Source organism: Mobula hypostoma, chromosome 1 (assembly GCF_963921235.1).
Source record: "Mobula hypostoma chromosome 1, sMobHyp1.1, whole genome shotgun sequence".
NCBI classification, from domain to species: domain Eukaryota; kingdom Metazoa; phylum Chordata; class Chondrichthyes; order Myliobatiformes; family Myliobatidae; genus Mobula; species Mobula hypostoma.
The window spans coordinates 50170030-50407299 of NC_086097.1; the positions used below are offsets into that span (position 1 = coordinate 50170030).

Genomic DNA, 237270 nt, shown 5'->3' on the forward strand with positions numbered 1-237270 from the left:
GTTGGTGAGGAATGATATTCAGTCCCTTGCGAGGGGGGACATAGAATCAGGAGACGTAGAGTCAGTATGGATAGAACTGAGAAATTCTAAGGGTAGAAAGACCCAAATGGGAGTTATCTACAGGCCCCCAAACAGTAGTCTGGATGTAGGGTGTAAATTGAATCAAGAGTTAAAATTGGCATGTTGCAAAGGTAATGCTACAGTTGTTATGGGGGTTTTCAACATGCAGGTAGACTGAAAGAATCAGGTTGGTACTGGACCCCAAGAAAGGGAATTTGTGGAGTGCCTCTGAGGTGGATTCTTAGAACAGCTTGTACTGGAGCCTACCAGAGAGAAGGCAATTCTAGATTTAGTGTTGTGCAATGAACTGGATTTGATCAGGGACCCCGAGGTAAAGGAGCCATTAGGAGGTAGTGACCATAATATGATAAGTTTTAATCTACAAATTGAGAGGGAGAAGGGAAAATCGGAAGTGTCAGTATTACAGTTGAACAACGGGAACTATGGAGCTATGAGGGAGAAGCTGGCCAAAGTTCAGTGGAACAATACCCTAGCAGGGATGACAGTGGAACAACAATGGCAGGTATTTCTGGGAATAATGCAGAAGGTGCAGGATCAGTACATTCCAAAGAGGAAGGAAGATCCTAAGGGGAGTAAGGGGAGGCCATGGCTGACAAGCTAAGTAAAGGACAGTGTAAAAATAAAAGAGAAGAAGTATAACATAGCAAAGATGAGTGGGAAGCCGGAGGATTGGGAAACTTTTAAAGAGCAACAGAAGATAACTAAAAAGGCAATATATAGAGAAAAATGAGGTACGAAGGTAAACTAGCCAAGAATATAAAGGAGGATAGTAAAAGCTTCTTTAGGTATGTGAAAAGGAAAAAAATAGTTAAGACCAAAATTGGGCCCTTGAAGACAGAAACGGGTGAATTTATTATGGGGAACAAGGAAATGGCAGACGAGTTGAACAGGTACTTTAGATCTGTCTTCACTAGCGAAAACACAAACAATCTCCCAGATATAATAGTGGCCAAAGGACCTAGGGTAATGGATGAACTGAAGGAAATTTATATTAGGCGGGAAATGGTGTTGGATAGACTGTTGGGTCTGAAGGCTGATAAGTCCCCAGGACCTGATGGTCTGCACCCCAGGGTACTTAAGGAGGTGGCTTTAGAAATCGTGGACTCATTGTTAATCATTTTCCAATGTTCTATAACTTCAGGATCAGTTCCTGTGGATTGGAGGGTGACTAATGTTGTCCCACTTTTTAAGAAAGGAGGGAGTGAGAAAGCAGGGAATTATAGACCAGCTAGCCTGACGTCAGTGGTGGGAAAGATGCTGGAGTCAATTATAAAAGATGAAATTATGACACATTTATATAGCAGTAACAGGATAGGTCCGAGTCAGCATGGATTTACGAAGGGGAAATCGTGCTTGACTAATCTTCTGGAATTTTTTGAGGATGTAACTATGAAAATGGACAAGGGAGAGCCAGTGGGTGTAGTGTACCTGGACTTTCAGAAAGCCTTTGATAAAGTCCCACATAGGAGATTAGTGGGCAAAATTAGGGCACATAGTATTGGGGGCAGAGTACTGACATGGATTGAAAATTGGCTGGCTGACAGGAAACAAAGAGTAGCGATTAACGGGTCCCTTTCGGAATGGCAGGCAGTGACCAGTGGGGTACCGCAGGGTTCAGTGCTGGGACCGCAGCTGTTTACAATATACATTAATGATTTAGATGAAGGGATTCAAAGTAACATTAGCAAATTTGCAGATGACACAAAGCTGGGTGGCAGTGTGAAATGTGAGGAAGATGTTATGAGAATGCAGGGTGACTTGGACAGGCTGGGTGAGTGGGTGGATGCATGGCAGATGCAGTTTAATGTGGATAAATGTGAGGTTATCCACTTTGGTGATAAGAACAGGAAGGCAGATTATTACCTAAATGGAGTCAAGTTAGGAAAAGGGGAAGTACAACGAGATCTAGGTGTTCTTGTACATCAGTCACTGAAAGCAAGCATGCAGGTACAACAGGCAATGAAGAAAGCTAATAGCATGCTGGCCTTCATAACAAGGGGAATTGAGTATAGGAGCAAAGAGGTCCTTCTGCAGCTGTACAAGGCCCTGGTGAGACCACACCTGGAGTATTGTGTGCAGTTTTGGTCTCCAAATTTGAGGAAGGACATTCTTGCTATTGAGGGAGTGCAGCATAGGTTCACAAGGTTAATTCCCGGGATGGCAGGACTGTCATATGTCGAAAGATTGGAGCGACTGGGCTTGTATACACTGGAATTTAGAAGGATGAGAGGGGATCTGATTGAAACATTTAAGATTATTAAGGGATTGGACACGCTGGAGGCAGGAAGCATGATCCCACTGATGGGTGAGTCCAGAACCAGAGGCCACAGTTTAAGAATAAGGGGTAGGCCATTTAGAACGGAGTTAAGGAAAAACTTTTTCACCCAGAGAGTGGTGGATATGTGGAATGCTGTGCCCAGAAGGCAGTGGAGGCCAAGTCTCTGGATGTTTTCAAGAAAGAGATGGATAGAGCCCTTAAAGGTAGCAGAATCAAAGGTTATGGGGATAAAGCAGGAACTGGATACTGATTGTGGATGATCAGCCATGATCACAGTGAATGGTGGTGCTGGCTCGAAGGGCCGAACGACCTACTCCTGTACCTATTGTCTATTGTCTATCCCAACATTGTAAAGCCATTTTAAATAATAATTACACACTCAGTGGCTACTTTATTAGGTACACCTGTACATCTGCTCATTAATGCAAATATCTAATCAGCCAATCACGTGGCAGCAATTCAATGCATAAAAGCATGCAGACATGGTCAAGAGGTTCACTTGTTGTTCAGAGTAAACACCAGAAAGGGGAAAGAAATGTGACTAAGATCGTCTAAGTGACTTTGATCATGACATAATTGTTGGTGCCAGACAGGATGGTTTGAGTTTCTCAGAAACTGCTGATCTCCTGTAAATTTCAGGAACAACAGTCTGCAGAGTTGATAGAGGATGGTGTGAAAAACAAAAAACTGTCTAGTGAGTGGTGGTTCTGTCATCAAAAATGCCTTGTTAATGAGAGAGGTTGGAAGAGAATGGCCAGACTGGTTCAAGCTGACAGGAAAGCATTAGTAACCCAAAAAACTACGAGTCACAATAGGGGTGTGCAGAAGAGCATCTCTGAATGCAGCACACATCAAACCTGGAAGTGGGTGGGCTACAGTAGCACAAGACCATACCAGGTTCCAATCCTGTACTGAGTAAAGTGGCCATTGAGTGTATAGTACAGAATTTATGATGAAGACTTGACAGTTCAAAGTAGAATGATTTTAGATTGTGTCTCAATGTCCAATTTAGTTTCTAATATCTTATTTAATGTATCACAGAAGACAACTTACTTTGCTCTAGCAAAATCAACAAAACAAAATCATATACTCACCAATACTGAAAGACAATTTTGAGAACCACAAACATTTACGTTTATCGGAATGATATTGTCACGTACAAAATACCCTCTTACCTTGAGACAGCACAAAAAAGAGAAAGGAGGGCAATATATTGCCTATCATCCAGCTAGCTCTGGACAACAGCATTCCAACTAATCTGACAATCCCACTCTTTCCCCTTAACCTTTTTTTATTTTCAAGTCCCTACTGACCAAATTGCCTAAATATGATAATCCCATTTGTTTGTGTTGGACCTCTAAACTTTTCCTATCCACGTAAGGCTATTGTTTATTGACTACAGCTTTACCTTCAGTACTAGAATTCCAACCAAACTCATTTCCAAAGGTACCTCAGTACTCAACACCTCCCTTTGCAACTGGATCCTTGACTTCCTGACCAACAAACCGCAATCAGTAAGGGTAGGCAGCAACACCTTCACCCCAATAATCCTCAACACAAGTCTGTGTCCTCAGCCCTCTACTTCTATACCATAAGACACAGGAGCAGAATTAGGCCATCTGGCCCATCAAGTCTGCTCCACCATTCAATCACGGCTGATCCTTTTTTATTTCTCCTCCTCAAACCCAGTTCCCAGCATTCTCCCTGTAGCATTTGATGCCATGTCCAATCAAGAACCTATGAATCTCTGCCTTAAATACACCCACCGACCTGGCCTCCACAGCTGTATGTGGCAACAAATTCCACAAATTCACCACCCTTTGGCTAAAGAAATTTCTCTGCATCTCTGTTTTGAAAGGGTGCCCTCTATCCTAAGGCTGGGCCCTCTTGTCCTAGACTCTCCCACCATGGGAAACATTCTTTCCACATCAACTTGTCTAGGCCTTTCAACATCCGAAAGGTTTCAATGGGATCCCCCCTCATCCTTCTAAATTCCAGCAAGTACAGACCCAGAGCCATCAAACGTTCCTCGTATGATAACCCTTTCATTCCTGGAATCATCCTTGTGAACCTCCTCTGGAACCTCTCCAATGCCAGCACATCTTTTCTAAGATGAGGGGCCCAAAACTGTTCACAATACTCAAGGTGAGGTCTCACCAGTGCCTTATAAAGCCTCAGCATCACATCCTTGCTCTTGTATTCTAGAGCTCTTGAAATGAATGCTAACATGGCATTTGCCTTCCTCACCACTGGTTCGACCTGCAAGTTAACCTTTAAGGTGTTCTGCACAAGGACTCCCAAGTCCCTTTGCATCTCAGATTTTTGGATTTTCTCCCCATTTAGAAAATAATCCGCACATTTATTTCTACTACCAAAGTGCATGACCATACATTTTCCAACATTGTATTTCATTTGCCACTTTCTTGCCCATTCTCCTAATCTGTCTAAGTCCTTTTGCATCCTACCTGTTTCCTCAACACTACTTGCCCCTCCACCAATTTTTGGATCATCTGCAAACTTGGCAATAAAGCCATCTACTCCATCATCTAAATCATTTATTTACAACATAAAAATAAGTTGTCCCAACACCGACCCCTGTGGAACACCACTAGTCACTGGTAGCCAACCAGAAAAGGATCCTTTTATTCCCACTCGCTGCCTCCTACCAATCAGCCCATGCTCTAACCATATTAGTAACTTTCCTGTAGTAACATGGGCTCTTAACTTGGTAAGCAGCCTCATGTGTGGCACTTTGTCAAAGGCCTCCTGAAAGTCCAAATATACAACATCCACTGCATCCCCTTTATCTATCCTACTTTTAATCTCCTCAAAGAATTCCAACAGGTTTGTCAGGCAGGATTTTCCCTGAAGGGAACCATGCTGACTTTGTACTAGCTTGTCCTGTGTCACCAAGTACTCCATCACCTCAGCTTTAACAATTGACTCTAACATCTTCCCAACTTCTGTGATTAGGCTAACTGGTCCATAATTTCCTTTCTGCTGCCTTCCTCCTTTCTTAAACAGTAGAGTGACATTTGCAATTTTCCAGTCCTCTGACACCATGCCAGAGTCCAACGATTTTTGAAAGATCATTTCTAATACCTCCACAATCTCTAATGCTACCTCTTTCAGAACCCTAGGGTGCAGTTTATCTGGTCCGGGTGATTTATGTACCTTTAGGTCTTTTAGCTTTTTGAGCACCTTCTCCCTTGTAATAGTAACTGCACCTACTTCTCTTCCTTCACACACTACATCAGGCACACTGCTAGTGTCTTCCACAGTGAAGACTGATGTAAAATACTCATTTAGTTCATCAACCATCTCCTTGTTCCCCGTTATTATTTCTCCGGCCTCATTTTCTAGCGGTCCTATATCCACTCTCATTTCTCTTTTATTTTTGACATACTTGGAAAAAAAACCTACTCTCCTCTTTGATTATTATTTGCTAGCTTGCTTTCATATTTCATCTTTTCCCTTCTAATGATTTTTTTAGTTGCTTTCTGTATGTTTTTGAAAACTTCCCAATTCTCTGTCTTCCCACTAACTTTTGCTATGTTGTATTCCCTTTCTTTTGCTTTTACAACAGCTTTGACTTCCCTTGTTGTCCATGGTTGTACAATTTTACCATTTGAGTATTTCCTCATTTTTGGAATACATATGTTCTGCACCTTCCTCATTTTCCCCAGAAATGAACACCATTGCTGCTCTGCTGACATCCCTGCCAGCAGCTCCTTCCAGTTTAGTTTGGCTAACTCCTCTCTCATACCACTGTAATTTCCCTTACTCCACTGAAATACTGCTACATCAGACTTTACTTTCTCCCTATCAAATTTCGAGTTGAACTCAATCATATTGTGATCACTAGTTCTGAAGGGTTCTTTTACCTTAAGCTCCCTAATCGCCACTAGTTCATTACATAACACCCAATCCAGTATAGCTGATCCCCTAGTAGGCTCAACGACAACTGCTCTAAAAAGCCATCTCTTAGGCATTCAACAAACTCACTGTCTTGAGATCCATTACCAACCTGATTTTCCCAATCGAACCTGCATGCTAAAATCTCCTATGACTACCATAACATTGCCCTTTTGACTTGCCTTTTCTATTTCCTGTTATAATCTGTGGTCCACCTCCCAGCCACTGTTGGGAGGCCTGTATATAACTGCCATCAACGTCCTTTTACCCTTGCAGTTTCTTAACTCAACCCACAAGGATTCAACATCTTCCAATCCTGTGTCACATCTCTCTACCGTTTTGATGTCATTCTTTACCAGCAGAGCCACACCACCTCCTGGACACTGAAGATTGTGTGACCAGATTCTGCTCGAACTCCCCCTACAATTTTGCAGGTGACACCATCATAGTGAGCTGTATCTCAAATAATGATGAGTCAGAGTATAGGAAGGAAGCAAAGAGTAACATCTGTCACGACAACCTTTCCCTCAATATCAGCTAAACAAAAGAGTTGATCATTAACTTCAGGAAGGAGGATGGTGCACATGCTCCTGTCTACATCAACAGTGTTGAGCTTGAGAGGGTTAACAGCTTCAAGTTCCAAGGAGTGAACATCACCAGTTGCCTGTCGTGGTCCACCCACATTGACGAGAGAGCCAAGAAAGCTAACTAACACCTTTAACTACTCAGGAAGTTAAAGAATAATAATAATAAAATAATTCCAATTCTAATACCTGTCTAAATGTCTTTTATATGTCATCATTGTACCTGCATTCTAGGTCTATTGTAGGCTACAAAGCTGCTGAGGGAAGAAGGGATGGAAATTGCAGGGGCTGTGATCATAATTTTTCAGTTCTTTATAGAAAATCTGCAATGTTATTCCCCCATTTAAAAAGTGAAGAATAGTCCTGGTAATCATAGGCAAATGGCCTACATCAGTGTGGGAAAGCTTTTGGAAACAATCGACCAGGACAAATTAGTTGGCACTTGGATGACATGAGAAACATATTTTATATGGTGAGTTGTTGTGATCTGGAATACACTGAACAAATTCAATAGAAATGTTCAAAAGATATTTAGATAAGTATTGGAAAAGAAAAACAAATACATGGCCAAGGATAAGATCAAATAGATGCACCAAGGAATTGGGACGATGTGCCCTGTTCAGTATTGTATTATTCTATGATTCCGTGACATTTCTTAAATGTCATGATGTCATTAGTCCTCTTTGATTCATGGTGTTTCCTGAATAAATAAAACATTTAAATATAATAAAGCTACAGTATTAGGAGTGAAAATTATAAAATGTCAAAAATTTCAGAAGTTCTTCCAAAAATGCCATGTAAAAAATGTATTATTTTTAAATTCAAAAATTAATGCAAATGAAATATTTTTGTTACTGTGATATTTTGTGAAAAGTGAACTCTCTTTTTATTATAAATTAATTATTTGCATTGATTGCTATTTATTTGATTGGATAATGGTAAACACATTTGCTTGTCCATTCATAGAGATAATCTTAGTCTAATAAAGTAGATATTCATCTTTTTATCCAAGATGATCAGATCATGTGATGTCTTGTGATTAATGTCAGCTGACTGGAATGCAGCAACAGCAATCCTCTGCTCTGCATTGTGGTAGCTCTTGAGCACAAGGTCTAATTGTTGAATTTAAATCTGAAGAAACTGCCTTGAATAAAAACAGAAAGGCCTAAAAAAATTTAGCCAATACCTCCCAAAAACTTTACAGGTTATTTATACCATTATGGGGTCCTGTTTGTATAAATTGGAGCAGTATGCTTTGGACACAGTCCACTGTCGCATTCCCAGCCAAAGACGCTCCAAAACATTCTGAAAAAAGAGCCTAATTCAGGGGAAAATGCCAGTGTTCTCTGGGTATCACAATATTGGTTCCATTCTGCACTACTCTTAGTGTTAAAATATTGGATGAAGTATAACTAAATTCTGAATGGCAATTTTTGTTTGTTTACAGTTCATTTTCAGACTTTGTCCATGTATATGCCGAAGTATTTTGACATGGCCCAGGGTAAGATGGTGCAATCCGGGGACACTACCAGAGTAAGAGGCGCACTGCATTGACATACTACCACTTATTCCCTCCCCCCAGTTGCTTTCGAAATCACTGAGCTGACTTGATCCTTCTCCCCAGGCGATTTCTATGAGTGCTAATCCAACCTGTCCACTGAACCCCCTTCCTCCCTCTCCAGTTGGTGGAGTTGAGATCTATTTACAAACCTTTAATGGTGTTTAGAGTTGACATTTTCTTATATCTTGTAACATTATAGATCATAGTCTTGGACTATATATCACAATGTTTATAGACGGGTTTTACAGTCATTTCTGAGAATCTTCATAAAGATTATAACTTTATATGAACAGGCTTGAATTGTTTCTCTGAAACTTTACAGAAACTTGCAAAGCAACTACATTTTGTTACTATATACTAGACTAAATCAACTGTTTTTTACAGTAACAAAATATTGTTTTATTACTCTGCAATCAGAGAGTTTTCTTGCTGGAATTTTCAAAAGACAGGCTACAGCATGAACCCAGTACAGAGCGAGGTTGTTATATTTTGTCTGTTGGGTATAAACAGCGAAAGCATATGTAATGGATATAGAATGAGAAATTTAGATACATTTTCACACCAGACTACATTTAGATGTCCGAATATACATGTTGAAATCAACTCTTAAATTAATTAGGCATTCTTCAGCTAAATGGCAGGAAAAAAACACATTGTTCCTTTTACAACAGGAACTCTGCAGATGCTGGAAATTCAAGCAACACACATAAAAGTTGCTGGCAGCATCTCTAGGAAAAGGTGCAGTCGACGTTTCAGGCCGAGACCCTTCGTCAGGACTAACTGAAGGAAGAGTGAGTAAGGGGTTACTTTTACATTGTTACTTTTAGCTTGAATTTGAGTGTAAGGCTGTGACTTTAAACTAATATCTGCATTTTCATAAAGATGGCAGATTGCAAAATCTAAATGTCATGGGATTTGAAGTGATGTCTTATGCTTCAAAAAATCTCATGCTTTAGCAACCATGGGTCTGCTCCACTAACATAGGCATCAGGAACTAGGCATTATGCCACAGAGAAAATAACGTATTTCAGGTCCAGTGGTCACTCCTTTATATCTCAGGCTTCACCAGAAGATAAAATTAACAGAAGATAATGGAACTGTTGGACTTGTTCTACTAACATCAGGAAGCATGTATCATGTCGCTTTACACAGTATAACGGAGCTGTAGGTCATGTCACAGTGGCACGGTCTTTAATAGCTATGTGTCTTGTCATTCTAACAAGGTATCAGGAATAATGGGTCATGTCACACTAACACAGGCTTCAGAAGTCACTAGTCATATCTCATTAATTGCTGGATATAGAAACTATGATATTATCCATTAACTTGGGTCTTAGAAGTACTGTGATATTCTTCACTAACTCACTTCAAGAGTCATAGGTTATTTTGCATTAACTTTTGGAACCAAGGGTTATGCCACTCCAGAGCAGGGGTTCCCAACCTTTTTCATGCCATGGAGCCTCACCATTAAACGAGGAGTCCATGGACCTCAGGTTGGGAACCCCTGTGTCTAGAGGTTTGAGGAACTCAGGGTTATGTCACTGTAAGAGTCATCGGTCATTCTTCTGAACACCTACTTCCATTAGCCATGCATCGTGTGGGTTATAGTAGACCGGAATTATTTTCACTAACTGCCACCATCATAGAGGCCAGACTCCAGTAAATTTGATTTATTCCATTTGATATTATAAAATTTCTGGCAGCCCTGGACACACTCCAAATAGCACTGTAGAAGTACCTTGTTTAGAAGGACTGCAGTACTTCTAAAAACAGCTCACTGCCACCTTCTGAAGAGGATGTAGGGATGGACAATAAACCTTGGTCCTGTAAGGAGTGCCCAATTACTGTAAGATGAATTAATAAAGAACATACACCACCAACACAGACTTTAGGAAGCAGGAGTCTAAACTCATTAACTCAGTATTGATGAAGATGTGGTAACTATAGGTGACTACAAAATCATGAAGACAGCATATGTTGGACAAAGACCACACTGCTAGAGGAATTCAACAGGGCTGGCAGCATCTGTGGGGAGAAGGATAGTCAACATTTCAGTTTGAGACGCTACATCTGGGCTGAAACACAGAAGGCTGACTTTCTCTCTGCCTCCACAGATGTTGCCTGTCTTGAGTTGCACCAACAGTTTGTTTTTACCTCTAGGTTCCAGTACCTACAGTCTGTTGTGTCTTCATGAATTCTGAGTTCAAGTTTTTGTTATGTCAAGTGAGTTTATCTAGAATTTAGAAACAAGAAGATATGTCTTAACGCAATATGTTTTAATCTCCAATTAGTAACATAGTTATCAGAAACTATGGGTCATTAATACAGATTTTAGGAAATAATGGTCAAGCCATCTTTTCCCAGGCTTCAGTGGTAAATGTCACATCACATTAACAAAGACTTCCTCAAGCTTGAATCATAGAGGTTGTAGGTGGGATAATACAGACAAATAAGGCTCAAAGTATTTAATATTTTTTCTAACATACACCTTAATTGAAAGATTAGCTGTCTTCAGACAAAAAGGCTTGCAAGAAAGTGGTACAACAGAGATGGGGTACAGCAGTGAGAACTGTGGCAGTGGATAGGAGAAGATACAGTGAAGTGGAGATAGTGATCCATAGCAGCACCTGTGGAGGCAAAGGATGGAGATAATTGTTATGGAAACAATAGTCTTTGGGGTAGATAGGTGAAGTAGACATTATGATCAGTAAATAGACCATTGGACTAAAGGTAATAATTGGTTTCAAAAGATTAAGGGGGGGAATGGGTTTTTTTGGAGAAACTATTGCAGGACATAATGATCAAACAGTTGAAGGTCATCATCTGTGGAGAAATATGAGGGAGTACAGAGTCCTGGATGACAAATGTTGTAGATGGAAGGAAAGATTGCAGGACTCGAGAGGGCAGTCAGTGAGGAGAATGATTGTGGATAGTGGAGTGGTAGTTAAGGACAGATGGTGATGGTGATCATAGGGTAAAGATGATTTTAGGGTAAAGGTGTGAGGTTTTATGGTGTTGCTGTATATGGTGGCCTGTGAAAAGGTCACAGTGGAGGAAAGCTATGGCATTCAGAATGATATGAACATGAAAGCATTGACAAATCTGAGAGGTATTTCAAGGCAGGTTAGTTGTAAATTAAAAGGGTTATTAAAATGGAGTGGAGGTGCTCTTTATGAGGCTTTACAGCTTGATATTACCTATTCACATTCTTCCCTCCATAAAGTATCAGTCCTTGGTGTTACATTTAAATTGACATTTGTGATTTATCCAACATAAAGAACATCCCAGGATGGCTTATATGAAATCACTTCTTCAAAAAAAATACTCACAGTATTATTATGAAACTGGGCAATGGATTAGAATTAATTTTAGGACTTTAAAGAACAGATTTTAGATTATATTTCACAGTGACTTATAAAGTAACAAATCTCTGGAATGCCTCATACATGGTTGCATTTTTCATCTAGTATTTTTAACATTTTAGTTAAAGTAATAAAAATAGGGTATTGTAATAATTTAATAGCAGTAACAATATCATTGGATTACATGTAGCTGGATTCAACCCATTGCTTGGATTCACCATATGACCCTCACTTACCAGTTCTTTTTTACAGTTGTGGAGAGCCAGGCAACAGTGTTATTGTTGGAGAGTGAAATTAAATTGCAGTAACACTTTTTATGAGCTAACTTAACAGTCACATGATGAATTTCACACACTTATGCCCTGGCGTCATAAATGCCCAAAAGACAAGAAAGCTCAAAGGCATATTTAACTAGTACACCAACAAAAGGTTTCTATTTCTCTATTAGGAAGCTTAAGAGTCTCATCAGAATTCTAGTCTCGTTAGCAAAAACCAAACTCTGCACTGACACTGTATGGGTTTAGTCAGGTATGTTTGGGAACTCTCCATCGTCAATATATTTTCTGTAAAATATGTTAAGTAAAATCATTCTGTACAAAGACAGAATGGGATCAGCCAACAAGTGATGTTTACATACTTACTAAGAGGTGTGAAGGAGCCAAAAAAGATTTTGCCAAGGAAAGATAAATAAGTGAACTGAGTTGTGCACAAAAGTCACGCAATGTGATATAACTGAGATGCTGGAAATTATAAAGTAATCTATCCTTTGAATGGATTATTCTTGATGAGTGAACTGATAATGAAAACTTCTCCCCATTTTCTATTGTTACCCTTTGCAGTTTCAAATCTATCAAGAAAGAAATTCTTCTCCAAGTTTGACTCTGAAGATTAAAAATAAAATTTAAACTAAGTCATCTCTTATCGACCTGAAATAATAACAAGACTTAATACATAAATGCAACATTTGGGACTCTGCCCAGAACAAGATGTCAGTACAGCCTTTAATAAATGTTTATTGCTTTCTTTGCATAGGATTCGCTGTCTTTTTTCAGACTGCCAGGCATTTTAGTTAGCTTACATCAGAAACCATGTCTATTTACTGTAAGATTTTCAAATGCATTGATAAAAATGTTGGCTTTTTGGTTGGCAGTAACATAATTGTAATGAAATATGCAAAGAAAGTTGAGAAAGATTTTTAATTAACTGCTAATTTCATGTTATACTTTTAAAGTCTTAGATTTGTGGAATCGTACCAATACTGTACAGATACAGACCCTTTGGCCCACTGAGTCCATCAGGCACCCATTTTTAACACTAATCCCGGCCCAACCCATCTTATTTGGCCAATTTTCCCATCAATGCCCCTCTTGATTCTACCGCTGGAGGCAAATTTATGGTGATCAACTAACACACCAACCGCATGTTTTTGCAATGTGGATGAAAACCAAAGCAGCTGAAAAAAATTCTATGTGGTCACAGGGAGAACACACATTCTCCATAAGACATAGGAGCATAATTAGGCCATTCAGCCATCTAGCCTGCTCCACCATTCCATCGTGGCTGATCTATTATCTCTCTCAACCCAATTCTCCTGCCTTCTTCCCATAACCTTGGACAACCTGACTAATCAAGAACCTGTCAACCTCTGTTTTAAATATACCCCATGCCCTGTATCTAGGCTATTCTCCATGCAACAATACCAAAGGTGAGAATGAAACCCAGGTCACTGACCTGTGAGGCAGCAAGTCTATTAACTGCTCTGATATGCCATCCCAGTTAACGATAATTATCATGAAATGATGACAGTTCATTGAAATTATTGAGATTTGCCACCTTAATAGTGGAAGTGAATTCAACTGGTGACTAAAGGAGGCTGAAGAGATTATAGATGCTGGAGGAACTCAGTGGGCTAGGCAGCATCTGTGGAGGGAAATGGGCAGTCACCGTTTTGGGTTCAGATCTTTCATGTGGACTGAAAGATGGGAGATAACCAGTATGAAGAGGTGAAGGGAAGGGCTGAAAAAGAGCTAACAATAAGGTGAGGAGAAGTGATAAGGCAGATGAAGAAGGGAAGAGTGGTAATAGTGACTGAGGCTGAGAGGTGATAGGTAGAGGCAACAAAGATGATGGGATCTGATAGGGAAAAAGCTGAAGCATGTAATCAAATGAGGAAATTGGAGTGGGGTTTGGGAGCAGTGAGGGCAGAGTACCCAGTGTGAGTAGTGCGTGGGTGTTGGGTAGATGAAGTAGGAGAGGAGAGGAAAGAAACAGGTTAATGAAAGGCTGGGGTGGTGTAGGAGGAACTGGGTAAATTGGGAGGAAAGAAAAAAAGGACAGAGAGGGAGCAGTCCATATGAAGTTGGAGAATTACTATTATTAGAGACAAATTTTCACTACAAAACTGAGGGAAATGCATTGGCAAATGTTTTGACATGCATTCATTCACTCTTAGTTAAATATTCAGTATTTTTTAACCAAGAAATTGATTTTAAATTTCAGTAAGAGGTTAGAAGAACACCCACCAATCTTCATTGAAAGGTTGGCAGTGGAAAGGGCGAGAAGCTTCAAGTTGCTGAATGTTAACATCTCCTCAGAGGATCTATCTTGGGCCCACTACATTTATGGACATGCCTACATCTCCCCTTCAGTAGGAGTCTGAGGAGATTTGGTATGTCACCAAAGATTACTGAAATAGTTAATGATATGTGGTGGAGAGCATTCTGACTGGTTGCATCACAGCCTGGTATGGAGCCTCCAATGCACAGGATTCGCAAGAGACTGTAGACTCGGGTAGTTCCATCACAGGCACAACTCTCCCCACCATCAAGGACATTTTCAGGAGGCAAAAAAATGACATCCATTATGAAGGGCACTCATCATTCCGGACATTACTAACATTGGGGAGGAGGTACAGGAGCCTGACAACCCACACTCACTGCTTTTGGCACAGTTTCTTCCTCTCTGCCATCAGATTTCTGAGGAGTCCATGAACCCATGAATGCTTCCTTGTTATTCATCATTTGCACAATTTATTTATTTTTGTAATTTATAGTAATTTTTATATCTTGTACTGCACTGCTGCCACAAAGCAATAAATTTCATGACATACATCAATGGTAACAACCCCGATTCTGATTTGCTTAATATATGAAACAGCTGGGCAAGTCATTGCTACCTGAAGTGTGAAGGGTCAGTGTGACAGCACCGTTTCTGGACAACTGGTTTATTTACTCCATGTCAGTATTTCATCATTATTGATTTTCTAATTGAAATGTTTTTTTTGCCCTCCTGTCTTCAGATTCTCCAGTTTTCTGCACAATTTTATGACCTAATAAGTTATTCTGGTCTTTAAACTACAGTAAGTAGCTGTGGAGGAATAATATGAAGATACAATCAACAAATGAGGGGAGACCTCATAGAAACATTTCGAATGTTAAAATGCATGGACAAAGTGGATGTGGCAAAGTTGTTTCCCATGATGGGGGAGTCTAGTACAAGAGGGCATGACTTAAGGATTGAAGGGCGCCCATTCAGAACAGAAATGCAAAGAAGTTTTTTAGTCAGAGGGTGGTGAATCTATGGAATTTGTTGCCACGGGCAGCAGTGGAGGCCAAGTCATTGGGTATATTTAAGGCAGAGATTGATAGGTTTCTGAGTAGCCAGGGCATCAAAGGTTATGGTGAGAAGGCGGGCGAGTGGGACTAAATAGGAGAATGGATCAGCTCATGATAAAATGGCGGAGCAGACTCGATGGGCCGAATGGCCTACTTCTGCTCCTTTCTCTTATGGTCAATTTCATCTTCACAAGCCTCTGGTTTCACAATAATGATCCACTTTAATGAGAGCTGCTATTTGGATACTGTACTGTCACAATAGTTTTGGAGAATGTTTTATTAGCATTGTGTAAGCATTTCATTAATACTGATCAGAGCTTCAACCAGAGAGATTGTTATCAAGAAAATCTCCTAACAAACAATTGTATATTCACCACTTAACGCTCATGACAATGCGACACATCTCTGAAGGTGACAGAATCTATCACAAGAATATCACTTGGTCACAGTAATATTCCAACAATAAATAGAGCTGTAGTCCAAAATCATGACCATGAATGCCTCATCAAGCCTTTTCACAAAATCTGATATTTGAAATCTGAACAATATTTGTTTCCTTTTCCTCTATATATTTATGATTTTCTACACTTCCCTGAACTTAATAATTACTGAGAAATATTCCTAACCATATGAGGCAAGTTCACACAGAGGAAATTTTGCAAAATCTTACAAAAATATGTACAAAAAGATAGTGCTTTTTAAACAATAATCACAAAAATAAAATGGGGTACTGGTAGTTGTGGAATACACCTTCCGGTACTACTTGGACACGTATTCAGTGATGAACACAGGGTTATAGGGTGTTTCGGGTCTTTAATCATCAGACAACCTCGACCGGACGACCCAGCCGGGGGTGATCAGCTGGAACTGTTTTAAAATATAAATACTTAAGAACTCTGTAGCACAAAATTATAAGGCCACTATATGTCTGAGTAAAATAGACTACATCATCCTATTTCCCTTACATTTCACTGAAATTGCTTTGTATTTAAATTTTATCCTTGTGAAAGGAATGATGATAACACTAAACAATGGATTTTTTTCACCTTTAGCACTATCACCATATATTAGATAACTAAGAGATAAACCACATAAATGAAAACAAGTTGCACAGGCTTAATTTTATTAAATAACTATTTCTCCAAGTTGTAAATAATTGTAAATATTTATGATCAGAAACGTGGCTGTACCGTCTGCATATAACCCTTATATATGCAGCAAGCTTTTCAATCACATCAAGGGACACTGACAAAGGAAGATGACACACTTTCCTTAAGTTTGTCTATATGCTATCTTATCAGACAGAGGAAGAACTCACAAGACAAAAAATTCATGTGTTTCCACTGAAATATTACGATGAGCTCACTAAATGTTCGTCTGTTTATTTCACATTAGAAGTCCTGTTTTGGGTGCCTCCACGTATGCTCCATTTACAGAATGCAGATAGACATAGTTGCCCACAAATAGCAACCCATGTCATTGCATTCAAGGAGACTTGGTGCTCATACTAATTAGTTATACAGTGTACAAAATACACAAGTTTTCCATCCAAAATGGAGTTAAGAAATTTATATCGCATGTCATAAAGATGTTTCCAAAGATGCTGACTTCTTGACTCACTTGGCTGCAGTCACAATGGTGTCATCACATAATCAAACCATTAACTTAGAAATCGCTCAGTGCAGGCAAAAGAGCCAAATTGAATGGTTATCCTACCCCAAATCTTCATTCTAATGTTGCATTTAAGTGTGAATTCTACACAATAACTATAACAAATGTTACATAAAGATCAAACTCAATTTACACTACTCACCCCTACAACTTAAAATATTATTACAAGCCTTTATTTTAATATTTATTGTTTTTTTTCAGGACCTGGGTGGGCAATGCTGACTTGGCCAGCATTCATTGCCCAACCCCAAATATCGATATTGATTAACATGTACAGTACAATTGCCTTTTCTGGTCGGGATTTAACAATGAACTGCAAAATCAAACTTCAATACAAGGCCTGTGAAATATATCAAATTGAAATAGCCCTACTCGAAAGGAAACATAGCCCGACTTAGCATTAAACTGGATTCTCTTCCCCGACAAATCAACAGGGTTTCTCTCTGCGGGCCTGGGCAGTGACCTGCCCGAGAATGGGAGCTGAACATGACCTTGACAGGGAGCTTTGAGATGCTAATGCGTGACGTAGGATGGTGGATGCTGATCCATTTCTCCCGTTCAATTCCACTCATTTTCCCGTGGAGCTAACTTTTACTAGCCTGCTCACTGCATTTACTGCCACCTGGACAGACCCGTCTCCCTCAAAAAAGCATTTCAATTACTTGTTGGCAGCAACCGCAATCACGGCGCATCCTGGTGATGAATTTTGATTTCAGTTTATTAACAATGTACACAGTATTGCTAAAGCATATATTTAAAGAGCGCAAGGTGTGGTTAATCTTTATACCCCACCGCAGGCGATTACAGTAAATGATACAGCCTGTTGCCTCCCTGACTAATTTGTGGCCAGTCAATCAAACACTAAGTAAACTTCGTAGGGTTTCGCCCATAATTGTTTCCCGTTTACGGTTTCCACCGTACGCCCAACAACGGCGCTTATCCAGCGAAAACGTGGGTGGTGAATAACAAAAAGCAAACTCCGCACAAAACAATTACTTCCAAATAAGTCACAGAAACAGTTCTGCCTAAAGCTGCAGGTCGTACAATTCTTGCATGCAAACATGGATTGGAATCGTTAGTTCACTGCACAATAAGAATCAAAAACATTAATTTAGTTTTACACAAAAGCGTATAGCAATACGACAGCCATAATGTAAGCAGCTAAATATTTCAGACGTTGTTTTAATTCCCCAGGTATTTTTTTGCCCTTAGACCTGTACTGTCTCGTTCATGCAAACAGCGACCACGCCCTACAGCTGCAGAAAAGCGAGGACTGCGTATGCAGGGCGAGGCGAAGCAAAGCGAAGCATCGGAAACGGGTTACAAAGCAAAGATAAGAAGCCCACCACTGGCTGGATCCCCTCGCCAGTTTGGAAAGGGCAGATGAAAACAGTCGCACATCTTGTAAATCTTGTAGGAGTCCCGATCTGAATGCTTTCCACAATTCAGACAAGCCTGGAATTAGAAAAAGCGATACTCAACGCCGAGCAGTTAGCTTGCAATGTCCAGGCACAACATCTTAACAGTCAGAATGAAAGATGCTGACACACTGTCCAGAATCCCTGCATCACTCAATACGGGTCTCTAGGCGGTAGCCAAATTATCCAGGTCAGCTTTGAAATCCATTATAGCCATTTGATTAGATCTACAGAGGACGCCCAGGACTTTGCAGAGAAACATGCCAAAATACCCATTAACTCATATGCTGCGTTAAACCTGCTCGAAGTACAGAGTTTGAGCAGTAGAGGAAATCATCATTTATTTTCTAATCGGGGGTGGTATTGATCGGGATAATTTATTCAGTTCTATTCACATTAAGGTAGTTGCGTATTTGATCCAAATACATTATGTACTAACAAGTCGTGCAAAGAAACACATCTCCCCTGCTCAATTCATATTTAGAGGTCATGATTTAGTACATTATGAATATTAGGAAAATCGTGTTCCATGCCCTCTAGAACTATTGTATGATATTTTTAAATACTAATAGATTTTATAAAACTTAAATTGGAAATAGTCTGTAAACTATGCCTCGAAAATCCATTGTATTTTTTACATAGTAGTTGATCTAAAAAAAATAAAAGGTCAAGGAGCTCACTCAGTCTGGGTACATTAAACATTGCTAGAATAGCTATGATATTCCTTTATAAACATTAGCTTAAAAACGCCTTTACTAAAACATCTTGCCAGAATTGTTCGAGTTGATGGAGAAGAAAAATCGCCTACAGTAGAGAAACACTACTAGAATTTGAAAGTTTGCAAGTCAATCTTCATTGTTTTATGTGCACGGAAATTCGGTGTTTGAATGCAGAAAAAATGGAACATATTTTACCGAAGTAAGCAATATTATAGTAACAAACGGCGTTAAGCATAAATTACATTCGGGTGAGGGGACGGCGTTTTCGTTTAAAAAAATGAAAAATATTTACAAACGTTTGTAAGATTTTAATTTGGAATACGCTTCAGCCCGAAAGTAGCCGGTGGGATTTTGATAGTAATACCTTGTTTTGAGTCAGCAAAGATCAAATCTTGTTAAAATGTGGAAGAAAATAGAACCTGGCCGGTACGCTAGTCAGAACTACTTATTTGTCGTATCGTTATCGACTCCTACAAACAGATGATCCTACTTCGCCACAGCCGGTGAAATTCATGCCATTCTGCATAGGTGCCTATTTCTGAGAGACAGAGCTGCGCTAGTTTCTCAGGCTCGCTGAATTATGAAACTGTTTAGGTTCTGGGTAACCGTTAGAAATGATTATTGATAAACCAAGACGATAGCAATAAAGAGAGCTTAATATTCCCCCTTCCTCTTAAAAAAAAGGCAAAACTAGTTCATTTTAGTAACTATTTACTCGAACCTACTGGTTTATCTGCTTGAAATAGCACAAAGAGTGAATACAACGGGATGGTAGTTCGTTCCATTTAAAGTTCACAGTTCAAAATAAATTGAAGTACATGTACGTCACCATATACAACCCTGAGATTCATTTTCCTGCGGGCATACTCAATAATAGAATCAATGAAAGACCGCGTCAACTTGGGCGTTCAACTAGTGTGCAAAAGGCAACAAACTGCAAATACAAAAAGGAAGAATGAATAAAAATAAATAAATAAACAATAAATATCGTGAGCTTGAGATGGAGTCCATAGTGAGCCCACAGATTGTGGGAACATTTCAATGATGGGGCAAATGAAGTTTGCTTCATGAGTCTGGTGGTTGAGGGGTAATAGCTGTTCCTGAACCTGGTGATGTGAGTCCCGTGGCGAGAAGAGAACATGACTATAATCTGATTGTCATGCCCTGAAAATGTGGCGTTTCGGTTCTGTGAAATATACAACAGATGATCAACCATTAAAGAAAAAACTCATTTTTATTACACTAAGTAGTACATACTTGAATTAAACTACAGGAAAGTGGTAAAATGGCTTTTGGCTCTGCAGTGAAAATATGAAACAAGTCTGATGTAGTGAGTAAAAGTGGACTTCAAAGAATAATTTTCTGTTTCGTTATTTTACCGGGTCTTCAAATTGCACAATATGGTTTTGGTGTGTGTCTATGATCTAGTAAGGGTTTTATGAGTTCAATCTCCTTTAGTAGCGATTAGTAGCAGTGATCAGAACATGGCTACTAGGCGACTTCGTGTTTTTCAAATAGTTTACAAGAAACGTGAACGAAATTTTACAAACGAAGCGTGGGAAAGGAAACACTTGCTTGTATTTGTATTTAACCGTGTAGCAGAACGCATACCAGTCACCAATTCACAATGTGCGTGTTAGATGGAGACGATCATTTGTCTGAATACTAAAATCAAACTACAGTTTGTACAAATCTGAGTTCCGATCACTCTTTGCACGTTTTTTGGTGTTACAAGTGTTCCGCGCCTGTATTGATATGTGTGGATGAACATGAAGTATGTGGGCTTTAATTACTTCACTGTAATGGCATACCAGGATCAAGTGAGCAAGCAGTGCGTGCGTGGAACGTCCTGCCTGGGTGGTGCAGAGGCAGAGACATTACGCATGTTTAAGAAACTCTTAGATAAGCACATGGATGTTAGAAAAATGGAGGGATTTGTGGGAGGGAAGGATTAGATTGATTTTAGACTACAATACCCTGGGCCGAAGGACCTGTACTGTGCTGTAATGGACTATGTTCTAACTCAATTGGAGGTTAAGGTGTCTGTTTTCTGACAGAGTCAGTTCTTTGGTAGTTTATAAACAAAAGGTGCTTATCTACTGAAAAACAGCGATCTTCAGAACCAACCGCATGACTACTAAAGGGGACAGAGAGAAACGCGTTCAGATACACAGCCAAAACCAAAGAGTGGGGGCTGGTCGCTCAGCAACAGATACACATTCTTGCGATGGTTGAGGAGAGTACTTGTCCAATTTTTGGTTTATAATGAAGAACTGGAGAGGCTTGGGTTTTTCAAGGTGGAGATGGGTTGATTAGGCCATCACCTTGAAAATTAAAAATAACAAGAATATTAAGAGAAAATATCAATTAAATAGGAAACAACAGGAATTCTGCAGGTGCTGGAAATTCAAGCAACACACATCAAAGTTGCTGGTGAACGCAGCAGGCCAGGCAGCATCTCTAGGAAGAGGTACAGTCGACGTTTCGGGCCGAGACCCTTCGTCAGGACGCAGAAATAGGAATATTGTTTTAAAGAACAATTGCCTTCAAGGGAGATTTGTAGAGGGTAAGTTTAGGAGCGATCTCAGGAGAATTCTTTACATCAGATGGGATCCTGCTGAATATTCTTCCAGAGAATATTGGAAATAGTCACCGACACTCCAGAACTGACTTGGAGAATCAAAGCAACTCCCATTTAGAACAATAAACACAAGAGATTCTGCAGATGCTGGAAAGCCAGACCTGGGGGAACTCAACTCTTCCGGCAGCATCTATGGAAATAACTAACCAGCCGACGTTCAGGACTGGAAGGGGAAGGGGTTGGAAGATACCAGAAAAGGAAGGATGAAAAGGAGGGGATGAAGTTGGGGCTCCACAGATGGAAAAGGTAAAGGGCTAGAGAAGGAGAGAAGAGGAGACCATGGGAGAAAGGATAGACAGGTGAGGAGAAGAGGTAACAGGGTGGCCAGAGAGAGGAGGGGAAAATACTGGACGTGGAGAAATCGATGTTCATTCCATCAGTTTGTGGGCTACCGAAACGGAATAAAAGGTGTTGCTTCTCCAACCTGAGAGTGGCCTCGTCGTTGCAGAAGAGGAGGCCGTGCACCGACATGTCGGAATGGGAATGGGGATTGGAAATGACATGAATCTTTCCAGTCCAGATGAAGTGTCTCGACTCGAAATGTCGACTGTTTATTTCCAGAGATGTTGCCCGACCTGCTGCGTTCCTCCAGCATTTTGTGTGCGTTGCTCCTTTTTAAAATGTGGCTTTTCTTTTTTTTTGGAACATACAAATATGAAAGCCCTTTCACCGGTTGTACATTTGGAAAACGGATTCGGGTGATTAGAGGTCAGAACTTCAAATTCGGGAATCAGTGAGGCAAATCGCTGAAGGACGTCGCATGTCAGCATAAAAGGACCGTGCCAAATTTCGGGACGGATTGCCACTTACTGGAACCCCGAGCAAAAAAGTGCGACGTGCGAAAGTAGAGTATTGGTTAGTATTTCTCTAGAAAACTGATCCGATATTAAGTGTGCTCTATCAGGTCACAGGAGAAAGGTCGTTGCATCAATGTTGCCTTGAAGGACTGAAGAATTGTTATTCGGACAACCATTACATAATATTTGGCAAGTCATTGGCCCTTTCTACTCCATGGACCAGCGATGGGAATAAGTGATACGTACTGTCTCTGCAGACAGCGGACGAGGTAAATAACACGTTTTTGTTTGAGCGACCGTAGGGCGCGGCTTCGACATCCGGGCGAGATCGCGGGCATTTAAAGCGTCTGCAGAAGAAACTAATATCAGTAGCTTTGTTTAACAATCTCTTTGCTGCATGATCTAATGGTTTTTTTTTGTGTTTGTGGACAAGCCACGTGTTAAGACTACCTCGGGAGTACCTTGATATTGTTCCAGGTTGTCTTTTTTTCCGGAGTTATTACCTCTGCAAGCAAAGTATAGTTTCTGGTTTAAGCATTTCCTCTGGTTTTTCGTATTGACAACAATACAAGTAACTAGTAAGCAATTCTTAGACTAAGCTGAAATGTTTGTTATGATTTATCTCAATTGCCTCCTGTTTTTCTTATTCCTTTCCACGCCTCGTGGCACTTCGGGCGGCAATCTTGCTGTTTCATTACCGTTTGGCTGTTTTTACGAGGCCGAGTTGCTAGCTCGACGCTCAACCCGGCACGGAAGGAATGTATGCAGGGAACCGTCGAGTTCGAGCCCAGGACCGCCCCCTTCGAAATCCCGTGCTGTTGCCACTACAAAGTTTAGAAGCTTCCCTTCATCCAGTTCAGATCGCTACGCCTGACACTAAGAAATGGGTAGATAAACTGGATGCAGAAAATCCAACATTGTTGCTAAAATGGAGATGATTTATACTATTGAACCAGTCACGACAGAAATCTGGCGTGCCGGCAGAATTGACGTCTGCTCAGCAATTTAGGCGAGCAATTCAATGCATCTGATGCAAACCTCCAGAACAAAATTTGCCTGGGAAAGTAAAGACATGTCCTATGCCACAAAAGCAGAATAAATCAACTTTAGCCAGTTTCTTATCTGTCTGCCTACTCCTAATCATGAGTCGGGGAAAAGCTTTACACTGTTAGCAGGTGGACCTGATAATAAAGAAAGAAAGTTGTGGTATTTGGATACCAATTATCTGTGTCCCAGGCCATCCCTGTAAATATTCCTTCTTGACAGTGGCTTTGTCCCATTCAACTTCAGTTGTTTAATCACTTCACAATGAGATCTTCGCTGGGAATGTCTGTTGATTCTTACAACATTCAGTTTCATTAGGAACAGCTGAAATAATGAAGCAGTCTTTGCCTATATTATGCAAGCCCTTAACCAGAAATGGGCTGACAGATGACAGGTATGTCACACTAATGTGAGAAAATAACCACCTCCTCCCATAAATAACTTAATCACTTCTCCGTGGCATTTGATGGCAAATTGCCTCCCTAATTCACCCATATATCAATTTTATTGAGACCTTATGAGTTCAACTAAAAGCTAAAATGCCAAGAGCTAACACTGTGGAACTCAGCACTTTTGTCCATGTTTGGACCAAGGTCATAGTGAGATTCAGCAAATTCAAACTGAGCCTCAGTGAGCAAGATATGTGTGAATGAGTTCCACTTAGAAGCACTGTCAGTTGATGGATTTTTCCAGATTTCTACGGGAGGGGAACCTGGTCAACTTTCCACAATGTTAAGTAACAGTCCACAGCCCCTATTGCAAAGTAAGTCAGGAGTGAACATAGAACATAGAATAGTAAAGCACAGTACAGGCCCTTCGGCCCACAATGTTGTGCCGACCTTCAAACCCTGCCTCCCATATAAGCCCCCACCTTAAATTCCTCCATATACCTGTCTAGTAGTCTCTTAAACTTCACTAGTGTATCTGCCTCCACCACCGACTCAGGCAGTGCATTCCATGCACCAACCACTCTCTGAGTAAAAAACCTTCCTCTAATATCCCCCTTGAACTTCCTACCCCTTACCTTAAAGCCATGTCCTCTTGTATTGAGCAGTGGTGCCCTGGGGAAGAGGCGCTGGCTAGCCACTCTATCTATTCCTCTTATTATCTTGTACACCTCTATCATGTCTCCTCTCATCCTCCTCCTCTCCAAAGAGTAAAACCCTAGCTCCCTTAATCTCTGATCATAATGCATACTTTCTAAACCAGGCAGCATCCTGGTAAATCTCCTCTGTACCCTTTCCAAAGCTTCCACATTCTTCCTATAGTGAGGTGACCAGAACTGGACACAGTACTCCAAGTGTGGCCTAACCAGAGTTTTATAGAGCTGCATCATTACATCGCGACTCTTAAACTCTATCCCTCGACTTATGAAAGCTAACACCCCATAAGCTTTCTTAACTACCCTATCCACCCGTGAGGCAACCTTCAGGGATCTGTGGACATGTACCCCGAGATCCCTCTGCCCCTCCACACTTCCAAGTATCCTGCCATTTACTTTGTACTCTGCCTTGGAGATTGTCCTTCCAAAGTGTACCACCTCACACTTCTCTGGGTTGAACTCCATCTACCACTTCTCAACCCACTCCTGCATCCTATCAATGTCTCTCTGCAATCTTTGACAATCCTCTACACTGTCTACATGGAATACAGTGCACTTACCTGGCTAAGGGCAATTCTGACCATTTTCAATAACTTCCCTTTATTTTGGAATTGGTTTATTATTGTCACATGTACTAAAGTACCATGAAAGGCTTGTCTTGTATACTATTCATGCAGATGAACTCATTACATGATGCAGACTGCCAGAATCCAGAATTTGCCTAACCAATGTTTGGTCTTGCCGATATAGAGGAGGCCACATTACAAGCACCAAATACAGCAGACAAGGTTGGAGGAGGTGCATGTGAATCTTTGGCTGAACCGGAAGTGCTGTTTAGGTCCATGGGTGGTGGTGAGGACAAATGCCGCACCTCCAATCCTTGCAGAAGAAAGTACTAGGTGCCAGGGAGGGAAGGGTGGGTAGGGATGTTGAACTATGGGGTCACAGTAAGATTGCCCCTTGCAGGGGAGGCGAAGGTGTCACTGGTTGTTGGATCTCATTGCACCTGATGGAAATAACACCATAAGAAATATGTACAGAATTAGGCCATTCAGCCTATCCAGTCTGCTGCACCATTCAATCATGGCTGATTTTTTTCAACCCCATTCTCCTGCTTTTTCCCCATAACCTTTACACTTAGCAATCAAAAATGTATCAATTTCTGCCTTAAACACCAGTAACTAGCCTACACAGCCTTCAGCAGCAATGGTTTCCACAGATTCACTGTCCTTTGCCTGTAGAATTTCCTCCTCATCTCAGTTTTAAGGGGGCATTCTGATATTTGTGCTCTCAGATCCTAGACTCTCCTACTAATGGAAGTATCCTCTCCAGGTCCTCTTGATCCAGGTCTTTCAGTATCCGTTGGGTTTCAGTGAGATCCCCCACATCCTTCTGAATTCCATCATTTACAAGGCATGAGTCATCAGATGGTCCTCATATGTTAAGTCCTTCATTCCTAGGAACATTCTTGTGATCTCCTCTGGATTCTCTCCAGTGCCAGCATATTTTTCTTAGCTATGTGGCCCAAAATTATGAACAATATTCCAAGTGGGGTCTGACCAATATTTTTTAAAGTCTCAGCAGTAAATCCTGCTTTTATATTCTCGTCCAAATGACAAGGATGATCTGTTGGATGTAGAGGGTGGTAGGATGAAAAGTAAAGACCAAGGAAATTCTACCCTGTCTCAGGAGAAGTGGGAAATGGTGGAAATTTGGGTGAGGTCTCCATCAACCACAGTAGAGAAAAATCCATTTTCCAGACAAAGGAACACCTTTCAACTGTCCTGGAGCGGAAAGTCTCATATTGAGAACAGATCTTGGGGAGAGAGAAAGAACCTGGAGGAGAGGTGTCCTTACAAGAGATCAGGTGAAAGGAAAAGTAGTGGAAGTAGCTTTGGCACAACTTCCTGACTTTAGCCACAACATCAATGGCTGCTTTGGTGCTATCTCCTGCAATCTTGGCCTTTTGCACACATGCACACATAAATGTATGTGTGTGTTTGCCTCCCACTTATTTTTTCCATACCTTTTTGAAGTGGTTCAATTTTAATTTCTCTAGCCTATTTTGTAATTGTCTTTTCTCAGCACATAGCATGCTGACCTGCTTTAAACTTCCATTATTTTTTAATATTGCACATCTCCAGCTTTATATTTTATGAATATGTCAGAAAAGCTTTTCTTTATTTTTTTTCTGTTAAAGTAGCCTATGGAAGCCTAACACATATATTTTCAGCTGGTATACTTCATGATCTGAAGATCAAGTTACAAAAGAATCACTTTCTTTTTGCAGAAAAAGTAGATTCCTGCTAGTCATATTGATGCCTTTAGTTATATCAAGTGTTTTATTAGTATAACTAATTTATCTGAAGGTCAGATTTAGAGATATAAGAGCTACCAAAATGGTAACAGTTTATTGCAAGGCTTACTTACGAAAGTTTATTTTGCTGGTCTTAATCCTTACAGCATTTTGCAAGATTTTTTTCCCAACATGCCAAAGTGATATGCAATTTTCTGCTTCTCTTTCTCTTGTGTAATTAAAATAAAATATCGTTATCTATGTTGTTTTATATTATTGCATTTTTAAAGAAGGTGATGTACAAATCATCACACCTGGGCAGCATATTGTCTAGATGATTCTTAGCCACAGCCATTGACTTCTAGAACTGAGAAACCTGTAATCCAAGTGTTGAGATAGATTGAATTTTGACACGCTGTCAATTGAATGGCTGTCAGTTGTTGTCCGTGTTAAATTACTTTGATGTTCAGTGAGGTTAAAGTTTTTGGTCGAACTGTTAAGGCTGTGTGCTTAGCCTCCTGCTCCACTCACTTTATACATATGACTGTGAGGCTAAGCGTAGCTCCAATGCCATATTATGTTTGCTGATGACACCTCTCATCACTAGCTGAATCAGAGGTGGTAACAAATCAGTATATAGGAGGGAGGTTGAAAATCTGGCTGAGTGGTACCAGAACAACAACCTCTTAATCAATGTCAACAAGATCAAAGAGATAATTATTGACTTCAGGCGGAGGAAGCCGTTGGCCCATGAGCCAGTCAGAGGTGGAAAGGGTCAGTAACTTAAATCTGTCCTGGATCCAGCACATAAGGGCAATTATGAAAAAAGTGGGACAGTGTCTTTTCTTACTTAGAGGTTTGTGAAAATACAGCATGATATCTAAAACTTTGACAAACTACTGTAGATGTGTGGTGGAGAGTGTATTGACTGGTTGCATCATGACCTGGTATGGAAACATCAGTGCTCTGGTACAGAAAAGTCTACAAAATGAGTGGATATGGCCCAATTCATCACAGGGAAAGCCCTCCCCACCAGTGAGCACATCTACGTGGAGCCCTGTCACAGGAAAGTAGCATCCATCATCAGGAACCCCTACCATCCAGCTCTCTTCTCACTGCTGCCATCGGGAAGATGGTACAGGAGCCCCAGGACCCACACCACCAGGTTGAGGAACAGTTATTACCCCTCAACCATCAGACTCTGGAACGAAAGGGGATAATTTCACTAAACTACACTTGGCTGTTACCATAATCTACGGCCCATAAACTAAACTGTTCCTACAGCCTATGGATTCACTTTCCAGGACACTTCATCTCATGTTCTCAATATTTATTCTTTTTTTGTTTATTGTTGTTGTTGTTATTATTATTATTAGTTCTTTTTTTCTCTTTCTTTTTGTATTTGCACAGCTTGTTTTTCTTTGCACATTGATTGTTAGCGTTGGGTGTGGTCTTTCATTGATTCTGTTGTCTTTCTTGTATTTACCACGATTGCTCACAAGAATATAATTATCAGGGTTATATACACTTTGATAATAAATGTACATTGAAATTTGAACTTTTGAACTTTAAACTTCATCCTAAGCCAAATTACAATTTGTAATTTTTTTTTGACATTTGCCACTGTTTAGTTTAAGGATCAGCAAGCATGCTCTGAGATTTCCAAATGCATTAATCTAACTGGCTGTTAATGCATCTAGGTAGACATACTGATATTGTTTTTTTCAAATTATAGAATTTGAAAAGCACAGAGGTAGTAAAAATGCATACACAGATGCAAATGTAAGTCAGGAGGTGGGACAAATTGAGCATATTTTGTCATACTCAGTTGTGCGCCTTAACTGACAGGCCAAAGCAGATAACCGGAATACCAATAAAGAAGCAATCAATTATCAATAATTCAGTGGTGTACTGTATGTCTGGAAACTGACTGTCCCTATAGTTTATGCTGTAAATTCCTGTATCCATCTTGTTCTAAAGAGAGACTTATATGAGTTAATAGTTAAATATGCTTCAATTTTTAAATATCCCAAATGTCAGTGGATCTTGAAAAATACCTATATAATTTATATATCTTTACAAGATACATAACACAAGGTTAAGAAATGTGCTAAAGCTGGAAAGGGTTCAACAGGGGTTCACGAAAAAGATTCCAGGATTGAATGGCTTGTCATATGGAGAGTGTTTGATGGCTCTGGGCCTGTATTAGTAGAATTCAGAAGAGTGATGGGTGACCTGATTGAAACTTATCAAAAAAACATAGAAACATAGAAAATCTACGGCACAATAGAGGCCCTTCGGCCCACAAAGCTGTGCCAAACATGTCCTTCCCTTAGAACTACCTAGGCTTACTCATAACCCTCTATTTTTCTAAGCTCCATGTATCCATCCAGGAGTCTCTCAAAAGACCCTATCGTTTCTGCCTCCACCACTGCCACCAGCAGCCCATTCCACACACTCACCACTCTCTGCGTAAAAAATCTTACCCTGACATCTCCTCTGTACCTACTTCCAAGCACCTTAAAAATATGCTTTCTCATGCTAGCCATTTCAGCCCTGGGAAAAAGCCTCTGACTATCCACACGATCAATGCCTCTCATTATCTTGTACACCTCTATCAGGTCACCTCTCATCCTCCGTCGATCCAAGGAGAAAAGGCCAAGTTCACTCAACCTATTCTCATAAGGCATGCTCTCCAACCCAGGCAACATCCTTGTAAATCTCCTCTGCACCCTTCCTATGGTTTCCACGTCCTTCCTGTAGTGAGACGACCAGAATTGAGCACAGTACTCCAAGTGGGATCTGACCAGGGTCCTATATAGCTACAACATTACCCCTCGGCTCTTAAACTCAATCTCACGATTGACAAAGGCCAATGCACTGTATGCCTTCTTAACCACAGAGTCAACCTGCTTAGCAGCTTTGAGTGTCTTATGGACTTGGATCCCGAGATCCCTCTGATCCTCCACACTGCCAAGAGTCTGACCATTACTGCTATATTTTGCCATCATATTTGACCTACCAAAATGAACCACCTCTCACATCTGGGTTGAACTCTATCTGCCACTTCTCAGCCCAGTTTTGCATCCTATCAATGTCCCGCTGTAACCTCTGACAGCTCTCCACACTATCCACAACACCCCTAACCTTTGTGTCATCAGCAAATTTACTAACCCATCCTCCGCTTCCTCATCCAGGTCATTTATAAAAATCACAAAGAGTAAGGGTCCCAGAACAGATCCCTGAGGCACAGTACTGGTCACTGACCTCCATGCAGAATATGACCCATCTACAACCACTCTTTGCCTTCTGTGGGCAAGCCAGTTCTGGATCCACAAAGCAATATCCCCTTGGATCCCATGCCTCCTTACTTTCTTAATAAGCCTTGCATGGGGTACCTTATCAAATGCCTTGCTAAGATCCATATACAGTTACATCTACAGCTCTACCTTCATCAATGTCTTTAGTCACATCCTCAAAAAATTCAGTCAGACTCATAAGGCATGACCTGCCTTTGACAAAGCCATGCTGACTATTCCTAATCATATTATGCCTCTCCAAACGTTCATAAATACTGCCTCTCAGGATTTTCTCCATCAACTTACCAACCACTGAAGTAAGACTCACTGGTCTGTAATTTCCTGGGCTATCCTTACTCCCTTTCTTGAATAAGGGAACAACATCCGCAACTCTCCAATCCTCCGGAACCTCTCCCATCCCCATTGATTAAGCAAAGATCATCGCCAGAGGCTCAGCAATCTCCTTCCTCGCCTCCCACAGTAGCCTGGGTTACATCCAATCCGGTCCCAGTGACTTATCCAACTTGATGCTTTCCAAAAGCTCCAGGACATCCTCTTCCTTAATATTTACATGCTCAAGCATTTCAGTCTGCTGCAAGTCATCACTACAATCACCAAGATCCTTTTCCATACTGAATACTGAAGCAAAGTATTCATTAAGTACCTCTGCCATCTCCTCCACTTCCATTCACACTTTTCCACTGTCACACTTGATTGGTATTTTCTCATGTCTTATCCTCTTGCTTTTCACATACTTGTACAATGCCTTGGGGTTTTCCTTAATCCTGTCCGCCAAGACCTTCTCATGGCCCCTTCTGGCTCTCCTAATTTCATTCTTAAGCTCCTTCCTGCTAGCCTTATCATCTTCTAGATCTCTATCATTACCTAGTTTTTTGAACCTTTCATAAGCACTTCTTTTCTTCTTGACTAGATTTACAACAGCCTATGTACACCACGGTTCCTGTACCCTACCACCCTTTCCCTGTCTCATTGGAACATATCTACACAGAACCCCACGCAAATATTTCTGAACATTTGCCACATTTCTTCCATACATTTCCCTGAGAACATCTGTTTCCAATTTATGCTTACAAATTCCTGCCTGATAGCCTCATATTTCCCCTTACTCCAATTAAACGATTCCCTAACTTGTCTGTTCCAATCTCTCTCCAATGCTATGGTAAAGAAGATAGAATTGTGATCACTATCTCCAAAATGCTCTCCCACTGAGAGAACTGACTCCTGACCAGGTTCTTTTCCCAATACCAGATCAAGTACAGCCTCTCCTCTTGTAGGCTTATGTACATGTTGTGTCAAGAAACCTTCCTGAACACCTAACAAACTCCACCCCTTCTAAACCCCTCAATCTAGGGAAATGCTAATCGATATTTGGGAAATTAAAATCTCCCACCACAACAACCCTGTTATTATTACTCCTTTCCAAACTCTGTCTCCCTATCTGCTCCTCGATGTCCCTGTTATTATTGGGTGGTCTATAAAAACACCAGTAGAGTTATTGACCCCTTCTTGTTCCTAACTTCCACCCACAGAGACTCTGTAGACAATCCCTCCATGACTTCCTCCTTTTCTGCAGCCGTGACACTACCTCTGATCAACAGTGCCACACCCCTACCTCTTTTGCCTCCCTCCCTGTCCTTTCTGAAACATCTAAAGCCTGGCACTTGAAGTAGCCATTCCTGCCCCCGCACCATCCAAGTCTCTGTAATGACCACAACATCATAGCTCCAAGTGGTGATCCACACTCTAAGCTCATCTGCTTTGTTCATAATACGCCTCGCATTAAAATAGACACATCCCAAACCATCAGTCTCAGTGCATCCCTTCTCTATCAACTGCCTATCCTCCCTTTCACACGTCTCCAAGCTTTCTCTATTCGTGAGCCAACCTCCCTTTCCTCTGTCACTTCAGTTTGGTTCCCATCCCCCAGTAATTCTAGTTTAAACTCTCCCCAATAGCCTTTGCAAACCTCCCTGCCAGGATATTGGTCTCCCTCAGATTCAAGTACAACCCGTCCTTTTTGTACAGGTCACTCCTGCCCCAGAAGAAGTCCCAATGATCCAGAAATCTGAATCCCTGCCTCCTGCTCCAATCCCTCAGCCACGCATTTATCCTGCACCTCATTCTATTCCTATACTCACTGTCACGTGGCATAGGCAGTAATCCTGAGATTACTACCTTTGAGGTCCTGCTTCTGAACTTCCTTCCTAACTCCCTGTAGTCTGCTTTCAGGACCTCCTCCCTTTTCCTACCTTTGTCGTTGGTACCAATATGTACCACGACCTCTGGCTGTTCTCCTTCCCACTTCAAGATATCATGGACGTGATCAGAAACATCCCAGACCGTGGCACCTGGGAGGCAAACTACCATCTGCATTTCATTCCTGCATCCACAGAATCGCCTGTCTGATCCCCTAACTATAGAGTCCTCTATCACTGCTGCCGTCCTCGTCCTTTCCCTACCCATCTGAGTCTCAGGGCCAGACTCTGTGCCAGAAGCACAACCACTGTTGCTTCCCCAGGTAGGCCATTCCCCCCAACAGTACTCAAACACTAGTACTTATTGTTAAGGGGGGCAGCTACTGGGGTACTCTCTAACACCTGCTTCTTGCCCTTCCCTCTCCTGACTGTTACCCACTTCTCTGTCTCCCCAGGCCCCGGAGTGACTACCTGTCTATAGCTCCTCTCTATCACCTCCTCACTCTCCCTGACCAGAAGAAGGTCATCAAACTGGATCTCCAGTTCCCTAACGTGGTCCCTAAGGAGCTGCAGCTCAATGCACCTGGTGCAGATGTGGACATCCGGGAGGCTGGAGGTCTCTAGGACTTCCCACATCTGACACCGAGCATAGAAAACCAGCCTCACACACATTCTTCCTGTCGAATGGTGAAAGGTCTTGAGAGGGTGGATGTGGAGAGGATGTTTCCTATGGTGGAAGTGTCTAAGACCAGAGGACACAGCCTCAGCATAGAGGGGTGTGCTTTGAGAATGGAGATGAGGAAGAATTTCTTTAGCCAGAGAATGATGAATCTGTGAAATTTGTTGCCACAGGCACCTGTGGAGGCCAAGTCTTTATATATATTTAAGGCAGAGGTTTTTAGATTCTTGATATGGGGAGAAGGCAGGAGATTGGGGCTGAGAGGAAAATTGGATCAGCCATGATAAAATGGCGGAGCAACCTCAATGGGTCAAATGGCCTAATTCTGCTCGTATATGTTATGGTCTTAATGTCTAAATAATGGTTATCAGTCATAAAAAGCAAACCTATTAAATACTGTATAAGGATAAAATTTCTTGCAAGTGATTACTGAGTTCACTTGACTGGCACAAGATTCTGTATAGGCACTTTAACCATGCATGTGTAAGCTTGGTTATTCAAAGCAAATTACCCTACACTTTGATAGTAAAGACTGAATTAGTATTTTACTCAGTAGCTCTTACTTTCTTCCCTGCTGATACTAATGATGGAATTTACCAGCTGAATCGAACAGCTGTGTTCTGGCTTGTCCTGAAACCTGAGGGAGGGAGACTGCTAAATAATTCAAAGAAATCTCTTCTATTACACTTCAGCTCCTGCGACTTCTCTCTATAAATAATCTGTTTTGATGTAATTTTACCATCAACAATATGCACTCTACATATCTTCTTCAGCATTTTTTTATTTTTCAGTAATTTATTATATTATCCTGCTTCTTGTTAAGTGCAGAGTCCCTTCCAGTTGTCTGCAATTTTAATTCCCTGTTCCACTCCCACTCCAATTTCTCTATATCCGTAGCCTCCTGCACTATTACAGTGAGGTCCAAACTAAGCTCAAGGAACAACACCTAATTTTTTTTAATCTGAGTACTGCAGCTTGCAAAACGTAATTCTCCAATTTCAGATCATTTGCTTTTTCTTTCTGTGTGTGTCAGGACTGACAATTTGTATATGTCATTCTCTTCTTCATCTTATTTGCATTTACATAGCCTGACCTGTTGAGGTCATCTAAATAGGCCGGACTAAAATCACCCAGACTTTACAGTGTTGGCAACACATTCCAAAGAATTAGGAACTTAACTATAACTCATCATTTCATCCTGTTACTGACATTCTCTTTGCTGTGCTCTGGCCTTCATCACCTTTTCTGTTACTTTGACCAATTTGCTTTCTCTCCTTCTCAGTTCTGAGGAAAGGTCCTTGACTCAAAACATGAACTGGTTCCTCTTTGCAAAACTGCTGCTTGACCGGTGAAGTTCTTCCAGCTTTTCTGTTTTTGTTAGCGATGACAGCAGTTTATTGTTTCCTACCATAAACTGAGCCTGTTAATGGTGTTACTCATGCAGCGTGCTAACAGAAAGGTGTTACCTATTCATCTTATTGCAGCATTGTAAAGGTCTTGTCTGTCAATGAGTTTTTAATTCTACAATACCTGCAAGATTTCTGCTACATTCAGATGTTGGCTTTATCTCAGTGATTCCATTTGAATCTTTCCTGGAAACTTCGTCCCTAGTACCAGGCCAATCCGTGGAAGGTTTCGAGGGTGATTTTTGAAGTAATGTATTCTTGTAAACTATTTGTCAGTGAGTAAAAGCAAGAGAAAACTTGCAGATGATGAAAATCCAAGCAACACACACAAAATGCTGGAGGAACTCAGCAGGCCAGGCAGCGTCCATGGAAAAAAAGTAAACAGACGACGTTTTGGGCTGACACCCTGACCCTTTATCAGTGAGTAGTTGATCCAATATGCCTTCACATAAAAGTCAAAAGGAAGGCATAGCTGCATATATTTAGATCAATTTGATATCTATTTTAGTATTTCCAGTCTAACAGCAATAGAAAATGCAAACTATCCCCCTTAGTCCAGTCCCTTCCCACCTACATCCACGACACTTCACATGCTCTTGATCTCCTCACCAACTTTCAATTCCCTGACTCTGACTGCTTCATTTTCACCATGGATATCCAGTCCTTATACACTTCTGTACCCCATCAAGAGGGCATTAAAGCTCTCTGCTTCTTTCTCGACAAAGGACCCAACCAGTTCCCCTCCTCCATCTAACAAAACTGGTTCTCACCCTCTCCTACAGCTCATCCCACTTTCTCCAAACTGAGGGGTGGAGCCACGGGCACCTACATGAGCCCCACTTATGCCTGCCTTTTCATTGGCCATGTGGATCAGTCCTTCCCTGGCTACGTTGATGACTGCATTCATGGTGAGCTCATCAATTTCATCAACTTCCATCCTGCCCTTAAATTCACTTAGTCCATTTCTGACACTTTCTCTCTGTCTCCATTTCTGGAGAAAAACTGTCTTTTGACATCTTTTATAAACTTGCCAATTCCCATTGCTATCTTGATTATACCTCTTCAAACATTGCCTCATGTAAAAATGCTATTCCCTTTTCTCAGTTTCTTCTTCTCTTCCACATCTGTTTCCAGGATGAGGCTTTCCTTTCCAGGACATCAGAGATATCATCCTTCTTCAAAGAATGATGTTTCCCTTCTTCCACCATTGATGCTGCCCTCACCCGCATCTCCTCTGTTTCCTAGACATCTGCATTCACCCCATCTTCCCATCGATTTAACAGGGATAGTCTCTGCATCCAACACATCATTCTTCTAATGGGCTCTACCACCAAACACTTCCTTACTTCCCCTCAATTCTCCATTTACCACAGGGATTGCTCCCTCCATGATTCTCTTGTCCATTAATCCCTCCCCACTAACCTCCCTCCTGGCACATATCCCTGTAAACCACAGAAATGGTATGCTGCCCATTCATCTCTTCCATCACCTCCGTTCGGAGTCCCAAACAGTTCTTCCAGATGAGACAACATATCACCTGAGAATCTGCTGGAGTCATCTATTGTATCTGGTGCTTCCAATGCAGCCTCCTCTACATTGGTAAGACCCATCATAAATTGGGGGACAGTTTTGTTGAGCACCTCCACTCCATCTGCCCTCCTCCAACATTTTATTCAGGTGTCTTGTCCCTTCCTTTCCAGTCCTGATGAAGGATTTTGGCTCAAAATGTCGACTGTTTATTCTTTTCCATAGATTCTGCCTGGTCTGCTGAGTTCCTCCAGCATTTTGTGTGTGTTGCTTGGATTTCCAGCATCTGCAGATTTTCTCTTGTTTATCATTGAAAATTACATACTTACTACCCATTAAGCTGCGGGCGTTTAGGGCAGCAATGAAGGTCCTCCATCTGTCTGTCCATACCGTTGCACACAGATATAGAAGGATTTCTCATAGCTGTTTCCATAGCAATATTTTTTCGACCAGTCAGGTTTTTTAGCCCTGAGCTGAGCCCCCAAACCTGGAGGGTGGGTGGAGAACTCTTAGCCTGGCCTCTATCCTTTGACCTGTTTGGCATGGATGACCCTACCAAGAGCCAAATCAGAAAGCCCTGATTCCAGCCAACATAGCTCTCCAGGTCATTAAGGCCTGCAAGCCCCCAAACCATTAGATAAGGTTGTGGTCCTCTTGGACGAACATCATTGAAAACAACATGAAATCTTAAGACAAAAAAAAATCGAACAAGAGGATTTAACCAACAGATTGTTTCCTCACTGAAACAACAAAATAATAGTGATAAAAATACTTTGTGCAGCCAATGCATTGATCCATTCTATAAATATTCTACAATGAAAGATTTGAATAAAATAAACCACTTTATGATTACTATTATTCTATTTCACAGTTCTATTTAGACACAATTTATCTAAACCACACTTCTACACCTTAAATAGTTACCCGTCAAATCTCCCAGAGGCAGCATGTGTATTTCATTCAGCAATTTAGACCTGCTTGCCTCAGGGTCCTGTTCTGGGGGCATTCAATGCCGAACTGCAAAACTTTTAACAGGACTGTGGAACAGGGAGAGGCACCTTAGTCACACAATACTACTTGTTACAGACACCTGTTAGGGTGCATTCTCCAGTTACCTTATAATCTACTGTTGACTGCTGCTTCTTAGTCACAGTGAGCACCGAAAGAAACTACTTGTCTGCAGACAACCCATTGCTTCATCTTCCCACCGTCACTGCTGGATCTTTGAGCCAGTCGATCCTAAATATTCATGACTGACTGATTTTAGTAACAGCTCTTCTCATTTACGGCAGACCCAAGTGCATCACTACATCATGGACAGCAACAGGGCTCTGAATGACAGACCTTAAGTGGGATCCTGGTGAGGTTACAGTTTCCATGAAGATTCCCTTCACCCTTCTTTGACCTCCTACCCCCTCTATCTTGTTGTGCCTCCACCTCTGCCCTCACCCATGGTGCCACACCCTGGGTGCTCTCCATGTCCTCCACCTACACACTCCAGCTACCCCCCCCAAACCAGATTAATTCATGGCCCTCACACTCCTTGACTCCCCTCCACGCCATCCAGATACCCAGTTCCAGCAAATTAAATGTCTTTTTTATTACATTGTCACTTTCCATCTTGTGAAATGAAAACATTTTTAAACCCTATAGCAAAGTTACTACTTTAAAAATTACAATGCAGGTAAAGTTTAAAAGACTTCCAAATTGCTTTGTAATATGTAACTTGGGGAATAAATGGGAAACCACAATTTTTATGTATTCACTTTAGGATAGGGACCCTACAAAAGGAGGGTTTAAACTCTAGTCTGGCATGGTAGTGTAGTGGTTAGTGTAACGTTATTACAGAGCCAGTGACCCGGATTCCATTCCACTTCTGTCTTTATTGAGTTTGCACATTCTCCTCATGACCGTGTGGATTTCCTCCGGGTAATCTGGATTCTTTCCAAATCCCAAAGACATGGGTATAATTGGGCCATGTAGGCTCATTTGGCCAGAAAGATCTGCTACCATGCTGTATCTAAAAAAAACCTGAATTGGTGTGAGGATGGATACCAGTATAAAGAAGTAGAAATGTGGAATAAAGTGCATAAAGGAATAGAGTGTTTGATAATACAAAGAAAAGAACTATCACATCATATCAGATAGAAGCTAAATAACAAGAAAAACGTAGTACAGATAGATCTGGAATGCACGTATAGTGTTTTACTGCAGAAAGTGTGATGAATATGGTTGATTCAGTACAGGCAGATACAGTCCAATGGAAAGCTGTGGTGGAGACAATAGAAACAAGGTTTAAAATGGTGAGAGCCACACTTAGTATTCATGGATACAAAGTGTTTGGAAGAGGCAGAGAAGGATAAAAGACTAATGGGATGGGAATACTGTCAAGGGAAAACATTGCAGTATTGGAAAATGTCCTTGATGGTGCGAAGAAAGAATCTATTCAATTGATGTCAAGAATCAAAAAAGGTTACTGGAAATATTTCATAGACCTCCAAATATTTGGTTGTAGGGGTAAGGGGTGTATGGTTGGCAGAGAAAATGCAGTAATATGTAAAGAAAAACTATATTTATAATGATTGACTTTAACTCCCCAGTATTGGAATAAGCATAACATTAGTGTAATGGGAAAGTTGTTGTTCCTTTTTTCACACCTTTGTGGTGTATTGGGTGGCATTTTTTTTTCACAGACAAATGCCAAGAGTTGCTAGCTCGACCGTCAACCCAGCACGGATGGAAAGTGTGCAAGGGGCCAGCTGGATTCGAACCTGAGACCTCTTGCCATGAAGTCTGGTGCTGATGCCACTACACCACTAGTTGAATAGGAGAGTGGGGGAAAGGGTTTTCTGACCGATATGAACCGCACTCTGGTACATTGTTCTGTCTGACTACCTGGCTTCTTCTGATATTCTAGCTTCTTTCCACATCTTGAGGGTTGGTAGAACTGATGGGAACATGGAGAGAATGTGTTATGGAAAAAAATAGTGAGGGAATGAAACTGCTGTTTGAGTCAGCATGGACTTGATGGGCTGAATGGCTGTCTCTGCTACAAGGATTATGGCACCTCTTCACCAAATCACAGGATTTCATCATGTGAACATATCACTTTTAAAGCTGGCTTATTTTACAAATGACGCATTTTTTTGCAATTGCATGTCTTATAATAACAATTTTATTATTGTGAAGTTGAGCAAGTCAACTTCTGCATTTAAAGTGAAGAGTGGCAATAGATATTTCAGTCACACCCTGTTATTTTAATACAGTTTCTAGCATAGAGTGAAGCAAAGTGGAGTGGTTAAGACATGGATTTAATGAGGACAATGATTTATTTCCTTTAGAGCGTCATTTGTCTAGCATATAAGCAGGAACAGGAGTACAACGTTTTCAAAGGTCATTATTTGGATAAATCCCTGGCCTCATCACCGCATGATATACTGATGCAGTTTGCTGCAGCACCATCCTATGCCAAAACTGCACAGTTTGCCTGCACAGATAAATCTTTCCGGTAAGCAGTTAATGTTTCTAAAACATCAATGTTGTGAGACACTGTAAGGAGAACTATCTTTACCTTACCATTGGCAGAGGTACACTTCCAGTATAACAAGAATTGTAAATAAATAGAAAGGATCAAATATTTGTTTGCAAAATCACTCTATCAAATGTAAGGGAGGAAGACTGCAATTTGATGGAAAGGAAATTTAAATACCAGCAATAAATATTTAATTATACACTATCTTATAAAATATGTACATTTACATTTCTTTGTCCGTTTGTGTCTAGTAGTGCCAGCTACTTCTTTAGTATTTGCCTTAAGCACTCAGAGAAATGAGTAAGGTGACATAACACAGGGTGAAACGGATGCTGCCATTTAATGAAAGAGTGCATTGTTCCTTTGCAGCAGGGAATTTGGTTGTTACAGCCCAGAAATTGTTGCTACCAGTAATAACAGGTGTCTTCTTAATGTTTCTAAAGCTCCTCTCCCTACTCATCTGGGAAAGAGATTATTAATTTGGAAGTATCAGTCAATGTTTGCATTTAATTGGCAAATATACCAAAAGGTTGACTCAAATGATCATTTGTACTCTGATTTCAGCAATCATTTCTTCTGTACATAGCTATATCAGTGAAACTTTCTCTTGATTCAAGATTCAACTACATTTATTACCAAAGGCTGTATAAATTATACAACCTTGAGATTTGCTTGTGCTAGCCACAAAGCAAGAAACCTGAAAGAATCCAATTAAAGAAAAAAATGGCCAGCACTCCAAAGGATAACATACCCAAGAAAATCATAAACATAAACAAAACAAAAAATACTGGAGAATCACAATAGATCAGGCAACATCTATGTAGGGAGAAACAAGTTAATATTTCAAGTTGATGACTTCCCATCAGAGGTGGTGAGCAATTGCAAAGCTGTGGGGCCAGACAACATACCTGGCCAGGTGCTGACCAGCTAACGGGGGTCTTAACAGACATCTTTAATAGCGCTTTGAAACAGTCCTCTGTCCCTGCAGGCATCAAGGCACCCACCATCATCCCAGTGCCCAAGAGAGCAACAGTAACTAGCCTAAACAATTACTGCCCAGTGGCTTTGAGCAGCTGATACTGGATCATATAAATTCCCACCTTGCAGCTACTTTGGATGCTTTCCAGTTTGCCTATCGCTTAACCTAGTCCACTGATGATGCCATAGCCTCGGCCCTCCACTCTGTCCTGTCCCACCTGGAAAACAATGTTTCATATGCCAGGATGTTGATCATTGACTTCAGCTCGATCGTCCCTCAGAGGCCGGTGGGTAAACTGTCCTTGTTGGGACCCAACACCCCTCTCTGTAACTGGATCTTGGAAAGTCCGAGTTGGTAGCAATATCTCAAGATCCATCACGCTGAGCACTGGTGTCCCCCCGGGCTGTGCGCTCAGCTCCCTGCTGTTTACACTGCTGGCTCACGACTGCCGTGCCAGATCCAGCTCAACCACGTTGTCAAGTTCACTAACGATACTGGCCTCATCAGCAACAATGAGTCGGCATACAAAGAGGAGATAGAGGAGCTTTTCCAATGGTGCCTGAGTCTCATCCTGGACAAGACAAGAGATGATTGTAGACCGCTGTCCATTGCACATCAATGGCTCTGGCGTGGAGAGAGTGAAGAGCACGAAGTTTCTTAGTGTGCATGTAACAGACGATCTAACCTGAACCCACGACACCTCCTCATCAGTCAAGACAGCACAGCAGCATCTATACTTTATGAGGAGATTGAGGCGTGCAAAGCTCCCTGGCCCCATTCCAACAACTTTCCACAGGACCATAATTGAGAGCGCCCTGTCTGGCCGTGTCACCGTGTGGTACGGAAGCTGTAAGGCATCAGACCGCAAGACCCTACAGAAGATGGTAACAACGGCTGAGAGAATTACTGGGGTCGCCCTCACCCCTATTTGTGTCATTTACTGGGAGCATTGCAGACAAAGAGGCCGAGATATTGTTGAGGATCCCTACCACAGGTCCCACAATCTCTTTAACCCACTACCATCAGGAAAGAGGTACAGAAGCTTCAGGCAACACACATCAAAGTTGCTGGTGAACACAGCAGGCCAGGCAGCATCTCTAGGAAGAGGTACAGTCGACGTTTCAGGCCGAGACCCTTCGTTAGTCCTGACGAAGGGTCTCGGCCTGAAACGTCGACTGTACCTCTTCCTAGAGATGCTGCCTGGCCTGCTGCATTCACCAGCAACTTTGATGTGTGTTGCTTGAATTTCCAGCATCTGCAGAATTCCTGTTGTTAGAAGCATCAGGACTCAGAATGGCAGAATGGGTTACAGCTTCTTCCCTTGGGCTTAAACTTAAACTAGCCTGCCACCACCAATGTCTCACCATGAGTACAGCAAGATGTTTACTGTACTATATACTGTTCACCTGGGCTGCACACTACATACATTTTGAATTATGTCTTATTCATTTATTTATTGTAATAATTTGTTTTATATGCTGTGTGTGATACATGTTTTGTGGGTGCACCATCGTCCGGAGCAACATTGTTTCGTTTGGTTGTACAGTCAGATGGCAATAACCTTGAACTTGATCTGTTAATACTATATATTTCCCATTGAAGCTGCCTACCATGCTGAGTATCTAGATCATTTTCTATTTTCAATTTTCAATATCTGCAGTGTTTTTCTGTTAGATTCTATTTTAGATTGTATGTTTGTTCTTTTGCAATGGAATTACATCCCACTAGAATCAGAGTAAGATGTGATTCAAATCTGTTTACTGTATCGCTATACTTTGTGGCCAGAGAAATTTTCATGGTTTATGTATATCCTAAGCAGTTTTATGAATGTAAACCTCTTCCTTTTAAGTCAATTATCAATAGATTTGACATGACTACTTAATTTTATAAGATCACAAACAACTCCTCATCACAAAGGTGACATGGTTAATGTTGAAGTCTCACAGCTCCAGGCTCCTTGGATCGTTCCTGCCCTTGGGTGCTGTTTGTGCGAACTTTGTATATTCTCCTTGTAATGATGGGGCTTTCTGCTGGATGTTCCACTTTCCTTGGGAAACTCCTCTGTACAGTTCCCTCTGGTCAGAAAAACAGTTGTTCACTTTATTTATGCTAATAATTCATCACTATTTTCTGTTTCCTTTCACTTAGCCAATTCTCTATCCATGTGGCTTCGGTCCGATTTACTTCAGGGTTGTCAGTCTTGATGAAGAGCCTAATAGGTGGCTTCATAATAAATGCATTTTACAAATTGATGTGTACCTCATTGACTCTCTTTAATACTTAATCAACTTAATTATTTACACATTGCTTTAACAGTCATGTTGATAGTCTTAATCAAGGCACGCTTATCCAAGTGACTATTAATTTTGTCCCCACTTAATAATACTAGAACTTTCTCGACCGTTGATGTTGACTATCTGTAGTTACTGGCTTATCTATGCATATATTTTATGAAACACGCAATAGTTTGTCATTTTCTAGTCCTCAGACATCACCTGTGACTATCTGGAAGACCATGGCCAGATAGACAGCAATTCTCTCCCTTATTTCTCTAAGGAACCTAAGATTCACTCTATCTGGAGCCAGTGATGCATCCCCTTTAAGTGCTGTCACTCCTCTTCATTGTCTTTTAGCTCAGTGATCCCTCCTTTGCTAAGACTTCAGCATTGTCTTCTTCATGGTGAAGACCAAAATGTCAGACACTTGTTTTATACTTCATCTGTGCCCTCCTTCTCCGTGAGTAAATTTACTCCTTGGTCTACAATTGGCCCAACCCCTATTCATATGCCTGCAAGTATCTTGGAAACTTTTTTAAAGTAATTTTTTGTAGTTGAAGATCCTTTTCAATAATGCTGCTTGTGAGCCCTCCAGAGCTCAGGTAAGACAGGGTCCAAAATGACAGCACTGGTTCTGATTTACATCTTGATCTGTCTGCTCTTTGTGCTTCCAACAGTGTCGTTTATTTATTCTATTAATATTATTAATGTTCTAAACATGCATGCATAATACAACACCATTTTGGGATTTCTGAAGACCGTTGGAGTGCCCCAAACCATATAATGCCAAATTAAAAATTTCTCTTTTACATTGCTAATAACAACAGTCATATTTGAACATTCTAGGTCATCAGTAATAATCTAATCTAATCTGATCAGTACATAAATATAACTGGATGTAGGTTTGAGAACTATCATCAAGAATTTATTACATATTTAATTTGCATAATTATGAAGAATGATACATGAACATGTTACTTATTCACTTCTGGTGTTACAAATATTAATTTGTGGGTCTGTGTGTCCAGATTCAAAACAACAATATTCAAAGATGATTATTTTCATCAGAAAGTATAAATAAATAACATACAAAATAACTGTAATTTAAAAGGAAAATTCTCTGAAATCTCCCAGTATTTACATTGTTTCACTACCTGATTAGTATTAGCATTGGTGACTGTACGGTTGCATACAAATTAATTGCCAGTTTCACTTAAGCAATTTAGAAGGGACATTGTAGTGAAAGAACAGATTTGTGAAGGAGTGAAAATATACAAAACAAACAAAATATCTTCTCGTGCATTTTTTAAAAATTCTGCATCCAAAACAAACCCCCTAAACTGAGAGTGAAATGTGGATGATGAAGGATGACAAATCATTTAACATATTTAAAAGTTAAATATAATTATAGATAAACACAAGAAATTCTGCAGATGCTGGAGATCCAAAGTCAAAATGCAGGAGGAGCTCATCAAGTCACTCAGCATCTATGGAAATGAACAAACAAGAGAAAATCTGTAGATGCTGGAGGAACTCAGCAGGCCAGGCAGCATCTATGCAGAAAAGTATAGTTGATGTTTCGGGCCGAAACCCTTCAGCAGGACAAATGAACAAACTGTCGACAGACGAGGGGTGATTGATAAGTTTGTGGCCTAAGGTAGAAGGAGATGAGTTATATAGCTCTCGTTACATGCAAATATAGTTCAACTCCTTGAGTAATTATGCAGAAAGTTTGAAGTTAATAACTCATCTCCTTCTACCATAAGCCATGAACTTATCAATCACCCCTGCTGTGGACCACTTTCTGGAGGTCCAAGATGCCGACTTCTACAAAGAAGGGATCCGTATATGGACTAAGTGTGTAAATGTAGGAGGGGACTATGTTGAAAAATAAATGTGCTGAGTTTTCTAAAATTGACTCCTTCTACCTTAGCCCACGAACTTATCAATCACCCCTCGTATTGTCTTACAAGTCAAGCAAGCAATACAGAAGGCCTTGATAGAATAGAATAGTAAATTTATTATCAAAGTGTGTATATGTCACTGTATACTACCCTGAGATTCATTTTCTTACAAGCATTCATAGTAGAACAAAGAAAAACAATAGAATCAATGAAAAACTGCACATGAACAAAGACTGACAAACAACCAATGTGCAAAAGAAGATGAACTGCAAATGCACAAATAATAATAACATTAAACAAACAAAACTGAGAGCATGAGTTGTAGAGTCCTTGAGAATGAGTCCATACATAGGTTGTGAACTCAGAGTAGAGGTGAGTGAAGTTATCCACACTGGTTCAGCAGACTGATGGTTGAAGGTTAATAACTGTTCCTGAACCTGGTGATGTGGGACAGAAGACTTCTGTACTCCCTTCCCAATGACAGCAGCGAGAAGAGAGCACGGCCTGGATGGGGAAGTCGTCGTTGATGGATACTGCTTTCTTGTGGCATGTGCAGATGTGTTCAATAGTGAGGAGGGCTTTGCCTGTGATGGATTGTTACAATTCTCAGGGCACAGTGCCAATTCAAAATGCAAACAAGAATTTAATTGGTGTGTAATTTATATTACTCCATTATGTAAATATTTTAATGCTTTTTAATTTTACATATCCTTTTCAATAAATTAACTTGCATGCACTTACTGAATTAATTCAGTCAACAGAGGTGTATGTTTAAGATTTTTGTTTATCTTCTGTTTTTTCTTCCATAGCATGGATACAGGTATATTTATTTTAAATCAGGCTTCACTTCTTTGTTTCTGGTTGATTATTGAGCAAGATCATTCACTGTCAGAACTGGCTTGGCTGATAACAAGTCGACATTGGAGATGTTTCTTGGCTTTTTAAAAAAAATCTTTTGAAACAGTTAATCTTTCTCACAATTCTGTGTCATTAATTCACCCACCTTTTGTCTCTAGCAGGAATTATCAGGAAGAAATCGTATCACTTCACTTTCCATCTCTTCCCCATTCACATTCCTGTGATATGTCATCCATTCGTAACAGGTGGTGCTTGTATTTCTGAAAATGGTTCTCCTTGGCCATTTGTTTTTTTGCCACCTGGATTTTTAATTATTCAACAATTGAGAAAACAATCCACTCAAACGTTTACTAAACAATGCAATTCAGAATAACTATTAACAATATCAAACTGTTATCAGACATACATATTTTGCATTAAATTAGCCATGTACTGTACATTTTATACATTGAGCTTGTTGCTTTGATTGGCCTTTATCGAAACCATCAAACAAGATGCGCTTTTGTCCGTACATTAATAATGCTATGTAAACACAAGTTGGTGCTGCAGTTACAACAGTGAGTTCCCTGATAACTGTTTACTGTTGAACCTGTGGGTGTAAATCCAGCCAAATGTAGTCCATTTCCTTGATCCATGATCCATCCTGTGGTGCAGTGCTGACTGGCATTACTAACTACGATGAAAACTGGGATTGCCAATCACGAAAAGCCTATGTGGTATAGATCCAGTATAGATATGTTGCTTATGCTTGGAGTGACCTTAAGGCTAGAAGGAGACTAAGAATCAGGAAGGCTACTTGGTTCCTCACATGGGTGATCTTTTAACTCAGCACCATTTTCCTTCACTTATCATTTTCCTTGATTTGTTTAATTCTAAAAATTTATCAGTCTGTCTCTTCTATATTTCTAGTGACTAGATTTTCATTGCCTTCTTGGGTAGAGAGTTTCAAAAATTCACCATCCACTGCATGAAGAAAGCTCTTCTCTGTTCTGCGAAGCTGGGTCCTTGCTTTGAGGCCGCATTCTTTGGTTCTAAATACCCTGCCTCTGCTGCAACTCTGGCCTGACAAGCCCCAGAAGAATTTTATTAGAATAGCAGCACAATATTTCTGAATCTTCTAAACCTGAGAGAGTATAGGCTCAATCTGCTAACTTCTGTTCATCCAATATATCAGCCATCCCAAAGATCGATATGGCGAATTGTCATAGCAATCCAAGGAAATATATTTTTCTTTGGGTATGGAGACCAAACCTGTATATAATATTCCATATGCGGTCCCACTAAGGGCTTGAACAAAATGTCTGTATTCTTTGTACTCACAGCCTGTTGCAACAGAGGTGTACTGCTTGTCTTCTTAAATACTTGAACTAGCATGTTAACTTAAAGTGATTTGTATGCAAGCTGTTCATCAGAAGACCAATATTTTTTAATCTTGTGTACATGTAACAAATTCTCCACCTATTTTTCCAAAACAGATGGCCTGAGTTTCTTCTACCAAAAAATCACTATCACATTTATCTCAACGGAGGGAGCACTCATCTCTGATAAAAAAGAAACCCTAAGCATTGTACATGCAAAAAGGCCCAGGCAACATTGGGCATCCCTGATGACAATGAGAGTCAGTTGTGAGGTTCTTCTCATGCAACTTTGTCTCCTGCCCTGGGAATTCAAATCTCCGTGAATCACCTGACACACCCAATACTTAGCAATGAAGAGCTGCCAAGAGTGTCATCATTTAGGCAGGCTTTATAAGGTATTTAAGCAAATAATAGTAAGTTGTAATACACTCAATGTGCTGGAGAAGATCAGCAGGTCAGGCAGATCTAAGTATGGAAATAAACAGCAGATGTTTTGGGCCGAGGTCATTCATCAGTGAAGCTACCCACTTGGGTTTCTCAGTGTCAGCAGAGGGTCCCTTTAAATAACATGAGATGGAAGTGAGTTGTGGATAGTGAAGATGGTGGAATGAGCTCTTGGTTCTTAACGAGTGGAAAGGTCCGCTTTGAGAATGACAATCAGAAACTCAGGAATCATTGCTGCAATTGCTGTGATTTCACCCAGAGATGATTGCCAATTCAATTTGCTCAGAGTAAAACCAGTTCTTGATTACAAAGCACTCTTCCACAAGTGATCAGATTGCTAGGTTTGAATGAATTATCTTTCTTGATTTACGCTAAAAATTGCATTACTGATGTCCCTCTTTCATGTTGAAAGTGAAAGGTGCTGAGCCAGTTCCTTGGGGATTGCCTACATTGGGCTCATACCCTCTAAACCTTTCCTATTGCTATCCAAATAGCTCTTAATCATTGGAATTGTACCCGTCTCATCTACTTCCTCTGGCACTCGTTCTACATACCCACCACTCTCTATGTGAAAAACTTGCCCTCAGGTCCTCTTTAAATCTCCCCCATCTCACCTTAAGCCACCACTTTTTTATACTCACCTACCCTGAGGGAAAGAAACTGTCTATCTGCCCTGTCTGTTCTCCTCAATTTTGTAAAATGTCCCGGTGTTACCACTTTGTCTCCTTTATTACAGTTTCTCAACCCTAGCCTGTCCAATCTCTCCTTATTACTCAAGTCCTCCAGTGCAGGCGGCATTGCTGTGAATCTTTTCTGTAGCCTCTCCAGCTTAATCACTTCCTTCCTATAATGTGGTGATCTGAACTGCACGCAACGTTCCAAGTGCAGCCCAACCAAAGATTTGTGTAACTGTGACACGCCCCCCCAACTCCTATATTTAATGCCTCAGCTGATGAAGGCAAGCATATCGTACACCTTCACTACTCTGTCTACCTGTGTCACCATTTTCAATGAAACCCCAAAATCTTGCTCTTCTATAGCACTTCTGAGAGCCCTTTGTTCTGTCCTGATTCAACTTCCCAAAATGCATCACTTCACGCATCTGAGTTAAATCTGCCAGCCATTCCCTGGCCCAGTTTTCCTATGATACAGCATATATCCAGGACTGCAGCTAACACCTCAGTTACAGCTTCTGGGAGAGAGTGGGGATTGGGAGTGTTGAGGAGAGGTTAAGAGTCTGAGGTGGGACTAGAGATGAAAAGGTGGGGGGAAGGGGATGAAATGGCTCATATGCTAAAGTCACTCAGGGCAGAGTGTCCACCTAAAAAGAGGCAGCTGTGCATGCCTAAGGGCGAACGTAATGTGTGTGCTGCATGGGCAATGCATCCCAGCATTGGTGCACCAGTTATTAGGGTTGTATAACTTCCGCCAGCTCCAACGGGATCCCACCACCAAACACATGTTCACCACCTCCCCACTCCCCACTTTCTGCTTTCCCCAGGGATTGCTCCCTCCGCGACTCCCTTGCCCATTCGTCCCCCCAATCCCTTCCCACCGATCTCCCTCCTGGCACTTATCCTTGCAAGCAGAACAAGTGCTACACCTGTCCCTACATCACTCCCTCACTGCCATTCAGGGCCCCAAACAGTCCTTCCAGGTGAGGCGACACTTCACCTGTGAGTGTGTTGGGGACATCTACTGTAACCAGTGCTCCTGGTGTGGGTTCCTGTATATGGGTGCGACACAATGTAGATTTGGAGACCGCTTTGCCAAGCAGCTACACTCCATCCACCAGAAAAAGCAAGATCTCCCAGTGGCCACCCATTTTAATTCCACTTCCCATTCCCATTCTGATATGTCAATCCATGGCCTCCTCTACTGAGGCCAAGCTCAGGTTGGAGAAACAACACCTTATATTCCATCTGGGTAGCCTTCAACCTGATGGCATGAACATGGATTTCTCAAACTTACGGTAATGCCCTCCCTTCATCATTCCCCATCCCCTTTCCCTCTCTCACCTTATCTTGTCTCCCCATCACCTCCCTCCAGTGCTCTTCCCCCTTTTCTTTCTTCCGTGGCCTTCTGTCCTCTCCTATCAGATTCCCCCTCCTGCAGCCCTGTATCTCTTTCAGCAATCAACTTCCCAGCTCTTTACTTCATTCCCCTTCCCCCCCCCACCCCCACCGTGTCCCAGTTTCACCAATCACCTTGGTCTTTGTCCCTCCTCTCACATTCTAACTTTGACTCGTCTTTTTTTCCCAGGCCTGATGAAGGGTCTCGGCCCGAAACTTCAACTATACTGTTTTCCATAGATCCTGCCTGGCTTGCTGAGTTCCTCCAGCATTTTGTGTGTGTTGCTAGCAAATAGTCTGCTCTGTTAAGGTTCTTCTGGCATATTATTATACACAACCCAGTTGATTTTCTTGGTAACTATTAAAAATTACATAATGTTCTTTTATTTAACTAAATTATTTAATGGATCAAAGGCCTTGAATTATAATCACAATATTTTACCTTCAAGATGGTCTAGGTGCTCCTACCATTATTTATCTGCCACTCAGCTACTGGAACAAGCTATTTGAAAGCAAGTTAATAGATTGCTGTTTGTGGGCATTCCTTGCACGGAAGTTGGCTGCTGCATTTACTGCAGTAAGAGGAGCTATTTTTCAAAAGTACTGCATTGGCTATGAAGTGTCTGAAAGGGAATGAAAAGTACTTCCTAAATGCAAGTTTGTTGTTTTCTTTTCATGGACTCAGCATTTAATGTGCATAATGATGTAAAGGAGCCAAACAACTTTATTCATTTAGGAAAAAAATGGATTTACATGTTTTTAAATGACATGGCTTGAACTGCACCCTATTGTCTTACCTTTCTTTATCTTTATATGTACATAGAGAAACTACAGTTATACTTCTTTCCATGAGCCTAAGAAAAAGAAAACCTTATTTAGTCCTCTGCTCTGAAAACAACTTTTGTTTGTTTAGGATTGTTGTTGCGAAGGGCAAGCAGCATAAAATCCCATGATTTCATTGATGTGAACAATTAGAAGTTCTGCCAAATAAGTGTGAACTTAACAGGACAGGTCATCTTAATTGCTTGATTCAAGCATGACTCATATGATGTGTTTTTCCACAAGATGTTAACTATTTATTTATTTGAACACTTAATAAGATCACCCGAATGCAATGGCTCATGATTTCATGTGATATTTCTACACGATTTGATTATGGCTATTCCATTTAGATTTCAGTTAATACATTGGTTTCATATGATTGAGATAATGGAGGTTTTCTCCTCTTTTGCCAAGATATGGTAAGAAGGAAAAAAAGGTTTCTCTCTGCACCAACCAATCGCTGCACTATTCCTGGAAAGCACAGACAACACTCTAATCACAAGAAAGTCTGCAGATGCTGGAAATTGAAAGCAACACACACAAAATGCTGAAGGAACTCAACAGACCAGGCAGCATCTATGGAAATGAATAATTGATGCTTTTTGGGCAAGACCCTTCTTCAGGACTGAAAAGGAAGAGGGAAGATGCCAGAATAAAACGGTGGAGGGATGAAAAGGCGGCGAGCTGGAAGGAGATAGGTGAAGCCAGGTGGGTGCAAAAGGTCAAGTGTTGGAGAAGCAGAAATCTGATAGGAGAGGAGAGTGGACCATAGGAGAAAGGAAAGGAGGAGGGGCACCGGGGGGAATTAATAGGCAGGTGAGAAGAGGTAAAAACTCAGAGTGTGGATTAGAAATAGGTGGGGTAGGGGGGAATTTGTGTACTGGAAGGAGAAATCAATATTCATGCCACCAGCTTGGAAGCTGCCCAGACAAAATACAATGTGTTGCTCCTCCACCCTGAGGGTGGCCAACAGACAACAGCCAATTTGCCAATTGTTGAAACCAATAAAGATATAAGCAATTGATTCAAGTTTGCAGTGGATATTATTCCTTCCTGGTGTTTACACATTTGGCCTGTCATATAAAATTCACATACATGCCAAATTAGAAAAAGAAACACACTAAGATGAATGAACACTTCAAAAACACCAGGAATTGAAAACTTCCCCATCCCTATAAAATGAGTTGCAGCAGTGATTCTGTAATTAGGTTCTCATGGTGGAGAGTGGTGTCATAGAAAATATATCATGAAAAATTGTGACATCTATAGATTGTCACACAAATTTCCCACTTTTAATTTCATGAGCTGGACTGCCAGCAGATAAGATCTAGTCAATTTTACAACAGAAAATCATGTTGCTATTTATTAAGAATTGAACAATATAAAATTCCTACTTTCATATTTCTCAAGAAATAGTTATAAGCTAATGTGAATTTTGTCATGGTGACAATTCAGCCGAAGGTTTTAGAACATTTCTTAGACGAGACGAGACAGAGAGGGAGAGATGGAGAGAAATTGATCCCCGAGTGCAGAGCTATCTGACAGCTACTCTCGCTGTCTTCGATGTTCTGACTCCTGCTATCTTCAGTTTGCAACACCAGCAAGAATTTGGGTCCTCGGGGCTGAGCAAGGCTGCACCCCAAAGGTATCGATTTCAGACTCAACCTGGACATATCGAAACACGGCTGATCGGCAGCCTCCAAGAACAGGAACACACTACCGTGCAACTGCAGCCTGAGTGCCGCTATAGATCAAAGACACCGACAGGATCGCAGCCACCCTGTAAAGGAAAATAGAGACATTAGAATAGGAAAAATTTAACTGTTTCGCTGATGGGCTGAGAGAAGTCTCCTTCCAATGCCATCTTTACCTCTGCCCACTCACCCTAAACTCATTACTTCCCAAAATGTTGTTTACATTTTTGTAGCATCAATTATTTGCGGCAAAATACAAATTTCAGCCGCAAATACATGATTTGATGTCTATAAATTAGACATATTAGAGCATATCTTTCATGGATAACTGGTACAAAATAGACGTTTTGTACTGAGTAAATTGTACAAGCGATCGCTTTCGGGTTAATTGGACAACCATGCCGAAACTGATCCAGGCACTTTTATACACAATGCTCAGTGCAGCTGACATTTTCTCAGAGTGTTGCACAGCTTTGACAGTCCAACTTTCTCTACAGCAATCGAATATTATGACCTTCATTTATAACTCAAAATATATGGACCAAGACAGATCAGCAAGGAGATATGGCATTAAAGATAGCTGCTATTCCATCTCTGCATCTGTTGTCCTCAGTTCTTATTTAGCAACATATTGCTAAAAGCATTGTTGGGTATCTCATGTCTCATGACATGGAGCATCACTAACATAAATCACTGTACAGAGAATGATGAACAGAGAACCAGTCACACTAAAAACGTGTATCCCATCTCCCCTGCCTTGCCTTTAGCTACTCGGTGACTACCAGGCAGATTGGTTCTTCTAAGAGTAACGTCCTTCCTATGTTTCAGAGTAACAAAGGACATGATAGCTGCAATCACTGCAGGCAGCTGCTTTCAGGGACTACACGGGTAATGCTATTATATATGAATGATGATATTTGCAACTTTCCTGATTTATTTTAAATGGATAATGTGCTCCACATTACATGGAGCACCCAGTCTGTGCAAGGATGAACTCAAATTTCTAAGCGTAAGAATCTGCACTCTTTTATAATGCACACAATAGTTTATTGGCAATCGAAAGTTCATTTATTATCAAAGCGTGCATCGATATACAACTGAAATTCGTCTTCTCCAGATCGCCATCAACATCAATCCCCCCCACCCCCCCCCCCACACACACACACACCCCACACACACACACACACACCACACACACACACACACCCCCACACACACACACACACACACACACACACACACTCACCCCACACACACACACACACACCCACACACACACACACACACACACACACACAAGAATGGCAACACAACAGCATGCAGTGTTATGACATTATGGCCATTTAGGCATGAGTACGAAAAACTAAGGTGGTGGCCCGAATTCCCTTCTGCAATTTTATACCATCTCATTAACAAGCAGAAGTCTAATCATTGTTCTTTGCACAGTTGCACCACTGAGTTTACCAGATTCTTGCATTCACTATCAATTGCCCAGATAACTGGATTCTCAGTTCTGCCTCTTTGTAGCAGATATCATATTAAACTCAACAGCCGACAGTTTTTGTTTTAAATTGTGAGCAGGCATGCCACAAACCAAAGAGAAAAAGAATTCAGCCGTTGCATCTTATGCCAACAAATTATTACTCAAATTTTTAGAATTCTAATCTTGTTAATGCTTCTGTATATCATAAACAGTGAGGTGATTTTTATTTGTTAGGCGTACTGTATCTGGTACACCAATCGAAGTGCATTGATTGCGAAACAGCAATTAGCTTTCTGTATTGTTTATGAAGGAATAAAAAGACTTCATTAGCAGCAAGTTATAGGCAGTTTATCCTGTTCCTGCACTATAATAGAACAAGTGCTCCTTTTAAATGTACTGTACTCGATAAGCACAGGTTACAAAACCTGGTCTTTTGAATTTCTTCAGGTAAACAAAAATATTGTTATAAAAATACAATTTAAAGGTTGTAGGTTATTCATTATCCATGCCTGACACCACATTAAATATACAGTATAGGGCCACAAGTACAGAGAGTTCTCTGGATTTATTGCATAGTTTATTAAAATTAGCAGAGCAATTTGAGGAAGCATCATGATCAAAGTTCAAAAGTAAATTTATTACCAAAGTACTTATATGTCACCATACATACCTGGACATTCATTTTCTTGTAGGCATTCACAATAAATACAAAGAAACACAATGGAATCAATGAAAAGCCACACACAAGAGGGACAAACAAATGGTGTGCATAAGACAATAAAATCTGCAAATACGAAAAGAAAATAAAAAACAAAATAATAATAATAAATAAATAATCAGTAAATAGCAAGAACATAAGAAGAAGAGTCCTTGAAAGTGAGTGGATAGGTTGTGGGAACAGTTCAGTGTTAGGGTGAGTGAAGTTATCCCCTCCGGTTCAAGAGCCTGATGACTGAGGGGTAACAACTGTTCCTGAACATGATGTTGTGAGTCATGAGGCTCCTGTAGCCCCTCTCTGATGGCAGCAACAAGGGGCGAGTACGGCCTGTTTTGTGGCGGTCCTTTATGATGGATGCTGCTTTCCTGCCACAGCAGTCCGTGTAGATGTGCTCACTGGGGGGGAGGGCTTCAACTACTTTTTGTAGGCATTTCCTTACAAGAGCATTGGTGTTTCCATACCAGGCTGTGATGCAGCCAATCAATATACTTTACACTGCACATTGATAGAAGTTTGTCAAAGTTTTAGATGACATGCAGAATCTTTGCAAACTTCTGAAAAGTAGAAGCACTTCTCTGCTTTGTTTGTAATGGCACTTACACTGGGCCCAGGACAGATCCTCCGAAATGAGGAATTTGACCCTCTTCACCTCTGATCCCCCAGTGAGGACTGGCTCATGGACCTCTAGTTTTGTTCTCCAGAAGTCAATAATCAGCTCCTTGGTCTTGCTAACACTGAGTGAGAGGTTGTTGTGGCACCACTCAGACAGATTCTCAGTCTCCCTCCTATATCCAGGTTCGATTGGGCCAATGACAGTGGTGTTTTCTACAAACTTTAAAATGGCATTGGAGCTGCACCTAGCCTCACATAAGTATGAAGTGAGTAGAGCAGGGGGCTAAGCACACAGCCTTGTGTTTTACCTGTGCCGATAAGACACAGGGCTGGAGAAGAGGGAGTCTGATAAGAGAGAACAGAAGGCCGTTAAGAAAGAAAAGGGGGGAGGCGAGGAGACACGGTGAGAGAGGGAAAAGGAGATGGGGAAGGGGGTAGCATTACTGGAAGTTTGGGAAATCGATGTTCATGACATCAGGTCAGAGGCTACTCAAATGGAATACAAGGTGTTGTTCCTCCAACCTAAGTGTGGCATCATCACGACAATGGAGGCCATGGATTGACTTCACTATGGATGCAAGTACTACAGGATGATAGTTATTGAGGCAGGTCAGCACGTTCTTTCTAGGCACCAGCACAATTGAAGCCTATGCATACCTCAGACTGCCAAAGCAAGAGGTTGAAGATCTCAGTGAACACTCCACCCAGCTGATCAGCACAGGTTTTCAGAACTTGGCCATGTACCCAATATGGATCAGATACAACAATCGGAGTCATAGTCCTTGTTACAGGAAAGCATTGTCATTGCTGTGGTTAATTGCATGTTTGGACCAGGTCATGATTTACTGATGTTGCCTTATGTATAAGAGGACACAAATGTAATAACTTCTTGTGTTAGATCATTGTTCCTGTATAGGCTGCATTTTTAAAGCACCCTTTGCAAGGATTAAGCCAATTACTTAAGAATTTCTCTGAACTGTCTCTGGGGATAAAAGAGCAGTACTCATCGAGCAATTCTGGATCTATCATTAGAAGCATTGAGCTCCAGTTTTCTTTTAAACAGAATGTTTCTTTTCCCCGACTTCAGCATTCCAGCAACAGCAGTTATTAACCAAAAGAATAAGGCTGAACTGATGATTGTTCGCAATGGGGTTTGATTCTCAAGCATGATGATTTCATCTAACCTTGTTAAATATATGACAAATAAAATGTGTAATGTGCTGTATTACTCATCCTGAGACAGGAACATTGTTGGCTGCTCTGTGTAATATTCTGTAATCCTCCAAGACAATGCCGGTCAGCTGGATGATCACACACCTGCAAGAGCAAAACCATACAGATTTGCATAAATAAAATGAAAAATCCTACTTTGTTAGAGATAGAGAACAGCTGCAAATTGTCTTTACAAAAGTGCACGAGCCTGACATCAGCAAAATAAAAGTAAATATTCCTTCAACTCTGATCTACTGTAATAGATAATCTGGCTTCAATCAAACTCTAAATCAGGGCACTCAAAGCAGTGAAATAGACGTCTCTACCCAGGTTTGTAAATTTATTAGTAGATCTGGACTAGAGAGAGCAGCATATGCAGCTCAAAGAGAAACCACATCATAATAATTAGAAGGTTCTGCATAACTACATTTTGGCAATGATTGTGAATTACATGGACAATTTCACTACCGAACCTGAACATGCCTTATGAGAATAGGTTGAGTGAACTTGGCCTTTTCTCCTTGGAGCGATGGAGCATGAGAGGTGACCTGATAAAGGTGTATAAGATGATAAGAAACATTGATCATGTGGATAGCCAGAGGCTTTTTCCCGGGGTTGAAATGGCTACCACGAGGGGGCATAGTTTTAAGGTACTTGGAAATGGGTACAAGGGGGATGTCAGAGGCAAATTTTTCCACCCAGAGAGTGGTGGATGCGTGGAATGCACTGCCAGCGAAGGTGGTAGAGGCAGATACAATAGGGTCTTTTAAGGGACTCTTAGATAGGTACATGGAGCTTAGAGAAATAGAGGGCTATGCGGTAGGAAAATTCTAGGCAGCTTCTAGAGTAGGTTACATGGTCAGCACAACATTATGGGCTGAAGGGCCTGTAATGTGCTGTAGATTTCTATGTTCTATGAATTTTGGACATTCTACGCTATAGTTTCAAGAGCAGATCATAAGCTGTATAAACTGCAGTAACACTTGAAGCCTTCTACCATAAACAAAGCTCAGAACTTCGACCACCTGGCAGGAACAGTAGAACCACCTGTAGTTCTCCCTCAATGTCACATACCGACCTAACTTGGACATATTTTGCAGTCTTTTTGTTGTCATTGGATTTAAATCCGGAAACCCCAATCCAATAGCATGCTGGGAGTACCACCAACAGAAGATTTCAACAATCAAGAAGGTGGTGCATCACTATTCTCTCAAGGGTGAGTAAAAGTTGGCACAAATGCTGCCACATCCAGAAAAATTAACAGAAGAAATTCAAGGCTGCAAGAGGTTGAGGCACAGACCAGCCATGATTTTATTAAATGGCAGATCACGTTCAGGGGGTTGCATTGCCAACTCCTACGTCTATTCATCATGCTATTTTGTTCTTGTATCCTTGACTTGCACTTTTCATGAGGTATCATGTAATCAATTAACTAATCAGAACAGTTTTGCTTTCCTCTGTCACCTTTCTTAGGTAATGAGGTAGATTTTCCCAATCGAGTTGGCTGAGCTTTGGATCATTATGATTAAACAATTATAATGCTCTCACCTACTTAATGTAATTCTCAGGGATAGAAACCAGGATCTTTGGGGCTTCTCACTCTTAGTGAGATTGTTTACTTCTGGGAAATCCACATCTTTGATTGAACATTCATTCAATAGGTTCTCCACCATAATATCTTTTTGACATAGTCATGCAAAAGGTCCACCATTTCCATATACCTTGAAATATAAGAACTAGAACCAGAGGATATCCCTATGAAATTAGAAGGTTCAAAACAAGAGTTCAAGAAACCCAGAACTCTTGAATAACTTCAAACACAAAGTATTGCAACAGAAGTCAGTGACTCATTTGTAAGTTATTCAGATTATCAGAAATACTGGGAGAATTGCCAAAAAATACTGAATAGACATTATTTTGTAGCCTTTCTGAGGCACACACCCAAGTCAGTCTTGAGTTACCATAAGAAGACACAAATCATGCTCATTTTTCATTCTAATGTGTCTGTGAAAAATATATCAGTCTCAAACTCTCCTCAATGCTAACATGCTTTTCTGAGTGAAAAGATTATGAATTTCAGACTAACTACAAATTTGCAAGAAAAACTTAATTTGCTACTTAATGCTGTGGTGCTGAGTGTGTGATTGCTCAGATGGGATATTGATCACTCCAAAATGTTGTGATTGCATGAAACCCCACTCTGAAGCAAAGCTGGATATTTTTCTGATTCCTTGGGAAATGTTCATGGTCAATTACTCCTCCTATCTGTAATTGATTATCACCGCTTTTGGAGTTCGTATGCCTTTCTAGTGCTATTAAGCCCACATAATAGTAATATCTCTTAAAAACTAATTTAATTATGATATGCTTTGAGATATCTATGGACCCGATTGGACTCTAAATAACTTTGTTCATACTGTGCCTAATGATAATCAGTATAGATGAGGATGGGTGAGTTGCAGGACATTGTGCAAGTGGAAAATGAATATTAGCACATTTCACAATTAAGTATTTTTATATTTAAATGCTATTCGGACAAACCAGGATGCAGCATACTGCATACAGCAAGGTAGTGCAACCCTACACCAGAAAGGTACAACACACATCAAAGTTGCTGGTGAACGCAGCAGGCCAGGCAGCATCTGTAGGAAGAGGTGCAGTCGACGTTTCAGGCCGAGACCCTTCGTCAGGACTAACTGAAGGAAGAGTGAGTAAGGGAAGGGTACACCATGTGAAGAAAGAATGATGGATATAATAATAATAATAATAATAAGTACCAAATAATAATATGTCCCAAAGCAAGAGTATGAAAGTACTGTTCCCACAAACTGAAATGCTACAAAGAGTCTCTCTTTGCAGAACTCCACAGTGACATATTACATGTAGATGAAAGAGATATCAGTCAGTCACCAGAAGCATGTGTGGTTACCGTTGGCACTGTTGATAAGATAACTAAAACAACTGGGCCAGGAACACATGCACTCTTATGACTCAAGCTTTCTTTTTATTCTACTTCTGCTCTGGGAGTACCGTATGACCTCTGTCACCCACACTGTTCTGAAGCCAGGACAGAAAAATGCTATTTTTTTAATGCAGAATTGGCTTATCAATTACAGATATTGACTATTTCTTAAGGTGTATATGTTTGAATTCCTTACTTTCAAGATCAATTGCCATTCACAATAGTGGTGTTATAAGTCAATCAAAACTCCAACCTGACAACCGATGATATTTTGAAGTTAGTAAAGCAATTGTCCCTTAGTTGTTGGGTGTGTTTCACATCCTTTTGTTATTCCTATCTTATCTGTCTCTGGCACCTCCTATTGTATAAAGGGATATTATGTTTTAGGATGATCGTTCGAGAAAAGCCTCACTACAGAGGCTTCATTCATCTGATTTGCTTACATACTGCTGCCGTCACCCCATCCTATCTTGTCTGCAGGAAGCAGAGGTGTCTCCAGTGGTCTCACTCTGAATACAAATGCCCCAAGATATCCTTGCCTGGATGTTGCCTTTAGCCCTTGTCTTACCCCAACTTCCAAATTACCAACTCTGATGGGAAGTATTCTAGAATATGGGAAAGCAGGAATAAAACTTGTATGAATAGCAAATACATATTGCTCTTGATCACATTTGTTGTGCAAACAGCTGCAGCAAAATTATCTGAACAGTCCACTTTGCACCTTCCCTGCATTATCCTGGACTTAATATTGCATGTCTCACTCTCAGTTAATTTCTCTCCAAGATGGAGATAACTAACAGATGGGCCCCTCTGCACCACACTGCCCTCTGTCAGTATCAATGGCAAGACTTTGGAAAATGTGGAGACTACTTCCCTTAATACCAGGAGCTGCCTCTCAAAGACAGATCAATGAACCAATTATTACCCCTCAACCATATGGCTCTTGAACCAGTGGCGATAACTTCACTCGCCCCATCACTGAACTGCTCCCACAATCTATGGATTCATTTTCAAGGACACATTTCATGTTCTCAATATTTATTACTTATTTATTATTATTCCCCTTTTTCCTCTTGTGTTTGCATATTGGTTGTTTGTCCACCCTGTTGGGTCCGATCTTTTATTGATGCTATTATATTTTTTAGATTTGTTGTGTATGTCTGCAAGAAAATAAATCTCAGAGTTGTATGTGGTGACACATGTACTTTGATAATAAATTTACTTTGAAAATTCAGCATTGCCTCCAATGAAATAGCACAAACCTTTTCATTTGAACAGAAGAGAATTTGAACATCAAGACCTCGGGCTTTACAATAAAATTTATTGCCTACAGTGATTGCTGCCCTCTTCTGCTTATGAGACCTGGACTATCTGCAAGAGGCTTTTCAAGGCTCTGGAAAAATGTGTCCTACAGAGACTTCACAAATTCCTCCAAATTCATTGGCTAAGCAAATCATGATCAATGTCCTCTCGCAGGCCAACATCCCCAGTATTGAGCCATAAGATACACTTCTTAAGTTACGTTGAACAGGCCACATCATATGCATACCCGACACCACACCCCTTAAATGGGCACACCAAGCTCTAAGGTGGACAAAGGAAAAGATTCACGGATATGCTGAAAGCCACCCTGAAGGAAAGCAATATCCCCACTGACTGCTACGAATCTTTTATCCTTGATTATTCAAAGTCAAGAAGGAACATCCTGGATGGAATTGGGAACCTCAAGCCCATGCCAAGGTCCTCCTTGGTCAATGGAAGGCGTGCACTACTTCACAAGCTACTGCCCAATCAAGCATTTCTACCCCATCTATGGAAGCATATGTGGACCCCACATTGGTCACAGGCACCTCAGGACCCATCAGATCACAGTAGAAGCAAACTCTCACCCACTTATTTTCCTTCTTCAGTAGCAGAAGAGATTCTGTTAGATTGGTAGCATCTGACAAATTATCCAGAAGTATATATTTGAGGTGATAATTTTAGGTGGTATCGAACAGGAATGCTATGCTGCCCAATTTCCATTCAGTAACCACTCCTAAGTAGTCCAAGAGGGGAGACTTTCACATGAAAGCTCACACATAAGCATCAACAGGTTATTTAGGTGAGGGACTTGAAAAGTTAATCCTGTCTCAGCCAACATCCGTAAAGCAACATTACATATATCGATCACTTTATACGTTATACTTTATACTTTATACTTTATTGTTGCCAAACAATTGATACTAGAACGTACAATCATCACAGCGATATTTGATTCTGCACTTCCCACTCCCTGGATTACAAATATTAAATATTAAAAATAGTAAAAATTAGTAAATATTAAAAATTTAAATTATGAATCATAAATAGAATGTAGAAAAATGGAAAGTAAGGTAGTGCAAATAACCGAGAGGCAAGTCCGGATATTTGGAGGATACGGCCCAAATCTGGGTCAGGATCCATTCAGCAGTCTTATCACAGTTGGAAAGAAGCTGTTCCCAAATCTGGCCATAGGAGTCTTCAAGCTCCTGAGCCTTCTTCCGGAGGGAAGAGGGACGAAAAGTGTGTTGGCTGGGTGGATCGTGTCCTTGATTATCCTGGCAGCACTGCTCCGACAGCGTGCGGTGTAAAGTAAGTCCAAGGACGGAAGATTGGTTTGTGTGATGTGCTGTGCCGTGTTCACGATCTTCTGCAGCTTCTTTCACTTTTAGAGATCAAAAGTGGGAGCTCTGTCAGTAAACATCATAACCTGATTATGTTACAAAGATTTTCATTTTACCAACTACCATTCTTATTAAATAGGCATTTTTTAAAAATACCTGATGTATTTGTTCCACATTTCCACTGTACACTTGATTCCAATGTTAATATTGAACACAGCTACCTAGCATGTTAATATTTTAAATCAAGTAGTTGTTATGGTAACCTTTACTATTTGTCATCAGTGGTAAGAACACACCTGTCACCTGGAGGGATATCCAGGCTTTCTGGTTTTCTGTAATTGAAATTAAATTTTGCATCAGTCCCAGACTAGATTGTTTATCAATTACCATGCAAAACATTACAACCCCAGCACTTCGGTCAGCATTGCTGTGCAAAATGCACACACTTGTTCTGTGAATCAAATCACCAGAGAAAATTACTGGTAGATACAAATCAACTTCTTTGTACAAGGTACAGGAGGCATCATATGGAGACTTTTCCAGTCGAAAGGTGTCACTGGCCCAACATGGGGATGGGGCTCAATATTTTATGTGCTAAACAAATGACAATTCCATACTTAGAATATATGGACAATGCTTTCTTTGAAACTACACACAAACTAGACACTTCTTGACTTGCACCCACACCACAGACATCCAACTAATTTTTAATCAGCATTGTCTGCTCTGAGATTCACTGCTTTTAGGAACTCATTGTTCAGAGCTGCACTCCAAATTAAATCCACAATCCATATTCAGATGCAAAGACTGTAGCCAAAGTCATTTGCTAAATGTATTATGTCCTGAACCCAAAAATTGTTCTAACAGTAACTATTTGATAAATATGCACTAAGATGCATCTCATAATGAATTGAGATGTACAAAATACAGAGCTATAGAGTACTACAGCATTGAAAAAGGCACTTTGCCCATCTAGTCCATGTCAGCCTAGTTTTCTGCCTAGTTCCAACTATCTGTACCTGGACCAAAGCCCTCTATACCCCTCTCATCCATGTACCTATCCAAGTTTTTCTTAAACGTTACAATTAAATGTGTTTCTACTACATCCACTGGCAGTTCATTCCTCACTTGCATCACCCTCTGAATGTGGACGTTCCCCTTCAGATTCCACTTATATATTTCACCCTAAACCTATGACCTATGGTATCAAAGCCTGTTTGAAGCCAGAGGAAATAAAGAAAACATGGTCTTGTTGCCCCCATTTGAGGCAGTAGGCATCAACATAGATCTGTTCTACTCGGCTTCCCTCCCCACCCCCTCAATCAACTGGGAACAGTAAATCTGGATGACACCTGGGCAAACTTGCCATCCCAACACGAACTGTTGGGAGGACAGGTTTGCTCATTGTGACAAGAATACACATAAATTAAGATGTTAGCTGGCCTGGGCTGGCACCAGTGGGATCAGCAGTTGGCCTGCCACCTGTCTTCAGGAGAGAGAGAGATAAGGAAAACAATGGAGCAGCATTTGGAGATGTGTAATGAAGGGGAAGGAGAGCTGACAAGATCAGCTCCCCCTTTGAACCCTGAACTGTTTGAAGTGTTGGACAGGCGATACCCCAGCAGGGGGATAAAAAGGGACAGGTTCACTAAGGCAGGACACACACACGGCACCTGAGGTAACGAGACCCTGGAAGCGGTGCGTCTCTCACAAGTCGGTGGGAAGTTTTGAAAGGCACGATCGGCCTGGTGTGTGTCCACCCTGGCCTGGGTGCCAGGTTCACCGCAGAGAAACGATCGTATCTGGAAACGGAGGGGTCACGGTCGGTGACCTCAGATGACATCACAAAGGACTCGCCCGAAAGCTGACTGCGAAGGTCTGTGTGGAAGCCTTGAATATTCATTCGTTTTGCTGTCTCTCTCCTTCCCCCACCCTGTCCATCTCCCACGGCAGCGATTACTGTGAACTGAACTGAACTAAATTGAACTGAACTTTGCGTCACTTTGAAACTGGTCATTTACCCCTAGACAACGATAGAGCTTGATTGATCCTGTTATCTGAATTCTGTGTACATGTATGTTTATCATTGCTGAACTGTTGCATTTATTATCCTTTTGATTAGAGTACTGTGTTGCTTGTTTCTTTAATATAACTTTCTTAGTTCTAGTAATTCAGACTCCAACTGAGTGATCCATTTCTGCTGGTTTGGCAACCCAGTTACGGGGTAAGTAACATAAGTGGGGTTCTCATCCGCGATTTTGAATGCTAAATTTGGGACGGAGTAAATTGATTGGGTCAAAATTCCGGAAAGAAAGAAAAGACAAACAGCAGAAATGGAGGCTGAGGAAATTATAAAGGCGCTGACCTTGGAGGCATTAGAGGATGCCAGGAAAGCGGAATTGTTAGCTGTGGCCAAACGGTTGGATCTTGCTAAGGGGAAGTCGACAATGAGGAGAGAGGAGATACACAGAGCTATCATAGAGCACTATGTATCTAAAGGTGTGTTTCCCCAAGGCGAGCTGGAGGTGGTGTCTGTTGAAAAACCTGCCGGAGACGCAGTACAGGTGCAGCTTGAAAAACTGAGACTCGAGCACGAGTTCCAGGTATGGCAGTTGGAGCGAGAAGAGAAAGAGAGGGACAGACAGTTGGAGCGAGAAGAGAAGGAGAGAGAGTTAGAAAGGCAAGAGAAAGAGAAAGAGTTAGAAAGGCAGGAGAGAGAGAGAGAGAGACAGTTGGAGAGAGAAGAGAAAGAGAGGCAATGGGAGCGAGAAGAGAGATAGAGGCAGAGGGAAAGGGAATTTGAGCTGGGGAAGTTAAAGATAAGGGCCGAGCAGGGGCCCATGCCGAACCAAGGTGGAGGGTTCCGGGCAACCCGGGAGGTTAGGCTGGTTCCCACATTTGACGATACTGACGTGGATCGGTACTTTCTCCATTTTGAAAAAGTTGCTATAAGTCAGGACTGGCCGAGGGATAAGTGGGCTGTTTTGCTTCAGAGTGTACTGAAAGGGAAAGCCCAAGAAGCTTACTCAGCTTTGTCCGCGGAAGATGCCCAGAGGTATGAGGTGGTGAAAGAGGCCATCCTCAGGATTTATGAGTTGGTCCCGGAGGCATATCGGCAGAGGTTCCGGAATGCGTGGAAGCAGTGGCACCGCACGTATTTAGAGTTTGCCCGTGAGATGCAGACATATTGTGAGAGTTGGTGCGCCTCGAAGGGGATAGAGGGGGATTATGACGGACTGCTACAGCTGATCCTGATTGAGCAGTTTAAAGGTTGTGTCCCTGAGGGTATGAGACCCTACCTAGATGAGAAAGAGGTAGCCACGTTAGCCGCAACTGCTAAGTTAGCGGATGAGTATGCGTTGACGCATAAAATGAAGTTTGCCCAGAGTAAAGGCTACCAGAAGGGTAGTCAGGACAGCGGGGAGAGTCCGCCAGAAAAGTCAGAAAGTAAGCCGGGGACTAGTGAGAAGGATAAGGTAGACCGGGAGCAGTCTGTTAGGAAGTCTCCTGGGGTCGTCTGTTATAATTGCGGGAAAGTCGGACACTTTGCGTCCAGGTGCTTTGCCCCAAAGAAGTAGAAGGGAAAAGGAAAAACGGCGATTTTGACTGGCTGTATCGAGCTGGTAAACGAACCGCTAGGGAAGGACAGGTCTGCCAAAGTTCAGGAAGGGCGCGAGAGGTTTATCTCGGCCGGATTGGTGTCGGTGAAGGAGGGGTTAAAACCAGTTCCAGTGCAGATCCGGAGAGACACGGGAGCGTGTCAGTCACTGATACTGAAGAGTGTATTAGAGTTTAGCTCAGAGACCCAGACTGGGGAGCTCAAGGTCAAAGGTATTGGAAAAGGGACGGAAGCCGTCCCTTTGCACCAGATACACTTACAAAGCAACCTGGTCTCTGGACTAGTCACGATCGGGGTGAGGCCCGAATTACCGATGAAAGGCGTGGAAGTCTTGCTCGGTAATGACCTCGCCGGGGGAAATCGTGTTCGAAGCAGTGAGATTGACAGGTCAGCCTGCCAGCATTGAGGCCCCGCCCATGGACTCACAGGTTCACCACGGGACTGCGGTAGTAAATTTAGCTGAGACGTTTCTGCCAGCCTTGTACGAGAAGGGGGTAGAAAGTGAAAAGAAGGAGTGTAGTGAGACAAGAGGTAGTGAGGGAGCTGGGACAGACGTAGCATTAGCCAGGAAAGAATTTGTGCAGGCTCAGGGGCGAGACGAGGGGCTGATGGTTTTGGCGGAGACAGCTCTCTCTGACACAGAATTAACAAGGGAACTAGTGGGCTATTGTGTGGAGGAGGAAGTGCTAAGGAAGAAAGGGAAGCCAAGTACTGCACCCGCAGATGAGGAATGGGGGGTGGTGCAAAAGAGTTATGGGGATGAGGTTTTTTACCTGGCCCACAAGGTACCCCCCAGTGGACATTTTGCGGTGCTGGAGGAAACAGTTGGTGGAATCATGAAAGAGGTTTACCGGCTGCCCAGGAGGAAGGATGTTATTGATTATGACCGACGCGAACTGAGACGGTCACAGGCTTTTGATATGCTAACAAACCTAGTCGGTGTTAGCGTGGAAATCAATGAAGCTAGGGTCCCCCTGATAAGAGAAAAAAACCATTTTGAAAAGATGAGTATGGTATCGACCAGATGGGAGAAGGCTATTGTTTTGGCCAGCTCTGCTGATAAGGTCTCTCCCTTAATCCCCGAACAAAGCGACTCTTTAGGAGAAGTAATTAAACGACTCGCACACGTGTGTTTGATTGTCCCGAGGTGATGCAAAGAACTGGGACGTTGGGTGGTGTTTGTTATACTAGGCCAGCCTAGCGAACAACACACATATAGAATGAGTAATTCAGTGACAAAAGGTCTGACGAACACAGAGGTGTGCATTGGCAATGTAATACGGCTGTCTGATGCCAGCTTTATAGTGAACCTTGAAAAAAATGAGTTCGGCCACACGAAGGTCACTTACCTGGGTTTTACTTGTTCATTCTCACTCTGGTGCCGAAGTTGTGACTGTCCCTGGCTTCTGTGCATTTTTGCCCCGTGGGTGTAGTGAATTGGGACCAAGGCTTCGGCCTACTCCGGCTGCTCCAGGAACAGATGTGGGGACTTATTCTGGTTTAGAACGGGTTATTTAGGTTTCTTGCTTTGTGTCTGCCTGTAAGCAGACAAATCTAATAGGTGTATAATTTATACATTCTTTGATAATAATTGTACTTTGAATCTTGCATCCTTTGCACAAGTTGTTGGACATTAAAACATAAGAATCAGGAGCAGAAGTGTCCTAAACCACCCCACCCCCCATACCCCCAAGTTTACTCCACCGTTCAGTAAGATCATGGCTGATCTTACCCAAGCACAGAGCACCAGACATGATTTAAACTGAAAAATAACAAGCCACAGGAGGGCACAAAACAAGAGATAACAGATACTTAACACAACAAGGTAACTGGAGGCTGGGAGTAAACTGGTTGAGGCTGGCTGGTTCCTATCAGTGAACAAGACTGTGGACGAGAGCTGGGTTTAAATAGGCTGCAGGTGATGAGTAGGAAATAAGTGGCAGGAGACTCATGTTAGTTGGGTGGAGACTAACACCATTCCTCAAATGGGTCTAGGGAATCTTTTCTGAGCAACATTATAATAGAGGTGAGCTCTCACCAACACTTCATACAATTGTATTAAGATTTCTTTGCCTGTGTGTTCAAATGCTCTCTTAATACCAGCTCATGTTCCATTTATCTTCCTAATCATTTGCTGCATCTGCAAGTTGGCCTCAGCAACTTGTCTAAAAGCTTACCTATGTCCCTTTGAACATCAGCACTACCCAATTTCTCCCCATTTAATCAATGCTCCACTTCTCTGTTAAGTGCACCAAAGTAGCAACTTTACATTTTTCTACAATATTTTCCATCAGTTAAGTTTTCATCTACTGAGCTTGTCCATAATTCGCTTGTTGACTGTTTACATCTGACTTCATACTCACAATCCCACTGAGCTTAGTATTTGCAGCACACTTGGAAGTATAACATTTGCTTCTGTAGTCAAAATGCTGATATGGTTTTTGCCCAATAACTCGTTCTCAATCCATGTCATTATATTAGCCTCAATTTTATGTGCGCCAGTCTTGTTGATCTAACTCCTGAGCTGAACCGTCTCTGGACCATGCTGAACCACATCTTCTGAAACTCCAAATATACTACATCTATTGGCACCAACTTATTTATTCTACCGGTTGCATTCACCAGCAAAACTGTCAAACACAATTTTCCCCGCTGCCTGTTCTCAATCTTATTATTCTTTTCAAGATGTCCTTCATTATAGGTTCTAGCATTTTCCGAACACTGATGTCAGATTAATAGGTGGGCAGTTTCTCTCCTTCATCTCCTAAATTGTTGAATCACATTTGTTACCATCCAATCCACAGGATCTGTGGAAGTTTGGAATATGATAACCAGGGCACCCCCTATCTTTATTGGCACCTCTTTCAAAAGTCTGGGATGTGGATAATTGGTTTCTTGTCAATTATCACCTTTCAAGCTCATCAACTTCTCTAGTATTATTTTTGACTAATACATAGTTCCTTCAGTTCTGACATGATTTTTTAAGACCATAAAACATAGAAGCAGCATTAGGCCATTCGGCCCATTGAGTCTGCTCTACCATTACATTACATCTGATTTAATTTCCCTCTCAACCCTATACCCCTCGTAACCTGTGACGCCCTTGCTAATCAAGAACCTGTCAAACTCTGCTTTAAATATACGCAATGACTTGGCCTCCACATCTATTTGTGGCAATGAATTCCACAGATTCACCACCCTCAGGCAAAAGAAATACCTCCTCACCTCTGTTCTAAAGGGATGTTCATCTACTCTGAGAGTGTGCTCCTTGGTTCTAGACTCCCCTATTATTGGAAACCTCCTTTCCTCATCCACTCTATCTGAGTGAGTGAGGCCGCCGTCGATCAGAGTCGACCATGGACGTTGCATCCAGCCTGGGCAGTACAGTATGGACAGCAAACTGTTGCCCATGAAGCAAACTCTCCCTCTCATGCAGCTGAAGAATCCAAAGGAATGGCAGAGAATGATACAATTTGGTACCAACAGTGTCACGGGAGTTGCCAGTCAGTGATGAACTTTACGTACAACTGCCTTAGGGACTCCAGCTCTGGATTTTTCCCTCAAGGTGTACTCCTGAAGCCATGAATGGGTATAGCCGCAAGGCAGCAGAGGTTCGAGATCAGAGTTTTCCTTCTCCTTAGTGAGTTGCCAACCACGGCTCAAGCCTCATCTGCCCGAAGCAACTGGTCTTAAGGCACCAGTAATCCACCTTTGCCCCTTCTCCTGTCATTAGGAATGGTTCCGCTGGACTTAGTAGCAATCTTAACATACTCACATGTGAATGCCTTGGTTGTCAAAGGCTATTTGAGGCGCACGCCAATGGGAGCATTTAATAGGTAGCAGGAGCTTATCCCCATTACCACCTTCCGGCTATAACAAATTTAAGAAACTCTATCTAGGAATCCACGCTATCTAGGCAATTCTATAAGTTTCAATGAGATCACCGCCCCCTCCACCATTCTTCTAAACTCTAGTGAGTACAGACCAAAGCTATCAAATGCTCCTCATACGTTTCCTTTCAGTCAGGAAAGGGCCAAAACTGCTCACAATGCTCCCAACTACAATCTGACTCTTGACTTATGAAGCTTCGGCGTTACATCCATGGTTTTAACGTGACATTTTAGGGTATACACAGAGAAGCTAGATGAACATCTTAAGCTTTCCTGTTGTATCTTACTTTTCTTTAGGCTTTCCAGAATTATTCTGGAATCACTCCAATGTCATAATAATCACCCACTAAGCTGTAATAGCAAATCAGGCCTATTCCTACGTTTTCAGTTTGATAGGAGAGAGGAAGAAGTTGTAGAACAGATATCAAGGTGTAAGCCAACATGAAAGGATGTTACAAAACAACAAATGATAGGAATGCAGAAGTGAAATGATGAGTGTGCAGGGATATTGAAGATAAGAATAGAGACGGAGAATGGACTTGCCTGCTTCATGTATTAATGTGGAAAATATGACTAATTGAGCTGGCATTTAGTGCAATTCTATTTATACATCCATGGGTTCTATGTGGATAAAACAGACAGAAAGTAATGGCTTCAGAACATCCTGATTGGCTGCATCACTGCCTGGAATGGGAACTGTACCACCCATAACGGCAGGATTCTGCAGAGAGTGGTGCAGACAGCCTAGTGCATCTGTAGTTGTGAACTTCCCTTGATTCAGGACATTTACAAATACAGGTATGTAAAAACCCGAGTCACCTGAACCACAATCTATTCCAGCTACTACCATCCGGGAAACGGTACCATAGCATAAAAGCCAGGACTAACAGGCTCTGGGACAGCTTCTTCCACCAGGCCATCAGACTGATTAACTCACACTGATTTGAGTGTTACATTGACTGTCCTATTTATTATAAATTACTATGATTGCATATTGCACATTTAGATGGAGACGTTACTCATGTATGTGAAGGATGTAAGAAATAAAGTCAATTCAATTCAATTCAATAACTTTTCTGCCATTTCCTCATTCCCTGTGATAAGTTCTCTTGAACTTATATGTAAGGGGTCACACATGCCCTTGCTTGTCTTGCTCACCAGTCTACTCATTTGTTTTGCCGTTCATAATAAATATCTTGGTCATCCTTTGGAGAGTTCCAAAATGCTCACCATCATCAGGCCAACTCCTAGTTTAGTAACTTTATTCTTATATTAGACTTTATTAGTCTTTTCCATTCTTTAATTTATTATGTCTTAAAGAACTTTTTTTTTGTAACTGGTACATTATTTCTTTAAATGCTATCCATTGCCTATCCACTGTCATACTTTTCAATGTATTCTCTCAATCAATCACAGTCAACTTTCTTTCTATGGCTTCATATCTTTCTTTTTAAATTTAAAATTCATTGAACAACATCAACTTTAAACTCAATGTCAAATTCTATCGTATCATATTATGGTCAGTTTTCCCCAAAGGCCTCCTGACAATAATACTGTCAATTAATTCTTTCTCAGTGCACTGAATAAGATCTAAATGGCACTTTCCCTAGTTTTTTTTTGAATTATTGATCTAGAAAATCAGCTCATGAACATTCCCAGAACTCATGTTCCAATTTATTACAACAACTTTGATTTGCCTAGTCTAGAGTGAAGGGGAAGGCTTGTGGAGAAGGGAACTCTAGATGTTTGAGCCTCTGGTGAGGGAAAAGAGGGGTGTTTGGGTCAGGTACAGGCTGCAGGGATCAAGTGAATCCCTTGTGGAATATAGGAGAAGTTGGAGTATACTGAAGTAGGAAATCAGAAGGACAAAAAGGGGACATGAGATAGCTTTGGGGCAGAGAAGATTAGGAGCATCAAAAGAGATTTTATAAGTATATTAAGGGGGAAAGAGTAACTAGGGAGAGAACAGAGCCCATCAAAGACCAAAGTGGACATCTATGTGTGGAGCTGAAGGAGATAGGTGAGGTCTTCAATTAATATTTATGTGAAGACAGCAACCTTTTCAATCAGGTCCGCACTCAAGATTAAAAAGGCAGAACGTCGTGGTAGTTTTTCAGAGTTGGAATGTGACAAATAATCGAGCGGGATTCATTAGAAAGAGCAAATAAAAATAACGCAAGTACAAGCAGAGTGGCCATTGTTGTGAGTGGACCAGTGTTTGGAGTGGCTTTGGCTCATCAGACTTGGGCAGGGTGAAGTATTTAATAAGTTTTGCCTTTTTGTTCTTAATTCTCCATTCCTCGTCTGTTAGGGCCAGGTAGTGTAGTGGGAAAGGCTGCAAGGGCAGTATTTTGTACAGTGGGTGAGATGTGGGAAGTCTGGGAGACCCCCAGATAAACACATCTGCACCAGGTGCACCGAGTTGCAGCTCCTGAGAGAATGTATTAAGGAACTGGAGCTGCAGCTCGATGACCTTCGGCTCTTACGGGAGACTGAGGAGGTTATAGATAGGAGCTACAGGGAGATCATCACCCCTATGTTGCAGGAGACAGGTAACTGGGTGACTCAAGAGAAGGAAAGGAAATGCAGAGTACACCTGTGGCAGGTCCCCTCAATAATAAGTAGGCCACTTTAGATACTGTTGAGGGGAACGACCCACCAGTGGGTGCAACAGTGACCGAGTCTCTGGCACTGAGTCTGGTGCGGTGGCTCAGCAGTGAGGAGAAGAGGACTTCAGTGGTGATAGGAGATTCCATAGTCAGAGGTTCAGATTCTGTGGCCACAATAGAGACACCCAGACAGTATGTTCCCTCCCAGATGCCAGGACCAGGGGTGTCTCGGATTGGGTCCATGACATAGTAAGGGGGAGGGTGAGCAGCCAGAAGTCTTGGTACATATTGGCACCAATGACATAGGTGAAGAGGCCCTGAAGAGAGATTTCAGGGAGCTAGGTAGAAAACTGAAAAACAGGACCTCCAGGGTAGTAATATCTGGATTGCTGTCTGTGCCACATACCATTGAGGGTAAGAATAGGATGATTTGGCAGGTGAATGCGTGGCTGAGGAACTGGTGCAGGGGGTAGGGGTTCAGATTTATGGATCATTGGGATCTCTTCAGGGGATGGTGTGACCCATACAAAAGGAATGAGTTGCACCTGAACTGAGGAGGTCCAATATCTTTGCTGGAGGGTTTGCTAGAGTTGTTTAGGAGGGTTTAAACTAATTTGGCAGGGGGGTGGGAACTAGAGTGATAGTACTGAGGATGAGGTGGTAGGTTTACAAACAGAGGCAATGTGTAGTGACACTGTTAGCAAGGAGCGGATGCTGATAGGGCAAAATTGCAGATAACAGGATGAGTTGCAATATAAAAGGTGGACAAAATTGTAAAGGGCTGAAGGTGTTATATTTGAATGTGCAGAGTATACAGAATAAGGTAGATGAATTTGTAACACAGTTAAACTTTGGCATGTGTGACATTGTGGGCATCAGTGAATCGTGGCTGAAAGAGGATTATAGTCAGGAACTTAACATCCAAGGCTATTCATTGTATCAAAAGGACAGGCAGGTAGGCAGAGGGTATGGCTGTATTGGTAAAAAATTAAATCAAATCTTTAGAAAGAGATGACATAGGATTGGAAGGTGTTGAATTGTTCTGGGTAGAGCTAAGGAACTGCAAGAATAAAAAGTCCCTGGAAGGAGTTCGATACAGACCCCCCAAACAGTAGCGAGGATGTGGTCTACAAATTACAACAGGAGAAAGAAAATGCAAGCCAAAAGGGCAATGTAACAATAGTATTGTGGGACTTCAATTTGCAGCTAAATTGGGAAAATCAGGTTGGTGCTGGATTCCAAGAGAGAGAATTTGTAGAATACCTATGAGATGATTTTTAGAGCACTTTATTATGTTTGAGCCCACAAGGGAGTCAGCCATTCTGGATTGGGTGTTCTGCAGTGAACTGGAATTGATTAGAGAACTTAAGGTAAAGGAACCCTTAGGGAAAGTCATCATAATATGATAGAATTCACCCTGCAATCTGAGAAGGAGAAGCTAAGGTCAGATGTATCCGTATTATAGAGAAGTAAAGGAATTTACAGAGGCATCAGAGAGAAGCTGACCAAAATTGATTAGAAAAGACCACTAGCAGGGATGATAGCAAAGCAGCAATGGCTGGAATTCTGGGAGTAATTCGGAAGGTGCAGGAAATATACATCCCAAAAAGGAAGATGTATTCTAAAGGCAAGATGGCACAACTGTGGCTAACAAAAGAAGTCAAAGCCAACATAAAAACCAAAGAGATGTCATATAATAGAGCAAAAATTAGTGGGAAGTTAGAGAACTAGGAGGTTTTTAAAAACCAACAGAAGGCAACTAAAAAGAAGGTAAAAATGGAATACTAAGTAAGCTAACCAATAATATTAAAAAGGAAACAAAAGTTTCTTCAGATACATAAAGTGTAAAAGAGAGGCAAGGGTGGATATCAGACTACAAGAAAATGATGCTGGAGAAGTAGTAATGGGTGGTAAGGAAATGATGAATGAACTATATAAGTATTTTGCAGCTGTCTTCACTGTGGAAGATACTAGCAGTATGCCAGAATTTCAAGAAAGTCGAGGGACAGAAGTGTGTGAAGTTACCATAACTAGAGAGAAGGTTCTTGGTAAACTGAAAGATCTGAAAGCAGATAAGTCACCTGGACCAGATGGTATACACTGCAATTTCTGAAAGAGGTGGCTGAAGAGATTGTGAAGGCATTAATAATGATCTTTCAAGAATCAATTGATTCTGGCATGGTTCTGAAAAAATGAAACATTGCAAATGTCACTCCACTCTTCAAGAGAGGAAAGAGGCAGAAGAAAGGAAATTATAGGCCAGTTAGTCTGACCTCAGTGGTTGGAAAGAGTTGGAATAAAGGCAGTCTTTTCTGGTTGATTGCCAGTGACCAGTGATGTTCCACAGGGATCTATGTTGGGACGGGATCATTTTACGTTATATGTCAATGATTTGGATGATAGAATTAACGGCTTTGTGGCAAAGTCTGCAGACAATATGAGGATAGGTGGAGGGGCAGTTAAGTTTGAAGAAGTAGAGAGGCTACAGAAGGACTTAGGCAGATTAGGAGAATTGGTAAAGAAGTGGCAGATGGAATACAGTGGCAGGAAATGTATGGTCATGTACTTTGGTAGATGAAATGAAAGGGTAGACTATTTTCTAAATGGAGAGAAAATACAAAAAAAAACTAAGGTGCAAAGGGACTTGGGAGTCCTTATGCAGAATTCCCTAAAAGTTAATCTGCAGGTTGAGTTGGTGGTGAGGAAGGCCAATGTGATGTTAGCACTAATTTCAAGGGGATGTAATATTGATGCTTTATAAAGCACTGGTGAGGCCTCACTTGGAGTATTGTGAGCAGTTTTGGGCCACCTTACCTAAGAAAGGATTTACTGACATTAGAGAGGGTTCAAAGGAGGTTCACAAGAATGAATCTGGGCTTGAAAAGCTTTTAACAGCTCTGGGCCAGTACTCACTGGAATTCACAAGAATGAAGGCTGACCTTATTGAAACCTATTGAATGTTGAAAGGCTTTGATAGAGTGGATATGAAGAGGATGTTTCCTATAGTGAGGGAGTCTAAGACTAGAGGACACAGCTTCAGAATAGAGGGGAATCCTTTTTGAACAGAGATGAGGAGGAATTTCTTTCGTCAGAGAGTGGAGCATCTGTGGAATTTGTTGCCACAAGTGGCTATAGAGGGCAAGTCATTGGATATATTTAAGGCAGAAGTTGATATATTCTTGATTGGTTAGGGCATGAAAGGATACAGAGAGAAGCCAGGAGATTGAGGCTGAGAGGAAAATTGGATCAGCCATGATGAAATGGTAGAGCAGACTTGACAGGCCAAATGGCCTAGTTCTCCTCCTATATCTTGTGGTCTAATATTTCTCCTCTGTTTCCACCATAAAAAATGTTTTTGGAATAATGACTGAAATCCCAGCAAAGTCATTTGTACTCACCACCTATCGGAACTGCATTTGTCTCTTTTTCAAAAGACAGGTTCAGTGGGCTCCCTTGCAGAACAGTGTAAGGGGAGGTGCTGGACAAATTAAAATGTATGAAGGTAACTATATCTCCATGGTTAGGTATATCCAAGAACTTGAGAAACCCTGGATGAAATATACATCATCAGCCACAGGTGAGGTACCAGAGGACAAGAGGGGGAGTTTATTTCTACAGTACCTTTATTTAAGAATGGCTGCAAAGAAGAACCAGGACTATAACCAAGTAAGCCCAACATCTATAGCAGATAAAGTTACTGGAAGAGATTCTGACATATAAGGTATACAGTACATGTATTTGAAGCATAGTCAGAATAGCTTTATATGTAAAAGTTCATGTATCATAAATTTGAAGAAATCATGAAGGTCGATGGGGGCAGGGTGCTAGATATAGTCTATATGAACTTCAATAAGGCCTTGGATAAATTTCCATACAGTAGCCTGTGATGGGAAGTTAAATTCCTTATGATCCAAGGAGAATTGGTTAATTGGATATACAATTGGCTTGATAGTAAGAAACAGAGGGTGATGGTGGAAGGTTGTTTCTCAGACTGAAGGCCTGTGAGCAATGGTGTTCCCCAAGGGTCAGTGCTAAGCCCATTACTTGACATCTACTTCAATGGTTTGAATGAGAGTATACAAGGCGTAGTGTGTAATTTTGCAGATGATACTCAAATAGCTGATGAAAGAGTGAAGGTATTATCAAGAATTACAGCAGAATATTGAGTAAGCAGCCGAGGAATGGCAAACTGCTTAATTTGGGTAAGTGTGATGTGTTGGATCAGAGTGGGACTTTCATGATGACTGGTGGGATACTGGGAAGTGTTGATCAATAGAAGGACCTAGAAGTTCCCAAATATGGCTCCACAGGTAGCCAGGACAAGCTGGCCTTCATCAGTCAAGGCACTGAGTGTAGAAGTTAGGATTTGTTGCAGTTGTACAAGACATTAGTGAGGCGGCATTTGGAATATTGTGTTCAGTTTTGATCATCCTGCTATAGGAAATATGCCAGTGAATTGGAAAGGTTTACAGGTCAGGACTCAAAGAATGAGTTTTAGAGAGTGGTTCAGCAGGCTAGGTCTTCATTCACTGGAACGTAGAATGTAATCGTATAGAGGTGTGTAAAATCATAGACATGGTGCATGCACACTGTCTTTATCCGAAGGTTGAGCTGGAGGGCATAGGTTTATGGTGAGAAGAGAGAGGTTTAATAGGAGCTATTAAATATGTGATCCACAGTGCATGCTGCCAGAGGGAGTGGTTAAGGCAGGTACATTAACAACACTCACACAACACTTGGGCAGGTACATGGACAGGAGAGGTTCAGAGGAATATGGGCCAAATATGATCAAATGGGACAAGCTTAGATGAGAATGTTGGTCAGCCTGAAGCATTTTGGCAGAAGAACCTGTTTCTGTGCTGTATGACTATCAGCCTATGAATTTATGTTAATGCCTCTGCTGATTATTGTATGACACATGTCACACCCATCTCTAATTCTTTGATTTGTCATGTCCAATAATACAACTACCTTTTAGTGATATTTAAAAAGCATCTATCAATGTTTTTTCTGCCCTTTGTTATTTCTTAGTTCAGCCCAACTTGATTCTAATTCTGTGTCATGATCTGTCAAGCTAAGATCATTCATTGCCTCTGTAAAGATCCACTCCCTTATTAATTGTACTACACCACCTCTTTTCCTTTTGACTTCCCTTCTCAAATGTTGAACACTAGGGGTTGTTCGATTCAAGATTGTTTAATGTCATTTCCAGGACACAAATATAAAGGAGAATGAAACAATTGTTACTCAGGGTCTGATGCAGCACAGAAGAAAAACAATAAGATAGAGAATACAATAATAAAAAACACAATAAATATAAATGCATATGATAGGTTAATCCAAACGTAGCGTCACAACATCAGACACTGCTGCAGAGTTACAGCACTCTTACAGGCAGGCAGCTGAAAGATGAGGGCAATCACATACGTGAAAATGCACACATTCCAACCAATTGGGGCTTCTTTGTAATCATATTTAACTCCCTTCCTTTTGTTCAGTCTTGTCAAGTCTTGATCGAAGCACAGTGATCAAAGCTCCCTGCTTATTTTAGTCCATGTTACAGAAAAGACCATAAGATATAGGAGCAGAATTAGGCCATTTGGCCCATCGAGTCTGCTCTGCCATTTTGTCATGGCTGATCCATTTTCCCTCATCCCTAATCTCCTGCCTTCTCCCCGTCTCCCTTTATGCCCTGACTAATCAAGACTCTATCAACCTGTACCTTAAACACACATAAAGACTTGACCTTCACAGCTGCCTGTGGCAATGAATTCCAGAGATACACCCCTCTCTGGCTAAAGAAATTCCTCCTAATCTCTGTTCTAAAAAGATGCCCCTCTTTTCTGAGGCTGTGCCCTCTAGTCTTAGACGCTCCCACCATAGGAAACATCTGCGCCACATCTGCTCTATCTACATCTTTCACCATTCGATAGGTTTCAATGAGGTCATTCCTCATTCTTCTGAATTCTAGTGAATACAGGCTCAGAGCCATCAAATGCTCTTCATATGACAAGCCTTTCAACCCTGGAATCATTTTTGTGAACCTCTTTTGAACGCTGTCCAGTTTCAGAATGTCCTTTCTAAGATAAGGAACCCAAAACAGCTCACAGTTCTCCAAGTGAGGCCTCGCCAGTGCTTTATAAAGCCTCAGCATTACATCCTTGCTTTGATATTCTAGTCCTCTTGAAATGAATGCTAACATTGCATTTACCTTTCTCACCCCAGACTCAGCCTGCAAATTAACTCTTAGAGAACCCTGCACAAGGACTCCCAAGTCCCTTTGCACCTCAGATTTTTGTATTTTCTCTCCATTTAGAAAACAGTCTACGTTTTCATTTCATCTACCAAGTGCATGACCGTACACTTCCCGACACTATATTCCATCTGCCACTTTTTTGCCCGTTCTCATAACCTGTCTAAAAAGATCAGTGATTTAGATAGATGCTGTTAGAGGAACAGTGCTAATTTAGTTCTAGGTTACTGGTTTTGAGCAGTTGTGACAGCCAATAAGAATAGTAAGTTAAAGTTAATGGTAAATCACTAATTCTGGAATCACAAAAGACTGCAGTACTATAAGAACATAGAACATAGAAATTTACAGCACACTACAGGCCCTTCAGCCAACAATGTTGTGCCGACCATGTAACCTACTCTAGAAACTGCCTAAAATTTCCCTAGCGCTTATCCCTCTATTTTTCTAAGCTCCATGCACCTATCTAAGAGTCTCTTAAAATACCCTATTGTATCCAATTCCACCATCATCACCAGCAATGCATTCCACACACCCACCACTCTCTGTGTGAAAAACTTACCCCTGACATCCCCTCGGTACCTATTTCCAAACACCTTAAAACTATGCCCCCTCATGTTAGCCATTTCAGCCCTGGGAAAAAGCCTCCGGCTATCCACATCATCAATACCCCTCATCATCTTATACACCTCTATCAGGTCACCTCTCATCCTCCTTTACTCCAAGGAGAAAAGGCCAAGTACACTCAATCTATTCTCATAAGGTTCACCCTCTAATCCAGGCAACATCCTTGTAAATCTCCTCTGCACTCTCTCTATAACATCCACATCCTTCCTGTAATGATGTGACCAGAACTGAACACAGTACTCCAAGTGGGGTCTGACCAGGGTCCTATATAGTTGTAACATTACCTTTCGGCTCTTAAACTCAATCCCATGGTTGATGAAAGCCAGTGCACCAGATGCATTCTTAACAACACTGTCAACCTGCGCAGCAGGTTTGAGTGTCCTATCAACACGGACCCCAAGATCTCTCAGATCCTCCACACTGCCAAGAGTCTTACCATTGATATTATATTCTGTCTTTAAATTGGACCTACCAAAATGAACCACCTCACACTTATCTGGGTCAAACTCCAACTGAACTCTGCCCAGTTTTGCATCCTATTGATGTCCTGTTGTAACCTCCGACAACCCTGCAGACTATCCACAACACCCCCAAACTTTGCGTCATCAGCAAACTTACTAACTCATCCTTCTACTTCCTCATCCAGGTCATTTATAAAAATCACAAAGAGGAGGGGTCCCAGAACAGATCCCCGTGGAACACTACTGGTTACCGACCTCCATGCAGAATACGAACCATCAACCACCACCCTTTGCCTTCTGTAGGCAAGCCAATTCTGGATCCACAAAGCAAGGTCTCCTTGGATCCCAAGCCTCTTTACTTTCTGTAGGAGCCTTGCATGGGGAACTTTATCAAATGCCTTACTGAAATCCATATACACTACATCCACTGCTCTACCTTCATCAATGTGTTTTGTTACATCTTCAAAGAATTCAATCGGGTTCTTAAAGCACAACCTGCCCTTGAAAAAGCCATGCTGACTATCCCTAATCAGATTAGGTCTCTCCAAATGCCTATAACCCCTGCCTCTCAGGATCTTCTCCAACAACTTGCCCACCACTGAAGTCAGACTCACTGGTCTATAATTTCTGGGTTATCTCTACTCCCTTTCTTGAACAAGGGAACAACATTTGCAACTCTCCAATCCTCCGGTACTTTTCCCTTCCCTATTGATGACGAAAAGATCATCGCAAGAGCCTCAGCAAACTCCTCCCTCACTTCCCACAGGACTCATCCAGTCCTGGTGACTTATCTAACTTAATGCTTTTCAAAAGCTCCAGCACATCCTCTTTCTTAATGTCAATATGCTCAAGCATTTCAGTCCACTGTAAGTCATTCCCACAATTGCCAAAGTCTTTTTCCCTGGTGAATACTGAAGCAAAGTATTCATTAAGTACCCCCACAACCTCCTCCGACTCCATGCACACATTTCCACTATCGCACCTGATTGGTCCTATTCTCACATGGCTCATCCTCTTGTTCTTCACATACTTGTAGAATGCCTTGGGGTTTCCCTTAATCCTGCTCACCAAGGCCTTCTCATGGCACCTTCTGGCTCTCCTAATTCCACTCTTGAGTTCCTTCCAATCAACCTTGTAATTTTCTAGAACTCTAACAGTACCTAGTTTCTTGAACCTTTTGTAAGCTTTTCTTTTCTTCTTAACCAGATTTTCTACATACTTTGTACACCATAGTTCTTTCCCTGCCTCAATGGAACATACCTATGCAGAACTTCATGCAGATGTTCCCGAAACATTTGCCACATTTCTGCCGTGCATTTCCCTGAGAACATCTGCTCCTAATTTATGCTCCCAAGTTCCTGCCTAATATTATCATATTTTCCCCTACCCCAATTAAATGTTTTCCCAAACTGTCTGCTCCTATCCCTCTCCAGTGCTATGGTGAAGGAGATAGAGTTGTGGTCACTAACTCCAAAATGCTCTCCCTCCAAGGAGTCTGACACCTGACCAGGTTCATTTCCCAATACCAGATCAAGTACAGCCTCCCCTCTAGTTGGCTTATCTACATATTGCGTCAGGGAACCTTCCTGAACACACCTAACAGACTCCACTCCATCTAAACCCCTTGTGCTAAGGAGATGCCAATCAATATTAGGAAAGTTAAAATCTCCCATCACAACAACCTTATCATTATTGCACCGTTCCAGAATCTGCCTCCCTATCAGCTCCTCGATGTCTCTATTATTACTGAGGGTCTATAAAAAACACTCAGTAGAGTTATTTTCCCTTTCCTGTTTCTGACTTCCACACACATTGACTCAATAGACCATCTCTCCATGATTTCCTCCTTTTCTGCAGCCGTGACACGATCCCTAATTAGCAATGCCACGCCTCCACCTCTTTTGTCTCCCTCTCTGTTCGTCTTGAAACATCTAAAGCCTGGCACACTCAGCAGTCATTCCTGCTCCTGAGACATCCAAGTCTCTGTAATGGCCACAATGTCATAGTTCCATGTATTGTGTGCTGTGTGCTGGGGCAGCAGGCTGAGGGTGGCAGACACCAACAGAATCAACAACCTCATTCGTACAGCCAGTGATGTTGTGGGGATGGAACTGGACTCTCTCACTGTGGTGTCTGAAAAGAAGATGCTGTCTAAGTTGCATGCCATCTTGGTCAATGTCTCCCATCCACTACATAATGTACTGGTTGGGCACAGGAGTACATTCAGCCAGAGACTCATTCCACCGAGATGCAGCCCAGAGCGTCATAGGAAGTCATTCCTGCCTGTGGCCATCAAACTTTACAGCTCCTCCCTTGGAGGGTCAGACACCCTGAGCCGATAGGCTGGTCCTGGACTTATTTCATAATTTACTGGCATAATTTACATACTACTATTTAACTATTTATGGTTCTATTACTATTTATTATTTATGGTGCAACTGTAACGAAAACCAATTTCCCCCAGGATCAATAAAGTATGACTATGACTATTGATCCACGCTCTAAGTTCATCTGCCTTGTTTATGATCCCCCTTGCATCAAAATAGACACATCTCAAACCATCAGGCTGAGTGTATCTTTGCTCTAACATCTGCTTATCCTTCCTCACAAACTCCCTACAAGCTGTCTCTACTGTGCTCCAACCTCCCCATCCTCTGCCTCTTCAGTTCGGTTCCCACCCGCCTGCAAATCTGGTTTAAACCCTCCCCAATAGCACTAGCAAATGTCCCCGCCAGGATATTGGTCCCCCTTGGATTCAAGTGCAACCCATCCTTTTTGTACAGGTCACACCTGCCCCAGAAGAGGTCCCAGTGATCCAAAAATGTGAATCCCTGCCCCCCACTCCAATCCCTCAGCCACGCATTTATCCTCCACCTCACTCGATTCTTATAGTCACTGTCATGTGGCACAGGCAGCAATCCCAAGATTGCTACCTTTGAGGTCCTGTTTCTCGGCTTCCTTCCTAACTCCCTGTATTCTGCTTTCTCCAGCCTTTTTCTATCTATGTTGTTGATACCAATATGTACATGAACTCTGGCTGCTCACTCTCCCATTCCAAGATATTGTGGACATGCTCAGAAGCATCACAAACCCTGGCACCTGGGAAGCAAACTACATCGGTATTTCTTTTTCGTATCCACAGAATCGCCTATCTGTCCCCCTAACTATAGAGTTTCCTATTACCGCTGCCCTCCTCCTCTGTTCCCCACCCTTCTGAGCCACAGGGCCAGGCTCAGTGTCAGAGGCATGGCCACTGTTCTTCCTCCAGGTAGGCCATCCCCTCCCCCCAACAGCACTCAAAATGGAGCACTGTAAGTTTGGGAAGTGTGCATTGTCCTGATTTCTGTTGCCCAATGGTGCTGTCAATTTTACACAATGATGACAGTGAGTGCTGACACTTTCACTGCAATTGCTAATTCCTGGCCATAACTTCTAAATCCCAAACCATCACTCCTCTGCGTTTAATGTAGATAGCAACTCCTGAGTTAATCGGATATTAAAGAAGCCTTTATGCTATCCACATATTGGAAGCCTTTTAGAAGCTCTAATTGCATCCAGGGTGCATGCAAACTGCTCTGAGCAACTTACTGCTCTCTGAATAATATAATCTAAATTTTATTGGGAGCACACACAAAATGCTGGAGGAACTCCGCAGGCCAGGTAGGATCAATGGAAAAGGGTAAACAGACAACATTTCAGGCTGAGACACTTCATCAGGACCTTCAGCTAAATTTTATATTCAAGATTCTTCATGTTTATTTTAGGATATTGTTCAAAAGTAAAATTCAGTACTAAAATTACCTAATCTTAAAAATCCTTCTAAAGATTACACTTTGTCTTTAGTTACTTACTTGTATCCTGGCAATCCTGCACAGTGTCTCTATTGAGTAGAAAGGTTGGCTCCGTTATAGGGGTCAAACTGGACACAGTGGAGGCTGTGGTAGAACAAAACACCCTATGGAAAATCCTAAAATTCTGGACAATGTTTCTCACCCTCTGCATGCCACCTTGGCTAAACAGAGGAGCACTCTTAGTAACGGACTAAGACAACTGCACTGCTCCAAAGAGCACTATATGAGGTCATTCTTATCCTCGGCCATTAGGCTCTATAATGAATCAGCCTAAAGCTAATTTATTATAGGCCTTTCTGGCCCTTTGAGCTGCGCCACCCAGCAACCCTCAATTTAACCCTAGCCCAATAATGGAACAACTTACAATGACCAATTAACCTGCTAACTGGTACACTTTTGGTCCGTGGGACGAAACCGGAGCACTTGGAGAAACCTACACATTCCTCAAGGAGAACCATTCCACACAAGTGCCACAGTAGGAATCCCCTTCTGAACCATTAACAACCTGAACAAATGAGGATTAAAAATACAGCGGAGTAGAAGAAACAAGCAGATTACGATCTATGTTGTTGATAAGATGTTCAGTAGTTAGGCGCCTTACCAATTATATATATATTTTACAGTAATGTTCATTTATTTTGGGGATTCTTATTGTTGCCAACCCTGAAATACTTTTCAGACTCCAGGGAACTTATAATTGAATAGTATTCTATTTCTGCCCATACATTATGAATTCATAGTGTTCTTGTGAGAAAGGGAATCTCCTAGGTTAAAAAAGTATGGATATTGTTTATATACACCTTAATCCATTTCATATGAACAAGAGAATATAGAAATCTAATGTAAAATAGAGTTACTGACCCACATTTGATATGCACCTTTGCTATCTGCACCATAACACAACCAATTTGTTGAGCACAAGGGAAGAATAATAATGAATTTATGTATATTATAAATTAGTTTAACGCAGGCCTGAAGTTTTTCTTCCTTTCTCCAAAATAATGTACCATGATGGGTTTAATGCAAAGGAGGAATTGTTGCTGAATAGTACTTTACTCAAAACATCTCGGACTTTAGTCGTTGGCACCTCACTACAACAATAATTAATGCAAAAAAAATGAATAGCAACATTTTATTGTTAGCTCTGGTTCATCTCTGCTTCTGTGCTAGAGCTAATGGATTCAAATCTCTCTCCAGAGACTTGAATACCAAAAAAAACAGGCTGACACATGAGACTGATGCTGCCTTTAAAGATTTCAGTTCTCCTGTTGAAGGTGGATGCATTGCAATATTTAAAAGAAAAGCTGAGAGTTTATTCTCAGTAACTGGAAATATCATATCACCAGTCTTTCATCGCTGCTGGGTCTGCATCATAGAACTCCTGCCTGAAATGCATTTTTGGGGTACTTTTACCAGAATGACTGCAGTGGTTAAGGATATTATTAACCCCACTTTTTTATTCTGACTTCTTCTCCCTTCCTTTCCAGTCCTGAAGAAGGGTCTTGGCCCAAACCATCGACAGTTTCATCTTTTCCATAGATGCTGCCAGACCTGCTGAATTCTTTCAGCATTTTGTGTGTGTTGCTAAAGAAAAAGAACGTTATCCTTGACATAATTGACTTTGGTGTATAAAATGGATCAGATGACACAGATCTGAGATTACAATCGCACAAAATTCTGGAGGAACTCAGCAAGCCAGGCACGTATCGATGGAGGGGAATAAACAATCAAAGTTGGGCCGAGACCCTTCATCATGACTGAAATGGAAGGGGACAGAATAAGAGGGTAGAGGGAGGGGAAGGAGAACCAGCTGACAGGTGAAAGGTGAAACCGGGTGGGAGGGGGGTGGATGGAGAGGGTCATGAAGTAAGAAGCTGAGAGGTGATAGGTGGAAAAATTAAAGGGCTGAAGAAGAAATAATGTAATAGGAAAGGTAAGTGGACCATGGAAGAACGGGCAGCAGAAGAGACACCAGAGAGAGGTGATGGGCAGGTGAGAAGAGTAGAGATAAGATTGCAACCAGAAAGGGGAATGGAAAAAGAAAGAAGGGGGAGAGGAGAGAAATACTGAAAGAGAAATTGATGGTAATGCTGTCAGTTTGGAGGCAACCTAGAAAAATATGAGGTGTTACTCCTCCAACCTGAGTATAGCCTCATTATAGCTGAAGGGAAAGACATGTCAAAATGGAAATGGGAAGTTGGTTGCATCTGCAGAAACTTACATTTTACAATAACACTTCAGAAAATTCCAAGTGGAAAATTTATAAGATGGTCACTAGGTGGCAGTAAAAGACAGTCTCTGAATTATCACAAAGGAGCGACTCTGCCGAGGCTGGAAATCCAAGCAGCACACACAAAATGCTGGATGAACCCAGCAGACCAGGCAGCATCTCTGGAAAAATGTACAGTCGGTGTTTTAGGCCGACACCCTTCGGCAGGAGGCCTTTTCTCTCTGAATTATCAGTTAACAGTTGTGACCTAAATTTAAGTCAAAGTCGAATTTATTGTCGTTTGCTCAATTACGTGTCTGGAGAAATGCAATAGAAAAAATACTTGTAGCAGCGTTACAGGCACATAAAATTATATAAGCAGTATTTGCAAGAAAAATGTAAATTTAACAATTCAACAAGAAAGAACTGAATTGGAACAAAATAAGTCCATTTTAACCAGAGCTATCAGTGCCTTAGATCTTTTATCAACTTCTGTAAATAGACGTCTTACCTTTAGATAACCAAGCAGAAATTTTGTAATATAATAATTTTGTAATACAATAATTGTGTTCTTGTGATAAAATACACCCTTGAAATAACAAAGACTGAAGTTAGAAAAACCTATGTTCATTCCATCAGATTAGAGGCTACCCAAACAGAATATGAGCTATTGATCTTCATTGTAATTCTAATGTAAAAAATCATCTGGATGTTTTAATGGTCCGTTACCAGATTGACACAGAAGAGGTGGTAGAGGACTATCATGTCGTTCATCCGTAAAGGTTGCAAATAGGCATGAAGAATACCGGAACAGGAGTGAGAGTGCTGAGGATGGGGTAATTGGTTTACAAACACAGACAGTGTATAGTGAGACTGCAAGATGATGACAGGGCAAAGTTGCAATCAAGATGATGAGTTGCAATGTAAAAGGCAGAAAAAAATTGAAAAGGGTGAATACTAGGAATGAAGGTGTTATATTTGAATGCCAGAGTGTGCAGAATAAGGTAGGTGAACTTGTAGCACAGTTACAGACTGGCATGTATGATGCTGTGGGCATCACTCAATCATGGCTGAAAGAAAATTATAACTGGGAGCTTACGGTAAATAAACCCCTAGTGGCAAGTGATCAAAATATAATCAAATCCACCCTGAAATTAGAGAAGGAGAAGAAAAGGTCAGAATTATCAGTATTATAGTGGAATAAAGGGAATTATAGAGGCGTGAGAAAGCAGCTGGCCGACGTTGATTGGAAGGAAACATTAGCAGGGATGACAGCAGAGCAGCAATGGCTGGAATTCTTGGGAGCAATTCGAAAGGCACAGGATTTATACATCCCAAAGAAGAAGTAGTATTCTAAAGGCAGGGTGATATAACAATGGCTGACAAGAGAAGTCAAAACCAAAGATAGGGCATATGAAAGAGCAAAACTTAATGGGAAGTTAGAGGATTGGGAAGCTTTTAAAAACCAACAGAAGGCAACTAAAAAAGGTCATAAAGAAGGAAAAGATGGAATACAAAGGTAAACTTGCCAATATTTTTTAAAAGGATACATAAGGTTTCTTCAGATGTATGAAGAGCAAAAGAGAGGTGAGAGTAAATATCGGACTGCTGGGAAAATAGTGCTGGAGAGGTAGCAAGACTATAACACATGGGAGCAGAATTAGGCTATCCAGCCCATTGAGTCTGCTCTGCCATTTCATTATGGCTGATCCCAGATCCCACTCAACCCCATAAGTTCTCACCATATCCTTTGATGCCCTGACCAATCAGAAAACAATTAACTTCCGCATTATCTATACACATGGACTTTGGACTTGGCCTCCAGCGCAGTCTGTGGTAGAGCATTCCACAGATTTACTACTCTCTGGCTCAAAAGATTCCTCCTTGTCTCTGTTCTAAAGGGTCACCTCTCAATGTTGAGGCTGTGCCCTCTAGTTCTGGATACCCCCATCAAAAGAAACATCTTCTCCATATCCAACCTATCTAGTCCTTTCAACATTCAGTAGGTTTCAATGAGATCCCCTGGCATTCTTCTAAGTTCCAGTGAGTACAGGTCCAAAGCTGCCAAACGCTCCTCATATGTTAACTCCTTCATTCCTGAAATCATCCTCGTGAACCTCCTCTGGATTTTCTCCAATGAGAACACATCTTTTCTGAGATATGGTGCCCTAAACTTTTGACAATACTCTAAGTGTGGCCTGACTAGTGTCTTATAAAGGCTCAGCATTATCTCCTTGCTTTTATATTCTATTCCCCTTGAAATAAATGCCAACATTGCATTTGCCTTCTTTACCACAGGCTCAACCTGTAAATTAACCTTCTGGGAGTCTTGCACAAGGACTCCTAAGTTCCTCTGCACCTCTGATGTTTGAACCTTCTCCCCTTTTAGATAATAATCCACACTATCGTTCCTTTTACCAAAATACATTATCATACATTTCACAACACTGTATTCAACCTGCCACTGTTTTCCCATTCTTCCAATTTGTCTAAGTTTTGCTGCAATCATATTGCTTCCTCAGCACTACCCATCCCTCCACCTATCTTCATATCATCCACAAACTTTGCCACAAAGCCATCAATTCCATTATCTAAGTCATTGACAAACAATGTGAAAAGCAGCAGTCCCAAAACTGACCACTGAGTCACCGGCAGCCAACCAGAAAAGGCCCCTGTAATTCCCACTCGATGCCTCCTTAAGTAATGAGAAACAAGGAAATGGTGGATAAACTGAATAAGTATTTAGCATCCGTTTTCACAGTGGGGGGAGCTCGAGAGAGTCAGGGGGCAGAGTGTGTGAATTTGCCATCACTAGGGAGAAGGTTATTGAGAAGCTGAAGGATCTAAAAGACCTTTCAGTTTCCCCAGGGTTCTGAAAGAGATGACTGAAGAGATTGTGGAGGCATTAGTAACAAACTTCAAGAATCAATTGATTCTGGCATGGTTCTAGAGGACTCAAAAGTTACAAATGTCACTCCATTCTTTAAGAAGGTAGAGAGACAGAAGAAAGGAAATTTTTCGCCAGTTAATCTGACTTCAGTGGTTGGGAAGATATTGTAGTCGATTGTTAAGGATGAATTCTCAGGGTACGTAGAGACAAATGATAAAATAGGCCCAAGTCAGCATGGTTTCCTAAGGGAAAATCTTGCCTGACAAATTTCTTGGAATTCTTTGAAGAAATAACAAGCAGGATAGACAAAGGAGAATTGGTGTATGTTGTATACTTGGATTTTCAGAAGGCCTTTGACAAAGTGCCACACATGAGGTTCTTTAACAAGTTAGGAACCCGTGGTATTACAGGAAAGATACTAGCATGGATAAAGCGTTGGCTTATTGGCAGGAAGCAAAGAGTGGGAATAAAGGGAGCCTTTCCTGGTTGGTTGCCAGTGACTAGTGATGTTCCACAGAGGTCTCTGTTGGGACGACTTTGTTTATGTTGTATGTCAGTGATATGGATAACCAATTCGATGACTTTGTGGCCAAGTTTGTGGACTATACAAAGAGAGGTGGAGGAGCAGATTATGTAATTTTAAGGAAGCAGAGAGACTACAGAAGGACTTAGATAGATTAGGAGAATGGGCAAAGAAGTGGGAGATGGGATACAGTGTTGGGAATTGTATGGCCATGCACCTTGGTAGAAGAAATAAAAGCATAGATTATTTTCTAAATGGAAATAAAATTCAAGAAACCTGAGGTGCAAAGATTCCCTGAATGTTAATTTGCAGTTTGAGTCACTAGTGAAGAAGGCAAATGTGATATTAGCATTTATTTCAAGAGGATGAGAAAGTAAAAGCAAGGATGTAATGCTGAGGCCTCACTTGGAGAATTATGAGCAGTTTTGAGCCCTTTATCTAAGAAAGAATGTGCTGACATTGGAGAGGGTTTAGAGGAGGTTCACAAAAATGATTCCAGGATTGAAAGGCTTGTCATTTGAGGAACTGCTGATGGCTCTGGCCCTCTACTCACTAGTATTCAGAAGAATAAGAGGTGGCCTCATTGAAACGTATAAAATGTTGAAAGGCCTCATAGAGTGGGTGTGGAGAGGATGTTTCCTATGGTAGGAGAGTCTAAGACCAGAGGACACGGCTTCAGAATAGATGTAAGTCCTTTTAGTACGAAGATGAGAAAGGATTTCTTTAGCCAGAGAGTGGTGAATCCATGGAATTCATTGCCAGAGGCGTCTGTGTAGTCCAAGTCAGATGTTGATAGGTTCTTGATTAGTCAGAGCATGAGGGGATATGGAGAGAAGGCAGGAGATTGGGGCTGAGAGGAGAAAATGGATCAGCTATGGTAAAATAGTTGAGAAGACTCAATGGGTCAAATGGCTAATTCTGTTCCTATATCTCATGGACTAAGGGTCTTCTAATATATGGTCACAATAACTTGTACAATGAATAACTAGGAATACCTGACAAATACAGATTCAATAGGGGCTTCAAATGAGGACTTGGATAAATAGTTAAAGAAAAAGAAAGTGCAAAGATACTGTGAAAGAACAGAGAATTGAGTCTGACCGGACATTGCATATTGTTTACAAAAAGGTGTAATGTATGAGGAGTGTTTGACAGCTCTGGGCCCAAACTTGCTGGAGTTTAGAAGAAACAGGGGAGCAGGGGGTCTTATAAAAACCTACCAAATATTGAAGGGACTGGATAGAGTGGACATGGAGAGGATGCTTCCAATAATAGGGGAGTCTAGGACCAGAGGACACAGGCTCAGAGTATAAAGACGTCCCTTTGGACCAGAGATGAGGAGGAATTTCTGTAGCCAGAAGGTGGTGAATCTGTGACATTCATTGCCTTAGGTGGCAGTGGAGGGCAAGTTATGGGTACATTTAAAGCAGTGGTTGTTAATTCTTGATTAGTTAAAGCATCAAAGGTTATAGGGAGAAGGCAGGAGAACGGGGTTGAGAAGGAAAATAAATCGGTCATGATCAAATGGTAGAGCAGACCCAATGGGCCAAATGGCCTAATTCTGCTCCTATGTCTTATTTTATGATAATTATTAAATAAAAAATACCTGCCTATTATTCTCTGAAAACATGATTATGTTGAATGGATCTCTTAAGGAGATGAGCTACTTGACAAGCTTCTATCCAATATTATACATATTGTTACGCACGAGTAATTACGTAATGTGTTCTCTTCCTATTTCTGAAAACAAGCACAAACATTAGGTAAAAACATTCAAATGTTACATGGAGGACGGTCAGTTTGTTCACAGTTATTAGGGAAATCTATAACAATAGAAAGTTTCCTGTTTATTCTCAATTCTAGTGTGAGACTATAGATAAGGAATGTAGTAATCAGCCTTACCAAGCAGTGTAGCAGGAAATTGAGAAATAAATTTAAATTTTGACAGCTGACACACAAGTGTGAGGTTGGATCACTCTGGGTGCCGAGCTGATTTGAAGAGTTTGAGAGCAGCTTCAGGCCGGGCAGTGAAATCTTGGGCCGGAGCGAGTCGCTGGGTGGTGTGGTCCAAGCCTGGAGCCTTTCGTTGCAGCCGGGTCCTAGTGCAAGATACGATTCACTGTTTGGACAATTTAAACGCTGGCCCAGATTGGTGGCGAGAGCCGACATTGCTCACTCTCTGTGATGTTCACTCCTCTCTCCAGGGTGCTGGAGTTTTTTGCTGTTCCATTATTTGGTCAGTTTAAACAGCAGCCCACATAGAGTGAAAAGACGTGTGTTGGGATCCGGGACTAGAGTCGATTTTGTTCATTCTCTATGATGGTCACTCCTCTCTCCAAGGCACTGAGGCTACGAAGACTGTCCTGGCTGCTGTGCTCTGTGCCCGCTAATATGATGAACTGATAAGTGAGACTTTGGGCCTACTCCAGACTGCTCTGGGATTTGGATCTGAGGACTCCATTTTGGTTCAGAATGTTGTTGTTTGCTTCAACTGTTTGCATGATCTGTATTTTTTTTATTTCTCTTGCACATCAAGTGTTGATATTTTATTTTTATTCTTATTCTTTTTTTTCATTAATTGGGTTATTTTGGGTTTCTTGCTTTGTGGCAACCTGTGAGCAAGCAAATCTCAAGTTTGTACAACTTTTACATTCTTTGATAATAAATGTACTTGAATCTTGAATCTTGAAGTCATGATGTCATACAGCTAGCAACATCACAGACATTCCAACCACTCTCTATTTACTACCAACTGTATTTTAAACTTAAATTACTTTAAACGTATTAGTCTAAATGGTGATCTGTAAATCATTTGGGAGAGTGTTAAAGTAAAAGCATACAGCTATTTTTCAAATGTATTGTTGAATAAGTATGCCAAGATTTATTTGCTACTTGTTAAATACACAGAATTTCATTAGACACTCAATTTTTTAAATTTCAAATTAACTACAGAAAATGTTGGGTTTTTTTAAAAACCGGAGATAGCAACATAAATGACAGAGAATTCTTATGACAGAAGGGAATAATGTTCCCATAATTTGTTCCCCATTTAGTTCTCCTGGCATTGAATGAAAAATGTTATTTGTTTGTGCGTCAGTTCTGAAAAATTATGCAAATTATAAAATAGCAATATAAAATAACAGTAGGATCAGAGAAGGAGATTGGTCTAAAAGAGCATCTTCAAGAAAGGGAATGAAATGTAAGTTGCTCTTACAGAATTCTATAATTCAGAGAGGGATTGCCCAAGCTTGGAGTTAAGGCATCTCGAAATACAGCACAACGAAGCAATTAAAATCAAGTTGGTAGAACTTGATTGGTGTGCAAGTGTTGTAGAGGTTGTAGAGGTTGTAGAAGTAAGGCAGGGGCAAACCTTTAGAGAGATTTGAAAACAAGGATGGGTATTTAATAATTACTGAACACATCCAAACTAGCTCAGTAAGTGCAAAGTTTGATGAGTAATATGTGATGTAAATCAGGATGAACTCATGAGACAGCAGTAAAAGATAGGAGACAGTCAAAGATATAGCAATGGTCAAAGCTAGAGATAAAAAGGGCTTTAATAAAGGCTAATAAAATGAGGTAAAATGGAAATCAGCAGTCTTATAGCAACACGTGTTAACAACATGGTGTGGAAACGGGATTAAAGTTCATCATTGGATCAGTATCTCCAAAACTGTGAACAAAATGGGTCAGCATTTGATATTGACTGGAGCAAAGTGAACTACGGAAGTTTGAGGAAGGACTTGGCCAAAATTGACTGGAAGGGGACACTAGCAGGGATGATGGCAGAACAGCAGTAGCAGGGAGTTTCTGGGAGCAGTTTAGAAAGTGCAGGATAGATACCTGCCAAAGAAGAGGCATTCTAAAGGAAGGATGAGGCAAATGTCAAAGGAAAGTCAAAGACAACATAAGAGCAAAACAGAGAGGATATAATATAGAAAAATTGGTGGTAAGTTAGAGGAATGAGAGGCTTTTAAAAACCAACAGAATGCAACTAAAAAGAGATAAGGAGAGATAAAGTGAAGTATAAAAGTAATCTAGCCAGTAATACAAAAAAGGATACCAAAAGTTTTCTCGGATATATAAAGAGTAAAAGACAGGCGAGAGTTAATTCGGAGTGCTCTAAATGATGCTGCCGAGGTAGTAACTCGATAAGTGTCTTGTATTAGTCTTTACTGTGGAAGACACCAGCAGTATACAAGAAATTCAAAGAATGTCAGGGCAGAAGTGAATGTAGTTGCTAATACTAAGGATGAGTTGATTGGGAAGCTGAAATGTACTGTAGGTAAGTCACCTGGACCAGATGGACTACACCCCAAGGTACTGGAAGAGGTAGCTGTACAGATTCTGGAGACATTAGTAGTGATCCTTCAAGAATTAGTAGATTTTGGAATGGTTAAGAATTCAGGTTTATTATCACAAGTATGTGATGTGAAATATGTTATCTTAGCATCAGCAGTTCAATGCAATACATAATACAGAAGAAAAAAGCAAAATAAAATACTAATAATAAATAAATCAATTACAGTATATTTATTGAATAGATTAAAAATCATGCAAAAAACAGAAATAATATAAATTTTAAAAGTGAGGTAGTGTCCAAAGGTTCAATATCCATTTAGGAATCAGGTGGCAGAGGGGAAGAAGCTGTTCCTGAATCACTGAGTGTGTACCTTCAGGCTTCTGTACCTCCTACCTGATGGTAACAATGAGAAAAGGGCATGCCCTGGGTGCTGGAGGTCATTAATAATGGACGCTGCCTTTCTGAGACACTGCTCCTTGAAGATGTCCTGTGTACTTTGTAGGCTAGTACCCAAGATGGAGCTGACTAGATTTACAACCTTCTGCAGTTTTTTTCAGTCCTGTGCAGTAGCTCCCCTCCCCCATACCAGTCAATGATGCAGCCTGTCAGAATGCTCTCCACAGTACATCTATAGAAGTTTTTGTGTGTATTTGTTGTCATACCAAATCTCTTCAAACTCCTAATGAAGTATAGCTGCTGCCTTGCCTTCTTTATAACCGCATCAATATGTTGGGACCAGGTTAGATCCTCAGAGGTCTTGACACCCAGGAACTCGAAACTGCTCACTCTCTCCAGTTCTGATCCCTCTATGAGGATTGGTATGTGTTCCTTCATCTTACCCTTCCTGAAGTCCACTATCAGCTCTTCCGTCCTACTGACGTTGAGTGCCATGTTGTTGCTGTGACTAGTTGGCATACCTCGATCCTGTATGCCCTCTCGTCTCCATCTGAGATTCCATCAACAATGGTTGTATCTTCAGCAAATTTATAGATGGTATTTGAGATAGGAAATTATAAGCCAGTTTGCTTAACTTCAGAGTTTGGGTAGATGTTGAAGTCCATTATTAAGGATGAGATTTTGGGGATACTTGGAGGCACATCATAAAACAGGCCAAAGTCAGCATGGTTTCCTTAAGGGGAAATCTTGCATGACAAATCTGTTGGAATTCTTTGAAGAAATCACAGCCAAAGGAGAGTCAATTGATATTGTTTACTTGGATTTTCAGAAGGCCTTCGACAAGGTGCCACACATGAAGTTGCTTATTAAGATAAGAGCCCATGGTATAACAAGAAAGATACCAGCATGGATAGAAAATTGGCTGACTGGCAGGAGACAAAGAGTGGAAATAAAGGGGGACTTTTCTGGTTGGCTGCCAGTGACTAGCGGTGTTCCACAGGGAACAGAGTTGGGACAGCTTCTTGTCACATTATGTGCTGAAATTGATGGCTTTCTGGCAAAGTTTGCAAACACTACGAAGATAGGTAGAGGGGCAGGTAGTGTTGATGAAGCAGGGAATCTGCAGAAGGTCTTAGAAATGTTGGGAGGATTGGCAAATAGGTGGCAGATGGAATGCAGTGTAGGGAAATGTGTGGTCATGCAATTGGTGGAATGAATAAAGGAACAGAATTTTTTTTCAGAATGGGTGCAAATTCAAAATTACAGGAGCAAAGAGACTTGGAGGTCCTCATGCAGAATACCTTGAAGGTTAACTTGAAGTTTGAACTGGCAGTAAAGAAGGTAAATGCAATGATAGCATTTATTTTGAAAGGACTAGAATATAAAAGCAAATATAAAACACTGAGGCTTTATATTGCACTGGTCAAACAATATTAGGAGTATTGTGAGCAACTTTGGGTCCAGAGGAGGCTTACAAGAATTATTCCAGAGATGAAAGGGTTAACATATGAGGAGCATTTGATGGCTCTGGGCTTGTACTCACTGATGTTTCAGAAAAATGAGGAGAATCTCATTGAAACCTACCAAATATTGAAAGGCCTAGATAGAGTGATCGTAGAGAGAATGTTTGCTATAGTGGGTGAGTCTAGGACCAGAGGGAACAGCCTCAGAACACAGGCACATGATGAACAGAAATGAGGAGGAATTTCTCCGTCAGAGGGTAGTGAGTTTGTGGAATTCATTGCCACAGATGGCTAAGGAGGCAAAGTCATTGGATATATTTAAAGTTGTGGTTGATTGGTTCTTGATTAGTCAGGGCGTCAAAAGTTATGGGAGAAGGCAGGAGAATGGGGTTGAGAGGAATAATAAATCAGCCATGATCGAATGACAGAGCAGACTTGATGGGCCGAATGGCCAATTCCGTTCATACGTCTTTTGGTCCTATGGTCCTATGAAATGGCTCAGGGGAGAAGTTTTAGATAACCGCTTTATTGCTTTATGTTAGCAAGCAGTAGATAGTTTTTTTAATAAAATTGATTCAGCAATAATTTATTGTTTATTTTGTATGTGGAGATTGCCCTCTGCAGTTCATCAGTTGTAAAAACAAATTTATATTTACTATTAATAAATGCTACCCTGAAACCTAGATCTTTTTGTGAGAGATGATTTTTCACCCTTAATGGGTCTTGGCAACTTTTTTAGTGTTGAGTATATTTTATAACTCTGCTGATGTTACAGTTTAATTGTATCTTTAAGGTTCATCTTTGTGCAGTTCGATATGTAGAACTACTGTCTGGCTTTTCTCACTTATAATCAATCATATCCATAAATGAGTTGGAAGTTCAGTGATAATTTTTATAAACTTTGAATCAAATGTGTTTTCAATGGGAAAAGAAAACAAACTACTCTCATTTAGATCATTCAAGGGTACCGTGATTTGACTCTGCATTACCGACAGATCATCAATGAACAGCCATGCTGAACCCTCTGTAAAAACAAAGAATAAATGTTTACAACAGTAAATGTGAGGATCACTGCAGGGATTTTTTAACATTGTTTCTACAAATGCTGCATGATTTTCAACATTACATTGGATTAGCAATTCTACTCCTAGATGTAAATTAAATGCAAACACCTTGTAGTGTTTATCAATGGTGTTAAATTATGGAAAAACATTGCAATCCAGTCTGCAGACATGTTTTACAACTGATGAAAGTCTTATGAGTTGCAGTTAGGCTCAATGTAACTGGCTGAACACTGCAAAATATTAATTTATTCAACATTTATGATTAATAAATCTATTACCATATAAAGCAAAACGTCATGCTTTGATATTTGCTGCTGCCAGTTTCAATGTGGTTGGAAAGAGTATTTTTAAAGAATTCAAAAATAAGGAGTAATAAACATGACTCAAACAATTTTCACAACTTTTTCTCACAAAACTGAACAAAATGTTCTTCTAACAAAGCACACTCAGTTACATAGTAAGTACAGTGTCAACTTCCAAAGTCCAAATTTTAATTAGTTTGCTTAAAGAACACTTAATTTCTTTGTTCAAAAAGCCTGTTATTGAAGTCACTTATGACATCAAACACATACGTATACTGTACGTGACTAAGGTAAATTTATCCAGAATCATTCTTTTATATGTTTCCGCAGACGTCTTTCTTCAATGTCTCTCCAGCACTGCCTGGCTGAGTGGAATCCCACACGGCTGGTTCCATTCTAATAGATCTGGTAACATCCAGCGAAAAGTGTGTAGTGAATTCTCTTCCTATTCCCACATACTGTAGGTACCACTGGTTGTTATCCAAAAATCTATCATTGACCCTTCCTCATTCCCACATGCTCCCTATTCTCCATACTGTTATGTAAAAAGAATTGATTTCCATCTGTATGCTGATTGCCCACAGTTGTATAATCACCCCAACCACTCCAAACTTTCCATAGTTTCCAATTTGCATTCAGTTTGTCCAACATCCAGCAGGGCAAACCGGAGCCGATACTTTGGTCACATCACAGGCTTTGCCCGCAAAACCATGCTGCCTGAAGGCATCGTTACTCTTTCCAAATAGCTCTGATCAGGAACAATTAGAAATAGTTGAAAAAACGCTATAATGCCTACTTCCTTATCATTTACATTGGGCAGTTCCATGCATTCTCCAGTTTATCTACCATAAAAAATATTCATAATCTTTTTATTAGATTAATTAGTCCTCTTTTATTGTCATTTAGTAATGCATGCATTAAGAAATGATACAATATTTCCTCCGGTGCGATATTACAAAACACAAGACAGACCAAAACTGAAAAAACTAAAAAAAACACATAATTATAACATATAGTTACAACAGTGCAACAATACCATAACTTGATGAAGAACAGTCCATGAGCACAGTAAAAAGTTCAAAGTCTCTCAAATGTCCCACATCTCACGCAGACGGGAGAAGGAAGAAAAACTCTCCCTGCCATGCCCGACCATAGTCCGACCCTGAGTCGTCCGAAAACTTCAAGCCTCCGATCAGCTCTCTGACACCGAGAACCAAGCACCATCTCTATCCGAACGATTCGACCTCAATCTCAGTTGCCAACAGCAGGCAAAGCTGGGGATTTTGAGGCCTTCCCTCAGGAAGATTCTCGATCGCGCAGTAACAACAGCAGTGAACCAGCATTTCAGAAATTTCTCCAGATGTTCCTCTGTGCTTTCACGTCTGTCTCCATCAAATCAGAATTGTCCACGGCCCCTATTTAACGGATACAATATCATTTTCACCGGAGGGCTGTGCATGCACGGCGCGCTGCTATCTCTCCTCCCGCACTAATCTTCCATTATCTCTCAAATTAATTATTCCAATCTGGCTTCACACTGTTTAGCTTCTATAAATTTAAGATAATGCCAAACTCAATGTCCTTAGTGTTAATTTGCTTCAAGCTCCATCAACCTTGCATGTCTAAGTAATACAGAGTCTCACTTAATCAATGCTCCATTTTCAGATTTCTGTCCTTGCTTTAAAACCTCTGGATCTCCTCTCCCTTTTCTCTTTTTAGTTTCCATACCTAAGCTGCCAAGGCCTAAGCTCCAAGCTATTGCTCCTTCGACTGAATAATTTATTTCATAACTTGGTGCTAAAATTCTCCTGTTAATACTCCTGTGAATTACACTGGAATAATTTACCATTTTATAGATCTATATATAAAAGTTGTTGGAAAAAGCTTCAGTGCGAGATATCAATTTGCATTTGTTTTATTCCCCCTCGTGACCTTAAAAGAGAATCATAACTGCAATGTTATTTTCTAAACGTGTTGTTGAGTTGGTATTTCTCGTCTGTCCCAAACTCCCCTGAGGAATGTGAGCTCTCAGGTGAGGTAGAAGAAGGGAGTGGCATGTGACATGCTTGAAACCTTAAAATGACGTAGGTTTCTAAGTGCTTTTCAGTTCAGCTGCTTATTACTGCGTCTTTATCAGATTTCCCAGTGATTGCCAAGAATGGGAGTGGTGGCAACCTGTTCAAGTCATTTCAGACTCTGGAATGTTTAAGCCAGAAGCATACCATTTGAAATGACACCATTTAAAATGCCATTGCCCTTATCTTCCATAATTCCTTCAAACTGGGAAGGACTCATTTAGATGGGAAGAAAGCTTATGTCACTCTACTTGTTAAAAATAATTGCTCGCCAAAGAAAGCTAGGGATCTGAAGAAAGGTGTTCATTACGTTATTGCTAGCAGAGAAATATTAATTTTATTTATTGATTGATCTTCAGTATGGAGTAGGCCCTTCCAGCCCTTTGCACTGCAGAGCCCAACCAGTCCCCCAATTTAATCCTAGCCTAATCCCAGACAATTTACAATGACCAATTAACCTACCAACTGATCGGCAGATCTTTGGGAGGAAACCAGAGCACCTGGAGGACACCCACATGGCCATGGGGAGAATGTACAAATTCCTTACAGGCAGTGGCAGGAATTGAACCCGAGTCACTGGTAATGTAAAGCCTTGTGCCGTACAATACCGTGCTGCCCAATATGGGAGTGTCAACAGATGATAGCTAAGGGGGAAATGGAAGAGGGAGCTACAATCCATTTCTCACCATTTTTCCAAATCGCAGCCCTTACTTAGCACTCCATATCTCATGGCCAGCTCTCTCCTTGCACAGGTGAAGTTAGGATTCAATACAATAGGAATTTAAATTCCATAGCTGTCTTGGTAAGGCTTGTACTCCGAGCTCTGGATTGTTACTTCATAGATACTCGTCTAGCAACTTAACATTTGTGCACCGCAGTTGACTATAATATATGATTGTCAATACTGTGCAAGTATCTGTTTTCAAAGACAAAGAGGCTGAAATGGTGACTTCCATAACTATTACTAAAAACATGACAATTGGGTCTTGTTCCAGTTGTCTGTGAATGTCAGCACCACTTGACCAAAATCCTTATTTGGAAGAATCTGAATCCCATTTGATCACGTTGAGGAAGCATAGATTTTTTTTACTCTCAAGGGTAGTGAAACTCTGGAAATCTCTATCTCAGAGGATGGTGGAGGTTAGATAAATATAAATAAATGTATAAATATGATTAAGGTGGAAATAGATAAATATAAATAAAAGTAAAGATTGAGGAATGTTGATCATATTGAATGGCATGGCAGACCTGTTTCTACTTTATGTTCTTGTGTTCATAAAATACTATTTGCCTCTTCATCCTCCACTGGTTCACTCCTTCTGTGGAGCTGAGGATGTGTGAAATTAGTAGTCTGACATGATTGTTGGGGCTTCTCTTTCTACCGCTGCTACTTCCATTCTTTTTCATCTTGGTTCTCATCTGAGGCCCACAGTAAAGCAGCATATGCAACAAGGTGATGCTTTGTTAGATCAGAAGACTAAACAGGAGACAGATCTGCAACCTTGTGAAGCTGTCAAAGTAACCTCCAAAGTTGCCAAATTAGCTTTCCCTCTTTCACCATTCCCCATCCCCTTTTCCCTCTCTAACCCTATCTCATTGCCTGCCCATCGCCTCCCTCTGGCACTCTCTTCTTTCTTCCATGGCCTTGTGTCCTCCCCTGTCAGACTCCCCTTTCTCCAACTGTGTATCTCTTTCACCAATCAACTTCCCAGCTCCTTACTTCATCCCTTCCCTCCTGGTTTCACCTATCACCTGGTGTTTCTATCTTTCCTACCCCTCCCCCCACCTTTTAAGTCTACTCCTCATCTTTTTCTCTCCAGTCCTGCCGAAGAGTCTCGGCCTGAAATGTCAGCTGTGCTTTTTTCCATAGTTGCTGCCTGGCCTGCTGAGTTCTTCCAGCATTTATTGTGTGTTGCTTAGATTTCCAGCATCTGCAGATTTTCAAAGGAGGTTCTCAGCAAAAGTATTGTGCACAAATCAAGAAAATAACTTTACGTGTTTGACTACTTGTTGGTATATTTCCCTCTCATATCTTAAATTGCTACAGTGTCCTCACTTTGCTTTTCTTGGCAAGCTCCGGAAAAACTGAGAAATCCAAAGACCTTGATAATTTGCAACACTATTGTTAATGTAGTTCCGATGTATTGGAATTTGAAACAGGGTTCTCTGAACAGGGTCACCCTCCAAGTCATTCAAGTTTTAATTAAATGGTTTGGTTCCCAAGTACTCTCCATTTCAACATTATGAAGCCCTCTCTCTCCTGCATTTCTCTCCGTATTTCACACTAAATAGTGACGAGAGATGCCCTTCCCTGAAGGATATTAGTGAGTCAGTTTGTTTTTTTGACAACCCAGCTGTTTCAATGACTATTTTATCTGGTGTAGGCCAAAAAATTACCAGCTTCAGTTAGTTCTAAAGTAGCCATGATGCAATTTGAGTTGAAAACTGGGACAAAGACCTTATATATTCCTAAATATTTCACTGAAAAATCTATAAAGAATTATTAAGGTGGATGTGTAGTTGAATATTTTCTATTAAACAAAAACAGGAAGCACAAAAGCAGAAGTATTTAAAAGATCGGACTTACTCTCCTCCCATTGAAGCAGCGTCGCACCCTGTCTGTCGTCAATGTTCCAGCTGGGTATTGGAAAAGGAAGATTTACTCAAAATAGCAGCTGGCAACCACAGAGGTAGAGAGCCTGTTTTGACATTGACCTCCAGTCTCACAGCCTACTTGCTTTTCATTCCTGGAGTACGCTCTAAGGCCATGTGAACATAGAGTAGTACAGCACAAGAGCTTCAGCCGATAATGTATGCCAAACTAATTAAACTAAATGACACCTGCCTGCACTTGGTCCATGTTCCTCCATTCTCTGCATATTCATGTGCCTATCTAAGAGCCCTTCAGTGCCTCTATGTATTTGCCTGCAGTACCACCCCTGCAGCACATTCCAGCAGCCAGCACTCTGTGTTAAAAAAAGCTTGCCCACACATCTCCATTAAAATTTCCCTCTCTCACCTAAGTGTATGCTTCTAGTATTAGATATATTGATCCAAGAGAAAAGATACTGGTTGTCTGCTCTATCTATGCCTCTCATAATTTTATAAACTTTTATCTCCCCTTGACCCTAGTTTGTGCCATCTCTCCTTATAGCACAGGTACTCTAATCCAGACAGCATCCCCGTAAACCACTTCAACATAGCATCCACGTCCTTCCTATAATGGGGTGACCAGACATACAAAAATCCAGAGTTTTATAAAGCTGTAACATAATTTACTACTTTTGAACTCAGAGCCTCAACTAATAAATACAAACATGCTTGCACCTTCTTTACCCCCTATCGACACAGGCAGCCACTTCAGGGAGCTCTGACTTGGATACCTACATCCCTCTGTGATCCTTTGATTGTGAGGTGAAGAAATTTTTCTGTTTGCTAGAACTCTAGAACAGACAATTGAATGTTATGATTATAATTGTAGAAACCTTTTTAATAATTGGCTCATCACAGATATCACTTATTAATTTAGGGAGTTTCCAGAAGTAAAATCAAGACTCTTGGACTTGTACTTTCATTTGACTTTAGTTTCTATAACTCAGATTCCTGAACGTCCTCTCGAGGAAACGTGTATCCCACATGGTTTATATCTTTCTGGGTAAATGTTACATTTAATGGTTTCATGTTAGATGTTTTCCTATCACAACTGGTTCAACTGATTTTTAAAATTGCCTTAAACCAGGATAGCTGGAAGAGAGACAAACGAAAATAAATTATAGGCCGGGTAGTCTGACCTCAGTGGCTGGGAAGATGTTGGAGTCGATTGTTGAGGAAGTGGTTTTGGCGTACTTGGAGGCGCATGATAAAATAGGCTGTAGTCAGCATGGTTTCCTCAAGGGAAAATATTAACTGACAAATCTGTGTTGGAATTCTTTGAAGAAATAACAAGCAGGATAGACAAAGGAGAATCGATGGATGTTGTGTGCTTGGATTTTCAGAAGGCCTTTGACAAGGTGCTACACGAGGCTGCTTAACAAATTAAGAGCCCATGGTACTAAAGGAAAGATTCTGCCATGGATAAAGCAGTGGCTGATTGGCAGGAGGCAAAGAGTGGGAATAAAGGGAGCCTTTTCTGGCCAACTACCTGTGACTAGTGGTTCCCACAGGGATCACTGTTGGGATTGTTTGTTTTAACGTGACATGTCAATGATTTGGATGACAGAATTGATGGCTTTGTGGCCATGTTTGTGGATGATATGAAGAGAGGTGGAAGGGCAGGTAGTTTTGAGAAAGCAGAAACGCTACAGAAGAGTGGGAGATTAGGAGAATGGCAGTTGGCATAGAGTGTTGGGAAGTGTATGGTCATGTACTTTGTTAGAAGAAATAAAAGGGTAGACTATTTTATAAATGGAGAGGAAATTCAAAACTCTGAGGTGCAAAGGGACTTAGGAGTCCTCGTGCAGGATTTCATAAAGGTTCATTTACAGGTTGAGTCTGTAGTGAGGAAGGCAAATGCAAAGTTAGCATTTATTTCAAGAGGACTAGAATATAAAAGCAAGCATGAAACGTTCAATCACAAACAAGAGAAAATCTGCAGATGCTGGAAATCCGAGCAACACACACAATATGCTGGAGGAACTCAGCAGGCCAGGCAGCATCGATGGAAAAGAGTACAGTCAACATTTCAGACCAAGATCCTTCAGCAGGACTGGAGAAAATAATATGAGGAGGCAGAGTTAGAAGGTGGGGGAGGGGAGGAAGAAACACAAGATGATTGGTGAAACTGGGAGGAGGGAGGGGTGAAGAAATGAGCTGGGAAGTTGATTGGTGAAAGAGATACAGGGCTGGAGAAGGGGGAGTCTTATAGGACAGAAGGCCGTGGAAGGAAGAAACAGAGGAGAGGCACCAGAGGGAGGTCTTCTTCTTATCGTATCCACGGACAGTCTATACTTGGCCCAGCCAGAAATGGACACATTTTTGCGCCTTGTTGTTGAATTCGGCAAGATCTGCAACAGTCATGGTTCTTCTAGCGATGGGCATTGCAGGAGATGTTCCATAGTTTGTGGCTCAGTTCCACATTCACAAGTTGTCGGGCTGGTTGTATATCCCCATTTGCTTAGTCACACCTTTGAACGACCTACACCAGTCCTAAGTCTGTTAAGGCACTTCCAGGTTGCCCAGTTGCGATTAGCTCCTGGGGGAAAGCTTTCATCCGGTGGAATTTCCATCATTGGGTGTTGTTTGAGACTGGCGAACCGGTCTTTCCACAAGGCGATGCGGGCTACAGATGGTGTTGATTGTAATGGAACAACACTGTTCATGAAACTCTTGGAGGCGACCCCAAGAAAGCTGCCCAACATCCCAATGTGTCTGCTAACCGAGCTGCACACCAGTCGCTCCTAAATGGAAAAACCAGAGGGAGGTGATGGGCAGTTAAGGTTAGAGAGGGGAATGGGAATGGGGAATGGGAAATGGGGAATAGTCGGGAGAGAGGGCATTACTGGAAATTCAAGAAATCGATGTTAATGCCACCAGGTTGGAGGCTACCCAGATGAAATATAAGGAGTTGCTTCTGCTACCTGAGCGTGGCCTTACCAAGACAGTAGAGGAGGCCATGGACTGACATGTCAGAATATGAATGGGAAGTGGAATTAAGATGGGTGGCCACTGAGAGATCCTGCTTTTCCTGGCAGACAGGGCATAGGTGCTCAGAGAAGCGCTCTCCCAATCTACTGATGGAGCATAGGTGCTCAGCAAAGCAGTCTCCCAATCTAATTCCATTTTAATTCCACTTCCATTCCCATTCCGACATGTCAGTCCAGGCCTCCTGTAGTGTCATGAAGAGACCGCACTCAGCTTGGAGGAGCAACACTTTATATTTCCAGTCATGTCCTTCCCCCCACCTCCTTCACCATTCCCCATTCCCTTTTCCCTCTCTCACATCACCTTGTGGTTCCCCCTCTCCTCACCCCACCTTCTAACTCTGATTTTCTCCAGTCCTGATGAAGGGTCTCGACCTGAAATGTCAACAATACTCTTTTCCATAGATGCTGCCTGGCCTTTCTGAGTTCCTTCAGCATTTTGAGAATGTAATGCTGCTTTATAAAGCACTGGTGAATCCTCACTTGGAGGATTGTGATTGGTTTTGAAGCCCTTATCTAAGAAAGGATGTGCTGACATTGGAGAGGGTTCAAAGGAGGTTCACAAAGATGATTCCAGGTTTGAAAGGTTTGTCATACGGGGAGCATTTGGTGGCTCTGGGTCTGAACTTACTGGAATTCAGAAGAATGATGGGCGGGCCTCATTGAAACTTCAAATTTTGAAAGGCCTCAACAGAGTGGATGTGGAGAGGAAGTTTCCTATGGTGGGGAAGTCTAAGACCAGAGGACACAGCCTCGGAATAGAAGGATGTCTATTTAGAACGGAAATGAGGAGGAATTTCTTTAGACAGAGGGTAGTGAATCTGTGGAATTCATTGCCAGAGGCAGCTGTTAGGTCAAGTAATTGGGTATATTTGAGACAGAGGCTGATAGATTCCTGATTAGTCAGGGCATGAAGGGATATGCGAAGAAGGCAGGAGACTGGGACTGAGAGGGAAATGGATTAGACATGATGAAATGGCGGAGCAGACTCGATGGGCCAAATGGACTAATTCTGCTCCTATATCTTATGGTCTTACAAACCTGCAGGGGTTGCGTGGGATATTTCCTTTGAAGGATAAGAACCGAATGGCTTAATTGCCCTTTTCCCTGTTGTAATTTGAATGGTAGGTCATTTAATATCAAGGTTCTTGTATTATTCTGAGGAACAGAGATTTGGGGGGGGGAATAGTTTCTAAAAAAATAAAAGCAAATGTGATTGAATTGAATTGAATTGACTTCATTACTCACATCCTTCACATACATGAGGAGTAAAAATCCTTACATTACATCTCAGTCTAAGTGTGCAAAGTGCAATTTATTTTAATTTATAACAAATAGCACATGCAACAGGACAGTCAATATAACATAGAAATACAATTGTATAAACATGAAGTAATCAATCTAATGGCCTGATGGAAGAAGCTGTCCCGGAGCCTGTTGGTCCTGGCTTTTAAGCTATGGTACCGTTTCCTAGATGGTAGCAGTTGGAACAGTTTGTGGTTGGAATGACTCAGGTCCCCATTGATCCTTTGGGCCCTTTTTACGCACCTGTCTCTGTAAATGTCCTGAATCATGGGAAGTTCACACCTACAGATGCACTGGGCTGTCCGCACCACTCTCTGCAGAATCCTGCGGCTCAGGTAAGTACAGTTCCCATACCAGACAGTGATGCAGCCAGTCAGGATGCTCTCAATTGTGCCCCTGTAGAAAGTTCTTAGGATTTGAGGGCCCTTACCAAACTTCCTCAACCATCTGAAGTGAAAGAGGCCCTGTTCTGCCTTTTTCACCACACAGCCAGTATGTACAGACCACGTGAGATCCTCGGTGATGTATATGCCGAGGAATTTAAAACTGTTCACCCTCTCAACCCCAGATTCATATTCATTGTTGTCAATAGGGGTTAGCCTGTCTCCATTCCTCCTGTAGTCCACAACCAGCTCCTTTGTTTTTGTGACATTGAGGGGGAGGTTGTTTTCTTGACACAACTGTGTCAGGGTGGTGACTTTTTCTCTGTAGGCTGCCTCGTTATTATTTGAGATTAGGCCAATCAATGTAGGATCGCCAGCAAATTTAATTGGCAGATTGGAGCTGTGGATGGCGACACAGTCATGGGTATACAGAGAGTAAAGGAGGGGGCTTAGGACACAGCCTTGAGGGGAACCTGTATTGAGGGTCAGAGGGGCAGAGGTGAGGGAGCCCAATCTTTGCCAGCGATCTGATGAAATCCAGGGTATTGTTAATGAAGAAATGGCTTGGCGTGTAGATTTTGCTGCTTAACTTTTACTCTATTTAAGAAGAAGTTGAGAAATTAACCATATTATGTTTAATTTCTTGAACAAGGCAGAGATCAAACATATCAGACACCCATTTTTTATGGGGGATATTGTTATTGTTGTTAATGGTGGGATCGCTTTCGCTGGTTATTCAACACACTTGGCTCAGATTAATTAAGCCCGTTACCCTAATTAATTGCAAAACTTGCTGGGTAATTGATATCCTGATGATAACTTGGAATTAGGCATGTGATGACGAGACATGCAGGGTCAATGGTCAATGGTTCTCTGCAATCTTTTGGACAGGCATATTGCAGACATTGCAAAATTCGGACTTTGTTCATCTGTGTACCAAGGATCATTCTAAATTGTGATGTGAGAACAATATTTTAACATACAAACATTTCTAAGCTTTAACATGTGTTGGAGAGGCACCGAAGGAGCTGAACATTTATTGGTCTGCATAGTTATTATCTGGATGATAATTATTTGGAGCCTTGGGCTTGTGGAAACAGACTTTCAGCAAGATCATCAAGTGATGGACATGGGATTAGAGCAGCAGCAGTAATGACAATGGATCGTTTTCAGCTTGTGATTTCCTACCCACATACACTCAGTGGCCATTTCATTAGGTAAACCGATACGCCTGCTCGATAATGAAAATATCTAATCAGCTCATCGTGTGGTAGCAACTCAATGCATAAAAGCATACAGACCTGGTGAAAAAGTTCAGTTGTTGTTCAGACCAGATATCAGAATGGGAAAGAAATATGATCTAAGTGACCTTGACCATGGAATGATTGCTGGTGTCAGACAGGGTGGTTTGAGTATCTCAGGAACTGCTGATCTCCTGGGATTATCATGCACAACAGCCACTAGAGTTTACAGAGAGTGGTGCAAAAATCAAAACAAAAAAAGATTCTGTGAGCATCAGTTCTGGAAGTGAAATGCCTTGTTAATGAGTGAGGTCAGAGGAGAATGGCCAGACTGGTTGAAACTGGCAGGAAGGCGACAATGACTCAAATAACCGCACATTACAACAGTGGTGTGCAGACGAGCATCTCCGAATGCACAACATATCAAACCTTGATATGGATCAGCAACAGCAGCAGAAGATCATGACCAAACACTCAGTGGCCACTTTGTTAGGTATGTTTTCAAGGCTTTTAGTTCCCAGATGGAGTTTGAAATATGATGCTCTTTGCAGCTTTCATGCAATGTAGTACATAGATGCTTCAGATTGCAGTCAGGTATTGACTTGGTGCATCACTGTCACGTTTATAATGCCAGGGACTGATTGGAAAATTCAGAACTTAATCATTTATCTTTTCTTTTTGCACCTGCTGATAAACTTATATCTAGCTAGTGCATGGGAGTGTGGAGTTGCTTTGCTACATGTTTGTTGAATGTAAATACACATCATGAGCCACTAGCAAAGCCTCAGAACGTGCCACAAATCTGATGGTAATGAGATAGTAAATCCGTGTAATTAGAAGAGGAAATGCTGGAAATAATTCAGTTATTCAAATAGCATGCTTGTTTACTGGGAAGTAATGTTAATATTTCAGACTGATGCCTTTTCAATACTACTTGTAAATCACTTTGCTATCTATAAGCAATCTGTTCTAACAGAGTAAGTGGTGTTCTTGCTAAAGCATTAAGTTAAACAGTTAACCCCCTCCCCTTCCTCCCCTCCCCTCCCCCCTCCCCTCTCCCTCTCCCTCTCCCCCTCCCCCTCTCCCCCTCCCCTCTCTCCCTCCTCCCTCTCTCCCTCCTCCCTCTCCCTCCCCTTCCTTCTCGCCTCCCCTCATCCCTGAATACTGTCTAATCTGTTGAGTATTTCCATTGTCTGGCGTAATCTCATATTTCAAACTTCCACATTGTTTAATGCGATTGTTCTGATCAGACTCATGCGGAAAGATAAATGTGATACGATGAGATTGGACACATTTCTGAACGTGGCTGGAATTCGTGACACTTGTGTTTCAAATGCTGGAACCCTGGGCTGGATGACCCAGTGAAATAGTAACATTTGCGGCGCTCCGCTAGGCGGGTCCGAATGTGAAGGCGGGGCTGGGCAGAGGCCACCGGTAGATACTGCGAAGCTCAGCCGAGCGGCCGTGGAGGCGCCGAGCAATAGTACGGTACTGGCGACGGAGCTGGAACGGAGGGAGGGGCAGAACAGCAGCGGGGAGTCAGTGGTGGAGGCGGAGGCGGAGGAGCTGAGAGAGCTGAAGCGGCGGCGGCGGCGGCGGCGACTGACGGATCGGGTGGTCAGCCTCGGGTACGGTAGCACTGTCTAGTTGTGATGGGGCACTTGCTTCCCCGCGATCCGGGCGCCGGGTCACTGACGACGACGGTTCATTTTCAGGTTAAATTGTTACCTCCCCGCACATTCCATACTGGAGGTAATTTACCCAGGTTCGGAGTCGGTGAGGATTACGGTGAGAGTTGTGCGGGTTATGGATGAATGTAACACCAACCCTCCTCCCGACCGTTCGCAAACAGTAGGTTTTAAAATGGACATTGGCAAAGTTTAATTACAGAGCCCCCACAGCCATGAGTTCAATCAAACAGGTTACAAATCCTTTCAGTGTTTCAGGAGTGATATGCATTTGCATGTCTTATTTTATCTGAAATAACTTATTTTCTTCCTACCCTGTAAAAACTGCCGGGCAAGTGACAGATAGTGGTAGGGAAAGAAACATTATTATAGATCTGGACATGGGTTAGGCGAGGTGAGCGCTCAGGTGTAAAGGGGATCTGCTTGGCCGGGGCAATTCCTAGCGGAATGATGTCAGTTTTCGACCATCATCATTTTAATCTCACCTTCATGCAATAATCCAGTGACAGAGGGTGAAATTGCCTCGTCAGCCCTCTCACTTCCGGGTGTTAAATAATTCGATACCGCGATCGATCGCGAATGTTCGTTTACAGCTTTGAACGATTGATAACAATCTTTTAGTAGATCACGATCTAAGGATTTTGTTTACTACAGAATACACGGTTGAAGAATATTGTTGCTATGCTGACTTTTTATTTACCAACTGATCAGGTTTTTTGGTGCATGCGGGTAAGTGGGTAAATGTAATTATTTTTGTAACAAATTCGGGTTTAGGTTTAAAGCGGTTGATGGCAAAATAATGGTCCGTTTAATTGAGCATTTTGTGTGTCTGGCTGTGCATAAATAATCTCAAAGCTCAAGCCCCGTGACCGAAGGTCTTTATTTTTGAAAAGAGCCGCAGATGGAGGAATGGACAAATATTTTAAAATCACTTTTAAGATCAGTTTTCTTTTGCCGAGAGAGCGAGCTGAACTGAAAACATGAAAACGTTGTATGGTAGCTTTACCCTTCGGCCCTGTTGGTCCGTGCCAACCTAAATGCTCCATCCAAGGTAATAACCTCATGAATTTTTACTATCCATCTACCTGCCCAATTGTCTTTTAAAATTTGTTATTCAACCACTTTACTCTGGCACCTCATTTGACATACAAATTGCCCTTTCCCCTCTCACCTGTAGTTAGTTCTGCAAGGCTTCTTGAATGTGTTTGGGTTCTAAGTTAGAAGCCGGGTGCCGGATTAACTGGAATGCTGTTTGTAAATATTGTATATGAGCCAGCCAATTTGTGATGCGAAGCCTAACGTGCAGATGGTGGTGGTGTTTCTGTATTTAGGTGGTAAGACAAGCACTGGATTGAAACAAATCCTCTTCTAAGCACATTTACTGGCTATGGGTGGTTTAACCGTTGGATGGTGGTTAAATAAGCCAAATCAAAGTGAATTTCTTTGCTGGATGATTCTGAGGTGGCTATTCTTGTCTAGCCTGGACAAGTAAGGAGAATACCATTATACCTCAGTTTGTGCTTTTTACAGACAGGAATGCAGCCGAGGTGTGTCACTTACTGTAGGATATTTACAAAGTTTGTAGTAACTAACCTGCTTCTGTATATGAGATGTCCAAACAGCTGATCTAGTTAAATTTCTGGTTAAAGGCAATGAATGGCATTGATGCTGAGGTCTGCTTTCGAAATACAAAGTGCCAAAAGAGTATGAGTAGACTCTTGTAGAAATATGACATTTAAAATGCATAGAAATGGACCAATCATAGAAAATATTTTGGGTTATTGAAAAGGATTAAGAATTTCCACCAAAATAAAGTCTTGCGCAAATTTGCACGGGAGATCATATCTCGTGAATTTGAGTATTTTGAAGAAGTAACGACGAAGGTCAATGAGGGAAAGGTAGCAGATGTAGTCCATAACAGATTTCAGCAAGGCCTTTGGTAGGCCTCTATATTGTAGGTTACTCTGGGAGGTTAGATTGCATGGGATGCAGGGAGAGCCAGCTAACTGGGTACAAGATCGGCTTGATGGTAGGAAGCAAAAGAAGATGGTAAATTCAATTTCTGGACCGGAGGCCTGTGATTAGTGGTGTGCCTCAGGGATTAGTGCTGAGCATCTCATTGTTTGTCGTATCACCAATCTGAATGAGAAGATAAAGGTTGTGATTATAAAGGTAAATTTGTTGATGACAGTAAAACAGGTGGTATTGTAGGTAGCGAAGAAGGTTTTCAGGGCTTACAAAGGAATCGTGATCAGCTGGGAAAGTCAGCCAGGGAACCGGCAAATTGAGTTTAATAAATGGTGTTGCATTTTGGGAAGTCAAACAAGTGGGGCCCTAGGGAGCGATGTAGAAAAGAGGGAACTAGGAGTACAAGTACATAGTTCCATGGAAATTGTGTCACAGGTGGACAGGGAGGTGCAGAAGGCTTTTGGCACAATGGTTTGCAACAGTCAGAACACTGAATAAAAAAAGTTAGGCTCTTATGTTGTAGTACAAGACATTACTGATGCTGGACTTGGGGTTGTGTGTTTAGTTCTGCTCACCCTTCTATAGGAAAGATGCCATTAAGATGGAAAGAGTGCAGAAAGATTTGAGGATGTTGCCAAGACTTAAGAGCCTGGGTTATAGGGATAGGTTGGGCAGGCTAGGACTTCATTTTTTTTAAAACATGGGAGAATGAGGGGGTGCATAGGTAAGGTGAATGGTCAGACTTTTTCTTAGGATAGAGGAATCTAAGACTAGAGGGCATGGATGTACGGTGAATCTGAGGGGCAGCCTTTGCCATACAGAGGGTAGTACATGTGTGGAATGAGCTGCTCAATATAGACACGTTGTTGACAGAGGTAAAATAACATTTAGAAGACATTTGAACAGGTACATGGATAGGAACGGTTTTGAGCGATATGGGTCAAATGTAGGCAAATTGGACTAGAACAGTTGCACATCTTGATCAACATTGTAAATTGGGCCAGAAGGTCTGTTTCTATCCTGTACAACTCTGTAAGCATTGGTGCGTCTGTCTCAAACTTGCATATATTCACATGGCCTCCACATCCCTCTCGAGCAGAGAACTGCAAAGATTCACAACCTTTGAAAGAAGAAATTCCTCCTTGCTCTAGCTTAAACCGGTGATTTTCCAGGTTATTCTATGAGAAGAAATGTCCTTCCCTTTTAAGCCCCTTTGGGATTTCTGACTCCATATTGCATCGGGGGCACGGCTAGCAGAGCCCGCTCCATAGCCAATGATCAATCCCGACCTCTGCATATGTGTGGAGTTTACATATTCTCCCTGTGTCCACATGGACTTCCTCCAAATGCTGTGGTTTCTTCCACATTGCAAATCTTTGTAAATATGAGGGTTTCTAGATTAGTTAGCACTGTAAATTTCTGTGTGTGTAATTATAAGAATGTGGTGAAGGTAAACTAGGTTAGTGTAGGATTAGTGTACAACTGGGTGCCCAATGGTCCTTGTAAGGCAAAGGGCAGTTTCCATGCTTTCTTCTTTCTACTCAACTCTCCCTAAACCCAGTTTCTGTTTGACTCCTACGGCTAAGTGCATGTGGTCATTTTATTTGGGGCACAATCTGTTTTTATAGTTGAACAGCTGGAAAGGTTTGACCAATTTTGGCTTGCATTGCGCTCAGACCTGAGGTCTAGCATTCGATTTCACCAAAAGCAAATTGCTGTTGGCATTCCTAATCTCACTAGTTACAGTGGGTCCAAGATTTATCTCGAGCAGCTCGGTGTTATAAGTGTAACATGAGAACAAGAGATTCTACAGATGTTGGAAATCCCGATAAACACATGCACACAATGCTGGAGGGACTCAGCAGGTCAGGTGGTGGCAGGGTGCTGCTGAGCATAGTGGAAGTTACAGAGACTCATGGGGTGCTAGTTGAGAACAAGAGGAACTCTATCGCTGTTAAAGCAGCAGGATAATGAGGTAAACACGGATTACCAGGAAATGGAGATGCAGGTGAGGGCAGCAACAGTGGCAGAAGAAGGTAAACTCTGATGCCCTGTAAAGGAAATCCCCATCCTGGGAACAAATGTGGCAGAGACGAAGAGTGGAGGGTGGGGTAAGAGGAAAGGAAATGGCCGTTTCACTGGAGACATGGTAGGAAGAGGTACAGTCATGATTCCCTTGTACATTTGTCCCTCCCCACTAATCTCCTTCCTGACATTTATCCCTGAAAGTGGAGGAAATGCTTCATCTTCTCATGTACCTGTTCCCTCGCCTCCATTCATGGCCCGAAATATTCCTTCCAGGTGAGGCAAAACTTCATCTGCGAATCTTTTAGGGTTGTCTACTCTCTCCAATGCTCCCAATGTAGCCTCCTGTACATTGGTGAGTCCTGATGTAGGTTGGGGGGCTGCTTTGTTGAGCACCTTTAATCCATCCACAAAAAGCAGGATTTCGCGGTGTCTAACTATTTTAATTCCATTCCCCATTCCCATTCTGTTATGTCAGTCCATAGCTCTCTCTTCTGCCACAATGAGGCCGCTCTCAGATTTGAGGAGCAACACCTCATTCTGTCTAGGTAGCCTCCAACCTCATAGCATGAACATCGATTTCTCCTGGTAAATTTCCCCCCTCCCCCTTCCCCACCCTGCCCCCCCACCTCTGCTCCCCACCCACCTGTCACTCCCCACTGGTGCCATTCCTCCATCTCTTTCTCTCATACTCCACTCCCTTCTTGTATCAAATTCCTTCTTCTCCAGCCCTTTCCTTTTCCACCCATCACCTCCCAGTTTCTTGCCTCATCTCTCCTCCACTCACCTGACTTCACCTATCACCTTCTAGCTTGTACTCCTTCTCCCCTCCCCAGTTTCCCCTCAAAACTAAACAATAAGCTTCAAGACCCAGGCCTCAATTCCTCCTTGAGCAACTGGATCTTCAACTTCCTCACTTGCAGACCCCATTCAGTTTGGATTGGCAACATCACCTCCACAATCAACATCAGCGCTGGTGCACCACAAGACTGTGCTTAGTTCCTGCTCCGCCCACTCTATACTTATTGACTATGAGGCTAAGCACAATCCAATGCCATATTTAAGTTTTCTCTTCAAGTGACACCACTGTCATTGGCCTCATCAATGGTGGTGACGAATCAGCATATAGGAGGGGGATTGAAAATATGGCTGGGTGCCACAACGACGATCCCTCCTGCAAAGCAAAGGAGATGATTATTGACTACAGGAGGTCTGTTGGAGGATCAGAGGTGGAGAGGTTCATCAACTTTAAATTCCTCGGTGTTATCATTTCCAATAATCTGTCCTGGGTCCCTCACACAAGTACCATCACGAGGAAAGTACAGCAGTGCCTCTACTTTCTTAAAAGCTCATGAAGATTCGGGATGTCAGCCGAAACTTTGACAGACTTCTGTAGATTTGTGGTGGAGAGTATCCTGGCCTGCTATGAAAACACCAATGCCCTTGAATAGAAAAACCTGCAAAACATAGTGGCCATGGCCCAGTCCATCATGGGTAAAGCCCTTACCACCACTGGGCACATCTGTATGGATCATTGTTGCAAGAAAACATCATCCGTTATCAAGGACCCCCACCATCCAAGCCATGCTGTTTTCTCACTGCTTCCATCAGGAAGGAGGTACAGGGGCCTTAAGATCCACACACTCAAGTTCAGGAATAGTTATTACCCCTCAACCATTAATTCATGAACCAGAGAGGATAACTTCACTCACCCCATCACTGAACAGTTCCCACAAGAACTTCACTCACTTTCAAGGATTCTTTATCTAATGTTCTCGATTTTTTTTTTCTTTTTGCTTTCTGTATTGGCACATTTTGTTCTTTTTTGCTTGTTTGTCTTTCTAATTGGGTATGATCTTTCATTAATTCTATTGTTTCTTGCTATTTACTGCACATGCCCATAAGAAAGTGAATCGCAGGGTTGTATGTGGTGACAAATATGTACATTGATAATGAATTTACTTTGAATTCTGGCACCTTTCCCCTTCCTTTCCGGCCCCGATCAAAGGTCTCAGCCAGAATCCTCGACTGTTTATTCATCTCCATAGATGCTGCCTGAATTTCTTACTCGTATTTTTCCAAAAATAAATAACACTTTTCTTTTGAATTCAATTTCATTCATTTGTAATTCCCTTGGTCCTTAAAGCAGAAAATCATATGTTAGAGCATTTTGTTGTTGTACTAAGAGTTGCTACGTTGTCAGAGGTGTCGTCTATCAAACGAAATATCAAACAAGGCTTTATTTTTATGCAAATATGGAGAAAGGTGCAATGGCAGTATTATGAAAATTAAATGTACAATATTTTTATTGTGCTGATTAGCATTCTTTCAAAAGTACCATCAGTAACAGATTATTCACTTAAGTCTTCTACAGTGTAAGAAAAAACACAGAAAACAGTTTAATGCTAAAATAGAGTAGAAATTATTGACCTTAGGTACTCTGGGGATCTTGGTGGTACAGCTTATCTCTGGCAAGGGTTTCTACTCCCTCCGGCATTATCAGTGGCTGCCATTGAGAATGTTGGGCTTGATTGTCTTATGTCTTCTGACTTTTGCAGAGCCTCAGTCCTTGCTGTTAAGGCTTGTGTAAAGCGTAGGCAGTATCTTGTCCATCCAGAGTCCTTAAAGGTGGTGGAAAGCTTTTCAAATGGACCATTGGAAGATAGCTATTGTGCCAGAATTGATGTTAGCCTGGTTAGAATAGCCCTTTGCTTGCGTTTTTAATTCAGTATCTGATATTACAGCAACCTTTCACTTCCTAATGTTTTATATTTTTAACAGACTAAGCTGACTATTAGCATAAATCCTGAAGATCATGTGAAAACAATACAATTAGAGGCTAATCTATTCTATTTAATAATTTAATGTGACTAATGTATAATTGAAAAGTAATGTCCATGTTGTGCAAATGCTATTTTCAAATCATTAATTTTTCTTGAAGTTACATTATTACTAGTTTTACCTCTAAACTAATTTTAGCTGTAAACTTGAAAACAAAATACTGAAGATAATTTTCCATTTTTTCTTCAGAACCATTAAGTCCTTCGTGAACCACTTTCAATTTCTGAATGTGTTAAAACTCCAAACTAATATTTTTGAAGACTATGTACCATCAACATAACTGCTTTTATACTGTGTTAAGAAAGATTACCAGCAGCAATTTTGCAACAAGATGAAGAAAATTAGAATGCAAATATTTTTTCCTGGAACATGGCAGGACACTCCATGAAACAAAAAGAAATAAATGGAAATGTGGAAATTTCTGTTCCATTGGATGACTGTGGATTAGATGTCAGAAATCCATTAGCAAATCAAATATATCTTAAACCTAAGGAAGCCTTCAAAAGAGAGACAATAAAATCAGATGCAAATATATCTTTTGATTCTGAAGCATTGGATTCTCAGGAGTCAAATGTTGCTGGTCATGTAATCTACATGGAGGACGCTGTTTCAGAAGAGAAGCCCATTTTAACCGGGGCTGAATTGGCAGAGGACAAACAAAAAAATGTTTTGCCAAAAGAATTATCGAGTGCATGGATGGAGGAAGGAAGTAATGATATATGGAGTGACTTTGCAAGTTATTGTAAAACGCCTCTTGTTCTACAGCAGGGTGTTGGTACTTGTGGGTTTCCCATGATAGAAGAGAATAATTCCGTGGAAGAGCATTCCCTGCAGCAGAGAAGCAATGTTTTTAATGACAACTTCAGGAGCCATCATCCCTTTCCCGGCCAGGGTCATAAACCTCATACACGGGATGAATTTGACGGTGAATCCAAACTCTCTGTATCAGCAGCCAATGCTTGTGCACACTCGGTCAGCACTTCAAAATTAGACGTTTCTAGGGATGCCAACGACAATCCAGGCCAGTGTGTTGGTTTTGCAGACTCCACTCTAAAATGGACACCATGTGAGAGTAATGACTGGTTAATGGAAAGCACTTTTCAGAGTGACTGCAGAGAAACTGCAACTTCCGACTTTGGTGCAGGTGGTGTTCTGTGCCCTACTACCTCGTCACTTTTGCACATCCAGGAGGTTCTCTCTGCAAATTCTGCTTTGAAGGTCAGAATGGCAACTTCTTTTATAAATACTGATTGTCATTAAAATTGGTAAAATGTAATCACAAAAATACTGAAAATGCAACATATCAGGGTGTTGGAAAACAGTCCGATTTTTGAGTGTACCAACATTTTCTGTATTTTTACCTTATTTCAGGCATCTGCAATGGTGTATTTCTGCTGGTAATCCCTACATTGACTAGGCATCTTCTTTCTCCAGAAATCTTTTAGCAGTTTTTAAAATCTTCAGAACTTGTTCCTTCATTATAAGTAAAATAATGCTGATAGCAGCAAGGTGTTTCAATGAATGTTAAAAATGGAAAATTACTGATTGAGATTTTGTGACGTACTAGATGGAAACATAGAAAACATACAGCACAATACAGGCCCTTCGGCCCACAAAGCTGTGCCGAACATCTCCCTACCTTAGAACTACCTCGGCTTTACCCATAGCCCTCTATTTTTCTAAGCTCCAAGTAGCCATCCAGGAGTCTCTTAAAAGACCCTATCGTTTCTGCCACCACCGCCGCCGGCAGCCCATTCCACACACTCACCACCCTCTGCGTTTTTAAAAAAAAACTTACCCCTGACATCTCCTCCATACCTGCTTCCAAGCACCTTAAAACTATGCCCTCTCGTGCTAGCCATTTCAGCCCTGGGGAAAAGCCTCTGACTATCCACACGATCAATGCCTCTCATTATCTTGTACGCCTCTATCAGGTTGCCTCTCATCCTCCATCACTCCGAGGAGAAAAGGCCAAGTTCGCTCAACCCATTCTCATAAGGCAAGCTCTCGGATCCAGGCAACATCCTTGTAAATCTCGTCTGCACCCTTTCTGCACCATGTCCTTCCTATAGTGAGGAAGTATTAGGAACTGAGCTACAAGGCTGTAAATTCTGGATTACTGGGAATGTCAAGTTAAATTACAAAGCTTATTTGTTAATTAACAACTTGTACTGACGGATTTGCTGTAATAATGCAAAAAATGCCCCCAGTAGTCAGGAACAAATTAAATTGTTGCTAGTTTTCAATCTAGTAACGCTTTTACGTGGATATTGAATCTAGTATCATCACTGAGCAAGAGTGTTGTACCCTTTGGGTATCTAAGTTGTGCGTCGCAGAATAACCAGGTTAAAATTGGCAAAAGGTAAGAAATTGGTTGGATGAATAGAAGAGAAACTACTGCTGGATGACATTGGATAGCATCTGTCTGAAAATGCATTTATAAGACTAATGAGCCCTATCCACTGAGCCAAGTTCAAGGAGCTAAAAGGAGAATAGAAATTAAACAATGGAAGCTATTGAACAAGTTATAGCGTTCAGGAGTGCAATGGAAGAGGAAACCAAGTCTATATCACGGTGGGAGGTTATACCGAAGTCACTTAAGAGAGAGATTCTGCCTTGAACTCGAACCTCCATTTCAACACTGACCACCCTTCTACTTCCCCAGACATAGTGGCTAGGAGAGAACATTCTCTAACCCGCGTACCTTTGTGAATCAATCACCTTAGGGGCTTTTTCCTTTCAAATTTGTTTTGCCATTGGTCATACTTGTGATTGGCCCTGCTTGGTTCAAAACTACTATGGCGTCATAATTGCATGTCAGAGTTTCATAGATGTCCTCTCAGTTCCTCCCATTCACTCCATGGCAACCCACAATTAGAAACTGTCTCTATCTGCTGGAGAGTGAGCATTAATATCCCTTCCCTTCACTCTTATCTCAAGATGGTTTTATCATTAGTTTCCAGTAACCACCATTGTTCCTCTTTTCAATTATAGCTTGTTTTGTAATTGGCTCCATTTAAAACCAGTGTTCCCTCTACAGGGAAGTGGAACTATGATGGACAGGTGGTGAGGGGGTTGACTTGAAATCCAGTAGGCGTTCCCCATGCTGGCTCGAACCCTGCTCATAGTGCAAGTTCTTTAGGCATCCACTGATGATTTCTGTAAGATGTGCTGTGACGTCCCGCCCACGTGGAGTTGCGTTCCCCCCCACCCCCCCCCCCGCACGTGTACTTGCATGTATGATGTTAAACTGGATGGCTTAGCCAATGATGTTGATTATGTGCTGTTTTTTGGAGAATGGAAGGATGGTATTGACAGAAGATTGTATTTACCATGTCAGAGATACCAAGGGTTATATGGGTTATAGAGCAGTTATAGAAGCCATCTGTGATTTCTGATTGGAATTATTTCAGTGTCTGATTTGAAAGATCTGGAGGTAATGGAATGGAAATGGGTGATAGTTTAGGGCAGAGTGACTCTTTTTAAGTGAAGGTGCCAATGTCACAAGAGACCCATCTCCTAAATTGAACTGCATTTGAGTGTGAAAGAAGGTGGATGAGTAATTGCAATGAACTTGAGGTAACTTTGGCTTGTTAGCAAGGGGAAGAGCCAACTGACTGGTGTGTCAAATATTCCTTGGAGCTATCTGAAGTGTGTGTAATTGACAGGGGAAAGCAAGGTCTAATTGTGCTAAATGTGAACACTGGCGCAGTGAAGTCTGCATTGTGGTCTTTAAGCACAGAAGTTAAAGCTCTGCTGGGACTAGGTATGGGAGAAATAATTCATTTTATAAACTATTTGTGGGGAGCAAAGGGCAGAAACATTAAAGATGCAAGTGATATCAAATAAAAACAAAAAATTCCTAATACTCAACAAGTCAGACAGCATCTGTCGCTAGAGGAATAATTAATGTTTCAGGTCAGATGGGTTTTCAGTCTGAAACATTTCAGTTTCTTTTTCTGCAGATGCAGCTCACCATTATCTTTGCAACATTTTGTTTTTATTTCAGATTTCCAGCATGTGTAGTTTTATTCACTGGATAACTTGCAGTGCCTTGTAAAAGTATTCTACCCTGATTTTTCACATAAATGAGTGTTACAACCAGGGATTTTGATCAATTTAACTGAGAATTCTTTATTTGTGAATCGCATGTGAATCAATTTTCATAATAGAGCCCCAAAATAAACAGGAAAGATTGTAAAGCATGAAAAATTAAAAATTCAAAAACTAAAATGCCAGCAGTTCAAAAGTATTCGTTTTGTTTTACTCAGTACTTTGTTGAACCACCTCTCGTAGCTATTAAAGCCAGTAGTCTTTTTGGATAAATCTCTGGTAGCTTTGCACAACGTGATGGAGCAAGATTTGCCCATTACTCCTTCCAAAATTGCTCAAGTTGTGCCAGGTTAGTCGGGAACAGCAGTGGACAATATTCTTGAGGTCTTGACAGATATTTAATTGTGTTAGGGTCAGGAATCTGACTGGGCCAGTCAGGACATCAATTTTCTTCATTTGAGCCACTCCATGGTTGCACTGGCAGTGTGGGGCCAACTTCCTCCCCAATTTAAGCTTTCTGGCAGAGGCTAGCAGGTTTTCATCCAGGATTTGAAAGGGGCAGCTTGACCTAGGCAGCATAACTGTGGTTTCATATTTTTCCCACATTTTCACAATGGACTGCACTGAGCTCCGAGGTATGTTCAGTGCCTTTGAGATGGTCTTCTACCTTTCCCCATAGTGGTCACCAACCTTTTTAAGCCAAGATCCCCTACCTCGACCTTAGTGAAAGGCAAGATCTACCTACTAAATTGTTTAGAGAAAAGAACAGCTCAGATTGTACTGCCAATTTGAGGCCTTTTATTTGGGCTAATTGTATTTGAATTACACAAAATACTTTTGTCAAACTTTCAAATTAATTCAAACAAGAAAACACTGTAACTAGCATATCTTTCTTTAACAATATTACAGTACTTCACATCTTAAATTCTAAGTTTCATTATTTGATTTTATTTCAACACGAAAAATAAATGAATAAAAGTTGACTGTTGCACTCAGTGTGGTGACTGGGGCTGAATACTTATTGCTAGTTCCCTGAAATTTGGCTCATAACTACAGACAGCCTGTCTGAGACAGTCTGTGAGGTGTCTGTCAGTAAGACAGTTCCTGTACTTAGATTTAATAATTTTTCATCTGTGGAAATGCAATTTCACATAGATAAGTTGACCCGAAGTAGGCACTGACTTTTAGTGCTATAAAACCCAACGCACACTGCGCATTGCTGGGGCCCCATCAGTAGTAATTGCCTCTGATCTGGGCCAACATTTATAATTAGCTTGTTTATTTCGGCTTTTTTCTTAAAGATGTGCTGGGTGCGGTCTGACTACCGCTGTACCGCTGCATCCTTCGCAACCCGATGGTTGGGGACCACTGCGTACCTAATTTAATTGGTCACGTTGATGCAGCACGAGCTACGCGGAAAACGCAATTCATGGTGGGGTGCTGCACACATGCGCACTGGGCAGGAAGAACCGAACTAAAACCCCTCAACCCGGAAACAATCTCTCTTTACAAACAGCTTTGTAGCAAAAGTACTGCTATATTACCATTATCCTAATTAGTATTACTGATTTTTATAATGCTCACATTACAACAGTATTTGTGCATTTATTTTTGATTTTTTTTCGGGATCTACTGGGAAAGTCTCAAATATCGACGCGTTGGCGACCCCTATTTCCCCAGATTTGTGCTTCTCTATCATTTCCTTGACTTGCTTTGAATGCTCTTTGTCTTCATTTTGGTTTGGTCTCTTGAAAATCTACCATTCTGTTGGACTTACAGAAGAAAAGGGTATTTATTCAGGTAGAAAATTGCGATTTTCAACATCGACAAATTGGGTGAGTTGGTGAGGTAATACACTGCACCTGAATAAAGTTAATGTAGTAATTACAGAAGGGAAGAATACTTTTCCAGCCTCCCAATTTGGTCTTTTTTATTTTTGATCTATTGACAGGTGTTGGAATTTTTCTTTTGATTTGACGTGATGCACAATATTTTGTAGTTTAGCTCAAAAATCCTACTTCAATACATTTTAAATTTAGAAAATGAGACAGTAAAATGTGAAAATAGTTGTGGGGGCTGAATTTCAAGGCAGTGCGGATCGTCCAGTCAATGAAACTGGACACCATTAGTTCTGTCCATTTTGGGTGTCACATGCAAAGCCAGTGTTTATTGCTCGTCTCTGATTGCTCTTGAGAAGGTGGTGATGGGCATCTTCCTTGAACTGAAGATATTCTCTTCGACCCATTGAGTTGGAAGTACAAGGATTTGCACCCACTGATATTTGAGTATGGATAGCGTGTGACTTGGGGGAGCAATGCAGTGATGCTTTGCCATACACCTTGAGGTTGCAGGGCAAGTGTTGGGGTGAGCAATAGTTTGAGAGTGGTTCACACTGCAGCTACTATAGGTTAATGGTGGGGAGCACTGGTGGGTAGTGATTGCGGGTACCAGTCAACAGGACTGCTCTGTCCTGGATGGTGCTGAGTTTCTTGAAAGTTGTTGGCCATATGTTCATGAAGAATATTTCACTATACTTCTGACTTGTACCAAATGCAGTAAAATTCCAGTAATCTAGTTTGGCAGTTCTGGCCAACTGGGTGTTACTCCTATTACTGCACAGGCTTCATTTTGATTCTTTTACTTTAATCAGTGAATTTAAAGGGGGCAGAGAATCTAGAAATACTCTGGACCCCACTTCAGCTGAAAACCCACCCATGTTTCAGAGCTATGAGTCCGAGTTGTATGCTTTTATTATTTTCTCTATTTGAAAATGGCAGTGATGGCATTTGCTAAGCCATTTGAAGGCACTTAACAGTGAAACACAAGGCACCAGACTGGGTACAGTTGGCAGATTTTGTATTCCAGAAGGGTGCCGCTGAACCAGATGTAACAGTCCTATACTGGTCATTATTACCAGAGTTCTTGTCTTCCCAAGTTCCAGATTATTGATAGTTGCTATGTTGGAATTTGAAATTGGGTCTGTGAATTAACGTCTGGTCACTTTACCACTATATCCATGTCAATCCTACAACTGTACTGTGGAGAACATTCTGACTGACTGCATCACCGCCTGGTACGGCGGGGGGAGGGAGTTACTGCACAAGATTGCAATAGGTTGTGGAAAGTTGTAAAATTAGGCAGCTCCCCATTGGAGTATCCAAGACATCTTCAAGAAGCAGTGCCCTAGGAAGGTGGCACCCATCATTTAGGATCCCCACCACCCAGGAAATGCCCTCTTCACACTGTTACCATTGGGAAGGAGGTGCAGAAGCCTGAAGGCACACACTCGGTGATTCCGGAACAGCTTCTTCCCCTCTGCTGTCTGATTTCTAAATGGGCATTGAACCCATGATCTCCAGCTCACTACTTCTTTATTTGCACTACTATTTTAACTTAACTAGTAAAGGCATCTGTTAGTCTTGCGAGACCATGGATCTGCACCTGGAAAGTCTTCACTCTCCAGGGCGCAGGCCTGGGCAAGGTTGTATGGAAGACCAGCAGTTGCTCGTGCTGCAAGTATCCCCTCTCCACAACACCAATGTTGTCCAAGGGAAGGGCATTAGGACCCATACAGCTTGGCACCGGTGTCGTCGCAGAGCAATGTGTGATTAAGTGCCTTGCTCAAGGACACAACACATTACCTTAGCTGGGGCTCGAACTTACGACCTTCAGGTTACTAGTCCAATGCCTTAACCACTTGGCCACACTTAACTATTAATAGACATATATATACACATACATACACTTAATGTAACTCAGTTTTTTTCTCTATATTTATTTATCATGTATTTCATTGTACTGCTGCCATAAAGTTAACAAATTTCACGAAATTTGCTGGTGATATTAAATCCAATTCTGATCTTTGTCTGATTGTGAGCTGAAGGAGCTTCACGTTTTCCCTTTGCTTTGCTTTGCTTTGCCCAGTTAAACTGTGCCATATCTGTATGTTTCTTCTGCCTTTCTAATCTGCTCCACTGCATTAACGTTGTATCAAGATCTACATCTCTCCCGATCAGAGGAAACACTGTTACGTCCCTCTGATAAAAGAACCTGAAAAATGAAACTGTTTTTAGATTGGATCTAACATGCTTATCCCAAGATTGCACCCATCACTTTGTAAAAATGAGTGCAGGATTAGATCACTCAACTCATCAATCCATCTCTGCCTTTTCATAAGGTCATGATTACAAATTTAAACACCGCACAGCAAACTTGCACAAACTTATTTATCAATTATCTATCTACTTCTGCCTCAGAAGCTGTGCTCCCTCCCCCTTTGAGGAATCAATCTTCAAAGACTTGAAATCTTCTGAGTGGGAAAAACAAAACTGCCTCATTGTACCATAATTGAGCAACCCTTTTTTAATGGAGACCTTTTAAATCGAGACCTTTTGGGATCTTGTATGCTTTATAGAAGATATTTTCACTCTTCAGGCCTAGCCTAACCATCTTTTACTCATAAAAGTGGCCAAAAGTTAAGGACAGCACCCTCTCGTCTATTTGGCCAGAATAGCCTCCAGGGCTCAACACAGATTTCTCTGACTTGAGATGACATATTTTCTCTGTCTACATCAGAACTGGCCAAACCACATGTTATATATTCAAGAGCCTTTCATTTCGCAACCTTAACATTCCTGTAATTGCATGTTTACTTGCAAACAATTCTTTTTATTGACTTTATATTTGTTCATGATCTGTCTTGTTGTAACTGTCCACATTGACCAGATGAACGCACTTGGTTTACAAACGAATGTATAAACTAGTATAGTCAGAAATACTCCCTGTATCATATCTATCCCTCTCCCATCCTTACCAGCTTTAACGTACTTTCTCTTTCGCTGTCTGACAAAGGCTCTTTAACCTAAAACATTAATTCTCTTTCTATAAATACTGTCAGTCTCTTAGTTACCAGTTCTTTGCTTTACTTTATTGTCGCCAAACAATTGATACTAGAGCGTACAATCATCACAGCAATATTGCTTCTGCGCTTCGCACTCCCTGGAGTACAAATCGATAGTAAATATTAAAAATTTAAACTATAAATCATAAATAGAAAATAGAAAAGGGAAAGTAAGGTAGTGCAAAAAAACCAAGAGGCAGGTCCATATATTTGGAGGGCACGGCCCAGATCCAGGTCAGGATCCGTTCAGCAGTCTTATCACAGTTGGAAAGAGGCTGTTCCTAAATCTGGCGGTGCGAGTCTTCAGATTTCTGAGGCTTCTCCCGGAGGGAAGAGGGACGAAAAGTGTGTTGGCTGGGTGGGTCGTATCCTTGGTTATCCTGGCAGCTCTGCTCGCGACAGCATACAGTGTAAAGTGAGTCCAAGGATGGAAGATTGGTTTGTGTGATGTGCTGGGCTGTGTTCACGATCTTCTGCAGCTTCTTCCGGTCTTGGACAGGACAACTTCCATACCAGGTTGTGATGCACCCTAGAAGAATGCTTTCTATGGTGCATCTATAAAAATTAGTGAGGATTTTAGGGGACAGCCCAAATTTCTTTAGCTTTCTCAGGAAGTAAATGTGCTGGTGGGCCTTCTTGGCAGGGAACTCTGCTTGGTTGGACCAAGTCAGGTCATTTCCATTCCAGGAGAAGCCCCTATTTGGCAGTTGTTCCTTGTTAGCCAGTCAGTCAAAATTCTACCTCCTACACTGAGTCACTCTTTCATCCGAAAACTTTAAATGTCATTGAGCATTTCTCCTCTTCAGCGTCAAGTGAAACATTACTCCCTGCAAGTTGAAGTTTGACCTTAAATGCATGGCTGTTAAATATTGAATAGTCACCATAATTATATTTTCTGTCTCGCTAGGTATGTTAGGTTGTTGACATTGACTGGACTTTTGGTAATGGAAGGGTAAACGTTCTGACTGGGTGTTTAGAAAGTGCATAGCCCATTGCTCTGCTCTACACTGCCAAATGCCATCTATAAATTTGTCAATGACACCACTTGACAGTAGAATCTGATTTTGATGAGAAGGTGTACGGGAGTGAGATAGCTTTGCTGGCTGAGTACTGTCACAACAGCAGCCTCACACTCAATGTTTGAGTGTGGGGGAAGTTCCTGGGCATCAGTGTCTCAGAGGATCTGTCTTGGGCTCAACACACTGATGCAGTCGTGAAGAAGGCACACCAGCAGCTTAACTTTATTAGGAGTTTGAGGGATGACAAAAACTCTTTCAGATTTCTACAGATGTATGGCAAAGAGCTGACCAGTTGTACCACTGCCTGGTATGGAGCTTCCAATGCACAAGATTGCAACAGGCTGCGGAGGACTATAGGTGCATCCAGCTTCACCACAAGCAGAATCCTCCCTACCAGCAAAGACATCTTCAAGGGGCAGTGTCTCAGGAAGGCAGCATCCATCATCTAAAACCCTCACCATCTGCGACACGCCCTCTTTGCATTGCTACTATCAGAGAGGAGGTACAGAAGCCTGAAGACGCACACTCAATGTCTTAAGAACAGCTTCTTCTCCTCCACCATCAGATTTCTGAACAGTCCATGAACACTACCTTGTTATTTGCCTTTTGAACTATTTATTTATTTTGTAATTTATAGTAATTATTTTGTTGCATTGCACTGCTTCCACAAAACAACACATTTCATGACATGCATCACTGGAAATTTTCTAAAAGCTCCGTCTCAAATTCTCTGCTTAGTCCTCAGTATAAATGTTGCTGTTTACACCTAATCTGATAAATCCCAGCATGCAGGCTAAATGACTCATTCTACGTGCTTGAAGAACTGAGCTAACGTGCTCAAAATACACCAATACTTCACTGGTCCATTCACGGAATTCTTTGGGACTGTCTTCCAGCAGGGTAATTAACTTAGTTAACATGTGCATGGGAATTGAAATGTTTGTATTTATCCAACTTCCAGACCCTTAAGATACTTGGACAGATAACAGTACAAATTGTAATCAGGAAATGCTTCTGCTGAGATTAATCCAGATGGACTTAATGGTAACGGAAGTCTTCTGGACATTAAATGCAAGAACAAAGTAGCCACTATCTCGCAAATCTGTCAGGAATTTTATTGTGGAGATGTACTTAATTCCCTATGGTTATGAGTTTGTCTTGACATATCTATGCTGTAGTTAAAAGTTTACTTTTTAAAAAAAATTTATAGCACGCCCTTGCTTCATTTTGGCTGCTGGTTCATCTATTTCAATAGGTACATGATAAAGTACTACTGCCTCAGTAATCACAGTTCGGTTCTGCCCTCTTGTTCTGTGTCTGTCTGGGTTTTCCCTCTGTACTTCATTTCCCTCCCATGTCACAAAGTCCTGCTAGTTTATAGCTGGTTACTGTAAATTACTCATGGTATAGACCAACAGCAGGGGAATTCAGAATCAAGTTTATTATCACCGGCATATGTCGTGAAATTTGCTAACCTCACGGCAGCTGTACAATGCAATACATGATAATGTCGAAAAATAGGTAAGTCAATTACAATAAGTGTGTGTGTGTGTGTTGTATATAGTGCAAAAACAAATAATAAAAAAGGGAGGTAGTGTTCACGGGTTCAGTGTCCATTTAGGAGTCGGATGGCAGAGGGGAAGAAGCTGTTCCTGAATCTGAGTGTGTGCCTTCAGGCTTCTGTATCTCTTTCCTGATGGTAACATTGAGAAGAGAGCATGTACTGGGTGATGAGGGTCATTAATGATGGACACCGCCTTTCCGGGAAACCACGCCTTGAAGATGTCTTGGATACTACGGAGGCTAGTACCCACGATGGAGCTGACTAATTTTACAACTTTCTGTAGCTTCTTTCGATCCCTTGAAGTTGCCCCCACCCCACCTGCTAGACAGTGTTGCAGCCTGTCAGAATGCTCTCCACTGTACATCTGTGGAAGTTTTTGAGTGTTTTACATAACAAACCAAATCTCCTCAAACTCCTAATGAAACATAGCTGTCGCCTCGCCGCCTTTACAGCTGCATCGATATTTTGGGTCCAGGTTAGACCCTCAGATCTTGACACCCAAGAACTTGTAATTGCTCACTCTCTCCACCTCCTGATCCCTCTGAGGATTGGTTAAAGTTCCCTCGTCCTACCCTTTTTGAAGTCCACAATCAGCTCTTTGGGCTTACTTACGTTGAGTGCAAGGTTGTTGCTGCGACAGCATTCAACTTGCTGGTATATCACGCTCCTGTATGCCTCCTCCTCTTCAAATGAGATCCTGCCAGTGAGGAGGAGATACTGTTACCAACCCACACAGTGTATGTTCTTCTGGTTAGGAAGTCGAGGATCCAATTGCAGAGGGAGGTAGAGAGACCCAAGTTCTGTAGCTTGTTGATCAGGACTGTAGGAATGATGGTGTTAAACACTGAGCTACAGTAAACAAACAGCATCCTGACATAGGTGTTTGTATTGTCCAGGTGATCCAAGGCCATACAAAGAGACATTGAGATTGTGTCTGCCGTAGACCTATTGTGGTGATAGGCAAATTGCAGTGGGTCCAGGTCCTTACTGAGACAGGAGTTGACTCTAGCCATGACCAACCTCTCAAAGCATTTCATCACCATAGATGTGAGTGCTACTGGGTGATAGACATTAAGGCAGCTCACACTACTCTTCTTGGGCACTGGTGTAATTGTTGCCCTTTTGAAGTAGGTGGGAACTTCCAACTGTAGCAGTGAGAGGTTGAAAATGTTCTTGAACCCACTACGGGTGCACATTCCTTTATCCAAAATTCTGAAATCCAAAAAGCTCCAAAAACCGAAGTTTTTTTTCACCAACAGCTGACATCACTCAGGTGTGACGTGGCAGTACTAGCAGAGGCTGCCAGACGTCAGTCGTGGCTCAGCACTCGTACTGGTTACACGTGCATTTGCTCGCTGATATTTTGTGTTCACTGTTGATTTTGTGTTTAATTTCACTGTGAAAATGTCAAAAAGTGCTGCAGATACCCCTATAGGTAACAATGAGAACAAGAGAAGGAATCTTTTTTATCAGTAATGCAGAAAGTGGAGTTATTGCAGAAGCTTGATTGTGGTGTGTCTGTGCGGCATCTTACTGAAGAAAGTAGTGTCAGAACTACCACTGTATATGATTTAAATAAACAGAAAGACAAGTTACTGAAGTTTTACAGTGACAGTGACGTTCTATATTTATTCCAATAAGTCATTTACCATGTGTTTGGTTCAGTTCGTTTGAAGCGGTATACAGTCGGCCCTCCTTATCCGCGAGGGATTGGTTCCGGGACCCCTCGCGGATACCAGAAAACGCGGATGCTCAAGTCCCTTATTCAACCTGTCTCAAAGCCGTGGACCTTAGGACCCAGCGGAACCCCGGACCTTATTTAACCTGTCTCAGTGCCTTGGACCTTAGGACTTGGGAGCGATCTGTCACCGGATCAAACTTGGGAACTTCCGTTCCCAAGCCCAGCGCTGAAACAAATGTTTCTTAAGTATTTTATATGCATAGAAAGGTAAAATATATACTATATACTAAGACATACATTTAACTAACTGATGCTAAATAATACCGGATGTACCTGTTTTGAATTACATAGTAAGAGAACTTCTGGTTTTTTCCCGCTCCCGATCCATGATAACCCACGCACATCCTCCCGTATACTTCAGATCATCTCTAGATTACTTACAATACCTAATACAATGTAAATGCTAAGTAAAAATAGTTGTTATACTGCATTGTTTAGGGAATAATGACAAGAAAAAAAAGTCTGTACATGCTCGAACAGCAAGTGCTGGAAGAGCACTAACCGGGTTTTCTCGATTCGCGGTTGGTTGAATTTGCGCTGCAGAACTCACGGATAAGGAGGGCTGACTGTATTTTTATGTTTTATTGAATGTTTTTGTTGGAAATAAAATTTCTTCATTATTATTCCCTAAACAATACAGTATAACAATTATTTACATAGCATTTACAAGCCCCAAGGATTTCGGATAAGGGATTGTGGACCTGTAGTTGGTTGGCATAAGTTTTCAGAGCCTTACCAGGTACTCCATTCGGACCTGTCACCTTACGAGGATTCACCCTCCTGAAAGGCAGCCTGACATCGGCCTCTGAGACAGAGATTACAGGGTCACTGGGTGCAGCAAAGATCTTCACAGCTGTAGTTGTATTCTCCCCTTCAAAGTGGGCATAAAAGGCATTGAGCTCATCTGGTAGTGAAGCATCATTGCAATTCATGCTATTGGGTTTTGCTTTGTAGAAAGTAATGTCTTGCAAACCCTGCCAGAGTTGACGTGTATCCGATGTCGCCTCTAACCTCACTTAAGTTGTTTCTTCACTCTTGAAATAGCCCTCCACAGGCCCTACCTGGTTTTCTTGTACAGACCTGGGCCCCCAGACATAAATGTCACCGATCTAGCCCTCAGCAGATGAAGAACCTCCTGGTTTTTGTAGGCACACACTCATCCACACAGATTCTAATGAAGTCAGTAACAACTGTGGATACTCGTCCCGATTTGAATCCCTGAATACAGTCTAGTCCACCGATTCCAAGCGGTCCTTTAAGTGCTCCTGTGCTTCCCTATTCCATATCTTCTTGGTCCTCACTGCTGGTGCTGCAGTTTTCAGGCTCTGCCTATATTCGGAGTAGAAGTACAGCCAGGTGATGAGACTTCCTGAAGTGAGGGCGTGGGATAGCACAGTAGGCATTCTTGATGGTGGTGTAACAATGGTCCAGTGTGTTATTTCCTCTGGTACTACAAATGATTTGTTGATGGTAATTATATTGTGACTTTTTCAAGATGGCCTGGTTAAAATCCCCCAAAATGATGGGGAAGGCATCAGGGTGTGCTGTTTCGTGCATGTTGATCCCATTGCTCAGATCAACTAGAGCCTGTTTGACATTGACCTGAGGTGGAATGTACACCGCTACCGAAATGATCAGAGAAATCTCCCACAGCAGGTAAAATGGACAGCACATTACTGCTAGATATTCCAGGTCTGGTGAGGAGAATTGGGACAACACTGATACATCTGTGTACCAAGAGGAGTTGATCATGAGGCATACACCTCCAGCTCTGCTTTTGAGAGATTTGACAGTCCTGACTGTGTATAGTGAACCAGTCAATCTAAGTTGCTGTGTCTGGTGTGGAAGGGGTTAAACAGGATTCCTTGAAGCAGAGGGTTCACGCAGTCTTAACGTCCCTCTGATACAGCACCCTAGCTCTGAAATTGTCAGTTTTATTTACTAGACGCTGCACATTTGCCAGCAATATAGTCGTTATCGGGAGTTGAAAACCTTTTTTTTTAAAAATTGCACTTGTAGTCCCAAGCAGCAGCCACGTTTCTTATGAGAAGTCTGACAGGAAGTACGGCCACAATCAGCAATATTTCTGTTTGTCTTGAACAGTGATCGATAATTCAATTCCATTGAAACATCTTTACTAACTGTACAGATCTTGGATGCAGTTGCGATTCTCAGCTGAGGCAAGCTGAAATGGGAATATTTAATCGTATCCATCAAGCTGCTCCACATCATATTTGCCCTGATGATAGACCCAAAAGTGAATTGATAGGTATATGAAAGGGAATCAAAAGAATTACTGGGAATAGAAACATAGAAAACCTATAGCACAATACAGGCCCTTCGGCCCACGATGCTGTGTCAAACATGTCCTTACCTGAGAAATTACCCAGGGTTACCCATAGCCCACTATTTTTCTGAGCTCCTGTCCAGGAGTCTCTTAAAAGACCCTATCGTATCCGCCTCCACCACCAGCCCATTCCACGCACTCAACACTCTTTGCGTTTTTAAAAAAAAAACAACTTAACCCTGACATCTCTGTACCTACTTCCAAGCACCTCAAAACTGTGCCCTCTCGTGCTAGCCATTTCAGCCCTGGAAAAACAACCTCTGACTATCCATACCATTAATGCCTCTCATCTCTTCCTTCTTTCTTTTCAAATCTTTTTATTATTTTTTTTCCAAAATAAACATGAGTACATCGAAGCAAACGACACTTACAATGTCTCAAGAAAAAAAAACATTATATAAAAATTTTAAAAATTTTGTGATGGGGAGGAAAAAAAAAACCCCTACTAAGCAAGAAAAGTGGGGAAAAAGAAAAATCCCACTAGGTGTTCAACCCCAGAGCCATGCGTCATACATAAAGCTTCTAAAGATAAACAGCAAAAAAAAGTTCCAAAAAATTTACAATTAGATCGTGGAGTATCCATCAATTAACTCAAATGATAATAACGAGCAAATGAACCCCATCTTTTCTCAAAATCAAACATAGGTTCAAAGGTTCGACTTCTAATTTTCTCCAAACTAAGACATAGCACAGCTTGAGAGAACCATTGTGACAAAGTGGGAGGGGTTGTTCCTTCTACTTCAACAAAATGGCCCTCCTAGCTATCAATGTAACAAATGCAATAACATGTTGGTCAGACACAGAGATACCATGGATATTTTGAGGAATTATTCCAAAAAGCACAGTTAATTTGTTAGGTTATAAATTAATATTGAGTGCTTTAGAAATTGTCGAAAAAACTGACTTCCAGAACTGTTCTAGTATAAAACAAGACCAAAACATATGTGTCAGTGTAGCTGTCTCAGTTTTACAGCTATCACAATAACTATCAACATTAGGGAATATTTTAGACAATCTCTCCTTCGTCAAATGGTAACGATGTACAATTTTAAATTGAATCAGTGAATGACTAGCACAGATCAAAGAAGAGTTAACGAGCTTCAGAATCCACGTCCAATCCTCCGTCATAAAAGTCAAATTGAGTTCCTTTTCCCAATCTTGTTTAATCTTAAATAAAGGACGCATATACCCTTGTAATAGTAAATTATAAATTCTACCAATGGAACCCTTCATCGAAGGGTTCATACCCATAATAGTATCTTAACAGGTCAGCATCCAATATGTAAGGAAAATTACTTAAATATTTTTGTAAGAAATGTCCAAGCTGGAGATATTGTAAAAAAGTGTGAGTATGAAAGCGAATATTTATCAACTAATTGTTCAAAGGTCATCAGTCTACCTTCTTTAAATAAATCCAAAAAAGAATTAATACCTTTATTTTTCCAAAGTAAAAAAAATTGGATCACTCAAAGAAACCATAGAAACCATAGAAAAACTACAGCACAGAAACAGGCCTTCTGGCCCTTCTTGGCTGTGCCGAACCATTTTCTGCCTAGTCCCACTGACCTGCACACAGACCATATCCCTCCATACACCTCCCATCCATGTATCTGTCCAATTTATTCTTAAATGTTAAAAAAGCACTCGAACTTACCACCTCGTCTGGCAGCTCATTCCATACTCCCACCACTCTCTGTGTGAAGAAGCCCCCCCCCATGTTCCCTTTAAACTTTTCCCCCCTCACCCTTAACCCATGTCCTCTGGTTTTTTTCTCCCCTTGCCTCAGTGGAAAAAGCCTGCTTGCATTCACTCTATCTATACCCATCATAATTTTATGTACCTCTATCAAATCTCCCCTCATTCTTCTACGCTCCAGGGAATAAAGTCCTAACCTATTCAACCTTTCTCTGTAACTGAGTTTCTCAAGTCCCGGCAACATCCTTGTAAACCTTCTCTGCACTCTTTCAACCTTATTAATATCCTTCCTGTGATTTAGTGACCAAAACTGAACACAATACTCCAGTTTCGGCCTCACCAATGCCTTATACAACCTCATCATAACATTTCAGCTCTTATACTCAATACTTTGATTAATAAAGGCCAATGTACCAAAAGTTCTCTTTACGACCCTATCTACCCGTGACACCACTTTTAGGGAATTTTGTATCTGTATTCCCAGATTCCTCTGTTCTACTGCATTCCTCAGTGCCTTACCATTAACCCTGTATGTTCTACTTTGGTTTGTCCTTCCAACGTGCAATACCTCACACTTGTCTGTATTAAACTCCATCTGCCATTTTTCAGCCCATTTTTCCAGCTGGTCCAAGTCCCTCTGCAGGTTCTGAAAACTTTCCTCACTGTCTACTACACCTTCAATCTTTGTATCGTCAGCAAATTTGCTGATCCAATTTACCACATTATCATCCAGATCATTGATATAGATGACAAATAACAATGGACCCAGCACTGATCCCTGTGGCACACCACTAGTCACAGGCCTCCACTCAGAGAAGCAATTCTCTACCACCACTCTCTGGCTTCTTCCATCGAGCCAATGTCTAATCCAATTTACCACCTCTCGATGTATACCTTGCGACTGAATTTTCCTAGCTAACCTCCCATGCGGGACCTTGTCAAAGGCCTTACTGAAGTCCATGTAGACAATATCGACTGCCTTCCCTTCATCCACTTTCCTGGTAACCTCCTCGAAAAACTCCAATAGATTGGTCAAACATGACCTACCACGCACAAAGCCATGTTGACTCTCCCCAAGAAGTCCCTGTCTATCCAAATGCTTGTAGATTCTGTCTCTTAGTACTCCCTCCAATGACTTACCGACTACCGACGTTAAACTTACCGGCCTATAATTTCCCGGATTACTTTTCGATCCTTTTTTAAACAACGGAACAACATTGAGCCACTCTCCAATCCTCCGGCATCTCACCTGTAGACAGCAACATTTTAAATATTTCTGCCAGGGCCCCTGCAATTTCAACAAGGTTTAAAAAAGTAATTTCGATAAATTAAACTACAAAGCTTAAATTTTTAAGATTAAAAAAATTGCAGAACTGAAGCCAAGTTTGTAAAGAATGCTTAATCACAGGGTATAAGTTTAAATTAACAATTAGCTAATCATATAGGCAAAGCAGCTCCCAATAACGAGGTTAAATAAAACTGTTTCACAGCTTTCAATTCCAGGTCTACCCAGATAGGCCGATCCTTCTTATCAACCCAATATAACCAAAAGGACATGTATCGCGCATTAACAGCCCAGTAATACATTCTTAAATTAGGCAAAGCGAGACCTCCATCCTTTTTCAACTTTTGTAAATGACATTTACAAAATCTTGGTCTTTTATTATTCCAAATAAAAGATAAAATCATAGAATCAATCCACTCGAAAAACTTCTTCGTCAAAAAAACAAGGATATTCTGAAATAGATATAAAAATTTTGGTAAAATCATCATTTTGACTATATGGGTGCGACCAACAAGTGAAAATGTAAGTGGACTCCATCTACTAAATAATATTTCATAGTGTCTAGCAAAGGAACAAAATTGGCTTTATAAAGATCCTTATATTTTTCAGTGATTGTGACACCTAAATAACTAAAAGAATATGTGACTTTGAAAGGAGTATTGTCATACATAGAAATGGATTCATTTATAGGAAACAATTCACTTTTACTAAAATTTATTTTATATCCTGAAAACTCTCCAAATTCATTGAATAATTTTAACAAGGCAGGAATAGATTCCTCAGGATTTGATATATAAACCAATAAATCATCTGCATAAAGAGAAATCTTATGAATAGTCTTATTCACAGAAATCCCATCAATATTTTTAGCTTCACGGAGAGCAATAGCAAGGGGTTCTAATATTAAATTAAATAACAAAGGACTTAATGGACAGCCTTGTCTTGTCCCCCGTGAAAGCTGAAAAGAAGAAGACCTTCAGTTATTAGTAATAACAGTAGCAATAGGAGCTGTATATATCTTTCTTTTTCAATCTTTTTATTAATTTCATAGAATGAAAACATAACATAGCAATAATACAAATAGTAGGAGATACATTGTTGCACTTAAAATGAGTAATTGTAAGACCAAATAGTATAAATTGACAAAGCTCCCAATCGTGTAGAATAACAATGAATAACACAGGGCAAAAAAAAGACTGAGAAAAATCATGAAAAAGAAAAAAAAACCCCATCCCAAAAAAAAACTAAACTAAACAGAATTAGTCAACTAAACTAAAAGACTTAGTGTCGACGGCTCCATTCCTCTCAACCAACAGTATAGAGAAATAAAATAAGTTTGGAAATGGTCAAATTACATCAAATGAAAATGCTGAACAAATGGCCTCCAAGTTTTTTCAAATTTAATGGAAGGGTCATAAACCGCACTTCTAATTTTTTTCCAAATTCAAACATACCATAGTTTGTGAAAACCAATGAAATACAGTAGGAGGGTTAATCTCTTTCCAATTCAGCGGATTTGGTGGTTTCAATTCCGAAGATTTTTTGGGTTTAATCAATTTATCTTAGCAAATCCTATTATATCTAATTTCCTTTTTCAACCTTCCACTATGGATCAAGCTTACTTTGATTGGAAAACCAAAGGTATAATACGTTATCGTGATTTATTTTTGGATAATTGTTTTATGTCTTTTGATCAACTTTCTAATAAATATAACTTACCCAGATCTCACTTTTTTAGATACCTACAGATTAGAAACTTTTTAATTGCTGTTTCTCCTAATTTTCCACACCCATATCCAATGGATACTTTGGAAAAAATTTTAGATTTAAATCTTTCTCAGAAAAGTGTTGTAGCAATTACATATAGTATAATTATGAATTTATGTCCTGATGTTTCCAATAAAATTAAAGCTGACTGGGAAAAAGAACTTGAGATTATTATACCGATTGAAAAATGGGAAAAAATTCTTCAGTTGGTTAATTTATCCTCCGTATGTGCTAAACATGTGTTGATACAGTTTAAAGTAGTGCACAGGCCTCATATGTCCAAAGATAAACTATCTCGTTATTACTCTTATATTAATCCAATATGTGATAGATGTCATTTCGAGATAGCTTCTTTAACCCACATGTTTTGGTCATGTCCTCTGTTGGAACAATATTGGAAAGGTATTTTTGACATTATTTCAATGGTTTTGAATATAGACTTACAACCTCATCCAATTACTGCTATCTTTGGACTACCAATGATAGATTCAAATTATTTAACCTCTTCAGCACGCAGGATGATTGCATTTCTTACTTTAAGGAGCTTTATATATCATTCTAATCAAATTATTAAAATTAATACCAAAGCCAAATTTCTCTAAAACGTTAAATAGGTATTTCCATTCGACTCAATTGAACACTTTTTCAGCATCCAAAGAGATGACACATTGTGGAGTTTTAATGAGGATGAATATATAATGTTAAATAGTCTCCAAACATTTGAAAAAGAATAACGACCCTTTATGAAACCTGTCTGATCTTTAAAAATCATTTTTCCCAAAATATTCGCCAACTGATTGGCCATTATCTTTGACAGAATCTTAGCATCAACGTTCAATAGTGAAATAGGTCTATATGAGACACAATCAATAGGATCTTTATCCTTTTTAAGAATTAAAGAGATAGAAGCCTCATAAAAAGTAGAGGGTAAATCACCTTTCAGAAAAGAATCCTTAAGCATTTCCAACATATACGGAGAAAGCAATTTTCTAAATTTTTTATAAAATTCTACAGGATGACCATCAAATCCAGGGACTTTACCAGACTGCATCGAAAAAATAGCTTTATGAATTTTGGCTTCAGTAATTTGGGCATCAAGAGTTTTTTGATCTTCAACAGAGATTTTGGGAAAAGCAATCTTCCGTAAGAAAGCATCCATTTTTGAAGAATCTACTGGACATTGAGATTTATAAAGTTCAGTATAAAAGGCTTGAAAAATCCTAAGCCAAAATACCATCTTTTCCACAAATTTTCAATATTTGCCTTTTGGCTCTAGCTGTTTTGAATTGAGATGCAAGCAGTTTATTATTTTTATCTCCAAACATATAAAATCAACTCCTTAACTTAAGCTTCAATAGGATGAGTTAATAATAGGTTATATTGTGATTGAAGTTCCACCCTTCGTTTGAATAAATCTATATTAGGGGAAGCTGCATAAATATTATCTAAGTCTTTAATTTGTTTTGAAATTTTATCTAATTCTACCTTAGTCTGTTTTTTTAAGCTTAGCTGAATAAAAAAATGATCTGACCATGTAAAAATGCTTTAAATGTACCCCATATAATCAATTTAGACATACCCCCTATATAATGTTTTCTGATTTTCAATAAAACTGACAAAGTCTGAACTTTGCAATAATGTCTGAGACGTGTGCCATGGTGGATGAGCCAGAGTGATATCATTAAATTCAAAAGACAAACTCAAAGGTGCATGGTCAGATATAGCAATAGCATCATATTCACAATTTTTAACACTAGGCAAGAAGCAAGGATCAATTATTATATAATCGATCCTCGAATATTTTTTATAAACATGTGAAAAGAAAGAATATTCTCTGTTATCACGGTGTAAATACCTCCATAATTCAATCAATCCAAAATCGTTCAAAAAGGAGTTGATAATTAGCTTTATAATTAACTATGCCAATTATAACAATGTATTCCCAATAACTTTGTACCATTACTATGTTATGTTTATTATTATGAAACTAATAAAAAGATTGAAGAAGAAAAAGGAGTAGATAAGTGACGCAGAACGATTTGGAAGCCGCTGATTGGTTAAGCTCTTATCCATCAAAGGATTTAAACAACAGTTAAAATCCCCACCCGTTATCAACATGTATTCATTTAAATCAGGCAGTAAAGCAAATACCCTTTTTTAAAAAAAAGGATCATCTAAATTAGGACCATACAAATTAACCAAAACAACTTTTTTGTTACAGATCACTCCTTTAACAATTAAGAATCTACCATTAGAATCTGACAATATCCTCTTGAGTAAATATATTAGATTTAATAAAGATGGACACGCCTTTAGTCTTACTCCGAGAAGTGGAGTGGAACTGCAAACCTTTCCACCATCCAAAAAATCTATTTTGATCTCCCACCCTGATATGTTTCTCTTGAGCAAAAATTATGTCAGGTTGGAATCGGTTAATAATTTTAAAAGTTGTTTTTCATTTGATAGGATGATTCCAACCACGTACATTCCAACTTATTACATTAATCTGTTTAAATACCATATTATAATTTTATTCTACTTTACACATGTGCAGAGCACATACCAATACGGGATGATCAAAAATGGCAGCGATGAAGAATACAACCACATAAAAAACATGCATGCTCCGGAACCACCCAATGGAAAAAAATTCCTAACTCTAACCCCTCCCCCTCCCAAAATCCCGAACAAGGCAAGCAGACTAGATAGAATACAAAGCCAGGGACTGCTCTGTCTGTTCAGGAGAAACATTTTTTAAAGGATTATTTCTCCCTCCCCCTAGTTTAAAAAAAAATGACTGACCTTGTGACCTTAAACCTGTGCCCTCTTCTGGCAACCATTTCAGCCCTGGGAAAAAACCTCTGACTGTCCACATGATCAATGTCTCTCATCGTCATATACACCTCTATCAGGTCAGCTCTCATCCTCTGTCGCTGCAAGGAGAAAAGACCGAGTTCACTCAACCTATTCTCATAAGGCATTCTCCCCAATCCAGGCAACATCCTTGTAAATCTCCTCTGCACCCTTTTTATGGTTTCCACATCCTTCCTATAGTGAGGTGACCAGAATTGAGCACAGTACTCCAAGTGGGGTCAGACCAGGGTCCTATATAGCTGCAACATTACCTCTTGGCTCTTAAACTCAATCCCACAATTAATGAAGGCCAATGCACCGTATGCCTTCTTAACCACAGAGTCAACCTGCGTAGCAGCTTTGAGTGTCCTATGGACTCTGACCCCAAGATCCATCTGATCCTCCACCCTGCCAAGAGTCTTATCATTTATAGTATATTCTGCCATCATATTTGACCTACCAAAATGAACCACCTCACAAAATGAACTGCATCTGCCACTTCTCAGCCCAGGTTTGCATCCTATCAATGTCCTACTGTAACCTCTGACAGCCCTCCACACTATCCACAACACCCCCAACCTTTGTATCATCAGCACATTTACTGACCCATCCCTCCACTTCCTCATCTAGGTCATCATCACACAGGCATGAATGTGTGGAAAGAATGAAATCCTGCTTATTTCCATTCAAATTAGCTCTTAACGTATAACAAGTCTTGAATAAGAGTGCTGGAAATATGGAGGAACTTGACCAAGCAGGGTTATCTTGGTTTAATTCTATAGGGATTTGATCAAATACATCTAGAATATCGTGTTTTCCTCTCTGACCACAGTGATTCTTGTGATGGTAGGTTTGAGAGTGGTTTTGCACCTCTGGGCCTAATCCATACTCTCTAGTCATAGTCATAGTCATACTTTATTGATCCCAGGGGAAAATTGGTTTTTGTTACAGTTGCACCATAAATAATAAATAGTAATAGAACCATAAATAGTTAAATAGTAATATGTAAAATTATGCCAGTAAATTATGAAATAGGTCCAGGACCAGCCTATCGGCACAGGGTGTCTGACCCTCCAAGGGAGGAGTTGTAAAGTTTGATGGCCACAGGCAGGAATGACTTCCTATGAGGCTCTGTGCTGCATCTTGGAAGAATGAGTCTATGGCTGAATGTACTCCTGTGCCCACCCAATACATTATGTAGTGGATGGGAGACATTGACTAAGATGGCATGCAATTTAGACAGCATCCTCTTCTCAGACACCACCGTGAGAGAGTCCAGTTCCATCCCCACAACATCACTGGCCTTACGAATGAGTTTGTTGATTCTGTTGGTGTCTGCTACCCTCAGCCTGCTGCCCCAGCACACAACAGCAAACATGATCGCACTGGCCACCACAGACTCGTAGAACATCCTCAGCATTGTCCGGCAGATGTTAAAGGATCTCAGTCTCCTCAGGAAATAGAGACGGCTCTGACCCTTCTTGTAGACAGCCTCAGTGTTCTTTAACCAGTCCAGTTTACTGTCAATTCCTATCTCCAGGTGTTTGTAATCCTCCACCATGTCCACATTGACCCCCTGGATGGAAACAGGGGTCACCGGTACCTTAGCTCTCCTCAGGTCTACCCCCAGCTCCTTAGTCTTTTTCACATTAAGCTGCAGATAATGTGGGGGGAATATGAGAGGTTCTCTCTTAATGGATACGATTCCTGAATGCCATGACAGAGTAGATGCAGGGATGATGTTTTCCTTGATTGGACCGTCACAGACTAGATGTCAGTCTCCAAGTAAGAGTTGACCATTTAGAACTGAGAAAAAAAGAGAATTTCTTCACCTGCACTGCAGTGAATGTGAGTCTGCCCTAAGAAGGCTCCTCAGTCTGTAAGTGAATTTAGCAGGACAGAGGTTGATTTGTTTTTGAATATTAAAGGTCGTAAAGGAATTTGGGAACAGTGCAGGGAAGTTGCACTGAAATAAAAGATTAACTTTGATCTTATTATGGCAAGGAAAGTACAAGGGCTCAAAGTCCAATTCCTTCAATTTCTCAAGTTCTGAGATATAAGTAGTGCAGAAACCTGCATTCATGTTTTTAAGTATGATCTGGCAACGCTCTTTAGATGCGCTTTGAGATTGACTTTGTTTTGAAGGGGGAAGCTGAGAGGAATATAGGGCCAAAAAGATTTTGAGAGGAATCACAGTAATTTCTTTTCTCTCAAGGTGTTCGAAAGGGAAGAAGGAAACTAAAGCACTTATGAAGTGAATTCAGTGAAAAATCTGAACATTGCCTTTCTGCAGTTGCATCTTCAGTAAGAAGCGATAATAACGATAGTCCTGGGATGACGGCGTAGACTTGTGTGCAGGATAGCACGTGGGCAGCAGAGTTTTGGATGAGCTTACGTTTTTACAGGATGACTGATGACTGAGTGAATGGAGGTCATCAGAGGACAGCTGAAAGCATGTCTGGAGGTAACGCAAGATAGAAATAATGACTCCCGTGGTACTTGGACTCAGTTAGAGATGCAGGTGGACATTTATAGGAAGATTTTATGGTCAAGAGGGTCTGAATTCTGACGCTGCACTGGGTTGATCAAGGTACTGAAGTTAAAAGGAATAGTTCATTCAGATCACAGCATGATCATATGTTTTCCATCCTTCACGTAAAAGGCATTGGTCTGGAATTGGAAGTTGTGGTGCTTGTATTAAATATTCAGAAGCATAATCAAATAAAATTGAAAACAGCTTCAGTCATCTGAATAAGCTCAGGAAAACCTAGAACTGCTCTCAGTAATACTTAACACTAGCTTAGGGTGTGCATTGCCTTTTCCAAGTGCTGCATGCAACATGTGATTTGGCAAATTTTACTTGCATACTATTCTTGCTTTAAGTTGCTGAATGAAGCTCGTACCTTTAATCCCAAATGTATAATCCACTCTTTGTAAAATGGTTAAAGTATTAATTTTAAAAATAAATTCTTGTATCCCAAGCTGATAGGAAAGGAATTATCATTTCAGGTTGATCTTTGATCACAAAAGACCCGAAAAACTAACTTTTTTTCCCTCTGTGCTCAGATGTTACCTGACTTACTAAACATTGAGTGGCTTGTTTTTTTTTTACTTTAGATTTCCAGAACCAGTATTTATTTTTTCTCTCTGGTTTGGTATCCAGGGATTCTGCAATCTAATTTGATCTTGGTATACTGCCTTACTTGAGATTAATTGTTATTATGCATATTTGTTCATGGCTCAAAATTGGGGCCACTGCAGCTTTTATAGACCATATCTCAGATGAGCAGAATGATACCATAAAGGGTTGAAAGGCTCTTTTGATAGAACACTGGAAGTGAAATCCTTGAATTGATTAAAATTTTGCAAACTAGTGACTTCAGGATCCTCAAATGAATTAACATGGCACCCTTGGTAGTGATGATGTTTTAAGTGAATACAGAGTGCCCAATTTCATTATTTCCTTAGGTTGATGCAAGGAATCTCATCGAAAACATTTTCCAGAACTCTTTTCCTTCTCAACCTATAAAACATGGATTTGAAGATTTTCCTGCGCTGGAGAAGTCTCTTGAGATGAACGGGGAAGGATGTGATCCAATTAAAGCAATGGAATCAACAAGGTAATTTCTACTATTAAATTAAATGAGTTCTCTCATGCCTAACACGTGTCTGAAGTAGAAGTTAATACTACTGCATTGATTTTTTTTCATTAAAGGCCAAACAAAGTTTTGTGAGTTGAACTGCAAAACTTGGGCACATTTTCAGGCAGGGTTTAGCTGCCTTCTAATGCATTTCAAACACAATATAGATAATAGACATAGGAGCAGAATTAGGTCATTCAGCCCATCAAGTCTGTTCCAACATTCGATTATGCCTGATTTATTTTCCCCTTCAATGTCTGTTTTTTTTGTCGTGTGCGTCTGTGCATGCGCAATGTTGGCGGGATCATGTCTTTTTCATGCCTTTACAAGGCGCGGAGCGAGAGAGACAGACTGTGTGACACACCATTTCTCACACAGACATTTCGCAGTATTTTTCCCTTTATTTTACGAGGTCGAGTTGCGATCTGGACACTCAGCCCAGCATGGATGGAAAGCGTACTCGGGAGCAGACCCAGCAGGGCTCAAACCTGGGAGCCTCTGTTCCAGAGTCTGGAGCTGATGTCATTGCTCCACCAGCCGGCCCTTTCCCTTTCAGTTTCATTCTCCTGCCTCCTCCCTGTAACCTTTGACCTCCATACCTACCAACCTCCACAGCCGTCTGTGGTAATGAATTCCACAGATTCACCAACTTCTAATGATATTTCTCCTCTTTTCTGCTCTAAAGGATTGTGTTTATATTCTGAATCTGTGCTCTCTGGTCCTAGACTCTCCAACTATTGAAAATATACTTTCCAAATCTGCTCTGTCTAGGCCTTTCAATATTTGGTAGGTTTCAATGAAACCATCTCATTCTTCTAAACTCAGTTGAACACAGAGCCGTCAACGCTCACTTTTCAGTCCTGGGATCACTGGATCAAAATGGTGATCATCAAGTCACTGCAGAAGTGTAGCTAACAAAGGCTGAGATAACAATTATTACCAGACCTCCTTCAAACCAAGGCCTTAACGGACTGAATGAAGTGTTCAGCAGACCCAAGTGGTGCTCTTTGGTCACTCCAAAATCGCTTTCCAACAATTGGAGATTTTGAAGGTTGAAGTTTCTTCTTCACAATCTAAAAGCCAAAGTGTTAGCTAACCCAGATTAACTCACTGGTTAAGGAAAGTGCAGTATCATAATGTAGTTCTTATCAGAGCTTTCATCTGTCAAATTGACAGTTAATGCAGAATTGCTTGAGGACACAAGATAAAATAGAGCATGTTAAACTCTCTGTTTAATTGTATTAGGTAACTGCATGGCTCACTCAATCCAGGACAGCTTGTCACCTAAAGCTACAAATACAAACCACCTTTGATCACAATCTACTCTAGTTAAGAGTAAAATTCGTCTGCAATCTTTGTTTCAATTTTCTACATTCTAAATGTTGTTAGTATTAGTATTTATGAAAAACTTGGTTTAGCTGATTTTGAAACGTGTAAAATCCAGCCCCTCAGCATTCTAAAAGCAGAACTTATCCAGAATAGGCAATAGAATGTCTTTGAGCACTTGATGGGTTTTTTAACATTATATTTCTCTGCTGTGATGTGGACTAAGAAATGGCAAGAGAAAGCAAGTTTATGTTGATTTGGATAAGGGCATAGTGAAGTGAATTCTGAGACAACAGCAACGTCACAGTCCTCGTCAGAAGTTCCAGCACTTTTGGGCAGCACAAAGAAAAGGCTATGTGCAATTCTTGGACTTTGCTAGTTTTTAATTTACTTGTATCTTCCAAGAGATTGTGTGTCTTTTCTGTGTGCAAAATTGGGGATCATGTTGCAGACATGCATAAAGTAGGTTCATGTAACGGGTATAAATGAATTGGCTGTTGTTTCCTTAGTCATTTTTTCCACACGCCTGCATCTAAACTGCTTCTAGTTTATTCTTAGGCATATTTTGGAAAATAGCTCTCTGCAGAAAGCCTTGCAAACAAAGCTGGAATGTGATTTGTATCCAAAGGGTAGGTTGTCTGAATGAAACAGTGATTATGTACTTATGTATTTAGTTCAATCGGCAACCTCCCTGACGAGCCAGGGCCCGAAAGGAGGGTGGAGAAATACCTTGGATAAGAGCAGACAAACCAGAATGGGGAGATTGTCTAAATCCCTTAAAATCTCAGCAGAGAGAAGAGTGCGATAGCAAAGTTCTTTCAGTTTCATTGCCCCTTACATAAGTTTGACCAAAATAAAGAAACCTTGGGAGTGGCCTGAATGTCAGGCACCAGTGTAGCTGCTGTAATACCAGCTACGACCTTAAAGTACAAAATGTAAATGTGAAAAAGAAAAATAGAGAAAATGAGAGAAGCAAACACAAAGTTAAGGGAGAAGCAGTGAAAATTGGTGGGGTTAGTGCAGATAGGAAATGCGAGATTTTATTGACCTCCTTGGCCAAAGGGAAGTTGAGAGGCTGGCAGCTTTTCTCTGTTGGGATCCTGCTCGCTAAAGCTTGAAAATTACCAATTTTATTTTGGAAAAAATGTTTAGTTCAAACAGCATTTGGTTTGAGTGAATTGGAAACCAGGACATATGTTGCCCATGTGGCACCCTTCCTATGACATAGTGGGTGCTTGTGATTGTAACTTGCACTAAAGGCTAAAATTTTGCTATTGTTGTATAAAATTGCATCACTATTCTTGTGTCAGAAAGATCTTGAAGTTATTCTGTGACACCTCACCACCCCTGATCTTTGTGGTAAAACTTAAATCATCTTGACTCCTGAGTGAAAGTATTTCCTTCTGTTCTCTTAACTGTCTAACCTTTGTTTTACAAAATCCTCAGCTACTGACATTAAGTAATATATTTATGCTCTATGTTCATTTTCTGAAATGCTAGCTCTGTTGGTATCAGTGGAAAGAAAATCAGAATCCAAGTGCAATGCCCAGCGTGGATAGTCGAAGGGGCGACAGATGAAATTGTACTTCCCGATTTTTTTTCTCCCCTGTAATTATAAAAGAGCTCTTTCTGTTCCATACATGAAAAGCACTTTCAATGAAAGCAAGCAACACACATCAAAGTCGCTGGTGAACACAGCAGGCCAAGCAGCATCTGTAGGAAGAGGTGCAGTCGACGTTTCAGGCCGAGACCCTTCGTCAGGACTAACTGAAGGAAGAGTGAGTAAGGGATTTGAAAGTTGGAGGGGGAGGGGGAGATCCAAAATGATAGGAGAAGACAGGAGGGGGAGGGATGGAGCCAAGAGCTGGACAGGTGATTGGCAAAAGGGGATATGAGAGGATCATGGGACAGGAGGTCCGGGAAGAAAGACAGGGGCGGGGGGACCCAGAGGATGGGCAAGAGGTATATTCAGAGGGACAGAGGGAGAAAAAGGAGAGTGAGAGAAAGAATGTGTGCATAAAAATAAGTAACAGATGGGGTACGAGGGGGAGGTGGGGCATTAGCGGAAGTTAGAGAAGTCGATGTTCATGCCATCAGGTTGGAGGCTACCCAGACAGAATATAAGGTGTTGTTCCTCCAACCTGAGTGTGGCTTCATCTTTACTGTAGAGGAAGCCGTGGATAGACATGTCAGAATGGGAATGGGATGTGGAATTAAAATGTGTGGCCACTGGGAGATCCTGCTTTCTCTGGCGGACAGAGCGTAGGTGTTCGGCAAAACAGTCTCCCAGTCTGCGTCGGGTCTCGCCAATATATAAAAGGCCACATCGGGAGCACTGGACGCAGTATATCACCCCAGTCAACTCACAGGTGAAGTGTTGCCTCACCTGGAAGGACTGTTTGGGGCCCTGAATGGTGATAAGGGAGGAAGTGTAAGGGCATGTGTAGCACTTGTTCCGCTTACACGGATAAGTGCCAGGAGGGAGATCAGTGGGGAGGGATGGGGGGGACGAATGGACAAGGGAGTTGTGTAGGGAGCGATCCCTGCGGAATGCAGGGGGGGGGTGGGAAAGATGTGCTTAGTGGTGGGATCCCGTTGGAGGTGGCGGAAGTTACGGAGAATAATATGTTGGACCCGGAGGCTGGTGGGGTGGTAGGTGAGGACCAGGGGAACCCTATTCCTAGTGGGGTGGTGGGAGGATGGAGTGAGAGCAGATGTACGTGAAATGGGGGAGATGCGTTTAAGAGCAGAGTTGATAGTGGAGGAAGGGAAGCCCCTTTCTTTAAAAAAGGAAGACATCTCCCTCGTCCTAGAATGAAAAGCCTCATCCTGAGAGCAGATGCGGCGGAGACGGAGGAATTGCGAGAAGGGGATGGCGTTTTTGCAAGAGACAGGGTGAGAAGAGGAATAGTCCAGATAGCTGTGAGAGTCAGTAGGCTTATAGTAGACATCAGTGGATAAGCTGTCTCCAGAGACAGAGACAGAAAGATCTAGAAAGGGGAGGGAGGTGTCGGAAATGGACCAGGTAAACTTGAGGGCAGGGTGAAAGTTGGAGGCAAAGTTAATAAAGTCAACGAGTTCTGCATGCGTGCAGGAAGCAGCGCCAATGCAGTCGTCGATGTAGCGAAGGAAAAGTGGGGGACAGATACCAGAATAGGTGCGGAACATAGATTGTTCCACAAACCCAACAAAAAGGCAGGCATAGCTAGGACCCATACGGGTGCCCATAGCTACTCCTTTAGTTTGGATGAAGTGGGAGGAGCCAAAGGAGAAATTATTAAGAGTAAGGACTAATTCCGCTAGACAGAGCAGAGTGGTGGTAGAGGGGAACTGATTGGGTCTGGAATCCAAAAAGAAGCGTAGAGCTTTGAGACCATCCTGATGGGGGATGGAAGTATATAAGGACTGGACATCCATGGTGAAAATAAAGCGGTGGGGGCCAGGGAACTTAAAATCATCGAAAAGTTTAAGAGCGTGAGAAGTGTCACGATCATAGGTCGGAAGGGATTGAACAAGGGGTGATAAAGCAGTGTCGAGGTATGCAGAAATGAGTTCGGTGGGGCAGGAGCAAGCTGAGACAATAGGTCGTCCAGGACAGGCAGGTTTGTGGATCTTGGGTAGGAGGTAGAAACGGGAAGTGCGGGGTGTGGGAACTATAAGGTTGGTAGCAGTGGATGGGAGATCCCCTGAGCGGATAAAGTCGGTGATGGTGTGAGAGACAATGGCCTGGTGCTCCTTAGTGGGGTCACGATCGAGGGGTAAATAAGAGGAGGTATCCGCGAGTTGTCGCTGTGAGGTCAGTACGCCAGACTACAACAGCACCCCCTTATCGGCAGGTTTAATAATGTTAGGATTAGTGCGGAGGGAGTGGAGAGCAGAGCGTTCCGAAGGAGTGAGGTTGGAATGGGGACAACGTGCAGTAAAGTCGAGATGGTTGATGTCCCGTCGGCAGTTAGCGATAAAGAGATCCAGAGCAGGCAGAAGACCAGAGCGGGGTGTCCATGAAGAAGAGGAGGGTTGAAGACGGGAGAAAGGGTCATCGGTGGGGGTGGAAGAGTCCTTGCCGAAGAAGTAGGCTCGGAGACGGAGACGGCGGAAGAAAAGTTCCGCATCGTGGCGAACACGGAACTCGCTGAGGTGTGGGCGAAGGGGGACAAAGGTGAGGCCCTTACTGAGGACAGAGCGTTCTGCCTCCAACAGTTGAAGGTCGGAGGGGATGGTAAAGACCCGGCACGGATGAGAGCTGGGATCAGAGGGGGGAGGCTGGGGGTGTCAGTGGAGAGGGGAGGGTTGGGGTGAGAGGAAGATGGAGCCTCTGAGGGCCCAGGAGTTGACGGTGGGATCTGAGGAAGACGGGGCTGCGGAGTGGTGGTGAGGGAAGGGGAGACGGGAGTCACAACAGCAGCACATAAAGACCCGGCCTGGAGTTCAAGGCTAGAGTTGCAGTTGGTGGTTGCACAATCGCTGTGAAGGTGTCCATGGTCGTTGCTGGAGTCCGGGTTTTGAATATGCCCTGAGGTGTTGGAGCCGCCGAGATCAATGGCAGGGGCCGCAATCTGAAGTTCATGCCTGCTAGCGTCGGGGACGGCAGGCTCTGGAGTCCGTAGATGTAGGATCTTGCCATTCGTCCATTCGTCCCCCCCATCTCTCCCCACTGATCTCCCTCCTGGCACTTATCCGTGTAAGCGGAACAAGTGCTACACATGCCCTTACACTTCCTCCCTTACCACCATTCAGGGCCCCAAACAGTCCTTCCAGGTGAGGCAACACTTCACCTGTGAGTCGACTGGGGTGATATACTGCGTCCGGTGCTCCTGATGTGGCCTTTTATATATAGGCGAGACCCGACGCAGACTGGGAGACCACTTTGCTGAACATCTACACTCTGTCCGCCAGAGAAAGCAGGATCTCCCAGTGGCCACACATTTTAATTCCACATCCCATTCCCATTCTGACATGTCTATCCACGGCCTCCTCTACTGTAAAGATGAAGCCACACTCAGGTTGGAGGAACAACACCTTATATTCCCTCTGGGTAGTCTCCAACCTGATGGCATGAACATCGACTTCTCTAACTTCCGCTAATGCCCCACCTCCCCCTCGTACCCCATCTGTTACTTATTTTTATGCACACATTCTTTCTCTCACTCTCCTTTTTCTCCCTCTGTCCCTCTGAATATACCTCTTGCCCATCCTCTGGGTCCCCCCCACCTGTCTTTCTTCCCGGACCTCCTGTCCCATGATCCTCTCATATCCCCTTTTGCCTATCACCTGTCCAGCTCTCGGCTCCATCCCTCCCCCTCCTGTCTTCTCCTATCATTTTGGATCTCCCCCTCCCCCTCCAACTTTCAAATCCCTTACTCACTCTTCCTTCAGTTAGTCCTGACGAAGGGTCTCGGCCTGAAACGTCGACTGCACCTCTTCCTACAGATGCTGCTTGGCCTGCTGCGTTCACCAGCAACTTTGATGTGTGTTGCTTGTATTTCCAGCATCTGCAGAATTCCTGTTGTTTGCGTTTAAATTCAATGAAAGCAAAATAGGATTGAAAGTTATACTTAAAGGGGAAAAGAAATGGAAAGGTACATTGCATCCGGAGTTTCTCCAGTTAGTAGACAATTTCCCTCCACGCCTCTCTGACATAGTGGGGAATCGTGTACAAGGCAAGTTACAGCAGTGGTTTGCCGTTGCCTTCTGCCTGCTGAGTTTCCAAAGAGATCACCAGCTCGTAACCCAGCATGGATGGAAAGCGTGCAGGGGAGCCGGCTGGATTCGAAGTCCGGCACTGCTGCCAGAACGCCACCAGTCACTTACAGGGGATGAAGTGCAAATCTACCTGAGTTCTGAAATGTGCACTAAAATCGTACTGTGTTGATCTAAACTTTGCATATTATAGAATAATATTGCCAATCCAAATGTGACATGTATACATTGACCAGTTTGGAACTGCATATGATGCAGCCCATCAGCAGTCCAATCTGTTATCATAACTATAAGGACAATGGCCTGTTGTTGTTTTTTTTGGGGGGGGTGGTTGTGGAACATTTTTCACAATTACACTTAAGTTTTATTTTCAGTCCATTTTTTAGTCTGGCTGTCAATGCTGCTAATGCCCTTTCATTGCCATTCTGAGAAGGTGGTGGTGGCTCTGGGCTGCTTTGAGTTGCATGTTGGGAATTCCAGAATTTTGACCTTTCTGACAGGATGTGTCCATGGCAAAACTTTGAGCTGTGAAAAGGTAGCTTGTGTTAAGGTTAAAGAAACAATGCTGTCATCAGTTGGATGTGAATTTATTTCTCTACCGATTTCTCCAAACTTTGAAATGTATCCATGCTCTGCTTGTGTCTGGTTTCTACTAATTTCTATCCCTGTTTCAACCTTGGCCTCTCTCCTTGTTTCTCTCGGCTCCTACTGTGTTGTTATTAATTCATTTCTCAACAGGTGTTCCTAACCTGTGGAGATTTTTGTAATAGTACATTGCAACATCTAACATCAAAGCCTGACAATCCCATTTGCTCTGCAGTAGGCCACTACTCACAGTTAAAGATACTATACAATGCTTCTTCCACAGGCTCTTCGTGGACATGCTGTTTCCAGATCTCTTGCGTACTTGGGAAATGTGCAGTATCATGTTTCATCTCTCATGATTTTTGTACAGCAAATTTAATTGAGGATTTTTATAACAGCCAGCCTTGGATCTAAATCATTAGCTGCACAAATTGAGCATTAAACATTTACATGTGTTACTTGTTAATAGGAATTTTAAATATGCTATTGCTGTACAATATATTTTGTGTGCAAGCCATTTGTGTACCACTTGTTCTTAATTTCTTGTTTTCCTTCAGTTATGAATTTGCCAATGCATTGGAAGAACTTCAGGATCTAAACAAAGTCTGCTTAAAATCATCCTGGAAAGTATCACATTCTCGGGAGAAGCTGTTATCTACACTGGGAATTGATCAAAGTCAAAAGGCAAGGCATATTGTGCATTTTATTTATACGGTATATTGTACCATTACTTTCAGTTGACAGCTCAATTATCAGATCGCCTTTGGGTGGATGTAAATGAGGAGTGAAATGAAAAAAGAACCCATTGCACATTTAAAATCATGGTACAATATGATGATCCAAAATGATTGGTGATGTTTAATTTCAAAATGGCTGCAAGAATTATTACATCAGAGGTTTTCAAAGTGACAACCAGAGGAAAAGGTTGACATGTGTCTGTTTATAATATAGGCTCTATATGTGTAAGAAGGTTCATTAAAATCAGTACTTTTATTTGATGTAACATGCACTTTTGTCGTCATGACTTTGCAAAGTAAGCAATAGGAACGTGATTGCAATAGCAATGTGGGAAAGTGTACAATTTAGCTTCTACATTAAATATTGAGATAAATGGCCAGATAATCAACAACATTAACTTTGATTAAGAGGCGCATTATTGGCTACCAAACCAGGAGAAGCCCCACACAAGCTGTGATCTTTTGTCTGCACCAGAACTTTTATTTAATGTAATTTAATCTAAAAACAGTGAGTCTTAATACAGAGAGTATACTTGGAGTACTTGAAAGCACAACATTGAATTTGAGTAAGGCTTCTATTGAAACAAGTTCTAGTTATTGAAAAACAATGTGTTCCCATTTTTCCATTCCATGTACTTGGCTGTTATAATGGATTCCAAACCTTGCCACTTGCAAAGCTACGTGTACTTCTCAACAGCTAATTATTAAAGATAAATATACTGTTGGAGCTATGTACTGCCAATTTGAAAGGTGAAAAATCAGTTACGTAAGAAATTAAAAGGGCTGTTGTACACAAACAGAAAACTGAATGTTAAAGTAACTGGGAGATACAATCTTACTGATTCTTAAAGGTACATACACTAGAGCTAAACATGAAAGTTGATGTTGGGTATAACACTCTGAGAGCTTATTGAGATTTAACTATCATTATTACTTTTGCAAGAACAACTTTATTTTACAAAATAGCACAATGTTTTTTTTCTTTTGGGTCATTTGCAGTGTCCTGAAGCAGGTGGGACAATGCTGAAGGGATCCTCATGTTGCAGCTGCATGTTACAGAAACCTTAAATGTCTTGAGGCTTACACCAACACACGGGGAGGTGTATAGCTATTCCGTTGTCTTTGCCTGTTTTGGAATAAGATTTAGTACACTTATCAGTCTGAGCAATAAAGACAAAGCAAAGAAAAGCTGGACAGGGTCGGATAGGAGCACTTTTTCTGTTCATCCATTTGCGTATATGAACTTGAATTACTTGTATTTGTTTTCCTCAGTATGCTAGCTTTGTGAACAGATTTGGTCATTTGAAGATGCCTTTGCACTAAGGTAAAAATGATATAATTCTGAACAGGGTTTAAATATTTAAATTAAAGATTGGTAGGAAGAATAAAGGTGTAGACTGTTTTCTAAATGCAAGAGAAAAATGAGAAATTGGAGGTGCCAGGGGACTTGATGAAGGGTCTTGGCTCGAAACAACTGTTCGTTATCCTCCTTGTGCTGCCTGACCTGCTGAGTTCTTCCAGCACTGTGCGGGGCCTATCTATGGCAGCAACTGAGCTCGACGAAGGAGTGCTATTTGCAGGTCAGAGGCGGTTACTTAAAACGAGAGCTTCGCAGGTGTTAGTCCATTGTGCGGGACCTGTCAACGGCAGCAACTGAGCTCAACGAACTAAATAAAAGTACAGAAGGGATAAGCGGAGCGGCCATTGTCAGGAGTAGGCCAGTGGCGAGAGTAGAAGCGAGAGGCTTTGGCGAAAGCGGTCTTCGGCAAGGTAAGTGGGTAGGTGGACTTCGTTTTTGGTTTTTCTTTGCATTTTTTTGAGGAATAGAGAGCATGTCTATAGGGTTAGTATTTTGCTCTGGGTGTCGGTTGTGGGAATCCTGGGAATCTTCCAGTCTCCCAGATGGCCACATCTGCAGCACCAGGAGATACAGCTCCTGAGAGACCGTGTTAGGGATCTGGAGCTGCGGCTCGATGACCTACAGCTTATTAACGAGAGTGAACAGGAGATAGTTAGGAGCTACAGGGAGTTAGTCACCCCGAGGCTGCAGGAGTTAGGTAAGTGGGTGACGGTTAGGGAAGGGAAGGGAAGAGCTCAGATGGTAGAGAGCATCCCTGTGGCCATCCCCCTCAGTAATCGTTATCTTATATTGGATGCTGTTGAGGGGTGACCAGACAGAGTCTGACCAGACCAGACCACTGTGATCAGGTCTCTGGTACTGAGCCTGGCTCTGTGGTACAGAAGGGAAAGAGGAAGATGAGGAATGCAGTAGTCATGGGGGATTTCGTGGTGAGGGGAATAGACAGGAGGTTCTGTCAGCCTGATAGAGATACCCCCGTGGTGTGTTGCCTCCCAGGTGCCAGGGTATGGGATATCTCGGATCGAGTGCAGAGTATTCTGAAGGGAGAGGGTGAACAGCCAGAAGTCTTGGTACACGTTGGTACCAGTGACCTAAGTAGAAAAAGAGAGGAGATCCTGAAGAGAGAATTCAGGGAGTTAGGTAGGAAGCTGAAAAGCAGGACCTCGAGGGTAGTAATCTCAGGATTGCTGCCTGTGCCATGTGCTAACGAGCACAAGAATAGCATAATCAGGCATATTAATGTGTGGCTGAGAGACTGGTGTAGGAGGCAGGGCTTCAGATTCCTGGATCATTGGGGCCTCTTCTGGGAGAGATATGACCTGTACAAAAAGGACAGGTTACACCTGAATCCAAAGGGGTCCAATATCCTAGCGGGCACATTCAATAGAACTGTTAGGGAGGGTTTAAACTAAGCTGGCAGGGGGATGGGAACTGGAGTGATAGGGTTGAGGAAGGGGAAAACAGAAATAAATCAAAGGTAGCATGCAACAGAGATTATAGAAAGAACAGACAGGAGATGAGTCTTAGTCACAGCCAGCAGCATGAGTCACAGGGCAATAGAGGCATGGTGCAGTTAAAACAGAAAGCAACAAATACCGGACTGAAAGTGTTATATTTGAATACACGCAACATGAGGAATAAAATGGACGATCTTGAAATTTAGCTACAGATTGGCAAGTATGACATTGTGGCCATCTCTGAAACTTGGCTAAAGGATGGCTGCCATTGGGAGCTGAATGTCCAAGGATATACGGTGTGTTTGTTGGAAAGATAGGTTAGTAGGCAGAGGGGGTGGTGTGGCCCTGTGAAATAATATTCAATCATTAGAAAGTGATGACATAGGATTGGAAGGTGTAGAGTTTCTATGGGTTAAGTTACGAAATGACAAGGGTAAAAGGACCCTAATGGCAGTTGTATACAGGCCTCCAAACAGCAGCCAGGGTGTAGATTACAAATTACAGCAGGAGATAGAAAAGGCATGTCAGAAAGGCAATGTCATGATCATCGTTGGGATTTTTAACATGGAAGTGGATTGGGAAAACCAGGTCAGTACTGGACCTCAAGCGAGAGAATTTGTAGAATGTCTAAGGGATGGCTTTTTAGAACAGCTTGCTGTTGAGCCCACTGTGGATCAGCTGTGCTGGATTGGGTGTTGTGCAATGATCTGGAGGTGATAAGAGAGCTTAAGATTAAGGAACCCTTAGGAAACAGTGATCACAATGTGATGGAGTTCACATTGAAATTTGAGAAGGAAAAAATAAAATCTAATGTGTCGGTATTTCAGTGGAATAAAGGAAATTACAATGGCATGAGAGGGGAACTGGCCGAAGTTGACTGGAAAGGGACATTTGCAGGAAGGGCAGCAGAGCAGCAATGGCTGAAGTTTCTGCAGAAAGTGAGGGACATGCAAGACAGATACATTCCAAATAAGAAGAAATTTTCAAATGGAAGAAGGACACTATCATGGCTGACAAGTGAAGTCAGAGCCGAAGTAAAAGCAAAAGAGAGGGCATACAAGGAAGCCAGAGCTAGTGGGAAGATAGAGGATTGGGAAGCTTGTAAAAACTTGCAGAAGGAAACTAAGAGGGTCGTTAGGAAGGAAAAGATGAATTATGAAAGGAAGCTGGTGACTAATATCAAAGAAGATGCTAAAAGCATTTTTAAGTATATAAAGGGTAAAAGGGAGTCGAGGGTAGATAATAGGACCAATACAGAATGTTGCTGTAGATACTGTAAAGAGAGAGAGGCAGAGATGACAGAGGAACTGAATGCGTATTTTGCGTCGGTCTTCACAGTGGTTGACGTCTGCGGTATATCGGACATTCAAGAGTGTCAGGGAAGTGAAGTATGTGCAGTGAAAATTACAACTGAGAAGGTGCTCAGGAAGCTTAATGGTCTGAGGGTGGATAAATCTCCTGGACCTGATGGAATGCACCCTCGGGTTCTGAAGGAAGTAGCTGGAGAGATTGCGGAGGCATTACCGGTGATCTTTCAAGAATCGATAGATTCTGGCATTGTACCGGATGACTGGAAAATTGCAAATGTTACTCCACTGTTTAAGAAGAGTGGGAGGTAGCAGAAAGGAAACTATAGACATGTTAGCCTGACATCAGTGGTTGGGAAGTTGTTAGAATCGATTGTTAGGGATGAAATTATGGAGTACTTAGAAGCACATGACAAGATAGGCCAAAGCCAGAATGGTTTTCTGAAAGGAAAATCCTGCCTGACAAACCTACTGCATTCTTTGAGGAATTTACAAGCAGGGTAGACAAAGGAGATGCAGTAGATGTGGTGTAGTTGGATTTTCAGAAGGCCTTTGACAAGGTGCTGCACATGAGGCTGCTTAGTAAGATAAGAGCCCGTGGAATTACAGGGAAGTTACTAGCATGGGCGGAGCATTGGCTGATTGGCTGAAAACAGAGAGTGGGAATAAAGGGATCCTATTCTGGCTGGTTGCTGGTTACCAGTGGAGTTCCACAGGGGTCAGTGTTGGGACCGCTGCTTTTTATGATGTATGTCAATGATTTAGATTAATGGATTTGTGGCTAAATTTGCCGAAGATACAAAGATGGGTGCAGGAGCAGGTAGTGTTGCGGAAACGGAGAGCCTACAGAGAGACTTAGTTTAGGGGAACGGGCAAAGAAGTGGCAAATGAAATACAATGTTGGAAAGTGTATGGTGGGAGAAATAAATGGGCAAACTATTATTTAGACGGGGAGAGAATTCAAAATGCAAAGATGTAAAGGAACTGGGGAGTCTTTGTGTAGGATACCCTAAAGGTTAACCTCCAGGTTGAGTCAGTTGTGAAGAAGGTGAATGCAATGTTGGCATTCATTTCTAGAGATATAGAATATAAGAGCAGGGATGTGATTTTGAGGCTCTATAAGGCACTCGTGAGACCACACTTGGAGTATTGTGTGCAGTTTTGGGCTCCTTATTTTAGAAAGGATATAATGACATTGGAGATGGTTCAGAGAAGATTCACAAGAATGATTCCAGGAATGAAAGGGTTACCATATGAGGAACGTCTGGCAGCTCATGGGCTATATTCCCTGGAGTTCAGGAGAATGAGGGGGGATCTCATAGAAACATTCCGAATGTTAAAAGGCCTGAAGAGATTAGATATGGAAAAGTTATTTCCCATGTTTGGGGATTCTAGGACAAGAGACCACGACTTCAGGATTGAAGGACTTTCATTTAGAACTGAGGTGCAGAGAAATTACTTTAGTCAGAGGGTGGTAAATCTGTGGAATTTGTTGCCATGAGCGGCTGTGGAGGCCAAGTCATTGGGTGTATTTAAGGCAGAGATAGATATGTTCTTGATTAGCCAGGGCATCAAAGGGTATGGGGTGAAGGCAGGGGAGTGGGGATGACTGGAAGAGTTGGATCAGCCCATGATTGAATAGTGGAGCAGACTCAATGGGCCGAATGGCCTACTTCTGCTCCTATATCTTATGGTCTTATCTTGTGTCTGTGTGTTACTTGGGATTTCCAGCATCTGCGGAAGCTCTTGCTTTTGGAAGTCCTAGTTCAGGGTTCCCTTAACATCAATTTGCAGGCTGTGTTGGTAGTAAGGAAGGCAAGTTATTTGAAACAACTAGAATATTAAAGCAAGGATATATTGCTGAGATCTTAAGGCATTGGTCAGACCACATTTGGAATATTGTAAGCAATTTTGGGTCCCATATCAAAGGAAAAATATGCTGGCCCTGAAGAGGAGATTCACAAGCATAATTCCAGGAATGAAAAACTTAATGTATAAGGAATGTTTGGGGTCTCTGGGTCTGTGCTTGATGGTTCAGAAGGCTAACGGGAGGAACATACAGAATACTGAAAGCCTGGATATAGTGGACAAGGAAAAGATGTTTCTGTTACTCTAGGATCCAATGGCACAGCCTCAGAATGAAGCGACGTTAGATGATGGTGAATCTGCGAAATTTGTTTCCACAGGCAGCTGTGTCGGCTGAATCATTGGGTGCATTTAAGACGGATTTTTGATAGGTTCTTGATTGGTAAAAGGGTTAAGGGTTACAAGGAGAAGCCAGGATAATGGAATTGAAATGAATAAAAAGAAATGTGATTGTCAGACCAGACTTGATGGGCCAAAGGGCCTGTTTCTGATCCTATACCTTATGGTCTTACTATCAGCAATCAGAACTTGTACTTTTGTAAGCCTTAGTATTAGCATTGAAAGGATAATGCTGAGTCTAAAAACGGATAATTAAAACATCTCTCAGAGGTGGCTTTTGAACTGAGCTTTAAAGTAGAGCGAGTTTGAGAGAGTAGGAGACCTGAAGTTTGAAGAATGGAAGGCCAGCTGGAGGACAGTAGAATTAATTATAATCCTTGTGTTAGTTTTGGTGGAAGGTGATTGTGAAAGTGAATAATGATGAAAGTTAAAAGTTCTTGTCCAATTTCCTCTCCTATCAGATTCCTTCTTTTCTCCAGTCCCTAACCTTTCCCAACCACCTGGCTTCACCTGTCATTTTCTAGCTCATCCTCTTTTCCCTCCCTCCACTTTTTATCCTGGCATCTTCCCCCTTTCTTTCCAGTTCTGAAGAAGGGTCTAAGTCTGAAATGTCAACTGTTTACTCATTTCCATAGCTGCTGTCTGACCTGCAGAGTTCCTCCAGAATTGTGTGTGTGCGCGTGTGTGTTGCTCATGAATACTGTGTGCTGTAATATAGATATTTCCACAAGGTGGCGCAGTTCAACAGTAAAACTGCAGCTTTGTCCTCTGAATTGGCATTGGTTTATTGTTATCACATGTACAGTGAAGAGCTTACCTTGCATACTTCACGCGGATCAAATCAGTACACAGTGCATTGAGGTAGTACAAGGTAAGACGGTAACAGAATGCAGAATAAAGAGTACAGCCACAGAGAAAGTGCAGTGCAGGTAGACACTGAAGTAGAAGATCAAAATGAAGTAAGTTGTGATGTCAAGAGTTAATCAAGATGTGATAGTGTGCATCTACAAGTAATCCCAATGGTTTATTGACCACTAGAGGGAATGAATAAAGTAATAAAATATTTTATGTTCACAATGCTGAAATGCAGCTATTTCAAGTTACTTTGATTTGCCTATCATAGGTGTCTTCTAATATTTTGGTGAAAGTCCTAGTTGCAAATGACCAATGGTTATTTGACTGTCTTAAGCTTAGATTCATAGCGTTATGCAATGGCAAACATGACCTTTGGCCTAACTCATCCATGCCGACCAAGGAGCCTATCTGACCTAGTCCTATTTGTCTTCATTTGGCCTATATCCCTCGAAAACTTTCCAATCCATGCACTTGTCCAAATGTCTTTTAGGCACTGTAAGTGTTGCCACATTTACAACTTCCTCTGGTAGATCATTGCACATACCACACGGAAAAACTTGACTCTCGGGATCCTTTTAAATCTTTCGTTTTCCGTCTTGAACCTTTGCCCCCACTAGTTTTAGACTACCAGGGGAAAAGGTATGAACATTCATCTTTTCTATGCCCTGAAGATTTTATAAAGCTCTATAAGGTCTCCTTCACTTCAGAGAAAACAGTCCCAGCTTATTCAGTGTCTCCTTACAACAATCCCAGCACCATCCTTGTAAAATTTTTCTGCACCCAGAAATGCATGTGGTATTCCAAGTGCTGTCTCACCAACATGACAGCCCAGCTCTTGTACTCATCGCCCTGACTAATGAAGGCAAGTGAACGATACACCACCTTCACCACCTTCTCTATGTTGCTCCAAGCATATCCTAGATACTTCTTTTCTGAAGCGGAATCAGGGGGTTTGTAATTTGACAGCCTTCTTCCCTTTACGTTTGCTTCTCAGTGGTCAGCTGTAACTTGGGGGCCTCACTCTGCCAAGATAGATTCTTCTGCATCTGCTGCAGGAGAGGGCAATGAGCTGAGAAGCTCTAGGATCTGCTGGTCTCTGTATTACTGCGGATCCATTTCTCAGCCAGCTGAACAATCTGCTTCTCTCCCCAAACACCTCCTGGACATGCAATCTCTGGAAGTCTTTGCAATCACAATGTGCTGTGGCAAACAGCTTTTTGGAAAACAAGGCCATCCCCTAATCTGCATTCCCCGCTGGACTTTTATACAAAGCTGTATTTCCCCTTGATGCAATCACACTCGTTCACTATTGATGTCTCAAGATCTCATCTGGCAGTCACTTAAAAACTATGACACTTCTCAGTCAGACAATACAGTATGCTGAAAATTATAATTCTTGAATTTAAATAGTTGAGCAGATGTAGTTACTTTGTTCTTTTAGATGACCAACAGAGGGCATCATATCATAGGAAGTGACCCACTGTCAGACACCCCATGGAAATCTCTTTGGCAAATGGAAGCCTGTTGAATGGCTGATACTATTTGTTTCCTGCTGATCACAAAATACGACCCGATAAACTTTACCTGACTATTTTGCCTCTTGTTACTTGGCCAGTCTTGAGCAAATGCCAAGCCCATAATCCCACCACATGGGAACACAGTCAGCGGTGGGCTCTTTTACAATGCTGATTGACCCTTTCATCAGTGTCACAGAGTATAGTGAATCTACAGGAACTCCTTCTCAGAGTACCTACATCAAAAGGATTGCAACATTTCGGTAAGGTAGGTCAGCATCACCTTGCCGAGGCCACCAAGGGATTGGCATTAAATGCTGGCCTCTCTAGTGGTACCTGAAAAACAAATGAGTCCATCATTAAATTCTCTTTTGTATTGGTCAAGTGTTATAACTATGCTGACAGCCTTTCGTTTATAAGTGTTTTCTTAGATTTTTATAAGGGTTGTAATGATAACCCGATTCGGGGTAGTGTGAACAACAGGAATTCTGCAGATGCTGGGAATTCAAGCAACACACATCAAAGTTGCTGGTGAACGCAGCAGGCCAGGCAGCATCTCTAGGAAGAGGTACAGTCGACGTTTCAGGCCGAGACTCTTCGTCCGGACTAACTGAAGGAAGAGTTAGTAAGAGATTTGGGTAGTGTGGCTGAGACTTCACAGCACAAGTCAAATTGTATATGCTTTGATTATGTTTCAGAAGAGACCTGGCTTTTTATTGTGAAAATAGTCACAAGAACTTTGTATTGAAACTTGGAGAAGATTGCATTTGAAACAGTTAGATAATGCCAATATTTTGAGTACTTAATAAAAGGAAAATTAAGAGTAAATGTAAGCAGTATGGCTATAAATGCATGCAAAGCAAAAACACTTGAATCTATGTACAAAATTTTTGAAAGTGGCAAACAAATTGATATTGGCTGTTTATTTAGAAAGCACCTGGGGTCCTTGCATTTACGCTTCATTAACTAAAACCAAACAACTTAATCTAAGCATACATAAAATATTGGTTAGATCTAAGCTGTATGAATGTTTCCCTTCTACGGTGTGGTGCCTAGAGGGACTGGAGACTTGCTGGAATAGGTTCGGGGATGTGGGGTTTCTGATGTACAAAGAAAATTGACACCTGACCTGTCCTCCCCTAAGCAGAGGGCTAATGAAAAATTTAAGTGTACAAAATTAATGAAGGGTTTGATGAGAGTGAGGAAGGATATTTGTGCACTGTGGCAGAAATCTCAGCAGCAAGGGGAAAATGGATTGAAGTGATTGGCAAAGCATCCAGAGAAGGAAAGAACTGGATATATTCGAGTAGAAATTTCTCAGTCGAGATGCAGGAGGCTGCAGATGACGGAATCTAGAACAATGTGTTCTCTGGCTCTTTGACCACGTTCTTACCAAGAGCCCTGGTGGTCCAATATTTTCTCAGCCTCTGGACATTCCTAGGGTGATATCAAAGCATGATTGATTAATTGGCCTCATTTTTTATTAAACCATGATTTTATTCTCCCAGCACTTTGCATTTATTTTGATAGAATCTTTTGGTGTTGTTTGAAGAAAAATTCGTATTGCCAGTAGTACTTCAGTTTTCAAATGCTTCGGGGATTGACCTTAATTTGTCAAACTGACTTTTCTCTCACTCAATGTAATTGAAAATTACTGTCAAAAATGCATTCCACTTTATTAATTGCAACATTATATATTGCAATGTGACTAAAATAATGTTATAATTTATTAATTTCTCTGAAATAGATTGTAGAAAATATTTCTTGTAAGGATTGTATAATATTTTATGTAATTTCTGGTTGTAAATATGATTTGACAGTCTGCCATTCACACTGTTTGAATATTAGTTACTTTTATTCAGATAATTTACATTTTTTCCTTGTGTATACCTCATAGGATAATGGACAAGCTGATCTAAAGGAGGCCATGGCTTCTTATTCAGACCTGGAGAAGACTGAAGTATTTGCAGGAGTTGCAGCCTTACCTCACAACGGTACAAAGGCCCTCATCCAGACCAGGGTACATGAAAATCTTGGCCTGATAGCTAGATTTGAGAGAGTAATTGTTTGACACTAGGAAGTGCATGGGGGCAAGTGTATAACTACAGAGGGAAGTGGGATTGGAATGAGATTGGTGGATGTGGATGGTGATTTGTACAGGAAAATGGGTGTAACACACCCAACTTTTTAACTACATGGGTAGTAGTGTGTTTCTGCAAAGCATCCTAGAACTGATATACTAGCCCTTGAACTGTGTTGGGCACGTGGCCAAGTGGTTAAGGCATTCGTCTAGTGATCTGACTGTCGCTAGTTCAAACCTCAGCTGTGGCAGTGTGTTTGTGTCCTTGAGCAAGGCACTTAACCACTCATTGCTCTAGTGTCTGTGCGAGGAGTGGCGTCCCACACAGACTTCCAATCTGTGCCTTGTAAGGCATGAAAATGCCCGACGCAGGCCTCTCGTGGTCTGAGTCGACGTTCCCCCCCCCACCCCCGAACTATATACATGTGCACAACGGGGTCAGCAGTTGGATGAGGCAAGGAAAGCAGAGAGGTTAAAATAGTAGGAGCTCAATTCTATAGATAAAGAAAGGATGGCATTTTAGTGAAAAATTTGAGGGTGAAAGGAGCAAAAGGATATGCTGCACCACTTGTTCTTTTAGAAAACAAGTTGGATACTTGAAAGGAGAAGCAGGTGTGAGGAGGGTCGCTGATAAGGGTTTGGATAGGCTAGTGCTACATTGCTTGGTGAATACAGTACAAAGCTTCAATAGATGGAAACATGACGATGTCTGTGAATGAGGTTTCGGGAAGGTCAATTTAACTGCCCGCTAAGGTTTGTGAGCTAAAGTCAGATAAGGTTCCTTGCACAATTCAGACAGTTTAGATGCAGGAACATCCAACTGTCTCTCCACCACTTAGCTAGTGTAATTATGTCAGGTCATCTTCATACCAATAGTATCTCACAAGTAGTGGAAGGACAACCTGCCCAATTTAAAACTTGTTTGTGAATAGTCACTGAAAAATTTGCTGGAAGTTACTTGTTTCAGGAAATATCTGGTAGACTATTTTTCAGTTTTTCTCTGATCTTGGAAAGTTGATGAATGGAGCATTTCAATACTTGCGTTATTTTGGTCCCCCAGCGATGCACTCTCATGAGGACCACAACTCTAACTGTGGCTGCAGTTTCCTGCAGTGACATCATTAAGCTGAGGCATGTACTCTGACTTCTGATAACGTTGCACTTTTAACATGTTAGGTGAGGGCTTGTACCTTTTGGAAGTTATTACACACTTTGAAATGTAATGCTGACTATTTACTTTTGTTTTGATATAGCCATTAAGGAATCTGAGACAGATTGCACAATTTCTGCTCGGCTGTTAATTAATTTGACTGAAAATTTTAACTTGGGATATATGAACCATCCAGTTTTTATTATTCTGGAATTTGGGCACCACAGGAAAGACCAGCACTTATTGCCCATCCCTAATTCTCCTTAAATGATGTTGGTGAGGCTCCCTGTGTGAAGGTACTCCCGTAATGCTGTTGGGCAGGGATCAGAACCAGCAGCGGTGATCCATCTCCAACCCAAGACCTCAGAATCGGGTTTGACAGCACTGACATGCTTACGTCGTGGAATTTGTTGTTTTACTGTAGCTGTGCAATACTGCCAGTGGAAGTGGCGGATATGGACTTGATTTCAACGTTGAAGAGAAATTTGAATAAGTACGCAGATGGGTGGCGCACGGTGGTCTGTTGCCCAAGTGTGGGTCAATGGGATTAGGCAGAAAAACAGTGCAGCATGGGCTAAGTGAGGTGGTGCCTGTTCCTGTGCTGCAGTCTACGATGACTCTAATACATTAAAAAATATTGCTCTAAGCTACGATAAGAATAAATAGTGCAAAACGAGAGCAAATAGCTTATGGGTTCACAGGCCATTCGGAAATCTAGGTAGAGAGGAAGAAACTGTTCCTAAAAACTTTGAGTGAACATCTTCAGGCTCCAGCACCACCTCCCTGATGATATAAATAAGAAGAGAGCGTATCTGGGTAGAACCTTCTTGTGGCATCTCTTTGAAGATGCCTTTGATGATGGGAGGCCAGTGCCTGTGATGGTGCTAGCCTGAGTGTACGACCCTCTGCGGCCTTTTCTGACTCTGTGCGTTGGTATTTTCATACAGACGGTAATGCATGGTACATCTGTAGAATTTTGCTAGAGACTTCTGTGATATACCTCATCTCCTCAAACCCCTATGAAACATAGCAGTTGCCGTGCCGCCTTCATGATCACAACAATACCTTGGGCCCCGGATAGATCCACTGAGATGCTGACGCCCAGGAATTTGAAACTGCTCACCTTTACTACTGCTGGCCCTTGATGAGGACGAGTGGTGAGCACCCTATGGCTGGCAGTGTTATGATGCACCTGCTACCCTGCCCTCGCCCGTCTTGTGTTTGGAAGGTGCTTTCGGAACAGCCTGAGCGAGTAAGAGTGGTACGCTTTAAGGAACAGCACTCGTTGCAGCCAGTGTGCTCTGGTATTGATGGAAGTTAATACTGAGGGGCTTAATAGGGTGGCCACTTCTCCCACATTCCCATCATTCCTACCACATACTTACACTGTGCAATCTGCGCTGGCCGATTGACCTGCAGATCTTTGGGACGAGGATGGAGCAGGTCCACCCTGTCATGGAAAACGTGTGAAGTCTACACAGACGGCACCAAAGGACAGCATGGAACTGAGGTTGCTGTACCTCTGCTCACTGTAGCGTTGTGCTATCCTGCATCGCGCTGAGCTGCTGGTGACGCACTCACCCAGACAGCTGAAGGATATTCAATCTTTCTCCTTGATGTTGTGTCTTGTGGATGGTGGACAGCCTTCTGGTGTCAGGGAGCAAGTCATGCTGTGCGTTACACAGCCCCTGACTTACTCATCACACTGATCCAGTCGATGGGGGTGGGGGTGAACTCTGATGGTAAAATCATCGAAAATCAAGGGAAGATGGTCCAATTCTCTCTTGTTACAATTGATACAGTTGAAGATTCCTGAGAGAGATGGTTCCAACAACAAAACTGTTATCCCTTTGATGCCAAGCTCAGCCCCTTGATGCCTTAATGTTAGTGGTATTCATCCCCACCTTGACTCCAGAAGTTGGCTCGTTGCTTCATGCCTGCACCATGGCTGTAATGAGGTCTGCAGCTGAGGGGATCTGGAGAAACCAAATTATGAATATGTGCCACTTGATATCACCATCGAAAACAGACTTTGAGAGCAGACTGGTGGGATGGTAATTAGCCTGACTGGGTTTGTGCTGCAATGTGTGAAAGGACACGCTGGCCATTTTTCCATATTATCAGGTAGATTGCCAGTGTAAGTGTACTGAAACAGCTTGGCTGTAGACACTGATAGTAGTGGAGTACAGGTCTCCACTGCTATCTCTAGGATGCTGTATAGGCTCGTGCCTTATACTATATCCAGTGCTCTTTGCCGTTTGCTGGTATGACATGAACTGAACTGAGTTGATTGGAGACTGCCTTTTCAGATGGTGGGGATCTCAGGAGGAAACCTACAAGGGTTAGCTGTTCCCTATTTCTGGGTGAATTTGCTTCAGCCTTTTCTTAAGCTCTCAAATGATTGTTGGGGATGGGCATGTTTTTGGAGCCACCTTTTCCAGCTAGCTGTTCACTTCACCAGCAGCATTCACAACTAGAGATGTTGGGAAGAGTTCAATCTAATTGACAGGGGGATGGGAATTGGAGTGATAGGACTGAGAGTGGGGCAATTGGTGTACACTTTGATCTGGAAATTAGACCAATAAACCATAACACACAGGAACAGTATTAGGCCATTTGGCCCATCGAGTCTGCTCTGCCATTCTAGTCTTTTCAAAATGAATGCTAACATTGCATTTGCCTTCCTTACCATTACTTGCCAACCTGCAAGTTAACCTTGAGGGAATACTGAACAAGGGCATGCAAGTCCCTTTGCATCTTTGAATTTTGAATTTTCTCCCCATTTAGAAAACAGTCCATGCCTTTATTCTTCCTACCAAAGTGCAAGGCTATACACTTCCGTACACTGTGTTCTATCTGCCACTTCTTTCCACATTCTCCTAATCTGTCTGTCCTTCTGCAGACTTCCCGCTTCCTCAATTCTATCTGCCTTCCACTTGTCTTTGTAGAACCTGGGGGCCACAAAGCCATCAACTCTATCATCCAAATCATTAACATATAACGTGAACAACAGTCACAATACCAACCCCTGTGGAACACCACTTGTCACTGGCTGCCAATCAGAATAGGCCCCCTTTAATCAAACTCTCTCTCTCCTGACAGTTAGCCAATCTTCTAGCCATACTAGTATCTTTCCTGTGATACCATGGACATTAGTTTAGCAGCCTCATTTGCAGCACCTTGTGAAAGGCTTCTAAAAATCCAAATGAACAATATCATCCACCTACTCTCCTTTGTCTGTCATGCCTGTATCCTCAAAGAATTCCAACAGATTTGTCAGGCAAGATTACCCCTTAGTGCTGACTTTGGCCTATTTTATCATACGCCTCCAAGTACCCCAAAACCACATCCTTAATAATGTACGCCAACATCTTACCAACCATTGAAGTCAGGCTAATTAGCATATAATTTCTTTTCTTCGTCCTCGCTCCCTTCTTAAAGAGTGGGGTGACATTTGCAATTTTTCATTCCTCTGGAAAAATTCCAGAATCTAGTGATTTTAGAAAGATCATTACTAATCCTTCCACAATGTCTTAAGCTACCTCATTCAGACCTTTTCAGCTTCTAAAGCACTTCTTCCTTGGTAATAGCAAATACTCATTTCTGCTCCCTGACACTCGAGAATTTCTGGCATAGTGCTGGTGTCTTCCACGGTGAAGACTGATGCAAAATACTTAATGTTCGCCCATTATTTCTTCGTCCCCATTACTACTTCTCCAACATCATTTTCCAATGGTCCCTTTATATGTAGTCTTTATATGTCTGAAAATCTTTTGATATCTTCTGTTATATTGTTGGTTAGTTTACCTTCATACGTTATCTTTTCTCTCCTTATGTCTTCTTAGTTGCCTTCTGTTGGTTTTTAAAAGCTTCCCACTCCTCAAACTTCCCACTAATTTTTGCTATATTAGATAGCCTCTTTTTAGTTTTAATGCTGTCTTTAACTTTTCTTATCATCCTCCCTATGGAATACTTTCACTTCTTTAGGATGTATCTATCTTGCACTTCCAGAATTGCTCCCAGAAATTCGAGCTACTGCTGCTCTGCCATCATCCCTGCAGGTGTCCCCTTCCCATCAGCTTTGGCCAGCTCCTCTCTCATGCCTCTGTAATTCCCTTTACTTCACTGTAATACTGTTAATCTGATTTTAGTTCTTCCTCTCAAACTGCAGCATGAATTATATGATATTATATGATCACCATCTCCTAGGAGTTTCCTTACCTTAAACTTCCCAATCAAATTCGGCTCATTGCACAATACCCAATCTAAAATTGCCTTTTCCCTAGTGGGCTCAACCACATACTGCTCTAAAAAGCCATCTCATTGGGATTCCACAAATCTCCTCACTTGGGATACTGGACCAGCTTGATTTTCCCAGGATTTTGCATATTGAAATCCCCCCATGACTATCATAATGCTGCCCTTTTTTTTAACATGTCTTCTCTATCTTCTATTGTAATTTCTACCCCACATCCTGGTTACTATTCAGAGGCCTGTATATAACTCTCATCAGAGTCTAATTTTTACCCTTGCAGTTCCTTAACTCTACCCATAAGACCATAAGATATAGGAGCAGAAGTGGGCCATTCAGCCTATCGAGTCTGCTCCGCCATTCAATCATGGGCTGATCCAATTCTTCCAGTCATCCCCACACCCCTGCCTTCGCCCCATACCCTTTGATGCCCTGGCTAATCAAGAACCTATCTATCTCTGCCTTAAATACACCCAATGACTTGGCCTCCACAGCCACTTGTGGCAACAAATTCCACAGATTTACCACCCTCTGACTAAAGTAATTTCTCTGCAACTCTGTTCTAAATGAACGTCCTTCAATTCTGAAGTCGTGCCCTCTTGTCCTAGAATCCCCTACCATGGGAAATAATATTGCCATATCTAATCTGTTCAGGCCTTTTAACATTCAGAATATTTCTATGAAATCCGCCCCCCCATCATTCTCCTGAACTAAAGGGAATACAGCCCAAGAGCTGCCAGACATTCCTCATACGATAACCCTTTCATTCCTGCAATCATTCTTGTGAATCTTCTCTGAACCCTCTCCAAAGTCAGTATATCCTTTCTAAAATAAGGAGCCCAAAACTGCACAAAATACTCCAAGTGTGGTTTCACGAGTGCCTTATAGAGCCTCAACATCACATCCTGGCTGTTATATTCTATACCTCTAGAAATGAATGCCAACATTGTATTCGCCTTCTTCACAACCGACTCAACCTCCAGATTAACCTTTAGGGTATACTGCACAAGGACTCCCAAGTCTCTTTTACATCTCTGCATTTTGAACTCTCTCCTCATCTAAATAATAGTCTGCCTGTTTATTTCTTCCACCAAAGTGCATGACCATACACTTTCCAGCATTGTATTTCATTTGCCACTTCTTTGCCCATTCCCCTGAGCTATCTTAGTCTCTCTGCAGGCTGTCTGTTTCCTCCACCTATCTTTGTATCATCAGCAAATTTAGTCACAAATCCATTAATCCCATAGTCCTAATCATTGACATATGTTGTAAAAAGTAACGGTCCCAACACCGACCCCTGTGGAACTCCACTAGCAACTGACAGCTACTTTCTGTTTTCTGCCTACCAGCCAATGCTCCACCCATGCTAGTAACTTCCCTGTAATTCCATGGGCTCTTACCTTGCTAAGCAGCCTCATGTGTGGCACCTTGTCAAAGGCGTTCTGAAAATCCAAGTACACCAGGTCTACTACATCTCCTTTGTCTACCCTGCTTGTAATTTCCTCAAAGAATTGCAATAGGTTTGTCAGGTAGGATTTTCCTTTCAGGAAACCATGCTGGCTTTGGCCCATCTTGTCATGTGCCTCCGGGTACTCTGTAATCTCACCCCTAACAATCGATTCCAACAACTTTCCAAGCACTGATGTCAGGCTAACAGGTCTATAGTTTCCTTTCTGCTGCCTCCCACCCTTCTTGAATAGCGGAGTAACATTTGCAATTTTCCGGTCATCCTGTACAATGCCAGAATCTATCAATTCTTGAAAGATCATTGTTAATGCCTTCGCAATCTCTCCAGCTACTTCCTTCAGAACCCGGGGGTGCATTCCATCAGGTCCAGGAGACTTATCCACCCTCAGACCATTAAGCTTCCCGAGCACCTTCTCAGTCGTAATTTTCACTGCACAAACCTCACTTCCCTGACACTCTTGAATGTCCGATATACCGCAGACATCTTCCACTGTGAAGACTGATGCAAAATACGCATTCAGTTCCTCTACCGTCTCTGCATCTCTCATTACAATATCTCCAGCGTCATTTTGTATTGGTCCTATATCTACCCTTGACCCTTTTACCCTTTATATACTTAAAAAAGCTTTTAGTATCTTCTTTGATATTAATCACCAGCTTCCTCTCATAATTCATCTTTTCCTTCCGAATGACCTCCTTAGTTTCCTTCTGCAATTTTTAAAAGCTCCCCGATCCTCTATCCGCAAAGATTCTACTTATTCCTATCTTATGTCACCTCTTTCTGCATCATCTGCAAAACAAAATTGCTCCTACACACCTAAGGTTTCCATTCATTTCAAATCCGGTAAGTATGTCTGCTCACTTGAGATTTTCCATTAGTGGAAACAGTTCAATATTTGCCCTTTCATGCAAATATGTTTCAATAAACTCACACATCTCTATCTCTGATTTCTCTAACTTCTGATGATTTTCCCTCTCACCCTTCTTCTTCAATTCCCTACTCTGGCTTCCCTCTTACCTCTTCCTTTCTCCTCACCTGCCTATTTCCTCATCCTGGTGCCCCTCCTTCTTCCCTTTCTCCTATGATCCACTCTCCTCTCCTGTCAGATTCCTTCATCTCCAGCCTTTTACCTTTTCTGCCTATCACCTCCGAGCTGCTTATTTCACCCTCACCCACCTGGCTTCATCTATCACCTCTGGGCTTGTATTCCTTCCTCTCTCCTCACCCTCTTAATCTGGCTTCTTTCTGCTTCCTTTCCTGGCCTGATTAAGGGTCTCAGCCCAAAATATTGACTTTAATCATTTCCATAGATGCTGCCTGACCTGCTGAGTTCCTCTAGCATTTTGTGTGTATTACTCTCGATCGCCAGAATCTCTTGTTTATAACTAATTTTTGGCTGAGTCTGTGGCAGCAATGGTGTCATAAATCCAATTCCTAATGCAAGCTTTGTTGCATATTTGGTCACAAAGAGACTTAACGTGTTGCCCAATCCAGTACTGACCAGAGGTGAGAGTCTGTCTTATTGTTGTCACATGCACTCAGCTACAGAGAAAGACTTTGTTTTGCATGCCACTCAAACAGGTAACTTTGTCACACAAGTACATCAAAGTGCAATACAGAAAGCAGAATATAGTGTTACAGAGAAAGTGCGATGGGAGTACACCCTGAGGTGCAAGGTACAAGGCCGATCGTGAGGTCAAAAATCTATCTTATGAAGGAGGTCTGTTCAGTAGTCTTTTAACAGCAGGATAACAGCTCTCCTTGAGCCTATGTTTGTTTTAAAATGCTAAGTAGAAATTCCTGTGTAATTTTAGTAAGGTTCAGCGAGTAATTGCTTACATGGTAGCTGGTACTATGAGACGAAGAGAAAATAAAGAGTCAAGTAGTGAAACACTAGGCAATCTGGAATCTCAAAAAGAAACAAAATGCTAGAAATAATTCAATAAGTCTGACAGCCTCTGCAGCAGGAGAGCAGATAATGTTTCAGATTGGGAATCTTTCATCAGAAGGGGATTCCTAACACGGAAAGAATCTGGTGTCTGTTCCCACCTACCTTATTCAGCTTGCTATTTTGAGTATACAAGTTGCTTCACTGCTTTATGGACTGTTTAGCAACCTGTACTTATTGATTTTTAATGGATCAGGATCTGCATTCTGGTAAGATTAAAAATGGCAGATTTCTTTTAGTTTATTTCTTGACAATTGATATAATAAATGCTTTCCACAGGCTATAAATCCTCATTAAGATGAAATCTTACCCATTAAGAAGGAAACATCCCTTCACGAGAATGTGAATTGGTGATTTTTAATTTAGAAAGCGGTAATAAGTGTTCACTTGGGAAATTCAACCTGTTTCACACATGAATTGCCATATCTGATCAAATTTGTAATTCAGTATTTTGTTAAAACCAATGCTTCAGTAATGTATTTTGTAATCCCTTCATCTAAAAATCCTACCAGTTTTTATTCTGTTTGATTACAGATCTCTGTAATGCCACCCCAAAGAGTCAGCCATGGTTTCGGTCATCGGTTGGAGACTGCGTTTGTGCAGTGGATGCAGATGAATGGAAATCGAGCTTTAAAAATCCCAAAGATCAAAAGACATTCATGGTTTATGTGATAAAATATTTAAATCAAGTGTGCTTAGATTTTTTTTTCTAGTTGTTCAGTTTCATTTCAAATGTTTACCTACATTTGTCACTTTTTCATATAAAGCTTCATATTTTAATTAAATATTTCAAAGTAACTTTTGGAATTTAGTTATAGCACATGTTTTAAAGCAAATATTTAACAGATTGTTGATAATTATATTTAATATTTTTAAAGCACTGTCATTCTCAGAATTTGGATTACACAAACACGGTCGTCCTGTTTTTTCCAATTCCCTGCTTTGCTGAAAGATGCAAACATTGATTTTATGGCTGACTGATCTACCAGGCCTCTGCTAAGGGCATTTTGGCAATACCGTGCAACCTTCAACCCTCACCACAGCCACCCCGCCTTCTAATAATTCTTGAGCTCATTAAGAGCGTGCGCGTGTGTGTGTCTATGCTTGTGTCTCTGTGCATATAATGCACCTGTTTAAAGTGCCTCTACAAAAACAATCTGATATAAATTCTTCTGCTTGCCACTGACCAAACATCATTCCCTGAAGACTACTTGTAAGCTAGTCAGATTTTCCCATATTCAGCAGCTGATTGGCCAGTTAAAGTTGTGCTGAATTCCAGGTTTTTAACCACTGGATTTAACAGTCATCGGTGGGATTTGAATGTGAGTTTGCTGTGTTCCAAATTGATCTTTGGAATTCCTAAACTACTATATCCCCTTATGTTTTGGGGCTTAAGTTTATGTATGACTACTATGACAGTTTTACCGTGGAGATTTATAGTTATTCTGCATCAATACAAAACTAGCAATATTACTCAGGAGAACACCAAGCACAAGACTGTGAAATTACATGGTTCCTTCTGACAACTATAGGGTGCAGGAATTGGGAGTTGTTAGAAGTTGGTATGATTGTTGTGGAGTTACCATGTGGTATAATACTATCCTTAACAGACTCAAGTGGAAGTTTATTCTTTTATCATGTTATATATTTGTAAATGCTCAAAATATAAAGGCTTCAAATAGTGATGTTACTTTATACAAACTGTTTGTAAATATAATGTGATGTCATTGTACAGCAGGAATATGTCTGGTAGGCTTTATTGAATGTGCATTGTTGGATGCCACAATTTTTGGTTGGCATCTCTTGCTATATTTGTTACAATACTTATTTCTGTTTTATTTTTAATATAAGTGATGATGGAATATTTTTGGTTCCAGCTACATTGATTTAAATTTCATCTTCACTTATAACTTTAGCTGTATTCAGAAATTGATGGGCTGAATGGCCTAATTCTGCTCCTGTGTCTTATGGTCTAATACTTGCTATCCACACATTTTAATTATCAACTTATTAAGTTTCTATCCTAGAAATTTAATAAAATCTTAATTATTTTTGTATAATATCAGGTCTTTTCTGTAATTGTATTTTTTCGTATTTCTAGCACAAGTTATGACTGTCGGAGGTTTTTACCTTGGCACGGAGACACAAGACAGCAGACGCTGAAATCTGGAGCAACAAATAATGTGCTGGAAGAACTCAGCTGATCGAGCAGCATCTGCTAGAGGGAATAGGAGGGGGCACTGGCAATTTCTTCATCTCCCATCTCCTCCACTCTGCGGAGATGCTACTCGATCTGCTGAGTTCTTCCAGCAGATTATTTGTTACTTTGTTTTTAAGATTCATTCAAGAGACTTGGGTTTTACAGTTTGAGCCTGCTTTTTATTGCCCATCCCTAGTTGCCCTGGAGGAGATAGTGGGTGAGCTGCTGTAGTCCTTGAGGTGTGGTATTCCCACAATGAGTTCCAAGAATTTCACTCTGCAACAGCGAAGGAACAGTGATACACTTCTAAGTCAAGATGGGTTGTTGCCTGCAGGGCAGCTTCCAAATTGTGGCATTCAGATGCTTTTGCCGTCCTGGTCCTAGCGTTTGGAAGGTGAGGTCCAAGGAGTGTTGGTGATTTGCTGCAGATGGGACAAACTGCTGCTATTGTGTGTTGATGGAGTGAGCAAATGGTTCTGGATGAGGTGTCTATGTGCTAGCTGCTCATGAGTGTCACTGAAGCTGCACTCATCCAGGCAAATAGGGGCTATTCCATCACACTCCCGACTTAAGCTTTGTAATGTTGGACAGGCTTTGAGGAACTAGCTGCAGGACTCCAAGTCTCTGACCTGCTTATGGAGCCAATTGTGTGTAATGTATTCCAGTTCAATTTTATGTCAATGGTAACTCACTCCCTCAAACCCACCAGATTTTAGTGGGTGATTCAGTGATGGTAATGTTGATAGCTTGGATTTTCTCTTCTTGAATGTTGTCATTTCGAAAGTACTTTTTTTCTGCATATACCCACATACTGGTAAATAGGAAATTAATAACTGCAGAAGCTTCTGCGGATGCTGGACATCCAGAGCACCACACACAAAATGGAAGAACTCAGCAGGCGAGGCATCTATGGAAATGAATAAGCAGTCAGCGTTTCAGGCCAGGACCCTTCATCAGGACTGGAAAGAAGGAGGGAAGATGTCAGAGCGGAGGGGAGGAAGACTAGCTAGAAGGTGATAGGTGAAGCCAGGTGGGGGAGGGGGATGAGCTGTTAGGGACTGGGCTGGGGAAGGAGAGATCTGATAGGAGAGGTGAATGGACTGTAGGAGGAGGGGCACCATGGGGAAGATGATAGGCAGGTGAAGAGAAGAGGTAAGTGGAAAATAGAAGAGGGAAGGGGGAGGGAAAGAATCTTACCAGAAGGAGGAATTGATGTTCATGCATTAGGTTGGAGGCTACCTGGATGGAATGAGATGCTGCTCCTCCACCTGAGAGTGACCTCATCGTGGCTGAAGAGGAAATTGTGGACCAACATTTCAGAACAAGAATGGGGACAGGAATTAAAATGGTTGGCGACTGGGAACTTCCATTCTTTGTGGCATGTTAGAGGTCAGTCCACCACACTAGAATAGCACCTCCTTTGTCTTCTGCGGACTTGATGGTGAGGTTGAGATTGGTGCAGAGAGAGTGGAGGGCAGTACTTGCACAGGGTGTAAGAAGAACTTGGTGTCGTGCTGATCGTGAAACTTGCTGCGCTGTGGACAAATGAGGACAAAGGTAAGGCTCTTACTGGGGACAGAACATTCCACCTCAGAGGGGAAGGTCAGAGGGAATGGAGAAGACACAGCAGGAATTAAAGCTGAGAACATGGGGGGAGGAGAGTTGGTGGCGTCAGAGGAGGAGGGAGTGTTGGGGTATTTGGGGAAGATGAGGTGGGAAGAAGATGGAGCTGCTGAGGATCCAAAAAGTGGTGGTGGGGAGCCTGAGGTGCCTGGTGTTTGGGGTGTGGTGGTAGGGGAAGTGGAGCACGGGAACGCTGCAGCAACAGGGAAGGTCTTGGCTGGAGGTGGAGGTGACCGAGATCAGGGCTAGAGCTGGAGGCTGCATAATTCACAGTCTGAAGGCGTCAGGGGTTATAGGACTTCCTTAGACCACAAAATCAACCTGGAAAGTCATAAGCACATGACTTTGTGCAAGGTAAAGTGCTGTGTGGCCACTGCCTGTGACAGCAGAATGACTGTTCTGTCATCCAACCATTGTGTCACCTGACTTGGGAATGATGGAGTGTGGCTGCATGATGATGGTCTCACCCCACTACTACTGCATAATCCTTCCCGGCTTTAATGTGCAGATGGTTTCAAATACATATCTTTTCAACATGAGCATACATTTGTGCCTTGATCCTTTCAGATTCCAGAAATCTATACTGATATAGATTGTCAGGTGTGCATTGCCCTGCAACAATGGGAGACGCAATGATTCCAAGAACAAACCACTCGTTTGCTTTCACAATGGAAGCACTTGGCATCTGGGATTTAGTTTTCCATTAATATCAGGATATATATAATAACAGCAAGGTTGCATATATTGCTTGGGAGTAGGTACAGAGGAGATGTCAGGGGTAAGTTTTTTACGCAGAGAGTGGTGAGTGTGTGGAATGGGCTGCTGGCAACGGTGGTGGAGGCGGATACGATAGGGTCTTTTAAGAAACTTTTGGATAGGTACATGGAGCTTAGAAAACTAGAGAGCTATGGGTAACCCTAGTAATTTCTAAGGTAAGGACATGTTTGGCACAACTTTGTGAACTGAAGGGCCTGTATTGTGCTGTAGGTTTTCTATGTTTCTATGTTTATATTGGCCATTGCCATTTGGAAAAAAGCAGATGATGTAGAAAGCTACCTTAAATCTCTGGGTCTTTCTAGTTGACAGTCAGGAGATAGAACTAGATAGTCTTCTTAGTTCTGTAGGGATGTTGAATGCCCATGTATGGGGTGGAAACTTTGAAAAGATGTGGGCATTGCAGAAGAGGTGAGGACCTGTTTCTGATTCCTAATTACTCAGGATTTGTCCTCCTCAATAGAAGTCGTATGTTTGGAAAATACTGTTTAAATAGCCTAGGTAACATTGGCGGACATTTACTGTTCAGTGTGAATGTGACAAGGAGGTACAAATGCGTGGGCCAACCAACCTTTTAATCTACTCAAAGATCATTCTAACCCTTTCGTTCTCATTTGTTCATTCAGTGTCGTGTTGTATGAGGTGGGTGATCATGGTCTTTCCATGACCATGGTTGTTCTTGGCAAATTCTGCAGAAGTGGTTTGCCATTGCCGCCTTCTGGGCAGTGTCTTTACGAGGTGGGGTGACCCCGGCCATTATTAATACTCTTCAGAGATTGCCTAGCGTCAGTGGTCACATAACCAGGACTTGTGATAGGCACCAGCTGCTCATACGGCTATCACCACCTACTTCCATGGCTTTATGTGACCCTGATCTGGTGGGGGTGGGAGGGGTGTGGGTTAAGCAGCTGTTACACCTTGTCCAAGGGTGACCTGCAGGCTAGCAGAGGGAAGGAGTGCCTTCCACCTTCTTTGGTAGAATCGAATCTCCACCCAGCCACCCCCACAAAGCCCATAACCCTCCATTTCTCTTACAATCATGAGCCTGGCAAAGAATCTCTTAAATGTCCCCAATGTATCTGCCTCATCCACCACTCACTGCTGTAAAATAACCTCCCTCTGATATCACCCCGAAACATTCCTCTACTAATTTACCACTCTCTGTATAGAACATTGAACTCTACAGCCCAGTGCGGTCCTTTTGCCCACAATAGTGATGACACAGTAGCGTAGTGGTTAGCACCATGCCTTACAGTTTGTACGTTCTCCCCGCGACTGCGTGGGTTTCCTTTGGGTTCTCTGGCTTCCTCCCACTGTCCAGGGACATACCGGTCGGTGGGCGTGGTTGGTCACTGTAGCTTGTCCTGTGATTAGGCTAAGATTGGGTCCGAGGTTGCTGGGTGATGCAGCTGGAGGGGCCTATTTCACACTGTATCTCAGAAAAAACAATTGTACTGATCTTTTAACCTACTCTGAGATCTAAATCTCCCTTTGCTGCCCACTTTTATTTTGTTGCTGCTTGTGTTCTGTACTGTCCTGCCAAGCATTACGGGCATCCTATGTTGGTGCCGGAAGGAGTGGCGACACTTGCGAGGAAAATTGGCTGTTAACACAAACTCTTTGTGAATTTTTATAAATGACCTGGATGAGGAAGTGGAGAGATGGGTTAGTAAGTTTGCTGATGACACAAAGGTTGGAGGTGTTGTGGATAGTGTGGAGGGCTGTCAGAGGTTACAGCGGGACATTGATAGGATGCAAAACTGGGCTGAGAAGTGGCAGATGGAGTTCCACCCAGATAAGTGTGAGGTGGCTCATTTTGGTAGGTCAAATATGATGGCAGAATATAGTATTAATGGTAAGACTCTTGGCAGTGTGGAGGATCAGAGGGATCTTGGGGTCCGAGTCCATAGGACACTCAAAGCTGCTGCACAGGTTGACTCTGTGGTTAAGAAGGCATACGGTGCATTGGCCTTCATCAATCGTGGGATTGAGTTTAGGAGCCGAGAGGTAATGTTGCAGCTATATAGGACCCTGATCAGACCCCACTTGGAGTACTGTGCTCAGTTCTGGTTGCCTCACTACAGGAAGGACGTGGAAACCATAGAAAGTGTGTAGAGGAGATTTACAAGGATGTTGCCTGGATTAGGGAGCATGCCTTATGATAATAGGTCGAGTGAACTCAGCCTTTTCTCCTTGGAGCAATGGAGGATGAGAGGTGACTTGATAGAGATGTACAAGATAATGAGAGGCATTGATTGTATGGATAGTCAGAGGCTTTTTCCCAGGGCTGAAATGGCTAGTATGAGCAGGCATAGTTTTAAGGTGCTTGGAAGTAGGTGCAGAGGAAATGTCAGGGGTAAGTTTTTTTACACAGAGAGTGATGAGTGCGTGGAATGGGCTGCCAGCGGCAGCAGTGGAGGTGGAAATGATAGGGTCTTTTAAGAGACTCCTGGATGGATACATGGAGCTTAGAAAAATAGAGGGCTATGGGTAAGCCTAGGTAATTCTAAGGTAAGGACATATTCGGCATGGCTTTGTGGTCCAAAGGGCCTGTATTGTGCTGTAGGTTTTCTGTATTTCTATGTAAATAACTTTAGTGTGTTGTACACGTCACATAATGTAGCCAGAGGATGCAAGCAGTGAAGGGAATAATTGCCCAGGATATGGATGAGGTGACAATCAAGTGATTGCTTTGTTTTGGAATGTTGCTGAGCTCTTCTGAGTGTTGTTGGAACTGTACTTATCTTGACAACTGGAGCATCTGTTATCATGCTCCTGCTTTGTAAATGGTGGAAAGTGAATGGCAGGAGTTTAAATCACTTGCAGGATACCTGGTTCTTGACTTCCTGCTTTTACCAGAATATTTGTGGCTGGTCCAGCTGAGGGTGTGATTAACTTCCTGCATGTTGATGGTGGGAAGGTTGTGATGACACTGCCATTGAAGATGTGTTTGAATGTCATGAGGGTCTTGGATGCTTCATTTTCTGAGGAAGTGCAAAAGCAAATGTATCACTCCAGATGATATGTTTAATAACAGTACTGTTGACAAGGCTGCAGAGTTTAACCTCCACTGTAGTGGAATTGCTTTGCTCTGACTGTTGTTGTTTGGTGCTATGCTAGGTTATTTCCATTGCAGACTGACACCTCATTTGTTTAGACACACCTGCAGGTGCTTTTGACATGTCATTGTGTACTCCTCTTAGATCTACAGTTGATCTGCTCCCTTGATGGTGATGGATATTCTAGGTAAAGAGGTGGTATTAACAGCTGGTGCAGTATTAAGCAATTGTGATGTGTAGTAGGAACATCCTCTCAGACAAAAGGATGGATTTCAACATTAAATTGTTTTATCAAAGTGTATATATACACATATGTCACCAGAAACCACCCTGAGATTCATTTTCTCGTGGGCATACTCAGCAAATCTTATAGAATATTAGCTATTAACAGGGTCAATGAAAGATCAACCAGAGTGCAGAAGACAACAAACTATTTGATCACTAGATTAAAAACTGTGTCAAGGGCTGGAGATGATAGTTGTACTCCTACTATTTAGTTGAAGGAAATTTATTTTCATCCAGTTTTCTACTAAACAAGCAAATTGGTAAATGAACCAGGGTTGGGAGAAAGCTCAGGTATAGTTTGCCTTGTACATACATGTATAACCTGGCATATTCAAATATGACCAATGCACAAATGAAAAAATATGAAATTGCAAATACTGTCAATTTGTAAGAATATACATTGGACATTCAATGCCCATCTGAGTAAGTGTATTGGAGTGATTAGATAGGGTAAAAAAACAACTAGGGCTGGTCAGGATTCATGGGCACCTAAAGAGTACCAATTGTGAAGTTCAGATGGTAAAACTTAATTATAGACCTGTTCAGGATTTGTTCTAACAAACAAATTAAACATGTCTTTCACACTTTCTACTCAAGGGTAATATCTACGCTCATAACGTAATTGAGAACTGTGTGTGGACTTGCAGTTAAGCAAGCAGTGTGAGCTGGCTCCAAAACTTACCTGGAGCTTTCAGCAACTATTACGGCACAGCCAGCCTGACAAGGCTTTTAAGGAATACACATCAACCTTATGGTATGATACAGCACAAGGTCATCTCACAAAAGCAAGCTGCAAGAGCCGCTGAGCCTTTCAGACAGGATTCTGCATGTCCCAAATAAGGCAGCTTTGAAACAATTTGTCTGAGCAAAACATAGCTAGTCTAGATCTCACCCTTCTGTGGTAATCATATCTATTAATACTGGTTTACTCAGTCCCCACTGTTGTATGTTTGCCAGAGTAGGCATTTGTTTCTTTTCACAGGGCAGTTTAGCAATGCATGATCTCGATCTATGTCCAGTGTCTAACTCATTGTTCACTCTTTAGTCTGTGACTGTGCTGTACAGTCATTTCATTGCAAGTGTGGGCTTGTTTGTGGATATTTGTACTGGGCCCGAGGAAATGGATTTCGTGAACTCACTATTGCATTCAGAACTGGATGTTGCTCCTTAACTAAATGTGTAAAATGTTGGTGAGTTAAACTTCATCCTTTATTTTTCAATAAACATACAACTACTATTTAATGATTTACCGGAACTTTATTTTCAACATGGAAAGAAAATGTAAATGTTTAAATATAACCCACTTGTTACAAACATACTGCAATAGTAGTAAATAGAGACATCACTTTGAAATTTCTAAATCATTCAAAATTACTTATTTTAAAAATAGAAATAGAATACTAAGTATACTATGCATGTTTGAGAAAATAAATTCTATTATACCATGGTTAATCTCAGTGCTGAAATGAGTATTAACCAACTAAAATAATACCAACTGAAATTCAAGTTGCATTAGTTATAGAATTGGCCTTGTCCTTTTAATTTCAAGATTTGTTATGAAATATAGTATCTTTAATAGTGAAAATATAAATAGCAAATTTGTCTCCTTCATAGATAACTTGACAGATGCTGTTAATTTAATCAAACCATTACTGATAATATTTCACCAAAACAATGGTTTGAACTAATCTGGAACTTTCTGTTGAACATGCACAAAATCAGAGGGAGATAGTACCATACAAGGTCAGTTGTGGAGGTTGTTTCAAGTACCTCAGGAAACTGAAAGTTGTCACTTCCTGAGGATGTATTGTCATAACTCCTACAGACTTCCTTTCAATAGAAAATTCATTAATGGATTATAACTGTCACAGGTTAGATAGCTGAGCATTCATCAGTTTCCTTTTTCCAAAAGTTTAATTTGTTAAAACTTTACTTCTGGGAAAAAAATTATTTAAATGCTGCTGTGCAGTAAAACATTGATCAAAATCTAAGTTAGTAAGGGACCAAAAAGTGACTGTTCCCTAAACTCACTAAAAGTAGATCTTAATGGTTTCACAATCTAAAACAAACTAATATTTTTCACAGGTCTTAAATTTAAATATTTGGGATTAAGTGTTGAAACCAACTATAGAATGGGTAACTAATGAAAATAGAATAATTCCAAAAATCAAATACAATGCAACCTAACATACACTTAGTATCAAAGTGCATTACTAAAATATACATGTCTAGAAACTTGAAACCAAATGAACCATATAGGAACCACATTTCGTTTAACATTATACAAGAAATTAAACAATTTATTGCACACCCAAATATTCTAGAAGTGGAGATTTCATAATGCACTTGGCATGAATAGGCCACTGAAGTTTTGGCCTACATATTAATAAGGGATTTGTGCACAATTTCACAACTTTCACAAACTCAAGTTCTAAATTTCTAGTCCAGCCCCATAAAGATCAATTGTAACAAAGTGGAACTGGGGATAGGAAGGGGGCGGGGGGGGGGGAGCAAAAAAAGTCTTTCTCGATTAAATTACAAACTTTGTAAATTACATTAAGGAACTGTATATATACACTGTACAAGATCACATGTCCTTAATACCGAAAGGAACAAATCTGCATCTAAATGAAATGAAAAATTGAGACAGGTACTTAACAGCCAAATGTACAATTTAATGGACTAGCAATTTTCTGTAGGAAAATTAACAAAAAAAACAGGCTACACTAAATAGTTTTTAGGAGAAGATTGAAATAAAATGTTTAACAATTCCAATTGCAGGTGATCATCTAAACCTCATGCAGGAAGGGTTGACTTACAACCTAGTCTGACATGCCAGTGCAAGATCACAATTGCCTTCCACTAAATGTTCTTGCACAAATGACATTTCTGATTATCTAAACATCAAACTGCTTATCAGCCACTTATCACATAACATAATGCAACTCAAATGTTATCAGCAATATGCCACTCATTTCATATAGAACTTTAGAAAGCACCTGTGGCATTGAAACATAGCACTTCCCATCTTGCCTAAATTCACTATTGCTCTCATTCCATTAACAGTGCAAGAGAAGGTTATCCAGAATGCATGAGATAGGACATACTAACAAAATTGCAAAATTATAGTACTGTATTGAAAGAATAATAGAATCACATGTCAAATACTCTCCTTGAGAAAGAAGTCCCCAATTTCTCAGCAACTAAGAAACTTGAATTTATAGAGTGCCTTTCTCACAAACTTGAAGCATATATTTTAAAATGTAGGGTAGTTTTGCATTAGTAATCGTACAAAAGAGACATAGCACAGCTGATTTATGCTGAGCAAGAGATGAGCAAGTTTTTAAAAAATAATTTGGGTCTAAAGATATGGCAGTCAGAATACTAGCATAACTGTCCTGTCAGCCTTTGGAGAGGATCAAGTTGACTGAAAAGGGCAGATAAGGTGAAGAACAGACAAAGTGAAAAACAACGGTATTTTAGTATTCAATGGAAAACACTACTTTCATTGAATTAGTTTGAGAAATGCACGCACAGTCATATACAAATTATGTTTTGCATAATTCAGTAGTTTTGTGCTTTGCACTGTACCTCAGTCCATGTGGCAAGAATAAACCAATTCCAATCCATTTGTTTATGTTGCTTAACAAAAGATAACAATAAGACTGACATTTTGTCCAAATGCTACATGCTGTTCATAGCCTAGATTTACATCTTACCCGAAAAACAGAAACTGCCAATGAAGCTGTCTCTCCATTAGAACAGCAAACAGTAAACCTAGATTGTGCTCAACTCTGTAGAAGTTTGGATTTTTCCACAATATATTAAATTATAAGGCCACTACTTCCAACTTATACATATTATTACTAAGCAATGCAATGTAAATGTGGTAACATTTTCTGGAAATGTTTAGTTGCTTAAGGGTATGAATAACTTGATACATTTCAAACTTTATTTTACATTAACTATCATCTTCTTCCCATTTGGAGCATGGCAGTGAGTCCAAGTCATAAATATGTTCATATCAATGGTACAAATCATTAGAAGGCATTAGTTTAAAAGCAGATACAAGATTAGCAAATATTCAACATGATCATTTATGTAGTTGCATTGCTCTGGATAAATTAAAAAAAAAGCTTTTCTCACAAACATTTTAAAATTAAAAATCCAAAAGGTCTATCTGCTCATGTACAGCATATTTATCTTTAACAAAGCTTTATTGTTAGATCTTGGAAGAGGTAGTGTAAACCAAATCCAACAGCAAAGCATGTCAGACTCGAAATAAAGACCAAACAAGACACACGAACACTGATATTTAGAGTATAAAATTCTAAAAAAATAAATAGCTTAGATGTCATATAAAACATTCCTGTAACCTTTTGATAAAGGTGCCTTTGTTGGTATAGTAATACCCTATTTAAAAACCCTTCGGGGAAGTAACAAGTTATGTGCTCCAGTTGAATAAATACGCTCATCAAAATGATTTCAGAGTAGTAGTTCCTCCCACACTTTGGATATAGACAGTAAACTGTCAATAGGTGGGCAGAAACAAAACATTTGTCCCCATTTAAAACTTATTGAATTAATATTCTGTCTTATGGAAATACATTAATTTCATAAAAACAATCTTATTCCTTTAAAAAATAACCCAAGTGGTTAAGTTATGGCCACATTTCTGGATTGCAAATCAGAAGTTGTCAACAGTAGCATACATTTCACCTTCTGAAGTTCCATATGCTAATTGCTTAGGTGTTCCCTGTAGTCTTTTGATTACAAGGTTTTTATGTTAAAGTAATTGAAGTTTGTACTATTTACACTTTAAGATGAAAAGACTGAATTGTAGTTTGCTAAAATGGTGGCTTTTTCCATTAATATTGATGCAGATAAAGCCATTTTAAATAATAAGGAAGACAAGCACCCAAAATTCTGAAGCATTCCTATAAGTTAAGATCCTACAAGAATCTCCATGATGTGGTCCAGATCACTTAAGTCTACTCGACAAATCTGAATGGTATTCACTGATGTTGAATTGCATAACTGAAAGGGTTTTGGAACATCATCCACAATAGCTGGTGGCGATCTAACGGACGTTGATGGAAGCAAACACAAATCAGAGTCATACATGGATGTGTCAATGTCTTCAAATATGTCATCAAAAGCAAGGTCTGTTAGATAACTCGTTGAATTGCTGATTTCAAAAGAGCCAAATACAGTTTCCACAGGCCGAGTTTCTTGAGTACGGTCTTCAAAAGGCAAATGTACATATGCATCACTCTCATCTTCAGGTATTGGACAAGGAGACGGACTGATGTCTTCCATGAAATCCAAGTCTTTGAGGATTGATGAAATGGCAGATGACATGTCATTATCTGAAACCAACACTAAAGAATTCTCTAACTGGCTCTCTGAAAAATCTGAAGAACCATTCAAATCTGGAGAGGTATTGAGTACAGATGATCCAGTTAATTCAATACCTCCTTGACATGGTATGTTTGTGTCTGGAATTGGATTTGGTCCATTGCAACTGCTAGAGCTTTCATGACTACCCTCTTGTCTCATTTCCTCCTGAATTTGTCGTACAGTATTTGCTATGAGAACAGAACGATGCAAATTTGGTTCCACCAGCATTCTACAGCTCTGCAATTTGATGAGGCACATGTTAAGTACTAGCTGTCTCTGCAAGGTATACGGCAGCCCTGGATTAGAATCAAAGGCACCAGGAAGACCAGCCATGTTCTCTTCGTAATCACTAAGTTTGCGCTTCAGTCCTTTAGCCAACATGAATCTGGAATAAAGAGGAAAAAGGAAAAATTGAATATTTTAATAATTTTTGGCTATTTTACAGCTCTGAAAGAAAACCATTACCAATATTGAACACATTTGATGTTTAAAAACTGAAACAATGAAGCTCAAGCTGGATACAGACTCAGATTCACCTACCTTCCTTTAATTCATAACCCTTAATTCACCTAGTATGCAAAATCTATCTGCGTCTTAAAAGTACTTAATGAGGTAGTCTCCATTGCTTCCCTCGGAAGAGAATTCCACAGATTTATTGCCCTCAGGAAAAAGCAGCTTATCCTCATTTATGTCCTAGATCTAGTCCCCTGAATCTTAAGGCTATATGCCCTTGTTCTAGTCTCACTCACCAGTGGACACAACTTTCCTGCCTCATCTTTCTATCCCTTTCACAAGTTTATATGTTTCTAGAAGTTCCCCTCTCATTGTTCAGAATTCTAGTGTGTATAGTCTCAGATCACTCATTCTTTCCTCGCAAGTTAACCTCCTCAAATCTAGATTCAACCTGGTGACTCTTCTGTACTTTCTCCAAAAACAGGTTTTCTTCCTCAAGTAAGGAGATCAAAACTGCACACAGTACTCCAGGTGCAGCCTCACCAGTACCTTGTACAATTGCAGCATAACCTCCCTGCTCTAAAATTCAAAACCTTTAGCAATTAATGCCAACATTTAATTTACCTTCTTGATGACTGTTGGACCTGCAAATCCTATTTGCCCATGTACCTCTCTACTTTCTTGTAACCAAGTATCTCCCAAACATTTTCTAAACATTGTAGTTGTATCTGCTTCCACCATCTTCCTTGGAAACTTATTCCAGATATCCATCACCCCATGTGTGGGGGAAAAAATGCCCCTGACATTTATTCCAATCTCTTCCCATCTCATCTTAAACCTATGCCCTCTAGGTGTAAACGGCCCTACTCCAGGAAAACAATTCTGACCATCAGAGCCCCTCAATTTTTTAAACTTCGTTAAGACAGAAGGTAGTGGTTGAAAGGTTTTATTTGAGCTAGAAGACTGCAATTAGTGGTATTCCTCAGGGGTCTGTGCTGGGAGCTCTGCTGTTTGTAGTGTATATGAATGACCTGGATGAATGTAAAATAGGTGGGTTAAGTAAGTTTATGGATGACACCAAGACTGACGAAGCTGTGGACAGTGTAGAAGATTGGCAAAGAATACAGTGCGATATAGATCAGTTGCAGATGGAGTTTAACCCAGATAAATGTGAGGTATTGCACCTCAGTAGGGCAAATGCAAGGAGACAGTATACTGTTATGGGAAAGATCCTCAGTGTTGCTGAGCAGATACTATTAGATAGTTCCTTGTTCATAGCTCATTGAAGGTGGCTACACAGATCAATAAGGTGATTAAGAAGGCTTATGGAATGCTTGATTTTATTAGTTGAGGTATTGAGTTCAAAAGTCAAGAGGTTATGTTGCAACTTTATAAAACTCTGGTTAGGCCATATCTGGAGTACTGCATACAGTTCAGGTCGCTCCACTATAGGAAAGATGTTGAGGCTTTGCAGAGGCTGCAGAAAAGGTTTACCAGGATATTGTCAGGTTTAGAGGGCATGTGTTATCATGAGAGGCTGGATAAACTTAGGTCATTTTCTCTGAGTAGTGGAGGACAAGGGGAGATCTGATGGAGGTTTATAAGATTAGGAGAGGCATAGATAGAGTGACAGAGAGTATCTGTTTCCCAGAGTAGAAATGTCAATACTAGAGGGCAAGCATTAGAGGTGGGGGAGTTCAAGGTGGATGTGAGGGGTGAGTGGTGGATGCCTGGAATGCACTGCCTGGTATGGTGGTAGACACAAACACATCAGAGGTTTTTAAGAGATATTTGAATAGACACATGGATTCAAGGAAGACGGAGGGATAGTAGGTCGGAGGGATTAGTGTCTGGGTGTTTTTGATTTGCTGTTTAGCTGGTTCAGCACAACACTGTGGGCCAAACAGCCTGTTCTTGTGCTGTACTGTTCCATAGTCCAAGTCATTCCACAGCCTCTGCTGTTCCAATGAGAAACAAATCCAGCTTATTTAAATCACTTATGACAACAGCCTTCCATTCCTAGCAACATCCTGGTTAATCTCTTCTGTATTCTGACTATTGCTTCCACTGTACTACATGTGTAGTGACTAGAACTATACATAATACTCTAAGAATGGTCCAACTAATGTTTTGTACAGCTGCAACATTATGTCCCAATTCAGTTACATAGTGCCTTGCTCTATGAAAGCAAGTCCTCATTGCTCATCATCCTATCTTGCCATTTTCCATGCCCTTTGAATTTGCACCCCAAGATCCCTCTCCAAATCAATGCTCCCAAGGTACCAGCCATTTACTCTGTCCTCTAAACCTGACAATATCCCTGTAAACCTTTTCTGCAGCCTCTCCAAAGCCTCAACATCTTTCCTACAGAGAGGCGACCAGAACTGTATGCAATACTCCAGGTGTGGCCTAACCAGAGATTGATAAATTTCAACATAACCTCTTAACTTTTGAACTCAATGCCTCAGAATTTGACCTCCCAATGTTTATTGCCTCACACTCATCTGGATTTAATTCAATCTTCATCACTCTGCAAAACATTGCTGTGTTGTATCCTTGGACAACACTCCTTGCTATCCAAGACTCCTGCAATTTTCATATCATCTATAAACAACTAATCCTTCTCATCCTAGCCATTTCTATAATATGATAATATTCTGTAATATGACTGATCCCAAATAGATGCTACAAACAAACTTTTCAAATGAGATTGTATCAACCAAATGTTTCACTAGTGAAACAGAGGCACAGGCAATAAATTAACCTATTGCATTGATCAATGATCAATTTGTGATAAGTCTGTTTTATATACAAAAACTGTATTTGTTGAATGATCCAAAAATTCTTAATTGGATAAGATTTCACACTTGCTTAGGTGGCAGTTCAAGAAAGAAAAAGTGTTCTAACCAAGGTGAGCCACAGCTAGCTGAAACAATTTACAATCAAGATGAAAAATGCACTCAAAATGGAGTTAGCCCCTCAGAAGTGAAACTTAAGGTCAATTTTCCATTTAACTGAATTTCCATGTTACTAAATGCAAATCATTTCTAAGCCAATTTTCATCACAGAACATATTTTTATCATTAATTATGTAGCATCACAGATTTTTTTTGCATTGGAGATATTACTTTAGAGTAGGAACCTAATAAAAGTTTTATTCACATTAGTTATCACAAATAAAGTTGTTTAAATCAACAAATAATCCCCATGTACACAAAATTTTAAAGTGCACTATCCATCTGCCTGCTGGATTCATAATGTCTAGACCAATCAATTTCACAGAAACTTGAAGGAAGATTTAAATGGTGTCTATTAGCACCTTATGTGCATGTATATATTATATATATTTATTTTTATTTATTTTATTAAATGATTTGAGGTCCATAAATGGGTACAGTTAACTGAGGCTCACCATGGTGATTAATTTGCTCTAGGGACCTGGCCAGTTCTGTGAACCAAGCTAGCTTTCAGCCTGATGATTTTGTTTTATAAAATCAATTTGCACTGGGTGCAATTTGCACTTAAATTATTCAAATCATTTACATTAGTTTGGCTGCCTTTGAGTCGATGGTGTTAGAGGAAAATTAGCAGAAAGCCTGGGAATGAGAGCCTAATATTAATGGCACACTTTAAAAAAGAGAAAGAATGATGACATTATTTCAACCCCCTGTCAATATAGCATTTGAAACACAGCTGAATCTAAAAGATTACTAGATGGATTCTAAACTGAACGTTGGTATTGGTTCTGGACAGTACAAAGGTGCACCCAGCTCCTCGAAGACCCACTCAGAGTCACCCATACAAAATCCTCCTAAATGGGGATTTTGATCATTTAGGAAAGCCATCCCAGAATTCAGGAAATCCTACATTTCATGTAATGTCCCAGGCTGCACCATGCTGATCCTTCCAGCAGCAGGGTAGACTGCCAGAGGCAGATGCACTACAGTACAGTTGGGAGAGAATGCAGAGGTACCTAGGTAGGTTATATCCCAAAGCAGAAACAAATCCAACGTACCACTTAGCACTGTATCAATCCATTCTCAGATTTCTGCTGAGTAATGCAAGATCATTGACAGTGCTAGGCATTTACTTGAACAATAACCTCAGCAATTTCATTTCTCCTAAAACACTGTATTCCAGTCCTTACCGTGACCATTGAAAAAAAAAGACTAATTTCCTCAGAAGTGATTTAACAGCCTTAGCATTTAACCAAATATGGCCTGAAGGAAACCTCAAATTGTATAATTATGATTGTTAATCCCATTCAGGCCAGACCTAGGACACATACAAAATGCTGTATGCATAGCCATCCTTGGCTGAATCAAGGACCTTCTGTCTGAGAATGAGAAATGGGTAAATGAGTCCCTATTGGAGAGGGTGCAGAGGAGATTCCTGAGAATGATTCTGTCAATGAAAGGGTTAACATATGAGGAGTGTTTAATAGCTAGACTCACTGGAGCTTAGAAGAAAGAGCGGAGATCTCATTGAAACCTTTGGAATATTGAAAGATCTAGATACAGTGGATGTAGGAGGGATGTTTCCTACAGTGGGTGAGTCTTTGACCAGAAGGGGCAGCCTCAGAATAAAGGGACGTCCATTTAGAACAGAGATAAGGGGTTTCTTTAGCCAAAAGGTGGTGCATCTGTGGAATTCATTGCCACAGACAGCTGTGGAAGCCATCATTGTGTATATTTAAAATGTAGGTTGGTAAGATTTTATTTACTCAGAGCAAAGGTTACAGGGAAATGGCCAGAGAATGAGGTTGAGAGGACTAATAAATCAGCCATGATGGAATGGTGGAGCAGGCTCAATGGGCCGAATGGTTTGAGTGCGCTCCTATGTCTTATGGTGTCATGGTCCTGTATTCACTGACGACACTTAAATGAAACAGTTTGTATCAGCAAGCAGCACAACTCTAACATTCAGACTTGAGCTGGTGCACAATTTAGATACGTTATTTGCTGTAGAAATGTCAGACACTGACCATTTCCAGTAACAGACTACCATTATTCCTTGACATCAATCGCATAACTAACACTGGATGCTCCATCATTAACTTCCGAGCGTCAGTGCTGACAAGAAACTTGTCCAGAGTCAACCATGTTAAGGGCTCAATTCTTCCCCCGCAACAAATGAGTTACATTTGTACTCACAAATCTACATTCTGATATGTAAAGGCAAATTTTCAACTAGCTAGGATCAGTGCAACTCCAACATCAATCAAGAACTTCAACATTCTCCGTGCCAAATATGTCTACTAAACAGAATCCTCATCTGTCAATTCAACAAATAGCACACTTCTACCATATTACAGGGCAATTAGTGATCTCCAAAATAAATCGATCATACCAACAATTTCCAGATCCAATGAAATAATGAAAAAAAAATCTCAAACTCTAAATAAAATGTACTCCTTTACCACCTACAAGAAAAAATGTGTAAATGTTGTGCAATCAAACCAATAAATAGTTGTCCTGGATTTAAAGATGGCTTGGCAAAATAAGACAGGGCAGCGGTGGAATGGGATTATTTTGACTGGAGGACTGTAACATCTGGTGTTCTGCATGGATAGTGCCTGGACTTCTGTCAATTTTTGTCATCTGCAAGCTTACCAATCAGTTGTGGTCCAAACATTAGAGTTATGGATAGTGAGGAAGTCTCTCAAAGATACAATATTACACAGATGAGTGGAAAAATGGGCAGAAAAATGGCAGATGGAGTTGGAGGGTTATAGACCAACCATATGCCGGCAGATGGGGTTAATTTAAATTGGCATCAGAGTCCACACAGACATTACCGGCCAAAGTCCTGTTCCTGTACCGTCCTATGATCTATTTTCAAATGCTTCTCTTTGAGATAATACACTGATGATTTTAGCAATATTCCTATACTAATAACCACCCTGCAAGTTGATAAAATTGACTTCAGACCCAATAACATAAATAGTACATGCAACTCTTCCCAATGATGCTGCATCAATCTATCTGGTCTATTTGATTGTGGACTCTGATTAATGGTTCACGTCGGGCCCAGTTAAGCGTCTGCCCTAATTAGTCAAAATTTCATGGAAGCAGTTAAAATGCAGTTTGTCTTTTTTAAAAAAATACCTCTTTAACTGAGTAACAAATTATGTATTTAAGATGAAATTCAGAACAAATCTGAACACCATCAATACTATTACAGTACTAGAAAACACCATTAATTCCCAATAGTTATCAACAGAAGATTTGCACTGCATGCTCTTTCAGCTGTAAATGAACAAAATCACACCTGGACACGAGGAAGTCTGCAGATGCTGGAATTTCAAGCAACACACATAAAAATTGCTGGTGAACACAGCTGGCCAGGCAGCATCTATAGGAAGAGGTACAGTCGACTAAGTTAGTCCTGACGAAGGGTCTGGGCCCGAAACGTCGACTGTACCTCTTCCTAGAGATGCTGCCTGGCCTTCTAAAATCACACCCAGTGTAGATAATGGACTGCCTTCATACAATTTTCAACATTGCATCCTCCAAATCTTAATTTTCATTGTAACATTTAAGATGATTATCAATACCTTCAAATTCTTTGTAGTTCCTAACTTGTTGAAGTAGTGAAATCATTTCATTTTCACTCACAGCTGTTTCTGGCATCTCCAAGCCTGAACACTTGAACCTGCACTGAGCAAAACTTTCTCCTTATTTCTCATCAACTATCAGTGACAAAAATCACTGCTTTTTGCACACTAATACATGCAACTTGCTATTTAAAAACTGTTCACTCTAAGCACAGTGTAGTGTCTAACGGCCACACAAGTGCACGCTAGTTAGAAACTTCTGCAAGTCTCCTGTCCCAACTTAGTGGCATAGTGTCTCAAATAAATGAAGGAAATCCCGTCCATTTTCTCAATTAGTTTTTGTCCCATTTTTGTTGTCAGTATGAGACTGCCCAATTAACTGATGGCCTAATTAACCGGAATCCACCGTATACATTTCACACTTCAGTGTTAAATCTATATTGATTAGTAGAGTCTCTGAATTTAAAATTTTTTAACTTGCTGGGAAAATGAGTAAGTGAAGTAGAAATTTAAAATTTCATTCTCTTTATTGCAAGTATTGCAACTTGGACAAAGCACCTGAACAAGCGTGGCTGCTGGACTTTCTGAACACAACCTCAGAATATTTTCACAACATTTCTGTGCATCTTTTAAGTTAATTCCAATTCAAAATTAGTAACTTCTAACTTCATAGGTACTAATTACACAAATTATTTGTTCTGTATATAAAAATCGAGGCAGACACTTGTTAGACAACTTGATATTATTTCATCAGTATCAGAGGTTACTTTTTTGCCTTTCTAAATTTACAAATGTCATTTTATTCAAGTCAATACAGCTTCTTCCTCAAAAGCTCCCGCTTCTTGTGTTTATCACGTCGTTTTGTAATATCCAAGCAGGACAATTGCTACTCAGATTACTGTATGCCATCACATCCACAGAGAATACAGTAAACAAAGAGGTCTGCCTGACTGAGCCCTTTTTAAAAGGTAAACCAGAATTTGCATTAATCTTGCTTTCACTGCTCTCTCCTTTTGGGTCGCTTCACTCTGTTTTTGCACAAAGTAGCAATACAACAAAAGGAAGTTTTTATTTTGCCATTAAAAATGTTACACAATAAAAGCTTACCTTGTTTCCAAAGTACCACAATTTCTATTTTCAAATCTGTGGAGTTAGGAGGACAGTACATTCTGAGCATTTCAGATGTAAATGGATTAGTCCTTAGTTGGTTTTTAAGATCAGTTTTTGTCTGCGAGCTAGGATTCTCACTTGCACAAACTGCCATGCAGCTGTCCTGGTTTTTTCAGACAGCTGACAAACAGCAACTGCACAAGCACAATGACGCAGAACACTAAGCTGCCGTGGAAAGGAGTGGAGCTTGAAAAAAGTGGGTGGAGCTTTGTGGCTTGCAGTAGTGTCCATCCCCAGCTTGGCGAGCAGTCAAAGAACTGCCCAACAAGCTCACGGGGCCCCAACTGTGCTATTCCAGAAATGCTGACTGTGCCTCTACCATGTCCGCTTACGGCAGTTTGTTGAAGCATTATACAAGGCAACCCAATTGAATACTGTAAAAATATCACTAAAATAAAAGCACGAGTCAAAGCTACAGGGATTTAACAACTTATTTTGCAAGTGCTTCCCATTAAGGATGTTTCCATATTGGTTGAAAGCTTGAAGGCCTTTAAATATAGAGGGGGAGAAATTGGATAGTGCATTAAAAATTCTGCAGCATTCATACTATACAATTAATCCATGCTTGTTTGATTCAATACACAAGAATCTGTGCCCCAACCTCATAGCCATGATAGCAAAATTCAGTCAACGTCTGTCACACAGCTTATTGCATTAGCACTTATTCACAGACAGCAAATCTAGAAGTAACCCCAAGTTGCAGCTAGATCATGCAGAATGAGGCCATTCTGTCCATCGAAAGAGTGGGTGTGCATTGAAAATAGTTTCAAGTGTGTTCAGCTTCAGGAAGACTGCTGCAGGCCATAATCGCAGTACAACAAAAGTGTAGGTACACAATTTTTCAGCTGAAGCTTTAGCACCTCGATAGATGAGGAAGGCAGATTGCTCTTTCAGTTAGGACCAAGAGTGAAGCTCCCAGAATAGGGATATACTAGAAAAATGTTTTAAATGACCTCACACATAGTTTAGAACAGTAAAGGCATCAATAAATCCCAGTTCTTTACAATCATAACTAATCTCAAAGCTGTTCCAATCAGTGGCCATGGAGCAGTGCATGAGATTAGAGATAGTTTGTAATTAAGCCCTCTCACCCAACAATCTCCACCATTAAATCATGCCTTCATTCATACTCCATCATACCCTTAGATACATATATTCCACCCCCCCATCTCACACAACATTCAGAAAGGACAAAGATATAATTCAGAATATTGTAATGTACAATACTCACAAATTCATAGCACTTCCTGAATGATCAGGTAGTATTCACTGACAGCATCGGTTAATGGCTAGTAGTCAATTCCACATCCATCAGTTCTAACTGATGGAGAAATGGTCATCACTGAAGCAGCCACCCTGAAGTTAGTGATAGCCCAAACATCACAGAGGATGATTAAAGGGCTATTTCCAATCCATCTTTTTGATCCATTTCTTTTCTGTTTTATGACATTCAAATGGCATGAGAACACATCCTTTAGTGTCTCGTCTCATCTCATCGAGACCCTCCAGCACTGCCGTTCATATTTTACATAGTCCAGAACTCCCAGCTCCCCATTTGCTGGTTACTGAGTCACAAGATAGTCAAACAACGAATTTAATCTCCAAAAATCTTATTGCTTTAAGAGGTGGGATCTGCAGTGAGGAACTGCTACAGGTAGACTGCAGCCAGAATAGGAAACCATAATCCAGTTCATCACTGAGAAGACGGAATGGAGAAGTCTAACAGCTTTCTTACACTGAGTTTGACAAACCCATCCTTTCCACCAGAAATGCTAACTTGCTATCCTCCATGAAATGGCACCAGTTGGCTGATGTTCCAAATCCCACTACAGCATGCTCAGTGCCTCGGTAATGAACACTCAGGCGGCCAAGATTATAGATCTGAATGCTAGTCTTCAAGTCAGTTTTCATGATGTTGCTCAGCAGAAGCTGAAACTCCGATGAAATCTATCTGAATTTTGACTGTCTAGGCCCAGAGTTATTATCTGCTCTTCACGTCAATCTGCCATAACCTCCAGTGCATGGCGAGCACTATCTCAGTGCAATAGGGCAAACAAAGACATCGTGGAAGGCGGCACCAAGGGCATACAGAAGAGTGACTGGAATAAAACCAGCAGATCCTGAAAAACTAAAACCAAAGAGAATCCTGGAAGCACTCAGAAGGTCAAGGAAGGTAAACAGAACCTATACCAGTTTTTCTGCAAACCCCATTCCTTCCACCTTCTGAAACATAAGCTTACTACTTTTCTCACTTCGCCCATTCTGATGAAGGGCCCTAGACCTGAACTCCAGATATATAACCAAAGCCATTTGCTACACTGACTACTACTGTCCATCCAAGAGGAAGACAATGAATATCTCTCCCCCAGAGTAAAGTGCTGGCAATCAAACAAGAGGGCATACCCAACACCTCCTACAGCTGCCTGAAAGGAAACAAAGGTCAAGTAGTGGAGGCCCACTTTGACCTTTATTGCCACAACCTGAACAATCCTGGCATAACTATAGCTAAAGCTGTCGGCATTGTTGGAAAGGACTTGCATCACCAGCCGCCTGCTCTCCATGCCAGGCCGTGGCTTGCAATGGAATTTTGTACTATATAATTTGCTGAGGAACACAAGTTTCCCTATAAATATGCACTCAAATCCACAAAGAGATCATCTGCAGAGCTGAAAAAGAAAATATCTCAACCCAATAAATCTCACCATATGCACTGCTTGACATATCAAAAAGCAAGTGAATCACAAAGAATTAAGTAAAACACTGATTTTACACCATCACTTTCAGGGATCTTGCCTCTCATTCAACAGTCACTTATTGATCTATTGGGATTTTACATACTACCTCTTCAAATCCAATAAATGAGCTGAACCAATTTGTACAGTCAGAAACAAGAGTAATTCAATATCAACCACATCTATCAATCGAAACACTAACTGATACATGTATGCTTACCTATAGAAAACAGAGCTCAGAAAATCGACCAAGCCAACATCAGGTGTTGCCGTTTGCATGTGCTGTGCACGTTACATGCATTTTGAATTATATTTTATTAACTTATTTGTGATAAATATTTATTTTATGTGCTGTGTGCGATACATGTATTGTGGGTGCACCGTGGTCCGGAGGAATATTGTTTCATTTAGTCGTACATGAACAGTCAGATGACAATAAACTTAACTTATAAAACGTAAGTAATATAAAATAGTAACAAAAGGGTATTAACAGTTTTATTAATTATTTAGGAACACTCACTTGAAACTAAACTTCTAAATGCATTTAGAAAGATTTGCGGATACCTCAAAGCTAATCAAATATTTTCTGCTGCCTCATAGAAGATTTTTGAACTGATAATGGAGTTTTACATTTCTACAAATATATCTTTGAAGAAATTATGATAAAGTTCACACAACTAAAGGCATTTTACTACAGTTATCCTGGACTAAAGGGACTTCTAGCCATACTTGCCTGGAATAGTAATGTAGCTTTGCAGGTCACCTGAGGTAAATTACTACTCCAGACAGAAAATGACAAAATATTCTTTTGTCATCCTATTGATTTCACCTTTTGTCCCGTTTGGCAAATATACATCTGAAAACTACCTAACCAATTTGAAATATATTCTCTCAATGCTCCAACCATTTCTAAAATTAGCAATGTTTGCAATTACCAAAACATACATACTTAGAAATACAATTGTAATAGCATGGCTATAATTTCCAACACAAAATATTAACCAGGGCTGCCATAGCAGATAATGAAACTTTTGATCATGCAGAAAGCATACAGAGCGCACAGCTGACATCTATCCACATATGACACCCAACTTGTGGCTAGTTTGTGAAATCAAATACAGTGGATTCTGATTAATTAGGCTATCAGGGCAGCCACTTATTTGGGACAATACTTAAGGAACAAAAACTAATGGAGAAAATAGTTGGGATTTGCTTAATTTGTTTGGGACACTATGCCACTTAATTGGGACAGAAGACTATTGCCAAACATTTTCTAACCAGCATCAGTTGCGTGCCCTCACTGTGCTTAAAGTGAACAGGTTCAGTAGTGGGTGCTCTTGTTCAATGAGCAGTGAATTTTGTCACTGATAGTTGGAGAGAAACATCAGCAAGACAATACAGAACTACTTCCCCTCACTTCTGCTCCAACTATTCAGGCTCAGAGATGCCAAACATGGCTGTCAGTGAAAAATGAAACAATTTTGCTACTTCAACAAGTTAGGTACTATGAAGAATAAAGGTTTCAACAATCATCTTGAATATTAAAATGACATGAAGATTTGAAGGATGCAATCATTGAAAGCATTGTACTAAGGCAGTCCATTATCTCCACTAGACGTCTGCACTGATTTTGTTCCTTTCAAAGAAGGGAACACGGTAGCACACACTGGATGAATTCCTCCGTCAATAACTAATACAGTTTTATAGTACTGCAACAGCATTAGTAGTGTTCTAATTTGTATTGGATTTCATTTGGGGTGTATGGGGTGTCAGGGAGCGGTAGCACCTCTGGTGGGGTAACATGTCGCGTCCTTTTCAAGGTGGTTAGTCCACCTTTGGTCCCCACCTGGCACTCAGCTCTCACCTGTGGCTCCCCGTAGCTGTTTGCATGTGACAGCGGACACACCCCAGGCAACGGCTTCGACAAGCCAGCTAAACCAGGTGAGGGTAGCCAACGGGTCTCAAACCCTTAGTGAGATAGGGAGTTGTCTATCCCAGCATGTGAAGACAGACTCCAGCAGATTGAACGGACAAGACCAATGGAAGGTCCAGCAGTCAAGAAGGTGGTCTCTGCAAGCGTTGTGGAACATGTCGAGCAGGACAAGACCCAGAGGTCGTCCTGGTCATCCACTGTGCCTAGTCCCATCTCCAGCCGTCTTGACTTTGTCTTGCCACTGGATCCAGATGGGAATTGGGAATAGAGAATGAGGCTGACGCTGCGCAACTCTCCCTCACTTAAATCCAAATCATACGCTAGTCTCGACACCATCATAATGGTGTCGAGATCCTCATCGACGTCGACGACGGACAAACACTATTTCATTTAAATGCATAATTTGTTACTCAGTTAAACAGAAGTTTGTCTTTTTGTACCTTTTTGACCATTTCCATGAAACTTTGGTTAATTAGGGCAGCTGCTTAATTGGGCCAAATTGTATTGGTGTCAATGTGTCCCAATTAACCGGAATCCACCTGATGGATTTTTAATTTTTTTTTCCAGGAAGCCAGTTACTAATAGTTTTCTGAACAAAGTTCATGTGGGGGTGGAGTTCTAAAGCTACGATTTAAAATGCGTCACTGATTATGGGCACAGAATTGGAGCAAAGCTCAAATTTATTGGGGCTGAAGATCTTCCTTCAGAATTTTGCCAAGGAATTAGCACATGGTAGACTTTGCTTGCTGTCTAGATATGAATGTTTTAATACTTCAACCCACTGGGTCAGTGGTGGGTGTACTAGTAGAGGAATTGGGGCGGGGGGCAGGGAGGCAGAGACAGATCATCAGATGAAAGTAAATGGGGTACTACATGAGGTATCATAGGTTCATCCTTAATGTGTGTGTATACCATGCCATACATTTAGATGATGAGGGCTTATGGTGTTACCTCTGTTTTTATCCCCCCAACATCTAGTACCTGTATCAGAGAGTCACAGCAGGTTGCTTGTCCAATGAGATTCAGTAACCAAGTAACATCGGTAACCAACTTGCAATTATGAAGTTCCATACTCATCCAGCAAAGGCTGGCTTGATCAAAGAGCTCTTAGAGACCCTGGAGAAACTACATGACAGACATTGACTGAAGGCTCAGAGCAAGAATGGTAGGGCACAGAAATGCACTTTTTGGCCTGCCATGCCCATGTAATCCTCTCTATCTGCACTGATCTCATTTGCCAGCAATAGGGCAGTATTCTTCTCTCCATCGAAGTGAAGTTCAGGTGGAGGTAGTGTACCAACCAGTAGAGCACATGAGAACAGTAAGGCCTATTCTCCAAACATTTAACTTAAATTCCCAGCTGAAATACTGCTACATGTGACAACAAACAATTCATCCCTTTCCCTCATTATCTGTAGAGTGTACAATTCAGAAATCATAGCCTGTAAAGAAAGATCGTTTAGCCAGTCTCTCCCTACAGCACGTAAAGCTACTTTCTGAAGTACAGAAGTATGCAAAAACTTTATCCAGCCCCATCTGAACATGGAAGCGAGAATTGGCCCTCCTCTCTTGCTAGCAATGGTGTGGTGCTCACAGATGACAAATCTATTATTTTAGCCTCCATAAGGAAATGTATCACTGGGAGGCTGTACAGAGAAGATTCACTAGGTCAATTCCCAGAAAGAATTAATTGTCATGTTAAGAAAGATTAATATGTTTGGTCATATACTCATTGCAAAATTCAAAACTAATCTTATTCAAAGATACAGGATTCTAAGGGAATTGGCAGGATGAACGATGACTTAATGGTTTCCCCCTAGTACAATTATCTAGATTTAGAGGACAAGCTTCAAAATAAGGGGTCACCTTACAGTAGAGATGTGGAGAAATCTCATCTGAGGTTTGTGGGAATTTCCTGTCCAAAGGGCTCTGGAGATAGGATCATTAAATATATTCAAGAGGTGGGCAGGCAAAGAGTGGATAAAGTAATGTTGAGGCCCAGACTGAAACATCCATAATCTTATCAAGAAAAAGAGCATACTTGGATAACTTGGACCCACTTCAAGATCTGCATACCACCACAACTGGTGAACAGCAGATGCCATTTCTCTGGCTCTTCACTCTGTTCTGAACCATCTGAACAACAGGAACTTGTACAACAGGTTGCTGTTCATCAACTCCAACGTGGCATTCAACACAATCATTCCACACAAATTCATCATCCAGCTTCAAGGCTTCCTCATCAGCAGAGCTCAATGAGGATGGGTAACATCTCCTCCTCACAGGTACACCTGAAGGGTATGTGCTTAGCCCTCTGCACTACTCTCTATACATACAACTGTGTAGCTATATACAGCTCAAGATCCCATACACAAATTCATGGACTACACCACTATTCGTGGACGAATTACAAATAGTGATGAGTCAGCATACCGGGGCGAGATAGTACACTCAGTCAAGTAGTGCCACCACAGCAACAATTAATTGTTGACTTCAAGAAGCAGGAGGACGGCAAACATGCATCAGTCTATATTGGGAAATTGGCAGTGGAGAGTCAACAGCTTTAAACCCCCTGGGTATTAATATATTGGATGACCTGTCTTGGGCACAGCACATAGACACAACCACAAGGAAGGCACCCCAGGGTCTGCTTAAGAACATTTGCTTGTCACCAAACACTAAACAATGTATAGAATTACCATTGAAATGTTTTAGTACAGTCATTCAAATCTGTAGGAATTCAAGAAGCTAGAGTATTGGCTTAACTCAACACATCATGGGCACATCCCTCACCACCATTGTTAGTATCTACAGGAGGAACTCCCTTAAGAAAGAAACACCCAAAGATTCCCAACATTTGGGCCATGCCATTTTCCCGCAGCTAATATCAGGCAGGAGGTAAAGAAGCCTAAAGTTCCACACCACCAGATTTTAAGAACGGTTACTTCCCTTCAGCCATTTGATTCTTGAAGCAACCAGCACAGGCCTAATCTCTAGAGTTTAGCAACATTATGACTGCTCTAATATTTGTACTAAAATGTCCTTTTGTTCCAACTGTATTATTTCTTGTAAAAACTAAACAAATCGAACACACTTGCGAAAGTTGCTTATAATGTGCTATGACAATGATGCAAGAAAGATTGTCATTACACTTGTTCATGTATGTACTGATACATATCATAATAAACTCTAACTCCAAAGGGCCAACTGCTACTAATATGCTGTGCCTCGTCTTTTTCCTCTCACAGCATGCAACACACACAAAATGCTGGAGGAACTCAGCAGGCCAGGCAGCATCAATGGAAAAGAGTACAGTCAATGTTTCGGGCCAAGACCCTTCGGAAGAACTTCAAAGGGTCTCAGCCCAAAACGTCAACTGCACACTTTTCCATAGATGCTGCCTGGCCTGCTGAGATCCCCCACCATTTTGTGTGTGTTGCTTAGATTTCCAACATCTGCAGATTTTCACTTGTTTGTGATTGAATTTCCAATCAGACCATGCCTTGCTTCTTTGTAAAGTACTTCAGGCAGAAGCAGCAAAGTAGTTTCCCAGCATGGAACAGCTGAAGCCATTTTATGACTTCCTTTCTATCAAACTTTTGTTTCATGACAGAGAAGATGTAGGAATAAAATACTCACTGAAATCTGATGGCTGTGAAGGCCAGATTTAAAATTGAAAATTGTCAGAAATAAGGAGTCTTATAGATGTCCTTGGCAATCCCTGATGGAACCCTGTGCAAACAAGCTATTACAGCTGGAGTCTGAATGTCTAACTGTAACTCTTGTTACTAGTGTCAGCAACAACACAAGTATACCACAAAGCACAAAAGGCTGCTTTTAAAAATAATTAGCACAGAATAAATTATGCAAAATCCCAATTATTTCAGGGCAGATTAGGGCAGATTATCTTCTCCAAACATCCACACTGCAATGAATAGTAACATGTGTAAGAAAGTGCACCAAAACTTTAGGCTTCATATATGGAAATCTCAGAAAATAAAAGGGCTGCATTTTGTAGTGTAATCAATATTTAAGTAATATGTAAATATAAAGTTTGATTTAGCATTCTTTGTTGATTACATAATTTATTATGGGGTTATATGTGAAAGTACGTGAATGGCCAATGCTATTTCTTCACCACATCATGTGTGAGCGCCTCACTAAAGAAAAAGTAGAGCAGAGCATCAACCCGGCTTCTGTGTTTTTCTTTTGTTTAATTCCTGGAGTTACAAAACAGTACTGAGTAAGTTTTAAAACGAACCTGAGACGACTACCTACCTGTAGCACAGCATGCGGTTCCTCAGAAGGGGAGAGAGACGGTTGAGTTTAAAAAAGAAAGACAGAAATTGGACAGAAGCTGAAGACCAGGTTGCCCTGGCTCTCAATGTTACCAGCATGACATGATTGTTAACAGTAAGGAAGACAAGAAGCATCCCAAAATCTCAAGACTGGAAGATTATAGGCTATGGCCTCTAGTTCTTGTCTCACCCAACCTGAGGAAGAAAAAAAACCTGCATTCACCCATCTATACCCATCATCCTATCATTATCCCTCATAAAAGCATATACCCGGTAAGATCTCCCTCCTTCTCCTGCACTCCAGAGAATAAAGTTCTAACCTATTCAACATGTCCCTATAACTCAGGTAGTCAAGCCCCAGCAACATCACTCTAATTTAAAGCTAATTGATGTCCTTCCTGTAAGTAGTGACCAGACTGCACAAAAAAACTCCGAATTCCACCTTACCAACATCAACTGTTTATTCTCTTCGACAGATGCTGCCTGACTTGCCAAGTTCCCTCTTGTGTGTTGCTCAAGATTTCCAGCATCAGCAGAACATAGAAACATAGAAACATAGAAAATAGGTGCAGGAGTAGGCCATTCGGCCCTTCGAGCCTGCACCGCCATTTATTATGATCATGGCTGATCATCCAACTCAGAACCCAGCCTTCCCTCCATACCCCCTGACCCCTGTAGCCACAAGGGCCATATCTAACTTCCTTTTAAACATAGCTAATGAACTGGCCTCAACAGTTTGCTGTGGCAGAGAATTCCACAGATTCACCACTCTCTGTGTGAAGAAGTTTTTCCTAACCTCGGTCCTAAAAGGCTTCCCCTCTATCCTCAAACTGTGACCCCTCGTTCTAGACCTCCCCAACATCGGGAACAATCTTCCCGCATCTAGCCTGTCCAATCCCTTTAGGATCTTATACGTTTCAATCAGATCCCCCCTCAATCTTCTAAATTCCAATGAGTACAAGCCCAGTTCATCCAGTCTTTCTTCATATGAAAGACCTGCCATCCCAGGAATCAATCTGGTGAACCTTCTTTGTACTCCCTCTATGGCAAAGATGTCTTTCCTCAGATTAGGGGACCAAAACTGCACACAATACTCCAGGTGTGGTCTCACCAAGGCCTTGTACAACTGCAGTAGTACCTCCCTGCTCCTGTACTCGAATCCTCTCGCTATAAATGCCAGCATACCGTTCGCCTTTTTCACCGCCTGCTGTACCTGCATGCCCACTTTCAATGACTGGTGTATAATGACACCCAGGTCTCGTTGCACCTCCCCTTTTCCTAATCGGCCACCATTCAGATAATAATCTGTTTTCCTATTTTTGCCACCAAAGCGGATAACTTCACATTTATCCACATTAAATTGCATCTGCCATGAGTTTGCCCACTCACCCAACCTATCCAAGTCACCCTGCATCCTCTTAGCATCCTCCTCACTGCTAACACTGCCACCCAGCTTTGTGTCATCCGCAAACTTGGAGATGCTGCATTTAATTCCCTCATCCAAGTCATTAATATATATTGTAAACAACTGGGGTCCCAGCACTGAGCCTTGCGGTACCCCACTAGTCACCGCCTGCCATTCTGAATAGGTCCCATTTATTCCCACTCTTTGCTTCCTGTCTGCTAACCAATTCTCCACCCACACCAATACCTTACCCCCAATACCGTGTGCTTTAAGTTTGCACACTAATCTCCTGTGTGGGACCTTGTCAAAAGCCTTTTGAAAATCCAAATATACCACATCCACTGGTTCTCCCCTATCCACTCTACTAGTTACATCCTCAAAAAATTCTATGAGATTCGTCAGACATGATTTTCCTTTCACAAATCCATGCTGACTTTGTCCGATCATTTCACCGCTTTCCAAATGTGCTGTTATCACATCCTTGATAACTGACTCTAGCAGTTTCCCCACCACTGACGTTAGGCTAACCGGCCTATAATTCCCCGGTTTCTCTCTCCCTCCTTTTTTAAAAAGTGGGGTTACATTAGCCACCCTCCAATCCTCAGGAACTAGTCCAGAATCTAACGAGTTTTGAAAAATTATCACTAATGCATCCACTATTTCTTGGGCCACTTCCTTAAGCACTCTGGGATGCAGACCATCTGGCCCTGGGGATTTATCTGCCTTCAATCCCTTCAATTTACCTAACACCACTTCCCTACTAACATGTATTTCGCTCAGTTCCTCCATCTCACTGGACCCTCTGTCCCTTACTATTTCTGGAAGATTATTTATGTCCTCCTTAGTGAAGACAGAACCAAAGTAATTATTCAATTGGTCTGCCATGTCCTTGCTCCCCATAATCAATTCACCTGTTTCTGTTTGCAGGGGACCTACATTTGTCTTTATCAGTCTTTTCCTTTTTACATATCTATAAAAGCTTTTACAGTCCGTTTTTATGTTCTCTGCCAGTTTTCTCTCATAATCTTTTTTCCCCTTCCTAATTAAGCCCTTTGTCCTCCTCTGCTGAACTCTGAATTTCTCCCAGTCCTCAGGTGAGCCACTTTCTCTGGCTAATTTGTATGCTACTTCTTTGGAATTGATACTATCCCTAATTTCTCTTGTCAGCCACGGGTGCACTACCTTCCTTGATTTATTCTTTTGCCAAACTGGGATGAACAATTGTTGTAGTTCATCCATGCAACCTTTAAATGCCTGCCATTGCATATCCACCGTCAATCCTTGAAGTGTCATTTGCCAGTCTATCTTAGCTAATTCACGTCTCATACCTTCAAAGTTACCCCTCTTTTAAGTTCAGAACCTTTGTTTCTGAATTAACTACGTCACTCTCCATGTTAATGAAGAATTCCACCATATTATGGTCACTCTTACCCAAGGGGCCTCTCACGACAAGATCGCTAATTAACCCTTCCTCATTGCTCAAAACCCAGTCCAGAATAGCCTGCTCTCTAGTCGGTTCCTCGACATGTTGGTTCAAAAAACCATCCCGCATACATTCCAAGAAATCCTCTTCCTCAGCACCTTTACCAATTTGGTTCACCCAGTCTACATGTAGATTGAAGTCACCCATTATAACTGCTGTTCCTTTATTGCACACATTTCTAATTTCCTGTTTAATACCATCTCCGACCTCACTACTACTGTTAGGTGGCCTGTACACAACTCCCACCAGCGTCTTCTGCCCCTTAGTGTTACGCAGCTCTACCCATATCGATTCCACATCTTCCCGGCTTATGTCCTTCCTTTCTATTGCGTTAATCTCTTTTTTAACCAGCAACGCCACCCCACCTCCCCTTCCTTCATGTCTATCCCTCCTGAATATTGAATATCCCTGAACGGTGAGCTCCCATCCCTGGTCACCCTGGAGCCATGTCTCTGTGATCCCAACTATATCATAATCATTAATAACAATCTGCATTTTCAATTCATCCACCTTATTACGAATGCTCCTTGCATTGACACATAAAGCCTTCAGGCGCTCTTTTACAACTCTCTTAGCCCTTTTTAATGCTTGCCCTGGATTTGTCGGCCTGCCACTTTTACTTTTCCCCTTTGTACTTTTTGCTTCTACGCTCACTTTACACCCCTCTGTCTCTCTGCACTGGTTCCCATCCCTCTGTTGTGAACTAACCTCCTCACACCTAGCCGCTTTAATTTGATTCCCACCCCCCAACCATTCTAGTTTAAAGTCACCTCAGTAGCCCCCGCTAATCTCCCTGCCAGGATATTGGTCCCCCTAGGATTTAAGTGTAACCCGTCCTTTTTGTACAGGTCACACCTGCGCCAAAAGAGGTCCCAATGATCCAAAAACTTGAATCCCTGCCCCCTGCTCCAATCCCTCAGCCATGCAGAACCTCCTGCATTTCTGAATTTAGTTACTCTTCACTGTCAAATATACTTCTAACTTCAAAGGCATAGTGCTTTGTCCTTTCAAGATATTTGCCTGAGGTTTCGGTCTTCTACACAAATATCCCATTATATACTTTGGTATCAAACCTTGTTGTTAATAAGCACACAGTTAATAACTAGTCCCTGAAGAACCTTGGATATGTTTTACATTAAAATACTACACAAATTCAAATTGCTATTTTATTGTAAAGATATACTCAAATTATGCTATCTGCTTTGTCAAATTTTTCACAAGCGTCTAACATACTGTACTGAAAAACTTGGTCTTAATTCCCCACAACTAATAACTTGGCAGATAACTAATAATCTAATAATCCTACTAATAATCCTACATCATTACTTTTTATTCTTCATTTAAAGTTATTATACCACATCAGTATGCAGCTGACAATATGCAATGACTGCTCAAAACAGTAAGATTAAAACTTTTAATTTGCAATATTAAAAAGTTCTGAAGATGGAAAATTACTTGATCCATATAAAATTTCCAACTACTTAGAAAATACATGTCTGGTCAGAGTTTGAGGCAGAGACCGCTAGAATCGGCGAGTACCAAGTAGCAACTGATGTTTTCGAGTTTAGTTGCTTTTAATACCCAGTTACACGCAAATAGTTAATTAACAAAATTTGTTTAATACCGAACAATGTAAAAGAACAACTCTTCAAATTAGATGTTTCTAATGGCATCTCAGTTTTTCAGTTACATATAGAAGAAGTGTAAAACACCAGACTGACTTTACCAACTTGAATAGTAAAGAGTATCAAGTTATGGGCTAGGGAGTTTCATTTGTGCAGAGGTGTCATAGTAAAACAAGGATAATCTAAAAATTAATGCATGGTTTCCTATTCTCCCTCTTGCAGCTGAGATTTTTGCTTTTCTGGTCATTAATATCCAAGTGTCATTTTACAACAAGCTATAGTTAGTCAATTTATTAAACAGGATAAACCTTATAGACCTTTATCTTAGAAGCCCATAAGATACAGGAGCAGAATTAGGCCATTTGGCCCATCAAGTCTACCCCACCATTTCATCATGACTGATCCAATTTTCCTCTCAGCCCCAATCCCCTGTCTTTATCCCGTATCCCTTCATGCCCTGACCAATCAAGAATCTATCAACCTCTACCTTAAATGTACATAAAGACTAGGTCTACACAGCTGCCCATGGCAAAGAATTCCACCAATTCACCATCTGGCTAAAGAAATTCCTTCTCATCTCTGTTCTAAAAGGACGCCCCTCTATTCTGAGGCTGTGTCCTCTGGTCTAAGACTCTCCCACCATAGCAAACATCCTCTCCACATCCACTCTATCAAGGCCTTTCAATATTTGATAGGTTTCAATTAGGTCACCCCTCATTCTTCTGAATTCCAGTGAATACAGACCCAGAGCCATCAAATGCTCTTCATATAACAAGCTATTCAATCCCAGAATCATTTTCTTGAATCTCCTTTGAACCCTCTCCAGTTCCAGCTCATCCTTTCCAAGATAAGGGGCCCAAAACTGCTCACAGTACTCTAAGTGAGGCCTCACCAGTGCTTTATAAAGCCTCAACATTACATCTTTGCTTTTATACTCTATTCCTTTCAAAATGAATGCTAATATCGCATTTGCCTTCCTCACCACAGACTCAACCTGCAAGTTAACCTTTAGGGAACCCTGCACATGTATTCCCAAGTCCCTTTGCACCTCAGTTATTTTTGTATTTTCTCTCCATTTAGAAAATAGTCAACCCTTTCATTTCTTCTACCAAAGCACATGATCATACTCTTCCCGACACTATATTCCATCAACTATTTCTTTGCCCATTCTTCTAATCTAAGTCTTTCTGTCACCTCCCCACTTCCTCAAAACTACCAGCCCCTCCACTTATCTTCATATTGTCTGCAAACTTTGTAACAAAGCCATCAATTCCATCATCTAAATCACTGTCATAAAATGTAAAAAGAATCAGTCCCAACACAGAGCTCTGTGGAAAACCACTAGTCATCAGCAGCCAGTCAGAAAAGGCTCACTTTATTCCCACTCTTTGCCTCCTGCCAATCAGCCACTGCTTTATCCATGATAGGATCTTTCCTATACTGTAATACCAAGGGCTCATAGCTTGTTAAGCAGCTTCATGTATGGCACCTTGTCAAAGGCTTTCTGAAAATCCAAGTACACAACTTCAACTGATTCTCCTTTGTCTATTCTGCTTGATATTTTTTCAAAGGATTCCAACAGATTTGTCAGGCAAGACCTTCCTTTAAGGAAACCATACTGTCTACGGCCTAGCACTTGCCTCCAAGTACCAAGACTTTATCCTTAATAATTGTCTCCAACATCTTCCCACCTACTAAGGTCAGACTAACTGGCCTATAGTTTCCTTTCTTCTGCCTCTCCCCCTCCTTGAAGAGTGGAGTGACGTTTGCAACTTTCCACTCTTCCAGAACCATTCCAGAATCCATTGATTCTTGCAAGATCATTACTAACGCCTCCATGATCTTTTCAGCTACATCTTTCAGAGGTGTACACCATCTGGTTCAGGTGACATCTACCTTCAGATCTTTCAGGTTCCCCAAGAACCTTCTCTCTAGTTATGGTAACTTCACACACTTCATGCCCCCCGACACCTGGAACTTCCACCATACTGCTCATGTCTTTCACAGCGAAGAATGATGCAAAGTAGTTATTCAGTTCAGTTCAGCTGCTATTTTGTTGTCCCCATTACTACCACTCCAGCATCATTTTCCAGCGGTCTGATATCCATTCTCACCTCTTTTACACTTTATGTATCTGAAGAAACGTTTGGTATCCTCTTTAATATTATTGGCTAGCTTACTTTTGTATTCTATCTTTACCTTCATAATGACTTTTTTTAGTTGCCTTCTGTTGGTTTTTAAAAGCTTCCCACTATTTGCTCTATTATATACTCTCTCTTTGGCTTTTATGTTGGCTTTGACTTCGTTAGTCATGGTTGTGTCATCTTGCCTTTAGAATACTTCTTCCTCTTTGGGATGTATATATCCTGTGCATTCAAATTGCTTCCAGAAATTCCAGCCTTTGCTGCTCTGCTGCCATCCCTGCCAGTGTTCTTTTCCAATCAGTTCTGACCAACTTCTCTCTCATACCTCTGTCCTTCCCTTTAGTCCACTGTAATACTGATACATCTGACATTAGCTTCTCCTTCTCAAATTTCAGGGTGAATTTTATCATTTATGATCACTTGCCCCCAAGGGTTCTTTGACCTGAAGTTCTCTCATCAATTCTGGTTCATTGCACAACACCCATTCCAGAATAGTGGATCCTCTAGTGGGCTCAACCACTAGCGGCTCTAAAAAGCCATCTCATAGGCACTCTAGAAATTCCCCTTCCTGTAATCCAGCACCATCCTGATTTTCCCCAATCTACCTGCATACTGAAGTCCCCCGTAACTACTGTAACACTGTCCTTTTGGCATCCATTTTCTATCTCCCATTGTAATTTGGCCACATCCTTACTACTGTTTGGGGACCTGTATAAAACTCCCATTAGGGTCTTTTTACCCTTGCATTTCCTTAGCTTTGTCCACAGTGATTCAACATCTTCTGACCCTGTGCCACCTCTAATGATTTTATTTCGTTTTTTAACCAACAGAGCAATGCCCCCCCCCCCGCTTTTCTGCCTATCCTTTCAATACAATGTGTATCCTTGGACATTAAGCTCCCAGATATTATCCTTCAGCCATGATTCAGTGATGCCTATAACATCATACCTGCCAATATGCAACCGTGCTGCAAGTTCATCTACCTTATTCCGTACACAGTGCACATTCAGATTCAACACCTTCAGTCCTGTATTCATCCTTTTCGATTTTGTCTGCGTTTTACGTTACAACTCATCCTGTTGGCTACAGTTTTGCCCTATCAACAGCCTCTCCTAACTACACATTGCCTCTTTTTGTACAGCTACTTCATCTTCAACACTATTATCTGCTTTTCCTATGCTACTTCTTGCATTGAAATATGCATAGCTCAGGACATTAGTCGCACCATGCTCAACCTTTTGATTCCTAACTTTGTCTGAGATCTTACCAAGATCTGCCTCCACAACCTCTCCACTATCTGTTCTGGCATTCTGGTTCCCATCCCCCTGCAACTCTAGTTTAAACCCCACCATTAACAAGACTTTCCGGTAGAAAATTAGTCCCCCTCCAGTTTGGGTGCAAACCATCCCTTCTGTACAGATCCCACCTTCCCTGAAGATGCCCAATGATCCAAAAATCTTATGCCCTCTCTCCTAAACCAACTCCTTAGCCATGTACAAACTGTACAATCTTCCTAGTTCTAGCCTCACTAAACGTGGCATGGGTAGCAATCCTGAAAACACAACACTGGAGGTCCTGCCCTTTAACGTAGCACCTAACTCCCTGAATTCCCTCTGCAGAACCTCGTCACTCATCCAACCAATGTCATTAGTACCTACATGGACCATGACTTCTGGCTGTTCACCCTCCCACTTAAGAATGCTATGGACTCAGTTTGAGATATCCTGGACCCTTGCACCCAGGAATCTCATTCTCGCCCAGAGCCTGCTGTCCATTCCCCTGACTAACAAATCCCCTATCGCCATAGTGTGCCTCATCTCCCCACTTCCCTCTGAGTCACAGAGGCAGACTCCTTGCCAGAGACCCGACCACTGTAACTTTCCTCTGTTAGGTTATTCTCTCTCTGACAGTATCCAAAGTGATACAGTTGTTGTTGAGTGGGATAGCCACAGGGGTACTCTGTCCTGGCTCTTTAACTACTTTACCCTTCCTGTCACCTCACAGAGGTACATAAAACCATGATGGCATAGGGTGAATGCGTGCTCACTTTCTCCCAGGGAAAGGGAATCAAAGCCAAGCGGGCATAGGTTTAAGGCGAGAGAAGGAAGATTTAAAAGAACCCAAGGGGGCAACTGCTTCAAGCAGAGGCTGATGCCAGTTTGGAATGAGCTGCTGGAGGAAGTGGTTGAGGCAGGTACAGTAACATTTAAAAGACACTTGGACAGACACATGGATAGGAAGGCTTAGAGAGATATGGGCTAAACACAGGTAAAGGGGTTAGCTTAGATGACATTTTGGTTGGGTTTTACAAGTTAGGCTAAAGGCTTGGTTCTGTGCTGTAATTTTCTAGGACTCCGGAAAGCTGATCCCATCCTCACTGAGAACACACATGCACTTTTACTAGAAAAGACGGTCACACAAAAAGTGATCAGGAATAGAAAATCCGAATACTTTTTTTAAAAAACCTTTTAAAGCAGAAAACAGAAATCACTGTCCTAATAATTCAGTAAAGAACCTTGTATTCATTGATCATTATTGCTGACAAATTTTTCCAAACTATCAGGAAAGCTGCATCAATGTTGCAAATTTGAATTTCCACATGCAGACTTATCACATAAACTACAGAGCTCAGTTGGGAGTCTTTGAATGGTACCCAAAGATAAATTTAGCCTTTTAAAAATGATCAATTTAGAATGTTGTTCAAATCACTGAGCATAGTTACATTCAATAAAAATTATCCACAAAGATATGTATAATCTACTTCCAATTATTATTTACCCCCTAAATTTAGTATATCTGCAGTACTCTTAAAAAATATATTGTTAGTGGCTTTGACTGGCAAATTTTAAGATAAAAATTTCTCCAGCTTTTTTAAAGAAAAATTAAAATTCAGCATCAAGGTTTCCTGTTGTGCATTAATTACAACAACTTTATTAACATTTTGCTAGTTTAGTTCAGTTACTGAGCATGAAAAGTTGTTAGTCGTGACTCAGTAGAAGCAAGGAGTAGGCGTTTAGCAGTCTGACTCCCACACATTACACACAAGACAGGAACACGAGTTGCTTCTCACTAGCTGCAGTCTGACAAAGAAGTGAACCAATGGCAGGAGACAAATAAGAGATGGCTGATGACAACAGCCATATAGAAAGATTGAGTGGGCTGCACTTCACACCAGACCAATCACCAGGCACCTTCCTCATTAGGACTATTTCACCATTAAAGGATAGCCATGAGCTGAAAGACATTGCTGTACATAATCAGTAGGTGAAACAGCTGCCTATTATGACTCAACTGCAAATATCACCATGTTAGTCACCAGTTTCAAATTCTTTTGTAGTAGAAAAAATTATGACTCAACCACACACTTTATAGAACTCAGCACTGTAGTTTAATTTGTTTTCTGGTAGCACAAGTGCCACTAAGTTATTTACATAAGCATTACTTTGTTCATGCTTTCTTAGAAAAGGTATACACAAAATCACAATTCTAAGTATGGTCCTACCTGTTCTTATTTATAATACTTAGCAAAACTAATCCTAACCCAAGATGCCTGTTCTCATCCCATATCCCTTCAACTACCTAACTTCCAATCCCGTTTCATTATCAATTCCAGTGATGCATTGAATAGTTGCTTAACTTTCTATGAAAATGACTTGATCATCTACTGTGTAATAAATGCTCTGTTGAGAAAGTTTTTCATAAATATCTGCTTCAATTTCTAATAATCTGCATGGTGAGAATACTCCTTCCTCAGGGATCCTTTACTGATGATCATTTCCTATTGCCTGCTTGTCACCCTCAGGAAGAGCAGAAGACTGGCTAGGGTTCAAGAAGCTGAACATGAAACTAATGATCCCACAAAGCAACATAGAATTTAAAAAAGACATTATGCAGGTTGGAGAGCCTGTAGTGCCCCACCACCATTCCCAAAAGCATAAAGTATGTGTGAGGTTCATAATCAACAAAAAGGTGTACACAGAGCAAAATGAGGCAGTGGGAAGTGTGACATCTCCAGGAAAGCCTGCAAAATCATGGTGCAGTTGACATTGGCGGATATTGAGAAGGTGCTCCAAGTTAAAAGTCAGAAACCTAGTTTTCTGAGTAGTTTCCATTCATCCTCCAAGATCTTCATCCAATCTGGAACCCATTCCTTGCAACGGGATGTGGCTTTTTCCTGCTTTCAGTTCTTCTACCCAAAATTTCACTCAGAGACTCCTGATCATTAACGTTAAAGGAAGAAGATAGCTCAGCAAAATCCTGACAGCCTCAAATATTACAGAACTGCAAATCCTAAACACCAGGCTATATGGTTTGAATTTCTTGTCTGCTATTTGGGAGGTTTCAGGTGACAACAAACAGGATGGTCTGGACTACCCCTTAAAATTGGGCAGTCTGACATAGCTCACCTGCTCATGACAAGTACAATTTCCAGAAGTGGTGGCTCAGTATCTGAAGTACTAGGTCAGTCCAGAGCTGTGGGAAGTGCAGAGCATCATTCATCCACTTGGCAGCACATCAGAATCCATCCTAGTTGACATTATCATCAAAAAGAAATGCAGAAAGACATCAAAATTTGGCAATGCACTTCACTGTTTATTGTCAAAAGATTTGGTCCACGGTCTTTGCCAATTAAGCCAAGCTTATTCTAGCCTGGTGGGTCACACTCAGCAGGAGAAATTTTTACCTCTTTGCATGACTCAAGGGTACGATCACCCATGTGTAGGGAGGACTGGGCTTTGCTGGTAATGAGTAGGGCCCTTGTGCTGGAGCCTTCATGAACTGCCAGACTTGCAGCATTTCCAAAACCAGACTTTGACGTGGCTGCAATGAGCTTCACCTATCTACCTGTTAAAAGTGTGTTTGCCAAGAAGGGTCTTTCTGGAGGTGCACAACAACAACCCTATGGGCTGTTTCCAGGGACTCGTACTGAGGAAAACACCCAGGCCTTGCAGAAGGATTATCAAGTACAAGATGCCCTCAGGTCTGATCAGAACTTACTGGTCTCCTATTGCAAGAGCTATGCAAAGAATCTAAGGAAAAGATACCCACAGGGGTGCCCGAGAGGGGTGGGGGAGGATGAGCACCCCAGTCGGATGGACACAACGACATCAGACCCAGGCAATGAACAAACAACAATGAGGAAGCAGTGTGCATGTGGCAAAATCTGCAAGAACGATCGCGGCTTGAAGATCCACCAAGCGAGGATGGGAGCAGGAGCAGCACAACGCGCAGGTGTTCAACCTGGTGAGATGAAGGAGGGGCCAGGCCCGGAGCCACCCCATAGTGCCCGGAACCTCCAAGTGTTGCAAACTAATCCTCGAACATGAAGTCTAACAGGAGGCGGATCAAATGGCCTGCAGCTAACATGACTTCACTGTGGAAGCAGTTTGATGATGATGTTAACCAAATTCTGGAGGCAACGGCGAAGGAATTTGATAGGAAGCTGCACGCCATAACACAGCAACTGTCAGCAGGCTGGATGGAGAGCGAGGTGTCTCCCAGTGGAGGTTGGTTGTAGGGGATTTGTAGCCCATTCTTTAGTTAGAGCCTTCAGCATTTTGGGCATCGAGGGAGAGAGGAAGAGGAGAGCCATCCGCAGTACCACTGATGCGGCAGAGAGGGCCTCAAGATGGCTGTGGCTCAAAAGAGGGGAGCCATGGAGTCATAAGTAGCTAGCCATCTGGACACAAGCTGGGGTCTGATCAGCCCCGGCTGGGTCACCTGGAGGAGGTTGTATGATGTTGAAAGACCCGAAACACCCGATGATTCCAGGAACATCACTGAAGATGTGTCCAGAAGCATCAATAGATGCATGTATACAGCTTTCGACCCAGACTGTGTGGAAAGATCTACACTGAAACTTGGTGCAGCCATTTCAATAAGATGAGATCCACCATTCCACAGTGAAGTCCCAGAAAACCTCTCAGACCCATACATTTCATGTGAAAGGAAAATGTTTGTGCTAATATATCACAAATCTTGTCAGCCAATAAAATAATAAATGTACTGCAAACCTTGACATACAACTGTATAAATATTTGCATGTTTTACAAAGTATATTTTTGGGGAGAAAATCCTTCCTCTGAAAGATCCCACTTTACAGCCATTCCCTTCCAACAAAATAATGTTATTTTGGATGATGTTCATTTTTTAAAAATATTTCTTTAGCTTTCTTAGCCATATCTTAATGTTTTATTTTTCAAATTCCTTAACATGCTTTATTATTCTTATAGTCCTTAAAATCCACATCTTCAATTCTTATTTCTAAGGGACTCTAAAATTGCTTTCTAAATCTAATACATTTGTTCTGCATCTCTGCGATCTCTTTTAAAGTAAAGTAATGCTATCTTGGTTCCATATTACTTTTCCTTTTACTTTACTTCAGTTAGCTCATTCATCTTCCTAACATCTACCTAATCCAATCTGATGTCCTAGTTTTGTTTTCAATTTCACCCCACCCGCCCCCCCCCACCCCGGCCATTTACTGTTGGGTTTTAAACCTCTTCATATTAGTGTCACCCCTCTGAACATGTTCATTCACGTTTAACTGATCCACTCTATCAGTTTTATTATTTGTTCTCTAAGTGTCTACAGTACATCCTCATAGACCTATGGGGATACCTTTCACAAAAGGATTAATGGTGCAAGTGTTGGGAATTTCACTTCAGATGAAAGAATCTTCAGTGTTCATACAGAGCCTTGAAAAAAAAATACTCAGCCCCCACAACTATTTTAACATTTTACTCTCATTTTCTAAATTTAAAATATTGAAGTAGGATTTTTGAGCTAACCTACACTTTGTGCATCATGTCAAATCAAAAGAAAAATTCCAAAACCTGTCAACAATTTATTAAAAATTAAAAACCAAAATTGTGAGGCTAGAAAAAAGTATTCTTCCCCTCAGTAATTACTACATTAATTTTATTCAGGTACAGTACTGTATATTACCTTACCAACTCACCCAAATTATTAGTGTAGAAAATTGGAAGATCACCTGTTTTCAATGAATTCATAAGAATAAATACCCCCTCTCTGTAGGGTTCAACAGTATAGTAGATTTTCAACAGACCAAACTAAAATAAAGACAGAAGAGTGTTCAAGATAAGTCAGGGAAACAATAATAGAGAAGCACAAATCTGGGGAAGGGCACAAGACCATCTCAAATGCACTGAGCATACCTCGAAGCACAATGTAGTCCGTTGTGAGTGGAAAAAACTTGAAACCACGGCCACACTGTCTAGGTTACACCACCCCTCTAAACTTAGTCACCAAAGAATAACACTTGTAAGAGAAGCCTCTTTGACACTGAGTGAGCAAAAGTCAGTGGCTACAACTGGAGACGAAGTTTATGGCTCTGCAATCTCCAAAGCCTTGCACAAAATGGGTATTTATGGAAGATTGGCAAGAAAGCCCTGGCTAAGAAAAAGCATATGCTTGCACATAAAGACTTTGCAAAGCTTCACTTAGAAGATACTATAAAGATGTGGAAGAAGGTCTTGCAGTCAGATGAGACTGAAGTGGAACTTTTTGGCCTCAACAGTAAGTAATGCATGTGGTGTAAATCTAATACTATGCATCAGTCAGGTAAAACCCTATCCCTACTGTAAAGTACAATGGAGGTAGCATCATGCTATGTGAATGCTTTTTCGCAGCGGGGATGGAAATCTGGTTAGGATTGATGGGAAGATGAATACTGTTAAATACAAAGATCCTGGATATAAAACCTGCTAGCCTCTGCCAGAAAGCTTAAATTGGGAAGAAGTTTGTCTTTCAGCAGGACAACTACCCAAGACACACTGCCAGAGTGCAGAGTGCAGAGTGGCTTCTAATGAAGAAAACTGAAGTCTTTGAGTGGCCCAGTCAAAGTCCTGACCTTAACCTGATTGAACATCAGCTGGTTGAGCGGTGTTGCAAAAACAATTTCACAGTGTCAGCAGAATCAAAGAATTTTTATGGGTTTCAGGAAGGCGGGGGGGGGGGGAAGAGTTGGGAGACCATGCACCAGTCATCATAGAGGGGTCAGCAGTGAAAACATGAGGCTCTTCAAGTCCCTGGGTGGCAACATCTCTGAGGATCTGTCCCCGTCCCAACGCATAGAGGCAATCACAAACAAGGCATGCCAGCTGCTCTACTTCATTAGGAGTCTGAGGAGGTCTGGTAAATTTCTACAAATGTACAGCGGAGAGCATTCTGATTGCTGCATCACACTCAGTATGGAGGCTCTGATGCTCAGACTCGGCACAGCCGGCTCCATCACCAAGGACATCATCCAGAGGTGGTGCCTCAAGAGGTCTGTGTCCAATAGTAAGGACCCTCAGCATGCAGGACATTCCCTCCGATCACCACTATTAGGGAGGAGCTACGAGAACCTGAAGACCCACACTCAATCATTTAGAAGCAGCTTTTCCCCTCCATTGTCAGATTTATGAATGGTCCATGAACATTACCTCATTATTCTTTCTCTTTACATTATTTTGTAACTTACAATAATTTTGTCTTTACATTTTACTGCTTCTGCAAGACAAACTAATCTCATGTTATATAACATTGATAATAAACCCAATTCTAACCTTTATGTTTTCAATAAACTACATACAATAACTAATGTATCCAAACTCACTTTAAAAATAAAAGGGGCAATCACCTCTCTTTGGTGGCTTTACTGCAGCATTTAGTTACCAATCTAAAATTTTCATTCTCATTTACAAATTCTACAACCTCTTCCCTTTCATCTCCAACTCCCTCTGGTCTTTTTCCTTCTGCAAGATTTGCTTTCCTCTGTTTCTGGCCTTCTGCAAACTCCCAGCAATCACCCAGTTGAGGTTTCCATTGATTTAAAATGTCTCAATAAAGTTGCCTCTCACTCTTCTGAACTCTAGAAAATAAAGGCCTAGAATAACTAAACAGGAACCACCCTTCAGACTCTTCATTACACTCCCACTACAGCGCGTATACATATATTCTGCATCAGATAACGAGGCAAAATTGTATGCAATACCAGTGGAATTATGTAATTAAACTAGAGCGATTACTGAGAATATTTACAGAGATGTTACTAGGATTGCCAGGATTGAGATTAAGACTAGATCGGAAAGGCTGGAATTGTTTGCCCTGAAGTGAAGGACTCTGTGGAGTGCACTTCAGGAAGTTTATAAAATCATGAGGGGCATAAATAACATGGATGGTTGCACTCTTTTTCTTCCTCCAAAATAGGGAAATCTAAAACTTGATAATTTTAGGGTGAGAGGAGTTAGATTTAAAGGGGAACCAAGGGGTAAACTTCTCCACATATAGCTTGGTGACAGTGGAACGAGCTGCCAGATAAACTGTCATTGTATTGGCTTTTCTACAAATGTTCAAAAGATATTTACAGGTCCACAGATGAGAAAGATTGAAGGATGTGAGTCAAATACAGACAAATGGGATTAGTTTGGAAAGGCACTGTTGCATGGACAACTTGAGCCAAAGGAACTATTTTAGAGCCATAGAGCACTAGAGCACAGAAATAGGCCTGTTAGCCGATCTAGACCATGCTGAACTGTTACTCTGCCAAGTCATATCAACCCACACCTGGCCCACAGCCCTCCATACCCCTTCAGTCCATGTACCTATTCAAACTTCTCTTAAATGTTCCAATCAAACCTGCATTCACCACTTTTCTTGGCAGCTTGTTCCACACTTGCACTACTCTCTAAGTGAAGAAATTCCACCTCAGGTTTCCCTTAAATATTTCACCTTTCACCTGCAACCTATGACCTCTAGTTCTAGTCTCACCCAAACAGTGGAAAAATCCTACTAACACTTACCCTATCTGTTGTGTTCTTTAGACATACCGTGGGTTACTAAGAACAAACCATATTCTGGAAGGATTAAAACCAGAACTTTTATTTACAACAGCAAACAGCTACCATGTTTAACATACAGCCATGCTTTCTAGATCATTCTGTCATTTCTGCGCATACTCCGAACTCTGTCCAATCACCTTTTTACACGTGACATCACATCTTCCTTTCCTTAAAAAGAAAAACAATTAGCAACATTAACCAAAACAAATGCATAATTTAACATGTCTCTATCAGTCTCTCTGGGGGCTGATATACATGAGTATATCTTCTAAGTGGTTCACACAGTTCTTGTGTTTCATTGTCATTTTCATGTGTTGTCTGGTCTGCATCAGTTAACTGACACTCTGAAGTTGGCTCTTTCTTGAGGTCTTTGAGAAGAAATTGCAATTCATTCATTAACTGTGTAATCCCTTTATTATGCTGAGACTTCATCATTTCAATAAAACTTCTCAATTCCTTCACTTGTTCTTTCACTTCTTCAATTGGATCCTGATTCTTGTCACTCTTTGGCTTCAGATCCGTATTGTACTGTACCGGCAAGTTTGGTCTCTGTATGACTTCATACTCTTTCATCAAGTCACTGTATTCTGACTCTGTGTCACTGTCCAGGACTAAGAATCTTTTCACCAAATTCAGTCTCCCACAGGCAGATAAACCCAATATTGACTGTACATATTTTGGCACTACCACAAATGAAAGTATATGCTCAATATTTTTGTGTGATACTTTTGCCACACATGTTCCTTTAACTGGAAGGTCTGCACCTGAATACCCAGTCACTTTTATATTTGTCTGATGTAACTTTGGTCTTGGCTTTAATGCATTAAGCTCAGATTCTGCAAGAACATTTACCTGTGCTCCAGAATATTGTTTTGGTTCACTTGCAATGGAATAGTCCAGTCATCCTTACTTTGTTTGTTTTCACAAAGCACATGTATATAAAACTCCTCACATTCATTTTCAAGCACTGCATTTACATGTTTTATTTCCTTTCTACTTCTGCAACAGCGTAAAAAATGATTACTCTTACCACAGTTTTTGCACATTTTCTGATACACTGGACACTTTTTATGTTGGTGCTCCCGCCCACAGAGATCACAAAGTTTTTTTTCCTGCAGATAACGTCTTGTTCTCTGTCAGTTTCGTTGCCGTTTTATTACTTTTTCTAATATGTTCACGCACAGCGTGTACGTTGCAGTTCTCAATAGAAAGCTCTTTAGCCTGTGACGTCACGGTCTCAGAAGCTTTGCAGAGTGCAACAGCTTTTTCCAAATTCAAATCTTGTTCTACCAGTCTTTCTCTCAGACCATTATCCAGAATGCTGCAATTAATTCTGTCTTTAATGAAAGAGTCTGTAAACTCGCATCTTTTACTGTGGTTTCTCGACTCCGTAATAAATTGATCAATCATTTGACCAGGTCTCTGCCGACATTTGAAAAAAATGTACCGTTCATATGTCACATTGCACTTCTGTATACAAAATGCTTCAAATTTGTCGATTATCTCTGTTAGATTCAAATTATCTCCATTTTCAAAAGTAAAATGGTTATATACCCCAACTGCGTCATCCCCTATTATGTGGAGTAGGATCGCTGCTTTCGTCTTTTCCATTTTATTTTCTGCTCCTATCGTCGATACATAAATTTCAAAACGCTGCTTAAATCTTTTCCAGTTTTCAGCTACGTTTCCAGTCAGCTGAAGCATTGATGGGGGTTGCAAAACTTCCATTTTTAAAGTTGTTAGCAAACAACGAAAAAGTTTGTGCTTATTTTCTCTATTGTCTTCGCTTCTCCCGTGTTAGCGAGACAAATTATTCTTCCAGATCGACTTCTGACACCATGTTGTGTCCTTTCGTGGGTTACCAAGAACAAACCATATTCTGGAAGAATTAAAACTAGAACTTTTACTTACAACATCAAACAGCAACCACATTTAACATACAGCCATGCTTTCTAAATCATTCTGTCATTTCTGCGCATGCTCCGAACTCTGTCCAATCATGTTCTCACACGTGACACGTGATATCAGCACACTATCTATGTCCCTTAATTTTTTTAAATACCCCCATCAAAACTGCCCTCATTCTCCTACACACCAGGGAACAACATTCTAGCTTGTTCAACATTTCTCTGTAACACCAACCTTGTAAATTTTCTCTGTACTCTTTCAATCTTATTAATGCCTTTCCTGTACGTAGGTGACCAGAACTGCACACAGTTTTGGTCTCAGTCTTATACCATTTCATCAAAACTTTTGTCTTCATAAATCAGAGTATTAAGGACTCACTGCTTTGATTTTTGAAAGTTAATGTGCCAAAAACTCTTTCAATGAGCCTATCTATATGTGATGCCACTTTTAATGAATTATGGATCTGTATTCCCAATCCCTCTGTTCTACCCCACTTCTCAGTGCATTACTGTTCTCTGCACAAGTCCTACCCTGGTTTGTCCTTGCAAAGTGCAACAGCTCACACTTTCTTGGTCACCTCCTCAGAAAGCTATAATATTAATTAGACATCACCTACTGGGATCAGATTTGATATCACTGGCATATATCATGAAATTTGTTGTTATGCGGCAGCAGTATATTTAATACACAATAAAAACTGTAAAATAAAGTACATGCATATTAAATTAACTGTAAATTACAATATATATTTTAAAAACTTAAATAAGTAGTGCAAAAAGAAAAAAAAGGTATTAATGTTCATGGGTTCAATGTCCATTCAGAAATCTGATGGCAGAGGGGAAGCAGCTGTTCCTGAAACATTGAGCGTGTGTCTTCAGGCTCCTATACCTTCTCCCTGATGGTAGCAATAAGAAAAGGGCATGTCCTGAGTGATGGGGGTCCTTAATGATAGATGCCACCTTTTTGAGGCATCATGTCCTGGGTGCTGGAGAGGCTAGTGTCCATGGTGGAGTGGACTAAGCTCACAACTTTCTGCAGCTTACTTTGATCCTGTGCAATACCCCATCACACACTCCATCCCCATACCAGTGATGCAGCCAGTTAGAATGCTCTCCACAGTACAGCTGTAGAAACTTGCAAGCATCTTTGGTGACATACCAATTCTCTTCAAACTCCTAATGGTTGAGCCTTCTTTGCAACTACATTGATATGTTGGGCCCAGGATAGATCCTCAGACATGTTGACACCCAGGAACTTGAAACTGCTCACTCTTTCCACTTCAGATCCCTCGATGAGGACTGGTGTGTTTCCTTATCTAACCCTTTCTGAAGTCTACAATCAATCCTCCCGGGAGGGGGGAGAAGATGGCGGCGCGACGACAGCATGCGCGGCCACTTCGGTGATGAATATCTGTTACTTGTCAAGTAGGGGACCGTGCATAATCCTGATTTGATGGAGACAGACGTGAGAGCACAGCGGAATATCTGGAAAACTTCTGAAATGACTGCTTTACTGTGGCTGCTACTGTGTGGTAACCAGAATCTCCGGAGCTGAAGGCCCCAAAATCCTCGGCTTTGTGTGTTTCAGCGGCCGGGGAGGTCGAAGGCGCTCGGGAGGCTGTATCGGAGAGGCTGCTCTGAAGCTTGGAGTTTTCGAACGGATGGACTCAGTGTCGGCTGTGGTTGGCTGCTTCCAAGGTATCGACAAGTTGACGGTGCCTGGAGGTTTATGGCAGGGAGTTTCTCCCTTTTGCAGCCTGCTATCGGGGACTCAGGAGTCGATTGACTCGCAACTTTGAGAACTTTTTTTTTTACTGTGCCTATGGTCTGTTCTTTATCAAATTATGGTACAGTATTGCTTTGCACTGCTGTGACTATATGTTATAATTATGTGGCTTTGTCAGTGTTAGTCTTTGGTCTGTCTTGTTTTCTGTGATATCACTCCGGAGAAACATTGTATCATTTCTTAATGCATGTATGCATTTCTAAATGACAATAAAAGAGGACTGAGTGTTCTCATAATCTAAAAAAAATTCTTTTGTTTTTTTTTTAAGTTGAGTGCAAGGTTGTTGCTTCAACACCACTCAACCAGCTGAGCTACCTCACTTCTGTACGCCTTATCATCCAAAATTCTGCCTGCAATAGTTGTGACATCAGCAAATTTACAGATGGCATTTGAGCTGTGCCTGGCCACACAGTCATGGGTGTAGAAAGAGTAGAGCAGTGGGATAAGCACACATCCTTAAGGTACATCAGTACTGATGATCAGTGAGGTGGAGATGTTATTTCCAATCCGCACAGACTGTGGTTGTCTGGTTAGGAAGTCAAGGATCCAGTTGCAGAGGGAGGTACAGAGGCCCAGGTTCTGGAACTTTTCGATCAGAACTGTGGGAATGATTGCGTTAAACTCTGAACTGTAGTCAATACACAGTAACCTGAGGCAAGTATGAGTATCGTCCAGGTGATCCAAGGCAGTGTGAAGAGCCAATGAGATCACAGCTGCTGCGGACCTATTGTGGCGAATGGCAAATTGCAGTGGATACAGGTACTTGCTTAGGCAGGAGTTGGTTGTAAATCATGACCAACCTCTCAAAGCACTTCATCACTGCAAATGTGAGTGTTACTGGGCAATCGTCATTAAGACAGCTCATACTGATCTTCTTGGGCACTGGTACAATTGTTCCCTTTTGAAGTAGGTGGGAAGTTTTGAATCTAACAATGAGATTGAAAATACACCCGCCAGTTGGCTGGCACAGGTATTCAGAGACCTACAAGGGACACCATCAGGTTGCCCTGCCAGGGTTCACCCCCTTGAAAGACATTCTGATGTCAGCCTCTGAGACAGAGATCACAGGTTCACCAGATGCTGTATAACAGGCACATCACGTTGATTACCCCTAATAATGTCCTGCCTATCCAAATACAGTGCATTCTGGTTAATTGGGACACATCGGGACCAGAACATTTTGGCCCAATTAAGTGGCTGCCTCATTTGTCAAAGTTTCATGGAAAATAAAAAAGATGTTAAAAAGGCAAACTATGGTTTAACTGAGGAACAACTTATGAAATGAAATACAGAACAATTCAGTACACTATCAATACTACCATAGTACTATAAAACTGTAATAGTTATTGATGGACAAATTACACTGTCATGCTCTTTTGATTGCAAATAAACAAAATCAGCAGATAACTAATGTAGATAATGGACTGACTTCATACAATGCTTTTGATGATTGCATCCTCCAAAGCTTCATTTACATTGTAACATTCAAGATTATTGTTGATATCTTTGAACTCTTTGTAGTTTCTAACTTAGTGAAGTAGTGAAAATCATTTCATTTTGCACTCACGGCCATTTCTGGCATCTCCAAGCCTGAATGCTTGAAACTGCAGTGAGGAAAACAGTTCTGAATTGTCTTACTACTTATTTCTCACCAACTATCAGTGACAAAAACCACTGCTTTTTGAACACAAACACATGCAACTGATGCTATTTAAAAACTGATTGCTCTAAACACAGCATAGAGCCTAACCACCACACAAGTGCGTACAACTGACAGTAATTAGAAACCGTTCAGCAACAGTCTCCAGCCCCAATCAGCATAGCAGCCCAAATGAATGAAGGGAATCCCAACCATTTTCTTGATTTAGTTTTCATTCTTTAAGCACTGTTCCAAATAAACGGCTGCCCGGTTAACCAAACGCCTAAAAACCAGAACCCACCGTACATATATATCTTGTCCCTTAGAATACCTTCAAATAATTTACCCACTACTGATGTCAGGCTAAGGGTGTTTTAAATACGTCTGTCAGGGCACTTCAATTTCTACGCTAGCCTCCCACGAGGTCTGAGGGGACACGTTGCCATGCCCTGGAAACCAATCCACACTAATTATCCTCAAGACAGCAAGAATTTCCTCTTCTGCAATCCAGATATGATTCATGACCTCACTACTGTTTTACCCTAGTTTCATAGTCCCTGCATCTATCTCCTGAGTTAATACAGATGCAAAGAATCCATTTAAGGTCGCCCCCATCTCTTTTAGCTCCATGTATTGATGACTGCGCTGAACGTCAAGTAGACTAATTTTGTCTCTTGCTATCCTTAATATATCTGTAGAAGTCCTTAAGATTCTCCTTCATCTTTTCTGCCAGAACAACCTCAAGCTTTCTTTTAGCCTTCTTGATTTCCATCTCAAGTGTTCTCTTGCATTACTTAAACTCAAGTGCCTCATTTGTTCCTTACAGTTTACATCTGCCATGCACCTCCTCCTTCTTAAACAGGGCCTCAATATCCTTGGGAACCAAGGTTCCCCAAGCCTGCTAGCATTGCCTTTTATTCTAAAAGGAATATAAGAAGTCTGTTCACTCAATATTCCACTTTTGAGGGCCTCCCATTTACCAAGCATCCTTTTGCTGGAAAACAACCCATCCCACAAGACATAGGAGCAGAATTAGGCCACGAGGCCCATAGAATCTGCTCCGCCATTCAATCATTGCCTATTTATTAACCCTCTCAACCTCATTTTCCTGCCTTTCCTGGTAACCTTTGACTCCCTGACTAACCAAGAACCTATCAGCAACAGAATCAGAATCAAGTTTAGCATCACCGGCATATGTCATGAAATTTGTTAACTTTACAGCAGCAGTACAATGATAAATAAATATAGAGAAAAAAATTTGGAGTTACATTATACAAGCGCAGTTTGACTAATACTTTGTAAAGCCTCCACATTATATCCTTGCTGTTATATTCTAGTCCTCTCAAAATAAATGCTAACATTGCAGTTGCTTTCCTTACTCCAAATCAAGTTAACCTTTACAGAATCTTGCACAAGGACTCCCAAGTCCCTTTACAACTCTGATTTTTGAATTTTCTCCTTGTTTAGAAAATAGCCCATGACTTGGTTTCTTCTACCAAAGTGCAAGACTACATAATTCCCTATACTACATTCTATCTGCCCATTCTACCAAATTGTCTAGGTCCTTCTGCAGACTCCCTGCTTCCTCAACATTATCTGGAACTCTACCGATCTTCATATCATCTGCAAACTTAGCCACAAGCCATCAATTCCATCATCTAAATCACTGACATGTAACGTGGGGGGAAAAAAAGCAGTCCCAATACCCACCCCTGCAGAACACCACTTGTCACCAGCAGCCAACCAGAAAAGGCCCCCTTTATTCCCAATCTCTAAGCAGCCCCACGTGCGGCACCTTGTCTAAGACCTTTTGTAGATCCAAGTAAATAACATCCACTGACTCTCCTTTGTCTATTCTACCTGTTATTTCCTCGAAGAATTCCAACAGATTTGTCAGGCAAGGTTTTCCCTTCAGGAAACCATGCTGACTTTAGCATAACTTATCATGCACCTCCACATACCTTGAAATCTCATCCTTCATAATGGATTCCAATATCTTCCAAACCATTGAAGACAGGCTAACTGGACTAAAATTTCCTTTCTTTTGTTTCCTTCCCTTCATATTTCATCTTCTCTCTCCTTACGGTTTTAGTTCTCCTGCTAGTTTTTAAAAAAGGTTTCACAATCTTCTAAATTCCCACTAATTTTTGCTAAAATAAATGCCCCCTCTTTTGCTTTTATGCTGTCTTTGACTTCCCTCGTCAATCACAGTTGCCTCATCCTATCTTTAGAATACTACTTCATCTTTGGGATGTATCTATCCTGTGCCTTCTGAACTGCCCCCAGGAACTCCAGCCAGTGCTGTTCCATCATTAACCCTGCTAGTGTCACCTTCTACCTTCCACTGTGTATGGAAGGAAAGGTACCATTAAGCCAACCTCAGCGCATCAGCTCGGTTTAGGAAACATTATGAGAATATACAGGGAAGACACTGAAATGTGTGCTCTCAGCACAATGACACCAAAACGACAAGGCAACGTTCGCGCGCGTGTGTGTGTGTGTGTGTGTGTGTGTGTGTGTGTGTGTGTGCGCATGCGCACACATGTGCCAGGAGTGCATATACCAAGTGCTCTCTGTCATACCTCTCTTTTACACTTCATATATCTGAAGAACCCTTTGGTATTCTCTTCATTATTATTGGCTAGCTTACATTCGTATTTCAGCCTTTCCTTCTTTATGACTTTTTTTAGTTACCTTCTGTTGGTTTTTAAAAGTTTCCCAATCCTCAAACTTCCCACTAACTTCTGCTCTATAATATGCTCTTTTTGAGTTTTATAATGGCTTTGACTTCTCTTGTCGACCACGGTTGTGTCATCTTGCCTTTAGAATACTTCAAAAACACGAGAAAATCTGCAGATGCTGGAAATCTAAGCAAGACACACAAAATGCTGGAGGAACTCAGCAGGCCAGGCAGCATCTATGGAAAAAAGTAAACAGTCGACGATTCGGACTGATACCCTTCATCAGATGGGGACTGTTCCCTCAGATCAATAGTTCCACCATGCTCAACTTTTTGGTTCTTGTCTTTGTATATAGGCTTAACATCTACTTCCATCATAACTACTCCATTAGCTGCATTGCAAGGGAAGCAGAGTGTCAGGGCATGTAGTGGATTTCCTTTCTGTATAACTGACTCCAAGGATGGTCTCACCAACACCCTATATAGTTATATTAAACAGCTTTGCTCCTTAACATGTTTACTTACACTACAGACTAAAAATACCATTTGCCTTTCTAATTGCCTGCTTCTCCTGCATATTAGCTTTCAGTGACTTGTATACAAGGACACTTATAACATCGACATTTCCAAATCTTTTATCATTTCAAAAAGTCCCAGCTTTTCTTCTCAACTGAAAGAGACCCTTTTGCATTTTTCCTCCCAGACTATTGCCCATTCACTAAGCTTGTCTACCTTGTCTTGAAACCTTTTTGACCTCACTCACATGCTCACTTAGTTTTGTGGTATCAGCTAACATAGAACATTTGGTCCACGCAGTGAAATTATTGATATAAATTGTGAATAGTTTGAACTTTGTTGTTCTGTATGGCAGGTGTTTTTTTCTTTTTACACTTCTGATGAAGTGTGGCCCAGGAGGGGCAGACACAAGTCTGTCGATTTGGGAGCCGGGGGAACTCTATCACAAACCACCAGTCACAGCTTTCTAACCCAAGAGGGACCCTTTTCTTTCTACTCTTATTTAATACAAGTTAACTAGTTCTTAATTAACAGCAATATGCTAGCTACAATATTTTTTGCTTTTCTTAACTAAGTGGACATATCAGATAACTTATATCAGGCATTATATTTCTCAGAATATTTTAAGACACCTTATATCAAATGTAGTACCTTAAAGCACAGCGATTGCATTTGTGAATGAAATACTGGAATGCTGTAGGAAATGCCTTCAAACGGCTACAGTATGCTCTGTGCTCTTACGTTCCCTCCACAAATCTCTGACTCTTCATACTTCCCTGAGATTCGCTTAACAACCAGCCTTTTACCAAGATTTTAGTCAACAATTATCTTTTTTTCGGTTTGGAGTCAATTTCTGACAATATACCTTTCAGGAATTTGGGGATTTTTTTGCTACATAAGCAATACTTATAGAGTAAATAGATTAAACTTTATATGGTACTTGATTACCAGACACTTAAAGTATTGTGCATCTTAATTCATTGACTCAGAAATTCTAAATGCCACAGCATATATCACGTTTTAAACAAAGAATCAGAGGATAAACTGAAAAGATGTGGTCATGCCTACTTGAGTTGTTTAAAAAAGGATATCATATTACCACCATGCAATTTGGTATTTATGAATCCAAATTGTAAAACTATTGTTTCAACCAGATTTTGACCCAGTGCAAATAGCAGTGTGGATACATGTTGTATAAAAGACTGCTGGAACATGTAGGCTAAACTAGCCTCTAAAATGTCTGAATATTAAATGTGATATCAAAAGGTGTTCTTAAAAAACTTCCAAACTTTCAAAGATTTCTCACATGAACTCTGACTCCAAGTTATTGCTTTTTGTATTGTCACTTGATTCATCATTATAATGCTCTTCAAAACTAAAAGACGAGAAATACTGAAAGCCCTTATCTGCAGAGAAAGAGCTCAAAAGATTAATATTTTCAGGACGACCCTTCATCAGAATACATTCCTGCAAACCACAGAAAATATCCCAAGCATTTCTAGTTTTTATTTTGGATTTTCAACATCCATACATAACTTCAATCTTATCAAAATAATTGATTAAAGAAAAGCAAAAAATAACATTTGGCTTAAAGCAATGACATTAACCATGAAGCTCATAGTTATCACTTTGTCCCTAGTGTAACATCCATTGCAATGAACCAATTACATGACTTTCTGCAAAAAAACATGTTAACAGACACCAAAAAGACAATACGAAATTAATTTGATTTTCATTCATTGCCATTACTAAATGTTATTATGAGAAAAGAAAAGGTGTTTAATGGGGTGTTTTTGATTCCCCCCCCCCACCAAGGCTGTTTCTTGATTTCCCCCTTCCTACTTTCCAAATCCCTCCCAATCCTCTGTTGAACCAATGGCACTAAATGAATTCTGGCTCCCAAGCCAGTCTCCCCCCCACAAGGAATCTGTCAGCCTCCTTGTTCAGATAGAGCTTCTGTCATCTTCAGTGAAGGAGTCGTCCCACTAGCAATAAGTGTGAGCAATCACTGGAACGCCGAGTGATCTGTCATTGGCTTCAGGTCACAGATTCTGAAAACTAATTAATATTTATACATTCCCCAAAGAACATCTTACACACTAAGTTTTCCTTCTCCACGTTCCCTGGGACACGACAGACATCCGAGTAGAAAGTTTCAGTATCACTCTATTTGCACAGAACAGGGATCTTAAAAGATGATAGGATCATTGTCGATACAAATGGTCATGTGATTCATAAGATTCTTCAGAAACCATCGATCCTTTTCAATTTATTTTAATAATCTGTCGGGAAAATCTCACGAATCCACCCCTTCCCAGTCCTTTATCTGCTCTTTAATTGGGTGCAAAATTACATTCTTTTAATTGGGACATTATCTGCCAAAGCGTCGATCTGGCGAAGTCGTCTGACAGACCAAGCGTTAACAACCAGTTCTCCCAAAGTACCTGGAAGTCGAATGGGCTGGAAGAGTAACATACTAAAACGTACCAGACTGTAACTAAAGAAATCCTGTAAACCAAATATTATAAACTGTAGGCGTTTTTTTACACTCGCCTTTCAAATGCAAGAATTCTGTTAAACAGATGCCTATTAAAACCCCTTTGCCTATACAAAATCCCTTTACACATTTAAAACATATCGGGCACTTTTTCCACATACTAGATAGCACTGAAGATTCTACAAAATCAGCTTTCTCAATAAACTCTTCACGACAACCATTACGGTCCTGGAGCTTCAAAAGGCAGTCCTGGTTATTCAATGGCTTGTATATTACAAATACGACGTTGATTGTATAAGAAGATTTTTACTTTGCTCTGCCATAATTGTGTAAAATGCTTATCTACCACAAAATAAACCGAATGTCTAATACGCCTCCAACACCCACCTTAATGCAGAGGGGACTTTTGTAACTTCCTTCTGTCGACTAGCAAAGGGCACAGTAGGGTAACAGATTAATCAGTAATGTTAGTGGAAAGGCAGTCTCTCAGAGACATTTACGCCAATATATCTTGGATCTACTTCGCAGGTCGTTTCCAAAGCCGGTACATTTCCCACAGAGGCGACGTTCCAAAATCTTTCACTCACGTCGCTTGCTCAAAAGCGACTCTAAACCTCAGACCGTCGAAACTACGCGAAAGATACTCGGTGATTGACAGTTCGTCAGGTGCGCGCTCCGTCATTGGAGGAAGGCATCGTCCAGGCCACCAAGGGCGATTTGTTATTGGCTTATGTCTTGCCTCACTCGTTACGGCCGCCCTAATTTTGACCAATCAAGGCTGTGTGGGTGCGCGCGCGCTCGTGTGTATGTATCGTAGCTGAGCGGGTGCCCGCACAGCGAGCGGAAACGTGGGATGTGCTTTAACCCGCGAGAGAGCGCACTATTTATTAATTATGTGTCTGTAACAGAGGTATGGCGTTAAAAGTGCATATCTTCACTAGCTTCTTATACAGTAACGAGTCAGTGGTGAATTTGCAGTAACCTAATTCTCGATTTTGAGCATGGTTAAACACGTTCAAGGCATGGAATAGTTAAATCCCCAGCAGTCAGTGGTGACGGAGTTAAAGTGTGCTGGAGGCAGCTTTTACTAGAGCTCCTTGGCGTTAGCAGAGGTGCGATATTTCTGTTGAGCAACCACTGGCTAATCTTTGACGGACCATTTATCGTCGTTGCGTGAACAGTACCGAAACATAGTTCCTTACAAATCAATTATTTCTATTGAAAATATTCCCTGTTGTTTTCGATTAATCTGCACTTTGCTGGAATTCGTCCGCGTAGCTAATCCGTTTATTGGCATTTGTTTTGCGGCCGGAGAAGACCCACTTTTAACTTCTCTGTCATATACTTGGGTAACATGACGACAGCAATGATTGTAACTGCGTCTTAATGTAATCGTGAGATAGATATTATCTGGGGGTGAATTGTAGGCTAGACAGAAAAAAAAGTTAAGAATAGAATACTGGCAAACTGAAGAAAATGTTTGTAAAGAGTTTAGCACAAAGTTGCAAATGCAGAAAAAAAGTTAAAATTAATATGTTATTGGATAGCGAAGTATTGCTCCTTAAAGGTTACTATTTTTCCAGACATTTCCTGTCGCACAGCACTTGTAAATGGTAGGTTGCACAAAGGAGACCGAATAAGAATATTGTGCGAAGTTTTGGTAGGATTTACAAATTGGGTTAAGAAACGCCTGAAAAAGAGGAGGAGTTGAATGTCTTCCTTTTCTGAAAACGCCCCGTGAATGTAATTGTTTTGATTGAAAGGATCATTGACTTGGCCAAACCATTTAACAAACTTCTGCTTTCATCTTCTCTCTCTTCCCACAATCATATTAGGATTAATATTTCCCTTCATCTTTCAGCCCACCGTTTTTCACGTGCCGTTGGCAGTGTTTTGCCTCCGTTCCTACACCTCCCATTTCAGCCTTCTGATGGTACCATTCTCTGCACAACACAGGTCCACTACTCCGTTATTATAAGTTTCATCCAGAGCTACAACACCCTTCCGACCACAGGATAAAGAGTTCTGCCTTTATACCTCCTCCTTCCTTCTCACATTCTAATACCACAGCGCTCCTTCCAGATAAAACAGTAAGTTAGTTGTACTTTCAATTTAATATACTGTTTCCATTACTCTTAATGCAATTGGAAAATCAAAAGGCAGTTTGGTGGCCATTGTGCAGAACATCATTCATTCTGCAAACTTGTGTTACTTTAATTCTCAACCTATTCCCATGTAGTTCTTTCTGCTCTGGTCTCCCAGTATTCCAATGAAGCTTGAGGAATGGAAGTCCACTTTTTGATTGGGAACTTCACTATTTTCCAAGTTAACTACTGAGTTCAGGAACATCAAATCATAACCACTGCCCCACTGTGTCATAGAGCATATGTACAGTATAAGGGTGCTAGTATTCCCATTTATATTTCCTACAGATCAATCTCTTCATTGAGTCCTGTGCAGGTATAGCATGGAAATAATGGCCCCTTAGGCTCACAGAATCCAGGTCTAACCATGAAGAACCCATTTGTATCCTAATCCATTTTATTCTGCCATATTCCCATCAACACTCTCCAGCCTAGCTTCTACCACTCATCTGCACGCTAGAGACAGTTTACAGAGACCACGGAAACCTACATAATCACAGGGAGAAGATGCAAATTCTGCATGGATTGCACCAAAGCTATCCAGGTTGTAGGAACTGGACAGCAGCACTGCTGGGTATGGTGGCACAACTAGGTATCTGCCAGAGCACAGCAGTTTGTGTAATGCTTTACAGTGCTAGCAATCCGGGTTCATTTTGCCGCTGTCTGTAAGAGTTTTGTACATTCTCTCGGCGACAGTTTGGGCTTCCTCTCACATTCTAAAGACATAAAATCTTTATGTAAGTTATGGGCATTGAACGTTGGTGCCAGAAGCATGGTGAAACTTGTGGGTTACACCAGCACATCAACGGATTGTGTTGGTCGTTGACACAAAGAACAATTTCAATGTGTGGTTCAATGTAAATTGACAAATAAAGCTAATTTTTGTCATTAGATATATCCCAGTGTTATGATGCTTATTATTTTCATTCTATTTTGCCTTGTACAATGGTAATTTATCTTAATCCCTTTCTTTTCATCTACTGCAGCATTTTATATTCTCTCCCCCAAGCTGTTCCTCATTCCTGCAATTCAAAAGTATTTTGTTGGCTATCAAACATTTTAACCCGTAATCTTCATTCTTGTTGTAAAATAACTGCAGTGTATCGATAATATACATGCAAAAATGACCCAGTCTCTGTAATAACGCTAAGGAGATAGAGGGGAAGTGTTTTCCCATTGAAATGAAGGGTTGAAATATACATAGGCAATTTCTGAAAATTCCTCTTTTTAACTTTTGATTTCTATAGGCAATTTTAATTGCCTTATAAACTAAAAGTATACAGTGTCTTGAAAAAGTATTCAGCCCCCAAACCTTTGTTCACATAAATGAGTATTACAACCAGGGATTTTGATTAATTTAACTGAGAACTTTTATTTGTGAATAACATGGTTCTTTTTTCATTGTAGAGCCCAAAAAGTAGAGACAATGGTAAAGCACAAAAAACTAAAAATTCAAAACCTGAAATGTCGGCAGTTTAAAAGTACTCATCCTCGTTTGATCAGTACTTAGTTGAACCACCTCTCACAGCTATTGCAGCCAGTTGTCTTTTTGGATAAGTCTCTATTAGCTTTGTACAATGTGATGGAGTGAGATTTGCCCATTCCCCCTGCAAAATTGCTCAAACTGTGCCAGGTGAGTTGGGGAGTGGCAGTGGACAGCAAACTTGAGGTCTTGCCGGAGGTGTTCGATTCGGTTAAGGTCAGGACTCTGACTGGGCCACTCAAGGACATCATTGTCTACATTTGAAGCCACTTCATGGTTGCTCCAGTCGTGTGCTTTGGGTTGTTGCCCTGCTGAAATATGAACTCCCTCCCCAGCGTAAGCTTTCTGGCAGATACTGTAGCCATTAGTAAGACATGATTGCAGGAGGGGCAGGACTGGCAGCTCAGTGTTCCAGGGTTCCATTATTTTACATGCAACAGAGCGAAAGGGATTAAAGAGGGAGAGGTGGCGTGACTAGCCTGGGAAAATGTCATGGCAGTGCTCAGTCAGGACAGACTGGAGAACTCATCTAGTGAGGCTTTATGGGTAGAAATGAGGAATAAGAAAGGCATGACCATGTATCACTAGAGAGGTAGTGCTGAGCAAACTTGTGGGCCTGAAGTTATATGAGTCCCTTGGTCCTGATGGAATGTATCCCAGGGTACTAAACAAAATGGCAAACGTTACAGTAGAGGTTTTAGTGATAACTTAGCAAAATTCGCTGGACTCTGGGAAGGTTCTGACGGATTGGAAGATGGCAAAGGTCACACCACTGTTCAAAAAATGATGTAGGCAAAAGGCAGGTAACTACATGCCAGTTAGTTTAACATCTGTAGTTGGGAAAATGCTTGAGGCTATCATTAAAGAAGAAATCTGGAAAGAAATAGATCCATCAGGCAGATGCAGCATTGATTCAGCAAAGGCACGTCCTGTTTGACAAACTTACTGGAGTTCTTTGAGGATATAAAGAACGCAGTGGATAGAGGGGAACAGATGGATGTTATTTACTTGGATTTCCAGAAGGCGTACAATAAGGTGCCATGTAAAGGACTTATCCATAAGATAAGGATGCAGAGTTGGGGTTGATATATTAGCACGGATAGAGGATTGGTTAACAAATAGAAAGCAGAGAGTTGGGATACACGGGTGTTACTCTGGTTGGCAATCAGTGGTGAGTGGTGTGCCACAGGGTGCTAGTTCCACAACTGTTCGTGATATACATTAACAATCTGGAAGAGGGGACCAAATGTAGTGTTTCTAAGTTTGCTGATGATTCTAAATTGAGTGGAAAAGCAAATTGTGCAGAATATATGGAGAGTCTACAGAGAGATGTAGATAGGTTAAGTGAATGGGCAAGGGTCTGGCAGATGGAGTACAATGTTGGTAAATGCAAGGTCATCCACTTTGGAAAGAAAAATGGAAGAGCAGATTATTATTTAAATGATAAAAAATTGTGGCATGCTGCTGTGCTGATGGACTTGGGAGTACTTGTGCATGAAGCATAAAAAGTTGGTTTGCAGGTTCAGAGGCTATCAAGAAAGCAAATGAAATGTTGGCCATCACTAGAGGGATTAAATTTAAGAGCAGGGAGGTTATGCTGCAACTCTATAGGGTACTGATGAAGCCATACTTGGAGTACTGCATGCAGTTCTGGTCTCCTTACTTGAAGAAGGATACGCAAACACGAGGAAATCTGCAGATGATGGAATTTCAAGCAACACACATAAAAGTTGCTGGTGAATGCAGAAGGCCAGGCAGCATCTCTAGGAAGAGGTACAGTTGATGTTTCAGGCCGAGACCCTTCGTCAGGACTAGATGAAGGGTCTCGGCCCGAAACATCGACTGTGCCTCTTTCTATCGATGCTGCCTGGCCCACTGCGTTCACCAGCAACTTTTATGTGTGTTGCTTGAAGAAGGATATATTGGGTTTGGAGGTGGTGCAGAGGAGGTTCACCAGGTTGATTCCAGAGATGAGGGGGTTTGTCTATGAGGAGAGATTGAGTCACCTGGGACTGTACTTGCTGGAATTCATGAGAATGAGAGGAGATCTTATAGAGACATATAAAATTATGAAAGGGATAGATAAGGTAGAGGCAAGAAAGTTGTTTCCACTGGTAGGTGAGCCTAGAACTGGGGGACATAGCCTCAAGATTCAGGGGAGTAGGTTTAGGATGGAGATGAGGAGGAACTGCTTTTCTCAGAGTAGTGAATCTATGGAAATCTCTGCCCAATGAAGCAGTGGAGGCTAGCTCAGTAAATATATTTAAGACAAGGTTGGATATATTTTAGCATAGTAGGAGAATTAAGGGTTATGGGGAAAAGGCAAGTAGATGGAGATGAGTCCATAGCCAGATCAGCCATGATCTTATTGAATGGCGGAGCAGGCTCAATGGGCCAGATGGACTACCCCTGATCCTATTTCTTCTGTTCTTATGTTAATGGGGCTATATTATAAACCACCCAGCAATCAGTGGGATTTAGAGGAATAAATTTGTAGAGAGGTTGTAGACTGTCACAAGAAACATGAGGTTGTGATAGTAGATGATTTTAACTTTTCACCCATCGACTGTAGCTACCATGCTGTAAAAGGGCTGGATGGTAAAGAATTTGTCAAGTGTATTCAGGAAAGTTTTCTTCATCAGTACACAGAAGTCCCAATGAGAGAGTCTGTGATACTTGATCTCCTATCAGGGAATGAGACAGGGCAGGTGACAGAAGTTTGTGTAGGGCAACACTTTGCATCTAGTGATCATAATAGAAAATAGGTGCAGGAGTAGGCCATTCGGCCCTTCGAGCCTGCACCACCATTTATTATGATCATGGCTGATCATCCAACTCAGAACCCCGCCCCAGCCTTCCCTCCATACCCCCTGACCCCTGTAGCCACAAGGGCCATATCTAACTCCCTCTTAAACATAGCCAATGAACTGGCCTCAACAGTTTGCTGTGGCAGAGAATTCCACAGATTCACCACTCTCTGTGTGAAGAAGTTTTTCCTAATCTCGGTCCTAAAAGGCTTCCCCTCTATCCTCAAACTGTGACCCCTCGTTCTGGACTTCCCCAACATCGGGAACAATCTTCCTGCATCTAGCCTGTCCAATCCCTTTAGGATCTTATACGTTTCAATCAGATCCCCCCTCAATCTTCTAAATTCCAACGAGTACAAGCCCAGTTCATCCAGTCTTTCTTCATATGAAAGTCCTGCCATCCCAGGAATCAATCTGGTGAACCTTCTTTGTACTCCTTCTATGGCAAAGATGTCTTTCCTCAGATTAGGGGACCAAAACTGCACACAATACTCCAGGTGTGGTCTCACCAAGGCCTTGTACAACTGCAGTAGTACCTCCCTGCTCCTGTACTCAAATCCTCTCGCTATAAATGCCAGCATACCATTCGCCTTTTTTACCGCCTGCTGTATCTGCATGCCCACTTTCAATGACTGGTGTATAATGACACCCAGGTCTCGTTGCACCTCCCCTTTTCCTAATCGGCCACCATTCAGATAATAATCTGTTTTCCTATTTTTGCCACCAAAGTGGATAACTTCACATTTATCCACATTAAATTGCATCTGCCATGAGTTTGCCCACTCACCCAACCTATCCAAGTCACCCTGCATCCTCTTAGCATCCTCCTCACTGCTAACACTGCCACCCAGCTTCGTGTCATCCGCAAACTTGGAGATGCTGCATTTAATTCCCTCATCCAAGTCATTAATATATATTGTAAACAACTGGGGTCCCAGCACTGAGCCTTGCGGTACCCCACTAGTCACCGCCTGCCATTCTGAAAAGGTCCCGTTTATTCCCACTCTTTGCTTCCTGTCTGCTAACCAATTCTCCACCCACACCAATACCTTACCCCCAATACCGTGTACTTTAAGTTTCCACACTAATCTCCTGTGTGGGACCTTGTCAAAAGCCTTTTGAAAATCCAAATATACCACATCCACTGGTTCTCCCCTATCCACTCTACTAGTTACATCCTCAAAAAATTCTATGAGATTCGTCAGACATGATTTTCCTTTCACAAATCCATGCTGACTTTGTCCGATCATTTCTCCGCTTTCCAAATGTGCTGTTATCACATCCTTGATAACTGACTCCAGCAGTTTCCCCACCACCGACGTTAGGCTAACCAGTCTATAATTCCCCGGTTTCTCTCTCCCTCCTTTTTTAAAAATTGGGGTTACATTAGCCACCCTCCAATCCTCAGGAACTAGTCCAGAATCTAACGAGTTTTGAAAAATTATCACTAATGCATCCACTATTTCTTGGGCTACTTCCTTAAGCACTCTAGGATGCAGACCATCTGGCCCTGGGGATTTATCTGCCTTCAATCCCTTCAATTTACCTAACACCACTTCCCTACTAACATGTATTTCACTCAGTTCCTCCATCTCACTGGACCCTCTGTCCCTTACTATTTCTGGAAGATTATTTATGTCCTCCTTAGTGAAGACAAAACCAAAGTAATTATTCAATTGGTCTGCCATGTCCTTGCTCCCCATAATCAATTCACCTGTTTCTGTCTGCAGGGGACCTACATTTGTCTTTACCAGTATTTTCCTTTTTACATATCTATAAAAACTTCTACAGTCCGTTTTTATGTTCTCTGCCAGTTTTCTCTCATAATCTTTTTTCCCCTTCCTAATTAAGCCCTTTGTCCTCCTCTGCTGAACTCTGAATTTCTCCCAGTCCTCAGGTGAGCCACTTTCTCTGGCTAATTTGTATGCTACTTCTTTGGAATTGATACTATCCCTAATTTCTCTTGTCAGCCACGGGTGCACTACCTTCCTTGATTTATTCTTTTGCCAAACTGGGATGAACAATTGTTGTAGTTCATCCATGCAACCTTTAAATGCTTGCCATTGCATATCCACCGTCAATCTTTTAAGTGTCATTTGCCAGTCTATCTTAGCTAATTCACGTCTCATACCTTCAAAGTTACCCCTCTTTAAGTTCAGAACCTTTGTTTCTGAATTAACTATGTCACTCTCCATATTAATGAAGAATTCCACCATATTATGGTCACTCTTACCCAAGGGGCCTCTCACGACAAGATCGCTAATTAACCCTTCCTCATTGCTCAAAACCCAGTCCAGAATAGCCTGCTCTCTAGTTGGTTCCTCGACATGTTGGTTCAAAAAACCATCCCGCATACAGTCCAAGAAATCCTCTTCCTCAGCACCTTTACCAATTTGGTTCACCCAGTCTACATGTAGATTGAAGTCACCCATTATAACTGCTGTTCCTTTATTGCACACATTTCTAATTTCCTGTTTAATACCATCTCCGACCTCACTACTACTGTTAGGTGGCCTGTACACAACTCCCACCAGCGTCTTCTGCCCCTTAGTGTTACACAGCTCTACCCATATCGATTCCACATCTTCCCGGCTTATGTCCTTCCTTTCTATTG

The 237270-nt window shown here is 41.2% G+C and overlaps 2 protein-coding genes across 6 annotated transcripts; one reads left to right on the forward strand and one right to left on the reverse strand.

The window, feature by feature from the left end:
* Positions 1-108318: 108318 nt before the first annotated feature.
* LOC134346751 (uncharacterized) lies at positions 108319-179399 on the forward strand. 3 transcript variants are annotated; one of them, XM_063048369.1, is made up of 6 exons: positions 108319-108509; positions 115593-116621; positions 142096-142247; positions 150437-150563; positions 161212-161334; positions 170747-179399. In XM_063048369.1, exons 2-6 carry the CDS (start codon positions 115773-115775, stop codon positions 170882-170884), a joined length of 1389 nt encoding a protein of 462 aa, XP_062904439.1. In that variant the 5' UTR covers positions 108319-108509; positions 115593-115772; the 3' UTR covers positions 170885-179399. The 3 variants fall into 3 exon arrangements, with proteins under 3 accessions (XP_062904439.1, XP_062904422.1, XP_062904430.1); XM_063048352.1 differs by having other exon boundaries at positions 161212-161308; XM_063048360.1 differs by lacking the exon at positions 108319-108509 and adding an exon at positions 109222-109298 and having other exon boundaries at positions 161212-161308.
* Positions 179400-179403: 4 nt separating this feature from the next.
* Positions 179404-228823, reverse strand: LOC134346764 (SERTA domain-containing protein 2-like). Of its 3 annotated transcripts, XM_063048379.1 has the most exons (3): positions 228610-228823; positions 211759-211879; positions 179404-183938 (listed from the first exon to the last, which is right to left on the reverse strand). In XM_063048379.1, the coding sequence occupies exons 2-3, from the start codon at positions 211764-211766 to the stop codon at positions 183098-183100; spliced, it is 849 nt and encodes a 282-aa protein (XP_062904449.1). In that variant the 5' UTR covers positions 211767-211879; positions 228610-228823; the 3' UTR covers positions 179404-183097. The 3 variants fall into 3 exon arrangements, with proteins under 3 accessions (XP_062904449.1, XP_062904458.1, XP_062904466.1); XM_063048388.1 differs by lacking the exon at positions 211759-211879; XM_063048396.1 differs by lacking the exons at positions 211759-211879; positions 228610-228823 and adding an exon at positions 191670-191827.
* Between the last annotated feature and the right edge of the window lie 8447 nt (positions 228824-237270).

Coding starts and splice junctions, on each gene's coding strand:
- LOC134346751 (XM_063048352.1), top strand. CDS start 115,773: ATGGCAGGACACTCCATGAAACAAAAAGAAATAAATGGAAATGTGGAA. Junction 142,248..150,436: donor AAAGCAATGGAATCAACAAG/GTAATTTCTACT, acceptor GTTTTCCTTCAG/TTATGAATTTGCCAATGCAT. Junction 161,309..170,746: donor TGCAGCCTTACCTCACAACG/GTACAAAGGCCC, acceptor GTTTGATTACAG/ATCTCTGTAATGCCACCCCA.